This window comes from Vipera ursinii (genome assembly GCF_947247035.1).
Source record: "Vipera ursinii genome assembly, chromosome: 2".
NCBI lineage: Eukaryota > Metazoa > Chordata > Lepidosauria > Squamata > Viperidae > Vipera > Vipera ursinii.
In genome coordinates, this window is record NC_139513.1 from 191,260,923 (window position 1) to 191,548,531 (window position 287,609).

At 40.9% G+C, this 287,609-nt stretch overlaps 12 protein-coding genes across 20 annotated transcripts in view; 3 read left to right on the forward strand and 9 right to left on the reverse strand.

Moving 5' to 3' along the window:
- Window positions 1–12,748: 12,748 nt before the first annotated feature.
- LPCAT3 (lysophosphatidylcholine acyltransferase 3) lies at window positions 12,749–31,269 on the forward strand. Of its 3 annotated transcripts, none has more exons than XM_083355495.1 (14): window positions 12,749–12,981; window positions 20,450–20,582; window positions 21,190–21,297; window positions 21,409–21,515; window positions 21,699–21,792; window positions 22,020–22,057; window positions 24,668–24,846; window positions 25,097–25,205; window positions 26,177–26,263; window positions 28,266–28,432; window positions 29,245–29,392; window positions 30,222–30,380; window positions 30,480–30,606; window positions 30,833–31,269. In XM_083355495.1, the coding sequence occupies exons 2-13, from the start codon at window positions 20,573–20,575 to the stop codon at window positions 30,594–30,596; spliced, it is 1,323 nt and encodes a 440-aa protein (XP_083211621.1). In that variant the 5' UTR covers window positions 12,749–12,981; window positions 20,450–20,572; the 3' UTR covers window positions 30,597–30,606; window positions 30,833–31,269. The 3 variants fall into 3 exon arrangements, with proteins under 3 accessions (XP_083211621.1, XP_083211620.1, XP_083211622.1); XM_083355496.1 differs by lacking the exon at window positions 12,749–12,981 and adding an exon at window positions 14,122–14,137; XM_083355494.1 differs by lacking the exon at window positions 20,450–20,582 and having other exon boundaries at window positions 12,750–12,981.
- A 1,534-nt stretch (window positions 31,270–32,803) lies between these two features.
- Window positions 32,804–38,981, reverse strand: EMG1 (EMG1 N1-specific pseudouridine methyltransferase). Its single transcript, XM_083355499.1, has 6 exons — window positions 38,741–38,981; window positions 37,788–37,889; window positions 37,343–37,484; window positions 34,462–34,520; window positions 34,236–34,385; window positions 32,804–33,052 (listed from the first exon to the last, which is right to left on the reverse strand). Exons 1-6 carry the CDS (start codon window positions 38,873–38,875, stop codon window positions 32,939–32,941), a joined length of 702 nt encoding a protein of 233 aa, XP_083211625.1. The 5' UTR covers window positions 38,876–38,981; the 3' UTR covers window positions 32,804–32,938.
- Window positions 38,982–39,009: 28 nt separating this feature from the next.
- PHB2 (prohibitin 2) lies at window positions 39,010–53,470 on the forward strand. Of its 2 annotated transcripts, none has more exons than XM_083355497.1 (10): window positions 39,010–39,242; window positions 40,460–40,593; window positions 40,679–40,763; window positions 41,318–41,397; window positions 42,468–42,652; window positions 45,146–45,275; window positions 46,901–47,004; window positions 47,207–47,284; window positions 48,058–48,496; window positions 52,873–53,470. In XM_083355497.1, the coding sequence occupies exons 1-9, from the start codon at window positions 39,088–39,090 to the stop codon at window positions 48,136–48,138; spliced, it is 1,032 nt and encodes a 343-aa protein (XP_083211623.1). In that variant the 5' UTR covers window positions 39,010–39,087; the 3' UTR covers window positions 48,139–48,496; window positions 52,873–53,470. The 2 variants fall into 2 exon arrangements, with proteins under 2 accessions (XP_083211623.1, XP_083211624.1); XM_083355498.1 differs by having other exon boundaries at window positions 39,110–39,242; window positions 40,465–40,593.
- Window positions 53,471–59,797: 6,327 nt separating this feature from the next.
- PTPN6 (protein tyrosine phosphatase non-receptor type 6) lies at window positions 59,798–101,730 on the reverse strand. Of its 2 annotated transcripts, XM_083351903.1 has the most exons (17): window positions 101,533–101,649; window positions 100,533–100,581; window positions 97,257–97,674; window positions 96,112–96,234; window positions 94,489–94,683; window positions 81,202–81,412; window positions 76,772–76,888; window positions 74,857–74,970; window positions 74,313–74,409; window positions 72,791–72,870; window positions 72,538–72,687; window positions 72,046–72,177; window positions 69,635–69,789; window positions 63,738–63,805; window positions 62,539–62,690; window positions 61,939–62,036; window positions 59,798–60,693 (listed from the first exon to the last, which is right to left on the reverse strand). In XM_083351903.1, the coding sequence occupies exons 3-17, from the start codon at window positions 97,259–97,261 to the stop codon at window positions 60,567–60,569; spliced, it is 1,824 nt and encodes a 607-aa protein (XP_083208029.1). In that variant the 5' UTR covers window positions 97,262–97,674; window positions 100,533–100,581; window positions 101,533–101,649; the 3' UTR covers window positions 59,798–60,566. The 2 variants fall into 2 exon arrangements, with proteins under 2 accessions (XP_083208029.1, XP_083208028.1); XM_083351902.1 differs by lacking the exon at window positions 100,533–100,581 and having other exon boundaries at window positions 101,533–101,730.
- A 4,237-nt stretch (window positions 101,731–105,967) lies between these two features.
- Window positions 105,968–109,435, reverse strand: LOC310633739 (protein C10). Its single transcript, XM_083351608.1, has 3 exons — window positions 108,892–109,435; window positions 107,274–107,450; window positions 105,968–106,786 (listed from the first exon to the last, which is right to left on the reverse strand). Exons 1-3 carry the CDS (start codon window positions 108,965–108,967, stop codon window positions 106,635–106,637), a joined length of 405 nt encoding a protein of 134 aa, XP_083207734.1. The 5' UTR covers window positions 108,968–109,435; the 3' UTR covers window positions 105,968–106,634.
- A 3,537-nt stretch (window positions 109,436–112,972) lies between these two features.
- ATN1 (atrophin 1) lies at window positions 112,973–152,101 on the reverse strand. 3 transcript variants are annotated; one of them, XM_083354603.1, is made up of 11 exons: window positions 152,044–152,101; window positions 126,419–126,614; window positions 124,158–124,295; window positions 123,708–123,821; window positions 121,233–123,184; window positions 120,244–120,466; window positions 118,907–119,624; window positions 117,586–117,729; window positions 116,232–116,412; window positions 114,122–114,216; window positions 112,973–113,836 (listed from the first exon to the last, which is right to left on the reverse strand). In XM_083354603.1, exons 2-10 carry the CDS (start codon window positions 126,494–126,496, stop codon window positions 114,162–114,164), a joined length of 3,603 nt encoding a protein of 1,200 aa, XP_083210729.1. In that variant the 5' UTR covers window positions 126,497–126,614; window positions 152,044–152,101; the 3' UTR covers window positions 112,973–113,836; window positions 114,122–114,161. The 3 variants fall into 3 exon arrangements, with proteins under 3 accessions (XP_083210729.1, XP_083210728.1, XP_083210730.1); XM_083354602.1 differs by lacking the exon at window positions 152,044–152,101 and adding an exon at window positions 139,031–139,824; XM_083354604.1 differs by lacking the exons at window positions 114,122–114,216; window positions 152,044–152,101 and adding an exon at window positions 139,031–139,827.
- A 32,722-nt stretch (window positions 152,102–184,823) lies between these two features.
- ENO2 (enolase 2) lies at window positions 184,824–197,964 on the reverse strand (the record flags this gene model as incomplete). 2 transcript variants are annotated; one of them, XM_083356609.1, is made up of 11 exons in its annotated part: window positions 184,824–184,967; window positions 187,914–187,972; window positions 189,158–189,266; window positions 189,406–189,607; window positions 189,715–189,912; window positions 190,035–190,257; window positions 190,681–190,814; window positions 192,891–192,960; window positions 194,397–194,455; window positions 194,708–194,803; window positions 197,880–197,964. In XM_083356609.1, 11 exons carry the CDS (start codon window positions 197,962–197,964, stop codon window positions 184,898–184,900), a joined length of 1,305 nt encoding a protein of 434 aa, XP_083212735.1. In that variant the 3' UTR covers window positions 184,824–184,897. The 2 variants fall into 2 exon arrangements, with proteins under 2 accessions (XP_083212735.1, XP_083212736.1); XM_083356610.1 differs by lacking the exons at window positions 192,891–192,960; window positions 194,397–194,455.
- An 11,074-nt stretch (window positions 197,965–209,038) lies between these two features.
- On the reverse strand, window positions 209,039–220,502 carry LRRC23 (leucine rich repeat containing 23). Its single transcript, XM_083351919.1, has 8 exons — window positions 220,355–220,502; window positions 216,455–216,600; window positions 215,684–215,796; window positions 215,263–215,516; window positions 215,011–215,141; window positions 213,766–213,902; window positions 210,802–211,063; window positions 209,039–209,289 (listed from the first exon to the last, which is right to left on the reverse strand). The coding sequence occupies exons 2-8, from the start codon at window positions 216,575–216,577 to the stop codon at window positions 209,248–209,250; spliced, it is 1,062 nt and encodes a 353-aa protein (XP_083208045.1). The 5' UTR covers window positions 216,578–216,600; window positions 220,355–220,502; the 3' UTR covers window positions 209,039–209,247.
- A 6,310-nt stretch (window positions 220,503–226,812) lies between these two features.
- On the reverse strand, window positions 226,813–233,450 carry TPI1 (triosephosphate isomerase 1). The gene is made up of 7 exons (XM_083351926.1): window positions 233,229–233,450; window positions 230,629–230,752; window positions 230,456–230,540; window positions 230,194–230,326; window positions 229,600–229,685; window positions 229,360–229,447; window positions 226,813–227,337 (listed from the first exon to the last, which is right to left on the reverse strand). The coding sequence occupies exons 1-7, from the start codon at window positions 233,338–233,340 to the stop codon at window positions 227,219–227,221; spliced, it is 747 nt and encodes a 248-aa protein (XP_083208052.1). The 5' UTR covers window positions 233,341–233,450; the 3' UTR covers window positions 226,813–227,218.
- A 4,240-nt stretch (window positions 233,451–237,690) lies between these two features.
- Window positions 237,691–267,292, reverse strand: USP5 (ubiquitin specific peptidase 5). Of its 2 annotated transcripts, none has more exons than XM_083351897.1 (20): window positions 267,073–267,292; window positions 263,484–263,609; window positions 263,251–263,314; window positions 262,907–263,040; window positions 262,555–262,700; window positions 262,140–262,324; window positions 259,852–259,946; window positions 259,334–259,527; window positions 258,282–258,353; window positions 257,219–257,300; window positions 256,969–257,094; window positions 254,786–254,939; window positions 251,946–252,120; window positions 242,536–242,624; window positions 242,025–242,147; window positions 240,940–241,083; window positions 239,710–239,855; window positions 239,472–239,625; window positions 238,831–238,915; window positions 237,691–238,276 (listed from the first exon to the last, which is right to left on the reverse strand). In XM_083351897.1, the coding sequence occupies exons 1-20, from the start codon at window positions 267,178–267,180 to the stop codon at window positions 238,183–238,185; spliced, it is 2,496 nt and encodes an 831-aa protein (XP_083208023.1). In that variant the 5' UTR covers window positions 267,181–267,292; the 3' UTR covers window positions 237,691–238,182. The 2 variants fall into 2 exon arrangements, with proteins under 2 accessions (XP_083208023.1, XP_083208022.1); XM_083351896.1 differs by having other exon boundaries at window positions 241,956–242,147.
- A 692-nt stretch (window positions 267,293–267,984) lies between these two features.
- CDCA3 (cell division cycle associated 3) lies at window positions 267,985–276,820 on the forward strand. Its single transcript, XM_083351942.1, has 5 exons — window positions 267,985–268,107; window positions 268,220–268,355; window positions 274,240–274,518; window positions 275,030–275,151; window positions 276,550–276,820. The coding sequence occupies exons 1-5, from the start codon at window positions 267,988–267,990 to the stop codon at window positions 276,691–276,693; spliced, it is 801 nt and encodes a 266-aa protein (XP_083208068.1). The 5' UTR covers window positions 267,985–267,987; the 3' UTR covers window positions 276,694–276,820.
- Window positions 276,821–287,293: 10,473 nt separating this feature from the next.
- Window positions 287,294–287,609, reverse strand: part of GNB3 (G protein subunit beta 3) — a gene marked incomplete at both ends in the record, with an annotated part of 11,643 nt that continues 11,327 nt past the window's right edge. The window contains one exon of the mRNA XM_083351920.1: window positions 287,294–287,400. Within this exon, the coding sequence (XP_083208046.1) occupies window positions 287,294–287,400 (107 nt within the window). The remainder of the gene's footprint in view (window positions 287,401–287,609) is intronic.

Sequence of the window (287,609 nt, forward strand, 5' to 3'; positions counted from 1 at the left end):
GTTGCTGGAGCAGCTAATGGCTCTCCAGCAACCCAGACTATATGTCTCCTGTCCTGCAATTGGCTAGCCCCTGGCGGCAATGGGTGGTTCAAACCTATTGGCTGCTGCCTAGGGGCTAGACTATATATTGCAGCTGGTTGCAGCCCTTGCTTCAGTACAGTTCCAGCAAGAAATATAACTATGAGTTATCCTATACTCAGCCTCGCATCGTCATTCCTGCACCAAAGAACCCACTGTTTAAGAGCAATGATACTATACAATACAGCTTTCAAAAAATCAGCACATGTATATAATTGCACAAAAGAACATGGCTTTTCTTTTTTTAGAAAAGCAAGCTGAAACAACAGTACAATTTTCCATTCTCCTGTGCAATTGCAGCACAATAGGAAGTTTGTAGCACATGTATGCTTACAACACCTTTTAGTACACTTCCTCATTTGCCTGTATAGCTATGGCACAGAATCACTTTTTTATTTATTTATTGACATGTATCAGTTTTAAAGTATCGTTTACTGTCTTCTCACTTAGTCTTTGCTGCTGAAATGATCAGCACACTTCTCTGGCCATTTGTTTGGGATCTGTCCAGTTTATATCGGCCATTTTAGGCTGTTGGAAGCAGGGTCCTCCCACCAAGTGCTGGGCACTACCCTCCTTTTTTGGCATAAGATGCAGGACAGACCAGATACTTCTGGAGGCTTGCATCATAATACGCAACAAGCACTTTCCAAAGCATTAGTCAGATCTTATCTGGGAACTTTCTATATGCAAGTTTAATACCTTTTGAAAGCAGCCACATGTATTACAGATTTTCCATTGTTTCTGCCAACAAGAGGTTTCACATGGCCCCATTTGTTACTGGTTCTACTACTTTTATCTATGTTATTAACTGTGTTTATCCCCCGCCTTTTATTCAGAAGTTTAAGGTGATGTACATTGCATTTCCACCTATTAATTTCCCCACCCCAAACATCCTGTGCAGTAGGTTGGGCTGGGAGAATGGCTCACCCACAGGTTATCCAATGATTGTGCTATTGCAGTTCCCAAGGCTCTTTCTCTCAAGTACCATGGTTGTGTCATGTTTGTTGGGGAGAGGGTGTGTGCCCATTTTGCCCACATGTGCTCTCCATGGCAGGCATCATCATCAAGGAATTTAGCTTAAAAAAGGAGTAGGAGAGATAAAACAGTTGCTTAACTCTGAGGGGAAAAAAGTATGAGGGAGACTAAGTACTAAGTTCTGTCTTGACCTTGCTGTTCTTAAAAAAAGGCTTTGGACAAGCTTTCAAGGTTCTGTTAATACAGCTGTTGACACCAGTGTCTGTTTCTTGACCTGGACCACCTCAGAGGGCTGACAAACAGTTACTTCCAGGCACTGCCACCCACAAGGTCAGAACTGAACCCTTGGTTTATTGCTTAGTAGCACAATAATGTCGTTATAGCATGAAATGAGGGTGGGGTTCATCACTTAACATTTCCTTTTCCCTTTCTTTGCCCAGTACCATCTACTTGTGAGACAGACTTTTTCTAAACCCAAGTTCTATGTTCTTTTGTAACTTATAACCTTCTCTTAAAATACAACAAATAATCTATCCCAATTCTTCTCTATAAACAAATCCTTAACACCTCATCATTTCAGTCCTGATGTCAGCAAATGTCCATTAAGGATTATCAGAGCTAACAACATATTTGTTTTGACCTTGATTTTAAAAAACCCTACTTTATATTCCTTCCTTTTGCTTTTAATAATCTTCATTTTAGTCAAGATTGTAATGTCCTAGAGCTCAATTTCTTTCTATTTTTTTAATGTTCCATCTCAAAAAATTCTTCAAAACTTTAGCAAGCCTCTTTTGTAAATCCGGTATAGAAAAAATTATAAATGTTACGCTCTTGGTTTGTTATTTCCATATATCTTTTGATTATTAAGACGTCAGCTGGTTTCGTTTGTATATCCAATTTAGCATCTTTTTCTGTATCATTCTTATAACTTGTCATTTTCAAATCCACTTTCAGATCAGGCTATCCTGTCTCATATCCTTTTCCATAACATCTTTTAAACAGTCTTATCTATAGAACCAGATCCTCTTAAAATTAACTTCTGGGTCCACCACTCAAAACTGTCCTTCAATATATCCATTATTAAAATATTTTGCTTCATTTTGTATTAGTAAGTCATATTTAAGTGTTCTTCTCCTTTAGCTGTTATCTTTAATTCCTTCTAAACTCTCTTCTATTCTTCCTTCTGTCTAACCTGCAAAGTCCCGGTTGCAAGGAGCAACTGTCTGAAGCACTTGTTGGTGATCTCAAGTCCTCTGCTGAGCTGTCTTCAATTTCTTCCTTGGAAGTCCATTTCCATCATGTATCCCATGGAAGGAAATCCTTTAATAAAAGGGAAGATTGAGATACTGATATATTTTGTTTATAGAAAAGGCATATTTGAGGCAAATTGAAAGGAGGAAGGGAGTGATATAGTCATGAGATTTTGTCTCTATTACTATTGTTCTCCTCATCCCCCACTTTCCCTTTTTGGCATTTTTTTTAAGGAAAGTGCTTTTTTAAAATGATGCTGTATGCTCTAAAAGACTCTCAGAATAATTGCCTCTCTCACACGCTGAGGAGAATCACGCAATGGGAGGGAGGGGAGGGTGTTTTTTTGCTGCTCCAATAACCATTTTGCTTTTACCACAGAAAGTCAGTTTTTTTCTTTGGAAACTTACCACACTCATACAATCATTCCACTATCAGGATCTTTCGCAACACTATCCTTTTCCTTCAGGGCTGGCTTTCATTCATGTTTTCTATAAGAGGGAGACTTCTCTGCCTCTCAAATTTTTTCTTTGAGACCTCACAATGTAATTTTTGCCTTTCAACTCACCCCAAATAGGGATTTGTTCAACTATCTCACTAGTTTCACAAAGCTGTTTGTGTGTGTGTGTGTGTGTGTGTGTGTGTGTGTGTGTGTGTGTGTGTTATGTGTAAAAAAAAGTTGTCCAGTGTAGGAGAAGAAAAGACATTTCTGATTTATCCATGCCTCTTCAAGATCTCACTACATCATTTCTGTTTCATGCACAGAATAGTTGCCCACGTGAGTCTTTTCCTAATGAGTCTTCCAAAGGGTTTGGAAGAGACCTTTGGGACAGTACAAAGGACACGCATCCATTTGCCAGGTTGGAGGTGGGAAGGACTGACTTTATTTGCTTAGCATGTTAGAAGTAAAGAAGCAAAAGTTCCTTCTTGATAACCATGGTATGAAAAAACTAAGTTACTAAGGGAAGGAGTAATTCTTCCTAACCATTGCACAATAGAACTCTGTGCATGTCTCTGGAAGAGTAATAAAAAGAGTGGGAGGAATATATATTACATATATAAGCAGAGAAGAACAGGCAAAATCTGCATCCTAAACCTGACTAAAAGGGGTTACAAAATTTAGTAGACTGGGTTCTCTAATGTGAATTTGACTACATAAAGGGAATTGTCAAGGAAAATTAAAGGAATTTACAAGCCAGTTTGTTGTTGTTAGCTGCGAATTTGCGCCCGACCCATCATGACCCCATGGACAATGTTCCTCCAGGCCTTTCTGTCTTCTACCATCTTCTGGAGTCCATTTAAGCTCATGCCTACTGCTTCAGTGACTCCATCCAGCCACCTCATTCTCTGTCGTCCCCTTCTTCTATTGCCCTCAATCTTTCCCAGCATTAGGCTCTTCTCCAGTGAGTCCTTCCTTCTCATAAGGTGGCCAAAGTATTTGAGTTTCAACTTCAGGATCTGGCCTTCTAAAGAGCAGTCAGGGTTGATCTCCTCTAGGACTGACCGGTTTGAACGCCTTGCAGTCCAAGGGACTCGCAGGAGTCTTCTCCAGCACCAGAGTTCAAAGGCCTCAATTCTTTGGCACAGCCTTTCTTATGGTCCAGCTTTCACAGCCATACATTGCAACTGGAAAAAACATGGCCTTGACTATACGCACTTTTGTTGACAGGGTGATGTCTCTGCTTTTTAGTGTGCTGTCTAGATTTGCCATTGCTTTCCTCCCCAGGAGCAAGCGTCTTTTAATTTCTTGGCTACAGTCCCCATCTGCAGTGATCTTGGAGCCCAGGAAAATAAAATCTGTCACTACCTCCATTTCTTCCCCATCTATTTGCCAGGAATTGAGAGGGCCGGATGCCATGATCTTGGTTTTCTTAATGTTAAGTTTCAACCCAACTTTTGTACTCTCCTTCTTCACCCGCAACAAGAGGTTCTTTAGTTCTTCTTCACTTTCTGCTATTAGAGTGGTATCATCAGTATAAGTTAGGTTGTTAATATTTCTCCCAGCAATCTTAATTCCAACTTTTGATTCATCTAGCCCTGCCTTTCTCATGATGTGCTCTGCATATAAGTTAAATAGGCAGGGTGACAGTATACAGGCTTGCCGGACTCCTTTCCCAATTTTGAACCAATCAGTGGTTCCGTGTCCAGTTCTCACTGTTGCTTCTTGACCCACACATAGGTTTCTCAAGAGACAAATAAGATGGTCTGCTACGCCCATCTCTTTAAGAACTTGCCACAGTTTGTTGTGATCCACACAATCAAAGGCTTTAGCATAGTCAATGAAGCAGAAGTAGATATTTTTCTGGAACTCCCTAGCTTTCTCCACGATTCAGCGTATGTTGGCAATTTGATCTCTAGTTCCTCTGCCTCTTCAAAATCCTGCCTGTACTTCTGGTAGTTCTCGATCCACATACTGCTGGAGTCTAGCTTGTAGGATTTTAAGCATAACTTTACTAGCATGTTTATGTTTTTATGTTTATGTTTTATTTAATTTATATACCACCCTTCTCCCTGGGGACTCAGGGCGGTTCACAGGGCATATAAATAAAAATACAATACTATACAAAAGTTAAAACAAAGATTAAATCAGTGCCCAATTAAAAAAACAATAATACAATCCAAAATGACAATTTAAAACCCAACTCCCCCATCAGGCCAGACCGGCCAATTCAAACAAATGGGTCTTCAGACCACGACGGAAAGTTCGGAGGTCCGATGCCGTCCGGAGCTCCACCGGCAGTTGGTTCCACAAAGCCGGGGCACCCACAGAGAAGGCTCTCCCCCTGGGGGCCGCCAATCGGCATTCCCTGACCGGAGGCACCCTGAGGAGGCCCTCTCTGTGGGAACGCACAGGGCGGAGGGGAGTTGAAGCCGGCAGCAGGTGGTCCCCGAGGTACCCCGGACCCATGCCATGTAGGGACTTAAAGATCATAACTAAGACCTTGAACCTCACCCGGAAGACAACTGGTAACCAATGCAGCTCACGGAGCAAAGGTGTAACATGGGAGTACCGGGAAACTCCCAAGACAACTCTCGCGGCCGCATTCTGTACCAGTTGGAGCCTCCGAGTGGTCTTCAAGGGAAGCCCCATGTAGAGAGCATTACAGTAGTCAAGGCGAGAGGTCACGAGCGCATGAGTGACCGTGCACAGGGCATCCCGGTCCGGATAGGGCCGCAACTGGCGCACCAGGCGAACCTGGGCAAAAGCCCCCCTAGTCACGGCCACTACATGATCTTCTAGGGTAAGCCGTGAATCTAGGAGGACTCCCAAGTTGCGAGCCCTATCCACGGGGGGTAAGAGCTCACCCCCCATAGAAAGAGATGGAACATTTTGAATGTCCCAGGATGCCGGAATGCACAGCCACTCAGTCTTGTCAGGGTTGAGCTGAAGTCTGTTCCTCCCCATCCAGACCCGAACCGCCTCCAGGCAACGGGACATCACAGCGAGGGCATCACTGGGGTGGTTTGGGGTCGAAAAGAAAAGTTGGGTATCATCGGCATATTGATGATACCCAACTCCAAAACCACGAATGATCTCACCCAGCGGTTTCATGTAGATGTTGAACAGGAGAGGCGAGAGAACCGACCCCTGAGGAACTCCACAAATGAGAGACCTCGGGGTCGATCTCTGCCCCCCTGCCAACACCGACTGCGAACGTCCCAGGAGATAGGAGGAGAACCACCGAAGAACCGTGCCTCCCACTCCCAATCCCCTGAGACGCCGCAGCAAGATACCATGGTCGATGGTATCGAAAGCCGCCGAGAGGTCTAATAGGACTAGGACAGAGGAATATCCCCTGTCCCGAGCCCTCCAGAGATCATTCACCAGAGCGACCAATGCCGTCTCCGTGCTGTACCCAGACCTGAAACCCGATTGGTAGGGGTCCAGATAATCCGCTTCATCCAGGACCAGAGGGAGCTGATGCGCCACCACACTCTCAACAACCCTCGCAAGAAAGCGAAGGTTGGAAACTGGACGAAAGTTGTTCAATACAGCTGGGTCCAAGGCAGGCTTCTTGAGGAGAGGTCTCACCACCGCCTCCTTCAAGACGGTGGGGAAATAACCCTCACTCAAAGAAGCAGATATAACCGCCTGGAGCCAGCCTCGTGTCCTCTCCCTAGCTGCATAAACCAGCCAGGAAGGGCACGGGTCCAACAAACATGTGGAGGAGCTCAGCCTCCCCATAATCCTGTCCACTTCATCAGGGGTCACAGAATCAAACTCTTCCCAGATAACATTGACAAGACCGTCCGTGTCCTGATCGCCTGACTCTGCCCAGCTGGAGTCCAAACCGGTCCGAATCCGAGCGATTTTATCCGACAGATGTTGACTAAATTCCTCGGCACGACCCTGCAAGGGATCCTCCCTCACCTCCTGATTAAGAAGCATGTGAAATGAGTGCAATGGTGTGATAGTCTGAACATTCTTTGGCACTGCCTTTCTTTGGAATTGGAATGTAAACTGATCTTTTCCAATCCTGTGGCCAATGTTGAGTTTTCCAAATTTGCTGGCAAATTGAGTGTAGCACTTTTACTGCATTGTCTTTTAAGATTTTGAATAGCTCAGCTGGAATACTGTCACCTCCACTAGCTTTGTTGTTGCTCAGTTTTTCTAAGGCCCACTTCACTTCACATTCTAGGATGTCTGGCTTGAAGTCAGTGACCACCTCATCGTGGTAAACCTGACTAAAAGGGGATACAAAATTTAGTAGACTGGGTTCTCTAATGTGAATTTGACTACATAAAGGGAATTGTCAAGGAAAATTGAAGGAATTTACAAGCCAGTTTAAATTCATGTTTATCCATAAATCATTTTACTGCATCCCTCTAGCTCTGTGTCTTCACCTTTTCAAAGTTTATTTTGAAACTTTAAACTTTGTTTTTTAAAACTAAATTTGGAATAATGAAATAAAGGAATTACAGAAAGGCATTTTTAGCGATTGATGCTTCAACTATAGGACTTGCTCATCAATTTTCCTTTCTTTTCTTTGTTAATTTATGTTTAAAAATTATTTTCAATTGGAGTAGTCAATAGATGATGTTAAGTAGATAAATAAAGTTAACTGAAAATTGTTTCATGCCAAATATTTGCCCTAAAGTTGATAGCAGTTTTAAAATCTGCAGAAAGGCTGATTCTAGAAAGTAAACAATAGAATGTTGGCTGCTTCAAACTGGGTTACTTTTCGTTTTTTGTGTGGGTTCCTTCAAGTTAATCTTGATTCCTGGTAACTGCTTGGACAACATTTTTGGGAGTAGTTTGCCATCACGTGCTTGTAGGGCTCCAAGATCACCACAGACGGGGACTGCAGCCAAGAAATTAAAAGACACCTGCTCCTGGGGAGGAAAGCTACGGCAAATCTTGACACCATACTAAAAAGCAGAGACATCACCCTGTCAACAAAAGTGTGTATAGTCAAGGCCATGTTTTTTCCAGTTGCAATGTATGGCAGTGAAAGTTGGACCATAAGAAAGGCTGAGCACCAAAGAATTGAGGCCTTTGAACTATGGTGCTGGAGAAGACTCCTGCGAATCCCTTGGACTGCAAGGCGTTCAAACCGGTCAGTCCTAGAGGAGATCAACCCTGACTGCTCTTTAGAAGGCCAGATCCTGAAGTTGAAACTCAAATACTTTGGCCACCTAATGAGGAGGAAGGACTCACTGGAGAAGAGCCTAATGCTGGGAAAGATTGAGGGCAATAGAAGAAGGGGACGACAGAGAATGAGGTGGCTGGATGGAGTCACTGAAGCAGTAGGCGTGAGCTTAAATGGACTCCAGCAGATGGTAGAGTACAGGAAGGCCTGGAGGAATGTTGTCCATGGGGTCGCGATGACTTCACAACTAACAACAAGGGCTGAAAGAGTGTCTGGCTCAAAGTCACCCAACTAACTGGCTTTGTGCGTAAGGCAAGACTGGAACTCACAACTCAGTTTTTGGCCTGGTGCCTCAACCACTACACCAAACTGGCTCTCCACTCTTCAGATTGGTAGGGTAGGGAAAAGATGAACTTACACTGGCAGTTACTGTAAATTATAGCCTTCTCATTATGTGAACAGTAAAAATATTTTACAGAGACAAAAGAAGTAGATTCTCTAAAATCTGAATAGTCACTTACAATCCTTTTAGTGCATCAGTGCAAAATGATACACTGTAATGCTTGGCATTACAAAATGTGGCAGCCCTCCAAATGTCTGTCCTGTAGCCATGTCCCCATTTGCAACCAACCTATTTTGTTTCTGTTGTGTTCCCATAATGTTCCATTCAACTCAAGACTAGACCACGAGTGAACCAAACTTAACTTGTCCTTAAGTATGCTATTGTTAAAATAATATTTTCTTTGGGGTTTTTAATACTATTTAAGGACAGCTTCAGAACAAAGAAAACATGTTGGGCTTTACCATTCCTTAACATAGTGGGGGGAAAATGTGATGGCTACAGAGGCAAGATAGGAATCAGCCAGCAGAGACAAGAGGCATGATAGGAATCAGATTTCTTTCACCTATCACAACAGATTAGAGAAGGATATAAGTATATGGATGCTAAAACTACCTTGACTGGGGTAGTTCAAACCCTGTTTCAGGCCTGAAAATCGCCATGTCACATTAAACTACTGGTGCTGTCTCAGAAATGTTGTGCCCAATCAGCAGTGGCAGTGAGTTCTGACATTTAAAACATCCCCTCCAAGGAGTACCCAACAGGGAGTTTGGACAAGAGAAAAGAAGTCACCATCATTGTCACGCCTACATGGTAAATGCAGCAGAGATGGTCTGTGGGTAGTGTAAAAGCTGTCTTGCTTGACTCACTTCTCAAAGCAGGGAGCTCAGTTGAAGTCAATGAGACAACGGCCTGATCTGATCTGTGTATTAGAACTTCAGAATGAGGGAATCAACACACTGGCTTTTCCACCCATCCTACAGGCCTATACTACTACTACTACTACTACTACTCTTTCAGACAAGGGAGTCTCCCCTTCTGCTTCCATGGATCTTCTCAAGGACACCCAAGCACAGCTAGGAGGCAGCAAGGTGAACCTTCTCAGGTTTAATGCTTTTGGAGTCTGACTCTTACCAGAGCCCCTACTTGTATAGTCCCTTCCTGTTGAGAGCCCTCAGAAAATTCAAGGAAGATAATTTCCCAAAGATTGGGCTGTAGCTTCCTACTGCTCTTCCTCTAGGAAAACTCAGGTTTTCAGGAGACAAACACCTCACTTCTCTTGCAACAGAGTGGGATTTTCTTACCTCCAGGTTAGGCTTTCGAAAACACTGAACAAACAGCCTGTCCTGCTGCTTCCAGACTGAATTAAATTAGAGGGGAGGTTGCACTAAGTTACAATGTGAAACATTTGGTTTTAGGTACTATATGAATAGTTGAACACAATAAATGAGTTCTTCAATAAATTATAATTTAAAAACCCTCATGACTTAATTGGAATGTATGAATGTGTATTAATACCTCACCAAAGTTCAAGATATTCAAAACTTACTGCTTAGAAATGGAAGCTGTTAGGCATATGGTTATAGCCTACCTGGTTGGGTTGGAAATATATAAACCATGATGTTATAACCTTAAGGTGCTAATTGGCCAATGGGTGTGTAAGTTTTTCCAACGGCCATAAGAGGGAGCTAGGAAGGTGGCTTCTCTCTCTCTCTTTGCTCTCATTGTTTTTGCTTTTTGGCTTACTACTGTGTTAAACCTTAGGAACTGTGTACTTGACCTTCAGACCGGTAAGAAGACATTGTATTTTGGATACTCTCTGAACTGTTGCTTTTGCTTATCTGTTGTTCTTCGTGTATGACCTGGATTGTTTATTCGGAGTGTGTTTTTGTTTTTACACCTAATAGTAAAGTATTTTTTTCTGTTTATCACAACTCAGTGTATCTGTGTGGTTACTGTGTGACTCTTACTATTCTCAGTACGCTTTTGCCTGTGTAGGTTCCTGATAACTCAAGGAGCACTTTGCTAACAGAAGCCATACAACAAGCCTTTCAAACATTGATTGTCTGCAGTGTTTAAACCTAGCCAACATGGAGGACATTACTAATATAATTAGGCTTTGCCCATATTCTTCAGCACAAGAGCTCATCTGATACCTGCAGGTAGTTGGAGGAGGTACATGAGGACTCTATATTTGCTTGCCCTGGTTACTTGGACTGTGTGGTGCCAGCTTCTACATAGAGAGCTACGACTTGATTAGCAGCTAAATGAAACATAATAGGTGACACAGCACGAGAGTGGTAAAATCATGTGTATAAAATCACGTCAGAAGGTTTTTCATCTCAAATGGCCTTTTTCAGACTCTGAGCATCCCAGTGACAGAATATTCGTATTGGACTTCATTCTCTCCCACTTTTCTCCTATCCTGCACGAGTGTCCCTTTTCCTCCGTTCTTTTTTGCCCAATAATTGGAAGTCTGTAGGGAAACAACAAACAACACATGCCATAATGTTTTGCTAGATTAGTTTTGCTACCCTGAATGAAATATAAATATATATATATAAGATTTGTCCCGTGTTTGGGGCCTAGCAAGGTATTCTAAAATACTTAACAAACACTTAACACATATCTCCCTTGCCTCTCAGCTAACAAAGCGAGAAAGAGCCTGTGGCCTAAGGGTTAGAACAATTGCCTAATGTGCAATCGGCCCAGGTTCGAATCTCAGAAGGGTATGGCTAACTGATGAGAACAAATGAGCCAGAAATGGCCATATTAGTCTCCCTTTAATTCTTTGTTAGCAATCCAAACAATTTACACAAATGTGAGCTGTCACTGTTGTGACTACAGCCTGTGGATGGGTTAGGCTGAAACAGGCAATAACTCTATCACCTGACTTATTGGCTTCCTACCTGGAGTTCCTACGGAGTTGTTCTGTTATCTGGGCCAAGTATCTATATTATGTACTATTATTTATGACAATGCTGTTTGACTATTTTTCCATTCTCCACTAAGTCCATTTTCACTGTGCCAGTTCCAGTTTTACAAGGAATATATATCATGTAATGTTTTAGGAATCTGTGTAAATCTGCTCCTTCTTGGCATCTCTCTGCCCTCCCCCCCCCTTCGCCAATTAAATCTGTGACTGATTTTGGCCACTGTACTATGAGAATGTCTTTAGGGCAGATACAGTAGCATCAAAATATTATACCATGTTCTGTCTTCAGTGTGGCAAATCTTACCTTCTGTTTCTCAGCTGGTATCTTCAAGGTGTAGGATTGCACCCTTAGGCAACCAATGTAAATAGTTTTGTTTAGATTTTGTGAAACTGTGTACTACTTTGTGTTTGCATAATCTATGGCAAATTCATTGTCTGATAAGTGTTTTTTACAAGCAATCAAAAAGCAGGAAATAAATATATTCTAAATTTTTCAAAATAAAATTAATTATCAAAGCATATTTTATTCCTTTATTACTAACATCTCTGTGGCTCTGTGCAGAGTAGCATCTACATAAACCCCAGAAGTAATCCAATTTAAATTTAATTTCCAATCCAGTGGCATATAAATTAAGTAAAATGTTTTGTAAAATATGTAATAAAAATTATTCAAATATAATTTAATATAACTTAATGTTGAATAATTGCTCTGTTTGATATGTTTATAAAGAATGCTAAATATTTTAATATTAAAAAAGTTTTTTTTTTAATTTTATACTCTTATAAAAACATCCAAGAATTTTTAAAAATGTCTATTTGGCTAATCCCCAAAATTTGATCCTTTACTTTTAAAGTAGTAGGATATGAGGGGAAATTGATCTATTCAGTTCTGCCTCCTTAATTAATTACAATATAATAAAATATATTGGTGGGGAAATCCACGCTCATATATGCCTATTCAATTTTGCAGGTAACAGGTATTGCATTCATTCCAAGGAAATACTTTTTAACAGTTAAGCATTCGTGTTTTTAAGGAATAAATTTGCATATGTACACAATAAAGAACAATTGAAGTGAGAAATACATGTTCACGCTGGAAGCCGGCCAAAGTCTTGCGCCTCTATTTGAATATTCATGAATAGGCGGAGTCTACTTTACTACTGACAGGTCTAGAACCACGAGAGGACCCTTCGGACCTCCTGCGGGGAAACACGCCCACTGTCTCTAGTCTGCCTCCTTATGTCCGACAGTAACCTCGGCAACACCTCCTCCTCCTGACCCCCTCCCTTTCTGGCTCTCTCCTGTCTTAGAACAGCCAATGAGAAGCTGAGAACCGCCTCACGCTCTGGACGCCACCCTTCCTTCCCAATAGAAATGGCTTCCCTCAACTCTCAACAAACTAAATGTCCCTTCACGTGTGCGCGTAAGGGAGGGGGGGTGTAAAAGAGGTGCGGCTAACCTTTGCCTCAGTTAAGCGTTGAAGTTCTTGCTCCACCCTTCAGCCACCTGTTAGCCAATGGAAGGTGGGAGCCGGGAGTCTTGAAACCAATCGGCGCGACGGGAAAGTCGGCAGGGGCGTGGCTTAGGTGCGGGGGCCGCCGCGGCGGTACTACTACCGCGGCTGGTAAACCGGGTTCGAAAGGGGTAACGGAGCGGGGTTCGGTCGGGCGGCCCGGCGGAGAAGATGGCGGAACAGCTTGGAAACGCCATCGCCGCCGAGGTGCGGCGCTGGCTGGGCACGAGCCTGGCCGACATAGCGAAGTCGTTGGGTAGTTCGGAACAGGCACTTCGGCTCATCGTCTCAATCTTTCTGGGTGAGTAGCGGGGAGGAGGAGGAGGAGGAGGAGGAGGGACGAGCGTTGCAGTGCGCGGCCACGAGGGAGAGAGATCGAGCCTGCCCCGGGATGCCTAAAAAGCCCCGCGACCCCTTTGCCTTTCAGGGTCAAATTGAGGCAGAGGTCGGGGTGGGCGACTGGGCTTCTTAACGCCCGTAGGGCGGCCCCCGTGAAACTGGATCGCGGCGGGCTGGGCGATCCTTCGTGCCTGATCTGACAGATGATCTCCTCCTGTACATACCTTTTTTTTTGCATTTATAGTCGTCCTTGTTGCCTTACAGATATCTGGTGTCAGTCCCAGGTTGTCATAAATCTCTGGAGCAACAAACTCTTCTGAATGACAGTTCTACACGAAGGAGGGGGCGGTAGGGCTCCTGTTCCTCTCTAAATGTTTGTGCACCAGAGGGAACCGGATAAACGAGCAGCCCTGTGTGACAGGTTGCTCCTGCTGATTCCTCGCCTTTATAAGGTCCCCAGGGATATCTGCATAAAAAGTGTGGGAGACAAGTCTTTAACATGTTAAGGACTCTGTTTTTCCTGTTTATCCTGGCTCTTAAAGGGTAAAGGGAAAGACTGTACTTCTCCCTGTCTGTGGTACTGCACTAGTTGCAATGCCCCGTTAAAATTTAGAATGGCAAACTCTGGAGAAAAAAAACAGCAAAGGAAAAGATAGCAAAACTATTTTGCAGTAATGGCAACTGTTTCACTCCAATTTCTGCTTAGACATTTCTTAAGCATACCTGAGCCTTTCTAGCTGCCTTTTGCATCAGTACTTAACAGCTGGCAATAGGAGCTTGCATGAGGAATTGTTTTTCTTAGGAGATGGTTAAATAGGTGGAATGAATGTGAATCGTTAGCTCATGACTTTGAGCTAAAGTTGGCAAAACTTTGAAATATTATGGCTTGTAGATGTTGGAGGGATGCATTATTTATGAAAAAGAAGATGACGACTGCTTGTGTTCTGTTTCAATTTGTTAATCTAAATTGTGAAAATGAACTCTAGGTCTGGGAATTTGAAAGTACCTCTGATGTTGAAACATAAGAAGGTGGTAATTATAGTTCCATATGTAACTACTGCTATATTGTGTTCTTACAAAACAGAAAGGAGTTTTATTTTTTATGAATGCTTGCACAAGTAAGAAAAAATACAGGTATCACTTGCTTACTTTAATTACCATTCAACCCTAGAAGTTATCCTTCTGTACGTTTTAGTCTAAGTTGACAACAGCAAGTCTAAATCTTTCTGATTTCAGTGAGAAATTCTGATTTTCTACAAAGAAAACCATATTATCAATTGCAAACATGATAATGTATGCCAGAGAACATTAAACCACAAGGATCCTGAGCTCAGTGACATGCATATACGTTTTGTTTGATCGCTGAAAATTCTTTATACCTAATGTGTTACCACTCAGTTGATATATTTGATTACTTTTGGGGGAAGGGAAACCAGATTTTTTTTGTTTCATTACTGTACTGCTTTCTCAGCTGAAAGCAGTATATTATCACTTAGGAGACCAGATACTGACAAAATCCAGCACATCTTGCCAATGGAATGCTATCCATTTGAGCTACATAGTTCTTTCTGTTCAAATTACAAGCCACTTGTAAAGGTAGAATGCACTTATTTATATATAAGATCTCAACATCTTACATCATCTTACATTATGTATAAGATCTCAACCTCTTACATCATCTCAAAATTCCAAAAGCGATTTGGTTTCATTGGTGGAACCAATAGTAATTAACTCTGTATCTCTGATAGAAATCTTGGCCTTTCCATCCAGAGAGTTCTTTCTCCTATAGTTAAAGGTACTTAGTTGTCTCCCAAACTTCTCTCTCTTTGTAATCTCTGCTAAGCTCATAGTAGAATGGCTTTAATTTAATGTACTTTTTCCAGTTTTTGAAGATCAGAGAGCACGCTTATCCAAGGATGTATTTGGGCTTACATTCACTGTTGCCATCAACCATTCATCTAAGGGCTTGTATGTTGAGGAGATGACTGTTGCTGCACCCTCTTCCATACTTCTGTATGTTCCTGTATCTCGGGGTGGTTATTTGAAGACAGCAGCAAGATGATTACTTTGCAAACCTGTGTGTTGGGAGTATTGCAAATTTGTAGATATTTTCTCATTTCAGATGTGTGCTTAATTAAGGCTTCCAAGGTGTGGTGTAAGATCTTCAAAACAGTCATGTTTGGAACATATATTCAGCACTGCAGCTTGCAAAGATTCTCAAATTTACATGGAATGGAAGTTTTTTTTTACCTTTTCACATTCGCTTTCCCATTGCTTAATTAATTCCCAAATTTCCTCTGGTAGCTTTTAAAGCACAAATTTAATACAAATAAATGACATATCTGATGTATGCTCAGTTCTAGCATCCTACCTATATGTCAGTTATCAAATAGTGTTAACATTCAGGTTTTGGGAATTCTTAGCTTATATATATTTTCTTGTTGGAATAGTAATATTGCTGTACCATTTGATGCTGTACTGAAAAAAGTTTGCTATGTTGCTATCAGAACTTACTTTTGTTCTGAAACCTGTTCCATATTCCATTTCTGAGAGAGAGAGAAAGAGAAATGTTCTGTAGTCCGCCAGGATCCCGCATCATACTACTCAGTCATGCCTCCTGTGATTGGCAGCATTTTATAATGCCTTAAGTATGGTGAAATCTTCTTTGTAGGCACTGGGATAGAAATGTTTGCATGCAAAGCATATGCTCTGTTACTCTGTTACTCTGAGTCCCTCGGGAGATAGGGCGGGATATAAATCCCATTAATGAATAAATAATAAAATACTTGTTAGGTGGTTCTTCGTAGAGAAATAACTGAAAGCCCCAAACCTCAGGCAGTCTGAGTTGACTAGATTACAGTAATGGAGATGATTTTGCACTTTTAATGTTAACATTGCGCTGTAGCAAAAATAGTGTGTTGATTGTTTGCAATGCTATTTGGAGGTAAGTATAACCTGAAGGGATAAGGTGTCAACATTTATTGACAAATAGAGAGCAATAATGAAAGAGCAATGGATAAAATTGTGCATACTTGGAATCAGAAAAAATCATCTTGACTCCATTGATATCTTCCCTTAGCTCCTGTTCATTTGTACAATAATAATTCATTTCAATGCAGTTTTCATGGAAGGAAGTTTCAAACAGTTTGGACCTGTTGCTAATAATTACAAACCTGTTGCTCAATTTCTACAATTGTTTATAGGACAAAAAATCCAAATAAAACAAAGGTGTATAAAACAAACAGGATAAAAAATTACGAAAGCAGAATAGCATTAGCAGAGATAAGCACTTTAGATTTAAATTAAAAAACTGAAAAATAAGAATGTATCTCTGAACTAAAGCATACATATATTGAACAAATAATACAGATTAAAGGAGACTTGTGAAGAAAATCTCCTCTGTTTGGAATATCATAATCCATGGTTTCTGCCTGTCAGTTTTGTTGGCCGAGAACAACAAGGGAAAAGCATCTTGCGAAGTTTTTAATGCACAAAAGCAAACTATGTATGCACTATTAACTAAATGTATATTCAAGGTGAACTATTATTTTTTACATTAGCCTAGACAATATATAAGGGACGCGGTGGCTCAGTGGGTTAGGACGCTGAGCTTGTTGATCAGAAGGTCGGCAGTTTGGCGGGTCGAATCCCGAGTGCCGCGTAACAGAGTGAGTGCCTGTTACTTGTCCCAGCTTCTGCCAACCTAGCAGTTTGAAAGCACGTAAAAATGCAAGTAGAAAAATAGGACCACTACGGTGGGAAGCTAACAGCGTTCTGTGCGCCTTTGGTGTCTAGTCATGCCGGCCACATGACCACGGAAACGTCCTCGGACAAGCGCTGGCTCTTCGGCTTTCAAATGGAGATGAGCACTGGCCCCTAGAGTTGGAAACGACTAGCACGCATGTGCGGGGGAACCTTTACCTTTAGACAATATATAATGTTTAGATTGACAATCTTACAAAGTTTACACGCTTTCATTTTAGCGCAGTTCCACATCAGCAGCTTTTAAAGAAGACTATACTTCCTACAGTTTATATAATTTTGGATTCTGAAAATCAGCATTTTTCTTTTGAAATTCTTTGCTTCTTTGGGTATGTAGACAAAATTTGGAGGTGTAAAAGAACATATGTGATGATCTTGCAAAAGATATGAGCATCGTGATTCACGCCATAATGTACAGAATGGTTGTGTGAACTTGGTCCTTAAAAATATACATTTGCCATTAGAATTGCTGGTTTATTAGAAAAAGGGGTACCGGTATGTATTTTCTAAGCCTGGCATTCTTCTGAGAAGCAGAAGAGAGAAATTGGTAAATACACATATGTAAATACATTGCACAGTATGCATTTGTTTTGTCCCAGTGCTGCTTTTGGGAATTGCATCTCAGATTTATAATCTTCATAAATGTATTTAAGCCAGAGATGTAAACAAATGCAAATCACAGGCAATGGATTGCTGTGTTTCTTTTTCTTTCAGTGCATTTTTATCATGCCCTTTCATTTTACGTAAATGTTCCCATGTTATTGAGCTATTTTAATAGTGCTGTGGAAAACTAGGCAAATCTGATGAGTTTAATTGATTCCCTCAAAAAAAATTTAAACCTGATATATATGGCAGCTTATAAGTAATATGGATTTGAGCCTTTGGAATTATTTGGAAGCTTTTTGAATTTAATTCTGCAAAATCTCCTAAAATTTCAAAAATAACTATAAATTGAGAGTGTCCTTTTGCAGGATTTTTGTGAGAAAGACGCTTGTAGAAGTTGTATATTTATTAATAACTGGATGTTAATATCATTCATGTATGCATGTGTGTATAAAACATGTATCCAGGAAGCTTGAGATGGGCATATTGATTCAGAGGGGGAGAAGAGTGTGAAATTCAGTTTATGATATTGCTTCTATATTATATGACAGCTGGATTACCGTATTGCCGGCATGACCTACTCTAGTGGACAGAAAAACATGTATTACAGAATGTGGCATGCTTTATTTTAAAAGCTCAGTTTGTGAAACTGCATGTATAACCAGTCAAAGAAAAAAAGTAGAAGTGAATTGTGGTGGCTTCTCTTGCAGCTTGGGAAAGATAAAGTATTTTATAAAGACATATAAAATATTAGTACACTAGGATAGATTATACAGTACTTTATATCTCTTTGTAAAACATAGGGAAATATTGTGATTAGAGAGACAAGATAACTGGGGACTATGACTTCTAAGGAAGTAACTCAGGAAATCCTTTTACAGTTCCAATAGAAACTTTCCTGTGGCTATTTTAGAGTGAAATTTAAATTTATTCTGCTTATTTGAAACAGGAGCTTGCGCTATTTGTGCTGAGGTGCATTGCAGCTCTATAAAGCTCTAGTTATCACATCAGTATAGAAGGCAGGAAAGGAAGTAAGGGGTTTTGTACATATCGATAGAGGGTCAAAACAAAGTTTATTAACTGTTTCTTCCTGAGTTCTGTTACTCTTAATATTTGAAGTCACTCATAACGTTTGAATGATTATTTTCCCCATTTTCTAATAATCAGTTTAGGGAGATTTGGATACATAAAACTTATTTAAACATATTTTACTATAGAAAGCTATAATTACTGTGGTTTCCATTATGATGGAAAATATATATATGGTATACTTCTCCCAATACATTTTGAAGAAAACCTTCTTCAGGGGAATTGTGCTTATAAAAATGGCATTCATAGCATGAGTCTACAGGTAGTCCTCAACTTACAACAGTTTATTTAGTGGCTGTTCAAAGTTAAAACGGCACTGGAAAAAGTGACATGGACTGTTTTTCCACACTAACAGCTGTTGCAGGATCCCCATGGTCACATGATCAAAATCCAGTCACTTGGAAACTGACTCATATTTATGATGGTTCCAGTGTCCCAGAGTCATGTGATCACTTTTTAACGACTCTCTGACAAGCAAAAACTGAGAAGCCAGATTCACTTAACAAATGTGGCAAGAAAAGTTTTTACATGGGGCAAACTAACTTAACAAATGTCTTGCTTAGCAACAGAAATTTTGGGCTCGATTGTGGTCATACATCAAGGACTACCTGTACTCAAAGAAATCAAATCAAATAAATTTTCTTTTCTATCCATTTGGTTTTCCATACATTTTCTCTTCGTCTCCAGTGTGACCTCTGCAGATATTTTCCTTGTGTATCTGCCAAGCTTACTGTCCTGTCTGAGTTTTAAGTTTTCTTAAGGTTGTTCTGAGGAGTTAAAATCACAGGGAAGAGGAGGGATATTTTACCCAAGAGATGTATGTTCATAAGAAGAAGAGAGAAAAAGAGAAGTGGCTTGTTTGGGTTAATATAGTATTTAACTTGAATTTTTAAACTTACTTGGGGTTTTTTGCCTGATTCTGATACAGTAAATGTTTTTTACACTTTTACAAAATTGAGGGTAGTTTTTGCTAATTTGTCTTCTGTGATGATTTATTAGTGATTTATTACTATAATTGTCAGTCATTGTGTAGAGACTTATTAATACTTACCTTTGGTATGTCTGGACAGTCTATGTATGTTTATACATTTGTTCACAGCTTCATTTGTCTATATCTGTATATGTTCAAAATATTTGTTTAAAAAATACCCTAAATGTCCATTGTATTATCTGATGTAGTATTTCTCTTTTACTAGTTTTAATTCATTCATTGCATAGTGTTGTACACTTAATGTTAGTTCCCTGTTTACTGGGATCTCTTGCTAATGGCAAGGACCGTGTTTTAATATCTACAGAGTATAGGTTTTTTATATAAAATTCATTTTTGTGTGTGTTAGGAGCAGCAATTTAATGTCCTTGTTCTTTATATAGAAAAGGGTCTTGAGGGTCTTAAGTAGTACTATAACTATATTAAGTACAAACAAAATGTCACAACAGTGAGCAGGTTTTTAGGTTGTCAAGAATTAACTAGCTAAATAATAGATGAAGCAAGGTGCAGAGAACAAAAAATGGCTGGATGTTAAAGCCATGGGTCTGCATCAATTGGTCCTGATCTAAGGATGAAATACAGGAGAGGATATGTCTTTATTACAGATTTTTCTATTTTAGAGTCCGTTAAATGTGCTGGACTACAGTTCCAACCATCCTCAGCCACCATAAGGAAGACTGATTACGGATGAAGGAAATTGTAGACCAATACATCTGGAGAATATTATGTTTGTGAAGGCTGTTTCTCCAAGTACCATGCAGATTTCAACTTCTATGGATTATTGATATTCAAACATTTAAATTGGGTGATTGGCAGAATGTAACATTCACAGTTTCCTTGGTTATTAGAAATTCACAGCTGAATATTTTTTTCCAAGTGTAAATAAGAAAAACTATGTATCTAGTGGTGTTACAAGGCTTCTGTATTTGCTTCTACTGCAGTGAAAAGTTAACAACTGAAAACATTTGTTTCCAATTTTATACGATAGCTTTATATCTTGGAGCAGAACTGCTGCCATTATAAATACAGATGCAGAGTCAGTCAAAAAGGACTCCGATGCCTATACACTCAAAGAATGAGGAACCGAGAGGGTGAACTTGAAATCTAGTACATGAGGGCAGGTACATTGTTGCCTTTACTGAAACTTGGGGGGATGAAACCCATGCCTGGAACACACTACTAGAATGATTTAAATTGTTCAGAAGAAACAAAACCTAACAAGAAAAGGTTAAACAACCATTTGTCCAGAATGGTATAGGTTTCCTTCTCAGGCTTGGGTTGGACTAGAAGACTTCCAGGGTCCCTTCCAATCCTGTTATTCTATGTTCTATGGCTCATATTGTGTTCATTTAAGACTTCACAGTTCTCTATTACATAAATGGATCTTAGCCTCACTCTAGCACTGTTGCTTCCTCTGACTATTATTTCTGAAAACTGATCAGAGTTATATACCATATTGATAAACGTGATGATAAACTCTTGAAAGGCTTATTGAATAAACCTCTCATATTTTTTTTTAATCTCGATGTTATTTCCAAAAAAGCAACCTCCAAATTTTTTAAGGTCAGTTTACTCGTTTTACAACCTACTGTTCCCCTAAAGCTATCACTATTTTCTATCAAAAAGTGGCCTACACCTTGGACAGAAGTGCAGAAAACAAGAATATATATAATATAGTTTGTGAAGTACAGAAGTGCTGTATTGATTTCAGTTGTTTTCTCTCTTTAGGATACCCCTTTGCCTTGTTCCAACGCTACTTCCTTTTCCAGAAAAGTGACTACCTCATTCACATCTATAATACAATAATAGGACTTTCACTTGCCTACTTCAACTTTGGTAAGAGAGCTGACAAGACTGCCCTACTAGTGAGCACTGGGAAGGTCTCTGGGAGGGTGTGCAATGCTGCTTGTCTATACGGTTTGTAATCATTCCTATTTACTTTCTTAGGGCCACAGGTCTGTCACTCTCTCATATGTGTCTTCGTACAGTTTCTCATCTTGAGGCTCATGGGTCGCACAGTCACTGCCATTGTCACCACCTTCTGCTTTCAGATGGTAAACGTTTATTTAAACTTACTTGCCACCCAATTCCAATGAACATACTTCCTCCCTTCATGCTTTTCTGTGGAATTTTGATTTTGTCTGGGTCTGATGGGTTCAGCAAATACTATGAGGAAATTTCAAGCAGAGAAAATAGAATCTGTGCAATAGCATGTGATTTTAGCTAATGTTTTTCAGACGTATTTGATGGCTGGCTATTATTTCACGGCCACAGAGCACTATGACATCAAATGGACCATGCCACATTGTGTCTTGACTCTAAAGATGATTGGTAAGTAATTCCATTCCATGCAGTTCCACCTGGTCCCTTTATATTCACTCTTGTGGTTTAAATTTATTGCCTTGGAGAGTTCTTGTATCTTTAAAAACCATAATTGACAACTCACACCCAGACGTTTCTTAGCTCAGCTGTGGCTAGATCCATAGCAGTTCTATATTGGCTGCCCCCAAAGTATTCAATAGGCATATTTCTTGTTTGATAATGTATATTTTTTGTAGGTTTGGTTATTGATTACTATGAAGGCAGGAAGGAAGAGGTGAGTAGAACCAGTTTTTTTTCCCCACCCTTATTCTTTAATCATGAACTGGAATCATAAGAGAAATTGAAAACACTTCTGTGACTCATACCAGATCACCTGTGATTGTAAAGACATTCCCAGAATATTCTTTATAAGAGAAATCATCAAACATTTACATTGAGATTTCAAAATAAAATTAGATACTTAGTGGAAATTCACAATAAAGGAGAAAGAGATCTAGATAGCTGTTAAGCTGGTGAGCAGACTTAAATCTCTTTAGTTGCAAACTGAGGGCCTAAAATTATGTGTTTATTAAGAGAATAGAACTTACAGGCATTTGCTTTTATTGCACCATCTTTCAAAAAGAAGTGAAAAGGAACATTCCTACATCTCACAGATCTTAGATAGTGACACCCTAATGCCTTCATTTAAACAGTGCAAACTTCCTTTATCGTGAACATTTTTTTTGCTTCCATTAAATGTTCGTGGAAGATTAAAGCAAAAAAGAACATGGCATCATTGAGCCATTAGAAAAATCATTGTATTCCATTTAGATGAAGATTTACAAATAAGACCCAAGAGGGTAGTCTTATGAACTTCAGTGTTAGTTCACCAGATTTGGTCCACCAACTCTTCTGCATTAAAGACAATAGTATTACTACTGACCTTAAAAAACATAAGGTGAAAGCTTCCAAGGTAGAGGCTAACAATTTATTTGAATAGTTATAAGCATTCAGGCTTATCCATGCATCAAACTAAAATTAAAGAAAGGTTGAGATTTTTGTTTGTGTGTAGCTAAAACTGTTATTGTACTACATTCATTCCTAAGTGGAAGTGAATGATCCTGCAGGCATGCAACCTGGATGTTTCTCAGAGTAAGTACAGAGTTATTTAAAATATAACAAAGGTTTTTCATGGGAATATTGGAGGCAAAATATTAAGATAAAGTCTCCATATTTGTAAAATTATTTATTTCATTTGTTTACTAGCCTGTTTTGCTGCTTCATTCAAGCTAACTCTACTGTATGAATACAAATTCCAGCAGCTAAACTTCCCATTGATCCCATTGTATGCAATACACTCAGAGCCCTTCTTGGCAGACACTGGAACAAATTTAAATGGGCAGTCTCTGAAATCCTAAATTTGAAGATAATGGAATTGCTGCTAATTCTGTCAAAACCAAATTAGGCAGCCATACCGTACGTACAGAGGACAAATTATAGCAAAATAGGAAAATCCATTACTTGGGCAGTACAGGTAGTCCTCAGCTTACAACATTTGAGGACTACCTGTCCTCAAATGGCAGTGAAAACGTGACCAATAATCATTTTTCACACTTATGACTATTGCAGCATCCCCGTGGTCATGAGATCAAAATTCAGATGCTTGGCCACTGACTCATAGTTAGCTGCCAGGTTGTGGTGTCCTGGGATCATGTGATCATCTTTTGGGACCTTCTGACAAGCAAAGTCAATGGGGAAGCCAGATTCACTTAACAGCCGTGTTACTAACTTAACATCTGCAGTGATTCACTCAACAACTGTGGCAAGAAAGGTCACAAAAGGGGGCAAAACTCACTTAACAGCTGTCTTGCTTAGCAACACAAAGCGTTGTGGTCATAAGTCGAGGCCCACCTGTAAGTTGCTTCAGAGCGATGGAAGTGGGCTTCCTCCACATGTTGAGAAAAGAAAACGTGAAATAGCAAACTCGATGTTCAATCTAATGCTTTTTTCCCCTCCTTTTCTGATTTTTAACTGTTTAGCCTTGTTACATGTTTTTTTTTTAAACCCCAGATTTTACAATTATTCTTTAAAAGATTGTTGGCTTGGTGAGAGTACTGCAATTCGGATACATTATTTTGAATATTTTACAACGCTTAGATTAATTTTCTACCAGCTTGTCCTCAAAGTCTCTGGATAAAGACTACAAATAGCAGTGAGGTGGCTTAAGAAGAACACAATATAGAAAATTAGTGTGAGTTCTCTCTGCTGACATCCGTAGCTTCCTGGCAGCTTGGTGCCAGGACAATGGAAGGGAATCTGTTTCTGTAGGGAAGTGGGTTTTTTTTACTAATTTGGAACATGTGGCTTGTTAAATTGTTACAAGCACAGTAAAAAGCTTGAAAAGTGATATTGGTAACCTTCCCACATGCTGCAACCTTCAGCTTATCATGGGTTCTGCTGTGGTTGTCTCCACCTCTGGTATCTGTACCAAAGAATAAACTGATTAAAAACTCCGTAATTGGCAAGCACTTGAAATGCTTATTGCATCAAGGATGTAACAGGAAAGGATTTTTTTTTCCATCTTATTTTAAATTTTACAACCATATATTTGTACAATTTCTACTACTGTACACTAATAATGCAACAGTATTCTGCTTATGTTTTATATACCACTTCTCTTTAAAAGAGATCTTGAAGCAGCTTAAAACAACATTCAAAATGATTAAAGAATCGTGGGGGGTTTTTTCCCCCCATCAATTGTTTTTATTTAGGCCAAGCAGTTGAAATTCTGAACTCTTGAGTAAAGTCTAGGTATAAAAAACTAGGTTCTTTTGAGAGTCAAAACCTTACAGGAAAAGTTTCGCCTAGGAGTGCTAATGTTGGTGTTTTTCTTATTACGGTGCAGGAATCCCTAGCCCCTGACCAAAAACAGTTTGCTGTCCGGGGAGTTCCTACTTTGCTTGAGGTCTCTGGCTTCGCCTATTTCTATGGTGCCTTCATGGTGGGCCCCCAATTCTCCATGACACGATATTACAAGTTGGTAAAGGGTGAGCTGACTGATGTTCCAGGCCAAAGACCCAACAGGTAAACCTCCAGGCTGTGGCCCCTACAAACCAACTGCCAAAGTCTCCCTCCTTAAGGATACATCTGTGCAGCTCCCAAACTTGCCCAACGTTGTTAATACTATTTGCATTGGGAGCCATTTGGGGATTCTCACTTCTTTTGGTCGTGAAATGCTGGTGTGATGTGAACCACTTTAGCCAAAACACACATTCCCTTTGTTTCTCGAAGTACGACACCAGAGGGAGTCTGAATTTTCTGGCATTTGTTATAGCTTTGTTCCTGCTCTTAAACGTCTACTTCTGGGCACTTCCTTCATGATAATCTATACTGTGGCATCACCTTATATTGATGAGGAATATCTTGTCTCTGATGATTACATGGTAAGTAGTGCTAAAGGCTTCTATAACTTCATATTAAGGAGAATAAAATAAAAAAAATAGAAATAGCGTTTGGCTACATTAGGGTAACAGTTTAGCTCACCAGAAACTTTATAACGATTGTCTTTTGAATAGCAACCTATAGTTCTCTGATCTAGTCTTTTTAAATTTTGTCTCGCCCAGATGCGCTGAATTTAAATTCCCAGAATTTTAGATGAAAATAAGATTTGAAATTCAACCAATCTAGAGGGCATTAGATTGAACAGCTTGATTTTAGTCATCTGCTAGTACAAATGAAACAGTATCCCTTGTTCTAAAACAACACCAGAAAAACCCATCAAGTATCAGTTTTCTTTACCAATGTTTTTTTCCCTCACTATTTGTTTTATTCAATTTTTTTATAAGTGATACATTGAGTAGTATCTTTTGATGAAGGAAAGCAATGCCCATGTATCGCTAATATCTACTATAAACCCACTTCATGAGTTCCCCGAGTCAAATTCTCAAATGTTCTCTGTGGAAATGCATGCACTCAGTGCTTTGATTTACACATCCTAACAATTTCTTAATAGTTCACATTTTGCCTGCCATGGGTTTTTTTTTTGTATGCTGTTCCAAAATTTGAGACCAGGAAAGCTATTTCTGAAAGTGCCCTATTTGAGGTTCTGAGGTTGGGCTTATTTGTATCTAAAATGAACCCTGTGATTAAATGCTGGAGTATTAAAAACACATTTGCTCCTTCTGGATTTTAAGAAATAACATGTTTTTTTGTATTTACTATGTAATTTTATTTTGATTTTTCAAAATGTCTCTAAATATAAAATACTTTTATGATTGGTTTATGATATTCAACTGCATTTTTTATAGTATAAGCCACCTTGGAAAAATAAAATGGTTAGTGATAGGAATTTATACAATATTTTTTTTTGCTACTGACACTAATCTCATCTTACAAATGTGCTCTTATAATGCAGAAACAGTCCTTCTGGTTTCGCTGTTTTTATATATTGATCTGGGGCAAGATAATGCTTTACAAGTACGTTACCTGTTGGCTAGTGACGGTAAGCCTGGATGTTGGCCAGTTTATTTCCTTTGTTTGGGGCCACCTTTGTTTTGACAAGGACCAATCCAGCTACTAAAACAATAATATATATAAATAGAAAAATAGATTTAAAAAAGTAACCAGAACGTGGAACTGTTAATCTTCAAAGGCCCTCGCAAGACAGATGCATCTTTACAGAGAGTGCGTGAAGGCCAAACACAGTTCCCAGGTGATATTTAGGTCTCTGTTACTTGGGCAGGTGAGGCAGTTCTGGGTTATCTAATCTATTCAGTAGTTTAAAAATTAACATCAATCCTTTAAACTGTATCCGGAAAGCAATTTGGATTTAGTGCAGATCTTGTACCAGTATATATCATCCAGGCACTTTTCAAGATTACTCCCACATAGAATCTGTTATAATAGTAGTTCAGGCTGTCACTAAGATGGGGTAGCTAAATGTGACTTCAGGAAGCATTGTAGCTGATGGGTTTACTTAAATTGTTCATATCTATGCTCCTCACCACAGCTGCCGCATGTGAATCCAGATCAAGCTGGAAATCTCTTCTTTCAGGGAGACAAGCTGAATCTACTCTTTAGACCACTTCATTAGTAATTAACACTGGATTTAATTTTAGATTGTTCTTCATCTAGCCCAGACATGTCAAACACAAGGCCCGGGGCCCAGATCTGGCCCGCGAAGTGGTTTCATGTGGCCCGCGAAGCCATCCTGGAAACAGTGAGGGAACGGCCCCCGCTGCCTTGCCTCTGGCCCAGGCCGGCCAGGAGCCAACGTACAATTTTGTGGTGGTCATCTATGCTGAAACGCAGTCAGTCTTAGCTCCACAAGGCCATCTGGAAACAGCAAGGGATCGGCCCGTGCCGTGTCAGCACTGCCCCCTCGGTGGACGCTGGGGAGGTATCACCCTTTGTGAGGAATGAAGAAATGCACCATCGCCTGAAAGTGGCCAGCACATGGCCCTGCCTACTTCAGGCAGGCTAGGGGCTGGGCAGTGTTGTGCTTCTCTTCAGATTTGTGCCACCCGGCTCAGCCTCTCGGCGCTGTGAGGAGAGGGCCATGTGCTGGCCACTTCCAGGCGATGGTACATTTCTTCATTCCTCACGAAGGATGCCACTTCCCCAGTTGCGTTTCTTGCCTGTTTTTCTCCCTCCCCCATCTCAAATATTTTCCCACCACTCTTAGGAAGGAAGGGAAGGAAGGAAGGAAGGAAGGAAGGAAGGAAGGAAGGAAGGAAGGAAGGAAGGAAGGAGAAGGAGGGTCTGAGGCAAGTCCTGCCTTAGTCCTTCCCTGCTGCCCTTTCACCATCCCCTTGCCCCCTCCTCCTGGCCTAACCTGGGTGGTCTCCCATCCTATTGCTAAGGAAGCTTTGGAAACAAAGCCAGTTCTCCTCACATGGAGAGGGAGTGGGCCTCCCTCTTGACGTTGCCCTCATACACATCATGAGTAACCTGGCTAAGGAGAGCAAGCACAGCAGCTGGGCGCCCCCTTGGGGAAGTGGGGCTGGGCTTAGTGCTGTGGGTGCTTGAGGGCTAGGCTGGGCATTTGACCTCCGCATCACCGTCCAGCCTCCCCCCCGGCATGGCCTGAGAGGAACAGTGAGGCTCCTCCGGTGGACCATACCTCGGCACTTGCCCCGGTCCCATCTCCTTCTGCCAGAGACCCTCACATTTGTCCCACTCCTGCCCAGGCCCCCATAGGCACCCTTGACGTGAACAATGTAGAGCTGGCCATGCCCACCCAGTAGATCACACGCACTAAAGCCACGCCCAACCAGTAGGCCACGCCCACCCTGGCCCCACCCGCCCGGCCCCTCAAGGGTAACTGCAATGCTGATGCGGCCCTCAATGAAATTGAGTTTGACACCCCTGATCTAGCCCATTATTGTGTCTAGCCACTAATCTAGGGCATTGAATATGGCCCTGCAAATCTGTTTTCTAATTAGGTTAGATAGAATAATACTTAATTGGCATAACTTGATAATCCTATGTTATTTTCATTCCAGGAAGGAGTTTGCATCTTAACTGGGCTAGGCTACAGTGGAAGGGATGAAAAGGGGTTACCACAGTGGGATGCTTGTGCCAACATGAAAATCTGGATGTTCGAGACAACTCCTTATTTTACAGGAACCATTGCCTCCTTCAATACTAACACCAACAATTGGATAGCCCGGTGAGCATAACTTGGCTGTTTTCTGCAGAACAGTTGGAGTCAGTTGGAGAGTAAGAGTGGAATAGGAATGGGGATGGGATTATATTTGGGGAGATTAGCTGATTTTTGTGTGCAAGGGCTAAGATCTGAGTGAACAATTTGCAGCTCCCACAGCGTTTTTGACCACTACTGCAGAACATCAGCTGCAGGTCTCTCGGAGAGTTTGAGCAATAGAATGCATAAAAACAAAAACAGAGAAAACTCCCAAACTCAATAATGTGGTATTACTCTATCTTCTTACATCATTACCCAACCTGCTGTAGTTCGCTGAAAAATGTTAAGCCTTCCAAGATTGCTGTTTGGCTTGAAAAGCAGAGGATTTACAGCCGGAGGCTAAGAGAATTGGGCTACTCAATGCCTAAAATGGGAGTATTAAATACTGTTGCCTTGTTCCATGATGAAAGGAATGCAGCTGTACAGTAGCTGCCTTCCACTTCCACACACACACACAAAATTACTCTAGGAATTATTTTGACTTAAGAGTAAGGAGCTATTCAGAGCACTGAAACAGTAGCTCTGATTTCTGGTACTCCCAGTGAGGGGCTTTTATATCGTATTTGGAAGTTTTAGTAAGCATCACTTGTATCCTCTCATCATTCAAAGCTAGAGCCTGCTGACTTTTAATACTTGCTCTTTATGTTGAACAGCCTGAAGTTAAAAGAAAAATAAAATGTTGGCAATTTCTTGGATGGCTTTGTTAAGTGTTTTTTTTCTGGAGAAACAAAGTAATTACGTTGACGCTTGCCCTGACAATATTACATTTCCATTCCTAGCTATATGTACAAACGCCTGAAATTCCTAGGAAACAAGTTACTATCGCAAGCTTTATCTTTGCTTTTCCTGGCTGTCTGGCATGGGCTACACTGTGGGTATCTAGTTTGCTTCCAAATGGAGTTCCTGATTGTCACAGTGGAGAGGCAGGTGAGGACCTTTTTAAAGTGTTACCTTAGATAATATTTAACATCTGGATCTGCTTTTTAAAAAGCAGACAGATTGAGTGAATTATAGATCAAGTGACAAAATTGTACTGAGGCATCCACGGGCACAAGAAATAACAGCCAGACTGATAAAACCAGCCAAGTCCTACTTGTTTTCTACATGCAGCACTGCATTTATGCTCAAAGGGAATGGAACCTGTAGCGGGACACTGCTTTCATTCTAGCGAAAGGAGCGAGATCAGACACCCCTAAAGCTGTATTTGGTTCATTCACAGTTCATTGAATCGGGTGGTTTCAGATTACATTTTAGCACGTGGATGGATCCAGCAATTATCACAATGTGGCAAGGACTTTTAAATACTTGGAAGTTGCTTTTGAGGTTCCTCAGCAACACTTTTGTGTTAAGTTGAATTCTTCTCAAGAGAATGAAATAAAATGTCAAGTCTGTGCATTTCAGTGTGCTGAAGACGTTAGTAAATGTAAATCCATGAAGGAAAAGAAATCAGAGAAATGCAGATTACATTCTTTGTAGTGGTTCACAGTTGCAACACATTGGCATAGGGAAACAGTCTCTTGATGAACCCAGGACAGTTTGAAGCTGAGCAGTTTGAGGCTGATTGGCAACTTGTGATAATTTATTGAAATACCAAACGATTGTTGAAGCACCTGCTGCTCTAGTGAGATGGCAATAAGCTCACTGAAGAGATTTTTCTGGGAGGAAGGAAAGTAAAAATGGGCAAGCAGCACAGAGCCATGTTTTGCTTGTTCATCTGTAAGCTTAAAGCTCATTATGGTTTGTTTTTTAATTACAGGCTATTAGACTGGTAGAAGACAGCCCGTTTCTGTCTGCCTTGGCTTCAAACATCCTCTTGAGGCCCTTCTTCTATGTGATTCAGCAAACTATTCACTGGATGTTCATGGGATATTCTCTAGTACCATTTTGCCTCTTTAGCTTGGAAAAGTGGATTAAGGTACCCAAAAGAGCCAGATTCTCTGGAAGAGGGCATTTCCCCTCTACTTACTGGCAGAAGAAAGACATAGCACACTGACTTCCTCATCCTCTTTTGCAGGTGTACACGTCTATTTATTTCGTAGGCCATGTGTTATTCTTCACGCTGCTGTTTACGTTGCCTTATCTTCGGAAAATATTTGTGCCACGAAAGGAAAAGTTAAAGAAAACTAAGTAACGGCCAAAAGGTGAGAGAACTATTCCCAAGTAGTCACTAGAGCAGCGTTTCCCAACCTTAGGAACTTGAAGATGCGTGGACTTCAACTCCCAGAATTCCCCAGCCAGCATAGCTGGCTGGGGAATTCTGGGAGTTGAAGTCCACGCATCTTCAAGTTCCTAAGGTTGGGAAATGCTGCACTAGAGCATAGTGGTTTTGGATGACATCTAGTTGATTTATTTTGCTTTTCTTTTCAGATTGTACCGTGTGTGCATTTATTACAGGATGGTTAAAGCGTCACCTGCCAAATTTGCTGTGGACAAACTGTATTACAGTGACCAGGGGTGAAAGAGCACAGGGGTTAAGACCCCAAACCGAGGGGAACAGGCTGCAGACTTCTGTACCCTTTCTACAGATTGCCTTATCTCAACTTCTCCCCAGACACTTCCATCTCTGCAGTGTCAGATGATTGTAAAGCACTTGATCCAGCCACCGTCTAGGAATGGAGCATCTGCCTGACTTTTTTACCTTCCAATTCCACTCGATAAAATTGGTCCAAGTTGCTTTTTCACTCATGCTTCAGCTGCTTTTTTCCCCACCGGATTTTGGAACCGGTACTATTTTTCTATTCTTACTAGTGTTATTTGTGGCTTATGGCAAAGAATGAGGAACATGGTTAAATATGGCATACTGATTCTTCAGAGATTGACCTTTTCTCCTGTGTACACATGGTTACCCACTTCACACCTTGTTCTTGTGCCTTTAATGATGTGCACCACGGCAACTGCGTACACTTTTTATACAGGCAGTTGCTTATATACAATAGCAATCCTGGCACAGTTTCAGCAGTGGTGAGTACACTTCAGCCAAAGTGTTTGCTCAGATAATTCTATAGTCACAGGAATAGTCACAGGAATCTTGTCAATTTGGCTATCACTGGGACTAGGTGAGGCTACCTCTGGAAACGGTGATGGTGTTGCTGTTATTCAGTGGTCTCTAAGTAGCCTCCAAAACTGTTTATTCAATTGACTTGCTATAGTTCATGGAGATACAGGGAAATATTTTTTTTAGATTGGAGATACAGATGAAATGACTGTCAAGGAGACTTGGCGGTTATGTGCGGCTGTCATGGCAAAAGCATAGGTAATCACAAAGGAAAATTAGTCTCCAGGAAGTTTTCTGTAATCCAGAGGAAACTTTAAAGGGCCTAAAAATACTGATATAAACAAATAAGATGGTAGAAGTTAGCTTTGTGCCATACCAGTTTCTTATTTATGTTTTGATTAAAATAATTTTGGGGAGGAAAAAAAGGTGGAGTGGGGAACCTGGTGGACATGTACAGTAGTGGCCAAAATTGTGGAAACCTTTTGGGAAAAGTGTATTTTTTGAGGTTTGATGGCTAATAACACCACTTGGGGGGGCAGTAGTACCATAAAATTATGTATCAATGGAAAGATAATTTAATCAAGAATGTAATACAAGTTACAAAGTTTGTTCAATTATCTGTACTGCATTCTATGAAAAGTTATAGCCAAATAACCAGAAAAAAGAAGCACAACTTGCTTAGGTTGATATCAGGTAGCTTTCCTTCATCTGATTGTAGCCAATGAGCATGAGTGTTTAGAGAGCCAATCAGCTGTCTTGTTTTGGCAATGAGCCAATTGGATCACAGTAGGATTCAGTTATTGATGTCATGTATTGAAGCTGAGAGGAGGACATTTGTCAGTGTGTTATGTGATCACTATCAAGTTGGTTGGGTTTTTTGTGTTCTTTCATTTAGTGAGCTTGTAAAACGTAATAAAATAAAAGCAATGGTGCAAAGAGTTGACTGGTTGCCCAAAAAGCAATGTAAAATAGTATTATTAAGTGAACAAGGCTACAGTTATAAAGAAATTAGAAGAAAAATTGGTGGAAACTTAACCAAAGGTGGCATTTCTACTGTACACTTTTCCCAAAAGGTTTCCACAATTTTGGCCACTACTATACAGCAACTATTGCTAACCATTATTTAAGAGCTGTGGTGATGCAATGGTTAGAATGCAGTATTGCAGGCTTGCTCACTGCCAAGAGTTCAATTCTAACCAGCTCAAGGTTGACTCAATCTTCTATCCTTCCAAGGTTGGTAAAATGAGGACCCAGATGGTTGCGGGCAATATGCTGACTCTGTAAACCACTTAGAGAGGGCTGTAAAGTTAAGTGCTATTGCTATTAAGTATCACACTGCTATATACAAAAAATCTTTTATTTGCTACAAAAAAAGGATGTATTTCCCATAAATAAGGGTACAGTACATAACATTTACAATACAGAGAGCCCTGTTAGATCAAAATATAGGCTGAGAATCTATAAACAAAACAAAAGGCTTATACAACTCCCCACATTTCTTCAAAAGCTGTGGTGATTTTAGCACAAGTCAAAGCAGCAGAGAGTGGATAGTTGCTGATAGATATGGTCTTTTCTGTGTAGTCAACATTAAGCTGAAGGAGGAAAATGGCAACCAGTCAAGTTTTCTATAGTATATATGTTATTGCTTAATATCTAGGTGATTAATACTCCAATCAATTATACAACAGAGAATGTAAGTTAGACAAATGATCTAACTTCCCAGAAAACAAATTTCGGTTTCTATACCTCTGTAAATTGGTGCACTCTTAAAAAAACCAGCTCCATAATCTCAGCAACTTAGGTTTCCCTCTTTAAGTGGTAAGTCAGCGCAGGAGACTATTAGCACTAGTATTTCCACCCCTCTTTATAGAAATGTACCAAGTTTAAGGTAAAGGTAAAGGTTCCCCTGCATATGTGTGCTAGTTGTTTCCAACTCTAGGGGGCGGTGCTCATCTCCGTTTCAAAGCCGAAGAGCCAGCGCTTGTCCGAGGACATCTCAGTGGTCATGTGGCCAGCATGACTAGATGCCAAAGGCGCACGGAACGCTGTTACCTTTCCACTGTAATGGTCCCTATTCTTCTACTTGCATTTTTACGTGCTTTCGAACTGCTAGGTTGGCAGAAGCTGGGACGAGTAACAGGCGCTCACTCTGTTACACGGCACTTGGGATTCGACCCGCCAAACTGATCAACAAGCTCAGCGTCCTAACCCACTGAGCCACCGTGTTCCTGTCACAGGGACCAAGTTTACAGTACGTGTTTTTAAGACACTTAATCTATAACAAGAGCCATTATAGGTATTCCTTAACTTACATCAATTCATATAGTGATTGTTCAAAGATACAACAGCACTGAATAAAATAACATGACTGTTTTTCTCTTACAACTGTTGCACCATCCCCATGATCACTGATCAAAATTCAGATGCTTGGCAACTGACTTGTGTTTATGACAGTTGCTGTCCTGAGGTCACGTTATCATCTTTTGCAATCTTCTGACAATCAAAGTCAATGGGGAAGTTAAATCCACTTAACAGTTGTGTTACTAACTGAACAACTGCAATGATTCACTTAAGAAATGTGGCAAGAAAGGTTCTAAAATGGGCAAAACTCACTTAACAAATGTCTTGTTTAGCAACAGAAATTTTGGGCTCAACTGTGGTCAGAAGCTGAGGACTACCTATATTATCTTTGCTGCCAGAACCTCAATTAAGATGGAGGTGAGATAACTGGCTTGCAAATAAGAGAGAGGGTCTAAGAGCATATACAGGCCTTACCGATCCATGAGCAAACGCCCCCACAATGATGGCTATAGGATCCGCAGTAGGGACTAAGTCACGCATGTCTGTCACCTGAGGGGCTGAGAAAGAGGTGCCTAATTTTGTGCAGCCCACAGGGAGGTGATCTGTCACTGGGTTCTTGATCACCTACAGAAAAAAAACTGGATTGAGCTGGTAATAGAAACATAATTAATCTTCTATAGAATCATAGTAGAATTAGTACCTTTAACAGCTTCTGAGGGCCATCAGCAGCTCTGACACTAAACTTATGCAGCAGCTGAACTAAGGAGAGACAAAGAAACACTGAGAATACAGAAGTACATATTGTTAGTTGCTTGCAACAATCCCATCCAAGCAGTGGTTTTCAGAATATTTTCTTTTTCCACATACCAGGGCTGTCAAACTGCTGGCCCGCAGGCTGGTTGCATCATGTGGAGGCCGCACCCACCCCAGCTCTGGCAATGCAAAAAAAAAAAAAGTAGCGATATGTCGCCACACGTCATTTGACACGGCGAATTTGACACCTATGCCATAGACCACAGGTCGGGAACCCGCGGCTCCGGAGCCGCATGCGAACGGGCAGTGGTGCGCGTGCACCTCTCTAAATGGAGAGTGGCACCGCCCGTTCCGAGAGGTGCGCGCGCACCTTTCTGAAGGGCGGAGGTGCGCGCGCACCTCTCCAAACCGCCGCCGTCCCGTTCGGAGACCTGCCGCGTTCGCCTGGTGCGCTTCCCCCCCCCTCCCCGGGCCTAGACGGGGCTCGGATGTCCGCGCGCGGGGGGGGGATCGACAGTCCCCGCAGGCAGGCTGCGCATTACCCAGTTGACATAGAAACCAACAAAAAAGAGGTTGGAGGCCTGGCCGGTCGGAGAAGGAGGAGGGGTGGGAGAGGGGAGCGATTTGCCCGCAGTCTTTGTGAAGTAGCAGCTTTAGCCACAGCTTTGCCGGAAGAAACCGACGGGCCCGCTAAAGTGCTTGGCGAGCTTTGAGTGCTGGGAGGTGGGGTGAAGAAACCCGACACCGCCTCTGGTCCGGCTTCTCGGGCTCTCTCTCTCTCTCTCTCTCTCTCGAGGGGGGGGAACGATCTCGCTGTGCCTCCCACTCTAAGGACCAGCCGGGCAGAGCCACACAGGTAAGCCCTCCTCCCTCCCTGGTAAAAAAAAAAAAGAAATGCAGCAAGGACGTGCCTGGGGCGGACCTTCGGCATCTTCCCTCTGGTTCCTCCCCCCCCCCCCGATTGATTCGATGGCTGCAGAACTGACTGCCTGCGTGGGGCAAACAGGCAAACAAAATCACCTCCCTCTGGGTATTTTCCAACTGTGGTGACGCAGTGAGACTGACCTTTCAGGCTTTAGGTGTCTGTCTGCACCATTCTCTCTTGAGGAGAAATTGCATCGCTTTTTTATGGTGGTTCGGTGACCTGCCACGTTCGTCAAACATAGACGAACGTGGCAGCTGTGCAAAGGGGACGGCGGCGGCTTGGAGAGGTGCGCGCGCACTCTCCAAACCGCCGTCATCCCGTTTGCACAGCTGCTGCCTTCGTCCATGTTTGACGAACGCGGCAGGTCTCCGAACGGGACAGCGGCGGCTTGGAGAGGTGTGCGTGCACTCTCCAAACCGCTGCCGTCTCGTTTGCACAGCTGCCGCGTTCGTCCATGTTTGATGAATGCGGCAGGTCTCCGAACAGGATGGCGGCGGCTTGGAGAGGTGCCGTCCATTTGGAGGTGCCGTCCATTTGGAAAGCTGCCGCAGCCGAAAGCAGTAACTTTGCAAACGGGCCGCATCAGCTTTCCAAACGGACGGCGCGCACCTCTCCAAAGGGGAGACCTGTCGCCGCGCAGGTGCCTCCCATTTTGCGCATGCGCAAAATGTTTTTTGCGCATGCACATGAATGGACGCACACGCGCACTTTTAGCGGCTCCCACTTTTTTGTGTGATGGAACCGGTTCTGAGTGGCTCTTTTCTTTTTTTCGGTTGCCGACCCCTGCCATAGACTAATGCATAATTCATGACCTACTAATTAATATGACCTGACAGGGAAAGCTAATATCCATTTGTCACCCCCAGAAAGGGAAAGTGATTTAATTTAGTAACATAATGTAAAAATACTTTCAACCCAGATGATGGCTCTCTAACCTTCTTAGCAGACCAATGGACTGACAAAATGCAGAATCATACAAAAAGCCCGGTTCTCTACCCTTAAGAGATTGAATGGATTTACATTTGCAATGTAAAGCACAAATGACTGTGGACAGACTCAGGACCATATATGGAGCCTTGGACCTTTTAAAAAATGGTGCCACAGGATAAAATGTTAGTGATATAAATGTAAAATAGATGGAACATAATCACATCCATGTATTTCATTAAATTATAATTACATGTAAAGTACAGTGAACTTCAACTTTTTATAGTTCAAGCCCCAGCATTATTTCAATATTTTATGTTTGCTCTTTACTTCTTGTACTGAATACAAAATATATTGTACTTCCAGGCTCAACAAAAAGGCAAATATGTTCCAGAAATAGTATCAGAAATTCCATTGCTTCAGTATGTTACCCTAATGCAGGGGTGTCAAACTCAATTTCACTGAGGGCCGCATCAGCATTGCGGTTGCCCTCAAGGGGCTGGGTGGGTGTGGCCTACTGGGTGGGCGTGGCTAGAGTGTGTATGGCCTACTGGGTGGGCGTGGCCAGCTCTACATCGTTCGCATCAAGGGTGCCTATGGGGGCCTGGGCAGGAGTGGGACAGATCTGAGGGTCTCTGGCAGAAGGAGGGTCTCTGGGCCAGGGCCAAGGCAGTGCGGGCCGTTCCCTCACTGTTTCCAGGATGGCTTCGTGGGCCACATGAAACCACTTCACGGGCCGGATCCGGCCCCCGGGCCTTGTGTTTGACATGTCTGCCCTAATGTGACGGACAGGTTATAAACTAACAGCACCTGGAAATATAACTACCTAGGCTACCCTATATAAACATTCTGCAAGGTAGTATGCACCTGTATCAGTAAAAGTGATCCCAAACTAGACTAGTTTAATACAAAGATCCACAGACAAACATTGCTCAGTATGCTTAATGGGGTGGTATATCTTAGTTGCATTTCTTACCCATAAGACCACAAAAACGATCAAAGGTGCGAGGAATTCTTGTCTGTGGATTGACTTCAATAAGAACATTTTTTTCTGTATGGATGTATACTTGGAGAAGGCCAGCTCGGTTTAAGGGACTATCCATGAGCATCAAGAGGCTCTAAAGTAAAAAAATGAAAAATCATATATGTACCTATTTAAAAAGCAAAATCTAGGAAGTATCTCTCAGAAGCCTTCAAGACTGTTGTAAAGAATATATGAGAAAGGGCAGTGCCTGAAGAAAGTATTAGTATATGCATAACTAAGAAATAATAGTGAAAAAATAAAAAAGAGCACTTGTGGCGTGATTCAAAAACAGAAATGCCAGCATTAGTTTCTGGCCTTTTCATGAATGTAATTTCCCATTTAATATTTCAGGAACAGAGGTGGGCCATAAAACTGGACTTAAACCTGCACAGAATACCTGGTGGGTGATATCTGGTCGAACTCCTCCAGGGTCTCTGCCATTCCTCAGAAGCAAGGATTTATGCTTGTCACAATTAAGCAATTCATATGTTTTCCCAACCTTAAAACCATAAAACAGTGACAAATTAGGAAAAGCTCCCATTCACAGATACACTTTTCTATATGACTTCCGAACTCCCTGGTTCTACACCGCTGGTTCGTGAGCAAGAGACATTTATGTTCTGTATGACACATGGCACTCCATGTATTGAATTTGTGGGAGGAAATGGCAATTTTATTCCTCAACAGAATTTCCCTTACTATATCAGTGCTCTTAATCTAACATCGTATTTTAAGAAACTAAGATCGCTGCACCCCATACTACCGGTTATGACAGCGTTTCCCAACCTTAGGAACTTGAAGATGCGTGGACTTCAACTCCCAGAATTCCCCAGCCAGCATAGCTGGCTGGGGAATTCTGGGAGTTGAAGTCCACGCATCTTCAAGTTCCTAAGGTTGGGAAACGCTGGGTTATGACACCTACGCTTAAATATATGGCCTCCGATAATAGTATTGCCTCGGTTCTTCTTCCCGACATTTTTTTTTAAAAAAAAGCCGTCCAAATACGTTGGGATTACAATTTCCAGAGTCCGTCCAAAGTGACGATTCCGGCGGTTGCTCTCACCCTCCCCGCGGACACAACCAGCTTGGGAATTGCTGGCCGAGAAACGCTGCCGTCAGGATAGGATCGTTGTCCCGCAGACAGATGAAATCCAACGTATTTCAGAGAAAGGCGATAAAGCCGCCCCCAGCCACCCACCCACCCACCCCCGAAGGAGCTTTCGCCTTTGGCGACTGCTTCGGAAGGGGAGTTTAAAGCCGCTTCTCCTCCCGGATCCTCCTCCGTGCTCTTCCCCGAGACTTTAAAACTTGGCCCGGCACTCTCGGCCAGCCTGGCGCGCCTCCTCGCACCTTGACGCTCTCCAGCGACGCTCCCTCCAGGATCACCACCAGCCGCCTCTTCCCGGCGCGGCGGGGATCAAACGCCTCTCCGTCCGCAGAGCCGCCCTCCGTGCGGAGACGCTTCCTCGCGGGGGCCGCCGCCATCTTGAAAGCGGCGAACTCGTGGTTTTTCTCCCGCGGGGGGCGGGGGCGGGGCAGCGGCTTCCTCTTCCGGGGTCAGCCGCTTCCTGTTCCCGAATTGCGCTTTCGCTTCCAGGCGCTCGAGCCCCGGACGGAAACGAAGCCCCACACCGTTCGCACTGGCGCACGTTGCGTTTCCGTTTCCGAGCGGCCAATAACGAAGCGCCGCTAGGCTAATGGCTGGAGAGCCATTAGCCGCTTTCGGGGCCGCTCCAGCGCCACGCTTGCGCAAGGGGAAAAGCCCTTCCGGCCTGACCCGGAAGCGTTTTTTCAGAGCCCGCCGTTTCCCGTGTCCTTCTCTGCGGCGCGGCGGCGTGACTGAGGAACGAGGGTGAGGGCTGGTTATCCTCGGAGGCGGATGCCGGGCGGTTTTTCTGAGAGGAGCCGAAGCATCTTAGAGCCTCCGCCTGCTTCCCCGAGGATGAATTCTCTGTAGTGAAGGGGCAGCAGGCATGTGGGGGAAGGGAGCGGCTGGCTGATCCAGTGCTTTCAATGAGACCGTTTCCAACAAGGGGCATGCTGTAGGATGGGCGGATTTTATTCATGATTTAACAGCTGTGCTGGACGAATCGGGGAGGGGGGGGCTGAATTCGCTTGCATTACCCCGCTCCATAGACAATTGCCCCGCTTGCATGGCTTTTTGTTGTTGTTAGTTGCGAAGTCGTGTCCGACCCATCGCGACCCTATGGACAATGTTCCTCCAGGCCTTCCTGTCCTCTACCATCTTCTGGAGTCCATCTAGGCCAGGGGTAGGCAACCTCGGCTCTTTTATGACTCATGGACTTCAACTCCCAGAATTCCTGAGCCAGCTTGGCTGGCTCAGGAATTCTGGGAGTTGAAGTCCATGAGTCATAAAAGAGCCGAGGTTGCCTACCCCTGATCTAGGCTCACGCCTACTGCTTCAGTGACTCCATCCAGCTACCTCATTCTCTGTCGTCCCCTTCTTCTACTGCCCTCAATCTTTCCCAGCATTAGGCTCTTCTCCAGTGAGTCCTTCCTTCTCATTAGGTGGCCAAAGTATTTGAGTTTTAGCTTCAGGATCTGGCCTTCTAAAGAGCAGTCAGGGTTGATCTCCTCTAGGACTGACCGGTTTGATCGCCTTGCAGTCCAAGGGACTCGCAGGAGTCTTCTCCAGCACCTAGTTCAAAGGCCTCAATTCTTTGGTGCTCAGCCTTTCTTATGGTCCAACTTTCACAGCCATACATTGCAACTGGGAAGACCATAGCCTTGACCATAGCCTTTTTAGAAGCCTGTAATACCGCGCTTCTGTACTGGGTGATGTTCCTTAATAAAAAATTAACTTTCGCTCTTGGCATCCTAGCAGTAAAGAATGGCTGCTTTATCATATCTTATCTACATATACCATGGTCCGTATAAGTGGTTAGCAAGTTTCAGGATTCTTATTGGTGTTCTCGGCACAGAATTCTTCATTCAGAGATAATTACATACATAAAATACTTCATGCACAGTTCACTTCTACTTCCATACTTTAGCGAAATTTTGCAGAATTGTGTAATTGTATAATTGTGGACCTGTCTCCATAACAAGGTTAGCCATGGCTCAAAGCCTGAAAGACTTTGCTGGCCGCCTGCCTACTGGTCCGCGTGGGATGAGCACTGCTTTAAAGTTGCTGTTGGGTGCTGGAGCTGCAGCTTATGGAATCCGTGAGTCTGTCTTTACAGGTAGGTAACTTTTATTCTAATTCTTTAATCTCTTTCTATTGTTCAACTGATGGTGGTAACACCAGAATGCTTTTGATTTCTACAGTGGAAGGTGGACAAAGAGCAATATTCTTCAACCGCATTGGTGGTGTTCAGCAGGATACTATTCTTGCAGAGGGACTTCATTTCAGGTATTCATCTAGGGCAGGGGTCCCCAACCCCGGTCCATGTATCAGCACTGGTCCGTGGCATGCCAGCAACTGGGCCACGCAAACAAGCGAAGCCCCATCCGTGAGATGCAGGCAGCACACAAAACCACACCCCCTCGGGTCAGCAGAAAAATCTCCATGGAACCAGTCCCTGGTGCCCAAAGGGTTGTGGGCCGCTGATCTAGGAGATTGGGTGGTGTAATAAAAAAAATATTTTGAATTTACCAGTAATTTCAAGGCAATATTATCTTCATACCAATGTTTCCAAAGATATTTTCCCCAAAGTTTAATTTGGTATTACTTCAGTTTGGGAAGATAGTTTTTAAATTTTCCCTCAAAGCTATTTTAAAAAAACCCTCATTTTGATATAATTTCTATTTTTGTTAAGATAGTGCTCTTAAAAATTTCAGAAATATTTTCTCGTTAAAGAGTAAAGTTTAAGTTATGTGGAAATATTTGTATCTCCAAATAAGAGGCATAGGATTTTATTTCTTTTTTACATCTCATTCAGTTATAATTATTGCTAATCTCCACAGAATTCCTTGGTTCCAGTATCCAATAATTTATGATATTCGAGCCCGGCCCCGCAAAATTTCGTCACCAACAGGATCCAAAGGTAAGAACAGAGTTGCACAGTGTTTTTACTTCCTAAGAAGTCAGGATGATGTATGTAGATATTTCTCCATCTTTACTCTTTATAACAATGCCACAATGAAGTTTATACTAAGAATGATGTCACAAAACCATTGAAATCTATAAGTGACCATTGTGGAGTAAATAGGATTTGTGTTTCCATAATTTTGAGTTTTGCATTCTATATCAGTTTTGATACCCTTCTGTTGGTACTTGGAAGATCATACAGTTGTCTGGCCAGAATGTAAATTAAGGACTTCAACTGATTTGGGATGAGAATGGCAGTTGCATACAAAGAAAATCTATATAAAATGTATTATAGATGGCTAAACACATTGTGCTTTAGATTGTAAGCCGCCCTGAGTCTTCGGAGAAGGGCGGGATATAAATGGGATTAAAATTAAATTAAATTAAATCTACCACCTGAGAGGTTAGCAAAAATGTTTAAAAACACGTCTAGCAATTGTTGGAAATGTAGGCAAAAGCCAGGCACGTACTACCACCTTTGGTGGACATGCCCCAAAGCAAAACAAATCTGGTCAAAAATACATACATGGTTAGATAAAATGCTAAGAAAACATGTAAATCTTAAGCTGGAATCATTTCTCTTAGGTATAACCTCAGAAAACTATGATAAAAATGTGTATATTTAATGTTACAAGTATTAACAGCAGCGAGAATTACATTTGCACAGTACTGGAAAAATGAAGTGGAAGAAGAGAAAATTTTAAAAAAATTTGGACTGTGGAAATGGACAGGTTCACATTGAAAAAGGAAACGGAAAGAAGATCAGACATGGGATGTATTTTACCAATGGCTAGAAAAAAGGGGTAGAGAGTAGGAACTTAAGATATATTATCAAGTTAAATATTTGTACCCAGACAACACATTGTTTACTAAGCACTAAAGATTTGTAATTATAAAAAAATTAATAAAAATATGTTAAAGAAAAAACCAACTGATTCAGGATGGTGTAATTAGACATATAATCAGACTTGAGAAATAAAATCGAATGCACTTCAGAGATCGTGGTTGACTTGATTTTGTCTCTAGATCTGCAGATGGTGAATATCTCCTTGCGTGTTCTATCAAGGCCCAATGCTGTAGAATTGCCCAGCTTATATCAGCGACTTGGACTAGACTATGAAGAACGGGTTCTTCCTTCCATTGTCAATGAAGTACTCAAAAGTGTGGTAGCAAAGTTTAATGCGTCACAGCTCATTACCCAACGAGCTCAGGTTCGTCCTTTTATGATACCAGACCTGTCTTCCTGCACTTAATCCTACTTTTCACAGGTGTGTCCAGTAGTTTACTGGTTGCAGATGATTTACGGATTAAGCAATTGTTTGGGGAACAAATGAGATCTTTTGAAAGTTTCCTCTAGGCAAGAAATTGAGTGGGAAGTATCTTAACTTGGTAGCAGATATGCATAGGCAAGTAGTGCAATGTGGCTGCAGAAATAGCAAATGTAGTTTTAGAGTATTTTTTTATTCTGCCTTGCTCAGATCTTGCATTGACTATTAAGCCCAGGGTTTTTTTTTACGTTTTTTATTTTATTTTATTCAAAACAAGGTTCAAATACAAAATACAAAACTAAAAAAAAATTCCAAAAGGACAAAACATAAAAGAATCAAAGCATTAAAAAGGTGCCTCAATAAAAGACATTATACACATATTATCCCCTCTAGTTGAATACTGATTAATATAGTACTACAGCATTAATTTCCACCCTTGCGAAACAAGCCCTCCAAATTTTTTAAACTATTAAATCTATTTACAACTTGTTGACCTGTGTTATATATGTTATATTAATGACCAAGTAGTTAATGGAAAAAACAATATTAGTGAAACAAAAGTTCAAAATTGTTAACAAGCTGTTATTGTAATCCACTCATAGAAAAATTTACCACAGCATCTTGTCTATCCCAAATCATCCCAGAAGTTATAAACAGATGCCCTGGGTCTAATATTCATGTTTGTTTGTTAATATCGTCCCTAGTCAATTGTTATTTAATTAAATATAATAAATTCAGTCTCCAAAATATGTCTATCTTCCAATCAAAGTGCAAGCAAAAGTAATTGCCAATTAACTGTAATAAATCCATCCAGTCTCCCTCAGACTTCGTAGAGATCTGGAATCTCTTTCTCTTGTAGTCAGAGCTATAAAGTTGAATGAATGTGCAGGCTTAAACTTCAGAACAGCAGATAAAATCCACTTTGCTGGTTCTCCAGCCATGAAATTGTTCCTTTGGTCTGGAACTGGATCAAAGTTGTTTTGTGTATATTCATCCACATCCAAAAATAAAGCTTCAGATCTTAACGTTCTTTTAACAATCATTAAAGGTTTGATCAAGCTTTTGAAAGAGGAACCCAGCTAGGAGCTGCACATCTCCCCTCCAGCCTTCTTAATCTGTAAAACCTAGCCGGGGAACAGAGAACAAAAAAAGTATGCCTCTATATTTCAATCCAGGTTTATAAGCAAAGTTCAATGGAACTTTTGCAAATTCAAAAAATACAGAAACCAGTGGTGAGAATCTGAGAACTCTTCATCCCTCCCACCTGAACCTCATGCTTTCCATACGGAAGGGACAAGAGGTTATCCAGAACAACGTATATCAAAAGAAAGAAAAAGAAAAAGCAATTAAAATCCAGCAAGAGGTTGAAATAAATCAACCCCCATTAATCAACTTTTAAAACAGTAAGCAAAATAAAACAATGTAGTCAAAAAGTGAAAGTTAAAATTCTGATGTGCATAGACAACGATCGACAGGAAGATGGATACGCCCAATGACTTTTCAATCACTTCCAGAGGGAATTGGAATCTTCAAGACACCCCCCCTCCCTTACCCACTGGGTCAAGGTCGTCCAAAGGTTGTCTTGGGTCACTCCTAAGTGCTCCCGGGAGAGCACTGCCAAAGACCCAGCTTTTGCGGTGGAATCAACAGATCGTGGATAAGAAAAAAGTTACCTTGCAGAGCAGCTATCTTGAAAAGGGCCCAGTATTAAGCCCAGTTCTTTAAGAATTATTATGGCTTTTTTTTAAAGAAAAATGCAGGGCTTTTTTTCTCGTAGAACGCTCAGAACGGAGTTCCGGCACTTTTTTTGGATGGAACCTTGTAGGGTAGGCAAGGCATGTGTGTATGACATGTGTGAGTTCCGGCACCTTTTTCTTTTACAAAAAAAGCACTGGAAAAATGTATTCTGCTTGAAGAAGAAGAATGTAAGAATTTACAAAATAAATAAGGTCAGGAAGAGGCAATGAGAACCATTGGATAATTAGAAACAAATATCATGAAAAGAGACTGAGAGGACAGGGAATATTTAGTCCTTAAAACTGAAGGGAATTATGATGGCAGCTTTCAGATATCTGAAAAACTGACATTGAGGGGGAAAAAACACTTCAAAAGACTGTTCAGATATGTGACTTTTAAGTTGATTTATTAAATTTAAATGTTGCCCATCCCACTATCCAAAGTTACAGGAAGGCATATTATGTTTAAATATCAAATGGTAAGAGCCGTTTAACAGCAGAATCGATCAGACAGGTAGTGGTGATGGACTCCTCTTGCTGGGATGTTTTGGACGTGAGTGGATAGATTTTTGTACCAAAGGGATAGGTGCAAGGATTTAAATGGTCACTTCAGCAACATGATTCTGTGACTTACGTTTTTGTCACTTTTTCTGGGCAAAAGGAAATATCCTTGAGCAAGAACTGTGGCTTTTTTTTTTAGGTATCTTTGCTTATTCGACGGGAACTGACGGAGCGAGCAAAGGATTTTAGCCTTATATTGGATGACGTAGCTATCACAGAGCTGAGTTTTAGCCGAGAATACACGGCAGCAGTTGAATCCAAGCAAGTGGGTGAGTTGATGCTTAAATTAAAGGAAACTGTAACAGCTGGAGAAACCGAAAAGAGAAGACTGGATTTGAAAATAGGATCACGCTAGCAAAGGGCTGCAGGGAAAAACATTCCTGAAAAACTCTTTAAACTCGTCCCTATATGAGAGGCAGGTGGGCAGTTGCTCAACATCTTGGTAAATTCCATTCTAAGCAATTCTCCCTCCTGTCCTACGATCCAGAATAAGGGGTATGCAGTCCAACCTGGGGTTTCTGAGTGCACACATGAGAGAAGAGAAAGACATAAAAGTATATTTAATGTAGCATGTTACTTTGTTATATAGGAACAGACACCACCTATGGTTACTGCTGGTAAAAAGATTGACAAGAACACTAGAAGGCACACTTTACATCATTTTACAATGCCATTTTTATTGCCTGTTTTTCTGAAGAAGGGCTGTGTATTCCATGATTTGCATACATCTTATTGAAGCTTCAGATGAGAATCCTTTCTGCGAGCCTATGTGGTCATTTGAACGGTTTGCTTTTACTGTTGCCACAGGCTGCGGCACAAACCGCCTATATTATGTCGTCTCCTCTCTTTGATCCTTTTTGTCTTTTCCTTCCTGTGGCAGCCATGCTTTCCCCCCTCTTGTCCTCAGACCTTGCCCTTCCGTTCTCCTGAATTGGATTCTGGATTGTCCACAGGAGACCATCTGTGATTTAATGTCAGATCACTCAGGTGTTGTTGTTTTTCATTTTGTCTCATAGGAAATCAAGATGAGTTAAATATTGAGACCAATAAATTAATTACACTTACTTCCCACATAATTTTTATAAGAGACAGGGTGTAGGTGTAAATCAGTTAATTTTAAAGTTGGATATTCTAAAAGTAGTTTAAAGTGATATAAGTTTAATGCCAGTCATTTTGTAATGTAAGAAATTGGAAGAATTACCGGTAAATAACTAGTGCTCGGATCCCACTTTTAAAATGATGCATCCATCGTACAGCATGTTACTCGAATGCTATATTAGCTCTCTGCGTGAAAAAAAGCTTGGGTTTTTGTTTTAAATCAGGATTCTCCAAATGGTCAATCTCACTATCCATCTTTTATTATGGTTAGTTGCACAGTCAGCTAGATGTTTAGACTCGATTTGGCATTTTTATTTAACTATCCATTATTGTTATTTGTATTACTATTAGTTCAATATTATTTTCATGTAAATGAGGATTGATGAAAAATCTGAAACTTTATGAAGCAGTTAATGAGTTGAAGACTTTGGGAAGCCCTGTTTTAAATAAAGAATAAATGTTTGTTATAATATCATGTAATTCATTGTAATACTAGCTGGGTGACCTTGTGCCTGTCACTGACTCTCAGCCTAATTCACCTCACAGGGTTGTGAGGAAAATAGGCGTATTAGAGACGTTCACTGGCTGGAGTTGTTTATAAAAATAATAAAGGCGAAATGTAAACTTAAAGACTATCTAAAAAGCTGGAAATTTACATTTGGCTTTCCAGGCTGAAAAGTCCAGTAATTTGTTTGTGACTGAATATTTAATAAATGCAAGAAGTAATTAGCAACATTCTGGCATTATTACATGACTCTGGTTCTTGCCAAGATACTATTTTTTCTCTGTTCTCTAGCCCAGCAAGAAGCTCAGCGAGCACAATTCCTTGTGGAAAAAGCAAAGCAAGAACAAAGGCAGAAGATTGTTCAGGCTGAAGGTGAAGCCACAGCTGCTCAAATGATATCCTTGCTTTGATGTGAGAGGGAAAGATTGCTACAGGTTTCAGGCGCTTTGGATGTAGCGGTAGAATGCAAGAGCACGCTAATTTTGACATAACGTGGTTTCAGGTAAAGTAATGCAGCTTAAACATAGCTGAGGGGATGGCAAAAGATGAGCCTGAGTTCAAAACTTTTAAGAAATGCGACCTTAACCGATTGCTCACATTGGAGAAGCCCTCAGCAAGAACCCAGGTTACATCAAGCTGCGCAAGATCCGTGCTGCCCAGAATATCTCCAAAACGGTAAGTATTAGGCTAGTGGATTTGCTTTCGTATATGTGTACACCTGTCCACCCTCAGCTGCTGCTTTCACATTGTACCAGGCCAAGTGATGAATCCAAGGCGAATATGATATGCTTCTCCTGATGTTAGGGCTTTACCCTGAGTGCCTGCTGATCTCCCCATCTTAACAAGAGCCAAGAAGACTTTGACTCTTGTTGTAAGAGCAGGCCCACATCATTTCAGTGGGCTATACTCAGTCGTGGTCACTTGCAGAACATGTGTCACAGACTAGGAAAAGGCTCACAGCAGGAACAAAATCCGATGGAGAAGCAGAATGAATTTGGGCGTTTAAGAATACTGATGGACCTGGATTGATCTGAAATTTGTAACAAAACAAATTAAAATTCCACACCTGTTGTTTGTGTTCTGGGATCTGATAAAACAGCCCATACTGATGGCATCAAAAAAATTAATAAACTTTCAAAAGGGAAGAGAGAATTTTGTCCATAGCTTGCTTCTACAGGGATTTTTCTTTTTTCAAGGGTTAGCTGCTATTACATCAGTCTTCCAAGTCATTCCATACTGGTTACAGTACACTTCATTATTTCCATGCAGCATGCTTGAAGGGAATCATGGGAATTAAAGCTGCAAACCCCTGTAGGGGATGAGATTATGGAAGGCTCTCCTAAGTGTTGAAAAAACCTTCGGTGCTTTGGTATGTTTCTGCCAAACCGCCATGTGTTTCAGGATCTTTGCTAACTGCCTTTTTTATCCACTGCCCTAAACTTTTACAGATTGCAGCATCTCAGAACCGTGTGTATCTTACAGCTGACAATTTAGTGCTCAATCTACAGGATGAAGGCTTTACAAGGTGAGTGGCTTGTGAATATCCTAGTAGCTGATCTACAGACTTTAGATTTTTCCTGTGATGAGTTGCAGCTTGAAATGATTTAGGGAAAGTTGAGAAGACTGCAGTTCCTTTCTGGAAAAGTGGGATGGGGACCACTGGGAAGCTCTTTTATCTTACGCTGCTTTAGGTTTTTTGAAGAAGAACAAAGAATATAAATGTAACGTAATATATCCTGCTCTCTGGATGTAGCATAAATAGAGTTCCCAAAGCATGCGCCATAAACATGGAGGTACAACAGGCTTTGTAAATTTTTCTAATCCTTTTTTTTCCTCTGTCCCTCTCTCTTCTGCTGCTACTGTGTGTTGATCCGGATGCAGAGGAAGGTAAGGCGCAACACTTTTTTTCATACAGTCTTTAATTTGGGGAAATGACTTAAGTTATTTCTGATTCATTTGTTAACGCTGTGTGATATATTTATAAAAGCTGTAGGTGGTAAGCGTGAAAGAGAAGATCCTGTTCTGACATGGCATCAACTGAAATTGTGCTTTTTTTTTCTCCAGTGTCTTTATGTTATCCATACACAAACCTTAATTAGTTAAACGTCTCGATGAATCATCTTCCTAGATTTTGATAAATGTAAAGTAGAAGTATGGCAAATATGGAGTGATTTTAGAGTGCTGGGAATTATTGTGGTGAGGAGAGAGGCCCATAGAAAGTAAGACGCGGGGCTGGCTTGTCCTCCATAGATCCCTATGTCTGTATAGCTCAGGGGTAGGCAACCTCGGCTCTTTTATGACTCATGGACTTCAACTCCCAGAATTCCTGAGTCAGCATAGCTGACTCAGGAATTCTGGGAGTTGAAGTCCATGAGTCATAAAAGAGCCGAGGTTGCCTACCCCTGGTATAGCTGTTCGATGAAATTTTGCTCATTGAAAAAAAGAACCTACATAAGAATAGGTTTGGGCTCTTCTTTGTCGATTGTGGAACTTTGTTAGGTTAAACTGCCCTGATGCATGAACAATCTCCCACAGGTGCTTGATTTTAGGTTATAGGCAACCTCAGGGGCTGTGAATTTAATAGGAGTTGCTTGGATGGGTGTTGGCTTAGGTTGTTTTTTTTTTCCCCTCTCCCTTTGGAGGACAGGCAGGCTATTTTTCTAATCAAAACTTTTCATTCTCCCTGAGAAATTCAGTGATATGAAAATACTTAAGCTCCACATGCTTTATTATTTCTCTGGAGAAATCTTGGACTGACAAATTGTGGGGTCAAGAAGAGATTAAGCCATCACTCTTCGTTTTTCTTCTGCTGAAAATAGCAAACTTCTGGTGCTTTTCAGCTGAAACTGGATGGAAAGTTGTTCCAACCTTGACCAAGCATTCCATACAGGGTTCAAAAGCATGGTCATCGTCATCTCCAAAGTATTACAAGTTTCTGAATTCAGGGCTGTCTTTTCTCCAAGCTATTTACAAAGTTATCGGAGTTACTTTCCAACTGTCGAAAATGAAATGCCAAAATGAACAAACCAGGTATAGCTTCCCAGAACATCTATGACGGCGGCCTTTAGCTGGTGCTCCAGTTCCGTTAATAGTTTCATAGCAACTACAGGTGAAACTCGAAAAATTAGAATATCGTGCAAAAGTTCATTTATTTCAGTAATGCAACTTAAAAGGGGAAACTAATGTATGAGATAGACTCATTACATGCAAAGCAAGATAGTTCAAGCCATGATTTGTCGTAATTGTGATGATTATGGCGTACAGCTCATAAAAACCCCAAATCCACAATCTCAGAAAATTAGAATATTGTGAAAAGAATATTCTAGGCTCAAAGTGTCCCACTCTAATCAGCTAATTAAGCCATAACACCTGCAAAGGGTTCCTGAGCCTTTAAATGGTCTCTCAGTCTGGTTCAGTAGGAATCACTATCATGGGGAAGATTGCTGACCTGACAGTTGTGCAGAAAACCATCATTGACACCCTCCATAAGGAGGGAAAGCCTCAAAAGGTAATTGCAAAAGAAGTTGGATGTTCCCAAAGTGCTGTATCAAAGCACATTAATAGAAAGTTATGTGGAAGGGAAAAGTGTGGAAGAAAAAGGTGCACAAGCAGCAGGGATGACCACAGCCTGGAGAGGATTGTCAGGAAAAGGCCATTCCAAAATGTTGGGGACTTTCACAAGGATTGGACTGAGGCTGGAGTCAGTGCATCAAGAGCCACCACACAGAGATGGATCCTGGACATGGGCTTCAAATGTTGTATTCCTCTTGTCAAGCCGCTCCTGAACAACAAACGTCAGAAGCGTCTTACCTGGGCTAAAGAAAAACAGACCTGGTCTGTTGCTCAGTGGTCCAAAGTCCTCTTTTCTGATGAGAGCAACATTTGCATCTCATTTGGAAACCAAGGACCCAGAGTCTGGAGGAAGAATGGAGAGGCACACACTGCAAGATGCTTGAAGTCCAGTGTGAAGTTTCCACAGTCTGTGTTGATTTGGGGAGCCATGTCATCTGCTGGTGTTGGTCCACCGTGCTTCATTAAGTCCAGGGTCAATGCAGCTGTCTACCAGGAGATTTTGGAGCACTTCATGCTTCCTTCCGCAGACGAGCTTTATGGGGATGTTGACTTCATTTTCCAGCAGGATGTGGCACCTGCCCACACTGCCAAAAGCACCAAAACCTGGTTCAATGACCGTGGGATTACTGTGCTTGATTGGCCAGCAAACTCGCCTGACCTGAACCCCATAGAGAATCTGGGGCATTGCCAAGAGAAAGATGAGAGACATGAGACCAAACAATGCAGAAGAGCTGAAAGCCGCTATTGAAGCATCCTGGTCTTCCATAACACCTCAGCAGTGCCACAGGCTGATAGCTTCCATGCCACGCCGCATTGCAGTAATTGCTGCAAAACCAAGTACTGAGTACATATGCACGCTTATACTTTTCAGAGGTCCGATATTGTTCTATGTACACTCCTTGTTTTATTGATTGCATGTAATATTCTAATTTTCTGAGATTGTGGATTTGGGGTTTTCATGATCTGTACGCCATAATCATCACAATTACGACAAATCACGGCTTGAACTATTTTGCTTTGCATGTAATGAGTCTATCTCATATATTAGTTTCCCCTTTTAAGTTGCATTACTGAAATAAATGAACTTTTGCACGATATTCTAATTTTTTGAGTTTCACCTGTAGGTGATCATAAAAATACAGAGGAAGGACCCATAGTTTGCCATCTTCATGTGAATTGAGCAGATCTCATCTAAGTGTTTTATCTAAAAAGGGTATACAGTTTAGAATGTAGACTGAATTGTGTGCCCATACTACAGGTAGTCCTCAAGTTAGGAGTGCAATGGAGCCTGCACATTCCACTCGTAACTCAAAAACTCGTAGAGTGAATCTCATACCTCGAACGAGATCACTCCCTTGCTCGTAAAAACGCACAGGGTTCATTAAGTGCACATGAGATATATCAGGGTGGGGAAGGCCATGGGGGGGGCTAGTGATGGAACAGGCCGCCAAGGCCTCCCCAATCCACTAAGATACCTCACGTTTCCCCCTCCAATCTTGCTGCGTCAGACTCACCTTGATCTGTCTCCTTTCTCCTGTGGTTCCTGCTTTTGAGGGACAGGAGAGTGGATGGAAGCCCCTGGTGCCGTAATACCATGCGAGTTCAGGCACCGATCCTTTTTCACAGAGACTGGGTGCCTGAATTGTTGCACTGTTTGCGGTGCTTACCTCCTACTTCCCCCCAATTCCGGAACCGCGCGGCAGCCACCCCTGCAACAAAGATTGAGGGGGGGCGCTCTTCTGCATACCTCTGGAGGTTGGATCCAGGCCTCAGAGGACTGCTCCAAGCCATTTGGGCCCAGAAAGGAACTTCCAGAGGTTGGATCCAACCTCTGGAAGCATGCAGAAGCCTCCCCCAACCTCCGTTCCTGGCTCAAACGGCTTGGAAGACCCCTCCGAGGCTTGGATCAGGCCCTTGGAAACTCTGTTTCGGACGCCAGCAGCTTGGAGCAGTCCGAGTGCTGGATCCAACCTCCGGAGGCATGCAAAAGCCTCCATTCCAGGCCGCTTGGAGGAGGCCTCCGAGGCTCTGGGGACAATGGGGTCCCTTTCGTTTGGGGGTTTTCTTTCTTTCTTTCTTTTTAATAGTGTTCGATGATTTGTATACCAGCCAGATTAATTGAGAGTCAAGTGGCATAAAGTGGATAATGATGCAATGATTATGACATTAGGACAAAATGTTGAAAAAGTGGGAAGGAATATGTTCCAGAGCAGCTTGTTATAGTCTTCCCTAAAGGAAGTAAAAAAGAAAAGGAAGTTTTTCTAGTGGTTCTATTTGTAGCATTTTTCATTTAAGTGATTATTATTTTATGGGCCAACCAGGTAAGTTTACAAAGGTTTGGCCTAATAATAAGGGATTCAAAGTAAATTTCTCAGTTAGGCACTGGACATCATTGTCTCTCTTCCCTTTTACTCCCATCATGGAGCAGGCTGAAGAAAAATAGAAAAATACAGAATTTCTGTATCCAGACAACAATTTAATAATGTTGTAGAAACTAAAAAACAGCATAGGACAAACCTGCTTTTCTGCCCCAAGGAATTAATCTACCAAACCCACATATATATGTTTGAACCCTTAATTACTCTTGTTCTGGATTAACCATACAAATTAATGCTTGATTTCATGCTTGCTCTCCAAGCCCATATTGCGGTACATTTCTCACAGTTCTTTGTTATGTCTTTGTCTTCCAGTGACAGTCTTATCATCAAACAGACAAAAAAATGAAGCAAATTGCCTCCTTAAACCACACAGATGACTGACAGAATGGGAATTCTGGGCTTTTGGATACTGCACCTTTGAGGCCCATAAATATTCTCTTCAGATTTCTTTTCAGTTGTCATCTTCAACCTTGTCAAGTTCCCAATTCATCCCTCTCTAAAGGACCTTTTCTAGCTAATGTGGCTCCATTTTTATGACAATATCAACAGTAGGAATCAGCTTTGTTTGATGGAGTTCCCTTAGATACTTGATCCCATCCTGACAGATCAGATGTTTACTGGGAGAAACAAAGAAGGTTGCATTATGCAATTTTCTTTATCTGGGCTGATTTTTAAGTAGATCAAATTGTTGCTGTTAAGTTTATGATGGGTCTGTGTCATGCCTTATATATAAAATCCCTGGCTCTTCCATTTTTCATTTCTGACTTACTTTTCCATTCCCTGTTCCCTATTGAACATCTCATCTCAGGAATAGATGGGTCACAGTACTTTTGCAAGTCTGTGATACTTTATGTAACTTGGGTTGCCTTGTGATTCACATCTTTATTAAATAAAATCAGGTCCAAAACTCTTCTGATATCACTATGTTTGTTTTCATTTTTAAGGGATAGGTTTCTTTCACCAGACAGTACTTATACAAAAAGGAGGGAAAATTATCCATTTGAATACTTTTAAAGATCGTTTTACTGTAACACCTACTTGTGTTAAAGCATGTGTGTAGTTGTGAGGAAACGGAGAGCGGGTGGCAGTGCGTTGCCGTAGTTCTCATTAGAGTACTGGGGTTTTCCCCATCTTTTTGCAGAGTAGTTGCATTTTTCGTCTATCATACAAGAATATTTTCTTTTTATCAGTTTTTTGCTGTTCTATTTAGAAGTGCTTTGCCATTCCCTTTTTCCTAGGGTGGAGAGAAAGAGACTAGCCCACAGTCACATAGCCAGCTGGGGGTGGGCACTAAGGTAGAGTTCACAATCTCTCACTTTCAAGCCTGTCTTTAACCACCAAACTGGTTCTTGAGTGATGCTTGACTAAACTGCATTAACATAACACCCACCAATATAAAGCCGATCGAACATGCTTCATGTCCTACCACAGACTTGATTAAAAATCCGGTATGTACAGTAACAAAGTATTGGCAAGAAGAGTGGTTGAATGTCTGGTTAACTGGTTAAACTTTTGTTTTGCTATTATCTTGGGAAGAATTCTTTCTTAAAAGCTGTATTAAGAGAAAATACAACTATCTTTGCTGGCAGATAGTTTCAGAGTATTTATTTTAAAATAAGTATACTATATGCTCTAAATGAAAACACTATATGAATAATATCTGCCAGTGTCTCTGTGTAAAGGAATAATCTTAGCTATGCCTGTTGGGCACATTTAGGATTTTGAGAGTGCATGTGAAGGCACTCACAAAATGGCTGCTGTAAGATGATGCCCTACCACAAAATGGCTGGTATATTAAGCATGAAAAGTCAGAACAACTGTTCTACCAGAGGGCAACTGGTAGAACTTTCTGTTGTCCCCAGGAAGTTCTAGCTTACCTTGTGCCCCTCCCCATGACATATTTTCCATATCCATGTCTGCAGGGTTTTATGCAAGGCCCAGAGAACTTCTTGTAAATAAAGAAGCTGGAGGATGTTTTGCCAGATCCCAAACCTGCCTGGATTCTCGGTGCACTGTCAACAAAATCTAGGTTGCATGAGCTAGAAGGTGAATCAGAAATATTTTCACTCTGCTTACACCTGTTGGCACACAAATGGGAAGTCCTTGGTGTGCCAGACAATGCTAAATCACAGTTCTGAATTGTAAGATGTGCAGATGGGAACAGAAGTTTCTGGGTTTTTAAGCATCATTGTAGTTGAGTCAAAATTGGAAGTTGTTGGAAGTCAGGAAGCATACAAATGTAATAAATACGCTGTATTCCCAGTAGTTTCCTTGTCTGATCTTACAAATGGTGTTAACCATTCCTGTTTAAAGCCTGACTTTTGCCAAGATAGGTAACAGCTCCTCCCAGAGTGGCTGACCTGAAGAAAGCTGGGTAGAATTGGATCTTGCTCAGATTTGAATAGAACACTTCAGAAAACTACAAGACTTGTAGGGTAGAGTGGGGAGTCATTATCTCCTAGAAGCCATTATCTCCTGGAAGCCATTTTCCTGTTGCTGCCAAGAGAACTACATGTAGTGATAGCTCGATGCCACACTGGTGAAGGCACATTTGGCATACCGTGTCCAGTTCAGTCACCCCAAAAGAGATGGTGAGGCCCTAGAAAGTGCAGAGAAGAGCAATAAGGATGATAAGCGGTCTGGCTGAATCCTATGAAGAACGAGTGAAGGAACAAGCTTTACAAAGAAGACTGAGGGGAGATGTGATAGCAGTCTTCTAGTACTCGAAAGGCTACCACAGGAAAGGGTGTTGATTCTCCATAACACCAGAGGATAGGGCAAGCAGTGGAAGCTTGTCAGAAGGAAATCAAACCTGGAAATAAGGAGGATTATCCTGACAGAACTATTAAGCAGTGGAACAGTTTGCTTCCTGGAGTTGTGGATGCTCCTTCACTGGAGATTTTCAAGAAATTTGTCCAAAATAGTAAGAGGATTCCTGCTTTGGGCAGAGGTTGGACTAGAACAGGGCTTTTCAACCAGTGGTACGGGTACCACCTGTGGTACATTGGCACCTGGCAGGTGGTACGCGACCATCCTAGAAAATGGTAGCGGGGGAGGGGAATGAGCTGAACCGGTGGCAGCACCGCACAAGCCTGAGTGAGAGATGGCTGGAGCTGCAGGGCTGTCAGGGCTCAGTGGAAGCGCCAGAATCAGCGCTTCTTCCGGGCTGTCAGGGCTCAGCGGAAGCGCCAGGATCAGCGCCAGGCTCCAGTTGGAGCTAGGCACTGATCCTGGCGATTCTGCTGAGCCCAGAAGAAGTGCCGATCAGCTGGAATTTTGCAGCATCTCCAGGGTCTTGTGATTTACATTCAGATGCTTGGCAACTGATTCATGTTTATGACGGTCACAGTGTCCCAGGGTCATGTGAAGTGACCATAACCTGCTGCAACCACCCAGCAGACGGGGGGGGGATAAAAACCAAACACCCACCCCACCCCCATTGCCAATCCTCAACAAAAATGCTCACAACAATGAAAACCTCGGACAGGAGGAAGAGCGCTGCTGGGCGGGCAGGCAGGCGTCTTGCTCGGCTGTGGCTTGGGGGGCACTTTTTTCAGTGCCATTGTAACTTTGAACAGTCACTAAGCGAACTGTTGTAAGTCGAGGACTACCTGTACATCATCACTTTTTTCCTTTTTTTTTTTTGTTCATCAAGTTTTTGACACCTTGCTAGGCAACTGGTGGTACTTGGATGTTGCCATATCCTAAAAGTGGTACCATGGGTGAAAAGGTTGAAAAGCCCTGGACTAGAAGACCTCCAAGGTCCCTTCCAGTCCTCTTATTCTAGTCCCAAGAAGTCACTGAGAGCTGAGCTTACTTTTTTTAAACAGAAAAAGAAGGAAAAAAACACCTTCAGAATAAAATAGGTCTTAGACTGTGTACCAAAAAAGTCAGTAAAGCAGTGGCAATTTTAAAAAAATTACCCGTTCAAACCATTAATAATATCAACCATACATTTTCACTGCAGGGGAAATTGGAATGATTACAGTCGATAAAAAGTGAAGTCTCTCTTCCGCTGGGTTAACCAACTCGGATCTACAGTACTAGTGGCTGTACATGAACACACATGAAAATGCCTTGAAACTCAAGCAGCTGTTTCAAATAATGTAATCTGATGATACAGCACAAGAGGGCAGTATGCTAATAGAAAAACCTCTCCCAAGGAATATGGAGTTATGGTCTTTGGGGGCGGGGAAATTCTGTGATTTAGAACCTAAATCAGTGGGAAATCCACCAGTCAGTGGTTCTGCAGAGAAAATCAATGCTTTGCATTTTTATTTCCGATACTTAATCTGCCCCAATTCTAACAGAACCTAGGTGGGTAACAATATATAGGTAGTTCTTGACTTACAAACATAACAGCCCAAAATTTCTGTTGCCGAGCAAGACAGTTGTTAGTGAGTTTTGCCTCATTTTATGGCCTTCCTGGCTACAGTTGTTAAGTGAATCACTGCAGTTGTTGAGTTAGTAACCAGGTTAAGTAGTAGTAGTAACAACAACAGTAATAATAATAATAATAATAATAATAATAATAATAATAATAATAATAATTAATAATTAATAATTAATAATTAATAATAATAATAATAATAATAATAAAGTTGGAAGGTATCTTGGAAGTCATCTAGTCCAACCACCTGTTCAGGCAGGAAACCCTACCATTTCAGACCAATGGCCGCCCAGTCTCTTCTTAAAAACTTCCAGTGTTGGAGCATTCACCACTTCTGGAGGCAGGTTGTTCCACTGGTTAATTGTTCTGTCAGGAAGTTTCTCCTTAGTTCTAGGTTGCTTCTCTCCTTGACTAGTTTCCATCCGTTGCTTCTTGTCCTGCTTTCAGGTGCTTGGGAGAATAGCTTGACTCCCTCTTCTTTGTGGTAGCCCCTTAGATATTGGAACACTGCTATCATGTCACCCCTCACCCTTCTCTTTGCTAAACTACACATACCCAATTCCAGCAACCGTTCCCTATATGTTTTAGCCTCAAGTCCCCCAATCATCTTTGTTGCTCTTCTCTGTACTCTTTCCAGATTCTCAACATCTTTTTTACATCGTGGTGACCAAAACTGGATGCAATATTCCAGGTGTGGCCTTACCAAGGCATTGTAAAGTAGTATTAACAGTTCACGTGATCTTGATTCTATCCCTCTGTTAATGCAGCCCAGCACTGTGCTGGCTTTTTAGGGAGCTGCAGCACCCTGCTGGCTCATATTTAAGTGATTATCTACTAGGACTCTGAGATCCCTCTCACAGTTACTACTATTGAGTGATGAATGAATCATTTCATTGACTTTGCTTGATATTTTATTTTTAATATTACATATTATCTGGTATGTCTCAGGCTGCCTGAAATACAGCCTATATCCATATAACAGTTCCATCTGGTGGTGAATGTACACTGATTTCAGTGTTCACTAACTTTATACATATCTGGGGAGGGGGGAGGGAGAACAACCTTAAAAATGCAAAAAGTGGCAGACTTAGTGCAAGGCACAAATGTTTGTATTTAGCCAATGATAGATTTTTTACTTGTCTGTGAGCATATACGGATTCTCCCCTGACTCACATACTTATCCAAGAGCAACCTCCATGGAATCTGTTTCAAATTCTAGTTAATATTTATTTAGAAAATTTATATAGCCACCTACTTGCTCACAGTGACTCTAGGCACTTTACAAACAACAAAAACACAATATAGAAAAAAATAAAAATAAAAAACAATAACCATCCACCCAGGGCTACAATACACAGACAAATGAGCCATTTGATAGGCTCCATCCAGTGGTGGGATTCAAAGAATTTAACAACCGGTTCTCTGCCCTAATGACCATTTTAAGTATTAAAAAACAATATATCAAAAGGTAGTTTATTATTGCATGCATTTAATACTTAAATAAGAACAATAAAAGAGGTACACAAAACTAAATTATAAGTTTTAAAATATTAATGAAAAATATTAATACCTGACAAAAAAACAATAAAAATGTTATTTAAGATATTTCCATATTGCTTCTTGATTGGCGTCCTCATTTACAATTTTCTTCGCTGTTATCCGAGCATCATCAGCTGTGTGATTTATACTTAACCATCTTTTCACTGTAGGAGTAGGATCCTATTCCTTAAAAGCAGGGGCGTCAAACTGCCGGCCTATGGGCCGGACGCGTCATCCGAAAGCCAAACCCACCTCATTGCCAGCCATGGCAAAATAGTCCCAATACATCTTGCGACGTCACATGACTTCGCGAGTTTGACATGTCTGCTTTAGAGGTAGGCCAATTAGAGATTTCCCGATGCACCAATCAGAAAACTAGAGAGATGAAGCATCTATTCCTATGAGAAGCACCACCTAGTTTTCGACTGAGTGACATGATCAAAGGCACCGTGTCTCCATTTGGTTTCCATCGCTCCTCTCTTGGACTTTTGGGTAGGGTTTTTTTTCCCCACCTGGAAGGAAGTTGTACGATAAACCAAACGTGTTCCAGAAAACACAGAGTTATCATAACTGGTTCACCAAACTCAACCAAAAATTAGGTATCGGTTCTGCCGAATCAGTGCAAACTGGCTGAATCCCATCACTGGCTCCATCCCACTCCGGTTTCCCCAGGTCTGCTGGCAAAACCCAAGTCTTCAGGGCCTTACAAAAGACTGTCAAAATGGGGGGGAACAGTCTAATTTCTGAAGGGGTGATATTCCAAAGAGAGGGAGCCACCAGGGAGAAGGCCCTTCTTTTGGGTCTCAACAGATGTACCTCTTTAGGAGACAGGACCCACAACATTCCTTGCCTCCCTGCTCTAGTGGGTCAGGTGGATGTGACCAGCAAGAGATGGTCCCTCAGATAACCTGGTTCCAAGTCATGAAGGGCTTTAAAGGTGACAACCAGCACCTTGAATTACACCCAGAAGCAAACTGGCAACCAAGGCAGCTTCCGCAGGAGAAGTGACACATGTGCACATTGAGATCTGCACAAAACCATGTAGACTGCTGCATTTTGAATAAACTGGAGATTCCAGATGCTTTTCAAGGGTAGCCCCATGTAGAGCAGGTTGCAATAGTCAAGATAGGAGGTGACTAGGGCATAAGTGACTGTGAGTATGGATTGTTGGTCTAGGAAAGGACGTAACTGGCACACAACCTGCAGTCACGCATAGGCCGTCCTGGCCACAACCATATTAAAATCTACGCTATATTAAAATATATTAATATATTAAATAGATATATTGAGTGAGTGAGAGGAGGCACGTACCAAACAATATCTGGTTTATTTACAGAGTAAAGCGACCCAAATTATTTACAGAGTGCAATTGCAAAAGGTTGGTAAATAAACAGATAGCTGTTGAGATTGTGGTTCCCAGCTGTAAATAGAACACGGTCAGCTTTGATCTGTTGAAGTTTCAAACAAAAAGTAGGAAGAAACTAGATTAGAAAGCTTAGGCTACGGAAGCAATGCTTATTGAAAAGCATTGTATTCAGCCTCTGGGTCCAATAAGTGGAATGGCCCAAAGCGAAAGTGCATGGTTTGCCAGCTCCAGCTCCATACTCAGCTTTGCACCACCCAGTAAGGGGTACATTCTAAAAAATGGGAAGAGATCTAGGGAACATAAGCAGATGTTTTAGTTCCTAGACTGAAGAAGGTACTTTGCGCAGACTTAAAAACAGCAGATCTACTGTAGCTAGTAGATATGCTGAAAGATGGGGAAGTTTAGGAGGTAATGAAGGAGTCAAGGCAATAAACTGGTGGCTGAGAACCACCATCTGCACAATTGCAGAGGGAGCAAGATTCTTCTACGTGCAAATAAAATAAACATCTAAGATGCCTAAGATAATTTAAAATAATATAGGTAAGGGACCAGGGGGACAACAGAGAACGAACTGATGAAAGGAGAAAGTGCCAACTGGGTTTTTCCATGCAGTGACAAAAAATGTGTTGGACAGCCCTCGACAATTCTGTAAGCCTCTAAAGAAAATTATTAGCAGGGACAAATGTTCACTGCGAATGGAGCCAATGACGGTTACTTTTTCTTCAAAGAGCCTTTGGGTTTTTTTTCTTTCCCAGATGGCCATGGTTTTTGACCCTTTTCTTCCTTTTTTCCTTTCACTTTGTCTAAATTCTCATAGAGGGTTGGTTCCTCCCTTTGCCTGTATAAGGAGGAAAAGAGCAAAAGAAGACAGACAAGGTTCACAGATCATGTTGAATCAGCAACGTGTGCATGAGCCTCATGCAACTTCTCACATTCCTATTTCTTGCTTTAAGGAAAAAACATTGCTGCTTTCTGTTTATCAGATGACCCACAAGAAAGCAGAATTAAATACTGGCTTTCGATCCAGTTTGTTTTGGGGGTGTTGTTATCGTTGTGGTTGTTTGGCAACTCACACTTAATCAGTTTGCATAAACAGACCAAACATGATTTGATTTACGTGAAAAAATAAGGAGGTTATTCACTAAAGAGAGTGAGTTGAGATGGGGTGTAAAGGAATAAATGAGAACATACTAGTCTATAGGTCCAGAGTGTGGTCCCAAATTATATTTGAGCTATTGAAATTCCAAGAAACAGCTTATTTAAATCCAGTTTTCTACCCGTCCAATAGATAGCCGTAACAATTAAACAAAGGGAGATGCTTTCTAGTATTTTTTTTTGGTTTCTGTGTATTCTTCATAAATAGATTAGTATTTTTTAAAATAACCTTTTAATGCAGCACGTATTTAGCATGAAACCATATTATTGGAATGGGTTTTGGACATCAATCATTCACTTTTACATCTATACTGGATCAAATTTCAGAATTCTTTCATTAGAGTTCATCAGATTGCCATCAACAAACCATCAACAAAGAAGACGCTCCAAAGACAACCTGTTAAATACTTCATAGTCTATTCTGTTAACATTTAGCTGAGAGTGATTTTTCCTGCAGCTTTCATCAATTGGCTTTAATTCTAAATTTTAAAGCAACAAGAGATGAGCAATCTCTATTGTGTGTGACAAGTACTTGAGGACTGTCATCATGATTCCCTTTCATTTTTTCCCCCTCTAGGCTAAATCTTTCAACTTATCTCTTAGGAAATTGTTTCCCAAGTTTCGATTCATATAAATATTTGTTTTCAATCATAGTACCCAGAAAAATATGAATGCTTTGAAGAATGCTACACAACAAGTTTAGGATGGTTTTACGTATGTCATTGATAGAGACCAGGAAAATATCCATTATTCTTAGTTTCTTCTATCCAGTTTAAAGTCAACACTGCTGAACCTGTTTAGACATGAAACTTGCATCTAGTTTAGAGTTTGCTCCAGGAAAGAAGAATGTTAATTATCTAATCTCTACCACCTTCAGAACATTGGATTGTCCTCATACATACTATTGTTTGCTTTGAAAAGGTCTTACCTGGAAGATTTTCTAGAAACCTTCGGGTGTGAGGTCTTCTGGGCAGGTGGGTAGGTGATATTCCCATATTCTGATTCATTTAGTCTTCCTTTCGGAGACTGCAGCACAGAGAAAAGGGGTACAAGTAAAGGTAGAGCAGGGGGCTTGTTGTTCACTGAGCACTTTCTTACTGTATTGAAGACAAGGAGCTGAAACTGCCAATGTGAACAGAAGGAAGCAGAAGTCTCCCCTCACAACCAAAACAAACAACACCCATCTCCCACCCTCTGTTCTTCTTCCATTCTCCAACTTGACTGTGAAGGAACTTGAAATCTCTCCTTCGCTGTGACCCTGACTGGCAAGTCTCTTGGTCAAGATCCACTGATTATTGCACAGCCAGTGAAGATGGCAAGGGCTCGGTCAGTGAGGATAAATCAGCTTAGTTCTTTAACAAGTGTCTCTAACGTAGCTGCTAGAAGATGAATGTGCACAGCTATTGTCCCTTTGCTAGGGAGCTCAGCTAACTCTATCTTAGTGGGTGCCATCTGCTTCTCCAGAGGAAAATATAATCACCACCCAAAGTAACAGAACGGCATTTGCATGCCTCCTTCAAATCACTACCTGCATAATGTCCCGCTTCTTTTTGGTGATCTCTATAAATTGGCATATGGCCATATAGATGAACTTGTACTGAGCTTCAGTCTGCACCATTCCCGAGCGCTGCGACCGGACCATTTGAATGGCCTTTGGAATATCTATGTCACAGTCCAGTCCTGGGACACAGTGAGAAGGAGAAAGGAGGAATAGGAAAACAGGTTAAAACATGCAGAACCGGTTTGGTGTAGTGGTTAAGGTGACGGCCTAGAAACCAGGAGACTGGGAGTTCTAGCTCTGCCTTAGACATGAAAACAGCAGGATGATTTTGGGCCAGTCACTCACTTTCCTGCCTCACAAAGTTGTTGCGGGGAAAATAGGAGGAAGTATTATGTATGTTTGCCACCTTGAGTTACTTACGAAGTATAATTGTAAAGTCGCGTGCTTCACATAGAGACGGACACAGAGCTGGGGTAAAGATGAGTTCATTCTGAACAGAACGAACTGGGGAAACAGGGAAGCCTGGTGTCTATTTGTACCTGCCCAGGTGGATGGCATCCAATCAGTTCAAACCTGGGCTTCCTGCCAGTGCAGGTGACAATGGGTGTAGATCCTGGCTTCCCACCAGGCTGACCATGCCTGGGGCTGTCAACAGCTTAAGTCATTAGGCTTATCCTGAGTGAACAGTCATTGCCAGGAGCTGTCCAGCCCCTCTGCTGATCTGCACCATCAGCATCCTGCTGTGCTGTCCTTTGTGTATGCTGGGAGGCATACACTGCAATAATGTTTACACAGAAGCACTAAAATAGCTTCTTCAGATGAAGTACACATGTTCAGAATTTCTAGGCTGCTTTCTGAAGCATTTAAGATAATTTGTGAACCACTAAATATGAAAGAGTAAATTTATTTAATAAAAGATTTAATTATTAATTAAGTCATAACAATCCAGCAACATTTAAGCACTTTTAAATCTCACTCATTATAAGAGAGAGAGAGAGAGAGAGAGAGAGAGAGAGAGAGAGAGAGAGAGAGAGAGAGAGAGAGAGAGAGAGAGAGAGAGAGAGAGAGAGAGAGAGAGAGAGAGAGAGACTTAAGTGATCCTTGGCTATTCCTGTATGGTGTTTCCTCCCTATTTCTCATACTTATCAAGGCTTTGCAGGTCACTAATGGGAAGCACAAATGGAGGCTTCAGCCAATCCAAAGTCAGAAACCCAAACTGGTCTCACCTTTGGTGGAAATCATATCCACAGTCATATCAATGACAATGATGGTCCCAGTGCGACCAATCCCAGCACTGTGGAAAGAGGAAGAAATGGGGATTATGGGCATCGGAGTGCATTCTGGGCACAAAATAGGCACATTTCAATATGCTTAGGTCACTTTATGACTGTTCCACAAACAGTACTGGGGTTTGACCCAAATCTATGTAAACATATTAAAAGCACTATCAAGAACTGAGCCAACAATGACATTTTTGAGAGCAGAATGCACGCATGAAAGTAACTCAGGAACAGACAATTTAAACAATGTCTTACTGTATACTTTCCTAGAGATCTGCACCAAAATCCAACGAATTTAGAGGGTTACCCCAGAGAAAGTAGTGCCCCTTGCATTCACCAATCTAGTGAACCAGTAGGCACAGGAGCCGAAGCCTGGGATCCAAGTGGTACTAACAGGAATGCAGAGGACATAATACCCTTGTTGGATTAATACCTAGATTTGTCAACTGACGAGGCACTGCTGGAACATTTCAAACAAAACCTCGGAAGTATTTTATTTATTAATCACACTAATTAGATTGTCCAATTCTTGAAATCTAGGTGGCAACCAACAATAATACAGAGTATAACAAAAGAATGAATCAAGGAGAGACCCATGGTTCTCCTAGGACACAGGTCTGCAACCCGCGGCTCCGGAGCCACATACGGCTCTTTCAGCCGTCTCCTGCGGCTCCCAGTCCTCTGCCATGTGCAGTCCAAAAAAAAAAAAAAGTGGGACTAAAAAAGTTCAACCAATCAGTTCAAATATGCAGGGTAGGTGCATATCTTGCCTTGGCTCCACTCTTCAGTCAAACCCTGTTCTGCGCATGCGCGCATGTACGCGCATGTGCACACATTTTTTGCGGCTCCCAGTTTTTCCTTTTGTGAGGGAACCGGTTCCGAGTGGCTCTTTCACTGTTTCAGGTTGCTGACCCCTGGCCTAGGAGAAACAGCCCACAACCAACCTTGCACCAATCCAAAGAAATCCTCCACTCACCCCACTAGTCCAAAGCCTGGGGCAGAGCCAGGACTTCAGGGTTCGTTGAAGAGCAGGGTAGGGGCCATTTCAATCTCTTTCCTCCAGAGGTATCAACAACTGAAAACAATAGCGTTATGCTACTATGTCTTGGCCTGAATCTTAACCAGAAAGGTCTAAATAATTTTTTTTAAAATCCCATTTATATCCTGCCCTTCTCCGAAGACTCAGGGCAGCTTTACAATCTAAAGCACAAATCAATGTCCTTAGCAATAGCCTTCATTCTATGTATATGCCTGCTTATTAGGGCTTTCCCCCCCCAAGCGGCATTATTACAAAGTCAGCTTAATTGCCCCCAACAATCTGGGTCCTCATTTTACCTACCTCGGAAGGATGGAAGGCTGAGTCAACCTTGAGCCTGATGGGATGCGAACCTGCACTAATTGCAGAAGCTGGTGTTACTTAAGGAGGCATTAGCCCACTGCTCCACCAAGGCTCTTAACTGGTTTCTTCTGGGGCCTCTGAAGCTGCAGTGCAACCATCTTCTCAACTACCTTTTTCAAGAAGGGGAGCTTGGAAACTCAAGACAAATTCCTAAAAGTTTTATCTGGTTTGATGGATAATTTAGGCTAAGGTAGTATACCAGCAAAATGCTATGGACGTAGTATACTTAGGCATTCAACGAAGTAGACCACAACTTACTTCTTGGTAAGCTAGAAAAATGTGGGATAGACAGCATCACCACCAGATGGATCTGTAGCTGGCTGACAAACTGTTATTCAATGAGTAGTCCTTAATGGTACTACATCCATATGGAGGGAAGTACGTAAGCAGTAGGGTACCAGAAGGCTCTGTCTTAGGCCCAGTACTCTTCAATACCTTCATAAATGGCTTAGAGGAGGGAATAGAAATGGAACTCATTAAATTTGCAGATGACACTAAACTGGCAGGAATAGTCAACACCCCAGAAGACAAGCTCAGGATCCAAAAGGATCTTGACAGACTTGAACAATGGGCCATATCCAACAAAATGAATTTTAATGTGGAAAAAAGCAAAGTTTTACATTTAGGCAGGAAAAACCAAAGGTACAAGTACAGGTTAGACGAAACTTGGCTCAAAAATAGTAACCGAGAGAGGGACCTTGGAGTCCTAGTGGACGATCACTTAAACATGAGCCGGCAGTATGCGGCAGCAGGCAAAAAAGCTACTACAATCCTTGGTTGTATAAACAGAGGCATAGAATCAAAATCATGTGAAGTATTAATACCACTTTATAAAACCCTAGTGAGACCACACCTGGAATACTGCATCCAGTTTTGGTCAGCACACTACAAAAAGATGTTGAGACTTTGAAAAAAAAAGGGTCAGAGAAGAGCAACTAAGAGGATTAAAGGTCTGGAGACTAAGACACATGGCTGCCACAAAGAAGAGGGGGTCAACTTATTTTCCCAAACACCAGAGGATAGGAAACAATGGATGTAACTAATCAAGGAGAGAAGCAACCTGGAATTAAGAAGAAACTTCCTAACATTGAGAACAATTAACCAGTGGAACAAACAACTGTGTGTGCTCCATCACTGGAGGTTTTTAAGTAGAGACAGCCACTTGTCTGAAGCAGCAGCCAAAAAAGCTAATACAATCCTGGGTTGTATAAACAGAGGGATAGAATCAAGATCACGCGAAGTATTAGTACCGCTTTATAAAACCTTAGTGAGACTACACCTGGAACACTGCAGCCAATTTTGGTCAAAATATCACAAAAAAGATGTTGAGAGTTTGGAAAAAAATCAGAAAAGAGCAACTAAGATGATCAAAGGCCTAGAGCAGGGGTCGGCAACCTCAGCTCTTTTATGACTCGTGGACTTCAACTTCCAGAATTCCTGAGCCAGCTATGCTGGCTCAGGAATTCTGGAAGTTGAAGTCCACGAGTCATAAAAGAGCCGAGGTTGCCGACCCCTGGCCTAGAGACTAAAAACATACAAAGAACAGCTGCAGGACTTGGGTTTGGCTAAAGAAAAGAAGAAATAGGGGAGACATGATAGCAGTATTCCACTATCTGAGGGGCTGTCACAAGATAGAGGGGGCCAGGTTGTTCATCAGAGGACCAGAGGGAAGGAGAAACAATGGTTGGAAACTGATCAAAGAGAAAAGCAACTTGGAATTAAGGAGAAACTTCCTGACAGTGAGGACAATCAACCAGTGGAACAGCTTACCCCCAGAGATCGTGGGCGCTCCATCACTGGAGATTTTCAAGAAGAGACTAGACAATCACCTGTCTGAGATGGTATAGGTTCTTCTGCTTGAGCAGGGGGCTGGACTAGAAGACCTCCAAGGTCCCTTCCAGGTCTATTCTATTCTATTTTATTCTAGCATTCTAGCTTGTGGACATATGGAAACAAAAAAGAAATGGTAATTTAAGAGAGTACACCTACTTTTCTGAAAGACATGGATCTTTTTCAAGAATAGATATGGATTTCAAAGATTTTGGCTACTAAGGTTTCTGAAGTAGACATATTAGCAAACTTTCAGATCATAATCCTATGCATTTAGTTTATAACAGGAAATCCAGTTCTTTTAGATGGAGACTAATTTACATTTGGGAGAGAAATTTACATTGTTGCTGAAAAATAGAAGGATTCTGGAGGTTGGAGGGCATGACCTGAGAAATGGGTATTTGTCAAAGTTGTGGATTTTAAAAATCATTTGTTACATATGCCTTAATGAGAATATGGAATAGGCAAAAATCCAGGTTGTGACTCCCAAAAAACTTTGTGGTTCTCAGCATTTTATAGATGAGAAATAATAGGCAAATGATTAACTTATAAGATACTAGAAATTTGTCAAGTGGTATACAAAATAAAAGGGACGCGGTGGCTCAGTGGGTTAGGATGCTGAGCTTGTTGATCAGAAGGTCGGCAGTTTGGCGGGTCGAATCCCGAGTGCCGCGTAACAGAGTGAGCGCCTGTTACTCGTCCCAGCTTCTGCCAACCTAGCAGTTCGAAAGCACGTAAAAATGCAAGTAAAAAAATAGGGACCACTACAGTGGGAAGGTAACAGTGTTCCGTGCGCCTTTGGCGTCTAGTCATGCCGGCCACATGACCACGGAGACGTCCTTAGACAAGCGCTGGCTCTTCGGCTTTGAAACGGAGATGAGCACCGGCCCCTAGAGTTGGAAATGACTAGCACGCATGTGCGGGGGAACCTTTAACTTTACCTTTATACAAAATAAATGGGTGGCAGAGGGACATAGTTTCCAATGGTTTTATTTACAGTTATTAGAAAGATCTAAAACAGACAAGAAAGTTGACAGAGTTTGAAATAAAATTGTGTACAAATGGTGAGCATGCAATTATTAAAATAAATAAACTTTTATTAATATTTAAAACAAGAAGAATAAGTAAAAGAATATATGATAAAGTGGGCTAAAGTTTTGGGTTATAATATATACAGATGGCACAATGGGAAAATATGTGGTTAAAAGGACTGAAATTTAACTATGTTATAATCTTAAAGAGAATTTTTATAAGATGATCTACCATGGGGATATGACACTAGAGAAATTTTCTAGACTCTAGAATGTATAAAAGCACTTCAAATAGATGTTGGAAATGAAAACAACAAAAAAGAACATTTTATCATACTTGGTGAACATGTAAAAACATGTTAGAAAATATGGGATTCAAATAAACGTGTTGATTTAGGTGATTTCAAAGATTAAGATACAAAACCATACCGTAGGCCTTTCCTTTGGGTCTGATAGTTGGGAAAAAGTCATGGGAATTTGTTTTCGTTATTTGGCAAAACCTACAATGAAGGAATGGTTGGTGAAGATGATGGATTTTGCTGAGAGGCCAAATGAACTTCTTTGATTAGAGAAAAAACACTACAGTATCTAGTTTATTACTGATGGAAACTTATTATAGACTTTTTGTGGAAAACAGAAAAAGAAATGAAAGACAACACAGTTCTAGACTACATCAACAGGGACAGAACCAAAATCACGTGAAGTGTTAATACCACTTTATAATACTTTGGTTTGGTAAGACCACACTTGGGATACTGCATCCAGTTTTGGTCACCATGATATATGGAGATTGTATGATATGTTGAGACTCTAGAAAGAGTGCAGAGAAAAACAACAAAGAAGATTATGGAACTGGAGGCTAAAACAAATGAAGAGCAGTTGCAGGAATTGGGTATGTCTAATTTAGTGAACAGGAGGACTAGGGGTGACATGATTGTAGTCTTCCAAAATCTAAGGGGCTGACACAAAGAAAAGGGGGATAACCTGTTCTCCAAAGCACCTGAGGGCAGGACAAGAAGCAACAGATGGAAACTTATCAAGAAAAGATCCAACCTAGAACTAAGGAGAAATTTCCTGACAGTGAGAACAATTAATCAGTGGAACAGCTTGCATCCACAAGTTGTGGGTGCTCCATCACTGTGGAGGTTTTTAAGAAGAGATTGGACAGCCATTGTCAGAAATGGTATAGGGTCTCCTGCTTGAGTAGGAGTCTGGTCAGGAACGCCTCCAGGGTCACTTCCAACTCTGTTATTGTGTCAGTTATAATTTTGATGATTAACCATGATATATTACAGAAAGAAGAGAGAGATGTTGCAGCCTTAGAGAAAGAGGTAAATTTATAATTATACTTTAACTACTGTAAAGATCGGAATCGTTTCTTTGTATCTATTTCTTTTTTTATTTTTATTTACTTTTTCTCTTTCTTGTACTTTTAGCTTTCTGTTGGATTTCTTTTTTCTTTCCTTTTATTAGTTTGTATTAATTCTTATCTTCTTTTTAAAAAAAAATTTCTGGAACCCAGATAAATAAAATGCCCAGTGGTATATCTCACAATATGCCCTCATTAGCAGCAGATCACTCACCTGCAGTGCACTATGATGGGACCAGCTCTTGGGACGCTCTCCTGCATCCGATTGACTTCATCAAGGAAGTTAAGAACCCCACCAGGCTCACTGGGCACTCCATGGTCTGGCCAGCTCAGGTATTGGTAATGCCAGATCTCTCTCACAGCCTCATCCTAATATGTGAATACAAAAGCACATCCTTTTATTCTGCTCCTGCTCTTCCATCCTGCTTGCACACACACACACACACACACACACACACACACACACACACACACACAGAGAGAGAGAGAGAGAGAGAGAGAGAGAGAGAGAGAGAGAGAGAGAGAGACAGCTACCAATACTGACAGTAGAAGATTTTTTTCTCTTTTTCTGCCAGCAGGCCAGAAATTTCATGAGGACAAAGAAGGTTTCCTCTGCAAGTCCCATTGAAGAACTGATGTTCCAGCTCTTGGTATATTTGGACTCCATGCATTGGGCATCATAATGGCTTGGTTCATTAGTTGTGGAGCAAACAAAGTGCCAAAAAAGCAAATAAATAAAAAAAGGGTGTCTTGAGATCTACTTCCCCCCCAAAATCTGGCAGAATATTTCTGCAACGGGAGAGTACTTGCAATCTTAATGAAGTTGTTTCAAAGTGTTCTGAATGAAGCGTGCTCAATTTTTAAACATTAGAAGATGCAAGGAAGAGGAATAAATGTTTCTTTTCCTCCTCTTAAACATCCACTTGGGACTTGTATCATGAAAAATTGATCCTGTATTAAGCTGAAGATGGAACCAATTGTTCACTTGCATGCACAGATCAATTTTGCCTCGGTTTTTTTTACTTTTGAAATGATCATTTTCTATTTTCCTGAAAAGATATTCCTTATTTTCAAGGAAAATATTTAAACAGTTTTAAAAATATAGTTACAGGATCGTGCAGCTCTTTCACAAATACCATGCAGCTCTTTTAAGTGTGAAGTGTTTAGGTTTTTGATGCTCCCTGAAACTGTTGTTTTCCTGCAGACATTTCATTACCAGGATAGGTATCATCAACAAGAGAGGGAAAGTAGGGTTTGCTGGTTCTTTACCTACAGCAGATTTCCTCCTTATTGGGTCTTTTGTTAAACTGCTGTTTCCGATGTTTTCTCTGCTGCTGTTTCCTGCTTCTCTGGACCAGCAGCCCCAAACCTTTTGGGCATCAGGGACCAGTAATATGGAAAGGGTTCTCCATGGACTGGAGGAGGTGTGGTTTTGCATGCTGGCTCCATAGTGAGGATGGGGCTTCGCTTGTTTGCACGGACCAGTTGCTGGCTTGCCTTGGTCCACCGGCTGGGGGCTGGGGGGGCCCTGTTCTAGACTGAACTGCCAACTCCTCTACTATATTGTCTCATCCAGTTTGCGAGGTGATGAATGTCAAACTCCATTTCTTTGCATTACCTGTTTCTGCACTTACACACACCTTCATGTTAGCCCTGTCCACTAGATTTCCATCTGCCACTTTGTGCATCCAAATGAACCCACAAAAATGAGCAGATCCGGTCAGCAATGGCTGAACCACACATGCTTTCTTTAAACCTTTAAACTTCCGTGTTCTCGCTCCTCTTTAATATAATTCTCCAATGAGGAAAAGCAGGGCACTTGGCCCCAGTGATGTTCTTTGGAGTTGGTTTTCTACCCCCATTGTCCAACCGGGCTAAAAAGAATGATGCCTCCCATCAGAGCAGAGGGCTCCCCCCCCACACACACACTTTCTGGTGGTGTTCTTTTTTTATTGAAAAGTTACTAAGGTTGGGAGAGAGATGGAGACATGGGAGTATTATTTTTCCTCCCTGCACTATTCTCACATCAACCTTAGCACATGATACGGTAGTGAATGCCATGTTACACTGTAGACAAAGTAATTCTGTCACTGGTGTTTGAGGAGTAAAACGTGGGTTCCAAGGGGATGCTGCATCTGCCCAAAATGAAGCCTTCTCATCTCCCTGTTGATATAGCTACGAGTTCTTCCAAATGACCCATTAGGGATGTGGGCATGGCTTCTCGTGCTATGTCCCTGCTCTTCTGAGTTGCTGACTACATGAGGATCCTCCATGACCCAAACTCTAGCAAATATTTGTCACTATACTTGACCCTTGCAATCGGGCGGGGGGGAGGGGGACAAACTTCTAGGAAAGCTTGCACTGAGATACCAAACACCATTGAGAATGAAGGCTTTCAATCAACAGCTGGAAGGAAATAAAGAGGTGTCCATTCAGCCAAGATCTTTTGTGTGAAATTATTATCAAAAGGACTCCTATTCAGACTAGCTCAAAGGATGAACAGACCAAGCTCGGAAACAAAGAGTATTATTCTTCTGTCTCCTTTTCATTTCTTAGTTCCCACCAAGGTTTGGAGTCAAAGTTGGTTGGTTGAGGGAAATGCTCTAAGAGGCTTCAGGTACTCACATTATTGATTGGTGAAAGCCGAAGTTGCCGGAGTTTATAGTCCATCGCCTCACGGTCTCCAATATTTTCCACAATATATGGCCCGTACTGTTTGCTGCTTCCTACTTCTGGCCAGTAGGGAACACATTTATTCTATTAGGAAACCAGAAAAAGATAAGGGAGAGGGACTGGAAGAGCACCATGGGAACTTTATTTAAATTTAAACCTTCGTTAAAAGCAATTAAGCAAGTTTACAGGTTCCTCCTTAAGTGCAACTTTGGAGCAGTTTTTGGGGTAGCCAAAGTGATTTTAGTAAGTCCATATCTCTGTCCTTTTTGGTCCTCTCCCTGAATTTCTCTCATCAGCACAGATAGTTTATGCTGAGGTCATATTTTGGAGATAGCAACATCTCCTTCACTCTCACTCTCTCACTCTCTCTCTCACTCTATCTATCTATCTATCTATCTATCTATCTATCTATCTATCTATCTATCTATCTATCTATCTACTTACCCTTCCTTTCTCCACTTCCCGAGTGGTCATCACAATGATGCGTGAATTTTCTTGCCATACCATCTGCCAGAAATCATTAATGGTGGCCTCCAGGCAACCTTGGCTGGCAATATAGGTTTTACTGCATTCCTCCGGACCGAACAGCTCATTCTGCCAAGGAATAAAGAGATGAGATTTTTAAAAAAATCCTCAAGGAATAAATCCATCCCATCCCTTCTTTTCTCTAGGTATTACAGTGTAAACTAATCCTCACTTTGATGTAGTTGGCATTGATATAATCCGCTCCAGGAAGATTCACATCTCTGTCTTGAAGAATGACTCTGGAGTGGTCAACTGGAACATCAGACAAGCAACATGTCACTGAAGAATCACACTTTAGTAAATTTTCTAGATACAAATGGTAGCTTTTATTTCCTATGACCCATCTGAAGCATCTGAAAACACAGGACTGAAATTCTTATTTCCAAAGTACCGCTGGCAAATTCTCTGACTTCAATAACACTACTTAATCGGAATGCAAGGTTTTATTCTTTCATTCCTCTACTTCAGACATGTCAAACACAAGGCCCGAGGGCCGGATCTGGCCCGCGAAGTGGTTTCATGCGGCCCGCAAAGCCATCCTGGAAACAGTGAGGGAACGGTCTCCACTGCCTTGGCCCTGGCCCAGAGACCCTCAGATCTGTCCCACTCCTGCCCAGGCCCCCATAGGCACCCTTGATGCGAACGATGTAGAGCTGGCCACGCCCACCCAGTAGGCCATACGCACTCTAGCCACGCCCACCCAGTAGGCCACGGCCACCCTGGCCATACCCACCCGGCCCCCTGAGGGCAACCACAGTGCTGATGTGGCCCTCAATGAAATTGAGTTTGACACCCCTGCTCTACTTCTTTCTTTTCAAGGAGATTCTAATATCCTGCAGAAAAAAACCAGAGGTAATTGTGCCTTTCCTTCTACACCCAGGGAGAGAGAGAGAGAAAGAGAGAAAATAGAAAAGAAAAACCCTCAGAGGGAAGCTCGTGATCTTCCTTGGCAGTGAGGAGAAAGAATAGCAGTTAAACAAAGCTGGTATACCAAAGAAAGCCATTGCAGCCACCATATTCTGGTGACTTCAGAGTTGAAGGGATGGGAGGAAACTGGAGAACCATATTACTGGGAAGGAGAGGCTGGTGGGAATTACTCTCATGAGAAATTGGTTACTCACCAACCCCATGGAAGAAACTCAAAGTGCTTGAATTGCGTTATTGCTCCTCCCTCTCTAGTTTTAGTCACCTTCTATTATTTTCTCACATTTATCTTGTTGTTTTAGATTTTAATACATAGCCTTGTTTTAATCATTTAAAGGTATTTGCTAGTTTTATATTATTTTATTCTGATATGGAGCATTTTTTCATTCTCAACTCAAATTTTATAGAAAATTAAATATCTTTGCTAATTACCCCAAATTGCTCAAATTGAAAAAAAAATATCCTTTGAATATTTGGGCATCCAAGCTGGAAGAAATTAAACTTGACTAGCCATAAAGAGAAAAGCTAGTTCATAAGTCAATATATCTATGAAAGGTTGTGTAGCATCCAATAAAATGCTAACCAGACTTTTGCTTTTAAGCTAAACAGTATATTTTTAAGGAACTGTGTTTTTCCTTTCCTTTTCTTTTCTTTTTTGAAAAACAGAGATACACTTGTAATATTTCAACTGCAGGCAGACGAGTATTTATATCTTTGTTATCCGATTATGTTATATGCACTGGCTAAGCAAGGTTGAACTCCAGACTCACAGGGCAAGATATTCTTATAGCGATTCTTGCTCTTATTTTCTGGTCTTTGACCCTCGTGTCGATCATACAAGTTCTTCGTCTCTTGTTTCTGCAGGCTCTGAAGGAAGAAATGAAGAGAGGTTTTAATAATGCAAATGTAGCTGATAGCTAAAAGCACATCTATATTTTAAAAAGAGATGGGGAAAAATAAATCCTCAAATACTTAAATTGTTCAGTTAATGGATGTGTTGAATTTCACAATTACTGTATGACTATTGATTGCATCCCTGTTGGCTAAGGCCACCTCACATCAGGAAAGTATGGAGACTAATGCTTTCTCTGATAAGGAAATGAATTTCTGCTTGAGACCCCATTGGTCTGAATCCTAATCCTAATGTGGGTAAGGAAATTCTGACTTTCAGATGTTGCTGAATTACAGCTCCCTGTATCCACGTTCATTGGGGCTCCCAGAGGCTCCAGAAATAGTGTATGGATCTTTGGATTGTAGCATTGAATCTAGAGGCTAAAACACAAGGAATAATTCACTGCAGAAAACTCTACTCACATCAAACTCCTCCCAGAAACCACCTTTGTTTGCCTCTTCTGCTTGACTCCTCCTTTTGAGCATTTCCACTCTGTTTTCAATGTCAGCTGCGTTCACTCGAGTGGCATTGAAAGGCTTGGAGAGGGAATGAGAGAATGAAATGAAAAAAGAGAGGGGGAAAAAGGAATGTTGAGACAGAGACTTGCAAGTAAGAGCACCAAGGTGCCCATCAATGTCAATTTCACTTGCCACTGGTCAGATGCCTACTCCACCCTAATTTAATGTTTTTGGATCTTTTCTTAAATTTATAAAACAAATAATACTAAGAAACTAGCAGGTTGTAGGCAAAGGATTAGCTTTGGGATAAGTTTAATTTAATTTAATTTAATTTAATTTATTAATATTTCTATACCGCCCTTCTCCCGAAGGACTCAGGGCGGTGTACAGGGCAAGAATAAAACACAGAGATTTACAAAAAATAAAAGATAATTAAATACATGCCCGATTAAAAATACAATTAATACATGGTAAAAACCCCAATAAAAATAGTAAAAAGACCCCACTAATCCCCCCTCAGGCCAGGCCGGCTTGCTCGAACAAGTATGTTTTCAGGTCGCGGCGAAAGGAGCAAAGATCGGGCGCCGTCCGGAGCTCAACCGGTAACTGGTTCCATAGCTCCGGGGCGCCCACAGAGAAGGATCTCCCCCTGGGGGCCACCAGTCGACATTCTCTGACCGGTGGCACCCTGAGGAGGCCCTCTCTGTGGGAATGCACAGGGCGGAGGGAAGTTGACACCGGCAGCAGGTGTTCCCTAAGGTACTCTGGACCCCTGCCATGTAGGGCTTTAAACACCATTACTAGCACCTTGAATCTCACCCGGAAGACAACTGGCAACCAATGCAGCTCATGGAGCAGAGGTGTGACATGGGAGTATCGGGAGACTCCCAACACAACTCTCGCAGCTGCATTCTGTACCAGTTGGAGCCTCCGGGTGGTCCTCAAGGGAAGCCCCATGTAGAGAGCATTACAGTAGTCTAGACGAGAGGTCACGAGCGCATGAGTGACTGTGCATAAATCATCCCGGCTTAGATAGGGCCGCAACTGGCGTTATATTTCCAAGAATATCTCTGAGGCCTGTAGATGGTCTGTAACTTCCTTAGAAACTAAATACGATCCATAGTTGCAGCCACCCCCAAACTTTGTTTGCAAATGTGACAAATGTGCAGACAGACCAAGATTGCAAGGACCATTGAAAACCAGAGGCAGATAAAGAGACTTTGGGGAAATGGGCATATTATAATTGGACATACCAACTAAGACATCATATGAATTTTGTTCCAAATTTTGACTACTTGGCAAAAGAATCTAGGTTTAACCTTACATGTTTAACCTTACCTTACCTAAGTATAGTCTTCTTTAGTCATGTTTTATTGAATAAGTTACTATGAGTAGGCCCATAAATCCTACTAAATCCTACTAAACCATAAACCACAATGACTGACTGTGTAGAACATACAAAGCCAAAATCAAACACATCATATTACTATCTTATTTTTGTGCAAATCTAACTTGTTTCTCTGTTAAGGCTAACTATCAAAGCAAAATTAGTATCTGAGAAAAGAAGTTGATAAATGAAAATTATCAAGGACATAAAGTTAAGATTTATCTGATGCTAAATTTCAGTAGTGGTTTAGAGTTCATTAATTCACCTTGTATACCCACACCTTATAAGCACAATTGGTTTTGTGATTGTCTTTAATTTTGAGAATGTTAAATAATATTGTTGATGCTAAATAATGTGACATTTACACACACACACAATACATAATGCCTGAATTTACACATCTATATCACTTTCTATAAACTGTATTAGACAACCTAATAAAATTACCTTTTGAACAATGCAGAGATGTTCCATAAGTAATAGTTTATTTACCTGTCTCAAATACACATAATATCCAGATGCCTCCTCAATTCCTGTCTTTTTAAAATGTTCCACTAAGTCAGTCAAACTGAGGAATCTTTCGGTACCCCCAATTGTGTACTGACCTTTCTAGAAAAATGGAGAAAACAAAAAGCATTATTAGTCTAGTCCCTCATATATGTAGCTGCCTTTGTGCCTATGTATACACACACTTAATCTTAACCCATATTTTATTTTTTTACTGAGCTATTATCTTTTTGATCCTGTGGAAAGCTAATCATAATTAAATTTAATAATAATAATAATAATAATAATAATAATAATAATAATAATAATAATAATAATAATAATAATAATAATATAAAGTTGGAAGGGACCTTGGAGGTCATCTAGTCCAACCCCCTGCTCAGGCAGGAAACCCTATACCATTTCAGGCAAATGGCTGTCCAGTCTCTTCTTAAAAACCTCCAGTGTTGGAGCATTCACAGCTTCTGGAGGCAGGTTGTTCCACTGGTTAATTGTTCTGTCAGGAAGTTTCTCCTTAGTTCTAGGTTGCTTCTCTCCTTGACTAGTTTCCATCCATTGCTTCTTGTCCTGCTTTCAGGTGCTTTGGAGAATAGCTTGACTCCCTCTTCTTTGTGGCAGCCCCTGAGATATTGGAACACTGCTATCATGTCACCCCTCACCCTTCTCTTCATTAAACTACACATACCCAATTCCAGCAACCATTCTCTATATGTTTTAGCCTCCAGCCCCCTAATCATCTTGGTTGCTCTTCTCTGTACCCTTTCTAGAGTCTCGACATCTTTTTTACATCGTGGTGACCAAAACTGGATGCAGTATTCCAGGTGTGGCCTTACCAAAGCACTGTAAAGTGGCATTAGTACTCCACTTGATCTTGATTCTATCCCTCTGTTAATGCAGCCTAGCACTGTGTTGGTTTTTTTGGCAGCTGCAGCACACTGCTGGCTCATATTGAAGTGATTGTCTACTAAGACTCCGAGATCCCTCTCACAGTTACTACTATTGAGCAAGGTACCACCTATACCTATGCATTTGATTTTTCCTGCCTAAATGTAGAACCTTACTTTTTTCACCATTGAATTTCATTTTGTTAGATAGTGCCCAGTAACAATTAAATACTATTTTATTCGCATATTGTCTCTGGTTGTGAATCACTAATGTTATCATCTCTTTATGCAAATGTATTTTTAGACAAAATAGTGGATAATTAAAATATTGATCTCTTCTTAAGATTAATTTTTGTTGGGCTCTGCAAAGCATTCCAAAGGGAAACCAAAGGCTTGGTACAGCAGCTTCAAAAGGCATCCATCCAGGCAAAGGTACCTGTGGATAGTGTTCTGTAGTGGGTGCCACGTGTAATGACCAGGAGAAAACAGTCAGGGTTTAACTCTTTATTGAATACAAGATGGAACTGCTGATCTTTTCCCCCAGGTGCTCTCTTATGGCTTTCCCAGATCCCCGCAGTCAGCCAATCCGCTGGCTCTATTTTCCCGCCAGATAGGTGACACTCAACCCGGTGTCCTACTTTTCCCGCCGGACAGGTAGACCAATCAGGTCGCCTGACCCATGCCACCAGCTGTGGAGGTGGCATACACAATACCTACCTTGTTTACAATCTAATAAATTTCATACAGAGTATGTCTGGGACAACCTCTGAACAGTCATGCATGCCTTCTACAAGGGACAGCTTTCACTTTCATTTTGAGGATGAGATCTTTGCTTCCACAAACTGACTCTGCACAGAGTCCTTTTAAATGTTTTAAATAGCTCTTGAAATTTCTCCTTTGTTCTTCTGTTGCTTGATTTTTAATTTTTTGTTGATAGGCACCTCTAACACAGCAAGCTTTTCAATATCCCTGTTAGGTGAAACCAGAGGGGCTTCTCCCATCCCTGCCACTAAGGAAAACCTAATGTAGACTAATGAAGACCAGTCTTTAAGCAAAGGGATAACTTCCTTCCCTTTGAGTCTAAATAGAAACGCAAAAGACTTTTATTCTTTGAATTTTCTCAGAAGCAGCAGCTAGCTGGTTGTTGGGAAGGAAAAGAAGGAATCCTAAGCCCACTCCAAGTTCTGGGGTGAAATCATCCAGGACCCAGGAAAAATATAATCTAATCCAGATTTCTATGAGCAGTGGATATTAGAGGGAGGTACTAGGTTAGGGTTGCTTTTATTTTGTGTGTCCTCAAGACAAAGAGCCAATTTCTTTCCAAGCTATTCTCCCTTAGGGCCTAATCTTCATATTGTTCCTTTGTTTATCCAACCTCTCCTGAGATTTAATCAAACCTAAGCCAAACACACATCAAAGTTTTCTTTTCTAGAAAATAAAGCTCTTAGTTTTGGCGGGTTGAATCCCGAGTGCCGCGTAGCAGAGTGAGCGCCTGTTACTCGTCCCAGCTTCTGCCAACCTAGCAGTTCGAAAGCATGTAAAAATGCAAGTAGAAAAATAGGGACCACTATGGTGGGAAGGTAACAGCATTCCGTGCGCCTTTGGCATCTAGTCATGCCGGCCACATGACCACGGAGACGTCCTCGGACAAGCGCTGGCTCTTCGGCTTTGAAACGGAGATGAGCACCGGCCCCTAGAGTCGGAAATAACTAGCACGCATGTGCGGGGGAACCTTTACCTTTATATGTTCCTAATAAATGTTCAATACTATTAAAAATATTCATTTTTGAGTTACTTCAGAAAGTTAAACTGACACAGAAGTATGATTTAGGAGACCTAATGATATTGCTTATCCCTTTTTCTCCAGACACTACTGAAAAATAATAATGAAAGATTCCAAAGTTCTTTCTTGTCTCCTGTGTTACTTAACATCTATATAAAACCACTAAGAAGGATGATTTGCAAGTCTGGAGCTAGTTATCATTATTAATGTAGTACTTATATCTCAGGGGCTGCCACAAAGAAGAGAGTGTCAACCTATTCTCAAAAAGCACTTGAAGGCAGGACAAGAAGCAATGGATGGAAACTAATCAAGGAGAGAAGCAACCTAGAACTAAGGAGAAATTTCTTGACAGTTAGAACAATTAATCAGTGAAACGACTTGCCCCAGAAGTTGTGAGTATTCCAACACTGGAGGTTTTAAGAAGAGATTTGACAGCCATTTGTCTGAAATGTTATAGGGTTATAACCTGCCTGAGCAAGGGGTTGGACTAGAAGACCTCCAAGGTCCCTTCCAACTCTGTTATTTTGTTGCTCAATTATACCATTCCTGTTCTGCAATTTGGGGGGTTCAGATGTCTCCAGATTACAACGAATGGGGTGGTGCTGGTGGTGCTGGTGGAATTTGACATAGACCGGATAGAGGTGTTAATGATTCTAGGAGCTACATTTCAGAATCTGGAAAAAAAATGCATATTCTGGATTTCATTGCACTCATACTTAAGGGAAGTCTGGGCAACCTTGAATCTGCAGATGATACTGGACATCCCCACAAGATCAATAGCAAGGAGGACTTTATCAGCTTTGGCTGATAAACCAATGTGCCTCTCTACCTGGAGGTAAGAAACCAGGCTTCTAAATTCTCTAAGTAGAGATCAAGTATAACTAATGAACAGTTAATATGATTGCTCTCTGTTTAATAGCTGTCTCTTCTGGGACACTAAACTGTTGAATCTGGAGGGCTCTTAAGGAAAGCCTCTCCCTAATAGTTAATAGAATATATAGTGGATTGAGATAACAGAATCCTTAGTCTGGCAAGATTTTGTCTATAGGCGTTAAACAATAAAGATCTCAGCTTGGAAGAATAATCACTTCTCATTCTTGGTTTGGGGCCTGACAGCAATGAAGTATGTCTAGAGAAGTGAAATCTTCAGGTTTCACCAGAAGTTTTAACTTTTAACCACCTCCTCAGGGTCTCCAGATGAATAAATAAAATCTCAGCTGTGGGGGCAGTATCAAGAAAAGCTATTTTCTGTTTTGACTGTGAGGCGCCATTTGCGGTATACTATAGATTCAGCGGCTTCCATTTGAGCACAGATGAAACCCAGAGACATAGTCAAGCTCTTTGCTTGATCTAGCAGGTATTAGTTTCTCCCCTGTCTAAGGAAAAGTCACATTCCTTCTCTACTTCACCAGGCCCACATCTTGGTTCACATGAGGATCCAGCTCCTGAATCTCAAGGAGACTCGACTACAGCTATCTTTGTCATCTTCTATGGCCAAACAAGGTTTTTTTGAGAACCTGATCCCTTTTTTTTGTTTAAAGTGCAAATAACTTTTCATTGATAAAGATATATTGCATGGGTGCAAATGTGAAATATTGTAAATCAATTTATAAAATGTTAAGGGTCACAGGTTCCTGATTGGATAGTCATCTGAAACCATGTAAGAAGGTGAAAATGGTTTGTATATCATCTTGCAGGGACTGAAGTCGACTCTATCTCCTCCTTAACCTTCTCTCCCACCTTCTCACCTCACACATAATCTTGATATGGGTAACTTTAAGTCGTTCTTGGCTGTGGGCTCCAGTAACATCAGTCCTAGGTTTAGGCTGGTCAGTCAAGACAGACAGCACAAAATCACCAGGCTTGCTAAGGCTCTCACGCACTAAGAAGGTCCATGGTGCAGTCTTGGCTTGGAGTAAAGCCTCAGCTGCTGGACCAGAAAGATGTCCATGGTACCACCTGAGGAAAAAGAGAGGTTAAATAAACAACCGATTTGTAGAATGGTTAAAAAGAATAAAAGTGACTGGAATGTAATTAGGCTAATGGAAAATTTGGATCATGACCAAGAAGGAACAGAGATTAAAAACAATTCTTAGCAAAGCTACATGAATCAACATAAAGATGTTAAGTTTTGTTTTAGCTTTGTTTGATGTAAACAGTGAAACAAATCTAGCCATAATTCTTATTTGTACTGATTATTTTCCTCCCTGATAAGATAAATGTGCACGTATAGATTTTAAAATGTTGATTAATAAGGATGGTTTTGTTTTTGTTCTATATATGTTGTTGTCTGCTTTACCATTTAGCATTCAGTAAAGTCATCCTAATATTTTTACCCAAATCTCAGTAAATTAAAAAATGAAAAACAGCCTGTCTGTGAAAAAAACAGAAAAACCTTTTATTATGGGAAAAGGAATGAAGGCAGCAAGTGTTAAGGACATCATAAACTACATGGAGAAAATAAAACAATATGATCTACTCAAAGCTAGTTTTGGGGTGATGTAGATAATGGCAGAGATCCAGTTCATAAAAAAAAATCACCTCAGTTTAAAAGTGAGGAAAAAGCTCTCCAATAGGATTTTCCTACATTTTGTAGGGCATTATGACTTGCGACCGTAACTGAACCCAAAGTTTCCATTACTAAGCAAGTGTTAAGTGAGTTTTGCCCCATTTTACAACCTTTTTTGCCACAGTAGTTAAGCAAATACATTGTGGTTGCTAAGTGAATCATGCGATCATTAAGTGAATCTGGCTTCCTCCCTTATTGACTTTGCTTGTCAGAAGCTGGCTGGGAAGGTTACCAGTGGTGATCACATGACCCTGGAACAGTTCAACCGTCATAAATACATGCTACTTGCCAAGAGCCTGGATTCTGATCACATGACTCTGCTGCAACAAACGTGAAGTGTGAAAGCCGGTCATGAGCCACTTTTTTCAGTGCTGTTGTAACTTTGAATGGTCACTAAATGAATGGTTGTTAAGTTGAGTACTACCTGCATTGTATCTCAGTATCTCAAGATTTTCCAGAGATCTTGATCTCAGCCTAGAATTAGCCAGATGGGCTACAAAAACCAACCAAAAACTTTAACAGAATTAAATATTAAAATGTTTTAAAAGGTTAAATTTTCAGTTACAATATTGAAAATTATTTTAAAGGCAGTAGCAAATGGTACGAATACATAAGATTGTTAACATTTAGTCAGCACATGGGAAGCAGCATTCTAGCAATTTCCTATATAATATCTCACTAGCTCTTAGCACAACACGAGGTAAATCTGTTCCCTCACTGTGGATGAGCTGCTGAGGCCAGCATCCCCCAAACCATGTTTACCAGGTCTATGCAAAGGTAATCAAGAAAACTTGTTCATACAAAATCTTGCCAGGCAAACAGGCAACTTTGCCCAATGGAATACAGTAAATAACCCAGGAATGTATGTGTCTGGGTGTGGGTGTGGGTGTGTTCAGTTCCCAAGTCAAATGTCCTCTGAGTCTTCCTTTCCTGGGTTTCTGGAAATATCACAGGTAAAACTTATCATGTAATGGCATGACTGTCAATCGCCTTTCAGCAATAAATTTAGTTGTCATGACACAATAGCCATGTAAGGAATAGGAGGAGAAAACTCCAATTTCACCTTGTTGGGTTCTTCTACCAATACTAGGGGTCTCCCAACCCCCAATCCATGGACCTGCACTGGTCCACAGCATGCCAGAAACTGGACCACACAAACAAGTGAAGCCCCATCCACGGGATGCAGGCAGCATGCAAAACCACGCCCCCTTCAGTCCGCGGAAAACCCTCTCCACGGAACTGGTCCCTGGTGCCCAAAAGGCTGGGGGCCGCTGGCCAATACAGATGTGCTGCAAACAAAGTTGGGTTACTTCATCTGATTCTATGACATTGGATTTCCATTTAGTCAGCTACCAAATGTCAGACCAAATTCTAAAATTTACAACCCTTTTTATATTTCCCCTAACTTCATTCAGTGTCAGTGCATAGTAAAGGTAAAGGTAAAGGTTCCCCCGCACATGCGTGCTAGTCGTTTCCGACTCTAGGGGCCGGTGCTCATCTCCGTTTCATAGCCGAAGAGCCAGCACTTGTCCGAGGACGTCTCCGTGGTCATGTGGCCGGCATGACTAGACGCCAAAGGCGCACGGAACGCTGTTACCTTCCCACCGCAGTGGTCCCTATTTTTTTACTTGCATTTTTACGTGCTTTCGAACTGCTAGGTTGGCAGAAGTCAGTGCATACCTGACTGTAAATTACATAAACATTCTCTGAGCATGAAATGTATCTGCAAAATGAAAATGTTGGATCTTTCTCTGAAATTAAAGTGCTTAGGAATTTATGTAATGAGCCCCAATGAATTACATACCAACTTTGCAACAAAAGGAAAACAAATACGAATTTTGTCATTCTGTTGCACACTCCATGATTAATAATAGGGCTTTTTTTCAGATGACGATGACCATTTGGAATGAAGGAAAAAAATCAAAATTCTTCTCAGTGAACCTTATTGTCTCACATATGAAACCCAAAATCAGATTAGTATATAGCATCGACTGGCAAAAAAATGGGGGGAAATCCTCATGGAGGGGATTTTTCTTCTTCTCTTAATTACACAAATTATGATAGTCCTTGACTTACAACTGTAATGAAGCCTGGTCACTGATCTGATTTTAAGAATCCTTTTTTGTGGCAGTTATTAAGCAAACACTGTGGTTGTTAAGCAGACCCATTGTTTGCTATGGGGCATTTTTGTTGAAAACCAAAAGTAAACAATGTAAAATGTTGTAAATCGTGATCACCAGACCAAGGGACGTTGCAAATGGTTATAAATGCAACCCAGTTGCCGAATGCATGAAATGCAGTCATGTTACTGGGGGGCAAGGGGGGAAACGAACTTCTTTCAGAACCAGGTCATAAGTACCTTTCGAGGGGGTCTGATATAACTTTGAATAGCCACTAAGCAATCGGTCATAAGTTAAAGACTACATGTACCAGTTATTAATTTATTACATTAATACACCACCTAATTCCATTACATCTCTAGGTGCTTACAATAGAACATTATTTAAAACAATGCAGAACAAACAATACAGGAAGCAAACATCTGGGAAAATAGCATAAATCAGTTTTATGCAGGACCCCTGGTGTTGCAGTGTTGGATGCAATATTGCAGGCTAACTCTGCCCACAGCCTGGAGTTCGATCCTGACCAGCTCAAGGTTGACTCAGCCTTCCATCCTTCCAAGGTCAGTAAAATGAGAACCCAGATTGTTGGGGAAATATGCTGACTCTGTAAACAGCCTAAGGAAGGCTGTAAAGCACTGTGAAGCGGTGTATAAGTCTAAGTCCGATCCTTCCGTCGCGGGTTGAAGACCCATTTATTTGAACTAGCGGGTCTGGCCTGATGGGGGTACTTGGGTTTTTTTATTGGTTTGTTTTATTATTCTGGTTTTAACTTGGGCATTAATTTAATTATTTTTTAATGTTTGTATTGGTGTTTATATTTATGCCCTGTGAACCGCCCTGAGTCCCTTTGAGAGAAGGGCGGTATAAAAATCTCAATAAATCTAAATCTAAATCTAAAATCTAAGTGCTATTGCTATAAAACTCAAGGGGTCCATCACCAGCTCTAGCATGAGACCTGGGGGGAAAGCCTGGTTTTTAACACATTGCTTAAATAAAACCAGTGTGAAAGTAGTGTCATATATGGCAGCTAAACTGCTCATCAGTGCAAGATACAGAGATGACAGGTTGCTTATCATGAAAGACCTACCCTGTTTGCCCACTGTTTTATTTAAAGTACTAATCTTTAAAGGCTGACATGATTAAGATACTCTTGAAAGGGCCGTCTCTCCTGTTATGAACTAGTAGTAGTTGAGCTGTTCGGATGTACAAGAAAAGCTAATTTGAAGATGCCTCTTCTCTTCTAGGCATATTTATCTGGCACATGGAAGAAAGCTTTCTCCTGCATTGCTCCCAAGCAGTGTAATGTGCCATTTGGGTTCACTTTCTTGCCATTTAGAAAATCTGTCAATGAAATCATACAACATTGCAATTCTGTACCAAAGCCTAAACTCAGTAGTTATTTTTTTTCCTGCTCATTCACAAATTTAATACAAGTAACCAGGGCTTTTTTTCCCAATAGAACGCTCAGAACGGTGTTCCAGCACCTTTTTTTTGCGCGCACACACACACACACACTAAAATCTTTTGCACAAGCTGTGCTACTCCCTCTATTGGCTTTCGAAAGCCTATTGGCGGGGCTGTGCGGGCACAGGAGGCGAGGGTGCTGCAGTTAGGGGTGCGGGGAGTGTCAGCGGTGGGCTGCCACCTGGGGCCGGCGCAGGAGCGGCTGGTGCTGTGGGAGCTGCGGGGCCCGCTCTACACAGCGGGGCTGCGCAGGGCGGGTGGCGGCAGGAGTCATTGACCAGGCACTCCAGGGTGGCCACGTAGGTGCACAGGGCAAGGCAGCGGCGGCAGCACAGGTCCAGCACCAGGTAGGCCACCAGCTGGTTCAGCCCATGGAAGGTCAGCTGCCTGCCGCACCCATGTGCCACCTCCATGCCCAGCGCCCACAGCCGCCCCGCCAGCACCGCCTGCCCCATGCAGCCCCGTGTAGAGTGGGCCCCACGGCTCGCACAGCACCAGCCGCTCCAGCATTGGCTCTGGCCCCAGGAGGCAGCCCGCTGCCGACACCCCCCATGCTCCTGCCCACATCAGCACCGCTGCCCCGCCTCCTGCACCCACAGTGACTCCACCAGCGACGCCCAGCCCAGCCGCACCAGCCGGTTCATCCAACATCAGAAAGCAAGACAAAAAAGCCCCTGAAGTCAACTGGGGACAGGCGAAACCAGTGATGGCGAACCTTTTAGAGATCGAGTGCCCAAACTGCAACCCCAAACCCACTTATGTATCATCGGGTGCTGGATGGGCATGGTCCATTGCGTGGGTGTGGTCCATTGGGTGGGCGTGGCTACAGTGGTAATGGCAGACTGGGTTGGACTAAAAAGTTCAATCAATCCAACTTTGTGAGATCTTTTTTTTTCTGAGAGAGGTTGAAATTGATTGATTGAACCTTTTTTTTTTTTTGCACACGGCAGCGGAGGCCTAAAGCAAAAAGGGTTTATAAAACCCAGCTGAAGGCCTAGGACTGCGGTGCCATAGGTTCGCCACCACGGGGCGAAACAATCCGGAAGCAGCCAGGAAAAGCCAAACACACTCTGCTTTCTCTGAGAGTGGCCGCTTCTCTGGCCTCCCTCAGTATGGAGTTCCCGCCTAACTCCGGCTGCAAATGAGAAAGGTTAGTCCCTTGTATTTATCTGGAATGAGATGGGGAAAGTCAGCCTGGCTGACACGGGTTGAGCATGAGGCACACATGGACTCCACTGAAATGTTGATAATGTCAAAAAAAAAACACCCACAAAAAACCCTATCAGCAATTCGTTGTTCTAAAATGGGTCTTTTCTAGCTTTCCTTTAAACACAAACTTTATATAAATCATCAGTATTATTTTTCCCTCAAAATCTACTTTTTGATATGAAAAGCTATATTTTAACAGCTTATATACTGTTTATAAAAATAAATAATAATAAATAATAATAAATATTTTCTCATATTTATCTAATGTTATTTTTGCATCTACTTTTTTCAATCCATTTTCTTTCTGTCATTAATTCCCCAAGAATAAGAAATGTAAATTGTAAGCTCCTCATAGCACAGTTCTATATCATTGTTAAAATGCACTGGGCAATTATGGACATATTCATTCATTCACTGGTTATTTCAAATGGAAAAGGTAATTGGTATTCCCCAAACAAACCAATTTTAAATGTTTGAAAGTACATTAATGTTTTGGACAAAACTTTAGAATTTACTATGAACATTTGCCTTAAATACAATAAATTAAATTTATGTTAAGAATTGAATATATAATTTTTTAATTATATAAATAAAATTATATAAATAAAAGATTAACAAGATGAGAGTTCCGGCACCTTTTTTTTTAGAAAAAAAGCACTGTAAGTAACCATGTTCTCTCATCCTGGAAAAAGAAATGAAACAAGATATGTGGTATTGTGGGTTTTCATTCCAGTGGACAGTCTTAGGCTTGAAGAAAGCTAGGGTTAAATTCGGGTGTTGAGTATTGATTATTGGCTTTCAGACATGAACTTTAATCTTTTCCCACTTAAATGTGGCATTAACAAGAGAACTTTCACCTCTACCACCTGATAAACGTTATTCACAGTAGGCATTGGGGGCATATTGAATACATGGGATGGAAAATATGTTAGTATTGGAAGAGAATAAATGTGTCCAGGTACATTAGAAGAAATGGAAGAGGAGGTTATATCCTTCAGTTGTCCATTCTGCAAAATGATTTATTACTACCACTCATTGATATACTGTATACCTGCTAGGTCAGAAACAGAAAATGCATCTCGGATATGTTCAACGCAAGCTAAATTTGGCTCAGCTGTCTTTTATATAGAAGACCATTGACAGAGCAATCTAAACTTTCATATTTATTTTTACCTATTATTTTACTTTTGTTTTTGGTTTATAAATAAATTAAATAACTGTGTTCTTTGCTACAGCTTTCAGCTTCATGCTGTCCTGGGTAAGTATGCACTGTTCAAATTCTTTATGATACACCAGCTGGTACATAGAACAGTAGAGCTGCAAAAAAAAATATGGATCATCCAGAAGCACAGGTGTTTATGAAACACAGAATTGACTTCTGTCACCCTATTAGAAAACTAATATTCTTAATTAATGTCCTTATCCCCAAAGCAACCTCAACTGGTTTAAATAGGCTTTTGGCCATATTTAAAGAAAAAGTACACTGTGTTACCATATTCACCGACATTTAGTTACTTTCTGATTTATTTCCATTTGCAAAAACATAATTAACTGCCTGAGTGATTTCTTTCTGTGAAACACACACACACACACACACACACACACACACACACACAGAGAGAGAGAATGAGACAGAGAGAGAGACAGAGAGAGAGAGAGTGACTTGCTACTTTTAAGCAACCTGGCTGTGTTGATTTAGCCAGCATATTAAAATCTGATGCTGATCAAAAAAAATATGTGGCCCACTAAACAAGAACCCTATACAATCCTGTCTTAATTCACAGACCTAGCATCCCTCATAAAAGTTACACCTGGATAGTTCATAATATAAAAATTAAATCCATACAAATAGAACATGATCTAAAATGCTAAACAGGAAAAAAAGCAGAATAAACTGAAGTAAAGCCAGGGGGCAGGGAAGAATATAATGCTACAGATGTAGAAAGTAAGAAGCATCAAATGAATCTCAGCTAGGAGGGCACATCTCAAACTCAGTGAGGATCGCAGCATCTCGGGTAGCGGGGCAGTGGGAAAAAGGAGGAAGTTTTATGACTGAGACATCCTGCTTGTGTTCCCAACTAAAGCTGCCCTGCTACCTCACAGCCATGACTAGCCCAAGGCTCTCAACTGCACATTCGTGGCCAAAATAAGAGTTGAATGGGTGGTTTCCCAAATCAAAGCTAATGCTGCTATGTGGGACCTATGTTTGTCAGGTCAGTGCTGAACGTTGCTGACTCTTCAACTGCTCGCTCTCTATACAAAATGTTATTAATTTTATTTCTTAATAAAATACAAGTGACTCAGTGCCACCTAAAACCTTCAAGCCATTCCCCTGATTACAAAATTCCACCTCAAGAGTTCTTCATCTGGAAAAATAACAACTTTGTAAAACAGGTTTTAATTTTCTTGCAATATCCTTCTAGGAGATGAGCTGAAATCTTGAAATGTGGTTTTCTCAACAGCATCTTTCTGAATCCACTATTGGCGCTTATTTTTCTTCCAGATGATAAAATAGTAATAAGTCATTATTCTTTAACGCCACAGTAAGGCGTGCACTTTTCTGATTACATAAATAATGTCACAATCTGATAAAGCTATTATATGTAGCTATTATTGTATTTCTTCCAAAACTAAGTGTTAAAACTTGGAAGGAGGCAAAACAAAACTTGCATAAAAATGTCTGTCTCCTAAATGGACGTTTTTCATTCAATAACCGATTCCACAGATCATCTCAGACTCTGAAATTGTGGAACTTATAAGAGTAATGGATCAGTCTAATTTTTCTAACTGCTACCATTTACCTATATTAAGACCCTTTTCTTTGTCTTAATGGAGCATATTTTTACTTGAGTAATTGCACATGTTTTGCTAGAAAGGTGCTATTTCATATGACATATCAAATAAGATATATTTCACATACTGTGTGTCTTATTCTCAGTTCGAGTAAAAAAAAGTCTTAAATCTTTCATTTTTTAAATTGTACAATAGGTTTTACAAAGTGATTTGTCAACTGCCAACACATATCTTGATTAATTAGATATCAAATATGCTAATGAAACATTTGCTTTGAATGGTCTTTTAATTGTAATGTATTATTACAATAGGAAATGAAAAACTGATTTCAATATACTTTCTAGATTGTTCTAAAATAACTAGCTCCCCACCCTGCTTCCCAGCTGAAATTATATTGTTGTGTTTGTCATCTTGCAATTATTCCACTCTTTTCAAAGGCATTATAGGAAATGTTGAAATTTATAAATAAACACATAATTGAATACTGTTCTTAAACTGTTACCCCAACTGTGGTCATTTCTGCAGCATGTTGACCTGGCAAGGCTCCAGATGCTTCAGACAATCCACAATACGACAATTATGATTTTACAGGCTCTAAAAGATCAGGAATTTATAACTGCTCTTATTCATGCCACGTTGATTTACAATGTACTTATGGATATCATCAAAGGTACTAAGCAAATTGGAGTCGATATATTTAGAAGATTATTTGCTCCTGAAAAACTCTGCCTCTAGTCTATATAAAAAGCTGGAAGTTTGGTATCCATCCAAAGTGAGTCTTCTTGATAACCACTTTCTCCTTCCTCCTCTGGTTCTTAACTTCACAGTTTTGCCCAGTTCTATTTAGTTCATTTTCTAATTGGTTCAGTGTCCAACCTTTCTGGACTCAGGTTTTAGCTGCATATATTACATTTAATACTGGTTTTAAAGAACAGGTTTATTTTTAAATACTGCTTTGAATTATTTTTGTTAGTGATTTTGAATATTTTAAGCTGATATCACTAACTTGCAATATGAGTAACAGCATCTATGAAGGCCACAGCAATTTAATGCCTTCTATTTTATTTTTGCATGATCCTTACACAATGAAGAAATCGGTTTTGATTTCTAAAAACAGAGTTCTTGGGCTGGATCGGAGTGGGAAGCAAAACAATCAGAGGCAAGGCAAGATGCAGGAGTCATGAAATTGGGAGGAGTTCTCAGAGAGGTTATGTTTACTAGCTTGAACTACTGAAATATGACAATCTAGAGTCACATTATAATGTTTGCCACTTTCTGTTGAGGAAAAAGTAATTGTTCTGGATGGAGATTTACAATTAACATGTTGAGTTTACATCCATTATTTCAATTAGCTTTCCAAAGAAACAGTAGAGCAAGTCAGAGATTATCACATTATTTATATTTTTCACTTCTACAGTTAGGAGATGGACTGTGGAGACCCTAACATAAAGAAGAATAAACACTGGATAGTATTAAGAGAATAGTTTCTCACAGCCTGCTTGTTTGTGTGTTTAGTTATATTCTGCCTTTATTACTTTTACAAATAACTCAAGTTGGTGAACATATCCAACACACCTTCCTCCTCCTATTTTTCCCACAACAACCTTGTGAGGTAGGATGGACTGAGAGAGAATGACTAGTTAATCACCCAGTTGGTTTTCATGGCTAAAGCAGGACTAGAACTCACATTCTCCTGCTTTCTAGCCTGATGCCTTAACCCACTAGACCAAATTGCGTCTCAAATTATACTCTTATATGAAAATCATATTGTTAAAAAATTGAGAGATTAGATCAATCTTATACATATTTGTGAATAATCCTGATAGCCTAACCAGAGTTTGATAAATGGTCATTTAATGCACTCATTAGGCTACAAATTTAACTCACTGGTCTATAGTTCATGTACACCTGATTAGGGTCATATGAAATGAATTTCGTTGAAGAGAATAATACAATAAATGCAATCGCTGAAGTTTTTATTAGTGTGGGGAATTTTAGAGATCACACTGCCTTTGTTTTAGAATCTTTTTTTTTTAAATAGAAGGAGGGAATCTGTGCTTCTGCAGAAGAGGCTAAACTACAAGTCCCAGCAACCTCAACCAGCAATGATGAGGGAAGGTGGAAGCTATATCTTGACAAATACCTCCGTTCCAAAAGATGTTCCAAACTATGGAACTGCTGGGTAGGAAATTAACCAAGCTATCATTTGCTAAGTGAGCCTCTTTCCCCCTCAGAGAGGAAACAGTTAAACTCAGTGGACCAAGCGGAGGGGAAGCCACGTGATGGAAAATCTTGGGTGGTTGGTGGGGAGGGAGGCTGAGTTTTCGTAAGAGCCTGGAGGACAGAACTTTCCAACCGCAAGGGAGGAAGCAGCAAGCTCCCTGGCCAACTGCTGCCTTTGGATGCGAGCAGGCCTGCACACAGAGACCTAGAGAGGATAAATAAACTGATTCTTTTCAAGGGCACAGCAGTTTGTTCTGGAACAGGACAAAAAACCCAGCCCTGTCTCATGAATGGCTTAACATACCATAGAACATAGAATCAGAGGGCTGGAACTGTCCATGACCAACATGAACAAAAGCCACACATTTTAATACAATTTCTAGATGGGTGGCAGTAAGAAAACAAAGAGTCATAGGGCATCATAATGACAAACAATTTTCCAGAAAGGTTGATGCCATCATAAGGCTTCCAAGCTTGCAACAAAAGAAGAAATATGAAATATACCTGTGAAAATAGAAAGTTTGACCGTGGACAAATGATTTGCTTGATACCTGCTTCTTATTGACACCATAATCTTTGCATTTTAACAATGTGCCAAAAATAACAAATCAGTGAAACAAAAGAAATCTCATTTCCAAATGTAAGTCACACCAATATTGAAACATCGCATGACAAAATGTAGTATGTGCTCTATAACCTACTGTCTTAGGACTTAGGGAATCTCTCAGCTTAAGAAAGCTCGAAAAGTAAAAGGGGAACAATGCTGAGAGGAAAGTTAATCATTCATTAGACCCCATACTAAAAGAACAAAGGACATGTAAGCATACATTATATACAGTAGGACACATTTGTTTATATACTTCTAAACATTGGTTAGCTTTTTTCAGGTGTTATGAAAAGAACTACACCGTATCTCCATTCAGAAATACTCAGGATCTGTGGATTCTTTCCACTTGAGTGAATGCTTGATTTTCCAGGGTCCTCCTGACATTGTCAGAAAGCAGGCACTGAGAGAAGTCCTGCCCCACAGAAGTCCACAAGGAGGCCTGGGAATAGCATACTGGACCATGTACTCTTTTGTACATGAATAAAATCATCCTGTTTGTAAGTGGGCCTGAAAAGGTTTTCTACTTAAGCAATGGTGCAGTTCATTTGTAGGTGTGAGTGGAATGAAAGCACGGGTGGTATGCCCTGATGGATATGTATTAATATTATATAAGCATATAAAGTATATCTGTTGCTGGATAAGTGGAACATAAGCCTTTTTAGATTTCGGAAGCTTCCACAAGAGATCCAGAGTCATTAATAATGAGGGAGACTGGAGTTATATGGGAAATGAAGAAAAATAGCTGCAGCTAAAGAATGTCAGCGTTAGAGAAAATTTTAGCCAACCCTTTGGCTCAGCATCCCACAACTGTATAGCAGCAAAAGTCAGGAACAAGACACCCTGCCCACATGTGGCTAATTACTTTTTGGGACTCTTTGTCTCCTTTCTTCTTTTCATTTTGAGAATTTCCTTACAATTGCCCTATTAGATCATGCTGATTTCTTCCTAGTTCCTTTCCTTTTAATAAAGGAACTATTTCCAGTATCTTTAAAATTCTCATTAGCATTTCTTCTTTATTATTTATATATTATTTAAATTTTTTGAAAAAATATCTCTGCACTATTTATATGCATAATGGCTTATGTAGACGTAGTAACTTTTCCAGACAGTTCAGTGCTATGCATTCCCTACTGAATATGCACCAAAGATTATTTCTGCGTAGAGAAGCAGCCATTATTTTATGAGCAATATTTAAGTGACCCATTCGTGCAAGATTCACCACATGCTTAGGCTTAAAATCTTTCAGTCCAAAAATTGAATATATCTCTCTATATTTCAAGCTATGCAATTAATGATTGCTCTTTCTTCTCAGCAGCCCCAGGACAGTATTAGGTATAACTCGACATGGCCTTGTAAACATCTGCTACCTCTTTCTGGAGTCCATTAGTCTTCAACTAAAAGGCAACTGCATGACTAGAATAGGGCATGCGTACATGTGCGCACAAACACAGGCACAGTGTTTGACTTTATTTAACATCTTGTCTGAGAAAGACCTCTTTAAGAAGAAGAAATCTACATTCAAGCTGAGTTGTAGATATTGGTTATTTTCATAATCTTAAATGTCAGTGGCATTTTTAACGCTCTTTTAAATTATCTTCTTACCTGCTTTGTTTTGTTTTTTTAAGTGGAAACATAGAGAATAGAGCTTGCTTGCTGTGCAAATTAGGAGTAACACATAACAATCTTTCATATGCTCCAGATAAAGGAATGTCTTTTTAGGGTCAAAAGCATTTAGACTATCATTCAGAAACCCTATAGGATCTTAAGGAATCATGGAAGGAACCTAAGAATTCCCACCCACTGCAGCATTCACTACACCATCCCTCCTAGATGACTATTCAGACAATGCATGCAAATAAATAATCAATAAATATATCGCACATAACGTACAGTTATATCTATATAGATCCACAGCAGAGATACGTATGAACAAATGATAAAAGACATAAATATAATGTGTGAGCCCTCTCAATTGAAGCTCAGCGTGGAAAGGAAAGTCAAGATGGGTATGCAGCTATAGGTAGAAGCAGCTGTGCTTTCCTCATACCTTTCTGTTGTGGGGTCAGAGCAGTTGAGAGGATACCTCAAGTCTATGATGGTTCCATCTTTATCCTGCAGGGATCCCTGTTGCTGTGTATAATATTCCACCAGTTCTGATAAAGTAGCAAATTTCTCTCCTCCGTAGAGGTCATAGTAATCCCCAGTATTCTGGATACGGATGTGAGTTACCTCATCACCAACCCTAAAAGAGAGAGTCAAAAGCTTCTCATCAGTTGATCAGGAAGGGAAGAGCAAAGGAGAAATGATCTTCACTATTTCTCCTGGCAGGAATTCTAGACCAAAGTAAGGGATCTTGGGGAAATGGATGGATTCCTTGGTGTTTGGCCTCACCCGGGCTTATCTTCCACCCCACAACATATGAATTGAATATAAGACTTTTATTCAAACTGGAGAATTAGGAATAGAATGAAGCTGGAGCCATTGATTGCATTTATAGATGTACCACAGAGTTTAGGATCCTTGGATTTGGGGTTGTTTTTATTTTGGGGGGAGGGTATTGTCTTTCTTTGGTTTTTACTTCTGTTTTTGTAAGCCGCCGGAATTGTGACACATAAGAAGTGTGGCCATATTTGTCTTATAAATAAATAAGACTGAATTTTACAGAAAATTAGCTAAAAAGATTGTACGTTTGACTCCCCATCACATTTTTCCAATTGTCATTCCACTGGAATGTTCATGCCTTCTGTGTTAAGGGCGGCAGACATAATGGCATTAGAAGTGGCACTGATATTTTTATTTACTTCAAATTGTTTAAGCAGGACTATTATCCAGAGGAAGGTTTATTGTATAAGATTAACATGAGAGTTAGTGGAAATTCCAATTTGAAAGAAAAGAAGAAATAAAGTTGCTTTACTTAAATGGAGGCCAGCTTGAAAGTTAACATGGGAGTCAGAAGCTCTGGAAGTCCCTGCGGGAAGGCTTGAACCCGGTCTTTCTGTTCCAATGTCTGATGACTTCCCCAAACCATGGACATTTTTTTTAAAGAGCATTGGTGCCGCTAGCCTAGGGAGCTGATTGTTTTGTCTGAAGGCCTGTTCCCAACAAAGTCAGTATTATGCCATCAGCAGATTTATTTCAGAGAATGTTCTAGGGAGAATCAGCCTCTAAACGTCCCACCAAGTCTCTCTACCAAACGTCCCCCACCCAAAAAAAGACAAAAGGCTCTGGGAAAAACCCCAGAGGAAAAAAATGCATCTTCAAGTTTGTGGAAAGTAATAAGTTTCACAACAGCCATCTTCACTTGCAATCATTCCATTCCTCCTTTTCTTTTTGCACTCTGTCCTTCAATTCCAATGTGTCTTGGGATTTGCTAGATATTTTTATTTATTTATTTATTTATTTATTTATTTATTTATTTATTTATTTATTTATTTATTTATTTATATGTATCATAGCAGCCCTCTCCCATAGACTTTAGGAGTGATATATGTTTTAACCATGAGAACTATCATATTATGATATGGCCTCCATTTATTACAGAGGGGAAAGTCTTTGGGTATATACCAACATGGAGTACTTTTGGAGAGGAAAAACTGAAGAGGTGGGAGGTCGCCCAAGGAAAACCATGGAATATTATCAAAGGATTAGAAGAGAAGGGGGGGGCAATTACCTGACCGAAAGGGAAAAGTCCCCCTTGTTTTTTCGGCTGGGCCGAGCCAGAAAGCTGCCATGAATTCCTCGTGCTTTGAGTAAGGCCTCAGCATCTATGCCACTCAGGTCACGATGAAACCACCTGGTTGGTGGAAAGAAGAAAGAAAAGAAAAAAAAAGAAAAAAAAGAAAGACATCAAAAGGGGGGGAAAATGGAGTAGACTGTGTAGGTCTACATAGAGCTCACAAGACAGATACCTCCATCCTCTACCACAGGGGTCTTCAAACTTGGCCCTTTTATGACTTGTGGACTTCAACTCCCAGAATTCCTCAGCCAGCATGCTGGCTGAGGAATTCTGGGAGTTGAAGTCCACAAGTCATAAAAGGGCCAAGTTTGAAGACCCCTGCTCTACCACAATTCAGAAGGTGGACAGTGGTTTTCCTTCTCTCTCTCCCCTGCCCCAACAGCACTGACTCCCACCAGCATGTTCATAATTTAGAATTAACAACAAATCAATGAGAATCAAACAGTGCAGATCAACCAAAGTAGGCTGACCCTTCAGTTCATCTGGAATACAGCTCTTTCAGATCCAGTCAGTTCACACATTCAGCGTTTGGCCATTAAGCATTATTTATTTGTTTGCTTGTTCATTTATTTCTTCATTCAATTTCTATAGCCCCCCAACTCAATCAAGTGACTCTGGATGGCATACAGTTCTAAAATTCTGCAACAATTACAACAATTTAGAAGACATAAGATCAATAAAAAAAACATCCTCAAATATAGTGGCAAGTAATCAAATCATCTCTATGAAGAGAGACAGGGTCATCAACTTTCTAACTGAGCAGAAGGGAAACATATGTAGCTAGTGAAGCTGTTGCTCCACGAATCATAAGCAGTAGGAGAAATTCTACTTGCTACACGTCTGCTAGATCCTGAATATTCAGCTGCAGTTGTTAGTTAGGCAGGGATGCTTGAAGATGTACCCTCTGCTGCCAAATCCCTACAGCCAGAGGCAACACAATGATCCCTTCGAGCAACTGTCTCCCATATTACACACATACTCCCACAGAACATTGTCCCTCCCAGTTCAAGGAAACATTTCAAGACCTGCTTAGAAAGAAAACATTAACCTGTAATCGTCAATCCTAAATTTTTCCTTACCTCATTATTTCCCAGGCGAGCAGTGGCAAAATCAAAAGTCCAGTTAAGAAAACAATTGAAAAATTAACTGAAGCTTAAGATGAGAATAAAAGCAAAATGAGTGTTTGATGTCTCAACCAGACTTTCCAGCTGTGAATTCTCCTTTTTTGACTCTATCCATCTACCTCATGCGTTTCCCCTGCCCATCACACATTCATAGTCTGCTCCACGATCAGTCCGTGTTGGTAGGTAAGGGCAGAAAGAAGTGAGGCAAACAGGCAGTTCCAAGTTGCTGAGCACTAATACAGGAACAGGAAGCATATCTAACATCGTTGTTCTTCACTGCAAGTTGCAATGTGTGCACTTCTGCTTCTGCTTTTGGGTCCTTTTTCTCCTTCTGTCCTATCTTCCTTGCTCACAACTATTTCTGTTTTTCTTCCTTTTTGGGGGGGGAGGGAAAAAGAATTCACGATAAATGTGCAAGGGAGTCCATTTAATTATCACCACAGGAAAATCAACACCAGTACTAAATGCAACATAATTAAAGGCAATGATATCCCAAGAGTATGTAATCAATGTATGTAATGTCATAAATATAAAAGATGTTGGGGAATTCAGGCCTGCAACAGAAAAAGAGGTAAAGCTTTAAACATTTCAAATTCTATTTTCTCGTTATTATGTGCTTCTTTCTTCCATAAGAAATCCCTTTACCACACTGCATTATTTTTCCTCATTCAACGGAATGAGGTGGAATTCATGGAGAGGTTCACCACAAAGACGTAGCCTACAGCTATATCATGCAACAATAATACCTTTTCCCACAAACTGTCTACTAGATCTGACCCAATTTAACTCCAGCAAAGGTGTTTTTCCCTTGATATTAATATAAAATGTCCTTTTCCTGGACCGGCTTCTTGTTTCCATTTGGGTACTTGAATGCTTACAGCTCCTTGAACAGGCCTTGTTACATGGCAGGAGAAAATTTTAATTGCTTATTTCTTTTCAAGCAAGAAAAGTTTTTCTCTAAAAGTGAAACAAAATTAAAAGGGAAAAATAAATATGTTTTTTGAACCACCCTGCCTAGAAGGGAGCTGCCTCGAAAAAGACTTTGAGCCAAATATCCAGCATTTTAAATATATCTTTAGACAAGATCTTGACTGCACAAAGTAAATACTAAATGATGATGTCCACTTGAAGCTATAGAATAAAATTCATACGTAGAAAAAGAGGGAAAAGCATGCTCTTATCAAAAAAAATCTGTCCACAATACAAGGCTCAACTACAAGATTTGCAAATAGGTTGATTTTTTAAGGTGTGCATACACCTTGGCATGTGTTTTGGTCATGCCAATCACTTTTACATAATTTGCCTGCTTTCTGGTTACACAGACCCTTCAGTCTGGACAGTTTTAAAAAAAGGAAGAAATAATGTTGCTAGAATAAGATGACATGTTAAAATGGTTAATCTTTTTTTTTTACTATTATTGTTTTCATCTGAAGACTTACAAATATTTTGGTTGAACATCAAAGCCTGGGGATTGTACTCTAAACTTTGATCCTAACAGAGATAATATTTAACTCCACTAGCAGATATTTTTGGCGCTGATAATAAAGCAGTGTTAATTCTGATGGCTAACTGCAAGATATAATAACTCCATAGCATGTAACTGCTCTTCTGAGTTGTGTTTATGCTGAGGGCAGCTTGTGTGGGTCTGGTCCTGATCATGATGATCACATACAGGTGAAAGAAGCTTAAATTCTTAGCCCAGTCATTTGTTTTTCAAATTGACCTACGGATATTTTCTTTAAAGATTCCATTACTGTCAGTAGACATTAAAAAAATATTTTTAAAAAAATCAAAGAATAGGAGGTTTAGTTTCCTGTCCCCACCCTATGTGCTGTAGATCCCCTCCACACATTTACACAAATGAAAATAATAATCAGTCACGCAGCTGCGGGGTAAATACAAAGCAAAGCCTGTTGGTTATCCAGTTCCCCCCTCCCACCAGCCCATCTTCCAGTGGCATTCCCAGGATTTCTTGCACTGTTCTGGGGAAAGTGGGGAATGCATGTTCCCAGCCATGGATACTCTCACTGAGCTCTACAATATTGCAACAAATGCATGTGGATCAGCACACTTTTTTTTAACCAAAACAAAATATTTGGATCAGCCCAGGTCAAACTACTGCAGGAAACCGAGGGAGGAGCTGTATGTTCCCTGCCTTTGCCCTACAGTGCTCTATTTACAGAGTGGCACTTGATGGGGAAATTTGGAGAGAGGGAAAGAGGAGAAAAAAAAAGACTTTATCTCTTTTGCTACTCTTACATTTGACTCTCCCCAGCTTAAGTTTAACACTTATTTATTTATTTTATTTATTTTTATTTTATTAAATTTATATGCTGCCCTTCTCCCTAAGGACTCAGGGCGGTGCACAACAATAAAAATTAAAAACATAAAATAGAAAATTTTAAAAAAGACTTAAACAATAAATGCAATAATTATATGACAATTTAAAACCCAGTAAAAAGCTAATTAAAACCGTAGTCAGTCCAGGCCCGCTTGTTGGAACAACCACGTCTTCAGGTCACGGCGGAAGGACCGAAGGTGGTAAAGTCAAAACAAGGATAGAAAAGAGAGGACTTATCAGACTGCATGGCACTGCATATGATTATTACTCCAACTGGCTCTGTCTGGCAGCAGGGGAAAGCTCCAATGTAATACAAGTTCTTTCGTAGCTTTGCTACCTAAGGTCATTGTACACCAAGTCAGGATTTTCCAGGGTTTGGAGCCTGAAACGTCTAAGTTCACTGGCAAAAAAGGACTATGGTGTGAGTTTTCCCACTCAACAGAAGATGGCTGCCTACAAACCAGTTTACTGCAATGCTCTTTACCACACTACACCCTCTGGGGATGCTCAGCTCATTATCAACAAGTGAACATTCACCTAGCAAAAGCACAGAGCCACAGCACTAGGATTGGTTTTCTAGGAAGCTTATGAGGGCCTTTAGGTTCCAGTGAGTTTTTGGAACTAAAAACATTCCTGGAGATTGGTGCTTTGCTCAACAGTGTCTTTAGATAAACTAATGTTTTGGTGTAAAGGATCAATCAGGTCCTCTTGGCAGGTACTAAGAGATGCTGTTCTGCATTTTCAGCTATCAGGTAGGGAAAGCTGTCTGACCTTCAAGATGCAATTCTTCAAATTTTCTGCATCCCTTCTCACATTCTCTATCCTGTGGAGAAGTCTGCTCTTCGGGTTGCTTAGGACCAAAAGAACAGTGACTGCTGGGTAAGACATACCTACATGATGGAGTCTTGCCTAAAGTAAGACAAGGTAGCAGCGGATTTTCTGGAAGGAAAACAAAGAGGACAGACAGCAGATGCAAGGCTTCATAGACGAATATGCAAGTCACCCTCTAGCTCTTATTTATTATCTTGGTGCTTTTAAAAGTTAGCCATATTATAATCAATTGATTTGGTTGCCTTAGAAATGAAAACAGTACTGAAAATGCTATAAGCAGGGCTTTTTTGTCATAGAACGCTCAGAACGGAGTTCCGGCACCTTTTTTGGATGGAACCTTGTAGGATAGGCAAGGCGGGTTGTATGACATGTGTGAGTTCTCTTTTACAAAAAAAGCACTGGCTATAAGGTTAAGTTACACACATCTTACAGTCTTTGATATTTTGACTCTACTACTAAACAGCATTGTTATGAGGGTTTCTACATTTCAATACATCACAAAATTTCCCTATTCTTCTAAAACATCAAAATACAATAACCCTATTTTATTTACACTTAATCTTCAACTTTATCAACGTTGCTTTAATATTACCACTTAACTATTTCCTATCCAGAATCCACAAACTCTGAACTTTGCTTTTACAATACAGTCCTTTTAAATAGTGATTGAAACTACTGGTAAAAATCAGCTTTATATCCTGAAATTGTTCTGATCACATTGCCAGCCCCATCATTCTGTACTTATGCTCATGCAAAATTAAGCCTTCGTGCATTCAGTGTGCTTACCTCCAGGAAAGTCCATATCGTTTATATTAGTATTAACTACAACAGCTGGCTTGCTATATTGCATTGCCACTAGCTATTAAGGGGGAAATGGAACACCTGCATTTGACCATTTGCATGTCAAGAGAAAGAATTGCAAGTTGGAGAAAGAATCGTGTAGATCCTTTGTTCTTGCTAATTACAGACACGATAAAAACAGAAGCCCACATTGAACAAACCTTCACTGCTACATTCTTATTACACAGAAGCAGAAGAGGCGGAGACCTGAAAAGTTACCTGGCGGAGCTGAAAGTCTCTGCCTTAGTAGAACAGATATAGTGGAAGGAAGCTGAATTCAAAAAGCTGCTCCCAATACAAAAGACTTCATTCTTTCCCCTGCTAAATGTCTTCCTGAACTGGAGTTAATAAGCACCCAGGAGGTTACAGGGAGAGGAAGAGGCTGAACCTGAGACAAGCAGCAGGTAACCAAGGGAGGGGCCATTTGCTTCTCCGCCCCATTGACCTGGGGGGGGGGAGGGGCCTCCCTGGGTAGATCTGGGAAGCTGGAAAAAAAATTCAGTTCATCCCTTAGCCAGTTGCCGGATGGACTGTGTGGCTTACCCTCCTCAAAACAGCAGTTTTGATATTTTTTAAACTCATGAGGACTTTCACCGTTTTCACTTCACTGTAGATGTGCTTGTGTATTTATAAGCTCATCTGCTAACTTTGGCTCACTAACTTACTTGCAATAGGAAGGAAGTTTCTTTCCATTCAACAGTTTTTTGTCTCTTGGCATATAGGAACGTGTCCAAGGCTGTATCGCCAGCTTAGACTATAGGCAGGATGGCATTCTTTGTTTTCTACTTAATTATAATTTCCTGCACACTCTTCTTAGCAGTTATGAATCCATCTCCTTCTGTACTCAAAGGTTAGAGAAGTAACCCTGGTTGTTCTAAGAAAAGCATATGGAATACTTTTTGAAATACTTTGAACTGAATTTTTACTTTTATTCCTCACCATTCCACAGGACTGAGCACATAATGCTATCCTAAACCCGGTCAGAAATGTCTGATCTCTAGTTGTCAGTGCAGAGAAGTTAGAAAAAGCTCAACAGAGCCCTCTAGCAATGTGAGCCCCCAAGTGCAGACAAAAATCAGGGGCCCTCAACCTTGGCAACTTTAAGACTTGTGGACTTTGGACCCCTGCTGTAGATACTCGGGGAATAAACCCATCCATGGATAAATCAAACCCAATTTGAGGGTGTATATTTGAACTAAAATTTCTCAGCTTATTCGTTATATACTGTAATTCAAATTATTGATGATTAATAACTATTGATTAGCTGTAGCATTGCTCAGAACTTTTTCAGGTGACAAACAGTGTGAATTCTTATGATGGGTGGATATCCCAAACTCAGTGCCCCCACCCCCCCAATCTCATGAAATTTTGTGGGTTCACAAGTTTTGGCTACTTCAGGAGATTCAACTATTTAATTTATAAAAAATAGAATTCTAAAGGCACCATCCTAGATGAGGTATTGCTAACCTTTTGGCTCTGTTATGAGTTCTCAATTTTCTGGGTAAAGGAAACTTTTGTTCAACGAGCGTGTTTATATTATAGAATTAACTATGAACTTAGACATCATGAGAATCTGATTTTCATTCCCACTTCCATGTTTTATGACTAAATGTGTTTTATAAACTCACTCAATTGGGGCTCATTGAATAAATTATGGCTAAACTGAGGACCCAGATTGTTGGGGGCAATTAAGCTGACTTTGTAATAATGCCGCTGGTGTGTGTGTGAAAACCCTAATAAGCAGACATATACATAGAATGAAGGCTACTGCTAAGCTTGTAAGCCGCCCTGAGTCTTTGGAGAAGGGCAGGATATAAATGCAATAAAAATAAATAAAATAAATAAATAAACAGTATCAATTAAATATAGCAATGATTAGCAGGTTGGACAGCTTTAGAAGGGATCTGAGCATTCAGGGATATCTATTACACAGGGGTCAGAAAAGTCAAGTTGTGACACTGCACTCAAAGCCGCCTCTTTTTTTACATGCATGACAGCCCCCCCCCAAAAAAGGCAGGGCTTCAATTGCACAGTTGCAGCCACTATCTTGGCAGTCCCAATAAAGAACATGAGCAGTGATTATTCTCTCTCTAGAGCAACATCCCTCTCAGCACACTGGCTGAGCAGTTCTGTGAGAGAAGCCTAGGTATCTTAAAGTTGTCAAGGTTGAGAACACTGCTCTTAAAATTGTCAATAAGTATTTAACTTTCTTCACTATTTGGATATTTATTTTCTCCACCAGGTCGTTTTACTGTGTATTAGTCATATTTTTAACTATCATTTCCGTGTTGATTTTCAGTCCAACTACCTCTCTGTATTCTTCTAATATTTCCACAAGTCTTGTACCCGAATGTAGTGGTTCCTCTAAGAATGGGGTATACGGAGAGATCTGACAACATTAGATAAAATATTATTAGGAATGGAGGAGAAAGCAATCAAAAGAACATATAAATATTTATTGGAATATAAAATGGAAGAGAAGCAGGTAAAAGAAGTGATATAACATGGGCCCAAAATTTCAGATATAATATTGATTTAGACATATGGGAAAGAAATAGAAAGTTAACCTTGGCTACCTCATATAAAGAGAATCTGTACAAAACGTTTTACAGGTGGCACTTCTCCCCAACAAGACTGGCAAAGATGAGAAAAGATGTATCACCACAATGCTGGAAGTGCAAGAAAATGTTAGGGACTTATTATCATATGTGGTGGACATGTTCCAAAGCAAAAGAATTTTGGCGGCTAATAAAGACTTGGTTGGAGGAAATGTTGGGACTGAAGATAGATCTCAGACCAGAATTGTTTTTACTTGGAATGATAGATGGGAAGTTTAACAAAGGAGAGACATATTTAGTGTTGCATATCATAACAGCAGCAAGGTTGGTGTATGCCCAGAACTGGAAAAACAGAAATACCCCAGTGGAGAGTGAATTAATTAAAAAAAATTGATATGTGCAGAGATGGATAGACTAAACTTAGAAATTAAAGCCAAGGATGAAACAGAGTATTACGAAGTTTGGGATAAGATGCATTATTGGTTAGACTCGAGGAGAAAAAGTCAGAACAAAGAAAGCTCGTCTAGAAGAGACAATGTGTAAATTTTCACTCCCAAAGTGAGCATAAGATAGAGATCAGAAAGAATATGAAATAAGAATGGAAATGGAAGTTATGTTGTAAATAGACGTAAATATGTATGTAAATATATAAATATGTAAATAGTATAAAATGCAATGTGTAAATGGCATAAAAGATCAAGGACTAGGGAGATATATGGTATATGGTATAGTATGTATGGTAAAATAATAGCCAGAAAAGTCACACTGTGCTCAACCTGTTTTTAAATGTTTATTCAATAAAAATTATATTTCAAAATAAATAAATAAATAAATAAATAAAATTGTCACTAAGGGACACTGATGCTGTTATCTTCCAGTATCTGGTTTATTGATTGTATAGGACAGCAACTAAGTGAAACATTACAATGGTCCCAGGCGTTTATTTTGCTCACTCTCTGGAGTCTGCAAGGGGGTTCTTAATCTGATTAGCTCAGTGGCTGTGGTAAATGTAATCCTCTCCATCTTTTTCTCAATGTGAATACACCTTAACTGGCTACCTGGCCACAACAGGCCCCTCTTCACATGCATTTTTTACGTTTAATGATGCCATAACAAGCATCCCTGACTGCCCTATTGTCTACTCATCCAGTAATGTTGGTGTCATTTTGGCACTGAAAATTTATTTTATTTATTTATTTATTTAATAATATTTATATACTGCCCTTCTCCCGAAGGACTCAGGGCGGTGAACAGGGCAAGAATAAAAATACAAAGTTACAAAATGAGTCTCCAATCCTGTGGCCTCAAGATTCATGGCCATTTCTAAGCACTTGCTTCAGCAGTAGCTGATACAACTGTTGATATATATCCCCAAAGATACTTTTTTGTGATTCGGTGTTGACTTCTAGCAACTGCCTGGACTAGCCCCTTTCAATTTTCTTGACAAGATTTCAGAGATGGTTTGCTACTGCCTTCTTCCCAGGGCTAAGAAAGAATGAATGGCCCAGTTGGTTTCATGGTTTAGGTGGGACTACCACTCATGGTCAGCCGGTTTCTAGCCTGGCGCCATATTATTTATTGCAATTAAAATCTCTCTGTTCAGGATAGCAGCAAAGCAGCTTATTGATAATTAAAAGCAAAACAACAATGAAAAAGAAGCAGTTTCAAAAAATTTTCTCCAGAACAATTGCCGATCAACTGACTTTATAAGAGAGACCCAACTGAAACAAATCCAGGTCTCTTTCCTCCCTCCCGCTTCGGACTTTCTACTCATGGACCAAGGTATCGATTGGCTTTATTACATTTTTAAAATCCTACGTTTATTATTTTATAAGTAACTCAAGGTGGCAAACATATAATACTCCTTCCTTCTCCTATTTTGTCGTCAAGAACAGCCCTGAAGAGAGTTGGGCTGAGAGTGACTAGCCCAAGTCACCCAGCCAGCTTTCATGCCTAAGGCAGGACTAGAACACAGAGTCTGCTGGTTTCTAGGCCAGCACCTTCACCACAACACCAAAATGGCTCTCTTTGTTCTCTCCCCTCCCCCCACCCACCCCCAGCTCAAGGTGATTACAGAACATTACTTCTTCTGACAATTAGCTTGTAAAAAACCTGAGAGGTTTGCATGAGAGTAATATATAGTTCTGCTTCAGATATTTATAGTAAACCAGCAACAAATACACTTTCCAATAAATTTGTGAAGAGAAATTGTGTTTTATACAGAAAAAAGTTTTTTTTTAATTTTCTACCCACCCAGCCTGGCAATTAGCTTTCTAACTAGAATGATAAAAAGTTAACTGTTTACATATACTTTCAGGCAAGAAGGATGGTTGAATGTTCCATTTTCAGTGTCTTAGAATATGAATATACAAATGTCAGAAATCCAGTTTGTAGCTTTTTAATTTTGATATTTACAGAACTGAATTTGAACTCCAACATGTCAGTCTAATTTCCCTGTTGCAAACCATAGGAAAATTATGAAAATACTATGAAATGTGGATGAATGGACTAAGATCTGACATTCATTAAAATATGTATTTCAGTAATTTGAAAAAGCTGGCACAGAAACTCTCAGCCATAAATATGGTGGGACATATTTACAAAAAAAAATATTCATAAGCACAACAAAATATTAAGAACTATAGAAAAAAGTCAAAACAACTCTTCCATGATAACGAAAGAAAACAGTGCCCACGTTCCAGCCAGGTTAAGACTGGTATGGAAACATAAAAATAATACAGATCCCACCAGAGGCTGCCTGCTTCATGATGTGGCCACCCCACCTCCTGCCCCAGCTCCATGGGGAGGTAGAGTCATTGGAGGCAGAAACATAGACTTCAGCTTCCCAGACATGCTTGCAATTTCCGGATCCTGAGACTCGTATGATTTTATCAATCTGGCAAACTTTAGGACTCCTAGAAAAGTGGGGGGAAAACAGTATTGGTAAGACAGCTCTGATACCACACAGCTTTTCTTATGATCCCTGTGGACTGTGTAATACAATCCAGGATGGGTAACTTTCTTCAAGGGCTACATAAATTTTCCCTATCATGGATATATTATCTTTTTCATTCATAAAAAGAAAAAAAACCCTGAAATACCTTCTTCCCCTTTTGCTGCTAATTTTCCTGACTTGATCATGAAGAGTCCAGGAGTACAAAAAAAAAGGGTCTATGATGTTTGCAGCCCATGAGTTGATCATTTCTAATGCTACAGTTTATATATATATTTTGTATACCACCCAGAGTCCCTCTGTGAGAGAGATGGGCAGGTTCTAAATTTGATAAATATAAAGATTGCCTTCCATGGCCCAGGTCATTGGGTGTGCTGGATAACCAACCAAGCACAACAGTTAAATCAGCCTCTCCCTGCCACTGCCAATTAATTCAGTCCTGAACTTACCTTCCCCATCATTACTGAAACCATAAGCTTTGATCACATCCTGTTGTATCTGAGTAGCCACAGGAAGCAGGAATTGAAGCATCTTCCCCATGTCATTGCAGGCATTGTCCCTGGCTTCCTCCAGGCGCTGAGCATTTTCTGGAGATCCAAATGCCTTGATCACTTCCGCCAAAACCACTAAACAGAAAGTAGAAATGTTGTACTGTATTACAATTCCCACCAGTTGAAGTTGAATACACCTTTGCATTTCATTCTCCTCTGAGCAAACAGCCATCTTGAGACAACCAGGGATGGTCTAAAGCAGTGTTTCTCAAACTTAGCAACTTCTATGATTTTTGGACTTCAACTTCCAGAATTCCCCAGACAGCATCCCCAGGAGTTGAAGCATGTGCTAAGCAATAGTATCCAACTCCTATTGTGCCAATATCACAGTACAGTATTAAGGATAAGCATTACTGGGGACTGCTAGAAGATGCTAATAGATTATTGGGAGAAAACTGGCCACGATGTGGTTCACAGAAAATACCTTGTGGGCCATAATGATATAGATTTGATCAAGACATTAAAAACATTGTTTCACTTTTCTAAAAAAAAACTTTTCAAAAGTGTGCAGCTAAAGAGATAAGGTAAGGAGGATGTGTTAAGACAAGACTTTATTCCATCCTGTCCAGGCCCAGCAACAGGGTCAATTGTTACATGCAAACAGGGCTTTTTTTCTCATAGAACGCTCAGAACAGAGTTACGGCACCTATTTTGGATGGAACCTTGTAGGCGGGTTGTATGACATGTGTGAGTTCCGGCACCTTTTTTCTTTTACAAAAAAAGCATTGCATGCAAATAATATTCCAAGCTTCACTATGAAACTCCTAGTCACTATGCGAGATAGGTATATAAATGTGAGATAGATAGAAAGACAATTAAATTTATAAAAAGGATTTTAGGACCAAAAATCATGTCTGATTCTTCACTAAAAATACTTTCCTTTAATCCAAGCAGCAGTTCTCTCACAAATGTATTTTTGAAGGGAAGAAAAAAAAAGGTTCTATACTTCTTTTGGAAAAGTGTATTTTCAAAGGAACTGGCAATCCGCTGTAGGCAGAACTCCAGGATCTGGGACCACCTGGAGGAGCACCATTTTTAAAAACCTGATGAAGGCTGCACAGGCCGAGTAAGAGCCCCATTTTGCAAAACTTGCTTAAGACTCTGATCCTTTGTCTGCACAAGCCACAGGGGGGGAGTTGTGGTACCCAAAATTAGAACCCCCCGATTTCTAGATTTAAAGCTTAAATACCGAAATGGCCTATTTCTCGCCCAACTTCCAATGAAATCATTCCCTTTACCGTCACGCAAATCTCCCTTTAAGGGGACGACGGACCCCTGATGTATTTTCCACCCGCCTCCTTAAGCTTGCTTGCTGTATTTCCGATTGGCAGGGCGCTCCTCTTGACTTTGGGCAAATCTGGGCCAGAGCTTTTTGGGAGGACGGAGACGAAGAAGAAAACTCTCGTCTCCATTGCAGGAGGGCCCCTGCCGTTGCAATCACCGCGTCTGTCTGTCTGTCAGCAGCCCCTCGGCACGCTAAGGTTCCCTCGAAATCTCTTCCGATTTGCCGGCTCACCTTTGGCCTGCTCCGCGCTTAAGGAAACCGGCGGGGCCTGGGCCGAAGCAGCCGGGGGTCGCTGCAGGCTTGACATGCGGGGAACCGAGAGGGGGAAAAGCAGCAGCGGAGGCTCTAACGGCGGGATGAGCGGCGCACCTCTTCCGCGCAGCCGGCTGCAAAGCGCTCCTGCTCCAGCGCCGGGCAGGGCCACTCCCGACCCCGGTAGAGAGGCGCCCCCTCCTCGCCCTTGTCTTCCTGCAAAAAGACACTCGGCAGCCCTCCGGGACCCTCCTCCTCCTCCTCCTCGGCTCAGAAACCCGCCTCTCCGCTTTCCCACTTCCGGGCTGCAAAGCAGAGGGGAGGCAGAGGCGCTCGGCTTTGGGGGGGTCTCAACTGGCCGAAGGAAGCTCGCCCGGCTCTCTTTTTAAATCCGGATTTAAAAAAAAAAAGAAATCGGGGAGAACGGGCCCAAAGCGGAATAGCCAGGTGAAGCCTTTGCTTTGTGGTCATTTCCTAGAGCAGGGGTAGGCAACCTCGGCTCTTTTATGACTCATGGACTTCAACTCCCAGAATTCCTGAGCCAGCATAGCTGGCTCAGGAATTCTGGGAGTTGAAGTCCATGAGTCATAAAAGAGCCGAGGTTGCCTACCCCTGTCCTAGAGGGAAGTATTTCGAGATGACATCCCAAGCGGGGAGGACGAGCCTTGAAAGGAAACAAGTTGGCTTCTCTCTCTCTCTCTCTTTTTAAAAAAAGGTGTTTCTTCTTTTTCTTCCATATCGCTGGCGTGAGGCTCAAGCTGTAGACTGAACAGGAGACGGTCGGCTTGGATGGCCGTTCTGAGGCCGTATTTACACACATCACACTATCTCGTAGCTTTAGGGGAGTAATCCGGTTGCTGGAGTTTGCACAAAATAAGCCACTTCCCTGGATATTGCGAAAACACCCCAAATAAGCGGGCGGGCTGTTGCATTTGAAGGGACTACAAGTTAGGAAATTCTTCGTAGGCACGTTGTGCGTATTACTCATAAAATTACCGAACCAATTTAGGACTCTTGGTAGTTGGTTTTTTTTTTTTCCGGAGGCAAATTGCAAATTGCATTGGCTTACAATGCGAGGTTGTTATAACAGATAATTAAAACGCTACACCCCCAAAATTACTTCCGCTTTGACTTCATAAATGTTGCAGCTTTAAACTCAAGTCACCTTCGAGTCGAGATCGACCGCTGTTAAACATTGACACTTCCGTGCTTTTTCTCGGCAATAGGAAGCGGCCTTTGAGGATGTTAACTTCCCTTCTATAGCCCTGTAATTTTTTTTTATTGAAAAGTTTTACAATACATTTTTTAAAAGACAAAACCCCTCCCAACCCCCTCCCCTCTCCCCAAACCTCCCCCAAACCTCCCCAACTCTTCCCTCCCCTCCCCCTGACTTCCCAGAGCTAAATACAGGGTATAAAAATACAATCATAGTCTACCATATGCAAACAACAATAAAATATTAAGTTCTATCGCACTTTAACTCTTATTAAAATAACTACAAGTAATTTATATATCACATCAATACTTATTCAAATGCTAAGTGAAACTTTTTAGTCCCATATTTATTCTGAATATAATCAATCCATCTTCTCCACTCCACAATATATCTCTGTTGCGAATGGTCTTTCAAGTACGCTGAGATCTTTGCCATTTCCGCCAACTTGGAAACTTTTAAAGTCCATTCTTCTATAGTCGGCAGTTCTTCCTTCTTCCAATATTGCGCTACTAAAAGTCTCACTGCCGTGATTAAATTCAACATCAACTTAGTGTCCACAACAGTAGTATCTGTAATAATACCCAGTAGAAACAATTGCGGACAAAACTTTATCCTTTTCTTGAATATTTTTTGCATATTCCATCCAAATTTTAATCCAAAAAGCTTTAAGCTTTTTACAAGTCCACCATATGTGAAAATACGTTGCATCTTCACAACCACACCTCCAACATTTGGGCGGGCAGTTCGGGTACATAGCCCTGTAATTCCAAGCAGATCCACCATCCGACGAAGTGCAGCCCCTGAGCGCACGGGTAGGCAAGCTCGGCTCTTTTGTGACTCATGGACTTCAACTCCCAGAATTCCTGAGTCAGCTATGCTGACTCAGGAATTCTGGGAGTTGAAGTCCATGAGTCACAAAAGAGCCGAGCTTGCCTTAACCCTGGACTAGCGCGTACAACTTCCACGTTCAAATTGTTTTGGGAGTCTCAGCGAAATATATAAAAAACGCCGACACCAAAAGCACTTCGCAGCCGTTTAATTTCTTACATAGATACATATTATCTTATTTTGACGAAATTTGAGGGGGGGGGCTCTCCGCCACAGCGGAAAGCCTTCTAGACAAATACAAAAAGAGCTGAAGTCACTAAGATGGAGAGGCGCGCGGCACTCACCCACGGAGAATAGAACACGTTTCAGGTGTCGGTGAGTAAAATACGAAAGCGCATTCTGTCCCATCGCTGGCAGTATAAAAGCAATTATATAAAAAAAAACACAAGGCCCCCACCGTATTTCCTGCGGGAGTTGTGTATTTATTCCTTAAAATTAAGCTTTGGGCACCGTAAAAGCCGTATGCTAAAGAGATCGTTTTCATTGGCCAGAGTTTTAAGACCGCGCCCCCGCCAATGACGAAACGGGAAGGAGGGGAAGGCCGGAAAGGGGGGAATCCGAACAGCCGGAAGGAGCTGCAGTTTGGCTTTTTCCGTGTGGAAGCCGAGCTGCTCTGGCTATATCGTTCCCCCTTTGGTGTCTTGACGTCAAGCGAAGCGGAGAAAAGTTGGGGAAAACGGCGAAATCATTTTTGAGGAGCTAGTAGGTTGTTTTTGAATGGGGGCCTCACGCTAGGGAATCTGTATATAAGCACGCTCTAGTGTGTGCATTTTATATACGCGCCGTCTTGCGTGTTTCTAATCCTCTAAACCCGAGGACCTACCCTATGAAGACCAAGTGGCACAAAGTATCAATTTGACCTCATGCCAACCTCTTGCTTTGCCCAGATATGCCATTATCTTTTTGCCACCTTTGACGGATAGGTGGGCATCTGTGCCCATTCGCAGCTGCCTACTTACTCCACTTGTAGGACCTTTGATGCATTCATTTCCCTAGCTCAGGCCTGCTAATAAAGCGTGTCTATACTGTGAAGGAAGTAGTGCTTCAACAATAAGCTACTTGCACTCCAAAGAATGTTGATTCCAGCCAAGCATTTTAAAGACGCTCCGAGATTAAAGGTAATTAAGTATGGCCTCATCCCTTTAATCTCCTCTGCCCTTTTTCTCTGCTAGCAGTGGAGAAAATGTCCACTGTCTTTCCCCAATTCTTGCTGATTTTTCATCACCGACTTAAAAGACTATGCTAAAGTGATAGTATTTCACAAATCTCATTGTTGGGCATGTGCATACTGAATATGGTTGTTAAAAGATATTACTGGGGGGAAAAGCTATAACTCCTATTTCTGGTGCTTCATTCCCTCACCTGGGCAAGGATTTTCTCTACTTGATGGAAAAGTGTCCCATCCGCATAAATCAATGTTCAGGATGCCATAAACAGGATCCCACAAGTCAAACGTGCATACAGGTGACCAAGTCATGCTCTCTCACATGTGCACTCCTCTACTATGAATAGAATGAATCCTTGATAAAATCATAAGGTGCTGCAATTATCCAAGGTGCTAATTCCAAAAACGCCATGCAATTGCCAAAACACAAGGACCTACCGCTGCAAAAATAGTGGAAAAAGATATTAAAAGTATATTCCACCCCAGCAGAGAATAACAGATCCTGTTTTCAAGGTATCTTTTTTCATTTCCCTACTTTGCAACAAAATAGCAGGAAATGTAATTTTAAAATCTTGATTACTTGATAATAATAGCCCCTGGGCATGCAGAAAGCAAACATTAAAACATTTTGGAAGCCTTTTTTGGGCTATTTGGCTGGTTTTGTTCTTTAAGAGCTGCATTTATATATAAATTAGTGTCTGTGTGTGTGTGTGTGTGTGTGCTCGCGCGCGTGCATCTGCACACCCATGTGCGTGCTGGGTGGAACTGGTTGTGTAGGGAGATTCTTCTCCCATAATTGACTTTCTTTTAATGTTCTTATGTAAATATATATATGAGGACAGATCAAGATATACAACTGTGAAATTAGACACACACATGGGAAGATCAAGGATTCACAAATTGCTACGCAAAACTGCCACGTCTAACGGGATGTGCATGAATACATCAACTGGAATGGGTGACAGGAGAAGGAGCAGTTGCCATCAGAGACAGTTTGAACCATGCTTTGCACTGTTTGGCCATATTAATCTCCCTCACCAATAAAACAAGAGGGAAACACGCTGTTGTCATTCCACAGTATTTTCCAGAATCACCAAAGTTCTCTCAACGCATGGATAAAAAGGCAGCTGCTCTCTTGAAACCATCTTGTGGTGCTATGCACCTCTTAACTTGGCCCAGTCTTTCAAGGGTTGAAGAGGAACATGAAAATGCCTTCTTGAAAGTCTGATAATGCAGAGCTCCTCAAAAACCTCTGGTTGTCAAGGTACAAAAAAGAGAGGCATGTTTAGCCCCATTATGCTTTTAGTGACATCCACCTTAGGACTAGAGAGTGGTGGTGGTGACATGGTAGGGAGAAAAGCAATGCATGATAATTCATACCTTTTCTTACTGAAACAAGGGAATGTTGAGCCATTTGTCCAAAATCCTTTTTTGATGTTTCACATTTTGCCTTGTACTACCCTTCTCCCTCCCACCACAGTTGTTTGGATTTGTTGAATGATTTAGGGAATTGTGTCACTAGGTAGCTTCTCCCTCATCCAGGGTTTGGTGAGTTGATTTTCTTCTTGAAGAAGCAGCAGCAACAAAGGGTAAGGACATCATTGTGGGGAATGGGGTCCATTTAAAGGGGCTTGTCACTTTCTTTTTTCAGGTGACTGTATAAACAAGGAAGAACGGAGGTGAAAAGAGTGAACACAACATCATTAAGCTGCATAGTTAAAAAAAAACATCTCTACGTAATATAATGGACTACGTAATAATGGTGTCGAGAAAACAATAAATGACAAACCCACAAAAACAAAAGGCTTGTTTGCAAAGTAAATTAAATAAACAGATAAAACTGTTCTGATCCTAAGATAGTATTCCCATAAATACCTGGATGAACAGGCATATCTTCAACTGTGGCCTGAAATAAGATAGTGTAAAAATCAGTCCAATACCTATTGGGGGAGAGTTAGCTGCCATCCATTCTACCAGCCTTTAGTTGTGCCCCAAACCTGCAACTTTTAGTTCTTTCTTCTTCCTGCAGCAGCAACTGCCATAGAAAATAAAACAGTCTTGGCCTCACAAGTATTGGGAGGGCCCTTAAAGGAAAGGGAAAGGACTGACAGTCATTTGGAGTCAGTCCTTGTCAATTTACTTGCTGGTTGGTTGGTTTGTTTTTTGTTTTTTCTTTACTGCTGAAAACATTCTCAGAGTAGCTTACAAACTAGTTACAAGAGTGCAAAAATCATTAAAATACTACAATATTTCGATTGAGGAATTCACACCCGGATAAAAACCTTGAAGTTAGCTTACAAAGCCAATCCAAACGAAAACCTAAATACTCTAGCACAGGGGTGTCAAACTCAATTTCATTGAGGGCCGCATCAGCATTGTAGTTGCCCTCAGGGGGCCGGGTGGGTATGGCCAGGGTGGGCGTGGCCTACTGGGTGGGCGTGGCTAAAGTGCGTATGGCCTACTGGGTGGGCGTGGCCAGCTCTACATCGTTCGCATCAAGGGTGCCTATGGGGGCCTGGGCAGGAGTGGGACAGATCTGAGGGTCTCTGGCAGGAGGAGGGTCTCTGGGCCAGGGCCAAGGCAGTGGGGGCCGTTCCCTCACTGTTTCCAGGATGGCTTCACGGGCCGCATGAAACCACTTCGCGGGCCTGATCTGGCCCCTGGGCCTTGTGTTTGACATGTCTGCTCTAGCATAAAAATAATAAAAAAACAAAAGAAAACAAAAGTGAAATAGCAACAGGGTTTTTTTTTTTTAAAAAAAGAAACTCAAAAGTGGTACTTCTGATAACAAGATAGACTTTGCTTGTTGCCTAAAAGGTAGCACTAAGATATCAGAATGGGGGGGGGGCTCCCCAGATGTTCTGAACTGCAGAAACCAGCATTCTTCATTATTAACCGTGCTGGCGGGTATGTTGGAAACTGTAGTTCAGCAGTTTCCCATCTCTACATGAGGACCCAGATTGTTGGGGGCAATTAAGCTGACTTTGTAATAATGCCGCTTGGGGTGTGTGTGTGAAAGCCCTAATAAGCAGGCATATACATAGAATGAAGGCTACTGCTAAGCTTGTAAGCCGCCCTGAGTCTTCGGAGAAGGGCGGGATATAAATGGAATTAAAATAAAATAAATAAATAAATCTGCCCAAAAAAGGACATTCCAAGATAACTGGAACGCCTGGCAGTCATCTAACCTATGAAGAAAGAATTCAAAAGACGATCACCAAATGTTAGGTGAGTATAAGAAAAATGCTCTCTTCTATATCTTCCACCTTCTGGTACTTTCCAGAAACATTGAACTATATGATCAAAGACTGGCTAGGAAATGTGGTCCAGCGTAACTGGTGGGGACAAGTGAAAGTTTTGAGTCAGATCTGCTTCCTGAATGGTGCTAGGAAACAACCTAAAAGCCACTGCAACTCTCTTAACACTAGCTCAGTATCATAATGGAAATCTGGATCAGTTTTCAATCCCATGATTACAGTCCACATTCAATGAAGTTACTATTTACTTCTCCTATTGTGCAATGGGTTGCCTTCTTCCTGAGAAGAAGCAGAGCACAGCTTTAAAAAACAGATTCTGAATAATAAGCACCAACCAATCAACCAGTTAACCAATGGAAGTATGTACTGAGAAGGAAATATTATAATGCAACTATATTCCAGATTTATATTTTTCAAAAGTTCTCTTTCAACAAATTCATATGAATTCATCTGCCAATAACAGCAGATACTCACAGAGAATGTTTCAAGTTACTCAAGTCATAAGGATCATTTTTCATGAATAAAATATGGAAACATTGGGTAGGAGGTAATATCCTAGCTCTCTTTCAGAGAAGCTTGTTCATATTACCAGTCTGATCAAGGGACACCAAATAAGTTTCTAGGAATCTTTTATGTTCAGAGTCTTATGTCTCTCCAATCTCTGCCAAATTAAGGCCAAGTTAGGAAGCCGTATTTAAAAGCGCTTTCTGAACCCCCAACTCCTGGTCTGAACCGACTCTTTTCACTCTGTGAGAAACATGACAAGGTGTGCACATCTTAAAATGCTACTGACCTGTAGTAATCCTCCTGGGTAGGAAGTGGCACCCCGTGCAGAGGGTGATGGGCATGTAACCACTGCTGCTGTTCCAGGGCCAAGCGCTGCAGCTCTGCTGACTGTGCATGCATAGCTTGGAGCTGGTGTGCTGCAGACATTGGGGCGGACAGAGAGCCAGGCAAGTCTCTGTAGGGGGCAGCTGCAGACAAAAGTAAAAAGGCAGAATGATAAATTGCAACTGGTTCCAACATGGACCCAATTCAGGGGCCGTGGAATCATTGCTTAGGAAAACACAGTACAAAGAGGAATTTCAGGTCTCTTTACCTTCCATAGGACAAAGAAGAGTCAGTGTCAGCACTGGCTATTTTTTCACAAAGAAAAGACATGTGCAGAAGTTTTCTTTTGTGTATCACTCCCAGGCAAAAGATGCTCTGCTGTTCTCTTTGCGGTTGACCCTATTTTTGATCTTCCTTCAAAACTACATCTAGACTCCAGTCCGGATCCGGGGAATGTCTTTCTTGAATATTGCTCACAAGTCCTACACCATAGGCTCACAATTTTAAATGCATTTATTTCATTATTTTAATAAATTGAATTTTAATACAGGTGAAAACCAGTTCTGGTGTCAGTTAGCCTTTCAACTGTGGATCAGCATAAGCTGACAACAGCTTACAATCTTTAGAATGTACTTTGGGGAAAATGCTACCTACTTTCCCCTTGTTTTCCCAGACATCGATTCAGACTATTTATGGGACTACTTGCCTCTGATTATTTCTGCCTGTCCCACCAGATCTGACAAGGCAGGCAGAGTCTATCCCTTCAGCTAAACAGCACTAAGAACTAGGAAGCCTCCCTTCTTTGTCTTATGGGTCAGCCTCCCCACTGAAATGCAGATACTCCTGACTCTTCCTGCCCTCTTTCTGGAAACCCTGAAAGACCTTGATTTTTCTAAGGCACTGAGACCTTAAGGAGCAGAGCTCGACATCTATAGTATGATTGGATTATCACTTTTAGGAGACTGCCTTGTTGCTCATTTCTTGCTTCCGTTTTGTGTACTGAGCTGCCTATCTTAAGACTGAGATGGACAGCTCCATAACTTGCACAGTCTGTTTAAAAATAAACAGGTGACAGACTTGACTTATTTTAAAAGTCAGATAATTCGTGAAGAATATATCTGAGAACACCAGTCCCTAAGGTGTTCCTCCTTATCATTCCTTCTGTTCCACACTTGGGCAGCCACCCATTTTCTCAATCCCATTTTCTCTACTGCTATTCCTCCACCCTGCCCCCCCGCCCCCCAAAAAAGATTCTAGATGCCTTTCTGTCTTGGATGATGTCATATTCCCCCCCCCCCAGTCCTTAAAGTTCTTACCAAAAAGCTGGTGGCGCAGCACTTCGTTTTCATGGAGTGGGTGAGGCAGAAGTGGATTAGGTATAGTGCCCGCTGGGTAGGGTATTCGGGTGAGATGTGACCCAGAAGCCAGCGGATCGATAAGAGGGTGAACTGAGGCAGAAGCTGCAGAGGAGAGATTAGTTTTTAGGTAAAGGCGGAAGAATGGGGGGAACAATACTATAATGCAGAGTTCCCCAACACCTTTCTGGCTTTGCAGACCCTCGGGGCGGGGGGGCTGAAGAGCGGATGGTTCCATGTGAGCAGCAGGCAAGTGCGTACACAGCTCCTTTTGCATGAATGGCGGGCATACGCGCCTGCTGCTCGTGCAAGTGGGATGCGTGCAGGCTGGCGCTCACCCCACTTCCGTGGCCCGGTTCCAAACGGCTCATGGTCCGGTAGTGGGCCACGGCCTGGGGGTTGAGGACCCCTGCTATAACGTATGTGTAGGAAATGAGGAATTTGAATGCACTTTAGCCTAGTTCCTTGTATTCGGATTAATTAATTATATATATAAAACATTCTTTCTCTAATCTTACCATATGGTATGAAAACACTGTTTTTTTATATAAAAGGCCAATTCTGAAAGAACAGTGGCTTACCTCGCAGTCAGACAATTCATGCCCGAGGTAAGGCCAATCTTGTTTGTGCAAATACTCATATTAATACTTATATGTAAATATTCCACAGCTTAGCCCATTTGCTTATTGCTTTAGATAGAGTATATAGTCCTAATCATGATTTCATCGAAATTAGAAAAAAGATGGAAGATGAAGCTCAGAGAAAGAAAGAAAGAAAGAAAGAAAGAAAGAAAGAAAGAAAGAAAGAAAGAAAGAAAGAAAGAAAGAAAGAAAGAAAGAAAGAAAAAAAGAAAGACGGGCAGGGACCTTTCTTGAGGTACTCAGAATTCAACTTTAGTTATCAACCATAGGTTACAAATAGAGAGATTATAATTAACTCACTGACATTTCTGAGTGATAGGTCTAACACAGTTGCTGAGACTTAATTCTCACTGGGATAAGCAAACCTGCTGCTGAGCTCCTAAGAAGAAAAGTGTTACATAACTAAGAGACCCTCCACCCACCAACATTACACGTAAGCTGAAAATGAGCACCTCAAGGAGAACGGCTCACTCCCAGAGTTCTCCCTGACGTGCTAGTTTTCCCTTGCACAGGAATTCCGTGTTCAATCTGTTTCTGCTAAAGTGTCCAATCAGGTGAGGTTCCAAAGACATTCTAGGGAGAATTCAACAGTTCCAAAGAGACATCTGATATACATTTCCAGACTGTGCTGGAGGCCTCACCTGCATGGATAGCGTCCTGCTGGTGGAGATGGAGGTGGGAGTGGATGTGGGAGTGCTGGTGATGATGGGGGGTCACATTGAGCATCTGCAGCCGAGCCAAGGGGTCGTTGCTCAGAGCAGCTACTCTCTCGGCATGCTGCCGTTCAGCTGCCAATCGCTCAGCGTAAGACATGTCAGGGCGCAAAGCCGGGCCAGCCGCCAGGGCTAGCCGTTCTCGCTCCAGGTGGCCCAGCCCTGGATGGAAAGGAAAAGCAGGGTGGAGGCCTGGACCTGCCTGGAGAGCCAGTCCCCCATGCCGTGGGAAAGGATCCATTGCAGCACTGGGCACAGCATGGAGCTGCTCCAACTCGGCTGGCTTAACTTCAAAGCCCGGCTTAAGACGCTCACGCAGGTCACGATCCCTGAGATCTCGCTCACGGGCTTCCCGTTCTCGCAATTCTCTCTCCCGCGTGGCTGGGTCGCTGCTGTAGATGGCTGGCACATTGTAACCAAGCAGTCCTGGATCAACTGCACCCAACGGGACATAGAAGGGGTGATTCCGGTTGCTTGGAGACATGACGTGAGGCCGGGCGTACTCGCTGAGGGTGCGAAGGGCTGGCGTGTCGGGACCCAGATACGGTGGGACAGTCGCTACAGCGCTGCCTTGCTCAAAAGAGGGGCGATGAGGAACAGGGCCAAGAGATGGGCAATCCACTGGTCGGCCCTCTTGGGCAACCTTCTGCAAGAGAAGAATAAATAGGTCATTTAGCAAGACTTCTTCTGATTGCCAAGTGTATTGTGTGATATGTGTCAGCACATCTACCTTCCGACAAACTTGGCCGTTAGTAAACATAGATAGCATAAAGGTAAAAAGGTAAAGGTTCCCCCACACATGCGTGCTAGTCGTTTCCGACTCTAGGGGCCGGTGCTCATCTCCGTTTCAAAGCCAAAGAGCCAGCGCTTGTCCGAGGACGTCTCTGTGGTCATGCGGCCGGCATGACTAGACGCCAAAGGCACACGGAACGCTGTTACCTTCCCACCGTAGTGGTCCCTATTTTTCTACTTGCATTTTTACGTGCTTTCGAACTGCTAGGTTGGCAGAAGCTGGGACGAGTAACAGGCGCTCACTCTGCTACGCGGCACTCGGGATTCGACCCACCAAATTGCCGACCTTCTGATCGACAAGCTCAGCGTCCTAACCCACTGAGCCACCGCGTCCCTCATAGATAGCATAGACAACTCTAACGGGCAGCAGCTCTCTGGCAGGGATATGTCTGATTCTGCGCTTCTATTATTCTTTCAGAGGGGAAGTCAAGAATCAAAGGAGGAGTTTCTGCATGCAGCTGGCGTTTACTTACCACACTTCGTTCCAGTTCCCTTTCTTTCTCCCTTTCCCGTTCTTTCTCCCTTTCTCTCTCCCTTTCTCTCTCTTTCTCTTCCCTGGCCTTCTGTTCAGCCTCTCTACGCACTTTCTCAACAAGATCAGCTCGTTTCTTGGCCAGCTTGGAGCCATCCAGGGGCACAAAGTAGAGATCGGTCCGTGAACAAGAATTAAAGCCACGATCCAGATGTTTGTTGAACCTGGGTGAGAAAGAAACCCAAATATCTCAGCCTCCACAGGAACTCAATTCTTCCAAGAAAAACAGCACAAGATTATTTGACCTGCAAGAATTGCAACATTAGGCCAAATAACACAACAATTTTAATTTTGCATTGTTTATTCTGCTTCAATTTCTTGTGAGTGACGCAGTGGCTTAGAGGTGAAGACGCCTGCCTTCCACTTGGAAGGTTGAGTTTTCAGCCTTAGGCAACGGCAAATATTTCTCTACCAGGATGCAAAGAGAAAGTATCTGCTGCGAATTCTGCATGGGCATTCGGGAAGGGCTTCTGGCTATAAACGCTCAGCTCCATTCAGTCACCCTGACTCCACCCCGATAAAAGGGATTAAAGGGTCGTAAAAAGAAAAACATTCTGCTTCTATCTCTTGAACAGAGGGGTAAAATGCAGAAGCCATGCAAAGCACTGTGACTTATAAAGACCATCAGAAATTCCTTTTCAACACAGCGGCTCTAACTTTTGAGATTTCAACAAGCTCTGTCATATGCAGAGCTTTCAGGAATGGGCGATGTACGAATAAAAATCAATTAAATATGCATGGCCATGGGGCAACGGGCAAACTCGGTCCCTATAGGGATATTCCAAGCCCACTTTCTGATTTTTCAGCTTTCGTGAAAGGAATCTTCCGCACCATCGTTCTGTTCTGCTGAATTCTGCAAATTCAATTGGTCAAAGGAGGGATTCCCTGGCCCCAGCCGCTTGATCTTCCTTCTCCCTCCTGTTTCCTTACCTGGCTGATTGGCTGGCGTGACTTGGTACATCCACCACTTTGGGAGCTGGGGAAGGACTCCGTATTGGAGGCATTGGGCTATCGGGGGGCTCGTATTCCTCGGAAGGCTCTTGCTTGATTTGTGCAGCACTGAGTGGCAGGGGAGGCAAGGGCGGGGCGGAGGCAGCCATACTTCCAGAGGCAGGCGGGACAATGGGGGCTGGTGAGGAAGCCTTGTAGTTGCCCGCCGCCGGAGAAGAGCTTAATCGGTATCCCGGGGGTGTGGCCACACGGAAGGAGGATGCCGAGGAAGCAGGAGGAGAGCCTGGCTTGTACGGGGCTGGCGGCTGGAAAGTAGGAGATGGAGAAGCTGTGCGCTTCCCATAAGGAGCGGTCGTTGGGGCTCCAACTGGAGGCGATGCTGTCTTATACGGAGCTGTAGAAGAAGAGGCCATGGTAGTTATGACAGTGGAGAGGGTAACTGAAGCAGAAGTGACTGGGGGTCCAGCCCCATGTGCAGGTGAAGGTGGAGGGGGCGGTGGAAAGGCATAGGTGGCTGTGTTCTGCCCTTGAGGGTGGCTACAGAGTCCGGAGAATGTCCCCTGCGATGAGGAGGAGGAGGAGGAGGAGGAGGAAGAAGAGGAGGAGGAGGAGGAGGAACATGCAGAAGGAGCCTGACTGTATGTGGCATGGCTATGGGGTGGATAGAGGCGTAGCCCATAGGCAGCGTGAGGAGGAGGATGTGGACCTGGTTCTAATGGGTGGGAATAACTACCAGATGTCTGGGGTGTGGCAACTGCTGCTGGAGAGAGACCAGCACCATTGCTGTGGTTGTGATGGTGCTGCTGCTGCTGTTGCTGCTGGTGATGAGTGGGCTGACCAGGAAAGGAGGCAGGAGGGTGAGAGTTAGTGTTCCCTAGTGGGCGACTGTACGGTGGTGGCCCTTGACTCCAAACAGGCTGGGAGGGCATGGAGGGCTGAGTGTACTTGGGTGGTTGGCTGGATACAGAGAGGCTGCTGGGTGGTGGAAAGCAGTGGCCGTATGATGAGCTGTAACTGGGTAATGCCTGGGAAGGGGGAGGGAGGGGATACTGAGCAGAAGAGCTGGGAGGTGGAGGAGGAGGGGGGGCATAGGGATAACGGGAAGGGACAGGTGACTTATCCTGCCCTATTGCGTGGGGCGATGAAAGATGTCCACTTAATGCTTGCCCCACCACCCCTGGTGAGCTGGAGGTCACAGTCATGTTATTGAGAGGGCGCAGAGCTGGAGGTGGGGGCAGATTGGCTAGCACATGGGGAAAAGTGGCAGCAGATGAAGGAATGATTGACGGGGAATTGTTTGGAGGTGTCTTCTGAGGAGGCAAGCCACCTGCCACAGGGGTTAATGAAATAGGAGTAGTTGGGGGTGGGTTGTGCTTAGTACTGAGGGACTGCTCACGCACGCTTGGTGTTGGTATTCCCACTCCTGCACTCACAACTTTGGGGCCCAGTTGGACCACATTAGCACTGGGGTACAGAGAAGCGTGCATAGTGCAGGAAGAAGAGGACGAAGAAGAGGGGGAGGAGGAGGAGTTGGTGGAAGGAGTGGGAACTGGGGGGGCCTGACCCTGTGCCTGGAAAATCCTTGAAGCCTGGGCTTCAATTTGAGATTGGTAACCACTTGGGGGGCCCTGAGGATGAACCTCCCCTGGTAAGCTGAAGCTGGCTTCTGGGGGACGTGCAAGGCCCTCTGTCAGGGCAGCTGGTGAGGGGCTTTGGGGAAAGAGTGGGGGGTGATGATAAGAGCGAGGGGGTCCTTGGGAAAGCACAGAGGAGGAATCAGAATCATTCTCCACACTGCCAGGGCTGTAGACACTGGGAGAGGTGCTTCGATTATCTTGGTCAATGTCTCGTGGGTCACTGCTTGTCTCATCGTTGAAGCTATGGCCATCTAGGCTGTCCACATCTGAAGGAGACTGTGGCCTTGGCAGCTCCTAAGATTTAAGAAAAACAATGAATACTCAGCAGATACTCTTTCAGGGATATTAAGAGAGACCTTGCTAGGTAAGCTATGGAGCTATGCTAAAAGAAGGATTGCAATTAGGTATAGGAAATGCTGCCCCTTTTGTGTGTGAATAATCAGCTGTCTTGATAAGGAATGGAAAATATAACCACAACTGTCAAATATCATGATAGACCAGAGGTGAATATTTAACAGAATAACAAGAGTTGGAAGGAACCTTGGAGGTCATCTAGTTCAACCCCCTGCTCAGGCAGGAAACCCTATACCATTTCAGACAAGTGGTTGCCCAGTCTCTTATTTAAAACTTCCAGTATTGGAGTATCCACAACTTCTGGAGGCAGGTAGTTCCACCGACTAATTGTTCTGTCAGGAAATTTCTCCTTTTTTCTAGGTCGGTTCTTGGCTAGATGAGCTTAGGAAAACAATAATTCTGGGGATGTTTGGAGCTAAGCCATCCTGAGGAAGAAGAGTTGTAGGGAAAAAAAAAAGCCTACTTCTGTTTTAGTTTTCTTTGCAGCATTGGTATCCTCTCCTTCGCTCTCTGAAATCTCCTCTGATCGACTTTGCTTGCTTCCTTTAGGAGCCATTGATTCTTCCACACGACCTTTCTGCAAGACAAATGGACACGGGAAGGGACATATCGCAGAGCAAAAAAAAAGTAAATATCATTTCTTTCAACGTTAAATTTTGTGTTTAGCTGCAGAAAATGTGACATAATTCACAGGCAAGTAAGGTTAACTGAATCACGCAGGAGATTCCAGTATTGCACAGATTAATGTCCTGGCCGAGAAAGTATCAGACCGCTAAACACCCAATCGGATTTAGGGCAGATTAGGCAACTGATGGTGGAGGTTATGTGGATTAACAAATAAACAATAATTCCCTTAAAGAGGAAGGACCTTTAAACTCTAATAAATGTTCTTGCAAACAGCTGAAAATTCTACCTTGGTAGTTTGTCGCGATTTCTCAGCTTTGCCATCACTGCTGGAGGTACTGACGCCACCAGGAGATGCTCGACCCCGTGTTCTGAGCTCCTCTCGGGGCCCCGGAGTCTCCTTCTTTCGACCACTCCTCATTGACATCTTTGGAGAAAACAGGCCATTATTTTATTTCAGGTTTTTACACCTCCTTTCCATTCTTCCCTGTCTCCTGGCCTGAACTTCTCTGCCTCTTCTCAGTTTGGATTTTCATCATGCATAGAGCTATCCCCCGCCCCAAATATCTCTATATCTGGATTCAAAATCTCCAGGTAGGACAACTCAATCAATCTCATTGTCTACAATGATTTTGTCTTTACAGATGTTCGCCTAAAGTATTGCTTGCCAGTTGAGGCAAGGGAAAGACTTCACATTAAGCATAAATAATAGCAAAATACTGTGCATTTCATGCGGTGTGCATTTAAAATAAAAATATCTGAATGGAACTTTGCAGCTCTGGGGTGTATAAAAAAAGTGCAAACTGTCTTACAAACAACCACTTCTTCTCATTACATTCTTTCTACTGATTCAGTGTGGGAGAACAATTTGCTGTCGTACATTTGTTTTCCCTCTGCCATAGTGAAATACAACAAGGGGTCTGCTAAATTAAGCACGGATGATTACCATCCGTGTACGGTTATTTCCTGGTTATGCTGTCTTAGTAAAACTGCAAAACCAGTATGCTGTTAGGTACCTAGTGCTACAGCTGATAGGCTTGGAAGTTTAAGTTGTATAGGTTAGCTTAAAGTAATGAAAAGGACAAATTATCTTAGATTGTCTGTTTTAATCAGATTTAAACTGATGATAATCCTTAAAGGTCTGGTTTTGATCCTGTATGGTTCATGAAACTTGCTCATGGCAGAAAAACTTTTCTACTCCTGCTCTTCTTTCCTTGTATAGAATCTAACAATATCTGTCTAGACATGTTCTAGATGTACCTTAAGGGAGATCCTCCAACCTGGCCAATCCATGAATTGCAGAATTTTTGCCAGTGTCTAGAAACCAAATGGCAAGATCTTCAAAAATATTTGAGGATGATTAAAGCATCCATTCATTAATTGGTGGAACCCAATGTTTGTTCATAGAATAGACACAGTAGAAATTCAAGGACATATTACTTTCCTTTTGAAGGTAATTTTGGCTCAGGTTTACTAATACAAGATAAAAGGAATAAGATTTTTTTTAAAAAAAAACCTTTCCCTCAAGGAGTGATTAATAATTCTTTTTATGGAATGGCTAAGTAGCATTACTTTATACTGAACCTTGTGCAGTGTGTCTTTTGTTATATTAAATTTGCAGTTATTGTAGAACTCCAAAGATGAATTATTACTTAATCAAAATTCTGTAACTACAGTATAAATAAAATAGTAGTTTTATTTTCTTACTACTTTTCTACTGCTATTCTCAAGATGACAGAGACAAGACACTTCAATGCTTATTTCCATCTGGACCCCGTAAATCACTAAGAATCAAATATAAACATGTTAATCCAGAAAGCCTCGAAACTTTTATTCACTTGGAAAAACTCATCCACTATGTTTTCATGATTGAACCACGGCAATCCACACCCCAGCCTCTTTACTGTTTCAGGTACAGATGGTCCTCGACTTACAACAGTTCCTTTCGTGACCATTCAAAGTTACAATGGCACTGAAAAAAGTAACTTATGATCATTTTTCACACTTACCACCGTTGCAGCATCCCTTATGGTCACATGATCAAAATTCAGAGGCTTGGAACTGATTCATATTTATGAAAATTGCAGCATTCTGGGGTCATGTGATCCCCTTTTGCCACCTTCTGACAAACATCAATGGGTAAGCCAGATTCACTTAACAACCGTGTTACTAACTTAATTACAGTGATTCACTTAACAACTGTGGCAAGAAAAATCATAACATAGGCCAAAATTCCCTTAACAAGTGTCTCACTTAGCAACAAAAAATGTGAGCTTATTTGTGGTCATTAAATCGAGGACTACCTGTACTCATGAATGAAATGTTCACACTTCAATAGCTCCCCAATTATTTAAATTTAGGAATCCCAAGACATTCCTAAAGATCGCCAATACTTCTATATAATGCTTCTGTTGTTTTCTAAATGTATTCACTCTCGGTGTTGCCAACAAGTGGCCATCAGGTCTAACTCCAGGGACTTTTATTTTCTTAATAAAATAAAGCTCTTTTTATTCTTATTATATTTTCTTATTTTTATTTCGCCCCACTTACAGAATCTTTATTCTGTCGAGTCTTCATTCTTTTGGGTGTAGGGTCCCCATTCTCCTTCGTCCGGGTGGATGAAAACATTAACTTTAGTGCCTTTTCCCTTGAGGGATTGAGGTAAGAGCCTCAAATAATTACACTCCTCAGAAAAACTAGTCAGCAAGAAACCTTATCCAGGTATGCAATGAGTTCCGGACAATTTCTAAAACAGAGAATATGGTTGGGGCGGGGAAAGAAGTTAGAAAATGTTATATGAATTAGACTCAGACTGTTCCAATAAAACTATTTAAAACTTAAAAGTGCACATTAGATGGCATACTAAAGCTACTCTCTGAAGTATCACCAATTTACATATCTCCACAATAATGGAGGAAAAGCAGAATATTTATTTATTTAGAATTCATTTTCTCCAGAACTGATAACATTATTAATGGCTTAAAATACCGAGAGATGCTGACACTTTTATTATGATTGTTTCTGCATGTTTATTTTGCAGCTTTTATGATAATAGCTATTTGCAGTCTAATTATATTGTCTTGTTCAATATCCTTCTCAATATAGAATTTCAGTACAAAGTAGCTTTAATATTTGTTTAATCCATGTTACACATAACCTTGTAAATTCCTAAATAACCTTGACTCCATCAACAAACACCATGTTGGTGCTGTGACAGAGAAAACACAACATGGAACATAAGAAGGATAGGGTTGGAAGGGACCTTGGAGGTCATCTAGTCCAACCTCCTGCTCAAGGACACCCTACGTCATTCCAACATATGGCTTTCCAAGCTCTTCTTGAAAACCTGCAGATGGAGGACCTACAACTGCAGAAGGCAAGCTATTCCACTGATTGATTGTTCTTACTCTCACAAAGTTTCTCCTTAGTTCTAACTCTAGGTTGGATCTTCCACCCGTTACTTCTTGTCCTGCCCTTAAGTGCTTTGGAGAATAGACTGACCTCCTCTTCTCTGTGTCAGCCCCTCAAGCATTAGAAGATACTATCTTCTACCCCTTGTCCTTCTCTCTGTTAGACTAGACATACCTAGTTCCCTCAGCCATTTGTTGTGTGGTTTAGCCTGGGATTCCTTATTATCCTTGTTGCTCTTCTCAGGACTCTTTCTAAGGTATCAACATCTTTTTTTGTATCATCTAGATTCTAGACCAAAACTAGACATAGTAATCCAAGTGTGTCCTCAGTAGTGCAGTATAAATATTAACTTGGTTCAACTTTATTGACATTCAATTTGTTCGTATGTATCTCAAAAAAATAAAAAAAAAGAAAGCAAGCTTTTGTAACCATTTGCAGGATCTGGGCTTGCACAAACCCCCGCCACTGGTGCCTCTTTTCAGCCTCTTTTCTTTAATCTGACGGTGAGATATGATGCAATTAAGTACCATTTTACATGGTATGAGAAGTGCTGCCTATGTGGCTTGGATCAAGTCCACCTATAGCAACGAAGCCATTTAAAATGGCTATTTGTGAACCTTCAGTTAGCCTAATACAGTATTAGTCAGTTACCTCAATATTTTTACTGTCAGCCAAAGAGTGTCGGTTGGCAGGGACTAGAAGATGGGCTTTTTCCACATTGGCCCCTGCTCTATGGAACATCCTCCCATATAGATAGATAGATAGATAGATAGATAGATAGATAGATAGGTAGGTAGGTAGGTAGGTAGGTAGGTAGATAGATAGATAGATAGATAGATAGATAGATAGATAGATAGATAGATATGGGACGCGGTGGTTCAGTGGGTTAAGACGCTGAGCTTGTTGATCAGAAGGTTGGCAGTTTGGCGGGTCGAATCCCGAGTGCCGTGTGACAGAGTGAGCACCTGTTACATGTCCCAGCTTCTGCCAACCTAGCAGTTCTAAAGCACGTAAAAAAAATGCAAGTAGAAAAATAGGGACCACTACGGTGGGAAGGTAACAGCGTTCCATGCGCCTTTGGCGTCTAGTCATGCCGGCCACATGACCACGGAGACGTCCTCGGACAAGAGCTGGCTCTTCGGCTTTGAAACGGAGATGAGCACTGGCCCCTAGAGTCGGAAACGACTAGCACGCATGTGCGGGGGAACCTTTACGTGTGTGTGTGTGTGTGTGTGTGTGTGTGTGTGTGTGTGTGTGTGTATGTGTATGATGTTTCTATTATTTTAAAGTGTTTTAGTATTTTCACTGTAATATATATTTTTGATTTGTAAGCCATTGACTAAGAGGAAGGGAGGGAGGGAGGGAGGGGAGGGGAGGGGAGGGGAAGGGAAAGGAAAGGAAAGGAAAGGAAAGGAAAGGAAAGGAAAGGAAAGGAAAGGAAAGGAAAGGAAAGGAAAGGAAAGGAAAGGAAAGGAAAGGAAAGGAAAGGAAAGGAAAGGAAAGGAAAGGAAAGGAAAGGAAAGGTAAGGAAAGGAAAGGAAAGGAAAGGAAAGAGATTAGAGAGAAAGAAAGATTTGGGCTTTATTTCCCAGTGCCAATGTAGTTTGTGCTGAGGTTTCATGTGACTTGGAAAATATCAAATTTAGCCATTTAGCTATGAGATCATACACAACAGAAAGAAGATTTACAATACCCAAGTGGAAACTGTATTCTCTTTGAGGATACATAATTTATCTATTTGACTAAAATTGACTTTTCCTACTTGGTACAACAGCTTAAAATCTGCTATTTTACAATGACAAAGAAAATAAGCTAAAGAAGGAAGAAGCTATGAGAAGAGTATGGACACATAAAACTCAGCCTAATTAGATTTTGTTGAGGTTGAAGACTAAAAGATCAAGCCCAAGGTTTCCACTTGTGGTTTTTAAAGGAGGGTTGAATGAGGACAGTGGTAATATAAAACTGTCCAGGATGGAATTTCTAAGCACAAAAAGACTCAGCAATTAGGATGTTTGTGCAAGACAATGATAATACTCATATGGAGCTGAAATCTGATTGTTTCCCAACAAAGAATGAATGAATGAACCTTTATCGTCAAAGTACAACTTGTAATATTCAAGCATTAGCCTTATATAACAAGTTCAATTATGTACTGTAACTTATTTCTAAGAGTAATTATAATCAGTGCCAACAAAGGATATCTAAGATGGAGAAAATACAGAATGGTAAATTCTGAAAACAAATGTTAATATTACAGAGTAATCACAATTCTGCTGAAGTCAGTAGAGGCAGGGCAAAATTCTAGTAACATTAACCCCTATAGTGGCAATAATTTTATTAGGCCAATGGAAATTTTACACAAAGTGGCAAGCTTTCAACTGGCAAAATGTTAAAAGTCCAGACAACAGTCATATCAGATGAAAAATTTGTACTTTGAAACAACGTATTTATCGAATAATCTTACTTCATTATTACTGTATATTCTAAAATACAGATTAAAATACAGAACTTATGGACTTGATTACCGACTCTTTTATTCTCGTAAGGATTTTGGAACATACATTTCTATCCGCCTCTTCTTCTTTTTTTTAATTCTGATAACACAATTAAGGAAACAGGGCTTATCAGTAGAATCCTGAAAAATATTTATTATTTTTTGTGGAAGAAGTCATTTTAAAAGAGGAATATTGCTCATTTAAGTATGAAACTTTTATTATTGATCCTCAATATTTTACAAACTAAGAGATCTCCAAATAACCCAATAGGCAAGGTTATTATACAATAAGAAATTCTCCTGTACAAGGGTCACTGGAGTCAAACAAGAGCACAATAGTTCTCTTATTAATATAGCTTGCACCAAAAAATGTCCAACTGAATTCATAAGCATGTTCTAATATCAACTGGCTGGGAAAGGAAGCCTGGGAGATTTAAAATAGAAAGATAGCACAAATTTATTCCTTTAAAAATTAATCTGAGGGTGGCCCACTCTTTAATTTACTATTTCTAGCCTGTCTGTCTTGCTCACACGGCCCTTTGAAGGAAATACCACCAAACTCAATTACCGTACATTTAAGTAAACATGCATAAGCCTATGCATTAAGAATGATTCACTTGCACCAGGCAAAACATTAAGAGATGAAAACAAGTACAGATTGTACACAACAGCATGCTACCTGTAGTACTCAGCAAAAAAAATGTGGACGGCTAAGCATTTCATGCTCCCTCCTACTCCAAATTTCTTTTCATATTAAAAATATGCACCCTCAAATATTAAACACAGGGTTAGAAAGATGGCATAAAGTTCCATTTCTAATATTAATTTTATTTCTTATAACTTACAAGACACCTTTTCAACGTAGCATTGAAAAGCTTTCCAGTCAAATTCTCCAGTTAATTTTTTTCATATAGAGTACTGTGTAAAATCATAGGCAATTGCATACACTTCTGTGGGACTTTTGTTTCTACACAGTAACTCAGTAACAATGATGCACGCTAGAATATATGCTGGTGTGCTCTCCTCGCTTTGAAATGTTTCTCCATGTTATGCAACACCATTTCAGTGCAAACGTGGTTGGCCTGGCAGAAGCAAATAAGCATTAATATATGACAGAGACTCTTCTAACTTTAGTAGCTATGAGGTGCAATATCCCTGAGACAAGATTTATCTGTACCACAAATTCATTTGGAAGGTTAACTTATTTATGACATGGAATGGATATGATAATAGTGAGCTATCCTGGAGATAGTATCAAATCTGTCAGGATTATAAAAATAATATACAGTAACAACAATGAGCACTCTAAACAAGTGCAGGTAGTCTTCAACTTACAACAGGCACTGAAAAAAGTAACTTATGACTGTTTTTCACACTTATGACCACTGCAGCATCCCCATGGTCACATGATCAAAATTCAGATGCTTGGCATCTGGTTCATATTTATGACATATTAATTCCTGGGGTCATATAATCAGCTTTTGTGACCTTCTGACAAGCGAAGTCAATGGGGGAAGCCAGATTCACTTAACAACTATGTTACTAACTTAATAATTGCCATGGTTCACTTAACAACTGTGGCAAGAAAAGTCATAAAACAGAGCACAACTCACTTAAATGTTTCACTTAGCAACATACATTTTGAACTCAATTGTCGTAAGTTGAGGACTACCTTTAAGGTCTTTGTCAAGTCAAATTCAACTTCTAGGAATATGTCCATATTGTTTTCCTTGCAACAATTTGAAACTGGGGATTTTTAGTTTTATTTTTTTACTGCCAAGTTAATCTAAAGGTCTCCTGGCGGTCTCCTGTTCAAGTATTAGCAAAGTCTAACCCTCCTTTGAAATTGGTCAAGATAGTTTCAAAAGAATATTATTTCATTATTTTAGGAATAATTTCTAATTGTGAAATTTAGCTTATTCTGCAAGTCCTATTTTAATACTAAATATTAAAACTGCTTCAGTATTAGTTCAAGAGACACCTCAATGCTTTAAATCCATGAAAGCAAATCTGAATAGAATTTTACATTTTAATAGCAAATTCATTATAACTGTAATTACAAGCCCTTTGAGGTCCCAAGAATCACTGACATTACCGATATAAGAGAATACTAGTGTCTCAGGGTTAAATTGTGGGATCCTTGGTGTTGTCTGTGTTTGGTTATTTATCTGCAGATGTTTCATTATCAAACTAGGTAACATCATTAGTAGTAGCAAGGAATTATAATGAAACATCTGTAAGAAAAATGCTCCAGGAAACCTTTTCAACAGGAACAGAAATCTATTTCAAGACAATGTGCCCAGGTTTTAAGCCTCCACAATTATGGTATACCACTGCAGAAATTCTCTGGTGGATATAGGTAAGGCAGGCATCATGAGCCACAGAAACAAGAATGTGTGTATGAGCCGACACAGATCAGATAGCACAGATGGGTTTCATATCACAATTCAGCACAGAACCATTAGATTAGAGTAGCTGATTAAATATAATCAGTATGGAAACTATTAATAAAGTAGGATTTGAGGACTTCATTTGAAAACATGTAGTTGCTGCCTTCACTTTGTGTTAAAACAAGTATGTTATTTTACACATTCATAGATGAAGTTATAGGAGTGCTATACAATATGTGTGCTTTCTGAGGCCAAAATTGCAGGACAATGACAGATCTGAGTTTATAAATGCAGACTACCATATTTTCTTGAAAGTAAGAATGGTATAATTGCAAAACTGGGGTCCAATAGTGAAAATAATTTTTGTTGGAAAGAAAGAGTTGTGGAAAACCAAACTACACAAGAAACATGAGTGTCAGAATCCATTTATATTTCATTTCTAACTATCTCCTCTGAGCTAACCCCAAATCTCATCTCCCCCTGGATTCTGCCATTCCCAAGGGGGAGGGGGAACAGGCATGGAGCTTTATGGCTTTCACTTCCTCCCTTAAATGTAACCTTTGTTTATTCCACCTGCCTGCTATCCATCACAAAATAATCAATTGCTTTCTCACTAGGCATTCCCTCTCATCACACGGGCAACTAGGAAAGGGAGTGGAAAAGGGAGGAATGAAACTCTCTGGAATCTGGTTTGTTTCTCCGAATGAAGCGTGAGGAGGATGAAAATGATTCTGTTGCAAACGGACTGTTATCTCTCCTCTCCCACGATGGGCTTACCACCTGGAGCTTGGCTGATCCGGAACCGAATGAACTGTGGGGTGGGGTTTGCTTGGGGACACTTTAAAAATATCAATCTGTGAGGGGATTCCTCAGATCCTGTCTAATGTCAGAACCCACTTCAGCCCACATCTTAAGAAAGAAGGACTCTTGGAGACAAGATTTTCCAAGCAGGAACTTTTACTAAGAAATAGGAGATAGCAGGCATAATAGACAGGATCTGAGGAATCCCCTCACAGATCGATATTTTTAAAGTGTCCCCAAGCAAACTCCACCCCACAGTTCATTCAGTTCCAGATCAGCCAAGCTCCAGGTGGTAAGCCCATCATGGGAGAGGAGAGATAACAGTCCGTTTGCAGCAGGATCATTTCCACCCCGCTCACACTTCATTCAGAGAAACAAACCAGATTCCGGAGAGTTTCAAACTGGGATCCAATAGTGGAAATATTTTTTGTTGGAAAGATGTGGGAAACCAAACTGCACAAAAAACATGAGGGATGAATTAATTACACCCTCCATTCATTCTAGTATGGAGACAAACTGATTCTTATTTTGGGGGGTGGCCTAAGCCTAAAGAGATGCTGGGCTTAGCAAAAAGATTTGGGACAATGAATGTACCAGATAACCAAGATCAAAATGGCAGTTTGTGATCCAACAAACTGTAAGCCCTAATAAGCAGGCATGGTACATAGAATGAAGGCTACTGCTAAGTTTGTAAGCCGCCCTGAGTCTTCGGAGAAGGGCGGGATATAAATGGGATAAAAAAAATGTATAAAGACAATTATTTTAGAAATGGGAAATTCAAATAGTGTTCTTTCATCTTAAACTCAGTGTAAATTATTTGGTTTTTATATACCTTTCCCACATAGAGTGAAACACATAATATCTAAAGGATTTCTATTTATTTCACAGGACAGGAAGGCCTGGAGGAACCTTGTCCATGGGGCTGTGATGGGTCGGACACGACTTCGCAACTAACATTAACATTTATTTCACCTCAACAATTATGCAAACTTCCTCTTGTATTCAGCTGTTTCAATTTTTTCTGCCTCTTTTTTTTGCTTAAAATCTGTTTATTATATATTTAAAAATGTATCTGAAATAAACCGGAATTCCAATTATTATCTGTGTTATGGAGTTCGCTGGGTGACCTTGAGGAAGTAACTGTTCTCCTTAGTCTAAATTATATGATTGTTTGGAGAATAAAATTATATATTCTGCTTTCAGCTCCATATGTAATAAGTAAAATAATGTTACATCATTTTTGTATTTAATTTATAAATTGTATGTAATACTATTTTTAGAATGACTTTGAGACTATGATTTTCATATTGTTTTAATAGATGTCTTAAGAGGTTCAAGGACTCTTATAAGATGTTAGGAAGAAATAATAATGCCACAATAATACCCTTTTTCCTTTCAAGTAGCCATCATGCCATACACAATAAAGATACTAAGAAGAAAAAATTATAAATTTGAGACAAAAGCATTTCTTTAGAAATTGAAAAAAATACAGAAAACACTAAAAAGCACCACTAGACTTAAAAATCTAAAGGAAAATAAATAAGATTTATTTCTAAGTCAACTTTTGTGGAATTCTTTTCCCAAAAGGAAATGAACCTCTGCTATAGTATAATTGGAATAATAAAAAATAATAATACGGTAGTGGCTAATATGGTACTGAAAAGTCTTCTGGGGCCTTCATTAGGTTTTGCCTTCTCTGGAATAATTTTTCTTGTGTTAATGTTTTTAAATACAGGGATACCTTGAATGTTATTGCGCTTTGCTTTATTGTGCTTTGCAGTTACTGTATTTTTTTTAACAAGATCTTCCACTACCAAAAATATTGACTCATTGAAGTCTCAGATGATGATTAGCATTTTTTTTAGCAATAAAGTATTTTTTAATTAAGGCACGAACATTTTTAGATATAATGCTACTGCACATTTAAGACTGCATTATAGTAAAAGCATAACTTTTATATGCACTGGAAAAGTAAAAAAATGTGTGACTCACTTTATTGCAATAGTTTATTGCGATATTCAGTTTACTGCAATATTCAGTTTATTGCGGTGGGTTGGAACCAAACATGCAATATCTCTGAGCTATGCCTGTATTAAACCAGAGCATTCACTGCCTACCCTGAAAAAGGATAATTATATTCTTATTCTGATATTCATAATACAAAATCTTCACTTATATATGGCACTTATTTATCTACAGCAGTTTATTCTAGGGCCTCAGACAACTGAGTTCCTTCTTCCAAATTGTGTCCCATGGTCTAAACTACTATAAAGATTCTAATGACTGAGGTGTAATATATATAAAAGGTACAGTTTGACACAAATGTAACCAAGTGTGCTGAGACCCATCTTACTAATACAAATTTCATGGCTGAGCATAAATTTAAAAAACCCTCCCTATTTACGATCCTGTAATTCTTTAATTCGATGTAGAATCAGGGTGACTGGATGGAGCTGAGCATTTACTGGCTGCAAAGGAAATATATCTGCTGCAAATTCTGTGTGGCATCAGGAATGGCTGGGCATGAATGGCACCTCAAAGTCCTTCAACCTATTTGGGGACAGTTAAAAGCAATGTTTCAAGAAAGGTCACCAGGAGAGAGATAAATTATCCAACAAAGTAGGACCCAGCAGTGAAAAACTTCCCCCCCCCACAGTCTTCTGTAGACAATTTGTTATTCTTCATCCTTCGCTATTTCTCAAGAACTTGTGTTGTTCTTGGGTGAAGGGGGGGAGTGGCCAACAGAGAGACAGATAAAATAAAATAAAACATTTATAGGAAATTCAGCAAACTTGCCTTTTTTTTAGAGACTAAGAAAAAGAAACGTTTTTTCACTCCCCCCACCCCCCCAAAAACTAACAACCCTGTGGGATACACTAGGCTGACAGCACACAACTTGCTCAAAAGCACCAAGTTAGCTTTCATCGTTGAGGACAGGCTTCATTCATCCTGAATCTCTGAGGTACCCACCCATTCAACACTGACTTCTATAAACATTTCAGCTCATTTATACAACAGACATTCTTCAAGAAGTATACTATGTCCGATGAAGTAAACATGCACACTTCCAAAATTACTGGAAATCTAGGCATACTCTTCTTCGGTCTTACTTCTTAAAGCCCTCTTGGAGGACAAACGAACAATAGGAACTACTCAGTGACAAGACATATGGGAGGAAAAGGAATCCTTACTCATGAAGAACCTGAGATGAAGAACAAATCCACTTGGTCTTCTTAACAAAGCCTTTGGTCTGCAGAAAAATATGGTTTATTCTAATACAGCCCACATTTCTGTTCTTGAACAAACCTCAGAAAGGAGACCAGAACATCTTCTAGAATCTAGATCAGGGGTCTTCAAACTCGGCCCTTTTATGACTCGTGGACTTCAACTCCCAGAATTCCTCAGCCAGGCACACTGACTGAGGAATTCTGGGAGTTGAAGTCCACGAGTCATAAAAGGGCCGAGTTTGAAGACCCCTGATCTAGATGGTTTGCCAGGTTGTTTTTTTTTAATTCTCCAGCTCTGACCCGCACAACTTATGATCTGTAAGCAAGCGCTTGATAACCCGAGTTTTCTTACTCTAAATCAGAAAACCCCAATATGAAATTTATAGATTACCATATATGGCAGCGGACAAACTATGTTTGGCATATCACAAATTGTTAGACCATTTCAGATAAAACAGACTGCAATCCATTCAACTGATACACACGCGCACAACATTAAGATAGAATAGCTGCACAATGTTTGGGGATTTTTCTTCCCATTGGTAGCTCTATGATCTCACTACCTAAGAGCACCTCTAGCGGTAGCAGAAGGGATCATAAGAGGCAACCAAAGAAAAGGAAACCAATAAAATCCCTGTGCTGTTTGGAGGATTCATCGGAGTCATTTGCACATACAGAGCAGAAAATCCTTACAGTAATCCCCCTGTCAATAACACTATCCGGTAGAAAATCTCTTGCACAGATCCCACTGAAAGAGCACAGCAAATTCTGTTGGTTTTTTTTGGATCCAAAATTCAGTTATCTTTTACTTCACAACATGTCTACAGTTCAGCTTAGTGCAGGGGTCTTCAAACTTGGCCCTTTTATGACTTGTGGACTTCAACTCCCAGAATTCCTCAGCCAGGCATGTTGGCTGAGGAATTCTGGGAGTTGAAGTCCACAAGTCATAAAAGGGCCAAGTTTGAAGACCCCTGGCTTAGTGTCACCCCCTTGGTAGTTGTTCCCAACTGTGAAAAGTCTAATTTATCTTACTCCTCTATCCCAGTTTATTTGCTCCTCTGCCATATAACATCAACACAGAGATAAATCCATACATGTATATCCCTTGATTCTGTGAGGAAACACTGAAATTCCAAGGATCAAGACCACTATTAAGGAAGGTAAAGTGATTCAACTTGGGTAATCGAGTACAAACTATTATCAAAGAGCACCAAACAATCCTTAATTTATACTTTTACCTTCACTAATGAGCATCATTTGGATTTTCTGCTTAAAACACCAAAACACATTTAATTCTATTCCTTCCCTTGTTTTCCTTTAATTTTTATCCAATCCCTATTTCTTCTCTCTATCATTCTCTAAATACATAAAGAGAAACAGATCATAAAGCAGATTTGACCACCATGCACAATGCAATCTATCTAGACCTATACACACACATAGCAAAAATAAAATATACAACCATTTTAAAGATGAAAATACCAACTGACAGATGTTATAACCTAGTAGAAGATTTACTCTCCTGATCCCCCACTCAGGTTTGTTAAAATTATTTTTATTTCATGTGGCAAATGAAGGAGCTCAAGGAACCAGGGGTGGAGACACTGATTTCTTCTGGAGCAATGTGGATTCTTCCTTGTGGTTTTGTGGAGGTGACCTTTCCAAGAGTCAGTAGACAATGGGACTCACCACATCAGTCTACCCAGGATGGAACTTTTTGGTTGCATAGTTCCATTAAAGAACAGTATAGACTCAGAGCCAGGGAATTCGGAGTTCAAATTTAAACTCAGCCCCTTCATTCATTTATGAAACAATCAAAAGAAAACTGGCCTGCTTCTCTGGGCTGCATCTAACATGCTAAGTAATCGTGTAAAGTATTCAGATTTGAGAAGACATCTGCTAGGGCTTTCGAAAGGCATATGAAAAGGAAAGAAACAGCAAAAAATAGCTTGAGAGAGAAATGCCTGCACTTTGATTCTAGTCAGTGTCTCTTCTATGAAACCAGAAACCTTTCTGGAAGAGACTGAGAGGCCACCCAACCCTCATTCGAAGGAAACCTCCTTCCTAGAGAAGAACACATATGCATTGGGTCTCTTTCTTCTGTTTCATCCTATACTCTCAGATAAGGGTTTCACAAGTTCCATGAAGCCTGTGGGATGTGCGAGCTATCAGACCTGCCTTTTCTCCTGCCATCTATGAGTGGGGCTGTTAGACCAAAATCTTTCGAAAAGGTATTCCAAGGGGTCGGATTCCTGATCCTACATGGCCTCCAAGAGCACCAAGGGCTTCAGACATCTGACACGTTTATAGCACCGAGCAGGTTCTCTACCGAGCCAGGAGTTTCTCTTAACTGTTCTAGTTTATCAGATGGAAGATTGACTTGTTTTGCGAGGCCCAAGATAAATAGGGATGGACTTGTTCTGCAGGGATCCCTAGAGTTGGCCATTCCTGTTTTAGGAAGCTGTTCGGGACAGACTCTTCTTGGCTTTTCAAAGATCTCCCGTGTCTTCCGCAGAGCGCTCTGGGTGGACAAGGAGGTCGTATTTCTCCCAGATACAGCGAGAGATCTGCGCGGGTTGTCGCCGTGCGAATGCCTTTATAGGACGACCTGAAAGGGGGGGGTCAAACCTTCTCACCGGTGCGTCGTGTTAATTAAGCCCACTTTATCTCGCTTTCTGACAGCCCCCCCCCCTTTCCTCCTTCTGGCTCCCCTTCAGCTAATCCTCCTACACAGAGATGGAGAACAGATCTCCGTCGTCCCCCCCCCGCCCGCTCCCCACAGAGCAGAGTATGGATACGACGAGCAAGCCAGGGAGAAGGCACTAGGAGTTGCACTTACCGGGCTCCGGAAGGGAGGTCGAAGGAAGGAAGGAAGGAAGGAATGAAGAAGAAGAAGTGGAGGAGAGACTCAAAGAGAGTCAGCTGTAGCAACCAGCAGCTCCTCCTTCCTTTCCTCCCCTTCCTCCCTAGTCCCCGGGACTTCCAAAGATCGGGGAGCGGGAAAAAGAGAACCGCGCTCCAAGCGGTGTCTTGTCAGCGGCGCCCCCCACCCACCCAGCGCCCCCGGGTTCAGGCGCCGCCGCCGCCCGTGCTTGCGCGCTCGCCCATCGCAGCTCCCTCTCGCCGCCTGCCGCCTTGGCCGCCTCCCATTTCCGAAGAGCTCAGGACGCGCAAGCCGCCCCCTCCCCTCCCTTCTCCTCCCCCTCTTTCCTTCCCCCTCCCCCGCCTGCCTCTCTCTCTCTCTCTCTCTCTCTCCTGCCAACAACGCCCCCCCCCCTCCCCGCGCGCGAGAGCGCATCGATTGCACCGGGCGACGGCGCTGGCCGGAATATCTTGGCTCCTTGAGGGAAAATGGTGGGGAGGCCCGCAGAAGCCCGGCCGCGTTATATAACGCCTTTCAAAACGGGGGGGGACTGTGGGTGAACCAGGCGGCCTAAAGGCAGGGCAAAGCGATGGAGGGGAACGTAAAGGAAGGAAAGGCGAAAGGAAAAGAAAAAAAAAATATGGAACACGCTCCGCCACCTCCCAGGCCTTCGCCTGGCGCGCGAAAGCAACCCTCGTGCCGCGGCGGGCGTGTTTTTTTTGTTTTTTTTTTGCAGGCCCCGTTGCGCAATCCGCGAGTGTCTGCTCGAGAGTCGCCTGCTTTCAATGTATTTTGATCACCAGATCTCTCGAGGCTGTGTAAAGATCGGAGCCGCACGGGCTCTCGCCCCCCCCCCCCTTAAGACCTTCTCTTTCGAGTAATAATGGTTTGTTTTTGTTATCGCCCCCTCTTCTCCGGTGCCTTGGACGAAATCTGGGGAGGCGGGTTATTTAAAGAGAATCGACGTAGGCCCTTAAAATGTCTTGAGAATAAGAAAGGAGCCGGCGAGGAAGGCAGGTTAAAAAATGGGGGAAGGATATTAACTTTGTCTAGGGCGACTTTCAGCCGCTCAGGAAAGGCTGCGGTCTGAACTGAGGTTCCCCGGTCTTCCTCGCCAGCCCCTACTACCCCTTCGCTCTCCCCTTTCTCTTTCCAGCTTTCCTCCAATTTCTTCTCCCCTCCCGATCCCCAGTACAAAGGAATGGGAGATGCCTGGAGCTTTTTTTGGCAAGGCAAGACTCGGGAGCAACAGAATCTGGGAGGAAAAAATTAAAAAAGGGAAGAGACGGATTGGATCCCGTAGGAACTGGATTCATGAACAAATCCGGATTTTTTTTTAAAATCCAGGCAAAGAGAGGAAGGAACGAATAACAAACATAGCCTTTGCTGAAATAACTACGGCTGGCACAAAAGTGTAAAGGGACTGGATACCTTGAACTAGTTAATTAATCCGTTAGGTTAGAATGCATTTTTGTATCTCCTTTCATCCCAGCTAACATAAGATTTGATGGTAATAGGAGATACAAAAATGCATTCTCAATGCATGGCTGAATAAGTTCAAGGTATTCGGTCTATACACTTTTGTGCCAGCCGTAGTTATTTCAGCAGTTGACTGGCTTTCAACATAAGCTAATTTCATTGCTTTAAATGAAAATTAATTTTTTTGAGTTTGGGGGATTACAATCCCTTTCTCTTGTTCGGTGCAAAAAAGTATACTATCTGAAAACAAATGGATGCTTTCATGAAAGAAAGGCCCAATTCCCTCCATCTCCAACTCTTCTTGGGGCAGTATAAGTGGGGATACTGTGTATTTCCCAATGCAAAGAGACTCACTGGAGCAGAAATGGAATCCTCTATTCCGTGGCAAAATTCTGCTAATCAGACGTGGATACCCCGTGAGGAAGTCAGTACCAGATTGAACCTTTTATTTATTATATCCGATTTATGATCAATGCCTGTAAGAAAGTTTTGATTTAATAATTCACCCATATTCATTAAGCTGGAGTAAGAGAAAAATAATTACATTTACAAAGTTGGTCCACTGTTCTGATTCTTTAATTCATAAAATCTGAATTAAGAAATTTGCTCCCATCCTTCAGCCATTTAAGCCAATTACATGCCACTTCAAGTGCAGACACAACTCTAGGTGACTCAAACTGTGAATAATTACAATTAAAACAATAAAGCCTTCCCCCAAGGATAATAAAAATTAAGTTAGTAAATACATTAGTAACAACAACATGAAACCATACCTTGTGTGATAGTATTGTGTATATATAACATTACAAGCAATGAGTTCTACACAGTAAATATCAATGATTCTTAAGCACATTTCACTTGACAACCATAAAAAAGAGCTAGCAGGGAGAAGAATGGTATTTTCGACAAGGTGAATGATCAAAAGAAGTAGCTGTCAAAAATATTTTCAGGAAGAGGATTTGGCACAACAAATAATTAATAATCATAACATTTACTCTCCCAAAACATGACCATCTATAAAAGCCAGGATAAGAAGGTAGAAATTCTCTTATGACATAAAGAATGCAATTAATTAAGGAAAAATGTGTTATAATTTAGGTTATAATTAGTGAAGAACGGACATTAAACATGATATTAATGGAAAACCAGCATATCCTAAGGCTTGTCAACTAGACTGGAAAACAGAGAAAATATTCTAAAAAATTACTGAGCCCAGCCTTTTTAAAACGTGTTTCACACACTGCATGCACAAAGCAAAGGGCAACACTTTGATCACCTGGTCACATTGTCAGACGCCCCTGAGCCCACCTTTTCTTCTTAGGACTTTGCCTCTTCGTTCTCCTACATATCTAGAGAAAGCCTTAATTAGGGCTACCAAAAGTTATCAAAGCAAAAAGTTATGGTTTTCTATGCTTTGAACCTGCCATCCAGTGGTTTTTCAGAAATTTGCAGCTACATTCTGGTACGCTTTTGTTTTAGGGCTCTTCCACAACATGTCCCTAACCATGGGACAAATATGTCACAGTCTCCACTCTTTTTTATCCTGCTCTCATGTTGTTGGCTTCTCTCAAAACGGTTTCCATTGATACAATCTATTACGTGTTATCGACAATCTAACTGTTGATGTGCCTAGCACTGGAAACTAGCTCTTATTGGCTATTTCAGGTTGTTGTAGGCTGGGGTGGGGGAAAGACCTTGGCTTTTTTATGACTTGTGGACTTCAACTCCCAGAATTCCTGAGCCAGCCATACCATTCTGGGATTAAAGTCCGCAAGTCATAAAAGGGCCAAGGTTCCCCACTCCTGTTGTAGGTACAGCCCCTTCCTTTCAGTCAACATGTTGTTTTCCGTAGCTGTGTAAACTGCAAGACTGATTTAGACATCTAGCTTCTACAAAGGTGTTACATGGGTTCCTCGTTCTTTTGGGCAAAAAACTGGACCTTCATTAGAAGTTCAAAGAACAACCATAGTGTTTAATGTTTCCAATTTAAACTGGAAAGAGAAGTCAGTTTCTGACACCTGTTGTTTGCTAATTCTATCACACTATAGGTTTTCCACTTTTCTACTGAGAAGGAATTTAGCATGGCCATACCTTTTAATAGTTTTACTACTGTTCTTATTTTCTGGGACTCACAGATGAGTGCTACATATATCACTCAAATGATCTTGGGATCAGTATCACGTGGCTGTAGTTCCTATGGCTATTTAAGCAATACACTGCAGATACCTATTCCATCTTTGTCATTTTACCTTCTATTCCATATTGGCCCTGGCGCCATTAAGTGCCATGATGTTGTTATAGATGGGCTAATAATAATAATAATAATAATAATAATAATAATAATAATAATAATAATAATAATAATAATATAATTAATAGCATGTTCTCTGTTGGCTATCCTTCTGTTACTTCAGGATTCTGCCACCATTAATCAAGGATGGAGCTTCTTCATTATCAGTAATTTCCTGTTTCAGCTTGTGCCCCCATGCCTGCATCTATCAGCTCAACTATTTGTGAATAAGGGTTTACCTTCTTCCAGGAGAACACCACTCATATTCAGAAATGGCCTAATTGATATGTTATTGTCACAGAGCAGTTTGGAAGCAGCATCTGGAGAGCTTCCTTCTTCTGTTTCGTTACATGTTCTACCTTAGCACCTTTCGCTAACAGACAACGCGACAGGAGACTAGAACCCCTATGGTTGTTCTATTGAGAACTAACTTATATCAGGGACAATGATTGGTGGTTGATTTTTTTCCTATAACAAGCAAGCTTGGTGGGCAGAAACATACCAGGACCTTGCCTTGGCCTACATTAAATAAGGACAATACTATTTGTCAGCCTCACTGCTATGGCAAAATAATGCTATTTTTACAGTAGCCACGGGAATAAGAGTTAAATCCCATTTCACAAATAGAGAACTATGGCTGATACTGCCTATCTTGCACATTTGTACTTTACTTGCAAATAAAAACAGGACAAACATGCTCTGCCAAATCTCTTTTTTCTGCCATGTGCCCAACCTGTACATAAATTCTCATTAGCTGTTCCAGCATTTAACAGGTAGTTTTCCTTCAAACTGGCAGCAAGCCACAATACTTCCAAGGTATGTAAAATCTGATGCAGTATGTTGTTAGCCATTTCAGACTAACCAAAACATATTCCCTCCCCGCTCCAGCCCTTGGGAACTCTCCTCCAGGGGTCAGAATGTCTTGGAAGTTGGACAGTCTGTCTCTTAAGAGTCCATGTTTCAGTTGTCCAGTGGATCTCAATAGGTGGCAGGTTGGAAAGCAATTATGTTTTTCACTCTATCCACTGCTTCCTCTACCTCAAAGATCAGCTATCTCAGTGACAGGTTGGGAAGATCCACTCTTCCATGGACAACTACTATACTGGGCCGCCCAAATAGTGTAGTTGTATTGGAAAGTGCTGCACAAATGTTCAAAATGAATCCTCAGCCATGTACATATAACTCAAACATTGTGATGCACACGTGTGTATGTTCCTACATGGCTTACAATCTATCTCAGTCCATAATTTTTATAACTGCTAAACCATGAACAGTGTAAGTAATGCAGGTGGTAAACTAAAAGCCTTTCCCCGTAGCCAAGTTAAAATGCTATTTTCCTGTACTTGAACTGGCAGAGCATGTTCTGAGGGGTCTCTGGTGCTCTCTGAGCTTGCTTGTTTTCTTGCAGATGTTTCATTATATAACATACTCTAACTAGAGAGTATGTTCTCTTTGTAAAATGTCCTACTCACATCTCATCTTATTCTGCCTTTAAAGCCTCTATCTTTGCTTGCTACTGGAGAAAATCCTGATATGAATATGTAGTTCATTTTAAGCAAAAGTATTCCCTAAATCCTCAGCCTTTACTGCTATTCAATTTGCTGAATATCACTAGCCAACAGGAAACTTACATTAAGCCAGGTCATAATCTAACATAGTAGGTTGCAACCCAGTATGGAAACAATTCCTATCATTTACATCACTATCCAAGTCCATGCATCTTAAGATTTCTGATGGTCAAAAGGTCCAGAGTCTCTTCTCCTCTACTTAAAACCTAAAATTAAATGCATTTTAGTCACAAAACTGCTTGTCAAACCCTGTATAGGGCCTTTCATAATTATCTTCTTTGGACAACAGATGTACAATTGTTAATTATTTGTTGTGCCAAATTAAAACATCCTCATCCAGAAAGAAATTCTGACAGCTACTTTTTCTTGTCATTCACCTTTAATACGTAAGTGGTTTTGACACATTTCAGGAATGTTTGCTCAACTTCCCAATGTAATTGATAGCTTTCAGATTTTCTGGTCTTCCAAGGACTAATCAGATCGGATACAGCTTAGCTTTTCCAGGATCAGCTGAGCCCAGTGAGGTGAAATACCTGCTGTGACACAGTAAGAATACCAACCAATCAAAATACAGGACACAAAATATAGTACCTACTCTAGAATGTGGGCTTAGGAAGTACAATGCAAATACTCACACTTACGACTACTGCGGCATCCCTGCGGTCACCTGATTGCAATTCAAGCACTTGGCAAGTGGCAGGTATTTATGATGGTTGCAGCCTATTGGGTCACATGATTGCCATTTGCAAATTTCCCAGCTGCCTTCTGACAAGCAAAGTCAATGGGGAAACAAGCACGAGGTTGCAAATCAGTCAGGTGATACCTTGCTTAATGATAGCAGCAAAAAGGATTGCAAAATTAGGTGTGGTCATGTGATGTCTCACTTAATGATTATGCTGCTTAACAACAAATTTTCTGGTCCCATCTGTGGTAATAAATCAAGAATTGGAGGTTGTCTTTGACTTATGACCACAATTGAGCCCCACATTTTTGTCGCTAAATGAGACAGCTGTTAAATGAGTTTTGCCCCATTTTACCAATTGTTAAATGAATCACTGCAGTTGTTAAATTAGTAACATGGTTGTTAAGTGAATCAGGCTTCCCCCTTGACTTGGCTTGTCAGAAGGTCACATAACCTCGGGATGCTGTAGCTGTCATAAATGTGAACCAGTTGCCAAGCATCCAAATTTTGATCCCTTGACCATGAGGATGCTGCGATGGTTGCAAGTGTGAAGAATGGTCGTAAGTCGCTTTTTTCAGTGCCGTTGTAACTAAATGAACTGTTGTAAGTTGAGGACTACATGTACCAGTAATAGCAAACATGCATGTAATATATGAATTACATGTAAAGCACAGTTCATAGTTTATAAATTTTGTCCTTCTCTTTCAATGGAGCTTTACTCCAATAGATTATAAGCCTAAGTATGAGTAACACTTAACTGTGTGTTCAATGTATCTTTAGTAAAATATGCCACTATTTGCAGCTTCACCTTAGGTTAAGATTTAGCAACTGCGGTTTCTTTTGCCATATCTTTCCTTCTCTAACACGTTTCCTGGCCACTGCCCAAATCTGCCCTGGTAACTGCTTTTCTCTACCATGTAGTCATCTCACTGCCTTCATCTCATCCCCGTCTCACAGATGAGGCAAATAAAAGTCACCCCTAGTTTTCCCAGTTTTCAAATAGCGTTCTCCTCATATCCCAACCTAATCTTGGTCACTGATACAACTTGGCTTCACTTAACGGTAGGGGTTCTGATATAGTCAAGGTTGGGATCAACCCAGTTATTACCACTTTAGGATCAATTGGCCTGCTCTGGTTGCTGGAACTGCCCTTCCAGAATCACATGGCATGGGCTGCAGGACAAACCTACTCTCTGCCTCCATTGTGCCATCTGACTGCATAAACCCGACTGAAATGAAATTACACTTACTTACCATTTTATCTCTTAGATCTTACATGCTCTTTTTGTAAAAAATAGATTTAAACTCTTTTGAGAGAGCCTTCACACCTGTGTTTAAAGAACAGGACTACGTCTGTTCTGCCGAGAAGGTTCATTTAAAAGGTCTGGTTTTGCCATCTGTGTGTTGCAAGTTCTGCCATCATTGCAGGTATATTTCAAGTTTTCTGCCGCATCTGCCAACAAGAGGATTTACCAGCTGGCATGTTTACTATTTTCATGATTTTGGGGAAAGTTGGGCAGTACCATTTTGCATATTCCATTCTGACTTTGGCTGAACCAAGGGCTGCCAGCCACAAATTCAGATCTGGACTCCTTGATCAGTCATGTTCATTGCCTTGCAACATGAGGCAAAGATGGAGTTTTGCTTGTTGTGTTAACTTTGTGCTTCACTCTGCAATAGAAATGTGCTTCATCCATGCTCAGAAATAGACCAATTGATTGTTTATAGACATGGCGGAGTTGTACTGAATGGGAGCACTGAAGCTGCTTCCTACTATTTCACTCATCTGGTTAGTTGGGCAACTTCATAGTGGCTCAGTATATACTTGCCCAACCACACTTCTTTCTGTCCATGTTACAGAGAGTGCTTGGTGGTGGTTTTCCCTCCAATAGGCAGGAGAGGAAGTCAGGGAAACCAAACTTTCCTTAGCCTGGCCTGTAATATATTCATAAGGACAGCATCCTTCACCAGCCCCACTATTGTTGCATCTTAGGAACTATCAAAGGAGGCAGCACAATTTCTGCAGAAATAGTTTTCTGCTAGCTCAAGGATGATGGATAACATATTACCATGGCGATGGATAGGCACTAAGTGGCTCCATTTGGCCCCTAATGTCAACTGCAGAAAAAAAGGGCATTGAAGAGTAGCATAAAGTATGTGATGCCCAAATTAAAAATAGTAGAACAGATTGTTCCCAAATCCCTTCTTCAAATGGCCAAGATTTATGTATAACCTCATTTTGGGCATGCATGAAAACAAATACACGTGAATTGATTTTTAGCTGCAGTCTACCCACAGCAACCACTGTTGTGAGTCATGCTGGAGTCTACTTTCTTTTCAGGGGAGAGAGTGCCCCCTACTGAGCCACCTGCTCCACAGCCTGCCATCCTGCACATGTTCTCCCCATGGCTCCCCTGTCTGTAATCGCTTGGTTGTGCAGCGCCTTCCATGCAAACAGGTCAGGACTCCATGCCTGGTCTTTGGTTTTACCGGGCTGCGACTAATCAACATGCAGAGCCTTGCCTGAAGGATTACACAAACTGCACACACTTCAATTGCTTTCTCTCTCCATTTCCCCCCCCCCTTTACTTTGCTTCTCTCCATCTTTCCCTCCTGGAGCCTGTCCCATCCCCCCTTTTTTCCTGGTTACCAAGCAACGGCACAAAGGGAAAGAACTAGTGTGGAGGCCAAGAGAGGGCCCTGAGCCCTTGCAAGAATGGAAGAGAATGTAATGTAACCCAATTGGAGCCTCCTCCAGCAAAGCAAGCACAGAATTTTTGAGAGAAAAACCTATTGAAAGTTGAAATGGGGAGAGGGGGGGGGTCTGCTGGGGAAAGAAGAACACCCAGCGATCATGTTACACAAAGGGCAGCCAGGGCAAGTAGCCTAAATTCTGTAGCAGAAAAATAACAAGAAGTAACACCTACTAAATTAGAAAGAAGGTAACGCAGGTGACAGCACAAAAAAGCTTGGCTTATGGAGCGGTGGCTGGCCATGCATTTTAGCTTGTGATGGAAAACTCTGGTTATGTCTTCTATGTAATTCTTTTCCCCTTATAACAGCCATAACCATTGCCACATTTATATATGGAGGGGTGGAGAGAGTTATTTTCAGTAAAATCACTTAGTCATGCTCCAGCATTGCAATTTTTTAAAAAAAATTCATCCCACTCTATCTGAGATTCTTTAACAAGAAATGCATAATATAATGCTACTTATTAACCCAAGCACATCTGAACATGTGCAGGGTGTATTTATCCATCACTGAATAAACTGTCAGCATGCTAACATTAATGAGATGATCCTTGTATGATTAGATGCCGTGATTCCTAGGAAGTCTTAAATTCTAACCCCAACCCTCTTAAAAATACAGTCATCTGTCCTTACACCATTTCAAAAACAATGCAGGTAGCCATCTAACTTAACATTTATAGCTTAAATAAGGCTTCCATTCCCAATAAGATCTCAAACTGGCTAGTATGTGGCAATAACCATCTTCTTCTTTTTACTAGGTTTACAAGCTATAGAAATGTACTGCATGGACGCAATGTTTGAAAGCGAACAGTATAATTCTGCTTTGACCCTTGTGGAGCCGTATCTTCTCTCCTTCAAGCCTGGGCCAAACATAGTAAATTATCAGAGGTACCTCAGATATTTCCTACAAGAAGAAAACAGACAAAAGCTGCAGGGCCTTCTGTTGTCTGCTTCAGGTTCTCATAACTAAGGCTTACTAAATCCTGATGCAATTTAAACGTAGAGTTTATGCCCAAACCCCCAGAAGCTTCTTCCACATAAATCTCGGTGAAATTAAAGGAAGTTTTAAAACTAATGAACATATCTACAGAACATCCTGGGCGTCATCCCAATATAAAATTTATCTTTACCAGAATCAATTCCAATAATATCTCAGCCTCATGTGAAGCTTTGCTCTAGTCTAGTGTGAATGTTGCTGTGCTTTTTTGGTGGTAGCTACAATACTGCCAGATGCTTTTAAAATTATATTATTAAAACTCTATAAATATTATTAAAATGTTAGCTGATTCTTTCCCACTCTTTCTTTTAATAACATTGGGTGGTTACTCAAGCACTGCATAGCTGAGTAAAAAGGCAGTCACCTAGGTCTAGCTCGGGAGCTTAAAAAGTAAAAATAAAACTTTACAAACTGGGCCTGGAAAGGAGGTGCCAATGATACCTCACTATTCTGTTATTGCTCTTCTGTACAGCCATGCTATGCATCTGTTTTGTAAAAACAATTGGATGTTTTGGCTAGAAGAATATATACGGTGGCATTTTCCCAGAAATAAGTGAGAGCTGGCAATAAGCTGCCGCAATGAAAGTGTTAACTTGAGAAAAGAGGGCTACATTTTGCAAAAGCAACAACCCTTATGAGGCTGCTGGGGAGGGGATTTAAGAAGTCCAGCCTCAGCAGGCAACTGGGATGTTCCCACATGATGAGCTCTGTAAGCCCTGGTGGTTAGGGTTACTTGTGGACGTTCTCTGTTCTTAGATGATTTCATGGAACTCGGGCTCATTCACAGAATTTAAAGGGTGAAGAAGGATCCGAGTTATTCTGTGTTCCATCCATAACTGCTACTCTAAAGTCTTCCTACTGTTTTTATTCTTTCTTTTGCACTGGTATCCCCCACCTATTTGTTAGGAAAAGATGGAATGGCTAAACAACATACTGTGCTGTTGGGACCCACCCTTCATTCTCCATACGTTGTACCTCATGTTAATCAGTGAAACAAAGTGGTACCATTTGGAATTTTTGGTTAAAGCTCCAAAAGAGGATAGCAACACCTCACACCCTATGCGTTTGAGGAATGTGTGGAAAAGGAAGTTCATAGAGCCCCACAGAGTAATTTTGTCCCTGTCACCACACCAGGTGGCCACATACCCTGCTGTCTCTACAGTTTTGCATAAAGGCCAACATATGTAGAAAATCATCTACAGAGAGGGTGGTACAGAATTTCTCACGGGAACAGAAAGCACAAAGATATGCCTGACAAATAGGTTGGTGCCAGAAACTAAAGTCATAACTCTCCAAATCTGAGCTTACGTTGTATTGATGTCCACCCTACCTTTCCATTTTCTGCTTCTGTTGGAAAAATAGTGCTATCATTCAACTCTTTAATATTTCATACGTGAGAAATTATGACACCCAGTTAAAAATTATACTTGTCCATCAGAAGAAGTCCTGGGCTTCAAAAGGAGACTTCTAGTCACTAAAGCCTGTAGTTCCTTTTAAAATTTTAAGTTCTATGAATTGGGACCTTCATTTCTACTGAGGGAAAACAAGATCAGCCTGTGAGTAAAAAATACTACTTATGGGAAGGACTGAATGATGATTTAGAACACTGGTGTCAAACTCGCCACATGACGTGACGTGACGTGACATAATGTGACATATCACAACTTTTTTTGCATCACCAGAGCTGTGAGAGCGCAGCTTCCTCATGATGCAACTGACCCATGGGCCGGCAGTTTGACACCAATGATTTAGAATAAATTATCCCACTTACACTTATTAAATTATTATATGTTTAAATTATTATATTATTATAGATATTTTTATTTATTTATTTATTTTAATCCCATTTATATCCCGCCCTTCTCCGAAGACTCAGGGCGGCTTACAAGCTTAGCAGTAGCCTTCATTCTATGTATATGCCTGCTTATTAGGGCTTTCACACACACACACACACAAGCGGCATTATTACAAAGTCAGCTTAATTGCCCCCAACAATCTGGGTCCTCATTTTACCTACCTCGGAAGGATGGAAGGCTGAGTCAACCTTGAGCCTGGTGGGACTTGAACCTGCACTAATTGCAGGCAGCTGGTGTTACTTAAGGAGGAGGCATTGTTGGTGTATTAAAGTCAGACATAAGTATCCTCAGCAGTGGCAGTTTCAGAAAGGAAAGGCTAAACAAAAATCTGGTCCAAAACAAATCTTAAGTATATTAAGTGGAAAAAAAACTGCTGTTATTGCCATTTCCTTGATTTCAGCCCTCATTATCAATAGACTGGAATGCCTACTACCCAATTCATCGTGGTTTAAAAACTGATGTACAAATAATTCTCAAGTTACTACCACAACTGAGCCCAAAGTTTATGTTGCTAAGTTTTGCCCCATTTTACCACTTTTCTTGTTAAGTGAATCATTGCCTCTGTTAAGTTAGTAACACGGTTTTAAGTGAATCTGGCTTCCCCATTGACTTTGCTCGTCAGAAGTTCGCAAAAGGTGATCGCATGAGCCCAAAACACTGCAACTGTCACAAACATGAACCAGTTGACAAGCGTCCAAATTTTGATCACATGACCATGGGGATGCTGCAACAGTCATGTAAAAAACAGTCACAAGTCACTTTTTTTAGTGCCACACTGTAACTTTGAATGGTCACTAAATGAACTGTTGTAAGTCGAGTACTTGTACTTACCGTTTAAAAGCAAGAGATCAAGACTGAACATGGGCAATAAAAATCTGATACCTAGAATAATTATTAGCACATTTTCATCCATATCCTATCCATTTCCCCATAAGCAGCTGACAATATACAAAATAAAAAAAATAAACAAGCTGCATTACACATTTGGACTGGGCAAGCTCATAATTCCAATATTCTAATAACCTGCTTATGTTGATTTGAAGTTGACAAAACATGGGCAAGAACCTTCATATTTCCAGAATAAAAGTTTGGATAAACCAAAAGCAAAATAAAACAACCCTGGCTATTTATTTATTTACAGCAATGTTAAAAAAACAAATAGGCACATCAGGGCGGCTTACAATTTAAAGCACAAATCAATGTGCTTAGCAATATGATTTAAAATGTCAAGGCTTAAAAGGAAAAAGGGGGGAACTGATTAGATAAAATAAAAATGACAAGACAAAAAATAAAATAGAAATAAACAGAAGTAACCAATCATGAAATGATTGTGTGCTGGGAGGAAGAGAAGTTTTATTTCCTACCTTCAGATCAGAACGTCAGTATCACAACAGAGTTGCCACTTTTTATCTCCAGAGATTTCTATAAGAAGACATAAATTTCTTAATCTTGGAGTTCTGACATTCTCAATTATTTAATTTTTTTTTAAAAAAACTCAACTTTTTTTAGGTACAGTAGTATATGAGAGATACACTTTTTGTTGTATTTGGTCAATGCTTCCATGTTTTTATTTTGCTGATTATTATTAATGACCATTTGTTTAGTGATTGTTTGAAGTTATGACAGTGCTGAAAAAGATGACTTATGACTGGTCCTCACACTCACAACCATTACAGCATTTCCACAGTCACAATTCAGGCACTTGGCAACCGTGACACATTTATGATAGTCGCACCTTCCCATAGTCATATGATCACCATTTGCAACCTTCCCAGCAAAGCAAAGTCAAATGAACCAGCAAGTTGTGGTTACATGATATCTTGCTTAACAATCATGAATGATTCCCTTAATGACTACAACTGGAACTGCCAGGACTGCCATCGTTAAGTGGGACAGTCGTGTGACATTTTGCTTAAAAATTATTTCACGTAGTCCAATTAGGATTGTTAACTGAGGATAACCTATAAAGTATAAGACTTTTACACTGCAAGTTACTCAGCAACAGCAGCTGACACAACACAATATCAAATATAACACAAAGGGTCTGTCAACATGTATCCAACAAAAGCCACCCATATACGTAGAGCAGGGTTCTTCAAGCTTGGCTCTTTTATGACTTGTGGACTTCAAACTCCCAGAATTCCTTAGCCAGCGTGCCTGGCTGAGGAATTTTGGAGTTGAAGTCCACAAGTCATAAAAGGGCCAGGTTTGAAGACTCCTGATATAGAGTATGCCAGAAATAAAACAAGGAGGCCTAGAACTGGTGTGCATAAAATTGAAATATTTTATTTTGAATTTGGAACACAACTCTCTGGTTCTTGAGATGCTGCCAAACTGTTTTGAGCCAGTCATACGTCAGGAGAAGTGGATGCTGGACAGTTCCTTGAAGGGAATTATCAGCCCTTCAAGGTAGGCCAGGTCAAGAACCAAACACCGCAGGGATTTTTACAAATGCTGTTTTATTATTTTAACAGAATCTTGAAAGCTTGTCCAAGTTTCCCTCTGACCCATCTTATTCTAAACAAAATCAAGGCAGGGTTATTTTGAGTTTCTGGATGGTACACTCTATTGTCCAAATCTCTCATCAGCTCTCTCATATCTTCCTCCGGTTTCAAATTTCTAGTCTACAGGAATGTCTGGGAGTACCATATCTTGGACTAAAAAAATTCTGTATGTTGTAAGTTTGTAATTATTTCCTCTCTCCCCCCTCACGAGTTCCTAGAATGGCCAGCCTCTCTGGACCACCCACCACCATCTTCCCAGCAATTTTGATTCTCTTAGCTACTGTCTCTGACAGTACAATATATCAGTTCCCTCCTCCTCCGCCTCCCTTCAGTAATCAGTGTCCTTTCTTTTTACCCTGCATCCTCCACCTAAAATCATTTTTGCACACTTCATTCTATGCATGAACCAAAACAGCTGAAACATTCTTGTTTTGAGTTGACCACAGCTCATCCAGAATTACCTGTTCTGTGCACAGAACCCTTTGTACATGGAACACCTTGCCTATCCCTAAGACCCAGTAATCATCCACAATGTCAGGAGCGATCCATCAAGCACAACTGGTGCATGATGGTGCCAGCAGCTGCCTGGTTTTGCAGCACCTTCTGCAGAGATTATGTCTCTCTTTGGGGCTTCATTTCCCTAACATCTCATGGGAGTGTTCCTGCTGTGATTTAAAAGGAAAGATTTCCTGCTGTTTGGCCCAATGGGCAGTTTTGTCCTATTTTTCTCCAATCTTCTGGCCCTCCCTGTCTGATTTAACAAGGAAAATCAGGAGTATAAATCCTGCCTTCTCTTTCTGAACTAGGAAAGATAATTTAAATTGTAGAATAGAAAAGAACAGAAAATAGTCTTCCATCTCCACATTGGACATCTCTTAATCTACTAGCTAAGTGCAAAGATAAGGAATTTATCTAGAATAACACAGTTGGCAATCTACATCAGCTAGACATAATGTGGCCCCTTCTTATGGTCTGCATAGAACCAGTATGTGTGTGTGTATATGTTTAGATGTTGCAACAAAAGCAACTTCTAAACATATAGCTTCATAATTAAGCTTCCTTTAAACACTTTAAAGATGTGTCAGTTTTGCTCATGAGGAAAATGTGGACCCTAGCTTTGCTTTCTGCACCGATCACCATAAGGAGACAGTGACAGCAATGAAATGCTTCATAATCCATGAGGTTTAGTTTCCTATATACTGAAAACCCTGACTTTTTTATTTCTAGCTATGTTGGAAAGCTTTACAGATAGTTTTTTGCTACAACAATCAAATACAGCATATACATGAAGATTGCTAATTATGAAAACAACATGGTAATGACAGAGCTAATTCATTCAATCCTGCTGCCCTATCTATGTAGAATTACTTAGTTTAACATTCTTGAATGAGAAGTTAGCTTTTTATGAAGGAATTTTAGGATAATTCCACATGGCTGATCCTAAAGATGTTTCCAAGCAGAGGGCTCTTACTTATGGAGTTATTCCTTCATTTCCTCATTAAAAAATGGAAATGGTAGGAAAGTGAAGTGGAGTTAAAAATGGAAGGCAATGATACCTGATCTGATGTAAAGTGGCAAGGCAATCTGGAATGGAAAAGAAGGCAAGGTAATTGCTTTTCTGGAAGCAGCCATAGATAGATAGTGAATCTCTTGAAGTATTTTGCCTCTTACTTCAGCATGGCCTTGTGGTTAAGCTATGGGACTAATGCCAAGATAATTCAAAGTTTACACAAAGAAAAGCACCCATGTAAGTTAAGAAGGATGTTATTATCATACACTGATTTATTCTTATACTGAAGCTCACAGAGAGAGGGAGGAATTTAGGAGGTAGTTGAAAGCTCACCATTTCAATCAATCTCAAGTCAGTTACCTTAAAATTGGGAATTCATTTTGTGACCATTACTACAAGACACTATAAACCCAACACATTATTAAATTTAAGGCCTCGTGCTAAAATATCCATCTTGTTCAAAACAATTCTGTCAGATGGTCAGGGAGGCTCTGCTTAATGTCTTGTCCCAGATCCGGTAAGAGGGGCATCGGTCCAAAGTCAGATGTTTTCTATGGAACTGATTCTGCTGCTGTGGAATATGTTGCCCCTTAGAGAAATTTTCCCTTATTGCTGATTTTAAATGAGATTTAAATGAGATAGTCATATCAATAACAATGGCAACGAGTGCACCATTGGAAGACCTGAAGGACCAAGTTGGAGACAAATGCTCCCAGGGAACATCTGTGTAGTCACTAAAAGTTTTCACCAACCATAATCACTTGATGGTCCTGATGCCTAATGAGTGGGAGGGAGTCCTATTTTAGTTACTGTTCTAGTAATTATGCACGGTAGAGAACCTTTTATACGAAATTACTCTGCACATTGCTAGTCATTAAATTGAGATAGTATTTATTTTTAAAAAATAATAGCTTTTAGAAAAGAAAATGGGTTGTGAGATCATTACACATTTCTACGTACAATATTTAGTTTGTCCCTACAGTAAGAAGTTATGTTCCAATAACTTCATGTCAGCACCTATGACGGTATGACCAACAGCTTAATTTTCTACAAAAATTAAACTTCATGACAAAAAAGGCAAGAGCTATCTATAGTAGCATAACGAACTCCCGGATAAAAGCAGATTGAAATCTACTGTAACATTTCTAACATAGGAGTAAAAAAATATATAGAAATTTTAGCATCACCCTGCTGAGCTCTATTCTTGCCCATCATTAAAAAAAGATATAAAGTATTTGTTTTCTTAGGTCAGTTTCTAAATTGTGACATAACTTTTTGAGATTAATACTGCCCTTCTAATACTTAATTATATACTGTGTATAATTATATACTGTGTATATAATTAAGAAATGTATAGATTGAACTGGTAGAAAGTAAGAAAGCTTGTCACTAGACTTTACAATAGGACCCCCAAAGGAACAGATTTTTTTAGAGATAGCTTCTTTGCCCCAAATTCAGATTGCTTTTCATACTGCCCCTTCTTTTAGATGTCGGTAAGCAAAGCATCACTATGGCTGGCCCTAACTGCATGTTAATGTTAGTTACTGAAGTACCGAGAGGAACAGTAGGGATAATAGCCAAGTTTGTTTCCTTTTATTTGCTACTGATTCTCACTTTCTTGCTATTGGAACATGCTTGCATATAAAGATATATAAAAAGAGCTTTCTAGGACTAACAGATTGATTTTAAAGTCTATTGCTCTGACAAAAAAAGGGGTCTGGAAAAATTGAAAAAAAACATAATGGTACAAATCTTTCTGTTGCATTAAGATAATATTTTTACAGCGTTACTATTATATTACCATGGAATTGTAAAGATATAACAATAGCATGATAGGTAGATGTCACCCAGCTCTTGCTATGGAAATATATTATCCTGCTGCCCTGACTCTCCTTGGCTAATTAAATGAATCTCTTCAAGATGGAGAGATGAATATTTTGACATTTTTTTCTGGCTGATAAATAGTCAATGGCATGTCTATCATCTCTCTTAAATGTACGCATTTTCCAAGAATAAAATGGGAATTATCATTAATTATTCACATATGATGCTGCAACCAACCACAATGTCTTAAAGAGGAAAAAATGGGTGTTTTATGATACAGAAATCACCAAGGTAATGTTGGGTAAATAAATGATGATCTGGAATCATGCCCTTCCTGGTTGGTCAAGACCAGCCGGGAGATGGCATGTAGCTGGCTCCAAATGGGGGTGAAAGCCTCTTTGCAGGAGAGGTTCATTACACATGCTTTGAAAAAGATGGTGGTTTGTCCCCTCTTCAAAAAGTCATTGTTTGACCCTGAGTATTTTTATCCAGTCTCCAACCTCCCTTTTTTAGAGGAGGTTATTCAGATAGGTACACAGCTCTGAAAGAATTCTTGATTATCACATTTAGAGTCATGGCATAGATCAGTTTACTTCCTGGGCTGCCTACCTTCAAGGGCTTCTGCCCATTACACCAGATCCAACAGAGTAGGCATAGTCCAGGTCCCCTCCATTAAACAGTAATAGGGCTGGGATGTTGAGGAGTCCTATACAAATGTCTGTGAATTTGTGATGTGGTGACTTAAATGTATGTGTTTTTGCACTGGATCTCTCTCTCTCTTTCTCTCTCTCTCTCTGTCTCTCTCAACTAAGATGATCAAAGGTCTGGAGACTAAAACATATGAAGAACGGCTGCAGACTTGGGTTTGGCTAGTCTAAAGAAAAGAAGAAATAGGGGAGACGTGATAGCAGTGTTACAGTATTTGAGGGGCTGCCACAAGGAAGAGAGGATCACGTTATTCACCAAAGCTCCAGAGGGCAGGACAAGAAACAATGGTTGGAAACTGATCAAAGAAAGAAGCAATCTGGAATTAAGGAGAAACTTCCTGACAGTGAGGACAATTAACCAGTGGAACAGCTTACCCCCAGAAATCGTGGGCACTCCATCACTGGAGATTTTTAAGAAGAGGCTAAACAGTAACTTGTCTGAGATATAGGTTCTCCTGCTTGAGCAGGGGGCTGGACTAGAAGACCTCCAAGGTCCCTTCCAGCTCTATTCTATTCTATTCTATTCTATTCTATTCTATTCTATTCTATTCTATTCTATTCTATTCTATTCTATTCTATTCTATTCTATTCTCTACTACAAAATGTTTACTTTTTACCATGCTTATTAAAGCAGTCATCATTAAGTGAACTATTCATTTGAATAGGAATGATCAACTGAAAAAGTGCCAGAACCTGGCAAAAAATATCACGAATCACAGTCATGTGACTACAGAATGCTGTGACTGGTGGGAAATGTGACTATCAGGAGGGTGGTACAACCATTTATGATGGTCAGAGGGGTGCTTTATGGCCCATAAAGCACCCATTCCGTAGTTGTCATAAATGTAAATTAGTCATTAAGTGACCAGTCGTAAGTTCAGGACTACAGTAGCACATTTTAGAATTAAGATAAATTTGCAACCAAATGGTAAGGTATACTTTGCCCCCAAATCAGCATATAATTCAGTGGCAAATGTTTCTGTGCAATGAAAGGCAATCCTTAACTCAAAGGTATTAATGCAAATGAGCATTCTGCTAGGATGTACATTTCATGTCATTCAAAAGTAACCAATGTAACTTGGTCAAATATACTGTCGCCAATCAATTTATCCAGCAGTCAAATGCTGTGAAAAAGATAATGTCCACTACATAGATTATCTAGTAAAATCATTATCTTCTCCAGCCAGAGAACATATATTGTATTCTACAATCACTTTGCCAATGGGAAGTAACCTAGTTCAGCTAATAAGCTACAAGGACAACTTCTCAATTCAGCCCAAGCAATTTAAAACCTGTTAAAATGTTTGCATTAGCAAATGTTCAGAATTTGGTTCTACAATATTGAAACTCCTGATGCCAACTCCATCAATATGGATGGGATTGGCAACCTTTATACAGAAGTACAATCTTAATATCTGTGTTTTAGTATCAGCATATCCATCAGTGTTTGCAAGAAAATTACAGGTATTACTGGTGTCACATTAATATTATGTTGGCATAGCTTTTCAAATCTCTGCTTCTGTGGGATCACTGTCATGTCCCTTAGCTGCTCTCTGAGCATGCCTCGGCAACCATTTTCATGCAACGTATCTACATGATGTAGCCCTTATAGAGCTGCTGCAGCTGAGGCAGCTTACAGCCATCTTTATCTGTTCAGTTTTAAAATATAATTTCCTTTCTTGACAAATGTTTGCCATGGACAGTGCTAGGACAATTAACAGTTTTGATGCAGTCAAAACCTGGGATCGCTCCACATTTCTTATGTTTCTCCTGCTAGGCTCTACCATTCATCATCATTCTGCTCTGGGGTACTAGACAGACCACATACCTGGCTTCCTCAGAGTGTCCGAATTGTGCTTCCCAATCAAACGAAGGAAAGAATTAAAAGACAAACGAAGGAAAGAATTAAAAGAAGAAAAATATTGATGGTAACACCTAAAGTAAAAGGGATATAGCTTTTTATAAGCCATGGCTTTTGTGGAGGCTGTGTTACCCCCAGCTGGTATCCTGGGAGGGTTTCACCATTTCCAGGATATACAATCTGAAAGTTTCCAGTGGTGGAAGACAGAAGACTGCCCCGAAACTCCATCTCTGGAGTTCTTGGAGTCAAACCAACCTGAGGGGATCCAACATGTCAAGCAGGAGCATGAGGAAGCCTATCGGGACCTTGACTTTCTCCTAAAAAAATTTTCTACCTCAGGGCAAAATGCCGGTCTTTCTAGAGTTGACCAAGTGGACCAGACCTCGGTGTCTGCTGTCTGTCAGACAGTGTCAGTTGAGGAGGAAGTCAGTGAAAAGCTCCCAGGAAGCCTCAAGGTTGCAGAAGTTCCTGGTTCCTCAAGCTCGGAAGTTCAGTACCTGCTAAAAGAGAACTCTGTGAACTGTGCCCCGATCCTACCCAGTTATTCTCAGGATATAATAGAGCCCAATAAGAGTCTAGTATTTTCCAACAGTCAGTTGCCACACTTTGCCCAGGGAGATCCTGTGGCTCTTGCTGCAGCAGGGCAACAGCCCAGGGAGCCCAGAGAAAAATCTCTCGGGCATTATCATTATCATATTATCATCTCTTCCAAATATTACCTGGGCTCCTTATTTACACAGGTTTAAGCTATTCTGATACCAATCAGAGCATTACTATGTAATTTTTTTTACCACTTCTGCCAGATGAAGGATTGTATAGACTGACTATTTAGTATGCATGTGTGTGCGCATGTTTTTCTTTAGTTTGGGATGGCGTGGTGGCAGAAACTATTCTAGAAGCTATTGCTAGATGCCCTGATCATGGCCACTTACTGCCCACATTGCTATTCTTTGCAGCACTAATTGGAGACGGAGCATGCTTGTTATCAATCATTTCCCCACTTCATTGCACACATCCCTTCCGTATCTACATGTCAACCAAGCTATTTGTGGACATGAGTTCAGTGTTTCAAAAAAGCATCAGAACAGTATACTGACAGGTCATAAATGCAGAGCATCTTCATACCTGCAACCTGTTAATCAGTCACCTTCACAGGAGTTAAAACTGGTGAAAATATAAATGTGCCCTGAGCTAATTGGTTACTAATTTCTTGGAGTGGCAACTTTCCAATTTAAAAGTACATGGGAAAGTAGCAAATTCTTTGACTTTATGCTTTGTACCCAGATCATGAGATCTGGATGAATGCTCAAACATTTCAGACCTTTCATGTTTTCCTTGATTAATATTCTGTTTTCAACAAATAAAAGGACAAAATGTTTCAGTTCTTTTAACTTAGAGAAAAACATAATTGGAGATAAGGAAACTATGTTTATCAAATTATGGAATAAATTATTTTCATTTCATTATAAAAGAAACTCCAATTAAACTAACTAACAATAATTAACATTGTAGGATGATTAAGAAAACATTTTCACACACAATGCTCTATGTTAACATTTAGCAACTTTATCAACCGCACTTCATGCATTCATTCATTCCATTCATTCATTCATTCAATTTAAAATCTATTTTTCAATATAAAATCAACCCAGTTTGGAGGCAGCTTTAACTTCACATAACGGTGAACCCAAATAAAATGTTTTAGATTAAAACCATAAAATAAGAGCAATATCTAGATAAAGAGGTGGAACACAATAGCATAGATTAAGTAAAAATTTGGAGTAAACAAACAGAATTTCAATTAATACTAAGAGTTTACAAAATTACAAATTATACACCACCCAGAGTTTGTTGGAAGTTTGGGGAGCATATAAAATTGATAAATACATAAATACGATGTACAATAATTTTGACAGCAAAGGGAAGGAATTTTAAAGACAAGGCATGTATGTATATAAAGTGCAAATTCTCTACTGGACTGCTGAACAGCCTGCAAAATAGGCACCCTCAAGAGCTGTTCTCCAGTAGAATGTAACAAATAGGTCAGATATAACAGGAAACAAAATTATTTTGTTGTTTGGGTCCTAAACCAACATTAGATAACAAGGCCATAAACCAGAGGTGCCCAACCTTTTGGGTACCAGGTACCGGTTCCGTGGAGAAAGGTTTTTCCACGGACCAGAGGGTGTGTGGTTCAGTGTGCTGACTGCATCTTGCGGATGGGGTTTTGCTGATTTGTGCGGACAGGTTGCTGATTTGTGCGGACAGGTTGCTGGCATGCCACGACCCGGTACTGGTCCACAGACCAGGGGTTGGGGACCCCTGCCATAAACAATTGCTCTAGTTACTTGAGGCTACCATACTGAAATTTAGTGACAAAGTAATTGAAAGTAAGCAATATATTTTTCCCTTTTTTGGTTTGTTTTTCCCCCCAAAAGTAAGGGGATAGGAGAAAGGCAAATCACTCCTATTGCCATCTTTGATCCATCTCAAAAGTCTGAAAAACAAGCTACAATTGTGCATCTGAGGCCACCCTTTATCATTCATAACTGTGAACCACCAACCCAACCCATACAAAATGGACCAACGAATGGTACATTTATCAATTCAATCCCAATAGTACAGTATAGAAAATGTCCCAAAGAACATTCTGAGGAAGTCATCCATTTTAATAAAGGGGTGAGGCAAAAGTAAGTAAAAGAAAGGTAAAAAGAAAATGAAATATAGGAGACAAAGTGAGCAAAAAGCAGAGGCCAACAGGGAGTCTCCCTAAGCAGTTCAACTGTAAGAAGAAAGAGTGACTAAAGAAGTTGTGCTCTCTGGCAATGAGCTTTGTGGGCCGAAAAGATTATGTTCTGGATAACTGCTGGTTGCAAGAAATGTCTTGCGGTAATAGGAATAGAAATATAAGGCAGATTGATTCAAGGGAGTGACATCACTGAACAAGTAAAGAGGGAGACCTAACAAAAGTCTGAGCAGTGAATGGTCTGAGCAATCAAGGGGGGGGAAAATGAAATAATGAAGAATAGAAAGCAAGATGATAGATCTCTAAATTATGCCTTCTTGCTAATACATGTGTGGACTAATCATACTACAAGGAATAATTGTAACAACAGACTTTGGACATCTCTGAAGACATTGCAGAACACTTTGGGGACTCAAATCAATTCCCATCCATCCTTCTACCCTACCACAATGGGGGGAAAATAGTCTAGATCAATTTCTGGCTATGAAAATGGTGTCATCTGGAGAAATCTGGTTCTGGACCATGGTCTGAAATAGTCTTGATCCAGTGTTGGCATGAGAAGGATTGCACCTCACAAGGACTAGAAAAAATGTGTTTGGCCAAAACATGGCAAGCTTCATTAGGAGGACTTTAAATTGAATCTAGTGGAAAATAAAAAACTAAATCCATGAAATAAGATCTTGGAGACTACAAAAAGTCCGAGTATTGCTGAAATTGAGTCACTCAGATAAAATAAAAAAGATCATTAGTTGATTATATTCCTGGCTTTTATTATCATAATACAAATGGTCAAGAATATATGTGAAAGAACCAAGATAAAACTAAGTTCTTAATTTTTTTCCCCTGTCTAATTATGTCCAATTCTTGGAGGCTGCCCGGACAAGTCCTTGTAGTTTTGTCAGCAAGGTTTTCTTCAAAAGTGGTTTGTCATTGCTGCCTTCCTAGGGCTTAGATAAAGTGACTGGCTCTAGGTCACCCAGCTGGCCTTGTGCCTTAGATGGGACTAAGACTTACAGTCTTTCAGTTCCTAGCCTGATATAATTGCTGCTCAAAAATCCATGTTAGGCATATGATGTTAGCCTACAATGTTGGGTTGAAAATATATTAACCATAATGCTATGACTTTAAGAAGTTAATTGGCCAATGGGTATGTAAGTGTTCTCATGGCCATAAGAGGAAGCTAGGAACGTAGCTTCTTTCTCTCTCTCTGAACTCACTGATCTCTACTATTACTGTTTTTGCTCTGCTGTTGGTTTACTACTGTTGTAAACCTGAACTGTGTATTGACCTCTGGACCGGTAAGAAGACTTTGTAGTTTGGATTACTCCTTGGACTGTTGCTATTGTTTATGATCTGGACTGTTTATTTTTGACTGTGCATTTTTGTTCTTACACCACCTCAAAGTAAAATACTTTTTGTTTTTACAACTCAGTGTACTCTTGTGTGACTCTTGCTGCTCTCAGTACCCTTCCTTGTCTGTGCAACTCTTTGGTAGCACAAGGAGACCTCTGCACAACAAATTCCTTAACAATCCATATAAATTTGGCAATGTTTTACAGAATATGTGTTGAACCACAAGAAAAGGACAAATATAAGCAATATTATTGGTGCCCACTATCACCTTCCAACCTAGGACAAAATTTATGCCTTCCTAAAGCAAACTATAGATCTTTTGCAGAAGCAAGAAATAATAGTGAGGGGAAATATAACTCCCTGCTGGGAAACAAGCTCTGCGTAATTCCTGATTTATCTTACTGTTAATTTTCTTTTTGAGAAGGTACAGGTAGTTATTGCTTAACTTAACGTAACCATTTGTTTAGTGACTGTTCATAGTTACAAGAGCATTGAAAAAAGTGACTTACAACCAATCCTCACACTTATACCTATTGTTGTAGCCATGAAAGCCAGCTGGGTGACTTTGGGTCAGTCATTCTCTTTCAGCCCAACTCACCTCACAGAATTGTTGTTGTGGGGAAAATAGGAGGAGAAAGATAACATAGCATTAAGTTATTTGTAAGAAATAATAAAGGCAGGCTACAAATGAATAAATAGATAAAAGAACTGGCAGTTACGATTTAACATTTGGTAAAACCTGCCTGATAATGTAAGATTCAACAAAAGGGGCAGCACCAGGCTTACCAACAATTTACAAATTGCTAACTGGTGTGGTAGCTGATGCAATCCAATAGCATCTAGTTGAGAACAAGCTGTTTCCACCTGAACTCCCAAACAGTAGAGATACAAAAGATCAGCTCCTAATTGACAAAATGATTTTGGGTTTACTCTGATTTTTCTTCAGATCATATAAATCTTCTGACAAAATGTTTTTGGAAAACTACGAGAAGAAAGACCAACTTGAATGTTGCATGGATTGTCTACAAGAAGGCATTTACAGTGGAAACATCAAAGGCTTTGTGCAAATATCAATGGCATAATGGAAGACTTCATTGCTGGTCAATGGACTGTGAGAGGTTAATATCAAGAGAGGAATGTTTCAAAGAGACTCATTATCGCCACTACTGTTTATCATTGCAGATTCTTCTGTCAGGCCATGGCTATCAAACGTCAAAATCATCTTCCAAGCTATCCTATTTCCTTTATGTGACTGATCTGAAACTCTATTGAAAAATACCATGTGAAATAGAATCACTGGTCAGCACTGTCTGTACATACAGCCAAGATATTGCAATGGAGTTTGGACTGGACACATGTATCAACTTTACCATTAACAGGGAAAAAATAGTGAAAACAGAAGGAATCAAGATGCCCTATGGAAATAACATCAAGAGCTTGGATGAAGAGCCTGGATGAAGACTATAAATAACTAGGCATCCTTCAAGCTAACAACATCAAGCATATGAAGTCAAGAAGATTAAAGTGAATACTTTATGAAAGTGAAGAAGATCTTAAAGTCTAAACTCAATGGAGGAAATACCATCAAAGCAATGAATACCTGGAATAGTGGACTGGACTCAAACAAAACTAAAAGCCCTAGACAGGAAACTATAAAAATAATGACAATGAATGCCTCTTCATCCAGGCAGCAGTGTTGACAGACTCTACTTACCAAGGAAAATAGGTGGGCAAAGAATGTTGCAAGTGTACCAGACAGTTGAAGAAGAGAAAAGAACATTGGAAGAATATCTGAAGGACAATGAAGAAGATGCACTGAAGCTAGCATACTATGAAGGCTTATTGAGTACTGGAAACCCCAAACTGGAAAGTACTGGAAAGCCCAAACTTTCTTGTAAGAAATACCAAAGGAAGAATAGAAAAGAGGCATGGCAAGGAAAAGCATTACATGATTAGTACATTAAAAAAAGCAGCGAAAAGTAGATAACAAGATCTGACAATGGCTAAGAGCAGGAAAGTTGAAGAAAGCAACAGAGGGGCTAATTCTGGTGCACAAGACCAACCCTTAAGAACAAATGTATACAAAGCCAGAATTGAGAAGACAGCATCAGACAGCAAATGTCACCTCTGCAAAGAAGCTGACAAAACAGTGGACCTCCTAGTTAGCTGCTGAAAGATCACACAAACTTACTATAAAAATGGCATGACAAAGTAGCAACAGTGGAACACTGGAATATCTGCAAGAAATACCATTTGTCTGCAAGCAAGGATTGATGGAATCACAGAATAGCAAAGTAATAGAAAATGAAGGTAGCAAATGACTTTTTGATGTCATGTTCATAACATTTACTTAATAATTTAACTTTAAATATTAATTTAATTAATGTAATATTTTATTTATTTATACAGTGATTTTATTATTTTTATAAATAACTCAGTTATAAAGTAATAGTTGTTATACTTGCATCTGTGAGGCACTAAAAAAAGCATACATTGCATGACTAATCCACAGGCCCTTCAGATGTTTGAACTATCATCCCTTACTCTACTTTATTGTACATTAAATGCATAATAATGATTAAAAACATTTAGTTTGTATGTATTTTTCCTCTGTATGTGTGTGTCTGCATGCATGCATAAATACTTACATATCAGCAGTGTTTGTAAAGTGGAATTAATATTAAGACCAAACCTAGATGCCGCTAGATCTGGAGCAAAAGATTGTAGAAAAATGCAGGAATAATGTTAATTATTTAAAACTCTCCAGGTTACAGGAAGTGTCTAAAAGCCATACCTAAATATTTATCAATGCTGTTTTAGACAAGCTCTGAATAGTAATATACATGCTATCAAAATTGCTTATGCCAGAATACCTGCATTAAAAATAGAACACATTCCTCTGTAACCAACTTCAGGATGCATTTCATCTTCCTGTTTACATACCATATGATAAATCTGCAGTTATTGAAGAAAATGACCCACTCAGGGACCTAATTCCAAATAAAAGTACTTTTAGTTTATCTGTACACGTGCCAGACTGAGAAACAATAGTTTTGAAGACATGCTGAAAGAGCTTTCAAAGAGACAGTCTCATGATATATGCACATATATTAATACTGTCCCAGTGCTGACTGTGATCAAACAGCTTTTGCAGAGTTTGAGACAATCCAAAAGCTTAAAAAATTATAAAATACTAAAGCAGGATGAGCATCACATCACAAGTATAATTACTCTTGCAGTATTCAAATCACTCCCGACCTTTACATTCTCCTTTACATTTCCAAATCTTTAGGAGACAAAAGTTTTTTTTCAAGAGGAACAGCAGGGTCAGGAGCACTTGCATTTTCTGGTACATGCAATTACCTGATTTTTTTAATTATCTGCTCTGATCAAGCAGAGCTAACAAGTTTAGCCTTCTATAACAACCTACAAAACCTATTTAACCAAGGGACAGCGAGAGAAGAGAAAAATGTAAATACAACAGAAAATCTATTTGTATTGCAGAAAAGAATCCTATTTTGAACTACTTGGAATTGTCCCACATATCCCTTTGTTGCCTTTTGCTACTTACAAGAACCTCTGTTGCAAAAATAATTGCCTTCAAAACTGTTCTAAAAATTGCCACAAATATCATTCCAACAACAGCATCAAGCATTATTTCCCTTCAATCCTATGGATTGTTTAGACTTGTTACCTCACCTCAGTTTAGTTTCTTTCAAAACGACAGCCATTAGAAGTGCTTGAACTGTTCAGATTTGGCCTAGGGCCCTATCTAGAACAATATTCAAACCCACCCAGCCCAGGCGCACACACCCCTCCTTTATTTTCAGATTTGTCAATTACAAAGCAATCCATTTATTAACTCTTTCACCTTTTTTTTTATTAGGTCATGCTTAAGATCTTGTGCTTACGTGCCTCTGCCCTCTAGTGGAAGGTATAAGGGCCCCTTCCTTGCCTTCTGCAACGACGTTTCCTCATTTCCTTACCTGTTGAACGGATCACATTTTGAAGCGAGAAGACTGAGACAGAAATAAAATGGAGTTTTATACAATGTTCTCTGAACTACAGCTCCCAGAATGCTCCTTGTTATTATCCTTTGTGACACCTTATAAAACAGAGCAGAATTGCCCACTGGGCAATATTAGTTCAAAAATGAACCAATAACATCTTTGTATCTGCAATTTCTTAGGGCTAAGGGCTGTCGGGGGCCCCCATGCCAAAGCTTGGGTGGGGCAAGGGCAAAGAAGTTGGTAGGAATTTAATTTAATTTCAACTTAATCATAGTTAAATACAATTGGTATAATTACTCCCCTCATGTTTTTGATGTTTGTTCTATCACATTATACAATACAATTTGGCAACAATGTCTGGAAGGTTTCTGAGGATTACACTCAAGGATTTGCACAGAGAATAAGCTACAAGTTGGGCACCTGTGCCTGGCATAAAGCCAGGTGACTTGAGAATCTGGGGTCTAGCAATGTGGAAAACAATAGGATTAGGTATTAGCACAATAAAAATGCCACACATTGTGGTCAAAACTAATATGGGCATTGCGTTGATTTTAAAGTGCAGAGAAATGAACATTTCATTCAACCCATTATACAAATAGAAAAGCCTTGTTTTTGCTAATATGTCTTCTTATTTCTCCAAACATGCCTGAGCACTCATTTTTCTGAAACACTGTTAGAAGATTATTTTCTGTATCCACTGAAATTTCTGAATACAGGTGATGGAGGCATGGAAGAGTAGAGCAGGAAACAGAAATTTTTACTATACAGGATTGAGCAAGATTAACAGAAATACAACTCTGATATAGATTGATTTAAAAGCAACAAGATGTTTGTTCAGTGGATTTTAATATCTGAATTACAAATATACTTTGTACTTCCAAGTGAACCTTTCCAAAGACAGTATTTCAAATGGGAAGCTCTGTTATGTATAGAAAATGTGTTCAAAATATGCAGCTCATTTGAACACCAAAGAAAACACTGCTGGCTCAGATCAAGGATACATCAAATTTAACATTTGCTGACCATTTCAGTGTTATGCACGTTGTCCAACTTTAGTGATTTACACATGCAATGCTAATGTGTTGGATATGGAATCTGAGCACTTGCATCCAACACTGATTTTCTGTGCAGAATGTTGTTGCTGGATCAGTATCAATATATGTTGAAGGATGGGAGAAGGCAAATTTTAATGCAAAATTATTAATGTTTTTGAAGTACGCATTAGGCATTTTAAAGAAGGTATTAATAAAAGCCTCTTCTAGTAACATTTATTGTCAATAGGATTAATAAAATGTACAAGAGAATGTGGTCAGAATTGTCTAAAAATTGAATAAGAAAGTTGCCAATACTCAGTGCTTTTTTTGTAAAAGAAAAAGGTGCCGGAACTCACACATGTCTTACTACCCGCCTTGCCTACCCTACAAGGTTCCATCCAAAAAAGGTGCTGGAACTCCGTTCTGGGCGTTCTATGAGAAAAAAAGCCCTGAGTATATATAATAAATTGTAATCTTGAGGAGAAATCCACAGTCATCCATATAATCTATAATAAAACCAAAAGAATATTTATTCAGACAAGAGTAATCCATTAGGAAAATTATTAATATAAATTGACTAGATTTGGTTAAATGTAACCTTCATTGGAGCCTAATACTATGTGTTATTTTTTTCTCACAGTGCAGTTTCCCATATAGTACCTGCAGTGCTTTTTTTCTAAAAAAAAAAGGTGCCGGAACTCAGAGGTGCTGTCACTGGGAGTGATGCCAGTGTCTTGCTACGGTGTTGCCGCCCGTCCTTTGCATCCCCGCCCCTGCGGCTCGGAGCCACATGCCGCGGGGATTCCCCTCCCCACAGCAACCGTGGGGATTCCCTTCCCCGCAGTTGCCACACTGCGGCCGTGCTGAGCCCCCACCCAGAGCTGCTCCGAACCCCAACCCAGTGCTGTGTTTTTCGTGGCAGTGGTCTCCGGCGCCAAACAGCCTCTTTCCAACCACATCCAGAAAAATTTGTAACAAACATTGGAATTCTCAAGGCCATGTTTGGTATTTCCCAGCAATCTGTTACTGGAAGGAAAAAGCAAACCCTGCTGTGTTACTGATCCCAGAGAAGCATTTGCATGTATGCAGGTATCCTTAGGGTGCCATAGTTATGGATGAGAAATATTGGTTGCAAAGTTGGCATTTCTGGATGTAATACAGATATTTTGGACTTATTTTTGTTTCTTTGCATGTTTGATATTTTTAAAAAGGCATATGCTTATGCACATATGTAACATCTTTTGCTAGGATACATGACCACTGCTTGTCCAGAATGTGAAAAGTGAAAGATTGTGACTAAACAAAATTTTAATGTACAGATAATACCACCAGAAATTATTTTAGCCTTTTTAATAAATGTTGTTATTGATGTTAAGCTCACCATGGAAAACATCATATATTGTTATGTATATACTAGGTTAATTATTTAAAGACTGAAGTGCAACATAACTAGATTCTAAATAATCTATTTTTCAAAACACACAAGAGTCCAAACAGTAAAAGTAAAGTCCAAATTAAGAATAGTTCATTCTTAATAATTGTTTAATTTAAAGTGGTTTAGTTATAATAGATGATTAAATTCAAAATAGTTTTCAAGAGTATGTACAAAAGATACTATATTTTCCTAGCATCAGCTAAATTAGACATATTACATTGAGAAAAATGTTTCTCATTTCTTTCCTGTTACCTTTATTGATTTCATTGCAGAGATGTTAACATTGGAAATACGGTAGATTATTTTGTTATCTAATTTTACCTTCCAAAAGACAGAAGCAGATGAAAAATGTGAGGTTCTTTCCTGTTGGCTTTTTTGAATTAGCTGTTTTAGATTCTAAAAGTTTAGTTCCTAAAGAAGTAACCTTGTAAATAATTTTAATGTCCTCCTCTAGTGCAGGGTAGGCAACCTTGGCTCTTTTATGACTCAAGGACTTCAACTCCCAAAATTCCTGAGTCAGCATGGCTCAGCTTGGAAACCTCTCTCTTTCCCCTCAGCATAGCTGGCTCAGGATTTCTGGGAGTTGAAGTCCACGAGTCATAAAAAAAGCCAAGATTACCTACTCCTAAAGCCAATAGAGGGAACTTTTTTTTTTTTTTTTGCAAAAAAAAAGGTGCCGGATCGCCGTTCTGAGCGTTCTATGAGAAAAAAAGCCATGAGTACCTGAATATCACAGATTCAATAAAAGATGATTTTTAATTTTGCAATATTGTTTAGCAACTAATAGCAAGATCCATTTCTAATTCCCATCCATTTATATGCATTAGATAATGTAGCCAAGACCAGACAGCAGGATTAATTGTGAAAGATTTGGAGGGAATTGTCCTACTCTTTTCAAACACTTTCAACAAAGGACACAGACTTAGAGACTGTAGAATTTATCTATTTATTTATACTTCTTCCCAAAGCATCTAGAAAATTACAATTTATATCCTGTAATTGTAATGAAATATAATACTACCTATGGATATACAATTGTTCATTCTTGATGGCTTGCTCAAAGTACTCACTGAAATCCAGGTTGGAGAATCTTTTCCTGTTTTCTGATACTGTTCCTTGAAGTTATTAAAACATGAAAGGAAAAGCATACTAGTATTATTTTACTGGGCTCCAGCATGTCTCTGCTGTCATTTTTTTCCTATCCAAACAACCCACTGTCTTCAATTCCACTTGGCTTTGACCTAAAAGGTTTATTCCATATTTCCCAGTCTGTAATCCCTGAGCCTGGCTTTGGATCTTATTTAAACCTTTTCCCCAATTCCTGATCTTCATTTGCAAGTGTGGGAAGTCAGCCCCCCCAGAGAAGGAAATATTAGAAGGGCAGAAAAATATATTTCCTCAAAGGAACTTAAAGAGGCAGAAAAGCATGCCTAGTTTTTTTCTTAATAGTCCCAAGTCTCCCTCCCACAAGCAGAAGCCAGCTCTATAGAAATACAGATGTAAACCATGCAGGAAGGTTGGAAGCCCCCAGAAGATTAGGAAGACAGAGACACCTAAAATCTACATACCCCACCCAAACTCTAAGACAGGACATAATAGGATTAACCCACAGATGCCAAAGGGCACACCCAGAATAAGGTCAAAATACGTGACACAGGAAATACAAAGCCTCAAACAGGAACAGAAAATAACCTCAAGAGCCCAGAGGGTATAAAAACCCATTCCCTACATGTGCTGCAAAGTCGCGTGGTCGCACAGAGAGACGGACACTTGAGCTGGGTAGTATTTCTTTTATTCGGATCAGGAATGAGTGTGGGGCAAAGGGGTTTACCTGGTGTTTCTTATACCTGCCCAGGTGAATGATGGCCAATAGAATTGAACCTGGGCTTCCCGCCAGTGCATGTGGCCAATAGGTTTAAACCCTGGCTTCCCGCCAGAGCTGACCATGCCGGGGGCTGTCAAACTTGCTCCGTCCGGCTTTTCCCGCCTCAGCAGTTATCGCCTGGAGCTGACCAGCCCCCTGCTGCGCTGGCATTTCCTGTGTATGCTAGCAGCATACACTACACCCCTTCCCCCATAGTGAGGATTTTCCTCTGTCATACCATCTCCAACTATATACACATATTTACAAAACACGGTTACAATGGATACACTTGTTGATCTGTTGCCCCCTTATGAACGTACATAGTCAGCGAGGTAGCTTGGCGCTTTGTGTGGCCTACTTGACCTTCTTGGTACATGATCTTCCGGAGGTATGGTGGCGTGGCTATTCATTCCTTCCTGAAGCTCCTGTTGAGGAAGGTTGCTGTGTGTCTGTGTGTGTGATTTGCTGATTCCTGGTGACTGCCTGGTTTCTCTATCAGACTCCTGCCTGTACAGGGGTTGCCATTGCTCCCCCCCAACCATCCTCCTTGGTGAATGTGTTTGTATTGGCTTTTGTGTTGGATCTTCCTCCTCACCCCCCAGTGTGTCCTCTGCCCCCCTTTCAGGAGTCCTTTTCCTCAGTTGATCCAGATGCCTTTTCCACAGGAGTCCCCCCTCCACCCTTACTCTGTAGGAAAGGGGCCCTGTTTGCTCTATAATTTCCCCTGGCACCCATGGATAACCCGTACTGTAGTTCCTGGCCCAAATGAGGTCCCCTGAGGTAAAATGTGTCTTGATGTTGGGGTTCCCCGTGTCTGCGGCTACTCTGTCTGGATGAAGCCTGTCTAAAGTTGTAATGAGGCGTCTCCCCCATCTGAGTTCCGCTGGGCTTTTGCCTGTGGCAGTGCAAGGTGTTGCGTGTTGGTGAAGGAGGAATGTGGCTAGTCTTTGCTTCCAATCTCCCTGTACTATGCGCTTGAGTGCATCTTTTGTTGTTCTCACAAATCGTTCTGCCAATCCGTTACTGGCAGGGTGGAAGGGGGCCGAGGTGACGTGTCTAATCCCCAAGGTCCTCAGGAATACCTGGAAATCCGAGGAAGTAAATTGCGTTCCATTATCTGACACGATTACATCAGGTAACCCATGTGTAGCGAATATCCCCCTCAATGCTTGGATGGTCCCTGCTGATGTCATGCTGCTTACAGGTACCACCTCAAGCCATTTTGAATGACTATCCACAACTACCAGAAATGTGTGACCTTGGAATGGGCCAGCGTAGTCTATGTTCACCCTGGACCAGGGTGAGTGTGTTTCCTCCCACTTATGGACTGGTGCATGTGGTTGTTCTGGCCGTGTCCTCTGGCATGTGTAACACCCCGCTACCTGTGCTTCTATCTCCTTGTCCAACCCTGGCCACCACAGGTAACTCCTTGCTAGAGCCTTCATTCTTACTATCCCTGGGTGTCCTTCATGTAGTGATTGGAGAACTCTTTCCCTGAGCCTTGTGGGAATTATGACTCTGTTTCCCCACAAAAGGCACCCTTTGTGTGTGGACAGTTCAAACCTTCTTGAGAAGTAAGCAGTGAACTCTTGCTCTGGTGATTTGTCTTGCCACCCACTACTCACCCACGAATGAACCCTGCTCAGAACCTTGTCTTTTGGTGTCTCTGTGGCTATGTCCTTCGCGTTGAGGGGGCATTCTGGCAGTTCTTGGATTGCCAGGATTTGGGCAGCCGGTGCTGGGTCCAGCTCCCTGTCCATTAGGGGCAGTCTGCTGAGACCATCAGCATGCCGCATCTCCTTCCCTGGTCTGTGTATCAATTTACAAGAATATGCAGAGAGAAATATTGACCATCTTAGCATTCTAGGTGACAAAATCTGTGGTGTTTGTTTCTCAGTTGTGAATAGTCCTAATAAAGGTTTATGGTCTGTGAAGATTATGAAATCTCTGCCATACAGGTAATCATGAAATTTCTTTACTCCAGCAACCACTGCCAGTGCCTCCTTGTCTATCTGGGCGTAGTTCCGCTCTGCAGCTGACAGGGTTCTGGAGTAGTAGGCGATGGGAGCCTGAGTTCCATCCTCCTTGAGATGGCTGAGCACTGCTCCAATCCCATAAGGGGATGCATCGCACGCAAGACAGATTGGCTGATCCTCCCTGAAATGGGTGACAGTGGCATCGCTTGCTAACATGTTTTTTAGTGTTTGGAATGCTTTTGCATGTTTGTCAGTCCATTCCCAAGGTGCTTGCTTGTCAAGTAGCCTATGTAGGGGTTCTGCAATTGAGGCTTTGTGAGGCAGGAATCTGTGGTAGAAATTGAGGAGCCCCAAGAACGCCTGCAATTCAGGCTTGTTTTTGGGAGCAGGGGCTTCTTTGATTGCCCTCACCTTTGATGCAGATGGGTGGATGCCTTGAGCATCTATCCTGAACCCCAGGAATTCTGTCTCTGGGACCCCAATCCTGCACTTCTCCCTTTTGAGTTTGAGACCTGCCCCCCTGAACCTCTCAAGGACCGTCCTTAAATGGGTCGCCAGCACGTCCGGGGAGCTGGCTGCGATCAGGATGTCATCAAAATAAGGGCAAACCCCTGGTATTCCCTTAAGCGTCCTTTCCATCACCTCCTGAAATATCCCTGGCGCTACGCTAACCCCAAACTGCAACCGGTCTACCCGGAACGCTCCCTTGTGAGTGATGATCGTTTGTGCTCTAGCAGCCCCTGGGTCTACCGGCAATTGCAGATAAGCTTGGGCGAGGTCCAATTTAGCGAACACCGACCCGCCTTGTAGGGACGCTAAGATGCTGCTGACTGCAGGGACCGGATAGGAATGGGCACTTAAAGCTCGGTTTATTGTCCCTTTATAATCAGCGCAGATACGAATTTCCCCATTTGCTTTAATTGGCGTTACGATGGGAGTTTCCCAATCTGCTCCATCCACTGGTGTTAACACCCCCTGGTCTACCAGCTTATCCAATTCCCGCTCTATCTTTTGCTTTAACGCGAATGGAACACGCCTCGCCTTCATCCTTATGGGTTGTACCTGGGGATCTAGTCTAAATGAGATTGGGGGACCCGTGTACTTTCCCAACTGCCCATCGAACACGTCCGCGAATTCCTCGCAGACTGCTTCTAGGGACAAATGGCTCTGTGTTTGATTAATCCCTGTGATTTTGATGCCCAAGGCGTTAAACCACCCTAACCCCACAAGGCTAGTCCGCTGGCCCTCGACGACCAGCACACTTAATTTACCCTTGAATCCCTTGTACTGCACCCACAACAATGCCTCCCCCCGGATTTTGATCGGTGAATTTTGAAAGTCAGAGAGGGTCAGTCTGGATGTTCTCAAGGGAACCCGTTGGCCGCTCCGCTTGCAAATGTCTAAAAATGTTCTGGCAGAGATGATGGATATGGCTGACCCTGAGTCCAGCTCCATCAAGCAGGGGACCCCTTGCAGCTTCACCCTCAGTTTTATTTTTTGGGCTAGCGCCACAGGAGCCCCTGTTTTGAAAACGCCCGGCCGTCCCGACGTGTGACTCACAGTCAGACCCAACGACCGCTTCCCAGTACCTGTGGCATACTGGAACTCAGCTTCCACCTCGTGTAGGCTGTCCCGCTGCTTGCCTCCTCAGACCGCCGCGATGTGCCCCGTTTTTCCGCACGACCGACACTTCGCTGACTTGAAACGGCAGGTAGACCGGGGATGCTGTCCTCAGCAGCTTGCACAGCGGGTAGACCGGGAGCCGCTCGCACCACAGCCAGAGCACTGGGTAGACCGGGGCTGTCCGTAACCGCTGTTCTGGGTAGATCGGGAGTTGCAGCCGCAATGCTGGGTAGACCGAGGGCGATTCGCGCTGTGACTGTGAGGCTGGGTAGACCGGGGTCCGCTCACTCCGCATCTGCACTCCTGGTCTCTCTCGCCTGCCGTGGTTGGTCTCGGTTCTTTTCTGTTGTCTCGGTCGGGGTTGAAGGATCGCTGAGGTCGGTTGATGGCATCCACCTCCAGCTCTGCCCCGTCTGCGTCGGTGCCTCTTCTCACCTGGTGGATGGATCCGCCTTCCCTCGTCTCGGGCTCCTCGGCTGCATCCCAGGCTAGGAGTTCGTCTTGGACATCCCTCAGGGTCAGTTTCTGCTTAGCAAAAAGTTTCTGGCGCAGCTTCCTGTCCCTCACCCCGCAAACGAGCCGATCCCGCAGCCTAATTTCTAGATTTTCAAAATTGCAGAGGCGAGCTGCCAGCCTCAGAGCTGCCATATACTGTTTGGCAGACTCACCTGGTCGCTGATCCCGTTTTTCAAAACGATACCGCCAGGCGATCTCGGACGTCTCGGGCTTGAAATGTTCAGACAGCTTCGCCAGCAATTTGTTGTAGCCGACGGAGTGGATGTCATCGGGTGCGCAGAGGCCGATCGCCAGCTGGTAGGTTTCTGTGCCACAGCTGCAGAGCAGTACCGCCGCTCTCTGCCGGTCCTCCTTCACCCCGTTCGCCCTCAGTTAGCATTCTATCTGCCCCACGAAGGCTTCCCACTCCTCAGGGCGGCCGCTATTGAAAAGGGGATACTGACCCAGTTGTGTCATCTTGTCGTCTCGGTTGTCCTGCGTCTGGATCTGGGGCTGCTGATTGGATTCTGTCCGTGGCTAGCGTTGTCCGATGCAGGATCCCACCTTCGTCGCCAGTGCAAAGTCGCGTGGTCGCACAGAGAGACGGACACTTGAGCTGGGTAGTATTTCTTTTATTTGGATCAGGAATGAGTCTGGGGCAAAGGGGTTTACCTGGTGTTTCTTATACCTGCCCAGGTGAATGATGGCCAATAGAATTGAACCTGGGCTTCCCGCCAGTGCATGTGGCCAATAGGTTTAAACCCTGGCTTCCCGCCAGAGCTGACCATGCCGGGGGCTGTCAAACTTGCTCCGTCCGGCTTTTCCCGCCTCAGCGGTTATCGCCTGGAGCTGACCAGCCCCCTGCTGCGCTGGCATTTCCTGTGTATGCTAGCAGCATACACTACATGTGCTCACCCCTTTTATCCCAGAGCCATCTTCCTGTCTGGCTCTCCTCTTCAATAAACTGCAACCTTCTTTCTAAAGCAGTCTCCATGTTGTTTATCCCTGGCTTGGACTGAACCATGATGAAGACTTTTCCTTCAACAATTTGGCACCCCAGAATGGGACTCCAAGCTAACCTCTCCAATGGACTGAGACTGGTAAGCCTCATCTTGCGGGCAGCAGACCCCTTTGTGTCTGTGGGTGGGTTTCCCAGGCCCTGCCCATGTGGAGCTAGGGTAGTAAAGGGAGTTTTGGGTTTGAGCTCAAGAGCTGCTTTGGAAAGAAGGTGAGTACCTCTAAATGTTAACTTTAAAGCCCAGGGGAGTGAGAGAAATGTGTGTATGTCTCTGTGTGTGAGAGTGAGAAGACCCTTTCCCCAATCACAGTTGGATTTTGCTTCCTCTGGCCTTCCTTAACCGCAGAAAGGATCTGTTCAAGTGGCAGACCCTGGAAAGCATGGGGGTCTGGACAGAGTACAGGACCTTCTGTTAGGAAAAAGGGAGAGGCTGTGTGTGAATGGAATGAGAGAATTGGATTTGGGCAACCAGCTGGTAAGGCCCTGTAAGCAAAGCTCATCTGTAGGAGAGGCTCATACTAGTGCACAAAGCACAGGTCCTCCCAGACTCCTCCTGAGACTGAAAACTGAAGGCAGGGTGATAAAAGGAGGCCATGTACCTGTTGCGGCAGGTCCTCCTCAGATCCCTTTTTGGTCTGTAAAGTGATGGCAGGGAGTTCCCTAGGTAGGAGGGTCCCATACTTTGTTAGGGAACCGAAGTCCTCCTGGGCAATATTTTTAGTGCCCAAAAGCTGACAGGTGGGGTGGCAAGGGTAGTGTTGCTAAGAGTGGCTGGGAAGTGCCGCTAGGGACCCGATTAAGCTGATTGAACCCCACATTGGAAAGGGAACATGGTTAGCTGTAGTTCGAGGGTGGGAATTAGGTCACCTATTGGAGATTTGCTTAAGGTGTGGGATGAGAGGCAAGTGCCCATCCTGGATGGCATGAAAAAGGAAGCGAGCAAGACAAATTTGTGAAGAATGGGCTTTGCTCAGGGCTTTGCTGGAAAACCAATTTGGCTAAATAAAGGTACTTAAAGGGAAAATAAGAAATAGTGATTCATTCTCTCTCTCTCTCTCTCTCTCTCTCTCTCTCTCTCTCTCTCTCTCTCTCTCTCTCTCTCTCTCTCTCTCTCTCTCTCCAACTACATGGTATGTTTAAGATTTGTGCCTTCCTTAATTTGAGTTAACTGAGATGACTAGGATGTGTAAAACTAAGACTTCTGTTCCCCTTTTCTGTTCTCTTTTCTTTGTCTTTGTGTATATATGTGTGTCAAAGTCTTTGTGTGTGAGGTAAATGTAATTGTTAATTGTTTCTAATTCAAAGAGAAAAGAATTTTAAAATTCTGCTAGAAATTCTCCTTAAAATAAGCGACCAAAAAGGAAAATACCCTCACTCTGTTTGTCTGGCCAACAAACAGACTGAAAAAAATGTGTTTATTTTTTTCTTTTCCCCTTTCTCTCTCTGTACAGCCCAAAGTTAGCAGGAGGGAATGTTTTAAGTTCATCTGCTGAAAAAGTTTCACTCTTGCATTTACTGTATGTGTTGTAAATGGGTTTTATCTGTCTATCCTTTTCCTGAAACATGACCAGCATTTTTCAAGTTGCAAGTCCTTAAGTCCTAACATGTTGCAAATGTTCAGTTCAGAAGTGAAATCTTTCATTTATGTTCTCTTACCAGAATCCAGCCTTTCTTTTGTCCTCATCTGTGATGTCCTCATTTTGTCTGCCTATTAGTTTCTTTAATCACTGCAGTATTAATGCCTTTTCAAACTCTGCTTGCAAGCTGCCCCCCCACTCCCCCAATCTACTTCTCCTTTTCTTGTCCTCTGTTCTCCATGCCTTTGTCTTCTCTCCTGGGAGAGTCCACCCAGAAAAGGGGGAGGAGATCTTGCTCTTATGTCTTTCAGCCCTACACAGATGACTGCCCCTCCCCAACCTTTTGGAAGCAGAACACACTGACCCAGATGTTGCCTCCATCCATTTGAACCACGGAATTGGGTTTTGAATCCAGCCATCCACAAATAGCCACCATGCAACCTGAGTGGAACAGATCTTCCCAAGTCCTATCATTCCCCCAGATGCCTGTGAAAGCTGCAGAAGAAGGAAGGAGTCCTGGAGCCATTTGTTCCCACATGAAGCCTCAGAAGAAAACTAGGAACACTATGGGGGAAGGGTGGAAATTCATTGCAAAGTTTTCTTTCTTGCCCCATTTGTATTGTAATAAGCCAGTTGAATGGATGGCATGGAGTGATGGCATTTGGGAATAGTTGGCACAGCAAGTACTGAACACCATGGACTTCTGTCTGGTGGGAGGGAAAATTTATCCAGAATGTCTGTATTGCCTGTTTTGTATATTAGTAGCTGCACACACAGAGATGCACACACACCATTCAGAATCACATTAAGTCTATCTCTTTCACTTACCTTCGGTAAAGCTCCAGCCTGATTCTTGCCCTGTGTCAACTTTGTAGGAACAACTTCCTGCAAATTCCAAGTGGGAGAGAACCAGGCCCCTTCCCTTTTCTTTCTTTTTTTTTGGCTTAACAGTTTAAAGCTTATTTATCAAGTTTTAATCTTGTGCCAGTAAATGTGTCATTCACACACTCATGGCACAAAGGAGGGATTTGTGGGAAGTCAGCCCCCCAGAGAAGAAAATATTAAAAGGGCAGAAAAATATATTTCCGCAAAGGATCTTAAAGATGCCAAAGAGCACACCCAGACTCAGGTCAAAATAGACAACACAGGAAATACAAAGCCTCAAACAGGAACAGAAAATAACCTCAAGAGCGCCAGAGGGTATAAAAAATGTGCTCACTCTCTTTTCTTCCAGAGCCATCTTCCTGTCTGGCTCTCCTCTTCAATAAACTGCAACCTTCTTTCTAAAGCAGTCTCCATGTTGTTTATCCCTGGCTTGGACTGAACCATGATGAAGACTTTTCCTTCAATACAAGTATTTGCACATTTTCATTGCCTTCCTGTAGATGGTTCCAAGCTTCCTTTCCATTCTGTTGTAGTTCTGGGACCCACATTTTAGTTTCTTTGTGTTCAACTACCTATTCTCCAATGTACTGCCTATACCTCTATTGGCAAAAAATACAGAAGGTTCTTATCTATATTTTGGAGCAACTGGTCCCAGATCTGTAGTCAATCTAGAAATAGAATATGTTCAGCCTTGGTGGAGCAGTGGGCTAATGCCTCCTTAAGTAACACCAGCTGCCTGCAATTAGTGCAGGTTCGAGTCCCACCAGGCTCAAGGTTGACTCAGCCTTCCATCCTTCCGAGGTAAGTAAAATGAGGACCCAGATTGTTGGGGGCAATAAGCTGACTTTGTAATAATGCCGCTTTGGGGGGGCCCCGAAAGCTCTAATAAGCAGGCATATACATAGAATGAAGGCTATTGCTAAGCACATTGATTTGTGCTTAGATTGTAAGCCGCCCTGAGTCTTCGGAGAAGGGCGGGATATAAATGGGATTAAAAAAAACCCTCAACAAAGGCATTTTTTTAAAAAAATGTTTTCTCACTAAAATATAATAAATGTGGCTTACCAATATCAAATCAAACACATTGGCTATTGCCTTTTCTATTCCTTATGAATAGTCACATCCACAAAAGTGACAGAATTGCAAGCTATTCTGGGTAAAAGACATCTTGAAAGAAACTGCAAGGCCAGCTTTGTTCCTAAGCAACAACTCTCAGCTTAAGAGTCTCTTGGAGAGAAGACATTTTGAGAAATCTTTCAATTATCTCTTTCTGCAGATTGCTTGATAGATGCTTAAAGATACATCAAAAGGGTCATACTGAATGATGCAGATTAACAAAATGTTTTCACATTTAGCAATGCTTCTATTTTAAAAATTGAGTCAAAATAAATTTAGTGTTGGACAAAAAAGTTCTGTATATTTGCTATCAGTTTTCATTCAATCTGATGGCAAAACCTCATTCAGAAATCAGTTCCAAGAAGAGAAATTCAGTGAAATCCTTATGCTGGAGTATGTCTTCTCCAGTCATCTGATCATATCTCTTCAGGGTGTGCCCTCTCCTTCCCTCTCTGTGTAACCATCTGTCTAGCAGTTTGAGTCTTTCTAGCTTGATTCACTTTAGTTAAAACCCAAGGAGACAAAGTCACTGGAGATCTTTCCAATTGGGGCATATGGGCAGCCAGGGAAGCTTGGAATGGAAAGGCAACCAAAAATTATTGCAAGACGGGGGTTTTAATTTTGTTTTAACTTTTATTGGTTTTTAGTGGGGCTTTGTAAATTTAATCTCTTTTAATATTTGTATTTATTGTTTTTATTGTTGTTTTATTGTTGTTAGCTGCCCTGAGTCCTTCGGGAGATAGGGCGGCATATAAGTCCCATAATTAAATTAAATTAAATTAAAATCATACACCATCTGCCATTCCCAAAAATGAAGTTCAAAGCCACCAAGAGAAAATTGAAATAAATTCTCGTCCCTAAAGATGTTGAGAGCTCTGGAATTTCTAAAACTACCAGAGGATTGGAAAAGAACTGATGTGGTTCCCATCTTCAAAAAAGGGGGAAAAAACAGACCCAGGAAACTACAGACCAATCAGCTTAACATGAATACCTGGGAAGATATTGGAAAAGATAATCAAAAACAGATCTGCGAACTTCTCGAAACAAAGTTATAACTAGAAGCTAGCACGGGTTTGTTAAAAACAGATCATGCCAAACCAATCTTATTTCATTCTTTGATCAGGTGACTAAATTGGTGGACCAGCAAAATGCTGTGGATGTGGTACACTTGGACATTTGACAAAGTAGACCATAGCCCACTTGGAAAGTTTTAAAAAAGTGGGATAGACAGCATCACCATCAGATGGATTTTTAATTGGCTGACAAACCTCACTCAAAGAATAGTCCTTAATGGTACTATCTCTACATGGACGGAAATAAGCAGTGGGGTACCACAAGGTTCTGTCCTAAGCCCAGTACTCTTCAACATCTTCATAAATGACCTAGATGAGGGAACAGAAGGTGAACTTATCAAATTTGAGATGACACTAAGCTGGCAGAAATAGCCAACACCTAGATGATAGGCTCAAGATCCAGAGAGATCTTGACAGACTTGAACATTGGGCCTTATCTAACAAAATGAAATTCAACGTAGAGAAAAGTAAAGTCTTACAGTTAGGCAAGAAAAACCTAAAGTACTCATATAGATTGGGTGAAACCAGACTTAATAGCAGCAACCGTTAGAGGGATCTTGGAGTCCTAGTCGACAATCAATTAAATATGAGCCAACAATGTGCGGTGGCAGCCAAAAAAGCCAATGTAATCCTAAGTTGCATTAACAAAAGGATTCAATCAAGATCACGTGAGGTACTAATACCACTTTATAAAGCCTTAGTAAGACCACACCTAGAATACTGCAACCAGTTTTGGTCTCCACACTATAAAAAAGATGTTGAGACTCTGGAGAGAGTGCAGAGAAGAGCAACAAGGATCTTTAGGGGACTGGAGGTTAAAACATATGGTTACAGGAACTGGGCATGGCTAGTCTAGTGAAGAAAAGGACCAGGGGAGACATGATAGCAGTGTTCTAGTATTTGAGGGGCTGTCACAGAGAGGAGGGGCTCAACCTATTTTCCAAAGCCCATGAAGGCCAGACAAGGAATAATGGATGGAAACTGATCAAGGAAAGATTCAACCTGGAAATAAGGAGAAATTTTCTGACAGTGAGAACAATCAACCAATGGAACAGACTGCCTTCAGATGTTGTTGGTGCTTCATCACTGGAAGCTTTCAAGAAGAGACTGGACCACCATCTGTCAGAAATGGTGTAGGGACTCCTGCTTGAGCAGGGGGTTGGACTAGATGACCTACAAGGCCCCTTCCAATTCTATTCCATTCTACTCTGTTCTGTTCTGTTCTCTGTTCTGTTCTATTCTATAAAGAAAAAGACCATTCCTTGATCTCCTGGGGCCACCATCTTTTAAAAGTATGACCTGTTGTTAAGGTATTTTAAGACAAGGACTTACAATTTTGAATATATTTTGAGGTAAGAACATACTGTATTTAATGCTGGATTTTGTCTTGGCTACAGTCAAAATAGCCATCATTTGTAATTCTGAAGGGGAAGTACACTCATAGAAATATTTAAAGCAAATTCAATTTGTGATCTGCTCCAAACACCTTGCACTTGATTTGAGCTCTGGTCTTTAAGTGGCATTGAGGGATAAAAATGAACTTTTTCTTTTTTAATAATTTAATAATTCCAACTCTCTCAACTTCCTTAGGCTATATTTATCCTTCAAGTTCCCAAAGCCCTGTGATCTAAGCCATTATTACAAGAATTTACATTGCATAAGAACATAAGCAGGACCCTGCTGGATCAGCCCCCTGGTCCATCTAGTCCATTAATCTGTTATCAGAGGTGGTCAACCACATTCACAAAGAAGCCCACTAGTTTCCCAGCAGGAGGCTTTCGGAGGTAATCACAATGCTGTCACTGACCCCATAACCTCCATGAATTGGGCCCTTTTTTTAAAGCCCGGCAAACTGATAGCGAGCACATCTGGAGGGCCTTCTTTTCAGGCTCTCTAGGGAAAACAATAGGGACGCGGTGGCTCAGTGGGTTAGGATGCTGAGCTTGTCGATCAGAAGGTCGGCAGTTTGGCGGGTTGAATCCCGAGTGCCGCATAGCAGAGTGAGCGCCTGTTACTCGTCCCAGCTTCTGCCAACCTACCAGTTCGAAAGCACGTAAAAATGCAAGTAGAAAAATAGGGACCACTACGGTGGGAAGGTAACAGCGTTCCATGCACCTTTGGCGTCTAGTCATGCCGGCCACATGCCCATGGAGACGTCCTCGGACAAACGCTGGCTCTTCGGCTTTGAAACGGAGATGAGCACCGGCCCCTAGAGTCGGAAACGACTAGCACGCATGTGTGGGGGAACCTTTACCTTTACCTTTAGGGAAAACAATAACAGGAGAATATTTCCTCTCTGGCTTGGTGAGAACTTCACTTATTTGCCCTGCATGTTTTGGCATTACTTTAGCAGGATCTACCTTTGAAGCACAGGTATCAGCCGGTTCTCCTCATGACTACCCTTCCCCATCTGGTCCCACTAGCTCCACTGGTATTGCCAACAAGCTCCAACTTGAATCTTTGTGTCTCTAGTTTCTGGAAACTGTCAAAGTCACATCTCAATCTAGAGTATTTCTCCCGTTTTCAGAGTATTCCCAGTTCCCACAATAAATAACAGATATTCAACCAGAGGCAGGACAGTCAGGGTTGAAACAGAATTTAATTGAACTGAGGTTTTACTTGTTGGTTATTTTTCTGGATGTTGGTTTTTCTTCTCTTTTTTCTTCTGTTGTTTGTTATTGGATGAGGAGGTCGCTGAATGTGAAACCTCTGTGGCTTAAAGCCGAAATGATAGCAGAGCAAGAGGGAGATGGAGGAAGAGGCAGAGAGTAGAATGTGACCAAACATCTAGGCAGCAATGAGAGGGAGAGAGATCTGAGCAAAGTGCTGGTTGCAAGAGCATGCCCACAATGCACTGACCCACAACAACCCACAAAACATGGCACACTAACGCAGTGTATCATAGCAGACATCTGGCCCTTCACATTCAGAAAAAAATATACAGCAATCAACTTTGGATCAAAGGGCGCCTAACCACAGATGCAGATCCATACCACCTACCAACCTACACGCACACAGACATACACATAGTGCTCGTAATTAAATTGTATTTTGAGGCTGGTAAGAACATATACTCTCTCACTTGTGTTTTCTCTCTCCCTCTCTCTCTTTCTCTCCCCGTCATACATACAAGTGGAGCAAGAAGTTATTGACAATATGCAGCACGCAGGTTTAAACACAACTCACAGAGATCAAAACGTAGATGCTGATACTGCAAGGGACAAAAACACAAAAACACCATCTTGTATCAAGAAGCAAATACAATCTGGACTCCAACGTAAGGACAATCTCCAAATGTGCAAATACTGGCCTAACACCAGGGCAAACATGCTGACATCATTTTGTACTTAGGTATAACGATGACTCAAGCAGGTCTAAACAGCAGACACTGCGTAACACACACAAAGCTGACTTGCAGCACTGCATCATGACAGGCAAAAGGAAGCGTCAGTCTTTGCATATCCTGGGCAATTCCAGTGAGTGGGTCTGAGAAGACCAGGAGCAGGAGAGTGTGGAACAAGAACGATGGAAGATGTGATCTAATGGGCACTCAGAGTCTGTGCACTGAAAGAGCAGGCATGGCCAGAGTATGCCAGGATGCATGCATTTAAAGCACACTTGGATTACGGAAGTTATGTCCAGCAAAGCGAGCTTCATCACCAAGTTCTTCCTCAATCCTATGGAATGCAGACAAAGAGATAGTTAATGGAGTATATTATGGGTGTTATGGGTATCAGCCACATATTAGATACAATCCAAAAAAAGTTAATTTCACATGAAATTTAACGTCGGAACACAACTTTCTGTGGAACACAATGAATGACAGTGTACTATAAAAGTACAGGCTATGAACTGGAACCATCTTTACATTCAAAGCTCTTAATAACTCTTTGTGAGGAAAATACAGTACTGATGGGAAAAATGTGGTTTGTATTTTTTTAAAAAAATTGCTTGTTGTTGCCACTAAATGATATCAAAAATGGGGGCCTGATATACTGTATCAAGGAAATATGGAAACATAAATAGCAACTAAATTTGTTAGCTATTTCCCTGACTTTATAAAATAGGCCACATGATGTGCTAGGGGAAAACCCCAATTCCTGTAGGCAGTGATCAGTCTTTCATCTGTTCAAGCAATGGATGGAAATTAACCAAAGAAAGAAGCAACCTAAAACTAAGGAGAAATTTCCTGCACCAACACTGGAAGTTTTTAAGAAGAGACTGGACAGCCATTTGTCTGAAATGGTATAGGATTTCCTGCCTGAGCAGGGGGTTGGACTAGATGACCTCCAAGACCCCTACCAACTTCTTCTTCCTATTGTTGTTGTTGTTGTTGTTTGTTATTGTTTGTTGTTGTTGTTGCTGTTGTTGTTATTATTATTATTATTATTATTATTATTATTATTATTATTATTATTATTATTATTATTGCTGTACTGTAGAGGAACATTTGCTCATTTCTCCATGCTGCATTGCTACAGGTCAGTCACGTTGGGGTTTTTTATAGAAATGAACAGCTCATCCTAAACATCCCGCCACAACATTTCAGTGGGGTTTAGCAATGGACTTTGGTCTGGTTATTCCAAAACACAGAATTTGTTCTTTTCCATACACTCTCTTGTTCGATATTTCTGTCCTGCAGTGTTATCAAGCTTTCTACTATCACTTTCACTTTTAGTGATACTAAACATCTACTTTCATTTCAGCTCCTGTTGATAGACAGATTGTCTGATACCCTTCCCTGATAGGAAGCAGAATCCATGTTTTCATCAGTGGTTCTTCAAACCACTACTGTTGCCATGCTTCATGATTGACCCAAGGTTCTAAAACTGAATAACAGAATAGGAAGGGACCTTGGGGTTTTTTCTAGTGCAATGCCCTGCTCATGCAGAAGACCCTATACCATTCTGGGCAAATGGCTGTCCAATCTCTTCTTGGAAACCGCCAGTGACGGAGCACCCACAACTTCAAGAGCAGTGGTGGAGCAGTGGTTAGAATGCCATATTGCAGGCTACTTCTGCTGATGGCAGGCTGCCAGCAGTTTGGCAGTTCGATTCTCACTGGCTAAAGGTTGACTCAGCCGTCCATCCTTCCGAGGTCAGTAAAATGAGGACCCAGATTGTTGGGGGTCAACATGCTGACTCTGTAAACCGCTTAAAGAGGGCTGTAAAGCACTGGGAAGTGGTATATAAGTCTAAGTGCTATTGCTATTCTAAAGGCAAGCCGTTCCACTGATTAATTGTTCTCACTGTCAGGAAAAGTTGCCAACTTGTATTAGAATATTCAGTTGCTATATACTGATTGCTTTGCTACTTAAAGAGTTCCCCTTTAAACTCATCTGTCCATAGAACATGCCTCCACAAGCATCAATATTCATAACAAGCAATGGCTTTCACCTTGTTCTGAGGCATCCATTGGGAGTTAAAATAGGCAAGAAAGCAGTTGTGGCATCACGGTCCAAGCCCCATCTCTTTTGTATGCATGTGCAAAGGAGTGGAGTTTCAGTCACAATGTTGCAAGTGCCATCTTGCCTGTTTTGATCCTCCAGTGGAGTCTGCTGATGATGCTATTCATCAATGAAGCTTATTTTATCTCCGGTCTCTTCTGATGATGAGATGAAGAAGTGGTTTTAGCTATAGCTAGACAGGCCAGCGGATCCTTGGCTATTACTTGGTGTTATTTGGGACTCCTGTTTTTGTGCTATGTTCTCGGTGTGATTTTGACAGAATAAAAATTCTTGGGAACATTAATTATTGTTCCAAATTTTTGTTTCATGACTATCCGTTTTTCGGCACTGTGGCCTTAAACCTCTGGATTCATAAACCTCATAAACTGGCTGTAAATGAAGCTGACTTAAAAATGCATTTCTGGCTGTAACCTCTTCTTCTACTTTAGCCACGGTGTTCTGCCCAGATGCTGACTATGACTTCCTATTGGTGGATTCCCCTGCTTCTTTATCCCCACTACCTGTGCCAGAAAGGCAAGCATTAACCACTTCCTTTTCCATGAGCTGGTCCTTAAGGACCTATGATTTCCACTGACAAATCTCATTTTCCATAAAAAAAATGCAGTAAGGAGAGAAAAACAGATGTGCAGGATGTTTTGTTGGGTACTACGAGAAGACTTCCCTCTGGAGGCCCCTAAGAATTTGACTTAGAATAACAACTGAAAGAGATTCCCTGCTGTTTCCATCATAAGGCCGCCTCAGAATGATCCTTAGAACTCAGTCTTTGTTCAGACACCTGAAAGACCTGCAACATAAAGATCTCTACTCCTTATTCCCTTGGCTGCTCTCTGTATTTGGCAGCTATTTGTAGCAATCAAGAAACAACAAGATAAATCTGCTGCAGTGATGGCCTGGGCCCAAGGCAAGACAAGCATTATGTATACAAGGGTAACATTGAGGATCCCATACTGTTTTGATGATGTTGTCAACCACCAGAGCACATGTATGCTCTAGTGCTGTGTTCCTGCTGTGCATTGCTGTGCAGTAGCAACAGGATGCAACAAATCTTTAGCAACAAAACTCCCCTTTTCTTACATTAATCCAATCCAGTGAGACAGACCTCTGCTGGAAGACGATGCAGGTTGATATTCCATTTTACTTCCCTCACATTTCTTACCTCATTAGCTGATTATATTTTGCCAGTCGCTCAGATCTACACGGAGCTCCGGTCTTTATCTGCAAATGTCAATGTCAATTCAGTAATATTTTATGGAGATTCACACAAACATGTCAGTTATGGGCAAAGGCTGCCCAGCAAGAGTACACATTTTCTGTGCTTGTCTGATCTCTGTCATTATATCAAAGGTGTATGAGATGAGGAATAAACCTAAAGTAAGCTTTTTTTTGCTAACTGCCCAGTCTCTGCAAAAGTTTGCCTTAAAAGGGGGGGAGGGAGGGGGAGAAAAAAGGGCCCATTCTTTTTCCTGCTTGTTCTCCTCTGTTCCCACGTTCTGCCCCAAGCTTGTTAACTGTCAGCAGGAAGCAAATGGATCACTTCCCCCCACTCACCCACAAAACTTTGATGCCTAGCTGCTTGTCAGAAGAAACGGAGTGGTGGGTACAACTGGATCTTCACTGCACAGTGTGTTTAGCTGACATGTTTCTGCATTTCTTTAGAGGAGGATCTTGAGATTACTAGAATAACAGAGTTGTAAGGGACCCTAAGGTCTTCTAGTCCAGCCCCCTGCTATTCCTATGCTACAAGCTGACCACAAGTCCATTTGCTGCCATTTTCTGTCCTTTTCATCATCCATCACTTTTTTCTGGAAATCTCCCCAGGTTTCAAGAAATACAGCTTCCTCATGGATCTGCTTGTTATGTCCCAGTCTTTTACCTTACCCACCTCATCGTTCTTTTCTTCTGAACAAAAAGAAACAGTGTTTAAGATGCTAAATTAGGACTAAGAAGGACCAGATTCAAGCTTACATTCAGCCATGAAATCTCAGTGTATGATTGATTACTATCTCTCTTGCTCAGCTTACCACACCAGTGCTGTTGGTATGGAAAACATTGGAATAAAGAATAAAAGTTTCCTCAGCTGTTATGTCATAGCAATATGTTCCATATTCCATCTGATATTGGTCCCCATTCTGCTGGGACTGTATTTAAGTACCCAATATTCTCAGTTACACATACTATCATCTTGGTTATTACAGTGACTGAAAGTTTGCATCTGATTTATTGAAACGTCTATTCTTTGTCAAGCCTTTTGTACATTTTTATCTCACAATGCTCATTTGAATCAGACACCAAATCCAATCTGCCTATGAAGAATTCTGCCACAAGAGTGGCAATATTCTAGCTCTGGCCTGCTTCTTCCCAAAAGGAGACCAGACATGATTTCCACTAGTTAAAACCTACCTGCCCAGTACAGAGTCCCACCACCAGGTCAGCAATGAAGGTGTCTTCAGTCTCCCCTGATCGATGACTCACCATCACCCCCCAGCCATTCTCTTGAGCCAGTTTACAGCTGTAAGTGAATAAAGTGACCTATTAAGTTATTAAAATAACTTAGTGGATTTGCCTCCTGAAGATAATCTTTGGAACGGCCAATGGGCACGTGATAGCACAGAGGCTGTTGGAGAATGGAGTGGCTTAAGAGAACTCACGCTTGAATAGCTTCAGTGACCGATCCAATCTGGTTGACCTTAAGCAGTAGACAGTTGCAGGCCTTCTCCTCAACCGCATGCTCAATGCGTTTGGGGTTGGTCACTGTCAAGTCATCTCCCACTATCTGAATCCCTACATTAGCTGTGAATTTTGACCAGGCTTCCCAGTCATCCTGATCGAAAGGATCCTCAATGGACACCACTGCAAAGGGAAATGAGGAAATTACAATACACCCCAGGCTGCAAATAAAGGAAGTCTCAGTGTTTTTAGCCCCGGAAACAAGGCTTTCACCCTACATAGTCACTCACCTGGATAGTCCCGTACAAAGCTCTGATAGAGGTCACCCAGTTCATCGGCAGAGATGTAACGGCTGGGATCATCAGGGGATTTGAAATCCAAGTCATACTTGCCATCTCTATAGAACTCTGATGCAGCCACATCCATGCCAATCACAATCTTATCAGCATAACCAGCTTTCTCAATGGCTTCCTTGAGCAGCTCTAAAGCTGAGAGGCAGAAATGGAGGCAAGTTATTTAGGAAGGGAATATGTCTTTAAAGAATTTAGAACATCTCTTCAAAGACCTCTCTTTCAAAGTATCTCTTAGTACTGTACTTTTTTTTTCTCACCTTCACTATTCTCCAGGATGTTTGGGGCAAAGCCCCCTTCATCTCCTACATTGGTGGCATCTTTACCATACTTGTCTTTGATCACACTCTTGAGATTATGATAGACTTCAGCACCAATGCGCATGGCATCCCGGAAGCTTTCAGCCCCAACAGGCAAGATCATAAACTCTTGCATGGCCAGTTTATTTCCAGCATGGGACCCTCCATTGATCACATTAAACGCCTGGAAGAATTTAGAAACAGTAACAGCAAACAGGAGATCGTCAGTGATATGTCTCAAAGCACCACACAATAGTTGTAAATGATGGTCTGAAATTGTTTGAATTATAATGGTTTCTTTCATCTGTAAATATCCTAGGTATTGTGAGTGAGCAAAGAGGCTATTTTGTTAGAAGTATTTTCGTTTTACATAGAACTAAAATACCATGTTTGTAACCCTAACCCTAAAGATAAGCTTTGAAAGTTCATGCAGTATATTTAATATGGACATAAAACTAGCACGCATGCAAAGGACTATAAAGGTGTATGGCATATTGGGGAAAATCCAGCTCTTTTGGACCCTTGTTCAATTTGTTGTTACCTCACTCTCTGCTCCATACCTCAGTTTTATGGGTGTGAAATCAAGAAAACATCACCAGATTCTTACGGGGACTGGCAGAATGAGATCTGAATTTCCAGCAAGGTCAGCAATATGGCGGTAAAGGGGTACATCCTTCTCTGCAGCGGCAGCTTTGCAGACAGCCAGGGAAACACCCAGTATGGCATTAGCTCCAAATTTAGCTGTGGATTTTGCAAAATTGATTAGTAAACAGCATAATCAGAGATTACAACCAAAGATCTTTGACCCAAAGATTTTACCAGCGTCCAGCAACCCCACAGAATCTGCTACTCATCTGGCCTGGGATTCCCTGCCTGGCTTAGATAGTAGTTTTTAATTTTGCCACAAATTTTTCCATCGGGCTTTCTACTCGAGAGTAGTCTGCAAACAGTAGCAGTTCATTTGTTTTGAGAGGGAGGCTAACACTTTCCTCCTCTGCTCTCCAAAGCTTTTCAGCCAGAGTCCACACTTGGTGCGCTAGGTTTCCCCTCATATACCTGAAATGTATTTCTGCTGATCTCTCTTTGGCTCATTGTTTCTGCTAACACCCATCCCCTGTGAGTATGCTTATTTGTTCTAAACTACTTAGAACATTCAGTCAGTACTGATTTGGAGCCACTGTGTAGAATCTCCAAAGCCAGTTCCGATAGGCCTTTGCATTTGACCCTGCCAAAATACATCCACTCTAAGCACTGCTAGGAAAGCAATCCATAAGGAGGAGTCCAGCATCAAAAGCATGCAGCCAAGAGAGAGAGACAGAGAGAGACAGAGAGAGGTCAGTTTAGAGAGCAGCTTTATACTGGTCTGCCCTGTTGCTTTGGTGGAATTAGTTATGTGTTTCTATTGACCTCATGTAGACATAAATTATTTGCATTGTTCTTTGCAGAGAGAAAACTAGCAAGACAGTGGCGGTGCTTTGCATCCTAAGTCCATCCAAAGGAAGAAGGGAAAGAATCAGCAGATAAATTGCATTAATTTCAGTGTGTGTGAAAAATAGGACGGGCCCACTCCCTTTTTGACTCATCATTTCCTTTCTTATTTTAATCTGATCTTTTTTTTTCAAATTCTCATCTTTTTTTGTTTCAACTTTCATGATTTTACTTGAAAAATTCCAGAAATTTCCCTTGCTGTCTCAAAATCTATATTGTGGTGAAGGAGACTGAGGAGATTCATGTAGGAGTGAGAGATCAAGCAAAATGCAGAATGATTCTAGGTAGCTCTATCTAGAATTCAGCCTCATTCAATTCAATTGGAATTCTTCTTCCCGTTAATTCTCTAACATGGGAAAGAATCTATTTTGGGACCAAGATTATATTCAGCATTGTGTGGCATGGTGAGAGCTGCACACAGAAACTGCTATTGCCAGATAAGATGTGTAGTGTCAAACGGGAAAATGGATGACGTCAAAGCAAACCCAAAATAGTATACAGTATATGTTTGTGTTTAGGAAGCATAAAATAAGAAACAAAAATAAATGTTTTGCCTTCAGCTATAGACAGCCTTAGCAAAAAAAGAATAGATTAATGTAGGAAGTGGCATAGATAATAATAACACATTCAATGTAATTGTGCCTTTTGGGACAAAGTATACAGGGATTAGACAAGTAAGCTTCAAATAAGCGTTGCTTTTTCATCCGGTTGTCTCCTTATATTTTTTATCTTGGGCTCTGTTTATCATACCAATAAGCAGGTTTTTTTTTTTCAGAACTGAAAATAAAGGAATTTAAGGAATGGGTTTGTGTTGCCTTGCTTAAGCCCCTTCTCTTCTCTTGCATTCAAAATCTGGGTTTATTTGCTGGTCCCAATCCTTCTCCTGCTTTACTTTTTGGATGTTTGTCAGTTTACTAGTCTCAGTCTGCCTTCTTGCTGGGATGTAAGAATGCAATGTGAAAGGAGTGGTTTTCCTGAGCTGTGTTAATAAAAACCTCCCACTCTCAATTAATCACGATTTTGTTCTCCTTTGACTTTTGAATGTGGATTGAAAGGAATGCAACAGATTCCAAATTGCAGTTCCCCAGTCTTGCCCTATTCAGCCTTAGTCTTACCCAGGGGTCTTCAAACTTGGCCCTTTTATGACTTGTGGACTTCAACTCCCAGAATTCCTCAGCCAGCTGGCTGAGGAATTCTGGGAGTTGAAGTCCACAAGTCATAAAAGGGCCAAGTTTGAAGACCCCTGGTCTTACAGGACTGTGCTGCTCTTTTGCCCTCCCTTCATGACCTTTCCCCCCATTTTTTAATGAAGAAAAAAGTTGGCTTTACATTTATTCTCTGTGCCATCCAGTTCCAGCATGAGGTTGTCTATCTTCTCTTGCTCTACAACCGAAAGGGCCTGAAGAAAAGAAAGGTTAATCTCTTAAATGGAAGAAATCTGGATAAAACTACCTGGTAAACTACCTTTAGTTTCACTGAAATTTAGTCCTGTAGCACAGCATTCAGTGTTTGATTGAACTTCATTGGAAAAAAAAAATCTTTTAAAAGTCTTTTAATAATGCCTGTCTTTATTTATTGTCAATAAATAAAATGAGGGGAAAGGAAGGCTGGAAGGAAGCACTTCCAACTGCCACCCTTTTCATGCTCCACATCTACAGAAACCGTTTGAATGCAATCCATATTATCTCCACTTCTCTCAGCCTGCAGGGCCAAAAATGAGGAGCATTTTGACGTGACATGATAGCAGTGTTCCAATATCTAAGGGGTTGCCACAAAGAAGAGGGAGTCAAGCTATTCTCCAAAGCACCCGAAAGCAGGACAAGAAGCAACAGATGGAAACTAGTCAAGGAGAGAAGCAACCTAGAACTAAGGAGAAACTTCCTGACAGTGAAGACAATTAACCGGTGGAACAACCTGCCTCCAGAAGTGGTGAATGCTCCAACACTGGAGGTTTTTAAGAAGAGACTGGACAGCCATTTGCCTGAAATGGTATAAGGTTTCCTGCCTGAGCAGGGGGTTGGACTAGATGACCTCCAAGGTCCCAACTACTACTTCTTCTTCTTCTTCTTCTTCTTCTTCTTCTTCTTCTTCTTCTTCTTCTTCTTCTTCTTCTTCTTCTTCTTCTTCTTCTTCTTCTTCTTCTTATTATTATTATTATTATTATTATTATTATTATTATTATTAAAAATTACTACCCAATCCTGAGTGTTATAGGTTCAGAAGCAATGTAAAACCTTTTACCCCCACTCCACAGGAAAGAAAGAAAGAAAGAAAGAAAGAAAGAAAGAAAGAAAGAAAGAAAGAAAGAGAAAAAGAAAGAAAGAAAGAAAGAAAGAAAGAGAGAGAGAGAGACAGAGGGAGGGAGGGAGGGAGGAAGGAAGGAAAGAAAGAAAGAAAGAAAGAAAGAAAGAAAGAAAGAAAGAAAGAAAGAAAGAAAGAAAGAAAGAAAGAAAGATTGGTGCTTCACCTGAGTTATAGAGAATAAAATGTAAAGCTGTGTTTCTCCAAGCTCAGGAGGAAAATAAAGCAATAGTTCCCTCTAATGGAGAAATAAAGTATCTCTTCCTCAAAAACCAACCAAGCCAAGCCATCACCATCACACCCAGTTTTGCAGTATTTCAATTATATCATCATCAAGCCAAAAATGAATCAGATTGTGTCTGCAGTGCTGTTGAGATCATGGGAACCCAGAAATTCAGAACTGATTTCAAACTCTTGCAAAATCCTTGTATGAAAGTGCTAGGAAGAGGGAGGGTGGGGGGGGGGAGGGAGGAAGGGAGAGAACACACGCATAGAAGCAAAATATGAGAAGATTAAGACTAAAGGGCAACTTACAGAGCTCACAAGAGCAGGGGCAATAGTGCTGTTGATGTGATCCACTGCCTGCAGAACTCCTACAGACAGGAAAAAGATGCAGAGTCACATAGACAGAGTAAAAAATAAATAGAGAGAAACTTGTCAGTCTATCAGCTTTTCTGAGTCATTTCATTTTTGAGAAATTTTACACCATAACATCTGCTGTTGTTGCTAGTTCAAAAGCAGGTGGCAGTCTATGTGTGCACACAGACACACAAGTAGGCATAAACAACCAGTGCTCTCTAGAATTGTTCCATATTGTTTGGTAATTCCAGTTTTAATGCCCCTACCTTTGCCAAGGAATCGGGATTTATCATTGTCACGCAGTTCCAAAGCTTCATAGATGCCAGTGGAGGCACCGCTTGGTACAGCTGCCCTGAACATTCCTGAGAAGAAATCAGAACATGGGAATCTTTCATAGAAACAGTAGCTTAGATTATGGGAGAATTCTGGGGGATTTGAAGTCCACAAGTCTTAAAGTTGCCAAGGTTGGATACTCCTGGTTTAGACCGTCAAACTCGCAAGGTCACATGACCTCATGCAACGTATCAGGACAGTTTTGCCAATGCCAGCATTAGGGTGGGCGCGGCTTCCATATGAGGCATCCGGCCCGTGGGCCGGCAGTTTGACACCCCTGAATTAAGCAGTGAATTATCTCTTCTGGTTACCCAGTTGCCTTCATTTTTTTTTTAAAAAAAAAACTACTTTAAGTATATCATTATTTCTTAAAGACATAGTGAAAGCCATGCAGGCAGTATGATTGACTCAGTTGTTCCATAAGAAATAGCAGTGCTTCAATTTTCCAAAGTTATGGCTAGTGACTGGAAAAAAATTGGACATATGATAATATAGCTACAACTATTGTACATTAAGGGATGCGGTGGCTCAGTGGGTTAGGACGCTGAGCTTGTCGATCAGAAGGTTGGCAGTTTGGCAGGTTGAATCCCGAGTGCCACGTAGCAGAGTGAGCACCTGTTACTCGTCCTAGCTTCTGCCAACCTAGCAGTTCGAAAACACGTAAAAATGCAAGTAGAAAAATAGGGACCACTATGGTGGGAAGGTAACAGCGTTCCGTGCGCCTTTGGCGTCTAGTCATGCCGGCCACATGACCACGGAGACGTCCTCGAACAAGCGCTGGCTCTTCGGCTTTGAAACGGAGATGAGCACCGGCCCCTAGAATTGGAAACAACTAGCACGCATGTGCGGGGGAACCTTTAACTTTACCTTTTTTACTGTACATTACAAATGTAATTACTATACATCACATCAATACAAGTGTACTGTCATTAATGCAATTATAGTTATTTCAATGGTTTAATTTAACATGTATAAAGCTATCTGTCTTTCTTTAAAACAATAGTATAACATTCAGGCTCACTGCACTCATGTTCCAGCCTAAACTCTGTCCTGGCCACGTTTGCAAACTATGTATGAAAACATGTCTCTATTTTTTAAAAATATGCTAAATACATTGCTTCTGCAATAATTGGTGCCTATCTCATGTAAAGGTTCTTGATCATTTCTTTAATAATTAATTCCAGAGAACAATTATGCCATTTTAAGCATTCCTATAAGTTTTTAAAGTTCACTGTGATCCTGTTTAGTAGATGCCTCAGAGATACTTCTGAGAAGACGCAACTGAAAACAGCCCTTCCTTCCTATGCATCTTAGTCTTTTAGAGTCTTGGGAAAGGGAATCTTATAAATTATCCAGCCAACAAATAGGTTTTAGTCAATGGCCAAGCTTTTGGTCATTTTTTTCTTTTTAAAATTCATTCATACTTATAGACTTGGCCTTTACTTATTTTTTCTTATTTATTAAGTTTTTATAGCTCCAATCTTCTATTTCATTTCTGTTCCCTTGTTTGAAGAGCATTTTCTTTTTCTGCTTTCTTTTTTATATTATTATATTATATTATTAACTTTTATTTATCAAAGTTGGGAGGTGGGTGGAAAAATAAATGTGCTGGCTCTTTACATATTTTCCTTCCTTTTCTCTGATTTTTTTTAATTCTATTTCTCCCTTTTTTCAAAACCTAGACTGTCTTGTTTTTTTTACTATTCTTATTGTCTTCCTTTCCCTTCTTTTGCTTTAATTTCTCTTAATCCAAGGTTCCTTTTACAGAAGACTTGGTACAGTTCCAGGTGGTAGTTCTAAAGTGCATATAACCTTGCCTTCTGTAAATCACCATGTTGATTTTCTTCTCACTTGATTGCAACTTGCAAATCATTTTGTGATTTGAAGCCCTGGAGTTCAGTGGTATTTGGGATCAGGATGGTCTTCTGCTAATAAGAATCCTTGCAATCTGCATCATCTGCCTTGAGTCTCTTTCTCCTTGCTCTAGCTGTGAAGCTCCAAAACACAATAGGTAACAGGATCAGCTTCTAGTCCTGATTTCTTTCAGGTTCTTTTCTAAACTCTGAAATTTATGAGCATGTTATGGGCACCGTCACAAAATGGCTGCTGTGGAGGGCTTATCTGTTCACAAAATGGCTGCCTAGATGACTATGGCTAGTCACAACACATTAATTTATCACAAGAGAAATGGATGAAATTGCTCCTTAAGGTTTATAACACCACTTCTCTTCCTCTGAATGAATGGTGGAACTTTACGTGAAGGGCTTTATGCCATATATAGAGGTAGAACATTTCATCAAGTTATTTCCAAGTGAGGTTTCTACACTATTACTGTTCTCATACTCATGAAATTTGACTGGAAGCTCATGGAATTCCCTGAAAGTATAAATAATGCCCTCCTACTTTTTTATGTTTTCCCATCACTTTCATATTTTTGCCTTTTGATTGCTAATACTAAGAATCCTCCAACAGAAAGCATTCCTGTTGGGCTTGAAGAAAAACAAGAGTAGGCTTGTTGCCTGTTGGCCAAGTCTGATGGGTACAAGGGCTGGCCTGAGCATCAAAATTAACAACTTGTCAAAGAAGAAGTACCATGACTTCTTCTAACTTCCGAGTATGAAAACCATGAATTTCAGATGAATTTCAGAGGTCTATGTATGTAAATGTAAGAATTCCTATCACTTTTTTTGCTTCATACCCTCCTACTACTGCAGGAATGTTCCTTTCCTTACTCTCTTGGCTCTAGTGGTAGGAATTAATAAGCTAAAATTGAACTGCTTAGATTCTCAGTGAGGCATTTGGTAGAGATGGGAGGAAAAAGGAGATACTTCTCAATCCTTCTTTTAGGGTTGGTAACACCTGACCTTTCCAGCTCACTTCCTCTCAGAACAAATCCATTAGCTCAGGGGTAAGCAACTTTGGCTCTTTTATGACTCATGGACTTCAACTCCCAGAATTCCTCGGCCAGCTCTCTCGGCTCTAGTGGTAGGAATTCTGGGAGTTGAAGTCCACGAGTCATAAAAGAGCCAAGGTTGCCTACCCCTGCATTAGCTCAATCCATGGGCTGCAGAAGGTGCAAACGTCTACTTCCTTGTCAGTTTGTACCTTTTGAGGTATACAAATCCACCTCGACAGTTGGATTCCCACGAGAGTCTAGGATCTCACGAGCCCGAATCTCTTCAATGGACATTGTGGAAATGGGGTTTCCTAGGGAAGAATAAAGACAGAAAGCCCAAGAAAAGAACGGAAGACAAAGTTAGCTTTGAAACATTCATCCTATGTTCCATCACATCCATGTTCCCATCAAAAAGCTCTTCAGCTCAGAATAGAATTTAAATGTACAAACAGTATAACGAGTGTGAAGGATAAAATGGGGGTAGTTGGTAATGCCATAGAAGTCTTACATTGTGAATATGTTTGGTTCGAATTGACGAGGACTCAGAGTGGTTAACACTGAACGAGTTTATTGAATACACAAAGTCAACTGTCAAATGTCAAATGTTGCAACCCTTTTATAGAGAAAGCGTTTGAACTGTAACCAATACAAACAGTCTGTTTTCCCGCTCCTTGGTTGTGGCGTCCAATGATTGCACCTTATTTTCCCGCTTTAAACCTTGCAAAGCTGCACAGTGTTTGCAATCTCTTTCATGGCTTATTGCTAACTATTTACATACACAACACCCCTTACCCCCCAGTTGGTGTCATTTCTTTACAAAATCCATTAGGTATTTTGGTGGCCTATGTATTCTAGAAGGGTATCTGTTACTTTGGCTGCTAGGGACCCTTCTTCCTGGTTGACTGCTTGGCTGCTGGTTACCATGCTGGTTACTACTAGACCTGGGCTCAGGGTTACTGGCTTCAGATGTACTGCCTTGTGTATTAGGTTGTGTTTGGGATTCAGTTGTCACTGGCCTACTTCGCAGGGGTATTTCCCAATCAATTGGACTGAATTGTTGTTGATGGGCATCAGGAAATATGTCATCTTGCCCCACCACTACACCACTTTCTGGCCAGTTGTTATCTGTACTGTTTGCCCTTACTGAGCTTTGGTCCCCCTCAGCTGGCACACACCCACTAGATCTTTTCCTCAGCTGGTCTATGTGTCTTTTACAGATCCTATTCCCTTCCCCCTCAATGATGTATGATAGGGGACCTAAGATTTCAGTTACCACCCCAGGAATCCATTTATCCCCTTGGGCGTAGTTCCTGGCCCAAATCAAGTCCCCCACTTCAAATGTTCTGTTAGGCATGTCTAATTCAATGTTTGGTTGGAGTCGGTCAGGGTGTAGTCTGTCCAACTTGGTCAAGATTTTCCTTCCCCACCTCATTTCAGCTGGACTTTTCCCTGTAGCCGAACAAGGGGTTGTGTGTTGAGCCAACAAGAACTCAGCTAGTCTCTGATGCCAGTCACCTCGAATGATTCTTTTAAGCGCGTCCTTCGTGGTCCTCACGTTCCTTTCAGCCAATCCGTTGGTGGAGGGGTGGAAGGGTGCAGAAGTCTTATGCTTAATCGAGTTGGCCTTGAGGAAATCCTGAAATTCAATAGATGTGAATTGTGGCCCGTTATCAGACACTATTAAATCCGGCAACCCATGAGTGGCAAAGAGGCCCCTTAATGCCTGTATTGTTCTGCCTGCCGTTACTGAACTGACCGGTACTACTTCTAGCCATCTAGAGTAGCTGTCGACCACTACAAGGAACGTTAACCCCTGGAAAGGTCCAGCGAAGTCGATATGAATCCTGGACCAAGGATTCCTAGCTAGCTCCCATTTATGTGTGCGGATGTGTTGTTGTTCAGGCCTGGAACGTTGGCACAGATGGCAATTGGCAACGCATTCCTCAATGTCTTGGTCCAATCCTGGCCACCACAAGTGACTCCTAGCCAGGGCCTTCATCCTTACTATTCCGGGGTGTCCCTCATGCAATTCAAATAGAATAGCTGATTTGTGGATTTCTGGAATTACTACACGAGTTCCCCAAAGTAAGCAACCCATATGAACTGATAGTTCATCTTTCCTTCTGAAAAATGGACTGTATTTTACGTCCGGGTTGGCGTTTGGCCAACCGCTCATGACCCAGGCCATTACTCTCCTTAAGATGAGGTCCCTATTGGTTGCCTCAGCTATGTCCTTAGCAGTTAGGGGCAGATCAGGAATATCTTGTAGGGACATTACTTGTCCCACTGGGGCAGGGTCCTCCTCTGTTGTGCTAAGGGGCAATCTGCTAAGAGCGTCTGCATGACCCATGTCCTTACCTGGTCGGTATTGGAGGGAAAATGAATATGCTGAGAGGAAAATGGACCATCTCAGCATCCTGGGAGACATAATTTGGGGAGTCTGTTTATCTGTGGTAAACAGTCCCAGCAGGGGTTTGTGGTCTGTCAGTATTGTAAAGTTCCTGCCATACAGGTAGTCGTGGAACTTTTTAACTCCTGCCACTATGGCTAAAGCTTCCCGGTCAATTTGAGCATAGTTCCGCTCTGCCTTGGTTAGTGTGCGGGAGTAGTAAGCAATGGGTCTTTGCATTCCCTGGGTGTCTAAATGGCTGATTACTGCCCCAACGCCATAAGGCGAAGCATCGCACGCCAGGTAGATTGGTCTGTTTTCTATAAAGTGGGTTACAGTTGAGCTACTGGAAAGGATATCTTTTAAGGTCTGGAAACTCGTTTTGTGCTTGTCTTGCCAATGCCAAGGGGTCTTCTTATCTAAAAGCCTGTGCAGTGGTTCTGCAATGGCAGCCTTATGTGGCACAAAAGTGTGATAAAAATTTACCAAGCCTAGGAAGGCCTGTAGCTCAGCCTTGTTCCTTGGTTCAGGCGCCCCTTTTATTGCTTTAATTTTTTCAGGGGTAGGGTGGACTCCGCTTTTGTCAATCCTGAACCCCAAAAAATCAGTGGATTTAACCCCTATGCTACATTTTTCCTTTTTTAATTTTAATCCAGCCTTTCTGAATCTACCCAGTACCTGTTCCAGTCGCTCTACTAACATTCCTTCATCTTTTCCAGCTATTAGGACATCATCAAAGTAAGGGCATACTCCAGGTATGCCCTTTAAGGTCCTCTCCATCACTTCTTGAAAGATGCCTGGAGCTGCTGCAATTCCAAATTGCAGTCTGTGGACTCGGAACGCCCCCTTGTGGGTAACAATGGTCTGTGCCTCTGCCGCCTCTTTGGAAACAGTCAACTGTAAGTACGCATGCGCCAAGTCGAGCTTGGCGAAGATGGCGGCGTCCTGGATCGTGGCGAGGACCTGCTTCACCGTCGGGACCGGGTAAGCATGCTTTTTCATTCCAATGTTGAGGGTCGCTTTGTAGTCGGCGCAGATCCTCACATCCCCATTGGGTTTGAGGGGTGTGACGATCGGCGTCTCCCACAAACCGCCCTCGACAGGTTCTAAAACTCCGAGGCCTACAAGCCGGTCGAGCTCGGCCTCGATTTTTTCTTTTAAGGCAAAAGGTACCCTCCGGGCCTTTAGCCTGATTGGATTTACTGAGGGGTCTAGGTTAAAATTAATGGGGGGCCCTTTGTACTTGCCTAGAGATCCATCGAATACGTCTGCAAATTCTTTGCAGACGGATTCGAGGGTCTTATTTCTAATCACAGAATTTATTCCCCCTATCCAAATTCCCAGGGCAGGAAACCAATTAAGCCCTATTAAGCTAGTCCTATTCCCCTCCGTAACTACCAAATCTAAGACCCCCTTAAACCCCTTAAAGTTTACTCTAAGGCTGGTCTTTCCTTTTACGATTATTGGACTTTTTTGGAAGTCCATTAATTGAATATTTGTTGGACTAAGTGGAATTCTTTTTCCGCTTAGTTGTTCAATTTTCTCCAGGGTTTCAGTGGAAATTATCGACACTGAAGCCCCAGAGTCGATTTCCATTCTGCAAGGAACCCCTTGCAGAAGGACTGTGATTTTTAATTTTCCGTCCGGAAAATTGTGCCCCCTTCCCTGCCGTTTCCGATTGACTCGAGCCACCTCCCTTAGGTTTGGAAATTTCGCCCGGGATCTAGGGGTCTCCTTGCCACTAGCATTGGGGGTTACCTTACCCTCTGGCCACACATCGACTTCATTCAGACGGGAGTCCCGGACGCGGTTTCTGCAGATGGCCTGGATGTGGCCGGTCTTGCCACAAGCCCTGCACTTGGCGGTGCGGAATCGGCAGGAAGCGCGGGGATGGTTGCCGCCACAGCTGCCACATCGGTTCTGGGTGTCGTTGTCACGCGGTCTGGTTGCGGTGTCCCGCCACGGTCGTTGTGCCCCGGTCGGTGGTCTTTGCGGTGTTGCGGGTTGTTGCCGGCGGCCGGGTTCGGGCCCCTCGCTTCTAAGTTGTCTGGGTGCCATCTTTCCAAATCGCCTGGAGACTTCGGCGATCTCTTCCTCCCACTGCTGATCCACCTCCCCGCAGTCCACATAGCCCTCTTGGTTAATTTCAGGTGCTGTCGCCATGCTACTGCGGGGGGGGTCGCGATACCCGGTTGACTCATACGTTAGGAGTTCGTCGAGCACTTCCTGTAAATCGCCGGTAGGTTTGGCGATTATTCTATTTTGTAATTGTTCATCGCGTAAGCCCAGCACGACTCTGTCCCGAATCCTAATTTCTAAATTATCGTATTTGCAACGTACTGCGGCTTCCCTGACGGCAGCGACGAATTTCTGTATGGACTCCCCCGGTCTCTGATTTCTCTTCTCGAAGATGCGCCGCCAAAAAAGTTCGGACCTTCGGGGAGTAAAGTGAACCTTTAGTTTTGCAAGGAGGTCGGCATAGGGCACGCTGGAGACTGGTTGTGGCTGGCACAGCCCGACAGCGACTCTGTAGACCGGTGTGCCGCAAATTGTCAAAAGTGCCGCTGCTTTTTTTCGGTCGTCGGTGATTCCGTTCACTAACAGGAATCCTTCGACCTGACCAATGTATTCTTCCCAATCTTCGGGGAAGTTAGGGTCAAATTCCTTCAGTGACCCGATTTGCGCCATTCGGAGAATTTTTTTTTTTTCCTATTCTGCCGCGGCCGCTCGGTTGACTGTGACTCGCTCTGACTTTGCCGCCTTCACGACAATTCTTCCTAATCTCTGGTCTTCTGTCAATCCCACCTTCGTCGCCAGTTGTTTGGTTCGAATTGACGAGGACTCAGAGTGGTTAACACTGAACGAGTTTATTGAATACACAAAGTCAACTGTCAAATGTCAAATGTTGCAACCCTTTTATAGAGAAAGCGTTTGAACTGTAACCAATACAAACAGTCTGTTTTCCCGCTCCTTGGTTGTGGCGTCCAATGATTGCACCTTATTTTCCCGCTTTAAACCTTGCAAAGCTGCACAGTGTTTGCAATCTCTTTCATGGCTTATTGCTAACTATTTACATACACAACAGAATACAAGTATGACATACAGCCCTGGCTCTTAAAAGTAGCTGGTGCAATTTTGTAAGGTGCATGTAGGCTGAAGGCGTATCTCACACACTTGCAGCTGCTGTGCAGATGAGTCAGCCAGTCTGAGTAGAAACACTCTCACTCCCTACCATCTGATTTTGGAAAAGCTATAGCAGGTCATTTGCTTCTCTGGTAATAAGATCCTCTCAGCCAGAAGTCTTTTCGTTAATTCTTCTATTTAAGGACTCCCTGGGAGAGAAATGCGCTCTGTTCTTCCAGATATTTCAGGGTTTTCTTCCTGGCATTGAACAGACACACTGAAGTTGCATCCTTGGGAGCAATGGCACAAATTAAGGACTCTGTCTCTTTCCTGGCAGTCCAGCACTTCGGAGGGGTCCTCCCACTTAGGATAGGCAACCAAGGTTGTGGCACAGATTTGTAGCATTATCTTTGGCTGGAGCAATTTCCTCACAAGAGAAAGACATTTTATATAGGCTTAGAGGTACTTATACCTTTTTGGGTGGGGGGAGATTGCCTGTCCCCTTGGAGAAAAGGAGCAGTGCAAAGAGCCACTTCAGTTAATGTGCCCTATTTTTTTATTCTGCCCTGGCTTCCCATGTCTTGTCTTCATTATATGCGCACACCTGCTCAGGGGGCTGTAGTCTTACAATAATTTGCAGTCTCATTGCAGTAAGACAGAGGCCTTGAACTCTCCCAGTGGATCAGAATTTCTTGTATGGAACAAAGTGCTGCCTCTTCATTCATGGAGCCAGCCATACTGCTGGCTATGGGAAAGGAGCTGTTTCATGGCAGTTCACTATCAAGAGACAAACAGCTGGATGCCTTGCTCTTAAATTACATTAGACTTCTGCCATCAGCTGCAGTGGAGTAAGATGGAATTGTCAACTTTGAGAGCTTTGGGTTTTCCTATGGAAATGAGGTAAGTACAATATTGTCCTTGGCATAGGAAGGAAGGAAGGAAGGAAGGAAGGAAGGAAGGAAGGAAGGAAGGAAGGAAGGAAGGAAGGAAGGAAGAAGAGAGATAATTAAGTTACACCTGCTCTTTCCTCAACTCCCTATTTTGTTTTCTTTGGAGGGCGTTTGCTCTGCTTCTGACCATGGTGTAAGGGTATTCTCAACATCTATTTTTCTGCTGGGTCCAATAGTATTGACATCATCTTGCTTCAGCCCCAGAGGTAAATTTAAGTTATCCTTAGTGTTTGGGGTGCTAATTCTTACCTTATTCTGACATCTCCAAAGGTAGGCTTTGTCACTTTGTAGGGCAATCCGGTAACTGGTAAAATAGGGATTGGCAATGGGGAAAGCACATATCATGCTGATATTCTGCTGACATAAGGGTGAATAGTATTGTATGGATAGTATTTTGACTCGAGGGTGGGAAAAGACCACAAATCTAGTTTATTAGGACTCAAAAGTTAACAAAGTTTTACCAGAGACCTAGTTGTCTGCCACAAATGGTTGATTTCTACTTCATCACAGACTATGCAGTTAATATTTCCAGATATTATTCTGTAAGTAGAATATTCTTTCTTCTACTTTTATATCATCCCAGAAAAAGAGAATAATAGGCAGCTGAAAAGGGGGAAGATGGTTTTATTTGAATTCAAGAATCAGAAGGCTTTAAAAATTATTTATTTCCTCCTGCTTTGAACCCGTTTCTATTCCCCTCCAATCCTACAACTGCCTTTAGAAAATGATGCTGGAAATTTAGACGTGAATTGCTTAGGTTGATTTTTAAGGTCTGATACTATTGTTAAGACACTTTCTACTTCTAACCCAAATTTGAAAAAGCACAATAAATTCTCCATAATGGGAAAATTTGCCTTCCAAAGTTATTTCCCTTCACTATCAAAGAAAGAGAAGTATATGAAAACTGATGGCAAATGTATAATAGAACTCAGGCAAATTTTAAACTAGTTTAAAAGCTAATATGGTCGTGCTGTATCACATCTTCAGCCTATCAAGTCCAGCTCTTTATTTTCTCAGTAGCCAGCTATATGCTTGTGGGAGGCCTCAATGTAGGATGTGAATATAATTGTATCCTGCAATTCATGTTCCCTAGTAGCTGAAGAACAGTATTTAGCTGGTTAGTGGTTTCTCCAAACAATTATGGGAATTGTGTTTTGATGAAGTAGTTGCAAATTCTTTGTCAAAAATTCCCCTTACAATGAAATTTTTATAAATGAAGAAGTAACAATGAATTAGTTGGAATATTTGGACTCCAGCAGCACACAAATGCAAGCCATGCACAAATGAAGGAGCATTATGTTGTATGAGGCATGACCAAGATATCAGAGGTGGCACTAAGCCAAAATAATGACACATATCACAGAGGATTTGAGATGGAAAATCCAGATTTGGACCTTCATGGCAGAGTCTACTCAGGATGGTCACCTGTACAAATCCTATTAAAATAAAGAGGAGCTATGCCATAAGGAAAGTAGGGCAGCTTACTACATAGAATTGGATTAGGACTTTCCTATTGAATGATACTTTATGGCTCAAATTGGACTCACCTTTTGGTACTGTTAATCCACCACAGGTTTGCTCCATTATATTAATAACTATGTTGTATGCTACTTGTGTGGCTTAAAATTAAATTTAACTATAAATAAAAGTAAAAAACCAATTTATTTTCAGCTCACCTCTGACCCAAAAGAAATTAGAAATCTTCTGGTTCTATGCAAGAAACACCAGATCTCTGCAATTCTTGAAGATGGGTGGTTATCCACTGATAAGTACCCCTACGTTGGTCTCCCTTTTCATCTGGTAGGGAGACCACCCATCTTCAAGATTGGTACCCAGCACTAGACAGTAGCAAGAGACCATATGTTTGAGGGGGGAGGGCCCTATTTAAGCAGTTTTAAAGCCTTATGTGGAAATGTCCTTGCAAGACAAAACATTAATACTCTCCTATATCCTGTTTTATAGTTCTTGAATTTAATGTCATTAGTTAGAGTTTATACTATGCACACTTCTTGATTGCAATGATGTGGAGGTAACAGCGGCCTTTCCCGATAATGCCATTATTGTGTAGGATCCAAAGTGGTTGTGTGTGTGCATTACCATCATTTAACAGAGCAGGTGCTCTTTGCAAGGACTGAAATCTTCCCAGGCAATCCAAATTCTATACCAAGAATAATTGTTCATCATTCAGCATGTTTACAAGTTAGGACATTTGGCTCTTGTTCTTTGGCTCTGCAAATGTTATTCCTAAATTCTGAGATTCATCAGAAACAGACTGACATGTTTTGAACTGTTATATACAATTTAAGAATTAAAACAGTAAAGACTCGGTAAAAAATTGCTTTCTTAAATGAATTCTAGCTACCTCTGGGATCTGTGTGCATTTCTCCTTTTTTTCTGCACTCATAGAACAGACAAGATAGTCACAGCCTTGTCTCTGACAAAAAACACAATTCCTCCTGTCCCAGCACATGCAGTTTTACTGGGGAGGTGAGGATTTAACAACTTATTTTCAGTGTGTATATTTATTTGCTAGGAAGCACAAGCTTCCTCCTTTAACCATTTCAGGTTGCAATTTTAATTACACTTATTTGGAAGTAAGACGTGCTGAACTTAACTGCTTTTATATCTGAGCAGATCTATACGCATTCCACTATTCTCTCAACAGCTTGGAGGAGCCAAATGCAGTTAACATAAATAAATACAGTATGTACAAATAAATTACTAGTAGAGCTAAGTAACTTCTCAGGATTAGTGCCTTAGTATAAAGAAAAATTAATTTTTTCCTTGCTGGATGTGTTCTTATTTTTAATTAAAAAGGCTTTTTACCGCCCATTTTATCTGGACAACTGACATGTTATAGATGCAAGACAGGTGTTTGACCAGAGATACCAGTAATCACACAGAGGAGGTCTCATGCCTAAAAAGAGGTACGTATTTATTGTAAGAACTACAGTTCCTTCATGAATCTCAGAGCACCTCCTACATAATTCTTTCTTGGCTCCAGTCCAGGTCTCACAGAGAGCTAGGTCTACTCTTACACCCCTGTAAGATTGTGTTATGTGTCTTCTGACGAACTCTAATATTCTGAACATAAAGATGTCAAGAGTACAAATGAAGTGTTCAGAGAAAGAAACAGTCAATTGCCTTGTTAGCATGAAAGTAGGGGGTCTACCCATTCCTATCAGAAACTCTGAAAGTGGACAGATCCAGAAAGGAATGCAAAATTCAACTCTCTTCCTTCCCAGTGAAGTCTCCTTCCCATAGTTAGTTGACTTGCCTCTTTGCTCAACCATCCCTTTCTTGCCTGGTGCTAAACTGTAGGGTGTTGGTTTTTTTTAGCAATACCTATAATCTGAAAGGAAGATAAGAATGATGAAGCCATATTGCCCTTTAATGTCATCAGGAAGATATTTATGGGCATTCCTCTACCTGCGCCACAGTGATGCAGATACCAGGCATGTATTGATTGGCATCCATATTGAGGATTCCATTAGTGTCAGCATTTCTTTGGCAGAGTCCAAAGCGTAAGCAGTCTAGAATTCTCTGTTCATCAGTCCTATTGATACACTCGAGTCATTCCAGTACTGATTGCGGTTAGAATATTTTATTGGTTTGGTGTATCTTCTGCTTTGACCTCATCCTTCAAAGAGTCTTAGGTTCAGAAAAGCTGAGTTTAGCCGAGCTGCCTTCTGACCCCCAGTCACATTGGTCCTCATTTTTCAGTTCTTTCCAACATCTTTTTCTTTCCCATTCTCCCACACAAGTACTTTCCAAACCAGCAGTAAGAAAAATCAGAAGCACCAGGAGCAGTTTGGTTCTGAAAGGAGGTCAGGCTCAGATAAGCAGGGATAAGGATTGGCCAGGGAGGAAGAGGAGAAGGAGACATAGCCGAGGAGCCCCAGAAAGCCCCAGGGATCGAGATGATAAAAGCTTCTATGGGAATCTGTTTGAATGTTGTTATATCTGCATGGACTGCTACTCCAGGCTTTCAGATAAGGCACTGATAGCACAAAACCCATCCACATCTTCATTTTCCCAGATGCCAGCAAAGAATTACCCTGGAAAAGCACGCCATCACCTTAAGATGATGCAATAAGAGATTATCAGGCTGCCATTGCTTTCCTTTCAGGATCCCAGAGTGGATCACAGGTGTCCAATTAATGGTATATCACTCTGTGTCAATCATAGTTGGGGTACAGTCTGCAATGGCACCATCTACTTGCCTGTAGGTGGTGATAATGGGAAAACTCAGCTTGATCCCTAGGGTGAAAAAGACTTATCAGGTTTTCTGCACATTTCTGTTAAGGATGCATCACTTTTTTTGTCCCCAACTCTGAACTCCACAGTTCTGTGATCAGGGACCACAAACACAACATCCAGAGGGAGGAATTTGTAGCCGCCAAAGGTGAGACAGAAAGCTCAGAAGGTCATGTGTTAGAAAGATAACACGAAGAAAAAAAAATGATTCGGAATGGCAAAGACACTATTTGTAATGCTTAAGGGAATAATCTTAAAGAGGTAATTGTTGAGAACCAGGGTTAAATTGCTGGGTGGGGGGGGCAGGGGAGATAGGGTGGGTGGCACTTACCCTCCTAGTGCAGGGCTGCTAAGAGGAGATAGATGGTGAGCTGAAAGATGCAGGACTTGAAGGAAAGCTTCTGTATCCTCTGAGCCAGTAGCTGGATGAGCAGCAACAGCAGCAGAGGTAGGATAGTGCCGCCCCTGATAGGGCCAGGATGGCAGCATGTGACCTAGAGCCGACGATGAGTCAGGATTTCTAGGGAGCTTTGCAAACGGCACGTAGAGGATGGAGCGACTCAGGGAGGGAGGGGGAGATAGTGCTGCAGAAATGGGATGCCAAAAGCAACCTGCTTTGCCTTGCTTCATCAGATTCGTGTTTTTTTTTATTGAAATGCTTCAATCACAACTTATTGAAAGAACAGACAACCATCCACAAAGGCTATCCACTATGGTTCTATCCAGGAACTATACAATACACTTCGGTTGCAACATGCCAAGATTAGTGCTAACTGGGTCAGAGCTGTACAACACAGGGAAGAAGACTGGAAGGCAGCTTGTAGCTCTTACTCCTTTCCTTGGACTTACATATACTTGTCACTCAGTCGTTAAGTCTTCTTGAGCGTTGTCTTCTGCTTCCTGAAAAATATGGGGAAAAAGAACAGGCTCAGAGTATTTCCAAATGAGGATCTTATGGTAGAGTGGCAAAGCATAAGGCATACTCTAAATATACGAGCTGCATCAGAAGCGAGTTATTTTCAATTGCTATCATTATAATAGCCCAGACAGTAGATAGAAACAATATAATCTTCAGAGACACTCTCCTTGGCAAATTCTATTGGAAGTAGCAAGAGTATCAGCTCCTATTAATCTGGATATTCCACTTGAAGGAGGCATCCTCAGTGAATTATTTGCCTTTTATTTTTGTACAATTCTAGGACACATTGTGGATTTTACAAAAAATAAACCATGAAGTACCTTTATGTTAAACAGGTATGCTTTTACTCATCTATAAGTCAGGGGTGTATATACTGTTGGAATAACGGAATAATCAAATTGTTTCCTACACATTTGTCTTAGTACAATTTCAAAGTTTTGTAAGATAGGGATAGTGTCCATATATTAGTGTATTTGATATTCAGTTACGCAGTCTGTGCTGAAGAATCTCCATACATGTTTTATTTTGAGCTACAGTTTATCACCTTTATTGATTATTTGTACTCAACCCACATCCTTGTATACTTCTGGAGTATCTTCACTTAGTAAGATGCTCAATACCTCCTTTATAGATATTATATCCTTTGCTCAGTGTGCCTGCACCACAGTTTTATAAAATGACATTATCAGTTATTGTTTTTTTAGTGGTTTCCCAATAATGTCTGTTTGCTTCCTCTGCTTTTTTAAAAAATTGCACCTGTAAATCTTGTGTTATATAGTATAGATAGCACCATCTCCTACTTCCTTTCATTCTGTTATGGAATGATTTATTCTGTTTCCCAAAGGCCCCTTTAGAGATAGTGGCATTGTAGAACCACATTTTTATCCACACAACAACAGAATCTTTTGATTCCAGTACATTTGTAATTTCTTAGATTAGATATTATTTTTCTCCTCCTGTGCCCTGCCAACTTTGCATTTTTTTTACAAATTTCCAAAGGAAAGTCATACCAATATGCTGCAGAAAAATACAACATATGTTGTAGAATTTTAAAGACCACTGTAAACAAGTTATTATGAAATTAAGCTTTCATGGGCCAGGTCCCCTTCATTAAATGTAGGCTTTCAATTAAAATAGCTTTGTGTTGCAACAAATTGATGCCATAATGGACTACTATTAAGGATTAAGGTAATATAAAATGTATTATAGTTCATGAGAGCTATCCAGATGCACCATTCAAGACTAAACAACTACACAAAACAGTTTAATAACCTAGGTAAGGAATGTTATTATCCAAATAGAATTCATCTCCTTCCAGTGTTCATAACATATTCTCCATGTGCCCCCTCTCAATTATGATCCATTTTTAGCACCACTGTAGACTTAAAAAGAAAAATAGTTAAGGCAACTGTAACAAAAGACAAAAGGGCGCAGTCCTTTATACTTCACATCCCTCTAATTAGGAAAAAAACCCTAATTTTTCCTTGTCTCACTTCAAGCTCCTTCTCTCTCTCTCTCTCTTTCTGCAATTCCAACTCTTCTTCTTTTCGCCGTTGACGTATATCTGCAGCCTCATTGCGTTCTTCTTCCTCAAAGAAATCTTTATCGAGGCGCTCCAGGTGTGGGAGCAGGACCAGGGCTTCTAAACGGTATTCCGAGTCATCAGAACAAGGATTCTCTAACAAGACCAGGGCTCGTAACATGGGCAGCACTTGCAACTTTTCCAATTCCTGTATTTGTGCAATTGCATTTCCCCTGCAGGAATGGGAGAGAGATATCTGCCTTACAAAATATTCCCTATTAGGAAAATAACAATTTAAAAGAAAGCAATAGGTTCAAAAGGAAATGTGAAGAATAAATGGTGTATTTTTTTAAAAAAAGAAGTAAGAGTTGTTTTGAGTTTAAAATGTTTCCTTTGTGGGCCTCCTTGTACATTTATTTATTTATTTTTATTTATTTTATTGAGATTTCTATACCGCCCTTCTCCCTAAGGGACTCAGGGCGGTTCACAGGGCATATATAAATAGCAGTACAAAAATTAAAAGAAAATTAAACCAATGCCCAATTAAAATACAACAATGATAAAATAATAAAAACCAATAAAAAACCCATATACCCCTATCAGGCCAGACCAGCTAATTCAAATAAATGGGTCTTCAACCCGCGACGGAAGGATTGAAGGTCCGATGCCATCCGGAGCTCAACCGGCAGTTGGTTCCATAGTGCCGGGGGACCCACAGAGAAGGCCCTCCCCCTGGGGGCCACCAGTCGACATTCCCTGACCGGAGGCACCCTGAGGAGGCCCTCTCTGTGGGCATGCACAGGGCGGAGGGGAGTTGACGCCGGCAGCAGGTGGTCCTCGAGGTATCCCGGACCCATGCCATGTAAGGACTTAAAGATCATAACCAAGACCTTGAACCTTACCCGGAAGACAACTGGTAACCAATGCAGCTCGCGGAGCAAAGGTGTAACATGGGAGTACCGGGAAACTCCCAAGACAACTCTCGCGGCTGCATTCTGTACCAGTTGGAGCCTCCGAGTAGTCTTCAAAGGAAGCCCCATGTAGAGAGCATTACAATAGTCTAGGCGAGAGGTCACGAGCGCATGAGTGACTGTACACAGGGCATCCCGGTCCAGATAGGGCCGCAACTGGCGCACCAGGCGAACCTGGGCAAAAGCCCCCCTAGTCACGGCCACTATATGATCTTCCAGAGTAAGTCGTGAATCTAGGAGGACTCCCAAGTTGCGAGCCCTATCCACAGGGGGTAAAAGCTCACCCCCCATAGAAAGCGATGGAACATTTTGAATGTCCCGGGATGCCGGAATGTACAGCCACTCAGTCTTGTCAGGGTTGAGTTGAAGTCTGTTCCTCCCCATCCAGACCCGAACCGCCTCCAGGCAACGGGACATCACAGCGAGGGCATCACTGGGGTGGTTTGGGGTCGAAATGAAAAGTTGGGTATCATCGGCATATTGATGATACCCAACTCCAAAACCACGAATGATCTCACCCAGCGGTTTCATGTAGATGTTGAACAGGAGAGGCGAGAGGACCGATCCCTGAGGAACTCCACAAGCGAGAGTCCTAGGGGTCGACCTCTGCCCCCCTGCCAACACTGACTGCGAGCGTCCCAGGAGATAGGAGGAGAACCACTGAAAAACTGTGCCTCCCACTCCCAATCCCCTGAGACGCCGCAGCAGGATACCATGGTCGATGGTATCGAAAGCTGCCGAGAGGTCTAATAGGACTAGGACAGAGGAATATCCCCTATCCCGAGCCCTCCAGAGATCATTCACCAGAGCGACCAATGCCGTCTCCGTGCTGTACCCGGGCCTGAAACCCGATTGGTAAGGGTCCAGATAATCCGCTTCATCCAGGACCAGAGGGAGCTGATGCGCCACCACACTCTCAACAACCTTCGCAAGAAAGCGAAGGTTGGAGACTGGACGAAAGTTGTTCAATACAGCTGGGTCCAAGGCAGGCTTCTTGAGGAGAGGTCTCACCACCGCCTCCTTCAAGACGGTGGGGAAATAATCCTCACTCAAAGAAGTTTACTTTTAGAAGACATCTGGTGTCAGAATCTCCCCTTTAAGCTATGGTCATAATAAGCTATTCTAGGCACAGAACAGACATTTAAATTTAACTATTATTAATAATAATAACAACAGCAACAATAAAAACAACCACCACCTAGGACCAACTGGGATCAGTAGGAATTAATAATGATTGTGAACTGCAACTGTTTAAATTACAACTGTTTAAATCACACTGTTCAGACAGAGCAAATGTCTTAGAAGCTTTAAAAGTCTGCTGGCTGCTACTATTTATTTTCTACAAATCTAACATCTTCATATCAAGGTATCTTATATCAGTTCCTACTAGTGACTGGTAGTATTGTCTTCAATCACTGAATAATCATTGTACTGATGTAATTACACTGAGAACAAGTTTTATATTGCCTCAATGATGTTTGAGTGATGCTAGGAAGATTTTAGAAGTCACTAATGGGAACATACTGTGATTATGCTTTAAGATGCAAAATGAGAGTTATTGTAGTTGCAAGTCGATCTTTGATTTTCAATGACCTTAACATTTCATTTTGAACAAAAAATGTCATGTATTATTATTTTTATAATTGCTATATGATTTAGATCCCTCTTCTGTGCCCTTGCCCCATTTCCTACCTTGTTTGGGGAGGGGGAATGAATGTGACTTACTGGCAAACTTAAATCCATTGTCCCCACTTCATATCCAAAACTTTAACCACAACCATGTAAGGTTGTCCCTGTTGCTGTGATCTAATGCAGCCAATGTTATAGGAGTAATGTTCTACTGCATTTTTTAAAAAACTAAAGATTTATATTTGTTGGGAAGACATGGTTTAAACATAACTTCTCATATTATTTTCTCTTTATTTCCAAGATGACTTTGATATTCTATACAGAAGCCCACACACCGTAAATTGATATACTGAAGAGATTTCATGTTGCATGAGAAGCCTTCCAACACTTCAATTAGATTGTCACGCAGGTGTAGAGTTGTGAGTTGCTCCAAATTTTCTAAGTCCTCTAGATGACTAATAGCATTCTGAGCCTAAAAAAGAAGATATTGTAGAGAACAGAATATCAGAGTTGAATAAGAGTATATTCACCCAATAATGAGGAATAAGAGATTTTATAAACCAGCCATGTGTTTGCAATTAATTAATTTTAGGGATATCTTTTTCCAAGCCTCATCTGGCCTTTACAATGGTAGGGGAAAATTCAGAGATAGATGGATTGTCTGCATTCCATCTAAACTCTAAAGATTCTATGGCTTTAGAAACAAATCAGCATTTGCCTCTCTCTTCTATAAATATTTTTGTTACATTTTGCCTGATTAAGAGACCTGAATATCTTGACAGTTTGATTTTTGTGATCTCGAGTGTAATAAAGATATTGCCTAAGATGAATAAATATGCAAGAGCACAATCACATTCTTGGCATATGATATATCATGAAATTGAGTCATCACTAATGTTCCCTCCCCTCTATATTCCCCAGTGACCACTCTTACGTAATAATACTGGCATTTTGTTGTTATTGTTAATTTCATGATTATGCTGTTTCTTTCTTCAAAGGAGCCCAGCATGATTTCTGTCTTCCCACCCTTTTTTTAACCTCACCATAACACTGTTAGACTGCCGAGAATGTGGCTGCTTCATTCGGTGGGCTTTATGGGAACTAGAATGGGAATCTGAACCCAGTTCTTTGTAATATCATTACACCGCACCAACAGAAATTGGAGTCAAGCTCGGGAAATTATGAGCTAATACTGGATGGTAATTCTGTATTTTAATTATTGAAATCATATCCACTTTGAAATACAAAAGATCAGACTATGCAATTAACACATCTTCTGTTTAGCCCTGCCACAATCAGGCATAGACTGTGTTTTTGAAGCTGCTATATATATATTCCAAGGAAAATCCCTCGGAGATGGGGCTACCCTTGAAGCAAAACAGTGACTTGGAAAAATGGATTTTAGTGAGCCAAAAAAGAGAAGATTTTCATTTGCACGCCCTACCTTTCACATCATCAAGCTTCCCCAGGTTTCTCTGTAGCCTATATAACTATACAACTCGGTAGTATAATTATGTACAGTTATCATGTCTAATTTCATATATATAGTGAAAAGGGTGTTTAAGGACAAGTTCCCTTACCAGGTATAGGTTTTTGAGCTTAGGCAAGTAAATTCCAGCTGTAGACTTTAGACTGTTTCCTCGTAACTCTACTGTGTGCAGATTTGACAGGATATTTGGATTCAGTCCTGACAGTACCTCAATTGCATTGCCTGGATAGGAGAACAATAGGCAGTGATAAGAGAATTAATTGTCCAGGATTCCTTTTCTGCAAAACAAAGGGAGACGTTTCCCTCTGGGTTCAGAGGAATCCTTGAGCATATACCCACTCACCTCTCAGGTTTAGGCTGGTCAAACGTGGGTGGCAAATGCCATTACAGTCCTTGATGTGGTTGTTGGCAAAGCTTGCAATCTGCAAATAGGGCAACTCTTCTATGCTGGCACTGATTAACCGATTATTATCCACTTTCAGCCACAGCAAATGTCTGAGAAATGCCAATGGAGAGAGGTCACGGAGCAAGTTGTCTGACAAGTCTACATAGCGTAGATGGATGAAATTATGGATGAATGTGATATCTGTCAGTTCCCTGTCACAAAATGAGGAAAATTACATTATTCCCCAATTACCAGCTTTCTAGTTCCTTCCCTAAACATATCTATTCCATCAGGAAGTGGAATAACAGCCCGTGGCAAGGAGATAAAACTCTTAGAAAAATGGAATCAGGTGTTGAGTTACCTATACCTGTGCACTTACTTTTCTCTGACTTCTAATTTCACAAAGGCATGAGCAAGACCATTGCCAGTTTTACATAAAAGTGAGAGGCCTTCCTTCACCATCTCCTCATTGAGAGAGGTTGAAACTTGGGGCTGTGGGGGGAAAAAAGCACAGTCAAGAAAAGATACAAGGCAACATTATCAAGTCACAGCAATCCTTTTGTATCCTTTTCCCCCCTCACACATTTCCTTCTCACTTTGCATGCCTTCCTTTGCATGCATGCATGTGGTTGATGTCTTCTTCACTACAGCAGACAAGCTGGGGAATGGGGCAGAGAGAGAGAGAGAGAGAGAGAGAGAGAGAGAGAGAGAGAGAGAGAAATGAGGGTAGAGATGAGTGAACTAAACTATGGGTTGTAAGCTGACAATTTTATTTAAAATCAGCATCCATCATCTCGCTCAGAGATGTTCTGAGACCTGTACACATAACATTTACTTTATTTCTAAAAAGGTCAAACCTGTTCACTGTTTCTTCTTTTTTGACAAGAATGTCTTGTTTTATACATCTTTAAAACAGAAGCTCCTTTAGAAAGGGAACTTGTGGGTATTCTTTTGCAAAGAGCATCCTACATAGGCTATGTTAAGAACGACACTAAGTTTTTTTTAATTGCATTGATTTTGATGGGTAGAGAAAACATTTTCCAATTGCTTTACTGCCTAGGTTGAGGTACTGTATAAATTCCATGAATGAATAAAGGAATTATATTTTATATGTATTTGAAAAAATACAGTTAATATTAACATGTTTTACCTCTTCCACTTCTTCATCCGCTTCGCCTTCACCTTCGCCGTCTACCTCCACCTCCCTTTCTTCTTTCTTTTCTTCAACTTCTTCTTCAGTATCATTTTCATCATCAGGTTCCTCATCTGACATTTTCCAGAGTTAATGCTTTCAGGCTATAAAATAACGAAGATTGTTAGTGAATTCTAGCAAAGTGGCCAGAATCTTATTTCAATTGAATATGAACAAACTTGGTGTTGGTATTGGTGAGAAGGGCAAAATGTTCTCATTTCAGGATACCATTATAGGAGGAGGGAGGGAGACGCTTTTAAGAAACATCCTATATTTCAGCGGGTCTTTTTGCATAATGTCCTTTTGAAGACCTTTTAAAACATCTTCCAGGCAGAGATACTTCTGGTTTTGCATTGTAGCATCACGATGGGGATGGGGGATTGCGGAACTCCACACCCCAAAGCTGGTTTCGCCCTGACAGGGGATCCTAAATGGGTCTAAAGTCGTCCTGGAAAGGCGATGAAGGAGAGCCCCCCCCCCCCATTGATCATGGAATGACTGCAGTCGATCCATTTGATCTGAGGGAAGCCCTCCAACCCAACAGGAGAAAGGCTAGCTGCATTCCAGTGACTAGCCCAAGCTACTGGTATCCAAAGTCCAAAAGCACCAACTAAGAACAACTGTGAACAGTGTGTTGGAGCTGGGTGAGAAAATCGATCTTTTCTTCTCTATTTTGAAACTAATTTCCTGGAAAAGATCCCCAAGAAGCAAAAAATCCTCCAAACGTGAGAAGGAAGGTGATTAAAACCCCACCCTTCCATAGATGGAAGCGGCAATTTAATTTTTATTGGGGACAGAAATACATTGAAATGGACTAATGTAAAGATATAATTTAGATAAAACTGAAAACTATGGAAATCATTAAAGACTTTCTATGTAAACGAATATTGATGAAACTATAAGAAAATAATATTTTTTGTTTTAAATTTGGAAAATAAACAGCTAGTGACATCTAGTGGTGGAACAGAGTATAGAACTACAGCTGCTCTGCCTCAGAAAATGGCAAGACACCCAGAAACAGAGTACAATCTATCCCTTTGATCCTCAGTGATTCTTAGCTAAACAGAGAACAGCTGGGAAAAGAGGAAAGAAAACATACTGAGCTATCTATTTTAGAATGAGAAATACAAATGTTATGAAAACTGTTGACCTTCCTGGATTATCGGAGCCTCCCGATACTCCCATATCACACCTCTCCTCCGTGCGCTGCACTGGCTTCCGGTTGCCTTCCGTGTGAAGTTCAAGGTGCTAACAATGACATACAAAGCCCTACATGGCATGGGTCCGGACTACCTACGGGAGCACCTTCTGCCAATGTCAGCACCCCACCGTCCTGTGCGCTCCCACAGAGAGGGCCTCCTCAGGGTGCCACCGCTCAAGGAATGTCGGCTGGTGGCCCCCAGGGGGAGGGCATTCTCAGTGGGTGCGCCAGCCCTCTGGAACAGCTTACCAACCGAAATCCGGATGGCCCCCGACCTCCGTACCTTCCGTCGCGACTTAAAAACTTTCCTGTTCCAGCAGTCCGGCCTGGCATGATAGCGTTAATTGGGGTCCCAGTTTGTTTTCATTAGTGTTTCTTATTATTTTTATTGTTCAATCTGTATACATTCCTTCCTCTGTACACCGCCCCGAGTCCCTCGGGAGAAGGGCGGTTTATAAAAACTAATAAATAAATAAATAAATAAATAAATAAATAAATAAATAAATAAATAAATAAATAAATACCTACTGAGCTATGATATTTAAGAATTGTCTGCAGAAAAAGAAAAACTTAGACTTTTTGGATATTCTTCTAGGGGGAAAACTATCGGATTGTTTTTAAGTGGCTGAACATTTTGGACTGTTTATAAAGATAAGAGACATATAAAACTATATTGTTTGGAATTTAAGACTGGTTGGTTTGATGAAAATGGAGGTTGCACATACAATGAAAAGTAGTAAGAAAGCACACGCAATATATTCTTTTCTAAAATCCCCAGTCTGGAACTTCAGAGATCCGCAGGAATAACACAAGACAAATATTTTTCAGGAGGAAATGTATGGTATGTTGCAACTAATTCAAATGACAATTGTTTCAAATCATAATGAGATTAAAAATAATTCTGATCATTTAAATGAGCACATCCTTAAAAATTTCTCAGAAAATGGTGATAAAGAATGAAGAGATAAATCAGATATTAGAACAAAAACTATAGGAAAGTGATCCAAAGATGGAGACTACAAATGAAGACAATGACAGCTTAACACAAAGAAAATTTGCAAGATTTTGCTATAACGTTCAAAATGGAAAAGACATTTTATTTTTCAGAACTTCAAAACAAACTTGAAGATAAGAAGGAAGATTTGATAAAATGGACAATATTGCTCTTAGGAGAATCACCAGAGTGTGGGAGACAAAAAACTGAGGGAGAAGAAAAGTGGAAGCTTCTTAATGAATATAAATGGGAGAAACTCCCCCTCAAAAACACCTTACCTAATTTGTCTTTCCCATTCTTAACAACACTTATAAAAATACAGGAAGAATCCTATGACAAGCTGAATACACTGACTTGGAAAGCTGTTTGGCAAAAGAAAAAGGTGAGAGCCAAACTCAAAAGAGATGACTATTTATTTATTTATTTATTTAAATTTTTATACCGCCCTATTCCTGAAGGACTCAGGGCGGTTTACAGGGCAACATAAAATATGACTTGACCTACCAGATGGAATACTACATGACTGTTTGAACATGGTTAAAAGAATAGTTAAATTTTGGATATGAGTGGGCTCTATAGTAAGATAGATATGCTTTATAAGTAGTATAGTATATCTTTATGATATGGGAAATGTGAAAATAATGGGATGATTTAAATGAATGAAATGTTTTGGATGTTTAAATGTAACCAACTTTGAGAAAATTATAATTGATAAGTAATGTTTTGAATACTGAAAGGAAACTAAGCTTAAATAAGAACAGGCAAGAACCAAATTTAAGAGACATGATCGGACATATCAGATGGAGTACCATATGACCAAACATTTGTCGGAATATGGTTAAAAGAATAATCAAATTTTGGATATAAAGGGGATTTATAGTAAGATAGATGTGATTTATAAGTAGTATAGTATTTTTTATGATATGGGAGATGTAAAAATATTGGGATGATTTAAATTTATGAAATATTTTGGATATTTAAATGTAATCAATTTTAAGAAAACTATAACTGACAAGAAATGTCTTGAACACTGAGGGGAAACTAAGCTTAAACAAGAGTTCTGAAAACAGAACTTATAGTGATTTGCACAAGATGTTTTTTTGCAAATGTAAAATAAGCTGATTAGAAAAGACATTGCATGTTATTGTTAAATCTTAGAAAAATGTTTATACTCAGATTCGTATGCATTGATAGTACTAAGAACTATATTTGCTCAATGTTGGTAAAACGAGAACACTATTGGAAGAAGAGAGGACTAAGGAAAGGTATTTTTAGTTAGCATCCTAATTATGAAAACAGAAATTAACTATTAGTGACTTGTTAAATATATGAATCAGACAACATACTGTTTACAAAGCACTAAAGATTGTTATTTAAAAAAATAAAATATATTAAAAAATAAAACAAAACATCTTCTAGGCAGCTGTCATGTGGACTAGAATCTTATCTTGGCCAACAGCCTCAGAAAAATCTATTGGAGCAGAACAAGAGGGTTGAAGTGACAATTTTGAGGCCAACTAGGACACACAGTAGGAAGGCAGATATATAAATAATGAAACAAGGACTTCATGGGCATGTCCTACAGCAAAAGAGAAACTGAAGCCCTTGCACCTATCTGCCCTCTCCAAAAGGAGAACACCGATAGATGCATTTTATTACATACCGTGGACAGATGTTGCACCGGTTGATTTTCTCTGTATTACCGTTGCTCACCTGTGCTTTTAGCGTCCCTATTCTCGTGAAAACCAAGGCAACCACCCCTAGCCCTTTAGCTCCACCTTCTGCCCAATTCGCGTTCCTTCAACTCTTCAAAGAAGCGGTTACCCAAATAGTTACTACTATCCACTCCCAGATGCTGACCCGGTGCAAGACTAAATGTGGATGACTTGGTTGCTAGGGCAACTCCGGAGGAGGCGGGCTCTGTCATCGCGGACGCCTTTTACTTCTTCGGCAGCCGCCAAATGACTGCCAGGTTTTTCCACCCCGCGAAGGCGGCGGCAGGCAAAGGCTGGCTGGCAGAAAGCGCGGGAGAAGCTGATTGGATGGGAGCCGCTATATTTGCATAAAGCGTCCTAAGGGAACCTCTGAAACGGTGTGTCTCAAACTTGGCGTTTTGGGAATTCTGAGGATTGAAATCCATAAAAGTTGCTAAGCTGACTCCAAAGCAGGGGTCTTCAAACTTGGCCCTTTTATGACTTGTGGACTTCAACTCCCAGAATTCCTCAGCCAGGCATGCCTGGCTGAGGAATTCTGGGAGTTGAAGTCCACAAGTCATAAAAGGGCCAAGTTTGAAGACCCCTGCTCCAAAGAGTCAGAAGAAGCAAAGCAGAGCCGGGCCGACAGTAAGTGATGGCATGCAAAAGAGAAATAGCAGGATTTCTACGCTGTCACTTTGGACATAAGAGACAGGACAGCTATTTGTCTGAAATGGTATCTCCTGCTCGAGCAGGAAGTTGGATTAGAAGACCTCCAGGGTCCCTTTCAACTCTGTTATTTTTTGTTCTATGTTCTTTCTTCATTCAGGGTACAGTAGAATAGGTTTTTTCACATATACAGTACTTGTTTCTGTGTCACTTATGTACCACCTTTTGCCAAATTTATTTAGTAATGTTAACATTTCTTATGAATGCTGTCACTATTTATTCTTCCGGTCTTTCAATCCCCTGCACCTTCCCTATTTTATTTCCCTCTGATTTCTGTAACTTCTTGGTTGCCTGGCTAACTAGCTTACAGATGTATGACAAATAAGGTTCATGAGGATCCATTGCATCTCCCTCATCAATGAAGGCTTATGTAATAACAAATTGAGGCTCTGTTAGAGAACATACTAAATTGTAGTGACTGATTCATCCATGCTGCCATGGTGTAACTACAGGCTGAACCAGCATAGCAAATCAATTGAACAAGACAGAGTAATAGCACTCCAAGTTCCTTTTACCGCAGCATGGACTTTTTGTCAGGCTTTTAACTCATTTTTTATTGCTTTTAATGAATGCTGCTAAAAGTTTTTATTCTGCATTTATTTTAATGCAGAATACCACCTGGAATACTTAGATGAATCAAGTAAATAATCTCATTAGATTAATCTATGTGCCCTGTATAAGGAGTAAATTAAATAAAGAGCACTTAATTACATACAGAAGGTTGGGTGAGGAAGGAGGCTGTGTGTCCTGTGAATGTATAATACACATGTTGGGCTACAAATCATCAGTCATTGGTTCTTGATTTCAGCTTGCAGAGGATTTGGTGCTGCACAGAGCGTAGTGGCCTTAGTTTGACTGAAGCAGCACTTCCTGGTCACTCTCTACTTCAGCTCAATTGCTAATTAAATTGCAAGCGATTGGGGAACTATGTCCCCAGCATGAAACAAACATTTGCTTTGCTCCTCCTACAGCAGCCAAAGGCCAAGTGACTGAACGCTGATAGTGATATCACTGAAATGGGCAGTTGAAGAATTGTGACTTAATTACATTCATTTGGACCAGGCAGGTTGGACCTTCCTAATAGAAACATGCTTTTCTGGCAAAAAAAAGTTTGCTATTTCTTCGTTAACTACCATTAAAAACAGGAAGTATGATTTCTGGGGAGAGTGGATAGACTGGATATATTGGATGCTGAAAATATTAGCCTGGTGATGGCAGGTGGTATCAAAGATTGTGGTGTCTGCTTCTATATTTTGGGGACCCCTCCACTCCAATATAATAGGGTGTCATTCCCCTGCCCTTTTAACATGAAAATAGATTTTGCTGAATGCCCAAGGTATGTCAATGAAGTGACACAAGACATAAAATGTAGTAGAGTTACATCTACACAACAGCTAACTGCACTCTTTTGAGAAACCCAATACACTTCTGTAGCAGATACATTTGCACGCATGGGTAAAAATTCTTCCTAAAAGCTAAGTACAGTACATATAGCTCAAAGGAGGTAAAATACTGGGCAATATCAGGTGTAACTCCAGAGAGCTGAATAGGTATTTTATCCAATGTTTGGGACCTACTATATAGAAACTCAGTGAAATGAAGACTCGTTTCCACAACTTAAAAGGAATATGTGGCAAGGTGAGAGAGCAAAAAGAATCTGCTGGAAATCTTTTGTGCATGGATTCTCAAGGAGAGAACACATAAGTGAGTTTCTTGTGTGCAAAAAAATGGTTTAAAATAGATTGAATGTTTTTATGTACATAGTAAACACAACTAACAAATCAGGGCAAGCAGTCTTTTTGGACTGGTGGGAACATTTGGAAATTGGAGAACCTGTTGTAAATTTACATACAAAATATATGAATATTTGCCTGTTCACACAATAGCTATGGCTTTGAACCCCCACAAAATACTTTGTTACTAGAAGACCAATGGATAAGTTCTTCAGAAAGACAGTGTAGAAATCTGACATTTGTTAAGGATCGTGTTGGACCATTTTCAAGACATACATTAGGTATATCGAAGGAACATCAAATGGGAAACAAAGTCTGCTCTATAAGGCCATGTAGAATGTTTTGAGATTACTTGCTACCCATTTTGCATGGTGTGAGCTCATTATTTAATCCTGAGGGATTATCAACATTATCCTTCTCTGTGGGAGCACCAGTCCTATGGAAGCAGCTCCCCCCTGAGCTTCGGATGGCCCCAGATCTCCAGTCCTTTCGCCGCGGCCTCAAAACACTCCTTTTCCACCTGGCTGACCTGGACTGACGGATTTTAATTATGTTTTTAATTTTTTAACTCTAATTTTTTAATTTATTTTAATTTTAATTTATTGTACAGGGGCCTTTAATTTTATCTTAACTTCTGTATTTATTGTATGTTATTGTTGTTAGCTGCCCTGACTCCTTCGGGAGATAGGGCAGCATATAAGTCCCAATAATAAATAAATAATCAATTCAGTTACACATTAAGGTTCTTAACACTGGAGAGCCATTCTGGACAGATCCACTGTGATTAGGATAGCATTTGATTTTAACAGTAAGTCTGAACTCACTTATTACATCAGAATGTAGTTGGCTTGTTTCTGGCTTATGACATTGTAGTACCTTATACTACAATTTGCATGTATTTTATGATTTACTATCTTGTTTAAGCCCATCAAATTGTTGATGGGTTTCTTCTTCTTTGGAGAATAATTTCACTTTTAAAAGTGTTTATAAAAGTTTTTGTTCTTACCAATTACTATACACGAGACACTAATTTATTTCAATGTTAATGAATTCCAGTAAATTAAAAAAACATGAAAATTATCTCCTCCTTGGCAGAAGCTAGAATCCTGAACAATCTCTTTTGTCAAGACTTTCGTATCTCATCTCAGTATGTTCTTTGTCCCCTCTTACTCTGAGCATGTGCTCATCTGGGAAACAGTCAACTCCAGTTTTTATGAACTTTGCCGTTGTTCTTGATGGCCACTATCTAATATTGTCAGATGTCCAAGGTTACATGTCCTCATCTGCACATGCTACCATTATAAGACATAGGATTGATCAAACTAAACTTTTGCTGACATATGACAATAATTTCTTCCCTGTAATTGGATTAAAAGTTATGCAATCTGCTGAATAAAGTGCTATTTATGAAATAACATCGGTTTAATATTCAACCTTGGGGTTTCTAGAAACCACACCATTCCCTTATGTATGAACATATTAAGAAATCAGGTTATAACTATTTTTGATGTGCTGTAGCAAAGCCACAAAGTTTTTGCTCTATATCTTTCTGTGATGTAATTATTAATTAATTGAGATCATCTTTGGCCCAGAAAAATGCTATTTACCTGATTTATAATTCCAGAATATTTATATAGTCACAATCCAGAGAAAGAAATATTTTGGGAAATATTAAAAAGGCAGAATATATTTTCCCAAAGGAATAATGGAGTTCTTTAAAAAAAAGACAGAAATCAGCCCAGTCCCTAGGCAGAAGCCAGCTTTTAGAAATGCAAATTCGATAATCTTTTCAGAAAGTTTGGAGACTTCCAGCTAGAAACTGAAGAAATTAGGAAGTCAAAGACCCTTAAAATCTACATACCCCACCCAGACTCTTAAGACAGGACATAATAAGATTAACCCACCAATACCAAAAGGGCACACTCACACTCAGGTCAAAGTACATGACACAGGAAATACAAAGCCTCAAACAGGAACAGGAAGCAACCTCAAAAGCCCCAGAAGGTATAAAAGTCACCCACTGTTCCATGTGGTCAATTGTATTTCCAGAGCCATCTTTCTGTCTGGCTCTCCTCTTCAATAAACTACAACAGGCATGTCAAACTCACAACGTCTCATGACTTTTCCCCCATTGCCGGCAAAGCGGTGGGTGCAGTTTCAGCGTGACACATCCAGCCCATGGGCCGGCAGTTTGACATGCCTGAACTAAAACCTATCTCCATGTGCCCATGTTGTTTATTCCCGGCTTGGATTGGACCCTGATTTTTCTTTCAACATCATATTCATCTTGTTAAATTCTATGCAGTGTGTAGATCAGTGGCTCCCAACCTTTTCTATACCCTGCAGCCCTAGGAACGCTTCTGATATATTCTCGCACCCCTTACAAAAGTTTGAAATAACAGCAACTAATTATGCACACACTATAATTTTGAAAAGCCGTTTTCGTACCCCCCTGGAATATCCTCTCACACCCCCAGGGGGAACCCTGGTGTAGATAAAAAGCCTAATTCAAACGCCTGATTCATGTAATCATTTTTGATCTAGTTAAGTGTTATGGCTAAAAATAAGTTTTGGAATACCCAGTTAGAGATTATTTCTTCCACTTAATCCTCTTTATATATACTGGAATCCCATATATGCAAATTCTATTGATCTCAGTGGGGTTTAATTACTGGGTCTACAGATTCATGTTTAACCCCTTAATTACGTCAACTTAAAAAAAATACAGCAGGCTCCATCCTTTTGATGTTATATTAATGGAGTTGTTTGAATCCAGCACATTGAACTGACAGATATTTTAACTGACAGCCCTCCTCAAACAAACCCAGCATCACAACAGGCTGTTTGTTCTCTGATTAAACCACAGTGAGATGCAAACCACAATGCAGTCTACTCTATTCAACAGATCTAGGACAGGAGCCAAAGTATGCGGCAGGATCACAGCCCAGGCTGAGTCCAAGAAGTGGCACCAGGAGTTTCCAATATTACCGTGTCTTTGACCTGGGTATGCAAAAAATGCACATCTAGACCAGTATTTTTCAAACATGGCAAGAAAAACAGTGATTTAGACAGAGGAGCAGCTTTATCCACATTCAGTAACTGAATTATATAACATATTTTCTCCTTGATAGAATTTGTACAAAGCAGGTTGATTTTGAAGTGCCGTTGCTGTGATAGATATCTACGATATTTTCTTCACCAATCCTGCAGATTAGTTCCTGAATGTTATCAAGCTCAATTTAGCACTTAATTCAGCAAATATCTTTGACTTACGGTATATTGCTTACATTTCTGCTTTTGGCAGCACACATGAGAAATGAGACAAGCATTATATGCACAATAGAGAAATGGGTTGTAAAGATGTCAGATATGCCAAAACTGAGCTGTTTGTCATGGATAAAACAATAAACCTTTTACGGACTTTTTGTTGAAAATAGAGAAAAGTGAGGTGGTTTATAGATTTGATATAAGTACAAGGACTAAACAAGGGGCCAAAAGGATTTTGTAACATTAATGAGGGAGATTGAACAACACATTAATTTTGTTGCAAAGGAAGTCAGAAGTCAATTTTCTGATGTTTCTCATTTTTTAAAATTTTTACTCTTCATAAATTGCATTTTGTGGAAAAATATTTAATAAAGATTAAAGAAATGAGACAAAGTTTGTTAAGATAACAATGGGACTTCCAGCAATTAAGGTGGTTTTAATTTCTCCCTGATGCTTATCATTGCCTTAAATCTTCAGAAATCCAAGCCCTCAAACAGTATGTTACAGGCATTTTCCCCTTAAGCATATGCATAGAGTTTATGTACAGTTCCAATTCCTAACTCACTGGAAGAGAACCAGGAGTGGTAAGGAATGAGAATTCAGCGATGTTTTCTCTAGAAATGTGTAAAAACTTTTTATGTATGCCAAAACCTTTTGAGATGTTTTCCCCTCAAACAGCAATGATAGTTCCTACACACCACTTTCCATTTGTTTATTTCTAGTTACCAATGGCCTAGGAGACATGGAAGGAATATACAACTTACAGGCAATGAGTCCAAATTAGATGAACCACGAGGTGAATGCCTTAACAAAGCAGATGGCCCTCTAGAGCAGAAGTTTGGAGTGGAAAGAAAACAGGCCTTCAACTAGTTTACAGGGACTAAAGACCAAGGCAGAAGCCCCTCACCAATATAGAGGAAGCAAATGAAGTATTCATATATTGGCATCGACATTTAGCAGTAGAGGTAAATGAAAAAGGTGGGAAAAGGGATTGAAGGTGAGGCCATTTCACTTGAGTGCACGTGTATCTTTACAGTATTTCTCTTCCAACTAGGGTTGGTTCTCCCTCCAGCTTTTTTTATTTCAGATTCTATAGAGCAGGTTTCACTGTTTGGCATTGATGATGGTTACAAATTCAGGCTTCAGGGAAGCCCCACCAACAAGGAAGCCATCTACATCATGTTGGGAGGCCAATTCTTTGCAGTTGCCACCAGTAACTGAACCTGGAAAGAATAAAATTTCATTTAAAAAAAAAGAAAAAAATTCCAGAAAGTAAAATACAAGTAAAAACAGAAAATGCAAGGTGTTTCACCATTAGATTTTTTTAAATGTAATGTTCCTAAAGAATCCCCATGCAAACCTTTGGGAAAGATGGAATTTACAGTTTAAACAGATGGGCTTAGGCATATAGTAGAGTACAATCTGAAAGAGATATACAGACAATCCTCAAGTTATGATGGCAATTGGAACTAAGATTGCCATGGCTAAGCAATGCAGTAGAAAAGTCCATTACATGACCACATCACTTAGTGATGGCAATCCTGGCTGCTGTCATAACCCCAAGACATTGCAAGTCATTAAATGGGAAGTGGTGGGAATTCCAGATAAGGTGTGTGGGGATGCCACACGTGAGGGGCTGGGGGATACCTAGAGGCTTGGTGCAGGTTGCATGAGAGTTGGGGAAGGAGGGTGTTGTGTGAATGTAGAGTAGCTGAGTGTGCTAGGGAGGCCAAGGGAAGGAGGCTGCAAGCACAGGGATACTGAGAGGAGGGTGTGGGTCCATACAAGTGCAGGGAGGCCAGGGAAAAAAGAGGGTGTGGGTTGATTTGAGTGCAGAGAGGCCCAGGGATGTAGTGTGGGGCACAGTTCACAGGAAGGCAGGGGAAGGGATTTACCAGAGTGACTTGCAACCTTCCCTCCTGGCTTCCCCATTGACTTTGCTTGTGTGAAGCTAGCAGATAAGGTCACAAATAGTGACCATGTTGCTGCAGGATATTAAAACCATCATAAGTGCAAGCTAGTTGCCAAGCACCTGAATTGCAATCGTGTGAGCACAGGGGCAGTGCAATGGCCAGAACTCTGAGGGCTAGTAATAAGTTTCATTCATTCAGCACTGTCCCAACTTTGAATGGTTGCTGAACAAGTGGTTGTTGGTGAGGACTATTTATACTGCAATGCACTCTAGAGGCTACCCTTGAAGACCATCCAGAAGCCTCATTTGATCCACAATGCAATGGCACACGCAACTGGTGACAGCTCCAAGAGTCACCTGTATCCTAAAGCTGCACTGGTTCTCACATTCTGAATGTAATTCAAGGTGCTGGTTATTGTCTTTAAAGTCCTGAATGGCACAGGGCCAGGTTGTCTCTCAGGGTATCTGCCCATCCCATCAGATCCAACAGGATGGGCGTGCTTCAGGTCCCCTCTACCACGTGATGTGATCTGGTAGGACCTATCCTGCCTAGGAGGCCGGTCTACTTTTCCACCAGTACTGGGGCAGGACAGGCATTGAACCCAGCACAGGCGCAGTTGGTGCAAGGTTGCTATTTATCACATTTGAATAGTCATCCATTTCACAAAAAGCAACTCTGGAGGGCATATACTAATCAAATTATTATGTGTTTGGTTACAGCTTGATGGTTTTTAATGGGGGAGGGTATTTCTAAGTATATTTTATGGATTTGGTTATTATTAGCCACACAGCATTACACTGTATAGCACAGGCAGGCAAATAAATCTTTTAAATAAATCCTATCAGAAACCTGTCAGGCTTTGTAATTTACTTAGAGGACTGAACGCTCCGATTTTTTCCTACCATGTTTGGGGGAAATCTGAAACAAAGTTGTTTTAACAAATACAGAGAGATGCTTTGCTTCTCTGAACGAAATGCTTTTCTTCCAAATCATTTTTGAAGCTATCTATAGTCTTAATATAAGCCACTTCTCAGCTGCTTGTTTCCCCATAAAATATCATCTAGAATGATTCTCTTCTTTTTTTTTAAAAAAAACCTATTTTTCACACCCCAATTTTAATCAGTGTGTATAGGAGGGTGGATGGGGGGGGTATCATCCATCTGGCAGGATATCATTAAGCAATATTCCCAATGCATGACTATGGTTTACAAAGATGAATCAGTCAAATATCAATGTTCTATTACACTGACACTAAAAATTGGGTACTTGCACTCAAGAGACAAACTGTCAAATTATTGCCACAGTTTTATGCAACAATGAGAATTTATTCACCTCCGTAGATGATTCGAGTTGACTGTGCAACAGCTTCAGAAACATGGGTCTTCAGCCAGTTCCTCAACTTGTCATGAACTTCCTGGGCCTGCAAGAGGAAGTGGGTAAAAAAAGTGGGCTTTTAAGAAGTTGTATTGTCATGTAGCAGTCATCTTGAAGTGAAGAGATGCTATTCATTTGGGGTGTCTCTAAAGAGAGACCCAAGGTTTGAAAACAGGATGTCCCTAATCACATTCATACCTGCTGGGGAGTTGCAGTTTTACCAGTTCCAATGGCCCAAACTGGCTCATAGGCAAGAACCACTTTACTCCAGTCCTTCACGTTGTCTGGGGAAAAAACAAAGCAAATAAATGTAATTTTAAGACCAGGAAAAACCCAACATGGCAGAGTGGAGAAGAATAGTCTCCTCCTCCTCCTCCGTATCTTACAGCTTCCCTCCATGTATTTCCATGGTCAGCCAACAAAGGCGGAAAACAAGTGATGCAAATGAAAACACTCAAGGACAGTTAGCAATGACCTTTAACTCTGGAGCTCTATGGGCATTAGTATATCCAGCAGCTAACACAAGCAGCACATTCTGATTTGTCTAAAAGATCTGTTAACTATAATGTAAGGTTTTCTGAGCACAAATTTTCTGGGCATTTGATGCCTAATCTAAAATTGTCTGGTTACTTCTTTTAACAGCAATAAATGTTTATATTTTATTACTGTAATCTCCCTAGTTGGTGAGAACTTTATTTTTTAAAAACAGGAAGCTTTTCGATGTCAGGAAGGTGTGTATGTGTGTGTGTGTGTGTTTGAAACTCCTTCCCTAGTTCCCCCATGGTCTCTTACCAGCAATGACCTTGGTCTGTTCGAATACCACCTTCTCTGTGATACCAGCCTCTCGCTCATCAAGTTTCTCTCCAATGCAAGCAATGACCCCAAGCCCTTCAGACAAGGCATGGGCCACCTTCTGTCCAATGAGCTGAAAAGAGGCAGAAACAATATAAGAAACCTATACAAGCTTGATATATATCGTGGATATAAAAAGCCCAGTGCCTGTCATAGACGGCAGTGAATAGGGAAAAGAAACTCAGAGGAGCAAATCACCCACCTCATCTGACTCGCCAAAGACATGCCTTCTCTCAGAGTGTCCTAAGATTACCCAGGTGACGCCAACATCTTTTATCATGGCTGGGCTGGAAACAGATTGCAGAAAATGAGCTTTCAGCACACTGCTAGCTAAAACATGTGGCTTTCCCTAGCCTGAGAATTCTGACAACATACCTGATTTCACCTGTAAAAGCTCCTTTGGGTACCTTGTAACAATTTTGTGCAGCCACCCCAATCTTGGCATCAAGTTTCTGACGGGCAAAGTCAAGGTAGATGGAAGGGGCACCACAAACCACCTCTGGGACAAGAAAAAGATCATCATGTGGAATAAAGCAGAAACCTAAAATGCCCTTTCAATTACAGACTCACCATTCATTCATTTGCATTCAAATCCTCTATTCAGTTATGACATGCATAGGACACGTGAGCCCAAAATCCACAGACAAGTGAAAGACAGCAGAAAATTAAATGAATCGTTGCACTAGGGATGGAGAAACATTTCATTCCATTTAAGATCATAAGGGATTACCATCAATTAAAACTGTTACCACTTAGGTGGATAAGTCACAGACATGATACTTTGTATGTACCATGCAGTTATAAAAGCTGGAAGAAAATTTACTGAATGAGTGAAACAGAGAAGGTAAAAAAAAAATTAAAGCTAAGCCCATGAGTTATACCTAGCAGCCTCTTACAATAGTGAACTATAACCTCATAATTAATATAGGCCTGTCTTTATGTCTTATATTTTAGGAAATATATTTTAAGGGTTTTTTTTAATGTGAACTCCATAACTGAGTTTTTTTTTAACCAGGCTGAAAATTGATAGGAAAGAGACAAACCATTGTTTTGGTATTCTGTTCAACAGATTAGTAATGTAGACCCATTCAAATGTAGTTTACCCAACTAATAAAGCAAACCACACAATATACGTAGAAATGATATTAATACTGTAGAATGAGTATCTGGGTCAATAAATTGTCTCTTATACTTCATCCCTTCTCCTGACCTTTAGCAAGCTATACAGATAAAGTTTCCAGCTCCAACTACAGTAGCTGGTATTTTTAGTCCCTACCCTAACACCTATATTTAGGAATCTTTCTCCTCCACAGCCTTTGACATTTCCTTCAGAATATCAATTCAGAAACTGCATTCCTTCTTCAATCCACCTTGCCCTTTCTGATTGGATAGAGTCACAGAGAACTTGCCAGAAGGGTCCGATTCTGTCTGATACTTTCAAGTCACTGCTACCAGAGGCATTCTCGCTGGGTTATGCAAATAGCATTAAAAGAGATTTCTTCACTGTTCAACATGCCAGGATGCTATCTTCCTATAAAGAATGGACTCTAGTATTAAGAAACACCAATTGAAACACCACTCTGCACAACTCTTAAGACAGCTGGCCAATCTGTTTCACTTAGTATCCATTTAAAACAATGTTAGATTCAGTTACAAGAACTGAAAGAAGGTTCATAAGCAGTCTAATTTGGCAATCCTTATCTTATTGCTTCATTCTCAAAAAGACCAGATGGAGTCTTTAAATGTGAATGTTACTGTGATTTAGGCAAAGCTGGGGCTGTAAATAGGCTAGTCCTCATAGGACTGCCAATAGCAAAGGAAAAAAATTGCATTCATTCATAAGGGAAGATATTCTAAACTGGTTCCTTGAAATGTCATCATGAATTATTTATACAATTCATGTATTTTACTTTAATAAATCTATATAATTTAGACCTTTGAGTAGCTAAATTTATCATCTCTCTCATTTGGGCTTGAATCTTATAACCCAGATGCAGGTACAGTTAAAAATTATAAACAGCACAGACCCATGGCTCACCAGGATTTGCAGCGCCCGATTTTGTGCAACAAGGAACAAGTGTTAGCAATGTAACATGCTGTGATTTAGTTTTTTCAGAGTCGTTTTGAGAGTGATAGGTATATAACACCAGCTGCCTGCAATTAGTGCAGGTTCGCATCCCACCAGGCTCAAGGTTGACTCAGCCTTCCATCCTTCCGAGGTAGGTAAAATGAGGACCCAGATTGTTGGGGGCAATTAAGCTGACTTGGTAATAATGCCGCTTGGGGTGTGTGTGAAAGCTCTAACAAGCAGGCATATATACATAGAATGAAGGCTATTGCTAAGCACATTTGATTTGTGCTTAGATTGTAAGCCACCCTGAGTCTTCGGAGAAGGGCGGGATATAAATGGGATTAAAATAAAATAAATAAATAAATCGGAAAAATAGCTTTTCACCCCCTCCCAAGCCAGAATCTGCTTTCCTCTACAGCTAATTTCCCCTCAATTCGTTTTTACAAAGCTCCCCGACGAGACAGCCAAACAAACCACCTCCGCGGTACGTGCAGGCGGCCACACAAGCGGGAGGAGGGGCGCTTATGTTATTTAGGCGTGGAAACAGCGGGCGCCTCCTCCGCCAGGGATGCTCTGCAAGAGCCCGCCGGAAAAGAAAAGAAAAAAAAATAAAAGAAACCGCTTTCCCGGGCTAATTGGAGAGGGGGACAGGCAGGCGCTCTTGGATTAGGCCCGGCCCCTTTCCCACGCCCAGGAAACCCACCCGAGGGCCGCAGCCGATCCGCTTGAAATCGGGGCACAGCGACGGGGATGCAAGCGAAGCAAACGGGGCGGCTGCGGCTGCTGCTATTGCAAAGGCGCTTCCGGGGAAGCCTCCTTTCGGCAGAGCTCACGGACTCCCCACCGCCGAAAAGGCAGCGAGCCCTTCCTTTTCCCATTCAGCCCGGCGGTAAATCCTCCTGACCTGTCTCTGCGGGGACCTTAGCCTCGTTGAGAGTCTGGATGAGCTCCGAAAGGCTTTTCTTATCGCCGTTCATTTTCCAATTCCCGCCCACGAAGAATTTCCTCGGTGCCATGATGGGGGTGTCTGGGCCGTCCGCTCGGCAGCTCCGAAGGAGATCAGAAGGTCAGAGAGCGCAGCGGCGGCGAGGCGCCCTCTCCAGGCACCCTTTATAGAAAACAGGGAGAGCCCGCCCCCCCGGCGGTGACGTTACGCAAGAGCGCGCTCCCACGATTGGCTTCTCGCTTAGCCAGTCAAAATGGGAGCCGGAATTCGTGTTTTCCGGTCGGGGTGTAGTCGCGAGGATTCTGGCTTGTGGCCGAGGAGGCGAGTCTGAAGGTGGCACCTGTTGGGGAAGAAGTGGACTGTTCCCGTGTTGGGATGCGGGTTTGTTGTACCGGTTAAACTCCAAGTGACAGTATTACGTATTTTATAATTCGGCCGTCGAAGCAGAAGTTGCCCGAAACCACCCGCTGCTCAAATCCTTGCCTGTTTGGGATAAAAGATGCATACGTCGGTTCATCCAATCAAATTCAACTCTCCACCCCCCAAATTTGACATACGTAATTGAGCCGTTCTGAACAAAGTTGGCTGAATTTCATAGCTATTATACATTGTGATTTCCTGGGCTCCAAGATCACTGCAGATGGGGACTGTAGCCAAGAAATTAAAAGACGCTTGCTCCTGGGGAGGAAAGCCATGGCAAATCTAGACAGCACACTAAAAAGCAGAGACATCACCCTGTCAACAAAAGTGTGTATAGTCAAGGCTATGATCTTCCCAGTTGCAATGTATGGCTGTGAAAGTTGGACCGTAAGAAAGGCTGAGTGCCAAAGAATTGAGGCCTTTGAACTATGGTGCTGGAGAAGACTCCTGCGAGTCCCTTGGACTGCAAGGCGATCAAACCGGTCAGTCCTAGAGGAGATCAACCCTGACTGCTCTTTAGAAGGCCAGATCCTGAAGCTAAACTCAAATACTTTGGCCACCTAATGAGAAGGAAGGACTCACTGGAGAAGAGCCTAATGCTGGGAAAGATCGAGGGCAAGAGAAGAAGGGGACGACAGAGAATGAGGTGGCTGGATGGAGTCACTGAAGCAGTAGGCGTGAGCCTAAATGGACTCCAGAAGATGGTAGAGGACAGGAAGGCCTGGAGGAACATTGTCCATAGGGTCGCGATGGGTCGGACACGACTTCACAACAAAAACATACATTGTGATAAAATAGAAGCAGCTTTCATTTATGTTGTTTTTGACCTATCACTAGCTATCATTATTGTATAGCAAGCTACCTAAGGAGAGATGCCCCTTTAAATCAGTATTTTATTACTCGCTCCCTGCGTGCCGCACATACGTGCATGCATATACCGTTGTGAAGCACCCCAGCTACTCTTTTCTCTGCATGAGACACATCTGCACTTCTTATTCCAGGCATTCAGCAAATTTGTATGCAGTACTTCTAACAGGCTTTTTTTTTTTAAATTTCAGAGAGAAAATTTCTCATCTCTGATATATTGGGATGTTTGGTGGGGAAAAGTTGTTGAGGAAGCAGAAATTTAATTCATGTATGATGGGACAATGACCAGAATAAAATTTGCAGAATTCATACTTCATATAGGAAAAAAAATAAGCGTTGAGGATGGGTGCAGTTGTACATTGCACTTATCTTTTCTATTTGACCATTTACAGATGTTTGCTGTCTTTGGAAATGTTATATTTCTGGCATTACATGGCCTCGTGCAAAATATGGTAGGAAAAACAGGATTCAGATTTTTCACAGTGTCATTTCCTTTTTTTGCACATATAGATGGTTTTAAAAATTATTTGGTAAGGAGTAGAATAGGCTCTTGATATATGTAGTTGTATGCCAAATCAAATTGTATGTTTCAACTGAATCCCTAAGTAATTTGATGCCACCTCTGAATAGGACACTTTTCAATTGAAAATTTTTCTGCAAATATCGATGTATACTTATTATTTATTTGCAGTTATTTACAGATTCAAAATAAAACAGTAAATATGATGGGTGCAAAATTTGAGATACTCAGTACTTTTAATTTCTTCACTCTTCCAAAACATACATTTTGTATCTCCTTTTTTTAGAAAAACAGAAGTAATAAGATAGCACCCAAATATGAACTTGGAGAGAATGCATGAGGCAACAGCAAACGTGGAATAAAGATCAAGCAGAGGAAGTGCCATGGCAAGACAAGACTGCATGGAATGTACCAAACCATTGACAGATAGCTGGGGTAGTGACATTGTGAAATCCTACTAGAGCCTAGGACTAGAAGACAGGACTGAGGCACTGATTATAGAACAGGCACTAAGCACCAAATCCATAAAAACAGGGAACTATCACATTAGATAGGATCCAAGGTACAGACTGTGCAGAAAGGCCTCAGTCCAACACAAGGTGGCAGGATGTAAAATGCAGCTAGGAGCAGCGTACACTGAACTGCACAACTAAACGGCTGGCAATGTGTATGAGACCATATGCACAGTGTTTGGCTTAGAGCAGGGATCTTCAAAGTCGGCCCTTTTATGACTCCTGGACTTCAACTCTGGGAGTTGAAGTCCAGGAGTCATAAAAGGGCCGACTTTGAAGATCCCTGGCTTAGGGTCTCCTGTGTCCAGATGGAAGATTCCACAGATGGTTGTGGAGAATAAGAGGGCTAGGATCCTGTGGGATTTCCAGGTCCAAATAGACAGTCAACCAGACATCGTGGTAGTAAGACTACAACATTTATCAAGACCTAACAATGGTGGTGATAAATGTAGTGGTATCAAACAAGAGCAACATCTGGAAGGAGGAATATGAAAAACTGGAAAAAGTACCAGGGTCTGGAGGAGGAACTAGAGAGAATGTGGAAAGTAAAGGCCAAAGTGGTCCCAGTGGTAGTTGGAGCATTTGGGGCTCCAACTTATAAGCTGGAAGAGTGGTTCCAGGAGACATCAGGAGTGTCTCTCCAGAAGAGTGCAGTGCTGGGAGCAGTTAAGATATTGTGCACAACCCTCAAACTCCCAGGTGTCTCAACAAAGGACTCAAGATTGAGGAAAACACATAACACCCATAGGGGTGAGAAGGGATTTATTTATATATCAAAACCAGCTGGGCAAGAAGTGGCTGCTGAAGGCAATATATATCAACAATGAGGGCTCAATTTCTTTCCTAACCCCATATAGAGGGGGGAAAGCCAGATCTTCGAGGTTCATCTGTCTTTTCTGTAACCAGTTTTGTAGTTGTATGTATGTTTTAAATGCCTGCAAGGAAAACAAGATCAAAAAGCTGGAGTAAAAAGTCTTTTAGCTGGTTACAAGAAACATTTGGAAATTTCCCATTTAAACAAAAACTTCTTAAGATACATAGTTCTATACATCTGCAACAACTGTAACGAAAATAGGGCAATACAGTTGCTTTCACAATGCTGTAGCTTACATTTCATCCCATTCTGAAGGAAAAATAAAATTAGTGAAGTGTGGGAGTTTTTATCCTAACCTAAGCTATGGGAGAATGAGGTGTAAGATGTGTGGTTTAAACTCATATCATCAGTAAATCCCATGTTTTGTTTTATCATAAAGCTCCAAAATACTGTACATGCCAGTTTTATCCTATTTTGCTAAAACAAAAGTACAACCTCTGTGGAGTTCCACTTCAACCAAGTACAAAGGTTCAACTTAATATATTTCCTAATTTGGGGACCTTTATCTGTTTATAAAGAATGACCTCTGCCTTCCCTGAGCCAATCCAGCAAATATTCTAATGGATTTTTAATTTTTTTGCCAAATTGGTTGTGTATCTCAGGACAGAGATGTGAAGTGGACTTGATCCTTATTATTAAGGCAGAGATGCTCTAATCTCTTTCATGCAGACCACCATTGGCATATTTGTACCATTCACTAAAATGCTGAGGACAAGGACAGTTACTAAGATCATTGTCACACAGTTCATATTTTTCCTTTGTCTTACTTTAAGAATTACAATTGTATTAGCAATTTGGGTGTTTTTTTTGAAGGCTGCATTTAAGGCTTTGGAATATAGCCCTGGGACCTTGGTTTGTTTAAAGGCATAAAACCCCTGCAGTGAAGATATTTTTTTTGCATTTACATTGATCCACTTGTAGTTTGTATATAATCTTGAAAATAATAGGAAGGCAGTTTAGTAATACGTAGGTCCAACATAACATTTCCAGCAACAATGAAACTTTCCAAGGGATAGATTCTTAATTTCTGTTGGAAACTAGAAAGACCAAGAATGGGATATCACTTAAATGTTAGTATGACAACTTGGAGTTACCGAATGATACTCTACTATAATTCATCATGCATTATATTCTTGCTTACACATTGTTCCCAGCAAAACAATAGCCCAGGAATGATATAGTTTATAACAAAGAACAGAAGAGACTGGAAGCAATATGAACAGTCCATTTTTGAAGGAGGGTAAAAGGTTTTTATTTGATCCTGTGTGTTTTTGGCATTTCAGAGGCACATAACAGATTATTCCTGAATGGTTTTCAGGCAGGTGAGGAAACCCATCCCATCTAGTATGTAAAGCCACATGTAAACTGCTTCCTCTCATGCCCACCATTCACTAAACTGTCCTAGAGTGTTATAGCTACACCAAGAAGAAACCATGTGCATGGATGAGCCTTGGATGACTGGTTCAGTAAGATGATATTTTTCTTCTTGCTTTTACACAGAGGTTCAAATCCACCCAAGCCCCCCAACCCTCCAGCAGTGTCCACAGGGGCAGCAGACTCCAGCTTTCATGTGAAGGAATCCCATCTCTGCTGGCTGCAGCAGTGATATATGAACACCTAAGGATGGAGAGTTGTTCCTCTTTCTTCATATTCATCTCTAGAATTTCCCATCCTCCCATCATCAGTTGATTCTAGCTGCAAACCCTGAAGCAGAATATCCTAGCTGGGGATCCTCTGGTAAAAGTAGATGTACCCAAGATCTTTGGGGGGTTTCTCTGAGGCACAAACTTTCTGGTCATTATAGATCACCCACCTAGGAGAGAGGAGAGAGGAAGAGAAAACAAAGCAAGATCTCTATATTGTAATTCTGCTAGAGGGTGAGACTAGTGTATATAGAATTCTTCAATCTCAATTGTAATTTTTTTTTAAAAAAACTTGTTTTTAATTACTTAAGGTTGCAAAGTTATCTTTTTTCATAAGATAAAATTTGCTAAAATTTTAAAGGTACAGAAGCGAGCTAAAAACATACCTTGCATCTAGACACTGTCAAAGAAATGTGGAAAAAATTATATCAAAATATATATTAAAAACTTTTTACCTATTTGAAACAAAAAAACAAAAATACCAAAGTAAAGTTGTATATTGCCCTTCACGCAGTTTATGCTTTATTTTTGCAAAATTCTGTTTTAAAAGCAAGCCACAGAAACAGCCCTTATGGGAAATCTCAGAAGCCCATTTGTTTCTCTTACAGTGACAGATAAGAGATACTTCTCTGTCTTCAATCATCTATCTTACTGCAGAAGATGGAATGCTAAATAAGACTGCTAAGTAACACACTTTCCTGGATCCCCTCATCCTCATTCTTACCTATTATCCTTCTTGATATGACAGACATAATGACCACACATAGTGGATGTGCCCATGTGACTGATGAAAGCAAAAAGCTGGTACTCTGAAGGAATAAAAGGCAGAATTACGAATACATTGATAATGTAGAAAACATACATGAGAATTAAGGAAAAAAGAGTATTCACTCCCTGAGAAACGGTTGCATAAAAACACAAGCCCAACCTACATAAAGATATCAGACAAAGATAGCATTAATCCCTTCTTTCCAAGGATGGGTAGCAAAAAGGCAATAATCCTCCTATATTTTCTGTTTAGTAAGAATAGAACATGGAAGCTGTATACCAGTAACATAGGTAAGAAACTTTGCAGACCAATCCTCCGTATCATTTCTAACATATGCTTTGAAAACTTTATTATAGTTTATGAATATGACTCATTGAATTATGCGATAAGAATATATGAGAAGCATATATTCCACTATCAAAGTATAATATCTTTATAGCTTATTCTACAATGTATCATTGAGCCCAAACACTGAAGGCATTATCTCAGATTGCGAGCTGAAAGAAACACTAAAATGGAACACTCAGAAAAGAACTAGAAAATTAAATTAAATTATTCAACTACCAGGTCTTTTTTTCCCCCCATTCCAAGCTTACTTCCAGGTCCATCACGAACTTTGGGTCCCACGGGGATGGATTCAGAGATGGATTCTGCAGCTGAACGTCCCTCTGAGATGTCCATGGCAGCTTCTGCATCTAGATCATCAATATGGCTGAAGATCCAGTCCACAGCTCGCTCAAGGCTGTTATTCTAAAGATGAGAAGACAGAAAAAAAATCAAGCCAGGAGCCCCATTGCTGTTTTTCTAAATCCTTATCATTCTCTCTTGACGCACCGTAGCTCTTAGTGCTTTCATAGCTTGATCACGGGAAAAGCCCATAGAGACAATGGTTGCCACACTATCTTCAGATGGGGGATCCGGGCAGGTGATGGTGGAACCAGGTCCACTGGATCCCGGAAGAACTAGAGGGTTTGCAAAATCTAAAGAAAAAAAAAGAGCATTACTTTGAAAGGAGCTGAATTACGCATACTGTCTCCTCTCCATTTTTTTCTTTCAAGATATTGCCATCCTTTTTCTTTTCTTAGTGATTTATTTCTACTGCAATATAGGAAATATAGTAAAAAGAAAGAGAAAAAATATAATCAATAAAATGCAGATAACAAATAAACCTTGAATAATCATCAAATCCAAAATATCTAGCTAATACATTCTAACACATAATTAACCATTTAAGAGCACTTTAGATATCTTAGACCCAATTTCTAGTCAATTCATACTAAGCTCTAAAAGTATTTGATTAGTACAATTAAATCAAGAGGAAAAAAACCCCTATAAATAATATATTGAAAAATATTATAAATATTTTATAGACTAAAGATGTGTCAAATTCAAATATGGACTTTATGTGGCATAATTCCAAATAAGATTAAATTGTACATTACATTTACTTTTTTTAGACATTGAAAAATATTCCCAATTTAACTAGCCTTTGTGACCCATAGAGGGGATCAGATTTTCTGCAATAAAGATTCTTGCAGTTTTGATCATATCTAATGCTGGTCCAGTGTATTTTGAAGAATATATAATTTAGTGAACTTTAATACAGAAATGGGATTACAACTTTCAAAATATGTCCCATTCTGTAATGAATGAATTACCAGTACTATTGAGCTTTGCAACATCACCACTACTTGTGGAAGAAAAATCTCATCTGTTCATTGCAATTCAAGCATTTCAGCGGAAAGGAGTTATTCATTTTAGCAATCATGACTGGAGTAATGAAACCAACAATAAAATGCATCCTACTTAAGTATAATCTTCAAGGTAAACCTAACCTCCTTTTTTCATTTAAACTACATTCAAATTCTGCATCGATTTAATCACAATCTTTAACTTGTTTAAAGCTATATTCAAATTCTGCATCGATTTAATCACAATCTTTGACTTGTTTGGATTCTGAATTGTATTTCCCTCATAGATTATAAATTGTGCCCTAAGATACTACCACTTTGATAGGAATTAGATCACAGGGGTTGAATATGGGCTTCCACTTTGTTAACATACCTGGATCGTCCATGTGGGACATGACCCAATTCATTGCTGCCTCAGCTCCACTGTTCCCTGTATAATAAACAGCCTTCCGGCAGGCATCCATTGGAAAACCCATCTCCACTAATTGAGTAATCACAGATTCATCCAACATGGGGGCTGCAATAGGAAAAAAAATATTCAAAATATCCTCAGTGAACACTACTTTTGATTAATTCCTTATGCGATCCTGCTTCTGCATGTTCTTATTACACATTTTCCAAATTTAATACCAATGCTGTATCCTTGGTTTTCTAATCATGGAGATGGTCCCTTCCTTGGATGAAGCAAATCAGTTAGGAAAGGTAAAAACCATGCCCTCAATTATAGATGAACTTACCATATAAATCAGTCTTCCTTCTTACGTATAATGTAATGCGATAACAGATGTCAATATGACTTGGATCAAGTAAACAAATGGAAAGGAAACAAACATATAAACAAATAACACACTAGTAGGGCTCATTTGTGCCCCCCCAGGTCACAAGATTTCAGCTTGATGAGATGTTCTGGAACCTTCAGAGTTCTATTAGCCTCATATAATAGCACCAATCAGAGAAAATGCAACAGAAATATGGCTCTTGATATGGACCTTTCACAAACAAGATTTGGGAGCCTCTGTCTTTCTGCCTGCCAAAATACTTCAGTAGCTGGCAGTATTCAAAGTTAATTCAATTTTTAAATGATATAAATAGAGAGGCACCACCAGCAGATACTCAAGGGATACAACTGATGAGTTTCATTTTTACCCCTCTGATCACTACAATCTTCTTGATTCAACAGCTGTTGTGGTGAAAATATTCTCAGGCACAGAACACGAAGGCTATTCTGTAGTAAGATGAGAGAATGACAGGCTAAGGCAGGAGGAGGAAAGGCACCAAGGCAGATAACAGAGCACGAGACAGGAGGGAGAGAGGGAGGGAGGAAAGGAGAGGATGGAGGAGTGAGTGATGCTCAAGGAAGAGAAGAAAGAACAGAGAAGAGTCACTAACATGTTGGAGAGGAGAAGTGAGGGGAGCAGAAGGAGTCGTCGTCCTCGTTGCCATAGAAACCCAGGCTACCTTTGGGCTCATCTGGTGTCACCAGTGGGGGGGCTATGTCAGGCATCTCCTCCTCCTCAGGCTGCAGTCCTGTCCCCTGAAGTGCAGAGATGTCCAGTTCTTCTGGCATTTCAATGGAAACATCTGATAATACAAGCAACACAAAAAGAAACACTGGAAGCATATCTGGAACTGCACCCAATCCAAGAGGTGTTGCTGTTAAAGATCATGATCTCTGGACATGAGCAGAACGAAGGAGATATTCTGACAACTGCGGTGGAACAGACAATCAACCTTCCAGCTACTTTAGGCAAGTGTCCCATATATCTCTTAACCTTAATAGTCCCAATTTGCTTCTGCAGATAATATTGCCAGCCAGACAAGGTAACTTTGAAGATAATTGAGTCAGACATCGTACTTAAAACCATCACAAGCACTTTATATCCAGTGTAGCACTGGATGCCAAAAGCTTGAATTAGCAGCAATTACCCCAGAATCTAAAACATAAATGACTTCTCAGTAATACTCTTACCAAGTTTTTTGGGTACCCAATCTAGGCCAAAAGTGAATTTCTTGATCTGGATCACTAAATAATCTGGAAAAGAGGCAAATCTGGTTGTTCTGAAAAGAGAAAACAATACAGTATTGAAGCACTTTTTCTCAGCAGTTCAGGAAAAAGCCCAACAGAAAATGGATCTTGCTCAAGAAATGTTCCAAGGCACAGCTAGTAACTGCTTGTAAACACTCCACTTTTTGTTGCTGTAATTCATGGAATACTGTATACCCATCTCCGTTAGCTAACAGATAAGAACAGTTAAACTGCACATGTAGCAAACTGCAAGAGCAATGTAAATGAACATGGATGACTGAGCTATTCCCCCCCCAAAATGAAATGTGCACTGATTAAACTATAGATGATTAAGGGCACAAATGATCACACTCTATTGACCAAGTTCTTGAATGAGAACTAGGGTATTGTTGAGTATTCCGTTTTTATTGAACTAAAGATCAGTATCACAGTTTGAATTTTATCTAATTTATATAGCTGCCCATCTCACTAAAAATAGCTTGGGTGGCATACAACAAAGCCAAAAGCAATATACAACGACAGGAGTTCGGTCAAGCAGGATCAAAAGTATAGTTACATTAATTGCTCCAAATCTTAAAGTATTAGGTATGTACTAAGCTTGCAATCATATAGAAGAAGTTATAAAACGCTTGTAATGAACACAGGAAGTCCTTGACTTACGATCACAACTGAGCCCAAAATTTCTGCTGTTAAGCAAGGCAGTTAAGTGAGTTGTGTCCCATTTACAATCTTTCTTGTCACAGTTGTTAAGTGAATCATGGCAGTTAAGTTAATAATGAGGTTGTTTAAGTGAATCTGGCTTCCCCATTGACTTTGTTTGTCAGAAGGTTTCAAAAGGTTATTACATAACCCTGGGACACTGCAACAGTCATAAATACATGCCAATTGCCAGGTGTCCAAATTGATCATGTGACCATAGAAGTGCTGCAACAATTGTAAATCTGAAAAATGGTCATAAATCACTTTTTTCAGTGCTGTTGTAACTTTGAATGGTGACTAAACAAATGCTTAGAAGTCAAGAACTACCTGTACACCAGAATAATTACTGACAAATGAAGTTGCATCTCATTTGAAAACACCCTTTAGAGCAGGGGTGTCAAACTAAATTTCATTGAGGGCCACATCAGCATTGTGGTTGCCCTCGGGGGGCCGGGTGGGTATGGCCAGGGTGGGCGTGGCCTACTGGGTGGGTGTGGCTGGAGTGCGTATGGCCTACTGGGTGGGCATGGCTAACTCTACATCATTAGCATCAAGGGTGCCTATGGAGGCCTGGGCAGGAGTGGGACAGATCTGGGGGTCTCTGGCAGGAGGAGGGTCTCTGGGCCAGGGCCAAGGCAGTGGGAGCCGTTCCCTCACTGTTTCCAGGATGGCTTCAAGGGCCACATGAAACCACTTTGTGGGCCGGATCTGGCCCCTGGGCCTTGTGTTTGACATGTCTGCTTTAGAGTAACCAGCTTAAGGGATGCCATTGATTCTGAATGCCACCTGATACTTTTTGCTTTTGTGCACTACATTTTCAATTGGTTGGAAAAGGCAAATTCTTGTGATTGGATTATAAATTTTGATTTACTTGGTGGATTATAAAATATGATTACAAGATAAAGATGAACGTCCCTAATCTATCTAGAGTTGGAAAAAAAGAATCTTCTGCTCCCTCTTCTGCTTCTGCAAGTCCAGTCTATAAGAGATCAATTGATACAATGCTCCAACAAGAAAAGGCTAAACACTTTCAAAAGGAAACTCAAGCGATCCTACAAGCAATTCAAGAGGCAATCACTACTCACATGGTGGTTACAACGAGAAATCATGAGATGAATGATTTTGATAAAATGAATAAAAAAAATAACAACATGGACTCTCAATTTAAAAATTTTAAACAGATCATTACAGATAATCAACAAAGAATCCAAAAAATAAATCAACTGAGGTTGACCAGAAATTATAAGTCTTAAAAGTTGAAAATCAGAAATTGATGCAAATAAATGGAGAACTAGAAGATTCGATAGCTGAGATGGAGATGGAAAGAGCCTCATACTTTCTAAGATTTCAAAATATAATGGAAGATAAGGAAGAGGATCTCCTAAAATTGATAACGGAATTACTGCCAGACACATTAGGAATTGGGAAACAGCAAATGGAAGGAGAATTAGATCAGATCTATTGAGTCAACTCAAACTATGCTAAAAGAAATAAAGTCCCCAGGGAAGTACCGGTACATGTTAGATTTCTCAAAAGATCTATGAGACAAGATTCTGAGAAGAGTAAGTGATGAACCTTTGAAATACAAACGAAAAGAAATTGTAGTCCTCGAACAAATCCCTAGGAGAATAAGAGAATCCCGAACAGAATACCAGTTTCAAACTAGGAAATGAATCGAAAAAGGAGTGAATTTCAGAAGGCATTTTAATCTATTGGGATACGAAAAGATATAGATTGGATACGCCACTTAAAGCAATGGAATTCTTTGACAATCATAGAGCATTTCTGGAAGGAGGTGACTCTGAATCTGGTACAAAGAAAGAAACAAAGAAACAGGAAGAAATGGTAGAAGGTGCAGTCAAACCAGCAGAGGAGGAAGAAACTAAAAGCACAGACACAGAAGAAGGAGCAAGACCAAGAGATCAGAGACAATAAGATCGTCTAGAAGATTAAGACCTAGACATAATTGAAAGAGATGGAGAAGGAGAGTGGCATTTTGTCAATGAATATAAATGGACTAAATTCTCCCTCAAAAAGGAGAAAAATATTTACACGAATACAAAAATTAAAAATGGATATAATTTGTCTCCAAGAAACACATGTTAAGAGACAACATTATAAGTTGTTAGAACAACCAAAAACTTCACTTTGCATTAGCACTTCAAAAGAAAAGAGGAATAGCTTTATACATTAAAGAAACAATGAACCCTAAACAAATTTATGCGGATGAAGAGGGGAGAATATTAATGGTGGAAATAATGATGGATCAAAAACAGATATTGATGGTAGCAATATATGCACCAAACTATAAACAAGAACAATTTTCCCAAAAATTACATTAAAATATTAGATTTAAACTATCAAAATCTTTGTATAATGGGATTCTTTAATGCAATAACAGATGGAATTTTGGACTATAAAAGCGCTAAACAAGGTAGGAAAAGAGGAAATATATTACCTAAAGCGTTTTTTAAAATGGCAGAAGAACTTTGTGTCCAAGATATACAGAGAGAAAAAAATCCAAAGAAATTACAATATACATTTTACTCAAATAGACATAGATCATGGTCCAGAACTGATATGATACGGACCAGGGCTTTTCAACCTTTTCACCCATTGTACCACTTTTAGGATATGGCAACATCCGAGTACCACCAATCGCCTAGCAAGGTGTCAAAAACTTGATGACCCCCCCCAAAAAGGAAAAAAGTGATGAAGTACAGGTAGTCCTCGACTTACAACAGTTCACTGAGTGACTGTTCGAAGTTACAATGGCACTGAAAAAAGTGCCCCACCCAAGCCACAGCTGAGCAAGACACCTGCCTGCCTGCCCTGCGGCGCTCTTCCTCCTCTCTGAGGTTTTCATTGTTGTGAGCATTTTTGAGGATTAGCAGCAGGGGTGTGTGTATGTGTGTGTGTGTGGTTGGTTTTTATTACCCCCCCCCATCTGCTAGGTGGTTGCAGCAGGTTTTGGACACCTCACACGACCCTGGGACACTGTGACCATCATAAACATGATGGCAAGTGATGCCAAACATCTAAATGTAAATCACAGGACCCTGGAGATGCTGCAACATTCCAGCTGATTGGCGCTTCTGGGCCCAGCAGACATGCTGGGATCAGCATCAAGCTCCAGCTGGAGCGTGGTGCTGATCCTGGCGCTTTCACTGAGTCCTGACAGCCCTGAAGAACCGCTGATCCTGGCGCTTCTGGTGAGCCCTGACAGCCTTGCAGCTCCAGCCATCTCTCGCTCAGGCTTGTGCGGTGCTGCCACTGGTTCAGCTCATTCCCCTCCCTCGCTACCACTTTTCTAGGATGGTCACGTACCACCTGCCAGGTGCCAATGTACCACAGGTGGTACCCGTACCACTGGTTGAAAAGTCCTGATATAGACATCTTTGGAACTTAATACGATGATACAAGAAATTGAGATAGAAACTAATGTTTGGGCAGATCATAACCCAATAAAGATGACTTGGAGAGGAACTAAGAAAAAATTAAGATGGTCTTTGAATAAATCTATATTGAAAGAACAAGAATTTATACAACTAGTGACAAAGGAAATGTATATTTTCTTCAAAATAAACAAGAAAGAAGAAACATCGCTTCAAAATGTGTGGGATACAGCTAAAAAGAATAAAGAAAAGAAACAACAATAGTTAAAGTTGAAGGAAGAATTCAGAAAATTAGAATCAGAATTACAAATAGACCCACAAAAGTAAATACTTAAGAAACAAATAGAGATAATAAAACATAAGTTAAATCTAGCCAAGACGGAAATGATGGCTCAACAGATTAAAAGGGCTAAACAGAACTTCCTTGAAAATGCCAACAAGCCGTGGAGATGGTTAGCTTATAGACTGAAAAAAGAAAGAGAGAAAAAACTAATAAACAACCTGCAAGATCCAAAAGATGAAATACAGTTTCAAAATGATACAATTAAAAAATATCAAAGATTATTATGAGATACTTTACAAAGCACAGGAAATTCCAAAAGAAAAAATACAGCATTATTTTAAAAAAGCAGATTTACCAAAAATTTCACAGAATATTCAAAATATACTAAATGGAAAAATATTAGTGATGGAGATTATAGAGGCTATAAAAAGGCAAAAAAATGATAAGACTCCAGGTCCAGATGGATTACCTGCACAGCTTTATAAATCATTACAAGATGTATTAAGTCCTACTTTGAAAGAACAGTATAATGAAATACTCCTGGAGGCTAAAATACCAAATACATGGACTGAAGCCAACATTACTTTAATACCCAAACAAGACTCTGATCTAACCCAAATAAAAACTATAGACCAATATCACTATTAAATGTAGATTATAAAATCTTCGCCTCAATAATAGCAGAAAGACTAAAGAAATTTTTGAACGAATTTATATATACAGACCAAAATGGTTTTCTACCTAAAAGACAGATACAAAATAATTTAAGAATGATTCTTATGAAATTCATCCAGGGAAACAGATGGCTTTAATATTCCTTGATGCACAGAAAGCATTTGACAGTGTAAACTGGCAATTTATGTTCCAGCAATTTGCAGAAATGGACTTTGGAAAAAACTTTATAAATGTAATTAAAACAATTTATCATAAACAAACAGCCAAAATAATTGTAAATGGAGATTTTACAGAAAACTTTAACATTAAAAAAGGTACAAGACAGGGATGCCTACGATCTCCATTACTATTTATACTAACACTGGAAGTATTGAATAGAACCATCAAACAAGATATAAAGGACTGGAGATAAAAGGTGAAAAAGATAAACTACAAGTATTTGCAGATGACTTGGTTTTTATATTGGAAGATCCATTGGAAATAAGCACTAAACCTATGAGAAAATAGAAAAATTTGGAGAAGTGGCAGGATTGACAATAAACAGAGAAAAAACTAAAGTGCTAACAAAGAAAACAAATCATCTAACAGAAAAAACAAATCTTCAAATAGTTAAAAAGGTCAAATATTTGGGAATTTATCTAACAGCAAGATGTGTAACAATAAAAGATAACTATGTAAGACTGCTAAAACAAATAAAATTGGATCTGGAAAAGTGGAAAAACTTACAACTTTCAATGCTGGGGAGAATAGCAACAGTGAAAATGAATATTTTACTAAAAATACTCTTTTTATTTCAAATGATTCCTGTAAGGCTAGGAAAAGCCTTTTTTGATGAACTGAATACAACACTGAAATTTATCTGGCAAGGAAAAAATGCTAGAATTAGACTGAAAATGCTACAAGAAGTGAAAGAAAGTGGAGGATTTGGACTGCCAGACTGGAGGTTATACTACCAAGCAACTATTTTAACACAGCTTAAAGAATGGATAATGCGTAGAGAGAAAAGACTATTATATCTAGAGTGGCATGACCTACAAATTACTTGGCATGCCTTTCTGTGATATGGGAAGAATAAAACACATAGATACTTTCAAAACCACTTTATAAGAAATGCACTTCTTTCAGAATGCGAAAAAATAAAAGAAAAAAATTATATTAAGATACCTGGATGGCTTTCAACAATGGAAACTTTTGCTTACCCAAATTTAATAATTACAACAAAATTGTAACTTATAAAGATATTTTGGACAATGAAGGAAAATTGAAAGACAGACAAGATTTACAAGAAGAAGATATTGATCTATCATGGTGGCCATATCTGCAAATTCAAACGAGATATGAAAAAGATGTTAAAACAATGGGATCTTATAAGGAACAGACAGAATTTGATCAGATACTGTTAAATACAGATGAAAATTTGATTAAGAAACTCTATAGATTTCTGTTAAACTTAAAGATGGAGGAAGAACAAGTTTAAGAAACGATGATAATGTGGGCAAAGAACTTTGGATATAATATAGAATTAGAAGACTGGCAAAAGTTATGGGAAAGAAATGTTAAATTAACTAAAGCAGTGGCATATAAAAAAACTTATATAAAATGTTTTACAGATGGCATATGACACCAGTGAGATTAGCAAAAATGTTTAAAAATACTTCAAACAACTGTTGGAAATGCAAACAAAGACCAGATACTTACTATCATATCTGGTGGACATGCCCTACAGCAAAAGGATTTTGGGTAAAAATACATTTATGGTTAAAGAAAATGACTAAAAAACAAATAGACTTTAAGCCAGAATTATAGGAGCAAATTATGAGAAAGATTGTATATATTTAATAATACACGTACTAACTGCAGCAAAAATTGTATTTGCCCAACATTGGAAAAATGAAAATTTACCAACTGAAGAAATATTAATTAAGAAAATTTTAGAGTGTGCAGAAATGGACAGATTGACTTTAAAGATAAAAGAGAAAGAAGACTCAATGTATTTTAGAACATGGGATAATTTCTATCAATGGCTAGAAACATGAGTTAGAAAGAAAGGAATATATGTAATTTTGAATATATATTAATAAGACTACTGAGTGATTAATTAACATATTGTTTATGATAATTTACTATTATCTATTATTTATTGTTAAACACATGAACCCAGACATTATGCTGTTTGCTAAATATTGAGAAAGTTATTTGGAAAAACCCAAACCCCAACCCTAATCCTAACCCAAATCCCAATCCCGATCCCACCTCATTCCTAACCCTATAAAAACTAATAAAATTTATACAAAAAAAGGGGGGGAGGCCAATTCTTATAGGATGGTTGCACACAACATTCTGTACTTAGAATAGTCTAGGGCAGACATGTCAAACACAAGGCCCGGGGGCCGGATCCAGCCCGCGAAGTGGTTTCATGTGGCCCACGAAGCCATCCTGGAAAAAGTGAGGGAACGGCTCCCACTGCCTTGGCCCTGGCCCAGAGACCCTCCTTCTGCCAGAGACCCTCAGATCTGTCCCACTCCTGCCCAGGCCTCCATAGGCACCCTTGATGTAAACGATGTAGAGATGGCCATGCCCACCCAGTAGGCCATACGCACTCTAGCCATGCCCCCCCAGTAGGCCACGCCCACCCTGGCCATACCCACCCGGCCCCCTGAGGGCAACCACAATGCTGATGCAGCCCTCAATGAAATTGAGTTTGACACCCCTGGTCTAGGGTCAATATGACTGCTTCATACATTCTGAACCATGGAGCAAAAATCCTGTTCTAATTTTTTGTCTAAAGTTTGGTTCTAAACAAGACACATTTTTATATTATTTTGGGTTCGCTCATTCAGATTTTAAAATATTCTCTTATTCAAGAAGTCCTGAAAAGTGCATTGGTCAATAAAATAGTAGACGTGGGTTTCATCCCTGATTTCACTAGATACAGCTTAGCAAAAGAAAAAGTAAAAATGGAATATAAACTTATATTCAGATTAAGCAGAAACATTTTGAGCATAACAAATGCCTCCCTGGTAACCAAACTTCATTAATCATTTTAAATAGATTTGCAAACATTTTGTTCATTTTTTTCAGGCAGGATGCAGATATAAAATTCTGCACTGTGAATGCATATTACAAATATGATTGGTATCCTGTAGAGTTTAAAGGGTGCCCACTACAGAAACCTTATTTTGCTTCTTGTTGAGCTGTGTAACTAGCTTGCCAAATCTAAATATCTGGAGTGTGAATGTATTTTAAGAAAAAGCTTCAAGCCAGGAGTCAAGAACTTAAGCTGTTTCTAAAACTACGCTGAACTGATTTTGTCGAGTTCAATTTTCTGTGGCTACAGTATTTAACGACAATATACAAAAAGTATGCGTCCTCTTGCTTCCACTGTTTGCTATAATTTTATATTCTTTTGACCAACTTTTTTTAATAGATTGTGTGGCTGCATATTCAGCATGGACTACTTCCTTTACTATTTTTGTGGCATTACCATGAAAATTAAAGGGATGGAATAAGCGAAACATTCTGTGTTGTCATGTTCCAATTGGGACTATCAGAATGATGTGGGGGGGGGGTCCAATGTTAAGTGGGAGCCCATGAGGCAATTTTAGTTTAGTGCATAGGTTTTTACCTCTGTTGTTGCTATATGCCAGTGGTGGCGAACCAATGGCACACGTGCCAGAGGCGGCACTCAGAGCCCTCTCTGTGGGCACACGCGCCATTGCCCCAGCCCTGTCTCCCCACACAGCCCCCTCCTCACCAGAAACCCCCTTGGAGAGTCGACCCCAGGTGTGGCCTGTGTGGAGCAGTGCAGTCAAGAACATGGCAGCCAGGCAGCAGGGACAAGACTCCACCTTCACGCCCCGAAGCGCGCAGATGATACTGCTGGATGCGGGTGGAGGGCGTGGCTGTCATGGTGCTACAGGGCCGCCCGGGTGATCAGCGGGCCATGGAGGTGGTGGGTGGCCCTGCGAGTGGGCGGGGTGGAGCGGGGCGGAGCAGGGGCAGGCGGCAGAGCAGGTAGGCGGGCCAGGAGGTGGAGCGTTTTTTGGGTACTCGGTCTTTAAAAGGTTCGCCACCACTGCTATATGCTTTATATATTAGCTTTTATTCTGTATGGCATGTTTACCAGTTAAGTTATCCACATAGCAAGGAGGGTAGCCATGTAAATTGAATAAAACAAATAAGCACACCAATGAATTAAAAGTGACTGGATCAATTCTACCCAACCTGATTTTAGAACTTCCTTTTCTTGTACGCCCATTCGTGCCTCCTAGTGAGCCCATCTCTTGCCTCTTTCCACTCACTTGAGTGCCACAGACTTGGCCTGCAAGGCTGTGCTCCAGAAGTCGTCAACTTGTTCTGGGGATCCATAGGCCTCAAGACAGGAGGTGAAAGGTACCTTGGCACGAACCAATTCAGGCAGTGGCTGCTTTTCTTCTTCGGCCTGTCGCTTCTTTTCTTCATATTCTAGCAACTCATCTGCAAAGGAAAGCAAGGTCTACTCCTTCAGAAATCATTTGCAGAAAGAATGTGGATTGCCGGCGGACAATACCCAGGGGGAGGGCCTTCTCTGTGGGTGCGCCGGCCCTTTGGAACCAGCTACCTGTAATGCTTAGGACTGCCCCTGACCTCTGCTCATTCCGCCGGGACCTGAAGACCTGGCTCTTCGAGCTTTCTGGCCTGGAGTGAGAATATTAACTGGGGTTTTAATTGTATCTTGTTATTGGGTTTTTTAGTTTCAAGGTTAGTTTAATTATTTTAATTGTTTTTAATCTATGTAATTTGTTGTACTGTTTTAAAAAAACCTTGTGAACCGCCCTGAGTCCTACGGGAGAAGGGCGGTATATATGTTTAATAAAATAAATAAATAAAATAAATATTCAATATCAAGCAGCCACGTGCTGGGCTGTACATCATGAAAAGGAGTACGGCAAGCCATTCTGCGGAAAAGTTCGCTGCTGACAAATGCTGCTTATGTGTCAGCTGCCCTTCCTGTGGAATTGACAAGGCCTCTATGTGCAAGGACATGTTAACAATGCTGCGGGAAGCTAGAGTTCAAATAAACTCTTGAAATGAGTTATGTGGTAGGGAGTCTTCCAGGAGAAGCATGAACTGTCTGCACACGAACCGAGATAATGACTGTGGCAAAGATGGAAGAGCTGAGTATACCAGCTCTACGGAGCCTCTCTAGATAAGGAGAGGATGGGAAATTATCCATAGGTGTTCCAAATGGCTGCTCTTTGTGAAGAGACAGGAGGACACCAGTCTCTCGCGGGTTTGAGCAACAGGAGATGAAGGGAACATCCATCACGCTCACAAGTGCAATGGGGCCTTTGAAAGGGCGCTGGATTAGCTGACCTCATTTCCCAATCACTTTCAGAAATTGTCTATTTACTACTTAAGGCTATTCGAGATCTTCAAAATGACAAGCCTGGCAAAGCCACCTGGTGAATTTACTTTCACATTTGAAGAGAAGAAAAATTAACTACAAGCTTAAGAATGTAAAGAAGTGGAAATAAATGGCAAAAAAAAACCTGACCCAAGAAAGTTATAAACAAATTAAGGGTTCAGATGAATTTGGAGTATTGAGACTTTTATCACAGGTTTTGGAATAATTATATAAATAAACAATCATCTGTTGTCACGGAGAGACTATGCCCAAAAGATATTAATAAACATGATGGATGTGAAACAAATTTTGCCTGATGTGAAAATATCAGGACTAAAAATACTGGATAATAAAAATAGAGTGGATTATAAGACAGAGAATGTAGCTAAAGTGTAAATATACGGTAAATGACAAACCAAAAGAAAGACTTGGAATACGTTGAAGCTTTGAAAATTAAAGCAGAAAGATAAACCAAAACCATGACCTGGATAATTACTTTTTATTGGATTTCCAAAATAACTTTGTTAAAGCCCTGAAGAAGCCTTTGGAATGGGAAAAACTCTTCCCATCCCAAAGAGAGATCAAATCATTCAAGAGTGTTTACTACTACTACTACTACTACTATTATTTAATTATATTTATACACTGCCTATCTCTCTGATAAGGTGACTCTTTATAACCTTATAGACCATAAAAAGGTAAATAGAAAAGCAGTTAAAAATTTAAAACTATACAAATTAAAAAATTTTAAACTGCAAAAAACCAGGAACCAAGAGATGAAGGGATGACGTATAGAAGCAAAAGGAAGAAATATAAAGTTAGTTTGATAAAGATTAAAATGAGACACATATTTATAAAGATTTGGTAACCCTTTACAGAATTTTGCTGACACTATGATTGAAAAGTTGATGATTTATGGATTTGCATGTAGATAAGGGATCTATTACAGGGAAGAAGAGATACAGCATTTGTAACTTTATGCGGTTGAAACGTTATTAAGTATGTTTATGCTTGTTGTGATGAGGATCTGAAGTCATTTATGTAAATATTCCTTTGCTTTTTCTTTATCTTTGTTCTTTTTCATTTCTTGCACTTTTTATTTGTTCTCTCTCTTGGAATTTAGTTTTATTTGTTTATATTATTATAATTAAAATTTTCAATTAAAAATATTATAAAGTAAAGGGATATGCTACCTAATCAGAAGGTGTAATTATGGGAGAACCGTCTAGGTCAGAGGTCCCCAACCGCCGGTCCGTGGACCAGTACCAAGCCGTGGCATGCCAGCAACTGGGCTGCACAAAGAAAGCCCCAACCGCGGGATGCAGTCACCACACAAAACCACGCCCCTTCTTGTCTGCGGAAAAACCTCTTTCCACGTAACCGGTCCCTGGTGCCCCAAAGGTTGGGAACCTCTGGTCTAGTTTGCATATTGCACTAAAGCATGGCTGGTTAACTATCATTTATTGATTAAATCGCAATCGCTGGGTTCCCATAACAAGTTATAAAGAAATAGACCACGTTATAAATTAATCTAATATTTTAATCTACCAATAAAAGCAATTCCAGCTTAGTATAGATCAAGACAAAAGAAGTGGCTGCTATGGTTGTCAGCCATATTTTACGGTGCATGGAAAAGAGGATTAATACATGTAGACATGCATTTCTACAAGGTCTCAACACTTCACAAAACAAAATAATTTTTAAAAAATGGTTTATAAAGGGCAGTTCATAAATGATTTATAAAGGTGCTCCCACCTTTGTTCAGGGCTGCTTCCATAGGTACTGGCAGCTGCATAATGTAATCCACACGCTGGGTGTATTTCACTTTCTCTGTGGCCAAGCATTTGAGTTTCTCTTCCACCAAGAAGCGAAAGACCTCATTTGGGTTTTCAGAACTACGGCAATTCCTCTGGGGAAGAAAAATATTTAGCAAGAAGTGAAAAACAGGAGGAGAAGCAAAAAACATAATAATCCACGCACATATGATGCAGGAGGCTAAAATATACTGTATAAACGAGGCTGTTTCAAAATCAGAAAAAAATACCTTCCATCTTTCGTTTATTTTGGTTATATTCCACTTCCCCAGGGGTTTAAGTGATATACAATGTCCTCCCTCCTCTAATTTCATACTAAGTCCTATCACTATCTATCACTAACCTACATTAAAAAAATGGCTCATTTAAAAAAAATAAGTGATTTCTATAACCTATTGGCACAAACAACAACAAAACGTATCTCAACAAAGGAAAAAAATGACAAAGACAAACTTCAACACTGTCCATGAACAGAACAAAAATAGATAATCTTTTTTGGCTATTGGTTTGAGACTTAATACAGGTTAACAGGCCACATTTGGGGCACTTGATGATGTAGCTGAAAAATTCCAAATAAATGGTTTTACATAAGGTAACCTGAAAACTTAAGAGTCTAACACAGACATGTCAAACACAAGGCCCGGGGGCCGGATCCAGCCCGCAAAGTGGTTTCATGCAGCCCGCGAAGCCATCCTGGAAACAGTGAGGGAACGGCCCCCACTGCCTTGGCCCTGGCCCAGAGACCCTCCTCCTGCCAGAGACCCTCAGATCTGTCCCACTCCTGCCCAGGCCCCCATAGGCACCCTTGATGCGAACGATGTAGAGCTGGCCATGCCCACCCAGTAGGCCATATACACTCTAGCCATGCCCACCCAGTAGGTCACGCCCACCCAGGCCACACCCACCCGGCCCCCTGAGGGCAACCGCAATGCTGATGTGGCCCTCAATGAAATTGAGTTTGACACCCCTGGTCTAACAGCATTAACTAGAATACACCAGTACTGTTTGTATGGTTACACATTTTGAGCATTTACCTGGTGATTTTCCTGAACAAAATACAATGCACGGGAAACATACATGGATAGCAACATGCTTATGAATTCTAAATTTTTTGCAGCATTTTCTCTTAATCTACTCTCAACTAGCTTCAACCAATAGCAGGAGGCAACTCTTGTACTGGCTAAGGTCCTTTCGAAGTTGCCAGTACTTGGAGATTTTTTAAAAACAGTACAAACATAGGAATACTTGAAGGATCATGAACAAAGTGAAACATGTGACACAGCTACTCTAACCTTGGAAAAATATCTAAGCTTGATATGGATCCAACATTTCTCCACTGCTGCACATCTCAAGGCAAAAGCAATAAAATGAAAGCTGCTGTGTAAGGTAGCCTGGCTGTGACCATCAAGCTTTTCACTAAGCAGCCCTACTAATCTACACACTGTCTTGTCCTAAGAACCCCATCATCCTAGTCACAACATACAGTTTAGGGATGCATTCTAAAATAAAATACATTGTGGAATGACTGTGCTCTTTTGGGATGCTTCACCAGTCAAAATTATTTTTCCTGAACCCGAGGGGATGCTAAATAAGGCTTTTCTATAGATAAACAAGCTGGTAACAGCTTTCATGTCAGTTATGTGTTATAGCAGACATGTCAAACACAAGGCCCGGGAGCCGGATCCGGCCCATGAAGTGGTTTCATGTGGCCCGCGAAGCCATCCTGGAAACAGTGAGGGAACGGCCCCCACTGCCATGGCCCTGGCCCAGAGACCCTCCTCCTGCCAGAGACCCTCAGATCTGTCCCACTCCTGCCCAGGCCCCCCATAGGCACCCTTGATGCGAACGATGTAGAGCTGGCCACGCCCACACAGTAGGCCATACGCACTCTAGCCGCGCCCACACAGTAGGCCACACCCACCCTGGCCACACCCACCCGGCCCCCCGAGGGCAACCGCAATGCTGATGCGGCCCTCAATGAAATTGAGTTTGACACCCCTGTGTTATAGCATTTGTCCTGTGTACATTTCTTCAGGCTTCCAAGTCATCAGGGCAAGTACTGTCCTATTCCCATTCTGAAGACAAAACCCAGCAATGAAAACCCTCGACCCTAAAAGTTGCTACCTCCACCATGTTAATGAAGTGCAGGAAGAATTCTTGAGCATCTTGCTGCCGATTAGTAGAAAATTCCGGATGACCTTTGCCAACAAGAGATTTGAACATACGCGGGGCGATGCCATCTTGTATACCCTGCAAAGAAAGACAAAAGAGTTGAAATGAGTATGCAAAATGAAATTTCCCCTTCCCTGGGTAAGTGTTAGCTACAGTTAACACCACTTTCCATCCTCAAGGACAATTAACCTCCCAGCCTTACCTTCTGGTCCAACTGTTGTTCTCCGCTTGAAAGAGCAGGTTTGGAGTATTCCCCAGAGAGAAGCCCATAGCCAAGCTTAGCTCTGGAAAAGCAGGTAAATGTAAATTAGTCCTGAGAAGGGATGGGACTAAGAATACTGCAATCTATTGAAAAGTTGCAGGGGGCTCCCCAGTTCATCTGAACAACCATCTAAATGAAAGATTTTCTATGCCTCAAACAATTTCCAAAGAATTTCAAGCAATATGGTCATCAGTACAATTTGAAAATAATTTTAAAAAGTTCCCCACCTTTCTATTCCACAAAATTTGTTAGTTTTCCCTCTAAGGAACGACACGTCGATTGCCTCCTTTTTCTTTTCATTTTTTTTAAACAATATTTCATTTTGAGTTATAATGTACAAAGTATTTTTATTTTCAGCATAATCAGCTTTCCTCTACACGATGCTGGATTCGGATTGTTGTACAATTTGAATAGTTTAACACTAAATAATGGCACTATGCTAAATCGTGCCTTCTTTTACTTAGGGTTTGTTGAATAAACCCCAATGGCTAGTTCATAAGGAAGACTACCATTTACAAATCATAATGAATTTTTTATATAACATATTAATGCAAAAAAAAAACATGATTGTTTATGGTTCACCTATGTATATGTGGTTCACCTATTGAGTTGGGATGGTTGGTTCTGGTTTCTCAAATTCATTTTGAACTAGAAATATACCACAATCCTCTTTTCTAAATCTTACACTGCAGTTCACAAAAGAACTTTCAAAGGAACATCTGCCCACCAAAATTATATTGAGAAAATATAATTTGCAAAAATGGGTGTATTACATAAAAACCTGTAATAAACCCATTTTTGCAAATAATATGTAATGCATAAGAAAATGAGTCTTTCTGTGAGCTTTTTAAAAAAATTCAAATTGACAGAGAAACAACATGGACTGGAAAAAATGAGAACTGAGCAAAATCCAACTGACAGATGTGTCCTTCTATAGTCCCATCTGTTAGAGAACATCATTAATATTGAAATGGCAGTTCAACCCCTTTAGGACATTACTTACACCTGGGTGCTGAAGTCTTGTGTAGGATCTGTGGGAGCACTTTGGAATATTTTCTCTAGTTTGTCTACATACCTATGAAGAAACCAAAAAAATTGGCAACCAAGTGTGCACAGTTGGAAAGGTCAGAATTCAAAGTCTGGGATCCAAATAACATCAGTTGCAGTTTACAGAAACAGATATTGAGGACCCAGAAGAGCATAACAAAATTTCTCCCTTGGCTTGTCTTCCATGTTAATGAAGGCTGCCTTCATTTTTGCTGTATTTATGCACCAAATCAAGGAATCACTTCATTAACCATTTTTCTTTGGTTTTTCTTGGTTAAATATACTATATGTCAAGGTTCTGGCTGAAGAACCCAATGAAGTAAGCGCACTGGAGACATTGCGATCTCTAAGGCAAACTTTATTGGGCATAGCATACCGGCACCAAGGAATGGGAAACCAGCTCTGACAATATGATGGGAAAAAGATAATTAAAAGAGTAAAACTTTCCCTCCCCTCTCTGAGAGTTCAGGTCACATTGTCCAATAAGTCTTCAAGTACTTGTTATGAGAAGAAATCCTCCATTCGCCACAACATTAGTCCAGTGACTTCGGTTCTCATAGTGATAGAAGCCAGTTGTGCATTCCAAACTGTCCCCTCCCCCCCTCTCAACTGTAGGCAAGCTAGAAGCAGCATGGCAGTCCTAATGCAATAAGTCTTCACAGCTTAACACTATAGTTTATGCATGCACATAGAGCAACGTGGATCACAATAAAAGCACCATAATAGAGTTTTAAGCTGCTTGTAGATACTATTTTAAAAACCAAGAAAGTGAGGCAGGCCTCAAGTTGGCTGCAAAAAATATCTTCAAATGTGCACTTAATTACTATTATACAATTCTCCTTAAATTGGGAATGTCTGATTTTGGCAAACAAATGGTTTATCTTGACTTTCTGAGGCACGGAAGACACTCCTTGTTACCAATTGCTACGTACAAGTGGCTTCTATTTAGACTGCTAGAAAGAAACTGTCTATTTTCTCTGCAGCTAAGAACAATAGAGACCTACTTACTTTCGTTGGAAGTCTGGTATGCTGAACAACACCTGCACTACCGAATTGAGATAGCAACTGTTTCCAAGGTTACGGATACCCGTATAGCCAGGGCCATACAGGGGTTTCAGCTGCACCCCAGACTCCTGAATTAACTCCCACTCTCCAATCCTCTGGTTCATATCAATCTCCAGTTCTGTCATTGTCTTGTCTGTCTGCATAGAGAAGAGATTTATAGAAAACAATCCGAAACTGTGTCTAAAACTTTTGAAATAATTTCTTAGAAGAAAGATTCAAAAAGGGCAATAAAAAACGATTATGAATCTAAATGCTCTCTACATTATGTCCTACTTGGAAATTCACTTTGCTAAATGAAGAATCTGGAATATAAGATACAGAAGGAAATGGTTAATAGAAGCTCATGAAATCAGCTCCAATGATAATATCACTTGTAGATAACACATTCCAGTTCCATAAGTTACCATGAGGTTCTTTCAGCATCCACCACAGCTAGCATTCATTCTATTATCTCTTCTCACCTTTTGCATTTTAAGCATATCAATCCCAAAATGAGCCAGGTGCTCAGCTAGATTGGGGTCTAGAACCATGTCATCTTCATCGTAAGAGTAGACATCTACAGACGAAGGAAACAACGGCAGAAATCAATCAACCTTTCACAACCAGTGTTTCAGACCCTTTGCATCAGTAGCAGTTCCATTTTTCCTAAATTCCCCATCATTTACCCTAGAACCTAAATGGCACTTGACAGGAGTGCCAAGAATCTATTCCTGCAGCCCTCCCACATTTAACCTTAGGGAATAGTTTTTGTTGTTCGAATATAGAATATAAATGTTAATTGATAAAAGTAAAGTGGAAGTATCTTCAGTTTAAACAAGTTTTGATGTTTACATACATGCTGACAAATTTAACTACTTCATCCTGTCTACCATTATAAGTTTTAACATAGTTTACCAAAAAAAGTAAGTTGACAATAGTTATTTATAAACAGTTGTTAGAATATATAAAATTAGACGTTCCAAAATTTAGGGAGGTATGGGGAAAAAACTGGATTGTCTGGTACACAAATACCAAATATAGAGTATTATTTGGGTGTCTAGATTTCCAATAGCTATAGATTTAAAATTACAAATAATGCAAAAATATTATGTTAATTTTTGATACTTTTTTAAGGAAGACACCAGTGGGTTTAGCTAATTGCTGGTATTGACCCCACTCAAAATATGCTGTTTATATAGTAAGATATTATACCAATTTTCTCAAGTATAATATTTGGAATAAATATAAAGTTCTTCCATTGAAATTAATTCAATTATTGTATTCAAATGTTACGTTCATTTAATCATATAATGTTTGACTTGTCGGCTTCCAAGTCATACTGCACACCACCAGTCTATAACTAAGGCCCAGTTCAGAATTATATATTGTAAGGTTTTCAAATTTAGTCAGGTCTCTTCAATATTCCTCCTGATTTTTGCAATTATTTTAATACTACACTACGCATTTCAAGATAATGAAACGAAGTGGGTAAACTTGACTATTGTAAAGTAAGAGCTTCAAATGTCCTTGACTTGACATTTTAACTCCTGATGTTTTTTTTCTTAATGTATTTTTCTTGATGTTTTTTTAGTGCTGATAGTTCTAGTGCCAATAAAAATAGAGAAGGGGAAAGAAGGCAATATTTTCTTGACCCCGTTCAGAATGAAAACTGTTGTAATAAAAATCCATTTACTATTATGCTGGCTTCAGATCTTTATAAATATGCTGTATTGAAGTAAAAACCTTAGACCCATATTTGTGTTTTTCAAACTGCAAGCAGGAGAGGCTACTGCAAACTGTGAAAAGGCTTTTTTGCATCAAGGAAAAAATGATGTTTCTTTTAAATTGTCTAGAATTTATCTTATTTATAACATTCAGAAGGTGTCTGATTATCTCTCATGTATCTCTGCTCATTCTCTTTCAATTATACAATGTCTGAAGATCTCACCACTCTTTCTACTGTTGAAAGTCTTGATCTGAAGATATTTAAAAAAACAACCACATATATTAGATTACATGCTTAATTTTCTTTTTATTTTTAAATGAACTGACTTAAGAGTTAGTAACAGCATTCATACTGAAAGTTAGGTTTGTATGGTATATATATTAGATTATATATCACATTACTAGATACACACATATATACACACACAAACATATACACGTACATATATACATCTAAATACATAATTATAGATATTTGGGAGCACACCACGTATTACATGCATTTTATAAATGTGCTTTTACTAGCATCTTCAGAAGTGGGTCACATACATATATACATCTAAATACAGAATTATAGATATTTGGGAGCACACCACGTATTACATGCATTTTATACATGTGCTTTTCACTAGCAACTTCAGAAGTGGGTCAGCTAACTAGCAAAATTCATTTCTCACTTTCCTGTTTCCAAGAACCCAGGTCTGTCATATTTAGCAAAGCAGCTCCCCTAACAAGTCTACCACTCCCAAGAAATATGACTATGTAGGTTTACTGATCCGCCCTGACAAGCAAACAGGAGATTGAAATTGGAGGGAGGGTGAGGAATATGAATTGGATAATAAAAGACTGAACTTGAGCATACGTAGCCACGTTATATTATTCTACCTCCCCCTTCCAGATCCCCATGATCACATTGCAGCCGAACAGAAAGGAATGAATCCCTCAGTGGCCACAGAGTATAAGATGGGCAAAGAAATTCAGCGATTCTCTGGTTGGGAACCTGAAACTACTCAACAGCTGCGTCTGCAAGTAGGTTCTGTCTTACCAGCTCCATCAGGAGTGATGGTTCCCAACTTTACAGCCAAGGGGTAACCAGTTTCTCTGTAATGTTCTACAGCATGGTTGTTTCCTCCGCTGCCATCAAAATAACGCCGTCCACACAGGATGTAGCCGTCTGTCATGTTGAGCCACAGGTTCTCCCGCATGTCACATTTGCTGCATTTCCAGCCGCTGTCAAAACATGTAATTAGGCAGCATAAACCTCTTTTCTCAATCCTGCACTGAACAACTCTCAGGCCCGACTTCATTTCATTAAACTTCCCAGCTTTCATGCTACATCCTCGGTTGAGTGACCATAAGAGTAGCTTACACGCTTCTATTAAAATCTGGAAGGAAAGTGTAGGAGCTCCATGCATGGAAAAGAATTTTTTTTTTTTTGCTAAGGAACACCATCAACTCACCAAGGAGGGATACGCACAGCATTCTGGAGCTGCTGAAGTGAAAAGGCATGCCTGGACACACGCCGAACCTCCCCATCCCAAGCCTGTACCTCCTGTTTACGGGAAGCAGAATCTGCTGTCAGAATAGCTTCAATTGCACTAGAAATCTGGAATGCCAAAAGAGAAAAGGAAAGTCAGACATCCAAGCCCCTTCCAAAATATCTACTATCAACAGAGACCTGATGTCTTACATACCACTTTAAAATTCCCCATACATCCAAGCCTGATCCATCACCTCAACTTTATCCCTAATGCAAAGCCAATCAGACCATGTGGTTTCCCCCCCTTCTCCTGGATGAATCACAGTGCTTACCCTGTCCTTCACCATATCTGGCAGACCACCTAGTCCATCCTGAGGGATATCCAAATGCTCTGGTAAAATAACTATTTTGACATGTTCGTCATATTCATATTTCTCCTCTGGGAGGTCAAATCCACCTTCTACACCTATCAAAACAGATATGCAACAGTAGCAGTGCTCTGAGTGCCGTGATGTCTTAATGAAAGAAGGTGCCAAATAATGCAAGCTCTCAGCAAGCTTACAAATAAAGCGTAAGAAGGAACATGAATTTAAATCTTAAAATTAAAATCTATCTATGTTCAAGGTTTTCTCCCACAGTATAATAGAAGAGCAGGTTTAGTTTTTTTTTTTTTTACCAATAGCTAGACGGGTTGGTTTCTTCCGGGGAGGATCGCCAGCACTGGAATTATTTTCTTCTTTCTAGAGAAGAACCAGAAGAGAATTAATCAGCAAGCCAGCCATTCCAAATGTCCAGACTCTCGGGCATCAAGAAAGCACACAGCAGCATCAGTTTGGACTCTCTTTCTTCCTCTGCTCTAAAATTTAAACAAACAAGTTCTGCACAAGGCAAGTGAGTTGCCGTTCTTACCAATCTGCGTATTTTCTTAAGATGTAAATAGACCCGCTGGCCTGTTTTTTCATAATGTTTGGCCACATACTGTTTTCCAAAGCCCAGGAATGTGTTCATACAGATATATATTCCTCCATCTGACTCCTGCAGAATAAAGAAAGACATGACTTTAATAGGAAGGGAGTTCAACCACTCCCAGGATACCAAATTTTTAAGGCTGCGTATAAAAATGTTGTGGCTGAAATAAATTATTCAAATACATAATTTCATAAAGGCAATTTATGAAAACCCCTCTTTATAAATACTTTTCTGACTTCTGCTGGCCACTAAAATTCCCCTCTGAGAATCTTGTATTAGTGAGACCTCTTCCTTCCAAGAGCTTAGTAGGTTAAGATAAAAAAAAAAACAACCAAATACACAAATATACATTTGCGGTCATGAGGTCTAGAAACTTGCACTTAAATTTTCCCTAGTTGTTTTTGGCTACGACCATATTTGGATGCTCAGGATAGTAGGAAGAATTCCTTGGTGCTGCCATCCATCATTGACCAAACCTGTTCTCAGCAATGGGGATGAAGCAGTTTGTTGCGATGATCCCTAGTGGTCCCTTATCAATAGGACACAATAAAATTTCATATGAAGGTAGATTCATTGAAAATTACCAACCATTTATTAACCTCTTTATCTGGTTCCCAGATTATAATTTTGCATCGATGCTACTGCAGTCACACCAGATAAACTGCTCTTAGAGTTGTGTTCCAAGAACTAAATGACTACAGTAATTCAGTTCACATATCTTGTTTGGCTACTTTAGACACCCATGACATTTGTCATACAACAGTAGTGCCTATTTTAGCAGAAGAAAGCCTCAAGAACAATATTCACATTTCTGCATTATTATTATTATTATTATTTATTATTATTGTTGTTGTTGTTGTTGTTGTTGTTGTTATTTGATCCCATTTATATCCCACCCTTCTCCGAAGACTCAGGGCGGCTTACAATTTAAAGCACAAATCAATATGCTTTAGCAATAGCCTTCATTCTATGTATATGCCTGCTTATTAGGGCTTTCCCCCCCCCAGCAGCATTATTACAAAGTCAGCTTATTGCCCCCAACAATCTGGGTCCTCATTTTACCTACCTCGGAAGGATGGAAGGCTGAGTCAACCTTGAGCCTGGTGGGATGCAAACCTGCACTAATTGCAGGCAGCTGGTGTTACTTAAGGAGGCATTAGCCCACTACTCCACCAAGGCTCCTATGAAAATATGGGGAAACTATAGTCTTTCAAACACTGCTGAACTGCAACTTCCAGAATATATCCCTACTGGCTATACTAGTGTGGTTGTTTTAGTATCTGAAGGGCACAAGCCCCCTACTCCAATGTAGAGAAAACACCTGAACCTGAACACAAAATATCTGACATATTTCAAGTTGGTTTGTGTAAAACATGTCCCTAATGCAGAACATGTGGATTATTTCTTCCACCTCAACCAAATAAACACTTTATATGGCTACTGACTTTTACTGGAAGTTGGTGCAGTCTACAGAGCAACACTACGACTGTTCAAGAGTTAACAGCAGGGAAAAGGAAAACAATTCTGAACAGAATGGTTCAGAAAATTCTGAAACTTTTACTGTTTTTTCCTCCTCAGCAATTAGACACCTTCCAAACTAGACACTGATCGTCAATCATTGACCTTATGAAATCCATATGGAACTCAAAGGCATTTTTTTTTAAAAAAATAAGTAGTATGAGTCACTGTTATACATTTTTATTAAAACACACATGGGAGGGGGGAATAGAATGACAAGACAATAAGTGAGCCTGATAGAGAACAAGGAATATATCCACAGGCATCATGCTATCTATGACTGTGCTAAGCAGAGCTACAATACACAATGACATCAGTTAAAAATATAATTGTTTCTATAAAAGCACAGAACTAGTCCCTCAAAAGAGGTGATTAACTGTTGAGTATGATTATATGATAGTTATACTAGAAGACTCCAAATTATAAGCAGCATCCTATCCTTTGTAAGAAATTACATTGAATAATTCTTTCACACACAACTATTCCAGATAATTCTTAAATGTTAACCAATATTCATTAAAGGTTTGAAGGTTGCAGATAAAGGGAGCACTTCTATTGCAAGGATGTCTAAACATACTCTTGAAGTAAAATGTTCTTCTTTTCCTAACTAGCAACTCATTAGCATTGTTGCTTATATATCATTAAGAGGAATTTTACGGATGTTCCCAAAATGCAGCCTTTCTCTCTGACACGATGAGTCCACAAGAAAGAAACGATCAGCCCGCTTCAAAAGAAAAGGTAAAAGGAAGTGAACAATGATATGCTTGAAAATTAATATTTGGAAAGAAAATTCAACACATCCTGATAGCAGGGGGTCTAATTTATACGGAAGTCTACTCTCCCTCCGCCACCCCAACGAAACAGGATGCTTTCGCACTCTTCATATACAGAAGAAAAAGGCAACTGTCTTCAGAGATGACAGAGGATTTAGGTCTAGGACAGGGGTAGGCAACCTCGGCTCTTTTATGACTCGTGGACTTCAACTCCCAGAATTCCTGAGTCAGCTACGCTGACTCAGGAATTCTGGGAGTTGAAGTCCACGAGTCATAAAAGAGCCAAGGTTGCCTACCCCTGGTCTAGGAGAAAGACAAAGTAGCAACAAACGGATCAGTAAATCAGGCAAAACATTTATGGAGCTTTCTGTGAACCTCCATTAAAACTCGCATGTAGCCTAAGCAGGCTTGCTTGATTCACTCTCGGGGGGGGGGGGGAAAGGCGTGGCTGCCCAGGTTTCTCTCCCAGCCAGGGGACCCCAGCTATAGGCGTTAGCATCACCCATAACAATGGGAAAAAAATTCCCACATAAACGTTAGAAGGAATTGGACGAGGAACTCATTACCCCCTCCGAAATTAGAGACAAGAGCAATCGGGTGATGAAGAGGTACTACGACACAGCCCATGTGTCTGATTCAAAACCCAAAGGGCTGACACACCGCTCCTTCCACCAAAGGTCTGTGGGATCAGCAGTTCCTGAGAGCAAGATCTGGCACTACAACTAATGGGAAAGGGACTTCGTTTCCCATCATGCTCCGCGAGAATGCCTAGATAGTTCCAGAGACTTCAGTAGTGCGGCGGGGCACAATCTTTCAGACTTGGTGGCAACCAAGCCTTCAGATTACAGTGCCAAGCGTGCCACGTGCCACACGAAGCTCTTGTCTTATTCTAATTGATGATAATTAATTATCACGGGATAGCACAGCTCAGTAGCCAACAAACCCCACAGTCCAATGAATAAGATGACCGTGACAGCAACGCCCCACGATCCCGAGAAACTACAATCCCCAGAAAGCCAAGTATTTTCCGAAAGAACGACTTGGCCGCTGAAGCTCTTGGGGTTTGTAGTATTCGCTTGGTTCCTTATGGGGGATTTGAAGTGGATGCCGTCCGCTGGAAAAATACAAGTCCCGTGAGGCCTTGCGCGGGTCATATTACCTTCCCCGCCCGGTATGTCGGAGACTGTGAAGACAACAGAATCCCCACCAGATCGCGTTTTTTTCACATGAGAGCTTACCGGAGTGTCGAAAGAGAAGGCGCACTCATCCTTATGGACGCGGTCCCCGGCCTTGGGCACCCGGATAGACGGTAGCACAGAAAGTAGCGCCTCACTCAGCTCCGCCATGACAGCTGCTTTCTCCAACACCGCCCACAGGGAACACCTACCAATCAGAAGACAACATACGCTAAGCTTCTCCAGCCAATGAATGGGGGCACAAAGGGAAATGGGCGTGTACTCTGTAAACCCTCGGGGCTGCAAGATATTTTTGTTTGATTTGTCCTTCCAATGCCTATTTTTAAAGGACACCCATTGTAACCAATCAGGATTGCAGGTCAACGCTCTGCAAATGGAAACGTTGGTTATGTTCTTAGCTCCGCCCCGATGTTATTAGTGTTCAAAATCAAAAGCTGGGAGATGGCTATTTGTATTTGTCTAAACTAGCCAATAAGGTAGCGTCGGTGGGTTGAGCCTTCCAATAGATTGACAGCATTCTAGTCCAATACAAAAAACTGGTAGAAGAGTTAAAATTACTTTCCAGCCAATTGCAAGACGACAGGGAGGCTGAAGGGTAGAAAAAGGGATGTCACGTTTTCAAAAGAGCCTGAAAAAAGAGCCGTCAAAGCGATTGGCAGCCATTCGGTCCAATCAGAGCTGTCGCAGAGCGGCTGGTGGAGGAAGGCGGGAGATTCGAATACTCTGGTCGGCCCAAGCGAGCCTGAGCTTGGGCGAGCGAGTCCAACAAAAGCGAGAGGGTGCTTATGGGGGAATGTGAGGTTGCACTGAGTGGGAAGACGGATTTATGGCCGCTCCTTCTCTCGGAGATAGAAGAGTGCCTGGCTTACTGCAACAGGGGTTTCAGCTGCGTCTTGCTGTCTTTTTCCTTGAATTGTAAGACTGTTGTTTTGCAGGATTCCTGCGTTCCCAGTCGTCATGGGGGCTTCTGAGAGCTACCCAGCCACGCCCACCTGCACACCTTTGCTAAATAAGCACCTGAAAAACGTCAATGACCCAAGATCACCTACTGCTGGGATCCTGAGAACACCCATTGAGGTACAGGGACTCTTTCCATACAAAGGATTTGCTTTCCCATCTTCCCTTCCCTGTATATCTGTGGTTTTAACTTTGTTTGCGCAGACTGAGTTTCACTTTTTTCTGCTTTTAGGTAGAAAGTTCCCCCAAAGACAATACACAATTTCCAAAACAAGGGGAGTTGGTAGCAAAAAGCCAGCATGAGAACTGGGATCCTCGTTCTCCAACGCCAGGAATTTCACGCACCCCTCTAAAAGATGTGATAGTTGGTAAGTAAGGATATATTTCTGGCCTAATCTACTTTTTAATCTGAGAAATGCTTTCTGGAAAGTCTTTCCTAGGCTGGCTGGCTTGCTTTAATTTATATGCCAAAAGGACTGTGGGCTTGCTAATGGTTTATTACAAATGAGACAGGACTCTTCTTATATTTGAAGATGCTGGTTTTCTTTGCTGAGCTAGATGAATTTTTAAAAATCTTTCCATAAGTGTGCTGATAAGTATACTTTTCAGTTGATAGTTGATCCTATATCTCAGCTTTCTTAATGTATCTTACCAAACTATAAACTGGACTAGAAACCAAAAGATAAGTTCCAGAAATCCCTTAGGTATGAAGGCTGGCTATGTGAGTTTGGGGCAGTCACTCTAACCTCATAGGGTTATTGTTATGGGAATATTAGGTATTTATACTGCATTGAGTTGACCAAAATAAAGGGAGAGGATAAAAATCTAAATTTTAGCATAGCATAATGTATGACCCCAGTGGTATGGTTAATTTGAGTATTGAGTCAGGCAAACTAAGAATATTTAGTTAAATTAACCAGTGATGAGCATTTTGCATGGACACACTTGTTAATATTCATCCTAAATAATCCCTCCAGTTTATTCATTTTTTTTTAAAATCCCATTTATATCCCGCCCTTCTCCGAAGACTCAGGGCGGCTTACAATCTAAGCACAAATCAATGTGCTTAGCAATACTTTCTCTCTAACTCATTTTTCTAGCCATTGATAGAAATTATCCCATGTTCTAAAATACACTGAGTCTTCTTTCTCTTTTATCTTTAAAGTCAGTCTATCCATTTCTGCACACTCTAAAATTTTCTTAATTAGTACTTCAGCTGGTAAATTCTCATTTTTCCAATGTTGGGCAAATACAATTCTTGCTGCAGTTAGTACAGTATGTATAGTATTAAATATATGCAATCTTTCTTATAATTTGCTCCTATTATTCCTAACAAAAATAATTCTGGCTTAAAGTCTATTTGTTTTTAATAATTTTCTCTAACCATAAATGTATTTTAACCACCAGATATGATAGTAAGTACCTGGTCTTTGCATTTGCAACACTTGTTTGAAATATTTTTAAACATTTTTGCTAATCTCACTGGTGTCATATGCCATCTAAAACATTTTATATAAGTTTTATTTATATGCCACTGCTTTAGTTAATTTAACATTTCTTTCCCATAACTTTTGCCAGTCTTCTAATTCTATATTATATCCAAAGTTCTTTGCCCACATTATCATCGTTTCTTTAACTTGTTCTTCCTCCATCTTTAACAGAAATCTATAGAGTTTCTTAATCAACTTTTCATCTGTTTTTAACAGTATCTGATCAAATTCTGTCTGTTCTTTATAAAGTCACATCGTTTTAACATCTTTTTTATATCTCATTTGAATTTGCAGATATGGCCACCATGCTAGATCATTACCTTGTTCTTGTAAATCTTGTCTGTCTTTCAATTTTCCTTCATTGTCCAAAATATCTTTATAAGTCACAACTTCATCATAGTTAATTAAATTTGGGTAAGCAAAAGCTTCCATTGTTGAAAGCCATCCAGGTATCTTAATATAATTTTTTTCTTTTTCTTTTTTCCCATTCTGAAAGAAGTGTATTCCTTATACAGTATGAATTAAGTCTTTATTGATTAGCCCTTGGGCCGTATGAAAGTGCAATGTTCCAGCAACAAATTGTTACTAAAATTTGATAAAAGCAATTTAAAATGGCATTTGATAAAATACAATTTAAAATGAAATTAGAATAAAATACAATTTAAAATGAAATGGTAATAAAATACAATCTAAAATGAAATTGTAATAGTGTACAATAATTTAAGATATAGATAAGATATGATAAAATTATATTTCGGAGTCGCCCTTGCAATCTACCCCAATCAGTCCCACATATGCAGATCTCAACCAAACCATTTTGTTTAAGTACTGTGCTACGTTAAATGTTATTTTCAAGTTCTGGCCGGACATAAGGTAAGTTGTTTTGATATGGGGATCCCAATGGGTCATTCGTTTGGTATATAGACCAAGATACCTGTCTCTCACCCTCTTATACAGGCAACAGTCAAATAGGATGTGAGCCAGGTCTTCTACCTCTGCCGTTCCACAAATGCAGAGAAGCTCATTGTAGGGCAGTGGTGGCGAACCTATGGCACACGTGCCAAAGGCGGCACTCAGAGCCCTCTCTGTTGGCACACTTGCCACCACTACCAGCAGCAGGTCCATCAGGCCACCACTGCCACCGGAGCAGGAGCCCTGCCCAGCATAAAGGAGGCAAAGCAGCCAACTAGAAAGCTCAAGTAGAAGTGGTAGAGCAGAGGTCACCAACCACTGTCGATTGGTGGACTGGAAGAAAAGGGAGGGGGAAGCATTTTACATGCATCCATATGTGCACGGGGCTGCGAGCACGCACATGCTGCAAATGGGGTGGGGCTAGTGCCTGCGTGATACTCACTAGCCCTGCCCCGTTTTTCCATGGTGCAGCACCTTGTATCTGCACCCTGTGGCGTGGCAGCGGCCGTTTTTGTGCCTTGCAGCAGGCTCCCCATTTTTGCACCCCTGGTTTTTGCATGCCAGAGGCGGCACTCAGAAGTGCCTCCCCCCCCCCGAGGACACCACAATGCTGATGTAGCCCTGGTACTTTGCGATAAATAAGTGAATTTTGGGTTGCGGTTTGGGCACTCAGTCTCTAAAAGGTTCGCCATCACTGTTGTAGGGTATAGCATGAAATCTCCCATATCTGACCATTGTGTCAAGCTGTTCGAATCTCGCTCGTGTAAATATCTCCCTAAGATGTTTTGGGAGTTGTAACTTCAAATATAAAATTTCATAGATACTTTGAAAGTATCTATGTATTTTATTCTTCCCATACCACAGAAAAGCATGCCAACCAATTTGTAGGTCATGCCCCTCTAGGTATAATAGTCTTTTCTCTCTAAGCATTATCCATTCTTTAAGCCATGTTAAAATATTTGCTTGGTAGTATAACATCCAGTCTGGCAGTCCAAATCTTTCACTTTCTTTCACTTCTTGTAGCATTTTCAGTCTAATTTTAGCTTTTTTTTCCTTGCCAGATAAATTTCAGTATTGTATTCAGTTCATCAAAAAAGGCTTTTCCCAGCCTTACAGGAATCATTTGAAATAAGAGTATTTTTGGTAAAATATTCATTTTCATTGTTGCTATTCTCCCAACACTGAAAGTTGGAAGTTTTTCCACTTTTCCAAATCCAATTTTATTTGTTTTAGCATTTTTACATAGTTATCTTTTATTGTTACACATCTTGCTGTTAGATAAATTCCCAAATATTTAACTTTTTTAATTATTTGAAGATTTGTTTTTGTTAGTTGATTTTTTTGTTTTTCTGTTAGAATCTTTGTTAGCACTTAGTCTTTTCTCTGTTTATTGTCAATCCTGCCACTTCTCCAAATTTTTCTGTTTTCTCCATAACTTTAGTGCTTGTTTCCAATGGATCTTCCAATATGAAAACCAAATCATCTTCAAATGCTTGTAGTTTATATTTTTCATCTTTTATCTCCAGTCCTTTAATTTTTATATCTTGCTTAATATTTTTATTCAGTACTTCCAACGTTAGTATAAATAGTAATGGAGATAGTGGACATCCCTGTCTTGTGCCCTTTTTAATGTTAAAGTTTTCTGTAAGATCTTCATTTACAATTATTTTGGCTGTTTGTTTACAATAAATTGTTTTGATTACATTTATAAAGTTTTTCACAAAGTCCATTTCTGCAAATTGCTGGAACATAAATTGCCAGTTTACATAGTCAAATGCTTTCTGTGCATCAAGGAATATTAAAGCCATCTGTTTCCCTGGATGAATTTCATATAATTAACACATCAAGAATCATTGTTAAATTATTTTTTATCTGTCTTTTAGGTAGAAAACCATTTTGGTCTGTATGTATAAATTTGATCAAAAATTTCTTTAGTCTTTCTGCTATTATTGAGGCGAAGATATTATAATCTACATTTAATAGTGATATTGCTCTATAATTTTTTATTTGCGTTAGATCAGTCTTGTTTGGGTATTAAAATAATGTTGGCTTCAGTCCATATATTTGGTATTTTAGCCTCCAGGAGTATTTCATTACACAGTTCTTTCAGGATTGGACTTAATACATCTTGTAATGATTTATAAAACTCTGCAGGTAATCCATCTGGACGTGGAGTCTTATCATTTTTTTGCCTTTTTATAGCCTCTATAATCTCCATCATTGATATTTTTCTGCTCAGGGGTCGCATAACCAGTTAGCATACCAGAGGCTCGTTCGTTATTGGAATTAGACAAATCGCTCCACCAACTAAGAACGGCCATGCACCACTACCCACAGAATCAAGAAAGAGCTATTGATCTGTCAATCCTTTCTGTGTCTGAGCTGGGTGAGGTTTCCAGGGTGGGTGATGTTCTAAAGGGCTGGTGTCATAACAGAAAAAGTTTTTCTGGGCCTTGCCATTTGACAGTTTCTAACCAATAGTACTCAGAACATATCTTTCCCATCAGAGTACCACAGGTAGAAACAATTGGGAGAGATAAGTATCCCTGTCCTAAGCCATGAAGGACTTTAAAGGTGATTGCCAACACCTTGAATTGTACCTGAAAGCCAATGCAATGCAGTTCATGAAATAATCGTGTCACATGTGCCATGTAACTGGCATCAGTAACTGCCCACACTGCTGCTTTCTGCACCAGTTGGAGCTTTCAATACTCTTCAAGGGTAGCATCTGTAAAGCACATTGCAGCAATCTAGTTGAAATCATGAAGGCATGAGTGACCATAAGCAAGGCTGCTGTTTCCAGGAACTGGCACGACTCACATATGACCCAAAGTTGTGCAAAGGCCTTCCTAGGCACAAATGGTACCTGCTCTTTTAGCAGGAGCTGTGTATCCAGGAGGATCCCCCAAATTGCGCCCTAGGCAAGGCCACCTTATCCAGACCCAAGGCTGGAAAGTCCCCAGTACCCAAGAGGTCCAGAATCCCAAAGCCATTCAGTCTTGCTTAGGTCAAGCTGAAGCTTGTTGCACCCCACCCAGGCCCCCATAGCCTCCAGATGAGCAGAGGCAGACCTTCAGCTGGCCTAGGATGGAGACGGCATATTGCCGTTAAAATCTTGCAAGGGAGATGTTAAAGAGGAGAAGAGAGTGCAGTTTGCAAAGAAGAGACTGCCAGTGGGATTTCACACACCCTGTACATCAGCACTGACTGGAATTGACCCTGGAGGCAAGAGGAGACAATGCTGGGCTCGCCCGTCTCCAACTCCTGGATCTGGTCCAGAAGGATTCTGTGATCAATGAAATCGAACCTCTCTGAATGGTCAAGAAGAGCAAGGATGGCTGCATCATTTCCATCCTGCTCCCACCAGAGGTGATCCAAGAGTGTGATCAATGTTGTCTTGATTGGTTAATTATGATTAATGATCAGCCTTCTATGTGATGTTTTTGACATCACAGAGCAAGAAGGATGGGTGCTTGCTAGGTTGCTTATTGGGAGTGTGAAGTTCTCTTGTTCATGGGCTTGTATTCAGTGTGTGAGACAGGATTCTACTTCTGAATTTCTATATTTTGAACAAGAGAGGTTCGGCTTCTTCAGTTATCTTTGTACATTTACAAAAAGAAGGAAAAGATTTGCCAAAGTCATGGGAGAAGATCATGTGCACAATTTTAACAGCCACTAGTATCGTATACATGTTCCTCTGACATCCTCGGGCTGAGTTATGCATCATTTAAGGCAGTGTGCTTATAAAAGGTCTTGGCGGGCAGAGGGCAATATTCTAGTCTTTGAAATTTCATTTTGGTATGTGTGCTGTTTTGTAAATTTTCAGTTCTGGACTCTGCTTTCTGTCTAGATACCATAAACCACCCAGTGAAATTGTTTTGTGAAAAATTTATGGGAGAAAATAGAGAGGAAGAGCTACCTCAAGAGGAAACTCAGCACCAAGATCAGAAATCCGAATTCACCTTTGGAATGGAGGAGAGGACTGCAAGGGGCACAGTTTCTTCTGAGGAAATTTTCCCAGAGGATTCTCAGCAAGCAGAAAAGGAGGGGAACGAGCAGTTGTTTTCCATGGCTTCTGTTGCAGCTGAAACAAAACCAGTTCAGTCTGCCCGCCTCATTCACCCTACAGGTGAGATTAATTGCCCAAGGCTATAAGTCCTGTTCAGCTGCTCCATCACTGTCCTCTAACCGTGATCTTCTGAATGAAGCAAGTCAACTTGATCAGTATTATTTTCTGTCTGCATAAATGTGTATTTGTGTTATTGTCTTGCCAATCTAAGCTGCTAATTCTCGTGAATCCGGTACCCAGCGAAACATCGTCCGTCTCCAAGAAACTGGAACCTAAGTTGGCTAGCTTTATGGTAGTCTACCTCAGCAGTCACTGTGAGCATGTGGTCCTTTCTGTCAACTTAAACTGAGACTGTGCCGCCACTAAGGAAGAAAAAGGAATGCAGTGTTAATTATAACTCTGTTAGCAAAATTTACCCAAACTAATTTATTTTTTTACTACATAAGGATAGCAACCTCTGCTTGCTTAGGAAGGAAAGGTGGGAGGTATCGTGGTACTTGAGCCTTTGTTCTGAAAAAGAAGAAACACTGTGATGAATTTACCGCCTCTTTTCTTCCCTCCTCCTCCCCAGGGAGCAAGTCAGCAAGACGCAGAGTCAGTAACAAAACGCTGGCAATGCCAACGGGTACTGGACGTTCCCCACTTAGTATCCTTCACGGGGACAATTCTCCAATTTCTCTTGCTTCTCATCAGGTAACAATGTGTGGGGAGAGGACGTTATACCACTGACCCAAATCTCTGCTTTGTTTGAAGTGCTTTTAGCTAGTTACCATTTTTTTTCCTGAAAAAAAAAAGACATTTGGTAAAATAGTAGACTCAAATCCAATATAAGCAGAATAGCGTGGTTAGTGCTTAGTGCCCTGTTTTTCTCTTTGCTTTATTGCTAGCACCTTTTAGAGCAGGGGTGTCTGGTTGCATCATACAGAATATCGTGCCCACCCCAGCTCCAGCAATGCAAAAAAAAAAAAATTGCGATATGTTGTGATATGTCACGAGATGCGGTGAGTTTGACACCTGTGTTTTAGAGAATTACTTTCAAGAGTTTTCTTCAGGTGTGAACAAAACCTCACATCAAGAGCTGCATTGAGATTTATAGAATATTAAAGCAACAGCAGGGACGCGGTGTGGCTCAGTGGGTTAGGATGCTGAGCTTGTCAATCAGAAGGTCGGCAGTTTGGCGGGTTGAATCCCGAGTGCCGCGTAACAGAGTGAGCGCCTGTTACTCGTCCCAGCTTCTGCCAACCTAGCAGTTCGAAAGCATGTAAAAAAAAAATGCAAGTAGAAAAATAGGGACCACTACGGTGGGAAGGTAACAGCGTTCTGTGCGCCTTTGGCATCTAGTCATGCTGGCCACATGACCACGGAGACGTCCTCGGACAAGCGCTGGCTCTTCGGCTTTGAAACGGAGATGAGCACCGGCCCCTAGAGTCGGAAACAACTAGCACGCATGTGCGGGGGAACCTTTACCTTTACCTTTAAAGCAACAGCAGGCAAGATAGTAGACTTGCTCAGAATAAATTAGGGTGGTTGTTTTTTTTCATTTAGCATTAATTTATCTCTTTACGGCTTTTTAAGAAATTTTGAATTTACCTTGTCTTCTCTTTAAAACAAATGGCAATTAATGAAAATATTATTCCATTCATAAATTTCTTGAACTATGTAATACTTGGTCAGAGTGAAAGTTTTTACTTTTTGCAATCTTCACATGTTTTAAACAAAAGTAAACCACGTTTGAAGCATGCACTAAAATCTCAGGTCAATAAACATGTCAGTTTGTTGATAAAAGATGTATATGTACATGTTTTTATACCTGCATTATTGATTTGTAGCCTGAGAGGCATTTATGTTGCAATGCTGTAATTTAAAATTTGGAATATCTCTTCCAATGGATGGTTGCCCAAAACTGAGTTTCATGCATTTGGTGAAGCCAACCCATGACTTTTCTCTCTGCATTGTGCAAATTCAGGAAACTTTGAGTAAATCAAGTTAATCATACTATGTGAATACAACGTGTAAATCTGGCTGCCCTCAGATAGAGCAGTCAATTATGTTAGCATTTCTTCAACCCAACAAGACACGTTTTTTTTCCAGAGTAAAAGGAGTTCATCAGTGACAGATAATCAAAGAGAGCCAAAGGATGGAACCTTAAGCTCCGGATCAAACTTTCCAGCGGATATCTGTGGTTGGGATCCCATAAATAAGGAGAATCGACAGTGTCCTTGGGTGGAAAATTAGTTTCAGATGCTCTGAGGATTATTGCCCTTTAGTATGAAGGTCTGATGGCTCATGTATGAAGTAGCATGATTTTTTTTTTGCTTCTTGCTCTTGCTACTTTTCTTTGTCTTTGGTTTTCATATTTAGATTCCATAATGTATAGATTCTTCTGTGTAACTACTTTTTTTAAAACATGTCATCTGAAATGTCTGTGTCTGGAAAATAAACCTCACTTTAGAATGAGATTGTGGTTCCGTGCTGCATTATTTTAAAACTTTCACCACAGTTGGAAAAAACTACCCCTGAAATACATGTGTTAGAGTGGGGCTAAAACTATTCTTTGCAGAAGCTAATATTGGTCGTGAAATCCAGACTTCAAAAACATGGCTGGCTGACTTCCGGTGGCTCCGCGGCGACGGAGACAGCCTTCCCGGGCTGCCCGCGGCTCAGCTGTTGTTTTTTCACCCGAAACAGCGCCGATCAGCTGTTCGGGCGAATTTGAAGCCCCCTCCTCGGGAGAAGAGGAGGGGGCGAGCTCCCAGGTAGGGGTAGAGTTCTCCAGGGCCGCCTGAGCTTATGGCTTGGGCGGCTGAAGGATTGAACTCCCCCGTAGCCTGGGCTGCTCCCAGCTGGCCGGCGCCTCTGCTCCTGATTTCTTGGAGCAGAGCCAGGCGTCTGCGACCACCCCTGCCTGAAGGAATGACTATGGATTAAAGGAGCAGGCAGAGCGATACAAGAGGAAAAGGTGAAGAGGATTATTATATTCTACTCTCCAGCTTGATGGACTTTTTTGGATTATAAATCTGAAGTGAAAGTGCGTCACATTTGGTAAAAGATGGCGGCTAAACCACCCCCTAAAACTCTTCGGAGTGCTGGAACTTCTCCTGTGCAACAATCATTATTGCAGGCGCTGCATCCTCCTGATGTATTGACATCAAAGGATTTACAAGATGCTCTTGAAAAACACACCCAGGTAATTTTGGAATCAATTAATGATAGATTTGTACAGATGGAGGAGAAATTGGAGAAATTGGAGGAGAGAATGGAGGAGAGGATGGAACAGAAGTTCAGAGTGATGAAGGCAGACATCTTGTCTTCAGTGTGTAAAGTGGCTTGCTGTGTGGAAGAATTGGAGGAAAAGCTAGAAGATTTGACTCAAAAGAATGCTATATTAGAAGCAAAAGTATTGGAGAATGAAGATAAAGTGGAAAAAGAACTGAGTCTTGCTCAATATTACCAGATGCAGTTTGCCATTAGAGTTAGAGGCTTAAAGGAGAATACCAAGGAAGATCTAAAGCAGCTGGTTTCTGAGGCTTTTGAAGTAGTGTTGAAACAGCCAGCATCTGAAATAAAAGGAGGCATGGATAAAGTGTTTCGTGTGAATTCATGGATTGCTAGACAGAGAAAGTTGCCTAGAGATGTGGTGGTATATTTTGCAAAAAGGGAAACTAGAGATGAAGTTATACGAGCTGCTTATGATACTAAAGTTGTGATTGCTAATCAAGAAGTTTTGGTCTTAAAAGAAATTCCTCCAAAGATTTTAAGGAGAAGGAAGGATTTTACATTTCTTGTGCAAGAGCTCAAGCAACGAGATATAAGGTTCAGATGGGAGATCCCAGTTGGGTTGATGGTGACGCACGAAGGTAAAAGGTACCGTCTGGTTACTGTGATGCAAGCCCGTGATTTCTATAATAATGTTTTAAATGCAACGCCATTAACACTTCTGGAAGCTGAAAAGGGATCTGGAGAAGGAGTGCATCAAGAGGTCGAAGGTGGCCAGATAGAAGACAACGGTGTTGGAGGAGATCAAGATACAACTTCGTCGGATGATTCTATAGAACAGAGGGTGACGCGTGCTGCTGCAAAACGATCTAAGAAGAGAAAATAGCAGGATTTGCAGAAGTCTATGGAATTTCTACGACGTATTCATAGTCAAGTATGGGAGGTGGGAAAAGATCTGGGTGTAGACGCAATATATTTTTTATATGTGGTGGTTTTGTGGAAAGGGTGAGGTTTTTTTTTGGATTAAAGTTTGGTGGAATATATAGAAGATCTCCAAATGGAGGTTAAAGTTTTGTTCGCAATCTTTTTTATTGTTTGGAATAATTATAGATGTGGTACTGGAAGAGGAACGGCCGATTACAGAAGAGTGGACTTTAAAGTTTTCTGATTTGGTTGAGGTGGCGAAGATTTTGGTTAATTTGAAAGATTATTTGTAAGAACGTTATATCATGGAATGGACAAAATGGATGGAGTCTATTTAGGACAAGTATAGGGTTGAGAAGTATTATATAGTATTTGAATAATTCTTTTTTCCTTTTTTTTCTGTTTTTTTTTCTCTTTCTATTTTGTGTTTTTTTTCTTGTTTTTAATGTATATTTAATATTATTAAGGTTTGTTTTATCCTATATAAGCTAGAAAGTGTTTTTTTTTATTTTAGTTTTTTATATATATTTAATATTGCTAAGGTTTGTTTTATCCTATATAAGCTAGAGAGTGATGGATTTTAGAATTTATAGTTGTTAGTACATGGTTGCTTATGTTTGCCTTTCTTTTTTTTCTTTTTATATATATACCTTGTATTCAGCTCTGGGAAGTCGGGGGGGAGGGGGGGAGGTAGGGGGGGAGGAGGGAGGGGGAAGGGGGGTTTTTTAAAGGAAAATTGTATTTTAAAACTTTTCAATAAAAAAAAAACATGGCTGGCTGAAGAATTCTGGGAGTTGAAGTCCACAAATCTTAAAGGTTGCCAAATTTGGAGAGCCCTGGTAGAACAGTTTGGGTGGGAGTAAATGTGGAAACTGCTAGCTGATGTGCCTCACTGACCAAAATGAGGAATTATTGGACAAGTATCCTATTTGCCTTCAGTCTCTGGGTAGTAGAATAAATAGTACTCTTATTACTTGGGATTATGGGAGCCAGAGCAATATGGAATATGCTCTGGCTCCCATGATAGCAATATGCAGGATAATCATATGTGTGGATGCACAGTTTGTGTTTAAGTTGTAACATATAAATTAATGTAATACAAGCAGTCTTACTATCTGATTTAATAATAATAATAATAATAAATAATAATTAACCTTTATTGTCAAAGTACAACATGTATACATTGAGATTAGCTGAGCCTCCCTTCGTGCTCTCTCCCCCCAACACACAGTGACAACAAACCCTCCATCCCACCACACCATGTGAACCAACTACACCACACACCGGCCTCCCAAATCAATTCTGCATAAGATTATGTCCCATTTAAAAGCCTAACAGCCCACAGATAAAAGCTATTTTTCAGCCTGTTGGTACGGCTGGCTATATTCCTATATCTCCTACCGGATGGTAGGAGAGTAAAGAGATACCGTCCAGGGTGTGAGTCATCCCTGAGAATCTTCCTCACTCTTCCAAGGCAACGAGCCCTGGCGATGTCATCCAGTGGTGTCAGGGAACAGCCCACAATGTCTTGTGCTGTGCTCACTACCCTCTGTAATACTTTCCCATCTGTGGCTGTCAGACCAGCATACCAAACCACAATACCATACGAGAGGACGCTCTCTATAGTAGACCGGTAAAAGAGGGTCATTAGCTGTTGTTCTACCCTGTTCTTCCGCAAGACCCTAAGAAAGTGAAGCCTCTGTTGGGCCTTTCTAGCCACCTGAGTTGTGTTAACTTTCCAGGTCAGATCTTCACAGAAGTAGACTCCCAGAAATTTAAAGGAGGAAACTCTCTCTACACAGTTCTCCCCAATATAAAGTGGGGCAGGTTCCTCCATTTTTCTCCAGAAGTCTAACACCATCTCTTTCGTCTTGCCGATGTTTAGGTGCAAGTTGTTGTTACTACACCATATGGATAGTTTTTGTACCTCCGCCCTATATACTGTCTCATCCACACCTGTAATAAGACCCACCACAGTTGTATCATCTGCAAACTTGATTATCTCAGTGGATGGGTCAGATGATACACAATCATAAGTGTATAAAGAGTACAGGTAGGGGCTAAGCACACAGCCCTGTGGCGTGCCGGTGCAAAGCTTCAGGGGGGTGGACAAAGCAGACCCAACCCTCACTGTTTGTAACCGATCCCTAAGAAAGTCTTGAATCCAATTGCAGATGGCGGGGGAGAATTTCAAGTCAGTCAGCTTCTCGATGAGAATGCTCGGCAAAATGGTGTTGAAAGCCGAGCTGTAGTCAACAAAAAGCATCCTGACATAACTTCCAGGCTTCTCGAGATGACTTGCTACAGAGTGTAAAGCAGTAGCTATGGCATCGTCTGTCGACCTATTTCCCTTGTAGGCAAATTGATGTTTATCAAAGTCCAGTGGGAGGCATGTCCTAAGATGTTGGAGAACCAATCTTTCGAATCATTTCATGACTACAGATGTTAATGCAACAGGTCTGTAGTCATTCAGGCACTCAACTGCAGTTTTCTTGGGGACTGGGACAATGGTAGCTGCTTTCAAACACGATGGTACACATGCCGTTTGCAAGGAGATGTTAAAAATCCTTGTCAGGACCCCTGCTAATTGATCGGCACAATTCCTGACCACTATCCCCAGCACCCCATCTGGGCCTGCAGCTTTGCTGGGATTCACAGCCTTCAATACAGCTCTCACTTTGTGTTCACACAGGGTGAGTGGCTGAGAGTCAGAAGGCCGGCCAGCAAAGGCTTTGGGGTCTGGTCTTTTAACCTCGTAGCGGGCGAAGAAGATATTCAGCTCCTCAGCCAACGAGGCATCAATGTTTGCCATGCTCCTCGTGCTGCCCTTATAGTTGGTTAAGTGCTGCAGTCCCTGCCATACTTGCCTCGGATCGTTGTTCGCTAAATGGTTCTCCACCTTTTGTTTGTATTGTTGTTTTGCCATCCTAATACCTCTTCTGAGATTTGCCCTGGCCTCTCTGTATCTGTCCCTGTCCCCCGCCTTAAAGGCAGAATCCCAGGCTCTCAGGAGTGTTCGTATCTCTGCAGTCATCCAGGGTTTACAGTTCCCGTAAACTCTAATGCACTTATCCGTTGTTACACTATCAGTGCATGTTCTAATATAAGAGAGTATGGCATCTGTATATGGATTTATTTATTTATTTATTTATTTATTTATTTATTTATTTATTTATTTATTTATTTATTTAATTTGTATACCGCCCTTCTCCCGAAGGACTCAGGGCGGTGAACAGGGCAATACATAATAAAAACTAGATACAAAAATTAAAAATTATTAAAAGTAATTAAACAACGATGCCCGTAATAAATTAGTACAGATTAAAAGTTAAGTTAATTTATAAAACCCAACCCCATCCCATCAGGTCAGGCCGGCTTGTTCAAAAAGGTGGGTTTTAAGATCGCGCTGGAAGGAGCGGAGATCAGGCGCCATCCGGAGCTCGACCGGAAGATGGTTCCATAAATCTGGTGCGCCCACAGAGAACGCCCTCCCCGTGGGGGCCACCAGTCGGCATTCTTTGACCGGTGGCACCCTGAGGAGGCCCTCTCTGTGGGAGTGTACTGGGCGGAGGGAATACTCCTGATTCACTGCCTCCTGCGTCTGGCATCCTTGAACAGGGCCAGCTGTGGGTCATCTTTATCCACGGTGTCAGGCTCACACAGCTGGGTCTGCGTCGTGACCAGATGGGAGGGGCCTGGCTGAGGGCTCTGTGGAGCCTCAATATTATTCTCAGCAAGCTCTGCAACACCCCCCCTCCTCCTCTGAATCATCCGACCCAACTGCCGAACCCACAGGCTGACCCTGAATCACAACAGCACCCACTGGCCAGGTTCTGACCCTTTTTGTGACTGCCTGAGTCCTTTTCCTGAGAGGAACATACTTTGGGCACAACAGGAGTGAAAGATGGTCAGATGTACCCAGGTGGGGAAGAGGGAATGCTCTGTATGCCTGTTTCAGATTGGAATACACATGGTCCAAAGTGTTCTTCCCTCTGGTGGAAACTTGCACATACTGTACAAACTTAGGGAGAACTGTCTTTAGACAAGCTTGATTGAAGTCCCCAGCTATGACAAGAGCACCCTCTGGGTGAGTTTGCTGCTGCCTGGTGATGACGTCATACAGCTTAGAAAGTGCCATGTTGACATTGGCATCAGGTGGAACATAAACAGCTATAATAATTACCACAGTAATTTCTCTAGGCAGATAGAAAGGCCTACATATAACAGTCATCAGTTCCACATCTGGGGAGCAATACGTGTATACCAATCTGCTGTTAACACACCATTCACAGTGTATGTACACACACAGTCCTCCTCCTTTACCCTTCCCGGAGCATTTATCTCTGTCAGAGCAGTGAAAAACTCGGCTTATCAACTCCACAGCTTCATTCGGTATCTCTGAATGTAGCCAGGTCTCCGTGACAACTATCACACAACATTCCTGGAGAAGCCTGCTTTCTGCTAACTGCAGCTGTAATTCGTCAATTTTATGGACGAGGGATCTGGCATTGCTCAGAAAAAAGCTCGGCAATGTTGGTCTAAAAGGCTGCCTTCGAAGTCGAGTCAGAATCCCAGCCCTGCAGCCACGTTTTTGCTTTCGCTCCTTTCTCTTTCGCTTACGTTGTTTCCTCCCCAGCCCGAAGACAATCCATGGAGATCCTGGAGGCCTCGCTATGCAGTTTGGTATGTTTTGTGACTGCTGAACATCACTAGTAATTTCAGATTGCCTTGCAAACCCGATGTTTAACAGCTCTATACGTGAGTAGGCTATTTTAGCCCCTTGCAATACACTGTGCACATTCATCCATATGCATATTAATCCAATCACCACACACCAGTACCAGGAGCTCAGAGCCGCTGCGTGTGAACGCGCCACCATCTTGTGAAGAAAAAAAAGTCAGTTCAAAGTTACGACACCCTCAGAAAAGTTAACTTACATCCAGTTCTCAAAGTTACAACCATTGCACCACCTCTGTGGTCACATAATTGCAATCTGGGCACTTGGCTCTCATTTATGATGGTTATAGCATCTTGCAGTCGGTGATCACAGTTTGCAGCCTTCCCCAGACAGCTTCTGACATGCAAAGTCAATTAGGGAAGCTATGTTCACTTAATGATGCATTGGTTCCCTTAACAGCCCTGGTAAAAACGGTTGTAATATCAGTCTGGTCACACGATGATTGGCTTAGCAATTACATTGCTTAATGACTGAAAGTCCAGTCCCAACTGTGGTCATAGGTTGAGGACTACCTGTATGATGAAGCAAAGACAGGACATAATATTTTCAAGTATCTTAAAGAAGTAAATGTATTTTTAATGCTTCCCTTAACCTTTTCCAAATGAAAGCTTAGATCTTTTGGGGCCGGTATGTGTGTGCGTTTTCTTTCTTTCTGAGACATGATCTTGCATCCTGCAATGTATAAAAAGCTAAGACGTCAGTAACTTCTAGATACCAGAGCGCTGCCCAGTCAGCTCAGTTTCTCTGAACAAAAGCTGTATTTTCATTTAGACTAAGGGATGTGCTTTGTTTCTCTTCATATCCTTGGCTGCATGGAGTTAACAAATATTGCAGAGTGTGTGGGGTGAATATTAGACACTGTTATGTCCTTTCTGTCTTTTCATAGGGTATCCTCCCACAAACTTGTGAATGGGGGACAATGATCAAAATAAGTCAAATATATTTAAACTTAATATTTTAAGAAAGATTGTTTTACAGTTTTATATTGTATGATTTTATATATTGTTTTATTTGATTGTTCTAAGCCAGGGGTGTCAAACTCAGTTTCACTGAGGGCCGCATCAGCATTGTGGTTGCCCTCAGGGGGCCGGGTGGGTATGGCCAGGGTGGGTGTGGCCTACTGGGTGGGCGTGGCTAGAGTGCGTATGGCCTACTGGGTGGGCATGGCCAGCTCTACATCGTTCGCATCAAGGGTGCCTATGGGGGCCTGGGCAGGAGTGGGACAGATCTGTGGGTCTCTGGCAGAAGGAGGGTCTCTGGGCCAGGGCCAAGGCAGTGGGGGCCGTTCCCTCACTGTTTCCAGGATGGTTTCGCGGGCCGCATGAAACCACTTTGCGGGCCGAATCCGCCCCCCGAGCCTTGTGTTTGACATGTCTGTTCTAAGCCGTTCAGAGTTGCTCCTGGTAAGATGGGAGGACCTTTACATTTGATTAATTAAAACTGAATGATTTTTGAAGTCATTCATAAGCTTTTGATTAATGCTTAAGAGAACCAGGAAACAGTTCTTCAATTATTATATAAAAGGCACCCCAAAAAATGGTGACTTTAGGCAAATCATTATCATTTTCTTAGCCCATTGCAAAAGCAGTGATGTAATTGATCTGTCTTGCAAAATTGGTTTTGGTTGAAATATCATGCAAACAGGAATACATTTATGAATTAGGAAAGCATATCTTAGAGTAATGTATAAACAGTTTTGATGTAGAATAAAAATTAAAAATTCTACTCAAAATCAGGCTTAATTTAGTAACTTTAGAGACATACATAAATACAATTTTCCTGACAAAATATATGGATGTGGATTTTTGTTTCAATTTCTCAATTTAAATGGTGTTGAATAACTTACTGGAGTCATTAAGACTATTAATAAATCATGTGAAAACATATTTGCTGATTTGGTGGTGATTGATGATTCCCTGGACTGCAAGGCGATCAAACCGGTCAGTCCTAGAGGAGATCAATCCTGACTGCTCTTTAGAAGGCCAGATCCTGAAGCTAAAACTCAAATACTTTGGCCACCTAATGAGAAGTAAGGACTCACTGGAGAAGAACCTAATGCTGGGAAAGATCGAGGGCAATAGAAGAAGGGGACGACAGAGAATGAGGTGGCTGGATGGAGTCACTGAAGCAGGAGGCGTGAGCTTAAATGGACTCCAGAAGATGGTAGAGGACAGGAAGGCCTGGAGGAATGTTGTCCATAGGGTCGCGATGGGTCGGACACGACTTCGCAGCTAACAACAACGATGATTCTTTGATGAAGAGAAATAGGGTAGGATTTGTGAGATTTTCACATATATTAGGCCATAGTTTATTTTAAATCAAACTATGATTTACAGAACACAACTACTGGGTTAACACAAACTAAAATGGTAATAGTATGGCATAACACCCAGATTGGAAATATGCTAGTAGGAATCTATAAATGGAGACCATAAATTAAATATTTTTTTAAAAGAATAGCCAAACTCTTACGGATTTATCAATCATGAGACCTCAGTGTTTTTCATCTTACCAGGTGTGAGTATCAAATAAAATTTGGCTACATTTTTTTAAATGAATAGTTTTGCTTCTGTTACTGTTACTGTGAAAGGTTGCTTGGAAATGTTTATGATCCTGTCAGAGTGTTCTATGACTCCTATTGGTTTCAGAATATAACAATCAAAGGTTGATTGTTCTGTTCCAAAGGAAACTAAACTTGTTCCTCAAAAATGTCTTACTACCCAGAGAAAAGCATGTTCATTAAGATATATCTTCATCTGCTCTTAAAATTATCTAATCCTCTGTTTGAGATTCTCTAATGCCATGGTAATATATGAGGATTGTGAGAAGTAACAGAAAGAAAACAGTGGTGGGATTCAAATTTGCGAACAACCAGTTCTCTGTGTGGATGCCACTACCAGAAGTCCATTCTGGTCCTGGGCAACAAAAAATTAGCTACCGGTTCTGCCAAAGTGGTGCGAACTTGCTGAATCCCACCACTGGAAGAAAGTTAGACACAAGAGCCAACAGATGTTAGGATTTTATAAACAGCAGTTTGAGCCAGGCTGCAAAAAGATGGGGAAGAAGATTCAAAATGTTCAAAGAGATTCATCTCAATAGATTTACTTATAAATGACAGCAGGAGGTTCCTATTGCAATTTCTAAGGTTCTGCATTTTATCCCTAATTACAATACAGTTAATAATGCAATACAATACAGAGCCTAATTGTATAATTGTTCTGAATTCTGAACAATTCTATTTGAGCCTGAGCCCCAGAACATAGCCTCAAATAATGCAACTTTAGCCAGTCTATCCAATTATCTGTTTTATTTTGCCTGGGCTGTAAAATAACTTTATAATAATTACGTCATAAAGCACTGACTTGGAGGAGCCTAAAGGATGCCGGAATGCTAAGTGTGCAAGATATGGAATTAACAAAGATAATAAGATTACATTAAGTATTCCTGGCTCCGGTGCTCAAAACAGGAGCAACAAACTCCTTCCCAGGCAATGTGTAGAGTAAAACAATGAGCTATATATTTCTTCAAGAGAAAAGTGAATAAAATTCATTGTAGAATACTTGCTGTGATAAACCACTTGAAGATACGTCCAAGGACAAACTATAATTGAGGTCTTTGTGGTAGTCATAACATGAAAACCAGAAGTTAGGGGACAGGAAATAAGGGAGTCATTTAGAAGTTTCTTGAGGGTCTCTAATTTGGATACAGTGAGTAGGAATTGCTACCTTGCTGATGTCACACCTGGAGGCAGTCACAGAAATGGACCCCTGAGTTTGGGGAAGGTTTCAAAGAGTATCAGAAGAATTGACCTGTGTGGATTCTTTCCCTGAGCTGCTCCTTAGGGAGGTAAGTGTAGTATGTACCAATATCTGCATAGAACAAAAATGTCAGTGGTGGTACTCAAAGGTACATCTGAAAAAGCCTCGCCAAATTCACTCTTCTTTTCACACAGCGTCTTCAGTTCCAAACTTTCAGGAAACTGTCCCAAGAGCCAGTCGCTGCAGCCATGCCATCTGCAGTTACTCCCAAACAGCTCACCCTATTATCGTGTCCAGACAGGAGGCCTGTAGGATTAAATAATAATGGTTCATGGTCTACTATGACAAGGTGGATAATTTAATGTTTAAAACACAATATTAAAACACCATAAGAAGTGCAACATTAATGAGACAAAAAGACAAGACCTTCAATTTTTGAGAGGCAGTGGATTAGTTTGGAAGAAAACTATTTTGCCTAAACTCAGCAGATCTATGAGCAGAGTTCCAAATTTTGG

What these genes read in the sequence shown, in the direction of transcription:
- LRRC23 (XM_083351919.1), bottom strand. Translation starts at nt 216,577, where the DNA reads ATGTCAGATGAGGAACCTGATGATGAAAATGATACTGAAGAAGAAGTT. An exon ending in AAATTAGAAGTCAGAGAAAA is followed by an intron (nt 215,517 to 215,683) that starts GTAAGTGCACAG and finishes ATTTTGTGACAG; the next exon opens with GGAACTGACAGATATCACAT. An exon ending in AGAGAGAGAAGGAGCTTGAA is followed by an intron (nt 209,290 to 210,801) that starts GTGAGACAAGGA and finishes CATATTTTTCAG; the next exon opens with GAAGCAGAAGACAACGCTCA.
- CDCA3 (XM_083351942.1), top strand. Translation starts at nt 267,988, where the DNA reads ATGGGGGCTTCTGAGAGCTACCCAGCCACGCCCACCTGCACACCTTTG. An exon ending in TCCTGAGAACACCCATTGAG is followed by an intron (nt 268,108 to 268,219) that starts GTACAGGGACTC and finishes TTCTGCTTTTAG; the next exon opens with GTAGAAAGTTCCCCCAAAGA. An exon ending in CCGCCTCATTCACCCTACAG is followed by an intron (nt 274,519 to 275,029) that starts GTGAGATTAATT and finishes CCTCCTCCCCAG; the next exon opens with GGAGCAAGTCAGCAAGACGC.
- TPI1 (XM_083351926.1), bottom strand. Translation starts at nt 233,340, where the DNA reads ATGGCACCGAGGAAATTCTTCGTGGGCGGGAATTGGAAAATGAACGGC. An exon ending in TCTTTGGCGAGTCAGATGAG is followed by an intron (nt 230,327 to 230,455) that starts GTGGGTGATTTG and finishes GCCTCTTTTCAG; the next exon opens with CTCATTGGACAGAAGGTGGC. An exon ending in AAACTGCAACTCCCCAGCAG is followed by an intron (nt 229,448 to 229,599) that starts GTATGAATGTGA and finishes TTCCTCTTGCAG; the next exon opens with GCCCAGGAAGTTCATGACAA.
- ATN1 (XM_083354603.1), bottom strand. Translation starts at nt 126,496, where the DNA reads ATGTTTTCATCCACCCGGACGAAGGAGAATGGGGACCCTACACCCAAA. An exon ending in GGGAACTGGAACGAAGTGTG is followed by an intron (nt 119,625 to 120,243) that starts GTAAGTAAACGC and finishes CTTCTCTTGCAG; the next exon opens with AAGGTTGCCCAAGAGGGCCG. An exon ending in GCTGCGCCACCAGCTTTTTG is followed by an intron (nt 116,413 to 117,585) that starts GTAAGAACTTTA and finishes TTTTGTCTGCAG; the next exon opens with CTGCCCCCTACAGAGACTTG.
- PHB2 (XM_083355497.1), top strand. Translation starts at nt 39,088, where the DNA reads ATGGCTGGAGAGCCATTAGCCGCTTTCGGGGCCGCTCCAGCGCCACGC. An exon ending in CCGTGAGTCTGTCTTTACAG is followed by an intron (nt 40,594 to 40,678) that starts GTAGGTAACTTT and finishes TGATTTCTACAG; the next exon opens with TGGAAGGTGGACAAAGAGCA. An exon ending in AGTTGAATCCAAGCAAGTGG is followed by an intron (nt 45,276 to 46,900) that starts GTGAGTTGATGC and finishes TCTGTTCTCTAG; the next exon opens with CCCAGCAAGAAGCTCAGCGA.
- EMG1 (XM_083355499.1), bottom strand. Translation starts at nt 38,875, where the DNA reads ATGGCGGCGGCCCCCGCGAGGAAGCGTCTCCGCACGGAGGGCGGCTCT. An exon ending in GACCAGATATCACCCACCAG is followed by an intron (nt 37,485 to 37,787) that starts GTATTCTGTGCA and finishes TTTTTACTTTAG; the next exon opens with AGCCTCTTGATGCTCATGGA. An exon ending in GCCCTCAGAAGCTGTTAAAG is followed by an intron (nt 34,386 to 34,461) that starts GTACTAATTCTA and finishes TTTTTTCTGTAG; the next exon opens with GTGATCAAGAACCCAGTGAC.
- USP5 (XM_083351896.1), bottom strand. Translation starts at nt 267,180, where the DNA reads ATGGCGGAGCTGAGTGAGGCGCTACTTTCTGTGCTACCGTCTATCCGG. An exon ending in TGAAAGCACTAAGAGCTACG is followed by an intron (nt 239,626 to 239,709) that starts GTGCGTCAAGAG and finishes TCTCATCTTTAG; the next exon opens with AATAACAGCCTTGAGCGAGC. An exon ending in AGTTCGTGATGGACCTGGAA is followed by an intron (nt 238,916 to 239,471) that starts GTAAGCTTGGAA and finishes TTATTCCTTCAG; the next exon opens with AGTACCAGCTTTTTGCTTTC.
- LOC310633739 (XM_083351608.1), bottom strand. Translation starts at nt 108,967, where the DNA reads ATGTCAAGCCTGCAGCGACCCCCGGCTGCTTCGGCCCAGGCCCCGCCG. An exon ending in AAGCGCGGAGCAGGCCAAAG is followed by an intron (nt 107,451 to 108,891) that starts GTGAGCCGGCAA and finishes CTTTCTGTTTAG; the next exon opens with TGGTTTTGGCGGAAGTGATC. An exon ending in TTTCAGTAATGATGGGGAAG is followed by an intron (nt 106,787 to 107,273) that starts GTAAGTTCAGGA and finishes CCACTTTTCTAG; the next exon opens with GAGTCCTAAAGTTTGCCAGA.
- PTPN6 (XM_083351902.1), bottom strand. An exon ending in ATTATGTGTATTTGAGACAG is followed by an intron (nt 74,971 to 76,771) that starts GTAAATAAACTA and finishes TCCCTCTCCAAG; the next exon opens with CCTTTCAATGCCACTCGAGT. An exon ending in GGCTTTCACCAATCAATAAT is followed by an intron (nt 69,790 to 72,045) that starts GTGAGTACCTGA and finishes TTCACATATTAG; the next exon opens with GATGAGGCTGTGAGAGAGAT.
- LPCAT3 (XM_083355494.1), top strand. Translation starts at nt 12,852, where the DNA reads ATGGCGGAACAGCTTGGAAACGCCATCGCCGCCGAGGTGCGGCGCTGG. An exon ending in ACTTGCCTACTTCAACTTTG is followed by an intron (nt 21,298 to 21,408) that starts GTAAGAGAGCTG and finishes TTACTTTCTTAG; the next exon opens with GGCCACAGGTCTGTCACTCT. An exon ending in TTGTCTCTGATGATTACATG is followed by an intron (nt 25,206 to 26,176) that starts GTAAGTAGTGCT and finishes CTTATAATGCAG; the next exon opens with AAACAGTCCTTCTGGTTTCG.